The sequence below is a fragment of the Pectinophora gossypiella genome, chromosome 7, assembly GCF_024362695.1.
Source record: "Pectinophora gossypiella chromosome 7, ilPecGoss1.1, whole genome shotgun sequence".
Classification (NCBI taxonomy): Eukaryota; Metazoa; Arthropoda; class Insecta; order Lepidoptera; family Gelechiidae; genus Pectinophora; species Pectinophora gossypiella.
In genome coordinates, this window is record NC_065410.1 from 181232 (window position 1) to 393965 (window position 212734).

The 212734-nt window shown below is 42.8% G+C and overlaps 18 protein-coding genes across 39 annotated transcripts; 7 read left to right on the top strand and 11 right to left on the bottom strand.

Annotated features, from left to right (window-relative positions):
* Window positions 1-3171: 3171 nt before the first annotated feature.
* On the bottom strand, window positions 3172-5759 carry LOC126368262 (blastoderm-specific protein 25D; the record flags this gene model as incomplete). Its single annotated transcript, XM_050012159.1, is given in 4 exon segments — window positions 3172-3273; window positions 3275-3746; window positions 3824-4008; window positions 4081-5759. Coding segments are annotated over 4 exon segments (2280 nt in total), but the record flags the coding sequence as incomplete, so codon positions are not given.
* A 1147-nt stretch (window positions 5760-6906) lies between these two features.
* On the top strand, window positions 6907-9615 carry LOC126368298 (chitinase-3-like protein 2). The gene has a single exon (XM_050012193.1). The coding sequence runs from the start codon at window positions 7158-7160 to the stop codon at window positions 8466-8468; it is 1311 nt and encodes a 436-aa protein (XP_049868150.1). The 5' UTR covers window positions 6907-7157; the 3' UTR covers window positions 8469-9615.
* Window positions 9612-13001, bottom strand: LOC126368302 (uncharacterized). Its single transcript, XM_050012208.1, has one exon. The coding sequence runs from the start codon at window positions 12872-12874 to the stop codon at window positions 12368-12370; it is 507 nt and encodes a 168-aa protein (XP_049868165.1). The 5' UTR covers window positions 12875-13001; the 3' UTR covers window positions 9612-12367.
* Window positions 13002-13988: 987 nt separating this feature from the next.
* Window positions 13989-21464, bottom strand: LOC126368295 (SID1 transmembrane family member 1-like). The gene is made up of 18 exons (XM_050012191.1): window positions 21272-21464; window positions 20970-21039; window positions 20741-20837; window positions 20395-20481; window positions 20037-20191; window positions 19840-19947; window positions 19531-19614; window positions 18632-18817; window positions 18174-18330; window positions 17950-18000; window positions 16851-17095; window positions 16525-16710; window positions 16260-16442; window positions 16054-16171; window positions 15223-15345; window positions 14716-14832; window positions 14513-14639; window positions 13989-14395 (listed from the first exon to the last, which is right to left on the bottom strand). Exons 1-18 carry the CDS (start codon window positions 21337-21339, stop codon window positions 14014-14016), a joined length of 2544 nt encoding a protein of 847 aa, XP_049868148.1. The 5' UTR covers window positions 21340-21464; the 3' UTR covers window positions 13989-14013.
* Window positions 21465-21848: 384 nt separating this feature from the next.
* LOC126368296 (serine palmitoyltransferase 2) lies at window positions 21849-31984 on the bottom strand. Its single transcript, XM_050012192.1, has 9 exons — window positions 31812-31984; window positions 29670-29882; window positions 26236-26390; window positions 24988-25192; window positions 24488-24715; window positions 23845-24076; window positions 23437-23611; window positions 22722-22892; window positions 21849-22027 (listed from the first exon to the last, which is right to left on the bottom strand). Exons 1-9 carry the CDS (start codon window positions 31971-31973, stop codon window positions 21913-21915), a joined length of 1656 nt encoding a protein of 551 aa, XP_049868149.1. The 5' UTR covers window positions 31974-31984; the 3' UTR covers window positions 21849-21912.
* A 1797-nt stretch (window positions 31985-33781) lies between these two features.
* On the top strand, window positions 33782-56365 carry LOC126368299 (reticulon-3-B). Of its 7 annotated transcripts, none has more exons than XM_050012194.1 (7): window positions 33782-34844; window positions 41838-41873; window positions 50483-50690; window positions 52573-52674; window positions 53760-53866; window positions 54953-55058; window positions 56089-56365. In XM_050012194.1, the coding sequence occupies exons 1-7, from the start codon at window positions 34163-34165 to the stop codon at window positions 56141-56143; spliced, it is 1296 nt and encodes a 431-aa protein (XP_049868151.1). In that variant the 5' UTR covers window positions 33782-34162; the 3' UTR covers window positions 56144-56365. The 7 variants fall into 7 exon arrangements, with proteins under 7 accessions (XP_049868151.1, XP_049868152.1, XP_049868155.1 ...); XM_050012198.1 differs by lacking the exon at window positions 33782-34844 and adding an exon at window positions 36505-36699; XM_050012197.1 differs by lacking the exon at window positions 33782-34844 and adding an exon at window positions 41622-41754.
* A 1559-nt stretch (window positions 56366-57924) lies between these two features.
* Window positions 57925-62642, top strand: LOC126368550 (solute carrier family 52, riboflavin transporter, member 3-A). Of its 12 annotated transcripts, XM_050012568.1 has the most exons (6): window positions 57960-58125; window positions 58356-58454; window positions 58580-58610; window positions 58705-58832; window positions 60988-62089; window positions 62226-62642. In XM_050012568.1, coding segments are annotated over exons 4-6 (1338 nt in total). In that variant the 5' UTR covers window positions 57960-58125; window positions 58356-58454; window positions 58580-58610; window positions 58705-58830; the 3' UTR covers window positions 62460-62642. The 12 variants fall into 12 exon arrangements, 8 of the variants coding, with proteins under 8 accessions (XP_049868523.1, XP_049868525.1, XP_049868522.1 ...); XM_050012567.1 differs by lacking the exon at window positions 57960-58125 and having other exon boundaries at window positions 58143-58454; XM_050012566.1 differs by lacking the exons at window positions 57960-58125; window positions 58580-58610; window positions 58705-58832 and adding an exon at window positions 57925-57942.
* A 502-nt stretch (window positions 62643-63144) lies between these two features.
* Window positions 63145-75313, top strand: LOC126368263 (ionotropic receptor 75a-like). The gene is made up of 13 exons (XM_050012160.1): window positions 63145-63184; window positions 63606-63743; window positions 68015-68212; window positions 69139-69320; window positions 69961-70260; window positions 70839-70954; window positions 71563-71732; window positions 71998-72237; window positions 72478-72686; window positions 73439-73561; window positions 74378-74526; window positions 74746-74878; window positions 75139-75313. Exons 1-13 carry the CDS (start codon window positions 63145-63147, stop codon window positions 75214-75216), a joined length of 2076 nt encoding a protein of 691 aa, XP_049868117.1. The 3' UTR covers window positions 75217-75313.
* A 10-nt stretch (window positions 75314-75323) lies between these two features.
* LOC126368554 (neuronal acetylcholine receptor subunit alpha-5-like) lies at window positions 75324-79939 on the bottom strand. 2 transcript variants are annotated; one of them, XM_050012576.1, is made up of 6 exons: window positions 79858-79939; window positions 78235-78422; window positions 77499-77816; window positions 77040-77296; window positions 76158-76365; window positions 75324-75795 (listed from the first exon to the last, which is right to left on the bottom strand). In XM_050012576.1, exons 1-6 carry the CDS (start codon window positions 79907-79909, stop codon window positions 75685-75687), a joined length of 1134 nt encoding a protein of 377 aa, XP_049868533.1. In that variant the 5' UTR covers window positions 79910-79939; the 3' UTR covers window positions 75324-75684. The 2 variants fall into 2 exon arrangements, with proteins under 2 accessions (XP_049868533.1, XP_049868532.1); XM_050012575.1 differs by having other exon boundaries at window positions 76149-76365.
* A 3459-nt stretch (window positions 79940-83398) lies between these two features.
* Window positions 83399-109129, bottom strand: LOC126368264 (DNA-binding protein D-ETS-6-like). The gene is made up of 6 exons (XM_050012161.1): window positions 109014-109129; window positions 104765-104907; window positions 104141-104300; window positions 86319-86440; window positions 84185-84331; window positions 83399-83575 (listed from the first exon to the last, which is right to left on the bottom strand). Exons 1-6 carry the CDS (start codon window positions 109066-109068, stop codon window positions 83399-83401), a joined length of 804 nt encoding a protein of 267 aa, XP_049868118.1. The 5' UTR covers window positions 109069-109129.
* Window positions 109130-111265: 2136 nt separating this feature from the next.
* LOC126368541 (trafficking protein particle complex subunit 4) lies at window positions 111266-112408 on the top strand. The gene is made up of 4 exons (XM_050012552.1): window positions 111266-111525; window positions 111612-111703; window positions 111776-111962; window positions 112108-112408. The coding sequence occupies exons 1-4, from the start codon at window positions 111351-111353 to the stop codon at window positions 112305-112307; spliced, it is 654 nt and encodes a 217-aa protein (XP_049868509.1). The 5' UTR covers window positions 111266-111350; the 3' UTR covers window positions 112308-112408.
* A 398-nt stretch (window positions 112409-112806) lies between these two features.
* LOC126368265 (uncharacterized) lies at window positions 112807-117345 on the bottom strand. Its single transcript, XM_050012162.1, has 3 exons — window positions 115726-117345; window positions 115281-115398; window positions 112807-112925 (listed from the first exon to the last, which is right to left on the bottom strand). The coding sequence occupies exons 1-3, from the start codon at window positions 117343-117345 to the stop codon at window positions 112807-112809; spliced, it is 1857 nt and encodes a 618-aa protein (XP_049868119.1).
* A 1079-nt stretch (window positions 117346-118424) lies between these two features.
* On the bottom strand, window positions 118425-135375 carry LOC126368540 (WD repeat-containing protein 26). Of its 3 annotated transcripts, none has more exons than XR_007566606.1 (10): window positions 134468-135312; window positions 132108-132711; window positions 131871-132004; window positions 131531-131648; window positions 131118-131246; window positions 130778-130914; window positions 130288-130388; window positions 121529-121644; window positions 119251-121276; window positions 118425-119088 (listed from the first exon to the last, which is right to left on the bottom strand). XR_007566606.1 is itself a non-coding variant. In XM_050012551.1 (10 exons), the coding sequence occupies exons 2-10, from the start codon at window positions 134635-134637 to the stop codon at window positions 121115-121117; spliced, it is 1671 nt and encodes a 556-aa protein (XP_049868508.1). In that variant the 5' UTR covers window positions 134638-135015; window positions 135261-135375; the 3' UTR covers window positions 118425-121114. The 3 variants fall into 3 exon arrangements, 1 of the variants encoding a protein (XP_049868508.1); XR_007566605.1 differs by having other exon boundaries at window positions 119197-121276; XM_050012551.1 differs by having other exon boundaries at window positions 118425-121276; window positions 134468-135015; window positions 135261-135375.
* Window positions 135376-135708: 333 nt separating this feature from the next.
* Window positions 135709-139683, top strand: LOC126368223 (out at first protein). Its single transcript, XM_050012127.1, has 6 exons — window positions 135709-135892; window positions 135976-136089; window positions 137650-137784; window positions 138391-138571; window positions 139069-139211; window positions 139328-139683. The coding sequence occupies exons 1-6, from the start codon at window positions 135806-135808 to the stop codon at window positions 139478-139480; spliced, it is 813 nt and encodes a 270-aa protein (XP_049868084.1). The 5' UTR covers window positions 135709-135805; the 3' UTR covers window positions 139481-139683.
* LOC126368235 (28S ribosomal protein S21, mitochondrial) lies at window positions 139679-140224 on the bottom strand. The gene is made up of 2 exons (XM_050012141.1): window positions 139931-140224; window positions 139679-139861 (listed from the first exon to the last, which is right to left on the bottom strand). The coding sequence occupies exons 1-2, from the start codon at window positions 140102-140104 to the stop codon at window positions 139745-139747; spliced, it is 291 nt and encodes a 96-aa protein (XP_049868098.1). The 5' UTR covers window positions 140105-140224; the 3' UTR covers window positions 139679-139744.
* Window positions 140225-140442: 218 nt separating this feature from the next.
* On the top strand, window positions 140443-149616 carry LOC126368161 (WD repeat-containing protein on Y chromosome-like). Its single transcript, XM_050012047.1, has 18 exons — window positions 140443-140694; window positions 141156-141347; window positions 141615-141726; window positions 142231-142388; window positions 142740-142916; window positions 143355-143534; window positions 143844-144077; window positions 144504-144756; window positions 145186-145322; window positions 145628-145716; window positions 146083-146277; window positions 146444-146579; window positions 146900-147062; window positions 147474-147685; window positions 147795-147976; window positions 148315-148456; window positions 148715-148912; window positions 149159-149616. Exons 1-18 carry the CDS (start codon window positions 140443-140445, stop codon window positions 149321-149323), a joined length of 3177 nt encoding a protein of 1058 aa, XP_049868004.1. The 3' UTR covers window positions 149324-149616.
* Window positions 149617-150583: 967 nt separating this feature from the next.
* On the bottom strand, window positions 150584-162752 carry LOC126368165 (U4/U6.U5 tri-snRNP-associated protein 1). Of its 2 annotated transcripts, XM_050012052.1 has the most exons (17): window positions 162510-162752; window positions 160959-161121; window positions 160500-160762; window positions 160158-160290; window positions 159632-159737; window positions 159221-159346; window positions 158312-158425; window positions 157127-157330; window positions 156372-156500; window positions 155405-155492; window positions 154259-154392; window positions 153752-153916; window positions 153380-153485; window positions 153027-153054; window positions 152877-152948; window positions 151939-152167; window positions 150584-151348 (listed from the first exon to the last, which is right to left on the bottom strand). In XM_050012052.1, exons 1-17 carry the CDS (start codon window positions 162646-162648, stop codon window positions 151223-151225), a joined length of 2325 nt encoding a protein of 774 aa, XP_049868009.1. In that variant the 5' UTR covers window positions 162649-162752; the 3' UTR covers window positions 150584-151222. The 2 variants fall into 2 exon arrangements, with proteins under 2 accessions (XP_049868009.1, XP_049868008.1); XM_050012051.1 differs by having other exon boundaries at window positions 152877-153054.
* Window positions 162753-163457: 705 nt separating this feature from the next.
* Window positions 163458-209681, bottom strand: LOC126368266 (lysosomal-trafficking regulator). Its single transcript, XM_050012163.1, has 54 exons — window positions 209271-209681; window positions 207330-207412; window positions 206742-206827; window positions 204390-204550; window positions 203037-203188; window positions 197661-197827; window positions 195304-195390; window positions 192849-195226; window positions 191261-191451; window positions 189118-189240; window positions 188670-188757; window positions 188325-188445; window positions 187031-187221; window positions 186539-186745; window positions 186314-186427; window positions 185811-185948; window positions 185362-185505; window positions 184940-185097; window positions 184674-184728; window positions 184285-184454; window positions 183904-183978; window positions 183701-183818; window positions 183082-183278; window positions 182441-182614; window positions 181875-182015; window positions 181179-181358; window positions 180712-180855; window positions 179999-180285; window positions 179827-179873; window positions 179184-179431; window positions 178762-178866; window positions 178290-178460; window positions 177960-178049; window positions 177734-177868; window positions 177391-177567; window positions 176997-177186; window positions 176486-176668; window positions 175955-176163; window positions 175373-175608; window positions 174984-175174; window positions 174529-174672; window positions 174155-174323; window positions 173557-173835; window positions 173078-173339; window positions 172629-172776; window positions 172113-172253; window positions 171465-171679; window positions 170776-170931; window positions 170165-170348; window positions 166950-167095; window positions 166421-166677; window positions 165770-165993; window positions 164699-164876; window positions 163458-164411 (listed from the first exon to the last, which is right to left on the bottom strand). The coding sequence occupies exons 2-54, from the start codon at window positions 207396-207398 to the stop codon at window positions 164288-164290; spliced, it is 10725 nt and encodes a 3574-aa protein (XP_049868120.1). The 5' UTR covers window positions 207399-207412; window positions 209271-209681; the 3' UTR covers window positions 163458-164287.
* Between the last annotated feature and the right edge of the window lie 3053 nt (window positions 209682-212734).

Sequence of the window (212734 nt, forward strand, 5' to 3'; positions counted from 1 at the left end):
GGGTGGATATGCGAAAGTGGTATATAAAGATCAGGAGCGTAGTACCTAAATGGAATTCCGAAGTCTCTACCTACCCTAATGCACCATAATGATGGCTTTACCAACGCAATACAATAGATAAATTGATTTTGACGAAAACTCAAAAATCATTCTTTTAAAAAAGAAACTAATCTAGTAAGTATTTCAACTTTTTTTATTATCACATGGATGTTTATAAACATTGGGATAAAATTACAAACATGTCAACAGGCCAGGGCTGGCGGCCGCGGCGCTCATACTGTACTTATACATATAGTTAGAATGCCAACAGTCGTCTACCAGCACATCATCGTTTATATTACAAAAATAGTGGAACACTCGTCACAGCACAACACAAGGCAATGTGGATGACGTCACGCGCTCTCCACCGATAAACTCGCTGTATCTAACTACCACAAATTACCCTATGTTTGATAAATAATAAAACATCTGTAATATATACGTATACTTAAAACTTTTCTTAAAAAAAACGCGTTTCCATAAAAATATGCATAATTATCACTTTTGAATTTTATCTTAACAAATAAGATTCAAAATACGTGTTGTCGTCTTTTGAGCTAGAATACACACAGAGGCGGTGCGGGGTAATCGGAGCAGCGCCACGTCCCCGGCACACTCCACTGCACTGCACCAGTTGACCCGATACATGTACATACCTCATTACATGATTATCTACCCAAGATAATAGTATGTGTTTAAACAAGTACCGCGACACCTTATCGGCCCTCGCGGGTGCTCGATAAAGTGGAGCAACGCAACGAAAACACCATACAACAATATCACAACGATGTCGCCGCACTGCAGCCCCGCTGGCGCGGCTCACGTCACCACACTCACTTCTCCACTTACACTATAAAGCATTTAACATACATGTGCACATTACACAGTCTCTTGAGGCCACTCGGACTGAGAACACACAAATATAAAATATGTCCGGATATAAATTGTTCACAGAGAGTTAGTGACATCGTAACGAATACTAAGGAGGATGATTCAGATAAGATGCTATACTTTTATAATAGAAAATTCCACTTGATATTAACTCAGAATAATGTGCTGAATCATCCCTCCCAGTATTCGTTACGATGTCACTTACGAAAACGAAAACTGAGAGTAGTCATGGTGATTCAGACCATGACTACTCTCAGTTGATATCAAGTGGACTTTCCTGCCGGATAATTTTTAGTTCTATTCTTTTGCAAAGGAAAATTCCACTTGACATCAGCACAGAATCATGGTCTGAATCATCCCCCAAAGTTTTCGTTAGGATGTTACTAACACCCTGTATAAGTAAACAAACATTATAATCATCTGGTACCTACTACTAAATGTGATTTTAGAGATACGGTTTAGTTAGGAATTTACAAACTTAGTATAACAGGAACACCGTCATCTCGATTTTAACATACACGTAAAGAAGGCACATTTACAACTTATAGCATCCCGCGATATGTCACAGAGATCCTGCAACAAATTATTCTAAAGTACACACACACACACAAGCCACCCTGGGACCAGTCTTGTATTACTAGGATAATGAGGGAATTTCCAGGCCTCGTTCCACGTTCGACGTGATAATTACCTATTTTCTATGCACAAGAATACTTGAAATTTCGATCAATCGAAATCTAATTCTAATCTAGTTTAGAATTATCTTTCTTACCTATATTGCTCCTCTTAATTTTGAACTGAATAATAATAGTTGGTAGATGTGTTGTGCTTGTGTGTAATAACAAGGGTCATAATTTTATACTCAAGATCAAAGAGACAAATGTCTGGAATCCATGCAATGAACCAGTTGAACCAATGAACCAAACAAAGGCAGCGTTGGACAGCGCCATCTATATTTTAAGGGATGTGGCCCGGACAGTCCCTCATACCTTCAATTCTGTCAGCGGCAGTCATCAGTCCAACTCAGAATCATAATCTGAATCATCCCTCTCAGTTTTCGGTACGGTGTCACCTACACCTGTATTTATTTTCGCAAAATTATCTGTGTAAAGCGGCGACGAGGTCCGTCTTTCTCTGTAGCGTAAAATAGTTAGCAAAGGTGTTCAGATCGGAGCATTGCCATAGAATAAGGGATAATACTAGAAGAGAACCAATATGTAGAACAACAACTCTACACTCTCCACCAATGTCTGAGCCATGTTTACAAATGTCAAGGTGTAGCGTCTGTGTAAAACAAGGTTGTTTGTATGAAGTGTCCGGGGTGTGGCATCAGTCCACAATCGTTGTTCACTGTATTACGTAGCTTTTTCTGTCATAACAATGAATTCTCTCCATAAACTTTAGAACTTATATAAGTAATATACAGATTGGACAAACATTGAAATCTAAAATGAAAAACTAGACAGGGGTTTGTTGCCTAACAGATGTACATTACCTAATAAATCATTATATTTTCGCTCTTTGCTTTTAATTTAAAGAGGCGGCGCGACGCCGAGCCCAGCAGGCAGTTCTCCACGTACAGGTCCTTGACCAGCAGGTCGGCGCCGACGTCGCGTGTCAGAGGCGGCGCGGCGCCGGGCCCAGCAGGCAGTTCTCCACGTACAGGTCCTTGACCAGCAGGTCGGCGCCGACGTCGCGTGTCAGAGGCGGCGCGGCGCCGGGCCCAGCAGGCAGTTCTCCACGTACAGGTCCTTGACCAGCAGGTCGGCGCCGACGCCGCGTGTCAGAGGCGGCGCGGCGCCGGGCCCAGCAGGCAGTTCTCCACGTACAGGTCCTTGACCAGCAGGTCGGCGCCGACGCCGCGTGTCAGAGGCGGCGCGGCGCCGGGCCCAGCAGGCAGTTCTCCACGTACAGGTCCTTGACCAGCAGGTCGGCGCCGACGCCGCGTGTCAGAGGCGGCGCGGCGCCGGGCCCAGCAGGCAGTTCTCCACGTACAGGTCCTTGACCAGCAGGTCGGCGCCGACGCCGCGTGTCAGAGGCGGCGCGGCGCCGGGCCCAGCAGGCAGTTCTCCACGTACAGGTCCTTGACCAGCAGGTCGGCGCCGACGCCGCGTGTCAGAGGCGGCGCGGCGCCGGGCCCAGCAGGCAGTTCTCCACGTACAGGTCCTTGACCAGCAGGTCGGCGGCGGCCAGCCGCGCCGCCAGCCGCGCCACGGCGCCCTCGGCCCGCGCCAGGCGCGCGCGCACCTCGGGGCCCGCCCCGTCGCCGCCCGCGCCGCGGCCCTGCAACCACACGCCGGTCAGTGGCGGGCTCGCCGGTCGCCTCCCACCCTCGGAAGACAGAAGTACTCACCGCAACGCGTCGAAGCGTGTCGAGGCCGGCGGCGAGGCGCGCGAGGTCGCGCTCGCGGCGCTGGGCGTCGTCCCGGCGCCGCTGCAGCTCCTGGTGGCGGCACTGCAGCTCGGCTTCGCGGCGCTGCAGCTCGGCGTCGCGGCGCTGCAGTTCGGCGTCACGGCGCTGAAGATCGGCGTCGCGGCGCTGCAGGTCGGCGTGGCGGCGGCGCGCGCGCGCCAGCTCAGCCTCCAGCTCGGCGGCCTGGCGCTCCAGCGCCGGCGCCTCCGGGATGGGCGGCAGGCGCGCGCCCGCGTATTGGCGTTCGTACTCCGCTACCTTGGCCACCAGCTCGGCCAGCCGCTCGTCGCCCGCGCGCTGTTCCTCCGCCAGAAGCTCGCGCTCGTCCTCCAGCTTGCCGCTCCAATACTCTTCGCAGCGCTCGTACTCGACGCGCATCTGCTCGAGACTCGTTTCCAGCTCCCTGCCGAATATTTTAGTTAATTTACGTCACGTCACGATCGACCTCTCGAAGACCAAGGTGCAAGACTGTCAACTCACTTGACCAGATCCTCTAGTCTAATCTTTTCGTCGCGGTGCCTGGCGTCGGCCTCCTCTAGGCGGGCGCGCAGCGCGGCGAGCTCTTCACGCGCATCGGGCTCCCCCGCGCTCGCCGGCCTTTCGGTCGTCGCCGGGAGCGGCACCAGGTCGAGACTGACCGGGGGCGACTCGCCACCTTCGGCCACCTGTAACGTGAGATTGCAGCTCGTCAGTCGTCCGACGAAACGGAAACATAACACGAAAACCGAGGGCCTCACCGACGGAGCGACGACGGTGACGACGACGGGCGCGGCGCCGGCCTCCTCGTGCCACGTGTGCGGCGCGGCCGCGGGCGGGCGCGGGCGCGCGCGCGCCTCCAGCTGCGCGGCCAGCTCGTCGCAGCGGTCCCGCAGCCGCGCGTTGTCGCGCCGCAGCTCGTCGGCGGCCGCCGCCAGCGCCGCGCCCGCCTGCGCCGCCGCGCCCTGCGCGCCGCCCGCACGCGCCTCCGCGGCCTGCGCGGCGGCCGCCAGGCGCGCGCCCTCGCGCTCGGCCGCGGCCGCGCGGGCCTCGGCGGCCGCGGCGCGCGCCTCCCCGGCCCGCAGGCGCTCGCGCAGCACGTCCGCCTCGGCGCGCAGCCGCTGCTCGGCGTCGGCACGGCGCGCCAGCTCCGCCTCCAGCTCGGCGCGCTCGGCGGCGGCGCGCTCCCGCTCGGCGAGCCGCTCGCGCTCGACGAAGCGCGCCGCCTCCGCGTGACGCACCTCCGTCCGCCGCAGGGTCGCCGTCAGCTCAGCCTCGAGCCGCGCGTGGTTCTCGTCGACCTCCTGGGCGAGGATCCGCGCGCGCCGGTTCGCCTCGTCGACGTCGAGCCGCATTCGGTCGCGCTCGGCGGCGGCGACGTCGCCGGCGCGGCGAACGCGCTCGAGGCGGAGGCGCGCGAGCGCGAGGGCGGCAGTCGTCAACGAGGTCCGGGCGTCCGGCGGTTCGGCGAGAGCGCGCAACTCGTCGTCGAGGGCGCGGTTGAGCTCGGCGGCGACCAGAGCTGCGGCGTCGAAGCCGAGCTCGGCGAGTAGGCGGCGCGGGTCAGGCACTCCGACGCGCTCCCACTCCTCGACCACGAGTGCGGCGGGAAGCGCGGCCTCCACGTCACCCGTCGCGGCGGCGCCCGCGTCTTCGGCGATGCCGTCGCCGATCGACGACGTGAGAGACGCATTGAGCCTGTCGAAAAACTCGCCGACGGTCGTCTCGGCCGTCGAAGAACTCTCGAAGATCCGCTCGACGAGGCGACGGTCGATACCGTCCATGTGAAGCCGCCTGCACAGTCGCAGCGCGCCGTCGCAGTCGACGCGGCTCTCGTGATCGAGGTCGAGTGCAGCGGGCACGGGCGCGACGGGCGGCGGCTCGGCCGGCGGCGGTGCAGGGGCGGGCGCGGCTGCGACTCGGGTTGGGCGCGAGCGGCGACCGTACTTCTTGGAGCCGAACACGAACTTAGGCGCGACCTCGCGGCCGGACGAGTCGTCGTCACTGGGCGGCGGCGGTGTTTCGGGCCGCAGGGGCGGCGACGGCGGTGGCGGGTCACCCAGCACAGCCAGGAGGCCGCTGCGGAACTGCGCGAATGTGACGCGCTGGTCGCGTCGCTCGAACAGCGTGTCCACGAGCGCGGCGCCGCGCTGCTCCAACTGTAACGCGTCACACAACTGTAATACGGCGGCCTTGTTTAGCGCCTCCTCGTTGTCGACGTCGAATGTCTTGAAAACTGAATAGAGGCGCTCTTCGTATTGGTTCAGCGACGTGCTATCCATCGCTAGCGGCCAGCCCTTCTCCCAACATAATAACTGAATTGATTACGACGTATATTGTTCATTGATTTTTCTCTTTTATAATAAAATTACTTTCCAAGGACTCTTCTATTATATTTCTTTAAAAATCTCCATCATCACGGTCATATTGTATGTTGTCAAATAAATGTCAACTCAACTCCACTATTTGTTTTTCTTTTACCCGAAGGGCAAGGCAAAGGGAACTATGCCTATACAGCCAAGTCGTATGTATTTAATTCTTGATGATGATTATTGAAATGATGAAACCTAAGCCCCCACCCTCTGAGCCTACTCTGAACCCCAAACGAATGAACTCAAAAATCTGTTTAAGACACTTAACTTACATACAGTATTATTCCTCGTTATCTGGAGGCACAGCAGCGACAGTGCCCCGCGAAAACAAGCAAAGCGAAGCGCAAAGGCAGGCACTACCTACCTTTTCTCAAAATATTTCGCCGATTTTTTTAACCCTCATAACTCAGGTTTAGATTACAGTAGATAAACTAAACTCTCAGGATATGTTGCCAGCAGTCGACTTCATTATCCTACACAATGTCAAAAAGTCATCAGATCTCATGTAGCGCCAAGTTTCTAACTCTACACATCCTAATTGTACAAACTATAAGTTCACAAACTCTATACGTTAGGCAAAATATGTGGCTTGGCCGTTTGGTAGCGAAATTTTTACATGAAAATGTTTTTGTTGGGATATTATTGTCCTCGATTGTACCATTATTGTACGAAATCAAATAGCGCGTTCCGATGTACGATATTTTTTTTGTTTGATTATAAGCGCAGGTAACGCACAATATTTTTTTATAATGCTACATTACCGTACATTACCATAGGCTAAAATTTTACAGCAGAGTTGTTTTTGTTGGCAGAGTCCTTTCTAAAAGTTGTTTAACAGGTAACTTCAAACGGACCGAATGTATGTTTTGCAAGGACCACCGACCAAGAATAACTTTTGTTTTGGTTCAATTTTCAAGCTTTCAAGGTTAGCCCAACTGACGTCATCCAACGCTGCGTTGCCATTTCGTAAAAATAAATTACCCACGTCCTATGTTTTTAATTTGCTTTGCAAGGAAATTTTGTACTTTTAATAAAAGATTTACGTACAGTTTTAATGATTTTTGTATACGTGACAAATATTAGTAATTAAATACATTAGTCAGTAATTCACTTAATTTTCAATAATAAAATTCGCGTCCTTGGAATGTTAGAGATACAAATTGAATGGTAACACTTATGTCAGCTAGCAATGGCGGCTTGTCATAGATATGAGCCTTGGTCTGTGATGGTTTGGTTCAAAGACCTGTTTGGTTCAAGGTTCAAGTTTGGTTGATTTCGATTTTCGTTCCATTCGTAGTATCTCTTACTAGTCTGTGGTTCCATTCTCCATTCGTTCATGGTTCATGAGTGAGAGTGGGTGTTTGTTGTGTTTACTATTTGCCATCTAGGTATTTGCTGTCAGAAATTAGAGCAAGACCTTCACCGGAGGATAGTTTCTCTTATGCATCATCAGTAGGTTATGCGATATGACTGAGAAATATAACGAATTAAAAAACTCGAACAGTCAACAAGGAAAAACACACATTTACTCCAAGCGTAAGTCATGGTTATTTTGGTTGTCCGTGATGGCGATTATGGCGTTGGCATCGACGGCAGCAGGAATATTGATTGCCGAGTTGATACCCGGAGCTCGTACGTCGCCGAGGCCAGGACGCAGTGCCGTGCTCGTGTGCTACTATACAACGCCGGACCCTCGCGCGACGCGTGCTCTTCTGCCCGCTGACATTCACCCGCATCTCTGCACTCACATCAACGTCGCCTTCGCACAAGTTCTAAATAAGCAAGTCAAACTAAATAATGATCAGTTGCGAACCTTGGAAGAAGTTGTTAAACTGAAATCTTCCAATCCAGATTTAAAAATCTTACTATCCATTGGAGGAGCTGGAGAAAATGATGGATTCTCAGATATGATAGTGAACCATGCATCTAGGAAAACATTTATAAGATCAATCAAGGCTATATTAAGAAACTATACACTGGATGGTATAGACTTGGATTGGGAGTTTCCAGCAGTGCATGGTGAAGTGCAGATTATAAACAAACGTCAACGACAGCATTTTTCCCAGCTTTTGCATGAAATTCGAGCTGAATATATTAGAGAAAAAAGGCCGTATTTACTGACTGTGGCAGTTGCTGCCCCTAAAACTATTGTAGATTTTGCATATGATGTAGATCAGTTAAATCAATATGTCGACTTTGTAAATATTATGACATATGATTTCCACTACTTCACGAAATTCACTCCTTTCACTGGACTTAACTCTCCTCTTTATGCAAGAGTGTCAGAGCAGCTCTATATGGCTACTCTCAATATTAACTACACTGTCAACATGTATGTGAATAAAGGTCTCAATAGAGATAAAATTGTAGTGGGTATACCAACATACGGTCACACTTTCACCTTGGTTAATCCTGACAATGGTGCAATTGGAAGCCCTGCATCAGGTTATGGTGCTCTAGGATCTCTGGGTTTTGTAGACTACCCGGATGTCTGCACATTTATACAAAATTTCAAATCTGAAGTAGTGCTCAAGCAAGATAAAGATGCAAAAGTGCCATACCTATACAAGGATAATGAGTGGGTTTCCTATGACACTCCTGAAAGTGTTTTGGAAAAAGCCAAGTTTATTAAAGAAAGCCAGTTACATGGGGCTATGATATATTCATTAAACGCTGATGACTACCGAGGTGTATGTAAAGGGGAGGCAGGTAACAATGCCAAGTTTCCTCTGGCTCAGGCTGCAAAGAAAAACCTAATTGGCCCATATGTTTTATGATATAAAGGTAGAGAGAAATTAATATCATTCCAATATCAATGAAAATAATTTGTTAATATGCATTTGAATGAAATAGTTATTATTATGTATGTAGTACATGTACCTGTTTCTTTTTTGCCACGTATGTGATCTTGTACATGGTGCAAGATCTCATGGTTCAGGGCTGAGGAGCGCGAGGCGGGCGGCGGGCGCGACATGCGGCGGCAGTGAGCGACATATGTGGTGGCAGTGATCAGGCGCGGTGACGGCCCACGCGCGCTCGAGGCGGCACGCGGCGGACTGCAGCCTGCCACGCGCCGTCGCCGCGTGCTCATCCACTCAGAACCTCACGCGCGCATTCATTACCTTCTTATTAACTTTTACAGTTGGAAAAAAATGTAACAGTTTCATATACGGCTAATATTTCCGCTTGACGGCCTGCCATAGTGGCCCTCACTGGATAGTTTATTAAATTAATGCCATGTTATTTATTAAAAGAATATATTCTTAACAGTTCCTATGCATAATGATGTTCATAAAGGATATAGGTATTTTAAAATTAACTATGAATAATATGCTATGCACTATTTATTAAAAAAGTGTATGTAGTGATTGTGATGATGGCTGTGATTAATTAGCATTATATTTTGAACACTGCAACTGTGACACTGAATATTATTATTCCTTATTCTATGACTGAAGGCAGAAACTAGTCGACATTGGGCGCCATATTAGAAGTTACGGAATGCACAGTGGGCGCTGCTGTGGCCTTCATTTTAGTATAAGTAATCGAAATCACTAAGTATGTGGGCAGTGTGACATCGAAATCCATAATATATTATGTTCTAAAAACACGTATATTAATTACGCTATAAAGAAGATATTTTATTAACATTCAATTATAATGTCATGAATGATCTATAAGTTTCGTTGACGATGCGATCTCGCTAAGTATTGCAATTAGTTTTCAACACAGTTAAAGAAGTGCTGCTGGATTGTTTGTATGCAATAAATATTATACACCTAACTAAAGTCTATGTTTTTGATTTGGAATTCGATTTTATAGGGATGTTTTAATTATTCGTGACAAGGTAACAGTGAATGTGGATTCATTTAAGTGTATTGTTTGGGTCAGGTTGTTTTGTTATTAAAAGATTGTTTAAAAATAGTCCAGGAAGCTCTTTAATATGGCACTACCTTAACAGTACCTATTCTACATTAACACTACATCTTCGAAGGCAATGCATGTGTTTGTTTGCCCGCACCGTGTCAGCGTGATGAGCACATTCTGAATTTTGAGTTCTACTTTTAAATATTATGCCATAAAAAAAGCTCGCTTCTTACTTGTAAGCCCTATTCCAGACAATTCAGAATATACCCTTCCTACAATAGTATTTTGCGGGATACACGTGTGCCTGCACGGGTATGTTTATTAAACTCCTAGTAAGCTAACAGAATCTCTTTATTAGAACTATTTCCACGCATCACCTACAACGAAACAAATGAATACAAGCACCTGTATTTCATTTCAAAATCTGACAAGACTGAATTTCATCTCTTTGAATCCTTGAATGTGAAGTGCTTAGGTCCAATTAGATACATTTATTCCGTTACTTAAATATACAAAATAAACACAATAGCAATCCAAAGCCGCATCAGGAGTACAGAACACAACTGCAGTTAGTTCGGTCCCACCATTATGTCTATCTAACTAAGCACATACCTTCAAAACTGTACCTATTATTACAGTTATACTTAAACAGTATTACCTCACCTCTGCCTGCCCCTTCAGGGATACAGGCGTTATGGTATGTTATGTGTTAAACAGTATTACAAAATTTAACCTTAACAGATAATAATTATTCAATTAAAAATAATAATATATACTTATTTAGTGGTAATTTGATAGCATCCTGAGTCCTGACCGAAGTTTTCAAGGTATGTGTGTAGTCTCTTGTACACATTCAAAATCAATGAATTTTCTTATACTGTTTCTGAATAATCGACTGTACATAATAATATGCTGTACATCAATGAGGGACTTTCCAGGCTTCATTCCTCAAAAACAATATAGATGGCGCTGTACAGATTTTCCTTCATTTAACCTTCTAATTTCATGGATAGCATGCATGTGCATCTTTTAGGTATCTTTGTTTTTGGATATAAATGATGACCCTTTTTATTACACTCAGGGACAATTACATTTTCCACCCATTATTATTCTGATCAAAATAAAGAGAAGCAATATAAGTTGCAACATAATTCTATACATAATAATGTGATCCTTCTGACATTACATTGTATTTTTGAATAATTATGTACAATCATGAGCAATATCAAGTACGCACTTTAGAACCTAGTCGCACTATCATATTCGACATTTAATGACTTAATGAGACTTACGGTTTAATTTGTCAAAAAAGTTAATGTCACATGGTTGCAAAGTGTATACACATTAGTAGTCATGACTGTACCCGAGTAATGAGAAAATAGGTAATTATCACGTTAAAGCGGCACAACACCGTCTATATTGTGTTTGGTGAATGTAGCCTGGAAAGTCCCTCATTAATAAACAATTATTTTCTTATTATAAATCTTAGCAAAAGCAATTAAAGTTGTAATAATTAATATGGAAATAATAAAAGCAACAGTAGTTCCTATAACAATGTAAAAAAACAGTTAAAAATTGTTGTCCTTGATTTGAGAATCAATATTTTATAAAATGAAATATCATTTTAAATGCTTTTTACAGTCCTTTTCATTTCTAACTTATCCAATAAAATTGTAATGCTTAACAGTTCACATTAAACCGAAGATTTGAAAAGCATTTGCCCTGGAATTCAATTCCAAACTACATTGAGGAGCTGGGTGTCTAGCGCACTGGAAATCAGCATGTTTATTTATGACCTGTAAAGATTTCTATGCTATCTGTCACATACCACTAACAATGTAGAGTTCACACAAAATGTAAATTCATTCATATCACAAACTATATAATCTATAATTCTCTATAATGCATATACATTTAATAATAATAATGTATAATAGTTGAGTATCTAAATATTAGGATATGGCAACTTAATAACAACTTATTGTCTAGTGGAATACTCTATAACTAAAGCAGTGAACGGGAGCAGACCGGCCCCTTCACCACCGGTGTCTATGTAGCCAACTGACATCTACTTAAACTAATGCAGATGAATGTATATAGCTGTTTCTAAAATTCATCTATTAATTATTCTGGTAAAATTAACTTAAATTGTAATTTCATAAATCATTTACTGAGCATGCATCATTTCATTATAATTGTATGGCTTTTAAAGTTTACATCCTCTTGGAATTTAAAACTGCTTAACCAATCCCTTTCAAGCATCACTCTGCAGAACAATACTAAGTTACCCTGTCTGTCAGTTGGTTACATATTATCACTTCAGGGTGGTTTTAAAATAACTAAGTAACGGCAAATTATATAGATTTGTGTGTGTGTGTGTGTGTGTACTGTTAGTAAATTTTATATTAGCCAACTTGTTTTTTTAAATCCACCCTGAAATTGTAAAATACAGTTAAGATTAAACTTACAGCAGGACGGTTGTCTCAATGTTGACATGTTATCATTGCAAAAGCAGTGCAATTATTTGATATGTGAGAGCCTAAATTCAAATGTTAAATTAATTCAATTTAAATAAAGTACCTACTACTATGGCTTTTTGTGACTTTCAAACTGACTACTGAATAATATTGTTATTGTATCCAAAAAATAAGATGATTTCCATTCAAAGTCAAAAGTAAAGTGAATTATTTCAGACACAACATAATAAAAACTTAAACTTAGTATAAGTTCTAGACCGTTTGTTAGAAATATGAAAGTGGAACAATTGCTTGTGAACTTGCCAGAGCCCCAGTGTGGAGGGTTGGCAACGTTATGTCTGCAGCCAGTGGAACATGAGGCTGTGCACAGTGGGGTAGTCGAGCTCGGAGTTGGGTGCGCTCAGCAGCTGGTGCAGACTGAGTGTCGGCGAAGCAGCGGGCCGCGGCGACTGCTTCAATTCGCTCGAGTGAGCAGAGTTGTCGTCAGACGCGCAGTCTGAAGAGGCCGCCCATGTATCATCGTAGTTGAGATCGCACAGGGTTGGCGGCTCGTCGGGGTCGCTTAGCTCGTCATCGAGCAGCGCCCGCGACTTGCCCCGCGACTCGCCGCTGTCCGCATCCCGGCCCTCGTGCTGGCGGCGCGCGTTCTTTAACGCCCGGTAGCGCCGCGAGCGCTCCCGCTGCAAGCGCCGCTTGCGCTCGTCCGCTCTCTCGAGCTCTTCTGGAGACTTCTTGGCGCTTTTACCCAGGAAATACCTAACAAATGACTCGTCGCAGTTCCGCTTAGACAGGTAACTCGCCATCAATTTGTAGTAGTACTGATTGTCCATAGTGCTCATTTGTACGACTTCCACTGACTTTTTGCACGAGAAACAAAATGAAAGCTATAGAATATGCAATAGTAAAGAAATTGCGAAATAAAAATAATGAGAACGCGACAATCGCGACTGGCTGACGTGACGTCAAGATAGCGTTCAAAAATTATGAACGCGAAACCAAGAAGGCAATTCAAAACAAAAAGACAACAAATATAATAAAAATAATCATATTTTATATATTAAATAAAATAACCGTCGGTGACGGAAATAAATCTTTAAGACAAGTTTTTTAAATAACTTTGACCGTTTATAATTTATGAACTTTATTTTGAAGTTTTGATAGGTATATTTGTTTCATGTGTACCGCGAAATTTAATTTTGTGTGCCTTTGCCTTTCTCTGAGGGAAAAAACAAGATACAAAAAAATTAATTCATTTCGTTGGAGTTTATTATCAAATAAACGGCCAATATCCTTCCAAAATTCTCTCAATAGTCTCAATTAACCGGAGCACACCACGCTGCTTCACTTATTCTACCGTGTCACCAAACTGGTCAAACCTTGTATCCTGTATATCCTGGTTATTTGTCATTGATATGGCTAATCTAACGACCACCATGTTTTTTGTCAGAGTGTCTACATTGCCCAAGTGCCTAGCACCGATGTGAAAGCTTTTATTAGATATTTCTCCATTTCAGCTACGATCCCCATTGACTAGTAAAGTTAATAAATAATACAGGGTGTTAGTAACATCGTAACGAAAACTTTGAGGGATGATTCTAAGTTGTTATCAAGTGTAATTTTCCGTCGCATATATAATATTATTTTAGGGGAATATTAATCCCCTGAAAAATATTTTTAATAATTACAAAAATCCTCTTTCACAATAGGTACATAAACCAGTAAGTAGTAACCGGGATTATCGGCTTGCCGTGATTTCTGAAACACGGAGAATCGTGAGCCCACCGGACTCCACCACTGGACCTAGAAAAACGCTGCTTGGTGAGTCTATAATATACCATTGTTATTCGTTGCCGTTGATGGCTTATTTCGTGTTTGTTCACGTCTCTACACCGTCCTGCCGTGAGCATACCTCAGGTGAAATTATAATGAAACGATAGATATTCAGTATTAAGATATTGTTTAATTCTAAGAGAATGTTTTAGAAGACGGCAATCTCGGTTCTCTTGACGGCGGCGAGCCCGTCGTCCCATGTGAGCATGGTGTTGAAGGACAGATAGAGCGCGACGGCGGAGAGGAAGTGCCACAGGTCGTGCGAGTCGTAGAAGTGCAGCACGCGGCACTCGTGGTTGCGGTGGCGGGACAGCGCCGGCGTGGTGGCCCAGTCCGAGCTGCCCGACACGAAGAAGTACAGCGCCGGCGCCCAGGCCAGCGCCGCCGCCGCCAGGAAGGCCCACGCGTACCAGCGCGGCCGCTCGCCGTGCAGCAGCTTCATGGTCAGGTAGAACACCATGTACAGCAGCGTGTTGCACAGGAGCACCTGCAACAGGTGCCCCGCGAAGTCCGCCGGCATCGAGAACAATCTGCGCACACGCCACCGCCGTTACTGAACAACACGTCTACTACGATCGAATGTGACAATATCAGATGACATGTTTTCAACAATAAAGAAACAAGAAAAGTGGTCGTAGACTGATTACCCGTAGAGCGCGAAGGCCCAGTTGATGGCGTTGGCAATGAGCAGCATGACCAGCCGCGGCACGTACAGCGGCCGCGTGGCCGGCAGCGAGCGCAGCCCGCGGGCCGCCTCCGCCAGCCCCGACCCGTCTGCAACACGACGCTCGTCAGCTCCTCGCCCCGCGGCCGTGACGCCGCCGCGGCGCGGTGCTGCCGCCATACGTACCCAGCCGGAACTGGCCCACGTAGTAGATGTGCAGCGACAGCAGCAGGAAGGTGAACACGTGCAGCACCGTGAACACGCCCCAGAACAGCGCGCCGCCGCCCAGCACGCCCCACACCACTGCACCACCACCATCAAGTAGTGGAGTACGATGAATAACAGAACAATAAATATTAGGTACAACACTGTTTGTTGGGAAAATAACTCGGCCTACAAAAATATTAATATCTCACAACTACACTAATTATTATACCAAGTGATAACCATAGGGAACAGTGGACACAACTCCGGCAGAGCTCGCTCAAGCTGCTGCCTTATTGCATGAAGAACCTCGGCAAAGGCAAGTCGATGCAGCATTGCATATGAGTGTGAGTGTGTCCAGAGTCCAGAGTATACGTTTGCAGGAGTAAAAGAGAGTGGGGTTAATCCGGCGACAGCGGTTCTCATACAAAACACGCATGCGTCGTTGACGTGGGGGGCTGCTGCCAGCGGCCAGGGGCGGGGGCGTACCGAGCGCGATGAGGACGGCCAGCACGCCGAAGGTGGAGTGTGCGCGCGCGTTGATGTCGGGGTGCCGCGCCTGGTAGATCTTCACCATGCTCAGCACCGCCAACACGTACATGAACGCCGTGTCTGCAACACGGCACACATCTTAACGGCACCGACTTGACTGGGGCACACATCATTTCACTCCCCAAACAGCGTTACCCAAAATATTTTGGTTGCCAACCACTTAAGGGCAGGAGGATGTTGACCAATAATGTTTCACGTTACACGCGAATAATGATCAACAAGAATGGCCAGTGCGAAGAATGGCGCACGAGTCGAGCGAGTGTGCCGCGGCATCGGCCGGCGGGTGACAGACTCCAATTCTACCAGCATGTTAACCGTGGTTTCCGCCACCTTTAACAGACTAATTATGCCCACTAAAATAGTTGCGGGGTATACTTTGGCAATTGCTAAGTGGATAATTTATGAAAGTAAAATTTACGATTTTGGCAGGTGGGAAATGAAACTATGCCAATAGTTGGGTGGCTTCCTGGGTCAAAGATAAATTATGAAATTCTGATTACCAACTAAATAAAGACAGATTTATTAAGGGTGACAAAAAAAGGTTTCTTTGTAAAGTAAAAAAAGAAAAAATAAGTGCGACGTGACGTCATGTTTTTCTATGACGTTACAGGTCACTTTTTCATACAAATTCCATAGTAATTTCGTGGTTTGAGGTCTAGTAAAAAGTAACTGATTTGACTAGTTGGAAAGTACCGTATTGTCTGCTAAGTTAAAAGCCAAATAATTTTCTGCGAAAAGCTATGGTTCCGAACCGATGACAATACTGACCAAACTGGAAGTTGAGTCTGTTGGGGCACACGTGGTAACTGGCGGACAGTAGGGCCACCATCATCATGCCGGCGCCCAGCGCGCTCAGCAGCCCGTAGTGTGCCGGGATGCCGTACTCCTGCGACCACAACAAGCAGTTAGCGGCAGGCGCCGGCCACGCCAGCCGCGGCCGGGCGCTCGCGGCAGGCGCCGGCCACGCAGCGTACCTCGTGGCGGGGCTTGCGGCGCCGGCGCGCCCGGCGGCGCCGCACCTGCAGCATGAACAGCGCGCCCAGCAGCAGGTAGCCCAGGTTGGACAGCACGTGGTTGAAGTCCGACACCTGCCCCAGCGGGTGCGCGCACAGGAAGTTGTAGTAGCACAAGTCCAGCGAGCCCCACACGTTCAACACCTGCACATCACAGGCGTATTAAAAAGGGAATAGAGGGCAATTTTCATGGAAGCATATGGGTAGCGCAGGAGGCTATGCTCACGAGCTGGAAGGCGGCCACGAACTGCAGCACGGGCAGCGCGTAGAAGACGGCGACGGTGTACAGCGTGTGCAGGTAGCGGTCGGAGCGGGCCCGCCGCGTGCGCGGCCCGCGCCGGGCCAGCGCCGCCACGCGCAGCCGCGGGGGCAGCCCGAACGGGGCCACAGCCGCAGCCGCCTCCGGTCGGCACTGCAAACATTTTCAATCGAGACTGAATGACCCATCCGCACTGCAGTCGGGTAAAAAACTTTTGTAAATAATATGTCGATCACGAAAATTTAATTGAAAATAGGAAGATAATACTGAGTATAAAACTATGTTTGTTTCACCTGATCTTGATTCGCATCCGTCGTTGGCGAAGAATCTACGACAGTGACGGACGTCGGCGCCACGACGCCTGCGTCGTAGGGCGCCGCTGGGCTGATGACGGCGACGCCGGGCGTCCCGTCCTCCGAGTAGGCGCCGTTCACCGCCGCCGCGCTCTGCCGCTGTCCAGCCACCTGGCCGGCGGGCTGGCTGGGCTCGGGCTCCTCGTCCGACTCGCTGTCGTCGTCCACACTGTCAAACGTCGCGTCTGCAAACATCCACTATTGACCTTATCGCAGGACTAACCTGGCGTCCTACTCCTAGTTTGCCTCCAATCAAAGGCCTCCAATGCAGAAATCTGACGGAACATTAACTCACTATGATTGCGAAAGGAAAATTTATTTGCCTCTCTTTTTGCGTTTAAATGAAGACCCTATAGCGCGCCACCTACCTCGATGTGACTCTTTAATGCCGGAAGTCACAATACATCTGAGAGAGGTACCCTGAGCGCTCTGTCTATATGTGAATAAAGCTAGTGGACATGATACTTACTATGCGCCTCAGAGAAGGGCAGCCGTGCGGACTCGGCTAACTACCTATAGGCCATCATTACTTCCATCATTTGTAAAGTGAAATCTAACGACCTACTAGCAACCTACAGCGGAAAAAGCACCGCGGGTTACCACCCTCACTTGTTTGATATACCTAAAATTCGCACCAAGCGTTTCGGTTCATCTTTCATAATGTGTCCAGCCAAGGAGTGGAATGCGCTTCCGCCATCGCTGTTCCCTTCGTCATATAACTTAAGTTCCTCGTGCAAGTTTGAATAGGCACCTTCTGAGTATGACTGTTACACTGTCGACACTGTCGTAATCTCTTTTTAAGCTGGAGAAAAGTGTCACGAAAACCAATTTGACTGAAAAAAGTAATCACAGCTGGTGGATGATTTATTTTTAATTTAGGCTTCAGCACGAAAATATTTATTAGAGTTGAAAAGTAGAAAGTAAGTATACTCTTGATAAACTTAACAAGTAAATATTATTAATCTTAACATTACAAAGAAACAAAAGTACTTACACGTAAGTAACTAACTCATGATAGATCTATAAGTTGAGAACGTACCAGAACCTCTGCGTCTTCTTCTAACACCAGCGTCCACTTCATCCTCTCCACCTGAAAATGTTATAGAATAATGTTATATAAGAGTTAGTCTTACTTGAAAAATGTTACGAAAAGCTATTGAAATGGTCAAAAATAGTGAAATCATAGATTTACAAGCGCGAAAATCCTAAGTCAATGTGTCAAATAGTATCTGGTTTCATCAAACTAATTATATTAAAGCTTACTCTTGGCGTCGGCGAGCACGGCCTTGGGCGCGATAAGCCGCTTGATGGGCTTGTACCGCTGCGCAAATATGAGAGCCAGGAAGCCCGCGTAGAACACCAGGAATATGACCAGCGTGACCACGCTCGCCACCGCGTACTGTGTGCGCGTCAGCGCCGGCTGTTGGATACGGACGCAGAAATAAAGTTAATTTTTCACTCATAACGGCATTTTGGAATCAGGACATCGCCTGTGTTAAGGGACGAATATGAGAGTGGGTGTCCCTAGCAGCACAGTAGAAAGGAGACAAACGATGTGCAGGAATCGGCTAATCACTGCAAGGGAGAGACCGACAGAGTGTCATGTTTCTCGCTTTGTTTTGGTTGGTCACTTCCGCACGTCTCCGCTCCTCTTTGGCCTCGCCTCTTCAGCGTTGAAATATCGATAAAGACGAGCGTGTGTCGTTGTAATACCCACGTACTCGCACTGTGAGCGTGACAGTCTTGGCTCGTGTGGGCGGCGCCTCTGTCCTGGCCGAGTCCTCGGCCCCCAGCGCCGCCTCCCACAGCCAATCAGAGTCGCCGCCCGGGTCACCCTCGCCCGAGCACTCCCCGTCCGTGTCTTGCACCAGCACCATCACATAGAACCCCTCCGGGAACTGACTCCGCTGGAATGTTACAGAACTGACGTTAGGCACAAGACGAGTGACAGTAGGTACATGGTATAGGGATCGTTTTATCAAAAAATTCACAAGCTTCATCAGTACAAAGTGGAGCTGAACACATTGAACATTTCTGTTACTTTCTAGGGCATTTTACTGTCTTCCCGAGATCCTGCAACTCTGCGATTGTACGGATTGTATTGACAGAAACGGTTCTTTTCCGCCTTTGCGTTATTATGCAAGAAATTGTCGTAGGGAGACCATCCCTACAAAATTCTCTATTCCGTCCGTGATACCATCACTACCTAGCATGAGACAGGTTCTGTTCTCTCGTGTGGGTTGTGAGGTGGATTACCAACCTCATCAACCCTGGTGTCAGGGTTACTATTGAGCCGCCAAAGGTCCCTGACGTGACTCATGTAACGACTACTTATTTACATCAGTAAGTAGTAACCGGTACCAACGGCTTAACGTGCCTTCCGAAGCACGGATCATTTTTCTTTCGAACAATCGGGTGATCAGCGTGTAATGTCCTAACCAAACTAGGGATCACAAAGTAATTTTGTGATATTTCCTTACCGGGATTCGAACCCGAGACCTCCGGATCGTGAGCCTAACGCTCAACCACTGGACCACGGAGCCGTTAAAACACAGACGGGTTACGAGACAGGACGTTATGGGACAGGTTATATAAATACATATAGTAGACATATAGTTACCGCGACGTTAATCCCGCCGGAGCGCTGCACGGTCATGCGCAGTCCGCCGATCGATATTGTCTCTGCTGTCTCTGCCACCGGACACTGCAAACAAGTTGCAAATCATACAATTACATTTTTACGGTATGAACTTGGGAAAGGAACGTCCCTTGCTAACAAAAAATAATTTTAATTTTAAAGGTTTTGTATTTTTGAAAATACGTCAAACTAAATCAAACAAACGAGCTCCAAAACCCTGGGTATTTAGGTGTGCAAATTTCTCTGAGTCACTTTTGTTCGCTTGCGCCCGGCATTGGAGCCGACACTCACCGTATAATTGTGCACGGCGAGCGTGGCGCACACGTCGTCTTCCGATTCCATCACTAGCCGCACGCGCGACTCTTCGCCCCACCCGTAGTAGTAAACGCCCGTAGCTGTCTGAAAATATTACAACGCTCATATTATCATTAGAAGATAGTGCTGCTGCACACACGTCTCGCGCGGGGTCGGCACGTGCCGTCATGTACCTGCGTGACGGTGACGGTGGCGGGGCGGTCCAGGTCCAGCAGCACGTCGCGCGCGGGGTCGGCACGTGCCGCCACGTGCACGGCGCCACCCCCCGCCGACGACACGTGCAGTGAGAACGCCGCCCCCCCGTTGTCCACGGCCACCGGCGCGCCCTCTGTTGGCATACATCCTTATTTCTATGACCGCCACTAACACACATTAGCGTGACGAGTATATATTCCCTCGCTACCAACCAACCCGTAATTAATCGTATGCCCGTAAAGTTATAGCCCGTAGCGCCCATATATCGTTCTGCCACATAGTTAATACAGTTTGAAGCAAAGGTACAATTATTGTAATGGAAATGAAATAAATCACCGGTGAAGTTGAAGCAGAGCGTGCGCTGCAACTGCTGCAGCAACGCGCCGTCACGCGACCGGTATGGCAGCTGCCACGTCACTGCGCCTGCGCATGTTAATGTTTATCATCATTGGATTATCGATAGTTAGATATTTTTTGCAGTTTTCACTATAATCGTCTTATAAAATAGTATTTTGGAAGATTATTATAAATCCAATCAATTTATTTGCGAAAACACATAAGAATACAAAAAGGTGGTAGAATAATGAACAGTGCTGTGATGTGTTTATAATTAGGTTACAACAGTGGTTAGGTACATTGGTGTAGCTCTAGAGGAATCATGGTACGTGGGTGGTGTACAGACCAATGCGTTGCCTGGCAGTGACCAGCACGGGCTGCGCGGGGTCGGCGGCCGACGCCTCCAGGCGCACGCGCGACGGCCACGCTGCTTGTTCCGCCGTCTGGCCAACACACACGCACAACGCTGTTTTAAAGGCCATTAGAAAGCTGTCACAAGTGCGCTGCTTAAATCATTTCACAAATATGCAAAGGCCTGCGATGATGATATCAAAACAACATCACGTGGAACTCACCGGCGTGAACTCTAGAATGTATTCGACCGTGTTGTCTATCGTCAGCTGGATGTCTTGCTCGAAGAATGCCCTGTACACGAAACCAAGCTGTAAGTAGTACACGGATCATATAAAAAGGGTGCGGTTAGAAGATAGTGGCGTCTACGTCGACGATACATCCTAGACGCCCAGCGTTTGATTTTTTGCATAACATTCCTTTTGTTAAGTAGCCGAGGTAAGGGGAGGAGTTGATGCGTGCATCTGTTATTAAGAGTGCAGAGGTTGTATCGTCGCCGGGCCCACGTAGATCAGTAGATACTGACGGCAGCCGCTGCACGTCGATGGCGGCGGCGGCGGCCGCCACGGCCAGCAGCGCGGCCGCTCGCCGCATCGCTCGGTACTGCTGGTAGCGTGCTGTGGTACTGGAACCACGCCGTATCGACCACACCTGCCTCTAGATCACTTGCAAGACCCACAATCACTCGCGCCGGCACACGAGGGGGAACTGCCCGCTATCAGTTCCGAGTCATATCTACTGATAACGCAGCCTGGACGCGTCCCGACAACGAGTGACTCAGTGACCGATATACTATTGACAGTTTCAGGTGAGATAATAGAAGAACTAACAATTTTACATTCTGGTGATGACCAATTATTTTAAAAACGAGATACCGATAGTGAATTCCTTGAATAATATGAGTTTACTCTCCTATGCACTAAAGTATTTACTTACTAAAGAAGTATCTGATTTGTTTGTTATGTCTAGTGGTCAATTCCGTGCGAAACAAATCTAGAATAAAATCATATAAGTATCTATGATTGTGGCACACTAACTCCAGTTTGGCTTCAAGGGTATGACTCGTCATGCCAGAGCGTCACTTCGTAAATAAAAGTCATATATTGTGAAAATAATTTATTGAGTCACAACTTAACGTAAGATAAATAAGGCTATGCGTGTGGCGGGCTAGCGCGGGCCGCGGCGCCGCGCGTAGCGCAGCCCCAGCTCGTCCGCCACGCGCTCCACGGCCGCCAGGCTGGCGTCCAGCTGCTCGCGGCTGTGCGCCGCCGACAGGCAGAACCTGAGGGCGGAATAATATACTGCCACATTCACATTTCCGACAAGACAATCTTAAGAATAAAGTACGATGACCGAACAACGGACGGTGACCATTAATAGTACGATAAATCGTGTCACACTTTCCAGCGGTGACTTGACATGAAGTTCAGTTTGATGTTAAAAATATTTACTTAAAATTTTCGTTTTTGAACGATAAATCCAATAATATATACAGCTATAGGATTTTAAAATTCTATGAACGAATGTATACTAAAAGAAAGAGGTCTGGCGGGAAGCTTGTACGGCGTGTGTGATAAAACTGTGTCGGAGCTCATTAAATATTTTATTTCCATCTCACAACTTTTGGAATACTGCTCGATATTCGAAAGCTGCTCCGCATCAGGGCGAGACCCTACAGCCTCACAAAACCATCATATCTGAACCAATTTCTTTTTCACAAATCTTATATTATAGCCTTACAAGATTACATAGTCAAAATGTCACCGCCAGGAAGCATTCTCTTTCCAGCGGTGACTATTTGTCTCTATACACCAATCGAGTTTTGTCTCAATAGTTACAAAACAACATATACCGACGACTTTATCCCAATAGGGATCGACAGAGGTAAAATTATAATTTATAGTTCAAAAACGTTTTGTTGTGATCGTTATGTGAGCCATGTCAGGGGTGTTGGGCGGCTCCATAGCGGCACGTACCGTATGCGTGCCTTGTTGAGAGGCGTGGCGGGGAAGCCCACGCCCACCGTGGCCACGCCGCACGCCGTGAGCCGCTCCACCGTGGCCGCCATCTTGCTGAACGTGTACACCAGCAGCGGCACCACCGGCGACTCCTCCGACCCGAACACCACCACGCCCATCTCTTGCAGTCTACCAACGGCAATCGATCATTATAAATTCCAATCATTGACACCCTATAAACAGATAGCGAAGCAGTTTTTCTAAAAAAGCCAAACCGTGTCGGAAGTACGTATACATTAAGTTAGGTAGATAGTATAAGTCGGTTCCCTCGAATTAAGATGGCTGTTCAGATAAAGTGCAATATGGGTTGTAAAAAAATAAAAAGTAAATAATAAATAATTTTGAATTTGAATTTTTGAATTTAAAGTGACAAGACGCGTCGCAAGGCAAGAAACGATAACGTCCATACGTAAAACGATCATAGGCGATTGCGTAGACAGAAACCCTTCTAGATCGTAATTTATTTTATAACAGCAAGAGAAAAGTAGCAGGTTTTCTTCTCGGCTTTCGATTCGATAGACCAAAATATACTAGTGAACCGTGTCGCACAAGGTAAACATGCTGCGCCTCTTTTAGCCTCATTTATAAATCAGACTTCAGGTCGTTAAAATGATCGCAAGCGGCTCGACCGCCACGGGGCCAGGATGTCAAAGCCGCAGCAGAAGGCACTCACCGCGCGCGGAAGTAGCGCGTGTTGTCCCTGAGGCGGCGCAGGCGCGCGGCGCCGGCGGGCGCGGCCAGCGCGCGCATGGCGGCCAGCACCTGCGCCGCCACGGCGGGCGCCATGGCGTGCGCGTACGTGTGCGCGTGCCCGTGCTGCCGCACCCAGCGCACCAGCCGCCGGGACCCTGCGCACACACACCTCACTTTACTTTCATGCGCCACTTCTAAATCTGTTTCGATAATGATCGATGTATTCAAATACTACGTCTTCGACGTACTCGGAACGTGACTGAGTGGAGTTGGAGCTACGTTTTTCATAATTAACAAGAATAGTGACGGCGGGAGATTCGAGGTCTAAAAACTGTTAATAAATAGTTGGCTTGCGGCGATCGGCCGCGCCGACGACCCTGCGACTGACCGGCGATGTATCCGCCGGCGGCGCCGAAGCTCTTGGTGAAGGTGCCCATGAGCACGTCCACGTCGGCGGGGTCCACGCCGTGGTGGTCGCACACGCCGCGGCCGCGGGGGCCCAGGGCGCCCACCGAGTGCGCCTCGTCCAGGTACAGCTGCAACCCCAGCCGCCGCTTCAGCGCCACCACGCCCCGCAGCGGCACGATCGACCCCTCCATGCTGTACACGCCTTCCACCATCTGCACACCACACATTATGACCATTAGCGAGCCCAATGGTTCCGTGCGACGACTTTCACGATCTTATAACAAAAATAAACAACAAGAAACATTTTAACTATGAACAAATTAAAAACTCCGATTTGTATTATGCATATGCGATCAAGCAGGCATCGGCAGGCACTTCACCCCATCGTTATGGATATTCCATTAATTCACACGAAACGCACCGTATCCCTCTTTCCCTATAAACACTGCAACGGAATTCAAATGACCTGCCGCCACATTCGCTTATAATCAGGAAAATGCAAAACCATTTCTAATTAAAAAAAAAAACAATAATCCTTTGGATAACTATAATTACTGCCACGTGTAAGGTATAATTATGGAAACGGGATAAGCCGAAACGTCACAATACGAGGGCAGACTTACGATGACGATCTTGGTCCACTTGCCCTCCTGTATGGCCTCCCTGGCCAGCCGCTCGAGGTGCGCGAGGTCGTTGTGCCGGAACACCCTTACGCTGACGCGCGCCAGCCGCAGCCCCAGGATCAGCGACGCGTGGTTGTTCTCGTCCGACAGCACCAGCGCGCCCGGGCCCACCAGCGCCGGGATCACCAGCGAGTTGGTCGCGAACCCCATGCCGAACACTATCGCCGCCTGCACAATACACACATTTAATAACGCACTATTCAGACGCATCGCGTCATGTGGGTTATGGGCTTATGGGGCAAAATTTCCAGTATAAACTTAACTGGAAAATATACCTTTGATACGAAGTTCTAGGACGGACATGGTGGACCGTACGATGACAGGCGATTAGCTCTTAACCCGCATAATAGTGCACCACCGTCGGCGATGACGACTTGGCCGGCAAGATAAGCGGCTAAAGGAAACATTAAAGGAAGAAAGTAAGTGGAGAAGCGGCTCACCTCGACGCCCAGGAATTCTGCGGTGGCGTCCTCCAGGTCGCGGTGCAGCGGCGTGGAGCCCAGCTCGGCCCGCGCGCTGCCCAGCGCCAGCCCCAGCGTCCGCGCCGCGGCCGCCGCCGCCGCCGCCGCCGGCCCCTCGCCCTCCGCGAACCCCAGGTAGTTGTACGAGCCCAGGTTGATGCACGTGCGCCGCGAGCCCGACCAGCTGCACCACACCACGCACTTACACCACCACCCGTGTGCCGCCCAAGCGCAAGTGCGAGCGACACACGGCCACTCACTTTACGCACAACCATACATTCCTAACCATAATTAACAACAGATACTTGCGCAGTTACGACACTAGTTTTCGTACAGATTGGCAACTAGGTACTATTCAACTATAATTACATAATAATACCATTGATAACACAAGTTTACAACTACGAGTTCAACATAATGAGGCAGAACAAGAGCATTGTTCCGCGTGCGTACTCTTGTCCGCCTAGACTACATTACTACACACCACTAGCGGGTTGTCAGTGTGTGGTATGCACCTGATGCGAATGTGGCACATCTCGCAGGAGTCGCGCGCGTGCGCCGTGCCCGCCTGCTCCGCGCCCGGGGGGATAAATCCTTCGCTTCAATTCATCAACATAAACAAACAAAATTCAAAATAAAACTACTATTTCTACCGTTCTTTTCGCATTATCCGTAACTTCTGCGCGCCTATTTTTGAGAATCTGTTTTTACGAAAATAAAATCATAAAATAAATCCACGGCAATAAATGTGAAATTGTTATAATTCTTTGATAAAATAGTGGATAAAATTAATAAAAGGAGGATATTCCGTGAAGAATTTTCGTATAAAAACCAAACTCTACTGTCAGTCGTAGACTATCAGTCAAATACACAGTTGCAGATTTCAATAAGACTTTTTCTTGATTTGCGTTAAAAGCCATTTGCTACTCCTAGTCTGACTACGTATACATATTTGAATTGCTTTGATTATTTGGCTTTGTTCTTACGCCTACATTCAAGATATGCGAACATTGAAGGTAACAGAAATAATACACACACATACACATAGGATCTCGCCTTTTCCCGTTCGGGTAGGCGGATAGCCCGGAATTCCACTAAAACGATCCTAACACACCGCCTTCGCTTCCTCCACTCCCATTAAAGACTTCATGCATGCTCGCCATTTTAGATTACTCTTGACGTAGCCTTTCTTTAAAAGATTCTGGATAATATATAACAATATTATACCTGAATGTCCAGTTGTAGTCGTCGGTATGGCGCTCCTTGAGCACGAGGGTGGCGCCGGGCGCGGAGCAGATGGGCCGGTTGAAGATGTGCCGCACGCGCCGGTACACGTAGCGCGAGAAGAACTGCTCGAACGGGTTGTACAGCGGCGCGTACCCCTGCAACACAAGTTGGCACTCACTCACAACTGGGCTGGTAACCCGACGGGAACACCACACATTTGACAATCCGGATAAACATGATAGCGGATAGGAAATGTACAAACGTACTTACAACAGTTTACCAAGGTACCTTTTATGGAGAACGCTTGAAACCTTCAATAAAACTAATGGTTTTTTAATACCAGTTTATACTTCATTTTCCTTTTAATAAATAAAAACTAAGGTTGTTAGAAGAATATTTTATTCATTTAGAACTTGAACATTCAAAAATGCAATGGTGGTTGAGTATAAAATCATATAGCGGACCAAACCAGGCATCGTTTTACGGCACTATAACGATTGCAAACGTTTAAATGCATAATAATGTGTACGAGCGAGACGCGCGATTATCTGAGGATTTTCCGTCAGATTAGGTACAATTGGCACATACCACATTTTGTTATCTATGCATCCTATTTTAGCATTCCTATCACTATGTTGTTATGAATTTTGCGTGATAGCATAGTGCCTGGACAGCTGTCAGAATAGTACATTTTCTTGGTAGGTAACCCTCTTTCGCACTAGGCTGTACTCTATCTTTCTGTCCTGCAGTCATGCGCTCCACGATAGAGCGCAGACAGTACAGAAGTTGGAAATCGCGTACATTTGATGACGTCACGACACGCCACCCGCTGACTCACCTGCTGTTATCACATACCACAGCAATACGTAACCAGCCTCTTGATAACAGCTCTCAATAGTACATGATTTGCGGGAACAGTACTGAGGATATAATACTTGCAATAACATTACCGAGAAGACTGAGCATGTGATTCTATTAATATAGTATTGGGAGCAAGTAGAAATAACTCGATAAATTATCTTCTACTAAATAGCTGTAAAGAAAATCTTTTCAATGACAACTGTACGCGTAGGTACCTACTTATGTATGTGAATGCGACACGTGACGACATGACAACATGGGAAACCAATCAATACACTGCGGCTCCAATAGGCGTAGTAACTGCTACACTCAATTGCGCTCATTTTTCCAACAATTTAAGCTCAAATGAATTACTTATCATTGGAAAGAAACGAAGAAAAAAACGAACAGACTAGACAGATAGGTTGGGTTGGTACGTAAGTATGTCTAATTTAATGATGGTTGACTGTTCTTTACACGTCCGGTGCGGCGGTAGTAATATGAATTATATGCCAGTCATCCACTGATCTGTGATTCGGTAAATTCAGAACTGTGTTGTACATGGGTATAAAGTATCCACGCATCGCCTGTACGATCGTTTGCGCAAGCTCGCTCGCAATTCAGCAATTTGATAATTGACCTACACCATGTTTAGTTGCAATTAGATCCACTCCCGCGCAATCTTGCTCTACCTACTTATCCAACAACTACCTCATCGACTATTTTTTCCATTAATAAACGCCACTGGGCGCCTCACCGCCTGTATCGGAACCGGGAAAAATTAGTCAGTGTAATTTTGTATTTTACTACCTACGTATCGAAGACATTATCTTAAGTGACAAGTATAATATAATTTTATGTTTGTGCGCAAATTATTTCGCAATTTTACAAACACCAGCGATACTATCATGAGTTTTACGATCGGCGATATACCTACTAACTCGTGTACTGTACAGTCGACCAAACGGTCATTTCAAGTGTTCCAGACGCAGACGTACAGATGTGGCGTACGTACGCAGCGTTATACACATTAATATGTTTTGTGTTTACATCAGTTGCTATGAGAAGGAGAACCTAATTTTAAACGACGGAGGCGAGACGGGATTTCCCTGGAGCATATACCTACTCACTGTTCACCATCTTACCGTATCTAACTCTACCTCTTTCCTGTAACGCCTACATTATAGGTAAATCATGTTTAGGAATACAAACGGTGTTTTGTTTAGCGACAGTGACACACCAAGTAATCGGCTGTAACAACACGGCGGCGGCGTTATTAGAAACGCGTGTCGTTCGGTGAAACTGTATTTTACGAGGCATTGTATTGCATCTAAGTATAATGGCTGCGTTAATACTGTGCTATTAATATTAGCTCACTTCTATTATGCTAATACTCGACATATATGCATTTAACTCGTTATGTACCTATAGAGCGAGAATTGATTGACAGACTCCAGATTTTGGTTTCAGATATCAACGCCTAAATCGTGGCACTGTATAATTCAGATTAAGCTTGTTTCTCTGGCCAGTGATAAGAGCCGTCGGGCTAACATAATCCTATCCATACATTACACAGGGACGTATTGTGTGTTCCAGATATGTACAGCCATATTCATGTCATGTACCCACTTTAGAACTCTGTAGCATTAGCGTATTTATATACAGTGAAACTTGCAGTTTAATTTGTCAAAAAAGTTAATGTGACATGGTACTAAAGGTATACATATACATATATTATGAGTCATTCATTACGCGTACACGTGTGTGCGGCGGACCGTTACTCCGCCGCTCGCGTCACCAACCCAATACCGGGTAACTGGAATCTATGGGGCCTTGCACCAGGCAGCGGCTATCGCAAGTCAATTGTTCTTAAGAGAATTTTCTAGCAGTAAGTAGAAATATTAATTGTAATCTCTCACACAGGCACCTACGCTAGTAAATAATAGACGAAAATTCAGTCATAAAACTAGCAAACCGATTATTATTTTCCCTGTTATGCTTACATTAATTAAATGGCTCATTACCAAATTGTAATTTCCTCATGCAATACCTACAAACCGCTGCACCTTGCGTGTACGTAACCGCAAACGTCGCCATTATCCATGTATTTTCCTCGTGGGAACACCAATAAGAAGGTTCATCCGGAAAATGACAACTTTTCCTGCTCTATGCTTTTCCAGCTAGATATTTACGAAAACGTATGAAGCAACCAATTTTACAAGAGTAAAAAGAAACAAAATAACTACAATTAAACCGCTCTGTTCATTTTAACACACAGCCTTGAACATTATTGAAGCTGTTTTGTTTCGTTTATTTCTGCAGATAGTAGTAGGTATCTTTAATGCGGCTGAAAACTGTCATCGAGGCAAATGAACATGAGTTTATGTAAAGGATAGGACTGATAAGTGGAATAAAAGCGGAAAGCCTAAGAGCCCTACGCCCAGTACTAGATCATTGGCTGTTGACGATGATGGAAACAATCTAATTCATTGTAATTCCCTTGACCCTGGCCTAGTTTGGCGTTCCGTGGGCAATTTGTGAATAGATTTTACGGCATTCCACTACGAACTAACAAACATGTGTTGCATGTTCACCTCGCGGTTCCTCTCGACGGCGCCGCGTGGCTTGAAGAGCAGCTGGTTGAGGAAGCCGAGCATCATGAGGATGTAGAGGCCGAGGTGCGTGAGCGCCGCCGTCAGCAGCGAGCACTTCTCGAAGGAGCCCGGCCACGTGTCGTAGCGCGCCCACTGCATGCGCGGCACCGGCCCGCGCCCGTCCCACGGCATCTCCTCCTCATAGCTCTCCTTCTGGAATGTTACATACTTATTATTATCACAACCTGATTACCATCAGGCTTCAGGGCTCCTAAATACTAACATTCGGGAACCCCAACAGTAATAAAATATTCATTTTTAGATTTTATTTAAGATTGGTGTAATCATCATTAATTTAAGAGCCACACTCTTGTTGCTGCATCATTCTACACTTTTCACATCTGATGTTCGCCTTCTCTAATGAGATGTGTGTATGCCAATATGTATAATAATAAAATAAGGATAAAACTACATAATAACAAAAAATACAGATTACAACTTCAAGAGGAAATTACTTCTTTATTGGTTTACATTTATTGCTAAGGTGTCTTGCACATAGTTTCTGTAGCACGCATTTGCAGCTTTAAGAACAAATAAAATTGGTACATCATTACCATTTACAAACCTTTATTGGTACATTAAACATATATTGAAGGAACATTCATTTATCTATTTTCTTTAGAATGTGTGTGTAGAGTAGTAGTACTGGGTACCCTCATTACTTCACTCTTTAGCATAATTACCACTCCACTGGTTCTCATAATGGACCGTGTATACCATGCTTCATTGCAAGCCTAGTGCCACCAGCACAAATGTTTGAGAGAGATATTTAACAGATATAAATTATACTTTTAGATAATAATTATCAGAAATTATATTAATTAGTAGGAATCAAAATGTTTACAACATTGATATTCTCAATTACATATTTTATACTATATATTCTAATCATTAACTATTCTAGTTTAAACTTGGCAGGGGCGGTCAGAGTCTATAATAATGCGTCTTTATAACTCCATAAAGATTTAACATTTATATCCTAAATCAAATATTGGTATCTATTCTGGTAGACACTTATTGCACTTATTTTAAGTAAAGAGCTGCACTATTTCTATATCAATGAAACGAAAATTAAAATATAGTTTTCTTCATTAGAATGACCACCGTTTTAAGTAAGAATACCTCTACTTTAATTCTATTTTCGAAGTTACCAACTTTTTGTAAATTTTAAAATGTGGGCCTGGTCTGACATGAAGAATTTTATTTAATGTGATGGAGGTGGTAATGTAATGAAGTCAGGCAGCATATTACAATAAGTGATATGAAGCAGTGGGTGGGTAGCAAGCAGCCAATTGTAGAACTGCCACACAATCAGTACTATTGATTGCAATAATGCAGAACTAACTGCAAACAACTGTTACTTGTGTAGGCATTTACTGCATCTGCCTACTTCGGCAATCAATTTATTTTATTCTATTCATTTTATTTGAATATACCTACTCAGGATTGTAATGCCATGCAATTTAAATAACCATAAACAATGAATGTGAAATACAATGTTATAGAAATAAAAGAGTTAAAACACTTACTTTTCTATCATCACAATTGTGTACAATAAGATGTTGCTGAAATATGTTTTATAAGACAGGAAGATATTTTAAAAACAATAAATACAACAAGAATGTAGAGGCCTTTGCCCAGAAGTGGGACACGAAATTCAAATGAATGCAATGTAATGCATACAACACCAATAATACTGTTGTTTCAAACTAGTACCTATTTGTAAAGTTAAGCACAATCTTTGTTACTATAGCCATATTTATTTATTTGTACACAATGAAACAGACACAAGAGCCATGTACAATAATCTAAGTAAAATTTATGTTACGGCAGTAATACACTGAACAGCAATAATAATTTGCCTAAATGATAAAGCGGGACGCTGGACTGCGGAATTGGGTGGCCTTGGTAATCATCTTGTGATTTCGATTTGTAACAAACCCTAAATGCCGCGCGCGCGGGATGTGGCGCGAGGCGCGGCATAGGTTTAGTGGTGCACTGGGCGGGGCCCTCCGGGATATGCCGGCAAAATACATTCACCGACTTTCCAAGAGGTTATAAAATAAAAGAATGTCTACTTACAGCTACTCCGTTCGTCAATAGCGTTGACCTAACGTAACCATTACTTTGATGATTGTTTTTTCCATTTAACAACTTTTCCTCTTTAATATTACATTCTTGTATTTTATTACAGGAATTATTTTTACTATAATCAACATTTCCATTCGAGACCACAGCCGCCATCCTTCCCAACTAAACTAGGGATGCGCCGATCCGATCCGATCTTTTAGAAAATCGGATCGAAAGCCATTCGATCTGCCGATTTTTGGATCGGATCGAGACCATACGATTTTTAGGCGGATCGATACAAAACTTTAAAGATCGGATCGCTTGGATCGTATGAATTAAAAAGCGGATTACCTACATTAATTGCTTACGATTTTGTTAGGATAGAACTCGATCTTCTGTTTACGTTACGTTCCAAACTTGGCGGCGTCTTTTGCGTGCGGGTAGGTATAGATATACGAGCATCTTATTACATTTTATTATAATTTAACTTTGTGGGTACTTACCCTTTTGTTTACTTAAACATACGAGTAAAAAGTGTGGTTTGATTTCTTTCTAATTGCTATTGTCTCCGAGTATCTCAGATGTACGGACGTTTTGTTTTGTAAAACTGTTTGGTATAAAAATGGTGCCCCCTATAAAATCTAGTGTGTGGAGTCAGTTTACCCGAGATTACTCGAAGGCGGAAAATAAGTAATTGTGTCTTGCTTATTTGCATCCGATCCGGATCGATTTTCTTGATATCGGATCGACGGCATGCGATCCAATCCGCGGATCGGATCGACGCTTTACGATCCGATCCGATCCTCAAAATCGGATCGACGATCTAGACCGCGCATCCCTAAACTAAACTAAAACTAAACTGTCTGCCTGAAACTGACATACGCATGACACTGACGGGCGACAGTGACAAGCTGAATGAGGGAAAGAAAGAGTCGAAAGAGTGAGAGGAATGCAATGAGAGCCTGTAATGGCCTACCTCAACCCTTTTTGTGCTGAACAGAATTCAATACAGATTCCTACAGCAAAAATACAAAGCGCTAAGTACTGCTGATCCGCTGTTTTCTAAAATTACGTCAATCAATCGTATGTTAGTAAAATACTGATTCACGTAACAGTGACAATATAGTTTTACATACTAATTAGAACATACATTTCCGGTTATTGTACAAAGATGCGATTTCAGTTGCCTACGAATCAAGCAATATACTAGATAATCGTTCGACGAACAGTTAAAAAAATTGGAGTGATCTGTTTTACCGACACACGTCTTTCTGACAGTTTTGCGTGTTACCATTAAAAGTGCTAACTAATTTGATTATTTTTTTAAGATAAATTATGGCCCCGATTCCTGCAGACATCTCTTAATTTTACTTTAAGTTATACCTGTCATTTTCTTATCCGCCGAAAAGGAAAGGGACGGATGATTGACAGCTCTTAATTTTAGGAAGAATGAGTAAATAAATGAATAACCCGGGCGAATTTTTAGACGGTTGTTTTAGATTTGTGCTTAAAATTGACGTGTGTTCCATAAATTTTATGCTTGTCGATTACCCGTCCCTTTCCTTTTCGGCGGATAAGAAAGTGACAGATATAACTTAAAATAAAATTAGATGGTGTTTACAGGAATTAGCACCTATTTGTTGATAAATATTTTTACCAGTATTTTAAAAAACATTTATGTGCATTTTTATATATTCGAATTTAATATTCTCTTTTCAAAAGCAACTATGATGAAGAGCTAGAACCTAGTCTTTATTAGTTTTTAAACAACTACTTTCAGCTTTAAATACATGTTGTAATGTCGAATACACATATTTTTTATTTTTAGTAAATCCGCCTGCTGCGTTGCGAAAATTTCTAATAATTTATATAATTTCAAAATTTGTATAATGGTCATACTGTTAAAGGATTGTCAAATGCGTAAGCTCCGTCGTTGCGTCGGTAAAACAGTAAAATTCTAACTGAAAGTCAATAATTTTTTCATTTTCTTGAAATCTTATTCTGCCGGATTTCCTAACAATTTCAGCGCACAAGATAAGACATATTGTCTCAAAAAATACTTTTGAAGTTAACAAAATCTACGTTTAAAACTAATCCCCCACTTTCTTTGGTTTAATTATTTCGTTGGGCCATAAACCGGCGAACGGCGCCGCCCCCGCTGCATCGGTGGGGTCGACGATGAGTAATACCGTTTGTCGTGCTGAGTGACGTCGTGCAGCGGCAGCCGGCGCGCGAGCTCAGTCCCTCACCGCGAGGACGCACGACAGGACCCGCCCTCGCACTCGCACCCCAGCACCGACATCTCGCTTCATCGCACTCTATCGATCACTCGACATCAGTCTCGTCTCTAGGAAGATAACATAATGGACGGCGCCGACGCTCTCCTCGGCGGGCTCGCGGGCGGCGACAAGGTTCCGGCGCCCGAGCCAGTTGCGTCTCCGGTCATGAAGCGCGATCACGACTCCACGGACGACTTCGAGCACCTGGACCGCGAGCGCCAGGAGGCGGGCGAGTCGCCGCTGCATGCGCCGCGCGCCGCCACGCAGAACTTCCTCGACATGGAGCGCGACGAGTTCTCGGAGCCGCGCGCCGCCGCGGCCTCCGCCGACCGCCTGGCGGACCAGCTCGCCGACCAGCTGGCTGACAAGTTTACCGACAGCGAGTCGGACGCGGATACCGCGGGCGAATCTCCGCTGCATCGGGCGCAGCCCCCCACCGCCGCGGCCGCCGCGCCCTCGGCGCCCACGCCGGAACCGCTGGTGGCCCTGGACCCGACGCCCCTGCTGGCTCCGGCACCCGCGCCCCCGACCGCACAGCTGGCTCCGCTGCTGCCGGAGCCGGTGCTGCAACCTACACCCGCGCCTGCGCCCGCCCCTGCCCCCAAGCCTGCGGCCCCGGAGCCGGCGCCGCAGTCGCGCGCGGAGCCACCGTTGCAGCCCAAGGAGCCGGCCGCGCCCGCGGTGCTGAAGTCGAAGCCGGAACCGGCTCGCGCTCCCGTCGCCCATGTCATCGAAGCCGAGGTCATTTTCTGCCAGATGGGACTCGGTGAGTCATTGCCGTATTTTGTACATTTTACAGGTAATTAAAATAGAGGCAGTTTTATCAGATCGACTCTCACTAAAGGTGTATATAAGTAGGTAGGTATGTTCGTGTCTTTCTATATTTCTTCAGGGATTCTCGTTGTCCTAATAAGAATTCATAAGAAAAAGTCTTGGTTATGATTTAAAATTCGGCTTCGGAAATGCGGCAGGCTCTATTTCTATCGGCGTGATTTCATCGTTCAGTTTGTAAGTGCGTCGTGACCGCGCGAGTTTTTGTGCAGTGCGACGGCGAGGCTAATGGCGCCGCATTTCAAGGCAAACTCTGAGCGCTACCGGCCGAGCGTGAATAATCACGTCTGCAGGTGAATAACGTCGGCCTAACAAAAGATAGGCGTCGAGGCTAGTTAGAAATCTGGGCATTTGACTCTGCCGTTAATGCCGAGATGAAAGTTTCGAATTATTTGAGGAATGGTTGAGAATTAGACGAATGGCAAAACGGAAACGAAGCGTTGCAATTTTAATGGACAATGGCAGTGGCGCGCGGAGGTGTCTGGGTAGCGGTGATGGTGGCGGGGCGCGGGCGATGACCGTGCGGTAACGGCACCCGCTGGAGCCGCCCGGCGCGCGCCCACCGACCTCGTGCCACACTCACTCCTGATAGGTACCTTGCCGAGATAGGTACATTCATACTTCTTAGTGTGTTCCTATAGGCTAATAGGTATGGCCTGGAGAAAAACTCCAATCTGACAAATAAAGAACTGTCGACGGAACTGAATTATCTACCTACTTTACCTACATATTCCTGATTGCGTAATGCTTAATTATTTCAAGAGGAAGTATAATTAATTATTACAATGACTGCAAACGGTATGTACTGTGGTGGAATAAAATTATCACGTGGTGACACAAAAATCGATGCAACTCGTATGCACTGCCATGAACCGGCGCGCGGCGTGTGACTCATCGACAACTTTGATTATCTACTAGTATTGTTCTTATTATTATTATGCGGATTTCGATTTGACATCGATTGTAATTTTCCTTTAAATTATTTACTTACTAAAAAAAATAGAAAATTTAAAAAAATCTAATAATTGCCACAATCCATCAAAAGACGACTTGCAACCAGCTATGGTTCTTCCGACAGGATCCTAACGTCCTAGCAAGCTCGTTGTTGCCATTTTGTGTATCGTGAAGACAATAATACAACATCCATCCATACTTACTAAAAACTCAGCGAGGGAAGACGGAATTTATTTTACATTAAAACGTAAACGCAAAGAGAAAGACTAACTGTACCTACTTTTTTATCTTATCTCGGATGAAATCTCGGATGAATTCACGAACATAAAAAGAGAAAATACAAAGGCAATACTAAGTTTAAAGTTATCATCATAAATATGAGGTATTACATTCGCGTGAATGCTACACATTAAAGGAATAATAAGCAACTTCAAGACCAAGAAAATAAACATACATCACAATATGTGAAAAGTACAGCAACGTTGGGTGTTATCATGTCAATAGCAGTCCATAGATACATCAAATGAAGAAGCAAAACTGCGTGTAGCGGCCGCCACCTGGACAGGCGCGCGGCGCGCGAGTAGCAGCCGGCGGCGCTGGCGGCACCATCGCTAATTTTAGCTGCCGTGGTGGAGCGGCGGCGGCGCGCATGGGCTCACACGCGGGGATCCCACCACGCCGCGCTCACGTCCGCCGCCACCTCGCCGTGTCAGATACTCATGTAGTACCGCACTCGCTGTGACTCACACTTTCAAGGACTATTACCATTTGTGTGGATTAATTGTGAATCGAACCGTCCGTCAACATGGGCTCCGGAAACGATGACGCCATCACGTGTGAGTATGCTGGAGACTTGGATTTATTTAAGGAAGTCGACTACTGAAATCAAATTAGACTCAAGAGCCTGAAACCCTATTATAATTTCATGTTTCATAACTCGATGAAATTCAGTGTGTGTGATCCTATATTAAGTTAGCAAATTGACGGCCAGGGTGCACAATATTCGGTACTTTTATTATATTTCGCATCGCATACGCCAGCCGCGTGCCGCTCTGCCGCGTCCATCTTCGAGTTATCTTCAAATTCGTAGTCTAAATTAGTCCGTGAAGGTAATACGTCATAGTTTGCTGTAAACGTTCGCTGTCCCCAAAAACGTAGGAATGTGTCGCACCAACGCATCGTGTTTACTGTGGTTTTTTTTTTTATCTCGTTTATACACTGATAAATGTTCCGCTATGCATCAACATGCAATTTTATTTTCGTCCACGATCTGACGACCTAATCGACCTCAGCCGATGGCAACAAAACTTATAGAACTATTGCCAACAAATTGTTTAATTTTTTCCTTATTCATATAAACTAATTTCCATCGCGTGGCAAAATGTCGTAGTCCCCAGTTTCCCGTGCATAGTCCCCTGTCAAGTACATGAATATACACTGGAAGTCGCAAAACTCCTAAAGCTCCAAAGAAGTTGTGTCTAGGACCGCACCCAAGGCATGGCTCATACGTTTACGATACGATTCGCGGATCTGGGTTGTGGTGTAAGGGGTCTAGCTTGTTATCAGTCACACAGTACATTAACTGAAATATCAGAAATAAGTTGCTATACAGGCATACGCCACGTGCACGCTTTCAGGTGTGAAGTAATGTTGTTATTTTACATGTAGGTACGTTTTTCAGTACCTAAAATCCAGTAGATTAGTTAGTTTTCACTTTACACCTGCGGTTGTCGCGGAAACCGAGGAAACTTAGTTATTCAAGTACACATTGAATACACAAATACCTACTTAAAGCTAATGACGCGACTTGTAGATCTACCATCCCCGATAGGACGTGAGTTTATGATGTTTAAAATAATACAATTTTTTTTCAGTGATTTATTTTTCTTTGAATTACTATTGCATTCTGGTTATGGTAGTAACTTTTATAAATATCGTGGCCAGATCTTACAATTTATCATCACTGGTGCAATATGTTTATTTGTTGTTGCAACGAATACAATCATTGTCCATCACCTTGCTTTGGGTCATCCACGTCGCCATTTCATGAGTGCTGGTACCGGAGGCGGGTGTGTGAGCGGGCGCGGCGGGGGCTGCCCTCCCCTGACACTGCTGACCCAATTCCACATCTCGCGGCGCAGATCCCTTTGTGTGCTCCACCACGATGCCACTTCACGCCCGTTTACTTGCCCCTAATGACGCATCCACCAACAAGGGTGCTTCTTTGTCTCACTGCTTCCCCTTTGTGTTTTTCCACGCGTTTACATTATTCACATGCCTTTTCAATGTCCTTAAAGAAATACGAGTAAGTGATGTACAATGCACTTTTTTGCAAGCATTGAATGTATTTCCTGTATCTGATGCCAATAATTCTTTACAAAGAATTTTAATAGCTTTTGTTTCAAATCGGTGTAATGACTTTTTTTTTGAAATCACATCAATTTTACTGTCCGTGTTACTGTTCTCTCCATACGTTGTATTGCCTTCGTATTAGGGAGTTTCAGCACGGTAGCTCCTTCGCAGATTATCCGGAAAAACCCAGACGGGCTGTAATAAGGCGCGGGGCCGCGGGGCGGGATCGATACCCGCGCCGCACGCAGCACGCGCCGACAGACACCACGTCTGCCTGCACTGTGCTGCTATAACATATTATACCTAGGTCTCAATTATCATGCGGCACTTTTGAACCCTTACTATGCGGATCAGTTTTACAAACGCCTATTCAATAATTTTTATGTTCACAGGAAGGCTTTTCCAATTGTCTAAAGACAAGTCTTCAACTAAAGTAATCTGTCTTGAGCGCCTCATTATCATAAACGACAAGCTGAACATGAAGAATGGCGTGCAACGTGCTCGTCTGAGTGTATTCAGCCTGCGCTAAATGACTGACTCACACTTTAGGAAAGTTTCCATTTGAGGCTTCATAAGTATTTTCGTATCATCGAGGGGGGTTCATTTATTTCGGTCGTTCTTATTATAATACCTACTCGGGAAGGGTAACTTTTAAAAAGGTTGTGACCTGAAAGTATCTTAATTAGATCGATATCTGTAACTTTATCATCATTAGGTATATTTTATTAACATTACTTACACTTACTTGATGTTTCAAGGGTTGCTTGTTTATTTCCATTATAAGCCTCTTAATGACTTCGATATGTAATAATGATAAATGCCTGTGCAATTTATATTCTATATACGGTCTCAGTGGGCGCGCGCGACAATGCAGGTGCGCGTGACGTCACGGCGTCTCGCGGGTATATTTAGCGCGTGCCAGCGTCGTCGTCGCCGCAGTCGTCACTCCTCTGCATACATAATTACCGTGCGATGCGCCCAATTAATCAACGTCTACCCTCGGCATTATGTCAGTCTGCTCTCTTTGAGCACTATTACCGAGGTACGTGTCTTACGGGCAAAAGAGTTCGAAGCGGATTGATAACAATCTAGGCATGAAGTTGGGGTTGTCGCGGTGCGTGCAGAGGCACAGTCCACGGCGTGAGTCACGCCGCACCCTCGGCCAGCTAGTCGTGCGGTCTAGGTGATTTACTGTTTAATGAGGCCTTTCGTGGCAGACACCGACTAGCGAGCTGTATGCGACACCCATAATAATGGACAATTACTCTATACACTAGTATAATGGTTAAAACTACAATAGTTCTCTCCTACAGAAGCTATTTTAGAATTTGGCAATACTAACCTGACCTGACCCTAATTTAAAAAAAGATTGAGGTCGTTACAACAGGTGACTGAAGCGCCTTTCATACTTCAGCTGGAATATTTCCGTAAAAGGCTTCCGTATTAAAGGATTTGTTGCCATAATTGTTTCCTACAGCTTCTAAGTGATTCATTATCGACATCGCGTCATCGTCCGGGTGAAGTAAACATCGTGGTATTATAGTGAAAACCGCGTAAGCCTTTGAAAAATCACTTTTGGGTGTGATTTTTGCTAACAAAACTTCGCAATAGACAAGCTAGTTTCATACACTAAAATGTGATTTTTCAGAATAGCACTTATGGTTTTCGCTATAAGGCGACGCCATTGTTTTGGGTAGAAAACACGAAATTGAAAAATACGAGTACCTACACGTTTTATGAGTGGGCTGAGCTCATTGTAAACCACAAAGAAATATCATGTCGATTAGTGCAAATTAAATAACTATGTGCTTAGATAACAACAAATTAGTCTTTGTCATAAATGTTTCATCATCATTGTGAAACCGCGCACGGGAACTGAGTGAGACGGATCCACAACATTGACAGCCTCCAGCCTTAATCAAATTGGAAAGAACTGAAGCAATCGTACGGAAATACGTATTCTCAAAGTTTACAATGCTAATGCAATTTTACCTAAAATCTTCCTACTATTATAATGAGGGACTTTGCAATTTGTTTTTCCTTCGTTTGACCTTCTAATTTCATGGATAACAGACATATAAAGATAAAATTTTAATCGGCAAAATTTAAAATAAATTTTCTCTTTGTGAGTTTCCCTAAGCTTTATGGAAACCGTCCATAAAACAAAAATCATTCAACAGACATTATGCAACTTTTATCTTTGTTTTTAGCTATAAATGATGACCCTTTTTATTTATAATTCTATACATATGTACTACAATGTTATCCAAATATCAAGCAACGATTATTTTTATATATGCTTCTGCCATTACTTTGAATTATTGAATAATTATGGACCCGAGTAATGATAAAATAGATAATTAACACGTTAAATATCGACAGCGCTATCTATATTATTTTTGGGGTATATAATCTAGAAAGTCCCACATTACTTAGAACCTAGATGCTCATTATTTGTAACATCACTTTAAAAAATACGCAGTGAGTACTAGTAAGTGCTTTTCAAATTAATTTGTTCCCAAATTTCGACTACTTACCTATATAAGACTGAGTGTATCACCTTAGCTATCGGTATTACTGGCTAACGTACCGGGAGACTGAGATAGTGTAAAGTTCACGTACTTATCATTCTTTAGATAATTGGGCGGGCATTGTTAAATAAATAAATAATTGTTTGTTAAGTCGCAGTAAGTGAGGCCGCGTCACGTCGGCCATGGATGGCTGTGGCGTAATGTTTGTGCCATGATTCATGGCCATAGATCAGACATGGCAAACGAAGGCGGGCACATTATCCTAAACAGTAGCTTGTTTGTTTGACCTTGATGATGATCGAAGTGGAACTTCCGAGATGGAAGGTACGTTAAGTAGGTGGTCTTGTTGTGAGGGGAAATGTAGGTCAGACCGTTTGAAGTGTCAGGCACATGAACTGTTGCGTTAGTTGCGCAGCGCGACCTCCGACCGTGTCGCCGGCGTCGTCGCGCCCTGCCGCGCCGGTAGTAAACACAGGATGCCGTGCTACGGAAACCATCGCTCTCCACTTGTACCGATCAGCTGCGTCATTACCTGACGTTCCTGTATTACTTCTTTTAGTGACGAGAAAGTAGTTCGTTTGACACTTAAGAATATGAATAAAGGGTCTTGTTGGATGTACACAAAATTGTTTGCTTTTAATTGGCTTGTCCACGCAATGCATTCTTCGATCACTCCTAAATTACTAACTGCATGTTTCTATTTTAACGCTCTAAACAAAACCCTGGCGAATGAAAGGCTAGCGCACACGTGGTGTAGGTCGCGTGTACGATGGTGAGCATGGTGGTGTGTGGTGGTGGTGTGGCCGGTGTGGATGCAGCCAGGGTGCGCGGGCCGGCGGGGGCGCGGCGCATGCGCGGCGCGGGCCGCGGGCCGGGGCGGGCTGCGCGCCAGTATCGACGCGAGAGTCGGGCGCGGCGCGCGTCCGTAGCTGCCCGAGCAGCTTCACGTTACGTAAAGTGTGACCATGGCGGACTCCGGGCCCTCGTTGTGCAGCGTCCTCAACCCGCGTAAGTGCCGCGCCGGCCGCCTCGCTCACAGCTTGTCTCTCTCTGTCGCCACTAACCCGCTAACATGCCGCCTTCTCTTGCAGATGCTTGGTTCGACCCGCAGAGGCTACATCCCGAAGGTGAGTGATCGCCGGCTGCGGCGCAGAAATACGCTTAGGTCACAGGTGGTGCGGCCGCGGCCGGGCAGCGGCCGTCGCCGCCGCCGGTGTTGTGAGTGCTGGGCACCGGGTGCTATGCGCCGGGCAGCGGCGGCGGTCCGCACCTGCGCGACCCTTGGAGACAGAACAATAATAACTTGACATGTCGAGTCAAGGCCCGACATGATCGTTCTAATTGTGTCACTAGCACGCGTCATTGTCATTCATTGCTTGTGATTTAACGATGCTCGTTACTTGTTACGTTTAAAAGTTAATCCGCTAAATCTGACTAACCGGTAGTATAGGTAACACGACTACATATTTCTTTAAGTGACGGCGGTGATACTGTGTCATTAAACCCTCGTTAACCAAGTTGGAAGTTTTCCACAATTCGAGCGTCCACATACGAAGTAAAAAAAATCTGTCAGTGTCATTCACTTGTTGACCGACATAACGCAAAAACGTGAAAATATTCATTGACCGCTTCGATTCGACGTAAAGCCGGATTCCGGAAACTAATCTTCTCTAATTTATAATGATTCCCTCAGACAATGGATTCCAATGGTGTGAATTTTTAATTTGTTGGGGGTCATGGATGTTTGGTGCGGCTGGCGACTGCACGCATGCGCACTGCAATCCGTTGTACTAGTGTGCTACACGCAGATTGCCAAGATGAAATTAGAATAGTTCAACTGACACTAGAGGTCTCAGACGCAGCAAGCTAATTTATGGCTCTAAACCAACACATTATTCTATATTATTATGGTTTGCGATTGTATCTCTCGCCAGACTACTGGCAAATTCAAATCTTCCTGTCCTACTGCAGTTTCTGAAATACAATCGAAATGTCAATTATTAATAATTTCTTGCCAATTCTATCGATACCTCTTTGAGGGGTGCACTTCCTAGCGTGGCGTCGACATAGCCTTGTCTGCTAATAACTCCCGTGCATGCCTAGCGTCTACCGCGACTCTAATTTAATTAGAGTCAATTTCTTACACATACATACATAAACTCACGCCCGTAATCCCTAATGGGGTGGGCAGAGCCACAAGTAATCAAAGACAACTTGCAGCCACTGTTGATACGAATTCCAAAGATGGATATGATGAACCTTATGGTGATAAGGGATCAGCCTATCGCCCATAACATTAGTCATTAGTTAACGTGAGTCAATTTCTTATGTAGGAAATAACGCTAAGAGCTGTGAAATGGTGTGAGTAAGCGTATTAGTGAGGTGAGGTGTCGTGTGCGGTGTGTTGCGGTTACAGGTGCACTGTTACCTGCAACCCGAGAGGACGCGCGAGGACAGTGGAGCGCTGTACCCAGCCCGGGGCGCCGGGGCCCTTTGTTATAATTTCATTATTAACACGCGTGAAATAAAAGGCTTGTTATTCCTGGGGACAGCAGTCACACTCGCCCGCTCAGCTCGTAACGAGTGCTGACTCAAACAATAGGTGTATTGTATTACTCACGAGGATGTAAGTCGATCTCACCGATGATACCGAAACATTATTTGATATTTTTGACATAAGGCATTAAATGTGCTGATAAAAAGCATGAGTTTTTGATTATAGGCTAGTGTGTTTATCACTCCACTACGTTACGTCACCATGAATTCATAATACATATAACATAGCATCACGCCTGTGTCCCCGAAGGGGTAGCCAGAGGTGTGTAGTAAATATATATTATATCTACTGTACCTATACGCACTCTTCGCCAGTCCCATTTAATAGGGAGCGAGGCTGTTGCTGTGTCATCCAAACATGAATTCAATTTTCAACTCATAAAGTCGAATTCAGTGGCTTATTAGATCCCGAGCTGGGATTAGAATGTATAAAATTTGAAAATTGGGTTGAGTGTGTGAAGAGCTGCGACAGACATCATTGCTGTAGCAATAATGTATGATAAGCTGATAACAGTGATAAAAATGGTAACAGAGCTGTCGATCAGTTTGGTAAGGTACCTATCTCAACAATGGTAAAATTTTCGTTTGCTTGAGAATACCTATTCACTTTGTAACATGTTATCAACATTCAATAAGCATTAGTAAGTATAGTAGATTCGGTGACACCAATTCATCACAGTTACATTCTGGTATACATATGATATGAGTCCTAGCTGTGACCTGTAGGATGTCAATGGAGAGACCGGCGCGCAGTGTGCGTTACAAAGGTTGTTCATTAGTTATCGGACCTCTGTGCTCTGCTCGTCATCGCGATCCATTTAGGACCGCTCTTGTGCCACTCGTCGTAGGACCCACATATATTATCTGTCGGTTATTTTCCATTCGGTTGCCTACTGTTTGTTTGTATTTAATTAGAGTTGTTCCCGTGGTATTAGGATTTTGTAACATTATTTAATGATTTGTTGTTATGTCAGAATCAGACATTTATTTGTAGATATGGGTACATTAAGTTGGTAAGAGTAGGTACAGTTAATAAAGTGTCTCCTCCGAGCCGTGGTAGCCCAGTTGGAAGAACGATTAACTCTCAGGGTGAGATCGCAGGTTCGAATCCAGCACCAATAATTTATGAAATTGTTTTCGAATTCGAATGAGTAGATCGTAAATTATTATCATGTGCTCAGTTGTGAAGGAATATACTGTGAGGAAACCCACATTCCCGAGAAATGCGTTTCGGAGGTTTGTAAACTGTATAGTGTATTGAAAAATTCCAGAAAAAGAAAATTATCCATTTTATCCTTCAGTAGATATAAACTTGTAAACATGATGATGTAAATCTAAAGTAAGTCCAGCTGTTGGAACTGCATGTGAATGCAGTACTACAGCTGCGGTGGTGGTCCTGCCGGCGGCGGCGGCGCGACACGCGGAAGCGCGTTATTTTTACCGCGTCGTGCACCCGCGGCAGCGGCGCCCGCGCCTGTTCTCCCGCTCTCCCATTGTATTTCTAACTACTATTTCAAATTCCACCGCAAGCAAGCAAGTGTTCACGCATCACATTCCATTGACACGCTGAGCGTTACAGTTGCTTCACATCGTTACGGTGACTTTCTCGCTCGGAACCAAAGCGTGCGCAGTTTTTGCCTCTTCTGAATTCCTTCCATTTAATTACAGCTAAACGTAGTCCGTAGAAAGTTCGCGAGTGAAACTGATTTTATTCAGATCAGTTAACCTTAGTCGCACGAAATTGGTCTGGAACATTACACTCTGTTAGTTTTTGGCGAACTCTTCTGATCTGACTTCACCAAATTTTCTGTTTAGCCTTGTTGATCGAGGCTGGCTATTTGCCCTTTAAAGATTTGATCATGCCAATTCTGATGCAAGGCCTACCACATTGTCATATTCATCTGTTCTAGAAAATGAACGATATTTTCCATAATAAGCCGTAGCCTTATCGATTGTGAATTTGTAACTGAATATTTAGACTAGATAAACTCACTTGTCATTAAATTTTCTTAGCTGTTTGGCTAATTGGCAACTTAAATTTCCCACAAATGATATTGTTTGCAAATAACTTCGATATCGATGTTTACCGTTAAAGCATGTGGTAGGTACTATCAATTAGTCTGATAAAAAAATAAGTAATTAGGGCCGGTAAGTCAACGATTACAGAAAGTAGACGGAACTGGACCGTCACAGGCTTTAATTACTCATAAAATAAGGCGACTCTAAAGGAATAGCAGATTTGCTAAGCGGGTTACCTCGTTCTGACTTGTGACGTCAGCTGGCCGCCTGGCTTTTATTATTCAACGTGTCTCCGCGACAACATGCGCAGTGTCGTCCCCTCTTGGCAAATACACACACATAGTCACGCCTGTACCAATATCAGGGTGAACAGAATCACAGGACATCAATAAACTAACCCGCCAGCCATTACTGGTATTCGTCCAAAGCGCAATGACAGGTTATTATTCTATCGCCCGAAGAGATGCTTCATCGCCTTGAAAAGGGCATTTACGGTCAATCTTGGGTTGCAGTCGTACCATGATATGATAAATGATAAGAATGGTGATAAGTTAGGATCAAACATGAACTGCTACGGCGGCAGCAGGTAGTAGAACCTGCTCGTGTAGGAACTATAGGCAGCTACCTAGCATACTATACGTGTGCAGTAACCATTACGTACACTTGCGCTTGCGCCACACACGCCCGGAGATGTTCGACGTGACCCCGCATCGTGTTATCATGATTTAATTTCTACTGCATATCACGCCGACTCCACTGCACCGTCATTATCACATTCAGATTAGTGTGACTGAAACAACGAGAATCTATTCCTTTTAGAAATATATTTCAAATCATGTGAATCAGACCCCTTAGCCACATCTCAAAGGGCTATTATAACAGGCCACGATTCAGAACCCCGATACCGACCCCGCCGGCGTGGTTGACTATTTCCCTCATTCAGCGGTTATCGTATCAACCCACTAGGGTCGATTAATTCTTTCAAATATAATCCTCGCAGACGATACCCTGAGCCGAGGTTCGCGCCCAACTGGGCACCCTCTGGCCTGTTGTCTTAAATTTTGTACCGGATGAGAGCCCTCAGCGCTGCCCATTTGTCCGTTCAAGTAATTAATGCCATACAATAAATCTCGTCAGTAAACAGGATCCATAATATCACCACCTTCCCCCTCACCCGCATAATCAAATACAATTAACGAACGTTTCTGCAGCAGCTCGCACTGTAGCTAAAATAGGATTCAGTCGAGTTCTTTTTACTATAAGCAGGTAGATAAGAATAAAGATTAGCGGTGGCAATCCTGTAACATAGGTACTAGTACCTACCTACTATACTTAATATATAAATATAACTGACCAAATCCTCTTCGATCTGTAAACGAACGTGCATACATACATATTATCCCTATGCTCGTCGTCGGGAGCAATCGATAAGACGCGGTGGCAATGACCGTCGCCCCCCCGCCCGCCACCTTCATCCCGCCCCGTGCGTTGCGCGCACGCTGCTGCTGGCAGCCGTGGCCGACTAGCCTCCTCCCTCCGCCTTCCCTTCGCGGACGAGTAGCGCCTGATTATTTATTTTGGCAACAGCTTCTATCGTCGATTGATTGCTATTTCGTAAGGCGCTTTTTGCTCTGTACGGACCGGTTTTTCGGTAACGTCGCCGTTCGCTACGTACCGAGCCGAGAAAAAAAAGCTCACTTTCACTTTCGACGTTGATTGAATGTCGGACATTGTGGGAAAGTTATTCATATTTTTCTCCACATGGTCGGTATACTTAACATTTGTTCTTTCTATCAACAATCTTTGTTTGGTCTATTCTTCTCTGCGAAGTTCATTTCACAAATGTGTTTGTGGCTTTACGCGTCTTTTAGTTTTAGGTCTTATTTACATTGTAGGACTGAACGTACAGTCCTACTATAGTAAAATTTAATTTAAACGACTGTTACTTATCTTCGACTATGAGCTGCCCCGCACTGCCCGCAGGCGCAGGTCGCCGCCTCTCGCGACCGGACGTTATCAACTGTCAACAACTGCATCCAATAAATAGTCGAATAGGTACGATCAAAATCATAAAAATGTTAAATTGATAATGGAAGTCCGCTCGCGCTACAATGCAATTATCAAAACTCATTGAGCTGATGCTGCACCAACGTCGGTACTTAGTTACCTATTAATGTTACAAATGTATTATGGCACTTTTAACGACTAAATTGGTAGACCGATAAAAATTGGCACATAGATCCAAACATGCGAAAACTATAAGAACTAACGTAGAGCCACCTTCCAATGGTAATACCGCGACAACCAGTCCACGACTGAACTCGCGGGTGGAGAATAAGTAAAAATATAGGCAACCTCGACCAAGACGATAATTATTAAGTCTACAGCAATTGACGGTCATAGGAAATCTCTCAACTCAAAAACATTTCGCTCAAAATACATTCACTATAGAGGTACATAGCTAGTCGGAATGAGTTTTAACAAAGTAGTTCTACTTTAAATGGTAATGATGATGTCACCGAGACAGTATCGTGAGTAGAGTTTAGATGCGAAGCCTCGACGTGGCTCCCGCGTGTCATGAGGACGTGCGACCCTGATGTGACCACGCGGGTCGCTCTCTTTGGACGATCATAATGATAATCGTAATTTTACCTACTGTAACAGAAGGCAGTTTAGTTCCACTATCCGACAACAGATGGCGCCACAGGGAAAATTAGAACGCGGTAACGATGTTGTCACCGCCAACATATAAGTATTTGAGAAAACCAATGCTTCTGTATTCCGATTAGGGTTAGCTGCAAGATCTAGCTTCCGCCTCTGTGGAACTAGATTTGAACGCTACCTATATCGCGCCTACTCCATACGGTTGGCATACGAAGTTGCGCTTCTTCTTGGGGCCTACTTTCGTTGAAAGACCGTAACGTGTAGACACGATCCTCTCTCCGCACTCTGTAATTCGTACGTTTGTACCGGAATAAACTCGTCCACGTCACTTGTCGTTTCCCTTCTCTGCCCGCTCAACCCCCACCTTACTACATTGGCGCCCAACGTGGGGCCAGTCAGTACGAAGCTACAGCTCCTGCAGACCTCACGCCGCGGCACTACGGGTTAATGAGTGACAAGGAAGACAACGACAAATTCGAAGGCGACGACAAATTCGAAGATACGCGGGTTCTACGCGATCGGGTCGTAATGAGAACATGCCTGACACGATCGCCCTGGAAGAGCTGCCTTTGCTCCTTAAGGAAGAAGCTGGAATATGGTGGCAAGGTGTACGTACACAAGCAAGTCCATACCTGGGATGACTTTCAAACTCTCCTGCGTGACAACTTTGCACCTAAAAGAGAGGAATGGTTAGTTTATATGGACATTACGCAGAAGAAGCAAGAATCCAGGGGGAGGGCGAACAGGAACAACCAGTTGAGTACGCAAGCAGTCTGCTCACTAAACCAGAAAGAAATTACTCAACCACGGTCCTGCCTTATTTGTCGGGTCGACGGCATAGGCAGAGGGGGAGAGTTGTAACAGAAGGCAGTTTAGTTCCACTATCCGACAACAGATGGCGCCACAGGGAAAATTAGAACGCGGTAACGATGTTGTCACCGCCAACATATAAGTATTTGAGAAAACCAATGCTTCTGTATTCCGATTAGGGTTAGCTGCAAGATCTAGCTTCCGCCTCTGTGGAACTAGATTTGAACGCTACCTATATCGCGCCTACTCCATACGGTTGGCATACGAAGTTGCGCTTCTTCTTGGGGCCTACTTTCGTTGAAAGACCGTAACGTGTAGACACGATCCTCTCTCCGCACTCTGTAATTCGTACGTTTGTACCGGAATAAACTCGTCCACGTCACTTGTCGTTTCCCTTCTCTGCCTGCTCAACCCCACCTTACTACACTACTAAATAAATGAAGTTGGATTCAATTGATCGAACACTTATATAAGTCAGTCCATGCGTTCATAAATGACTCATCGTATCGAGACGAACTTTAAGTCGGTCAAATGGCCTTTCAAGAATCGATCGTCTGGCATCTGGCACGAAACTGAAAGATAACGGCCTAATTTAATTTATTCGTGACGCGCGGTCAATCAAAGGGAGTAGGATGGAACGTCTCGCGATAACTTGTAGAAGCGGGCAGGTGAGTCGAACGAGTGTCGTGGCAGCGAGTCCGCGGCGCGCGAGGTGTGATGGTCGCCGTCGCTGGCGGTGACGTGTGTGAAAGGTGGTCCGCGTGGCGCGGGGCGCGAGGCGGCGGCGCGGGCGCCATGTGCGCGGCGGCGGGGCTCGCTCACTCCGCCGCCATGGCGCGCCCCAAGCAGTCGCGACACTCCGCGCAGTACGAGGACCTGCCGCCCCGCGGACCAGGTACTAACCCTCACCGACGAGTTCAACATTCTGTACGGAATCCCGCGTCCGCAGGACCGCCGCCCCGCCGAGTCCCGCGGCCGAGGCCGGGCTCGCTTCGCCCGCTCGCGGCCCGTGGGGACGTGGAACCGTGCTGCTAACGTGGCCGCCGACCATATTGGTTGTTGATGAGAGAAACAGGACCTTTTAAACGCTTGTTTATGCGGCGAGATCGTGGAGTCGAAGGAACGGTCCTTATCTTATCGGTGCGGAGAGTGCTGGCGGGAATAATAAAAAATGTTTAGCATGTTGCCGTACTATGCTTTGTATGTGATGTGTTTATTTATTTCGAACTTCATAGTTTTATCGTTTGTTTTGCGAGTTATGGTCAGAAATCGTTCCCACACTGTTGTCCCGTTAGCCGCTTCCCGGCCGCGGTCGTGTTTCGTTGGACGTCCTCGGGCTAGCTCGACCCGTCCGACCGGACCCATACACGGACAATTCCGGTATTTGTTTACTCAAATTGGTGCCACAACATCTTGGTTTTGTGTGATTCGGTCACTGCTTTGTTCATTTCATTTCGCCGTGTAAACTAGCTAGAGTCTGCCGACGTAGATAATAATCTCGCCAGACCCTTTGTAAACCGGACGTAATATTTAAGCATGTCTATTTTATCAGTTCCAAATTTTAAATCCCCAGCCCTAGCTTGTCGATCAGCTTGTACGGCCCTTTATGTCGCGCCCCCGCAAGCTGTGCCTCCCAGGACGTTAGTCGGTGCGGCAGTGGTGTGACGTCATGCCCTGTGTGTTGCAGTGGAGTCTCTGATCTACTGGCGGAACGCGGCGCGGTCGGGCGGCGCGCTGGGCGCGGGGCTGGCGCTGCTGGTGGCGCTGGCGTGCTGCTCCGTGGTGTCGGTGCTGGCCTACGTGTCGCTGCTGGCGCTGTCCGCCGCCGTCGCCTTCCGCGTCTACAAGAACGTGCTGCAGGCCGTGCAGAAGACCAACGAGGGACATCCCTTCAAGTGAGTACACCTCCCCTCTATCACTCCACTCACAGTGTTACTTAGAGCTCTTGCGCTTTCATACGTAGAGGTACGTAGAGAACTCTTCTTGTGATCAAAGATAAGTACTTACTATTATCAAGTAAAGAACCAAAAGTTTCTTGTAGATATACATTGTAATATATAATATAATGTTATAGTACAAATAAGGGTACGTATGTTTACATAGTAATCGGTCGTTAAAGTTTGATTTATTGTTACTAGCTAACCGGTGAAATTTGTCAACTTTCACATCAATGAACTGTCTCAAATGAAATGTCTATTCAATGTCCATATAATCATTATAGTAGCATTTAATTTGCGTGTAAGCAGTAATAGCCCGGCGTGCAATTGGATTGCCTGTAAGTACGACTTGTATGGTCCGTCTTCTGGGGATCATACACAGTTGAGTAGTACCTACATTATTATGAAAGCTGAAACCAATGTACAATTACCAAGGGAATCAATTTATTGCCTTTCTGGTTAACTAGTAGGTATTGCCGCTGCTGTGCAATATTATGTCATTTCCAAAATTAACAACATGGGTATTTATTTGTTGTATGCGACGGAATTATCAATGTGAGTGTGGAGGCATCGCACAGTTGTATGGCAGCTGTGTTTGCGCAAGAGGCCGCGAATTGTTCACCGAGTAGAGTATGAGGTGGTGGGTGCTCGATTGATACACTAGCATAAAGCTAATGTGACGTCAAACGCGGTACCACGTCGACATATTAATTAGAGCACACCATCGACACCCACAGCAACATTTCATTATAAGAAATAAACAAATTTTGATGAGTTGGCTCGTTACATGACGTTTGGATATACCTATTATCAACTGTAACGGTATCATTTGATTGCATCCATAATCAAATTTAGTGGATTAGAGCGCGGAAGGCGGCGGCTTCCGTCGCTACTGACACGGATAAACGTCTGAAATGAAAGTGCGACTCGCCAGGAAAGCACAAAGGCGGTGCGCCTAGTTCGGGGGCGATCACTTTCTAACGCGCGGCGCAGCGCCGCGAGTGGTGTATCTCACTGCGCGGTCACGCTCCAGCCGCCTGCAATCATAGCTCTGTTCACTATTAGCATACAATTATGATACAAATACTTTTTGCACGAACCTTAGCATCGCAATATTGGTGTCAGCTATCTACAATGTAAACGAGCGATTCTAGCTATCGTCTTGCTCCGATTTATGCCTGTTTTTATTCACAATGTTGCGCCTCAGTTAGGACCGATGACATTTGTACATTCGTGCTAGAAACAATAATTTAGATAAATCTTGATGGGAAAGAAAAATACGATTTCTTCATTTGTAAGTAACACCTGTAATTCGATATTTGTAGAAACACAACATACATAAAAAAGAAATTTGCTAAAAGTAAGCGCTGTCAACTAATTCAGATCCCGAGACCACTACATTAGTGTTGTTATTCGTCCTCCTCATACAATGTAAAATTAGGGCTTTAACCACTTTATTACGCGGGAATTTCAGATTATCAAGCACATCACTAATTATACGAAGCTCCTTGTAGTTTTTAAGTACTAACCTATAGTTAGTAAATTCTTTTTTATTAATAAAGTTGGTGCTGTGGTTTGAAAATAAATAGTTTTATTTTTAGGGTTCCGCACCTCAAAAGCAAAAACGGAATCCTTATAGGATCGCTGTGTTGTCCGTTAGTTTGCTCGTCTGTCTGTCGAGACCTTTTACTCGGGAACGCACGGAGGTATCAAGTTGAAATTAACATCCAATACTTATGTCCCTTGAATATATTCAACTATTGACTTTATTTATTCAGCCGTCCCTGTGGTGTGTAGTTACGAGTGTGTATGTAATGTACGTGGCGGCGTGATGTTGCAGGTGGCTGCTGGAGCAGGATCTGGCGCTGCCGGCGGACCGCGCGCAGGCGCTGGCGGCGGCCGCCACGGCGCACCTCAACGCCGGCGTGGCCGAGCTGCGCAGGTACGATACCACGACACGCCACTCACACAAAATCGCATCAAAAATACTAATAACGCCCCCAGTCGCGGTTGACAACAGTCTCTGCAAACTTGTCACGAAGTACACTTCCAGCTCTCTTAAACAAATGCAAACCTTGCCTTAAAAATAACGTAAGTATACATAGGTAACATTTACGTATTTATGCGTTTCCGTTTCTAATATAAACGTAAGCTTCCTAATTCCTACACTCTCGTTCTATTATCTATCGTCCATGAAAAATGTCTCCAAGAGATACTGTTACAGATAAACCCCTTGTATGTGTACTGGTATGCGTCAAATGTCGCGCGATTACAATGCGACACGTGCTTGTCGAGGTGCTGGCGCGGTCGCGTCTCGTCGGTTCATAGGAACTACATTTTCATACTGTCTTTCCGCCCGCGTGGATTTCAGTTATCGCGGGCGGCATTTTATTCACCCCTGAATAATATAAAAAATACTATGTTCTTTCCCAAGGTCTAATTTATTTCTGTACTAAATTAGTAGTTTTGCCATGAAACCGTACACAGACAGAGTTACTTTAGCCTTTACAATATTAGTAGGGAGAGAAAGGTATTTGAGCTCTCTGTCACGCTCGCCCGTATCTGAAGGAGCTGAGCAGCGGACTGGTAAGAGTTAGGTCTATCTATGATAAAGTTTCAATAACGCTATTCAAGTGTCGTCGGTAATTTTGTACACATGTAGAGTAGTAACAGCAGAATGTGACCGCTACACTTAATGTATCGTAACCAATGACATTACGTACTCGTAGCGCATTGTTATGCATATAGTGCCGTTTTCGCACTACTCTGATTCTCATCCGATCCGAGTCCGTCAAATGACGGACCCGAAGTGGACGTACAAACTACCTTGCGGCCTACATCCATCCGATATCTCTAAGTAACTTTTTTATTTATTTCTTTTGTTTTTTTTTTCTTTTTGTATCCGTCATTCTCGGACTCGGATCGAATAAGAGTAATAGTATATGTATAGTGCTAAAACGCCCTAAGGATGAGGAGCGCAGGAGATCGCTGAAGTAATGTACTCATGAAGGGTGTCGGTGGTTGCAGGCTATTCCTGGTTGAAGACCTGGTGGACTCGCTGAAGTTCGGAGTGCTCCTGTGGTGCCTCACGTACGTCGGCGCCTGCTTCAACGGGATCACGCTTATTATTCTCGGTCAGTATTAATATATGATCACGTCATGGGCGAAGGTTTAGGTACACCAACTGTTTAGGTTATGCTACCGTTATCATACCGGTGTAAACCGGTTGATATGTGCGTGTCTATTGTACCTACTAACACTAGATTTAAGAATTGTTACTAAACCTCAATAGATTATGTTCGAAATGAAGGTTATTACTATTTATATAAAGTTACGATTCAGATTTTATGGACCAATAGGATTTCGTAATTTTATACCGGTATGATAACGGTAACGTAACCTTATACCTTACCTGTTTTCAAGCACTGGTCAAGAGACAATCATAGAATCTGCAATCACAAGAATGAGAAATAGTTTAACTTGAAGTAGAGCTAGGCCCACGCCGTCCTCGTGTGTTCATATGCCGGGAGATGGCTCCTGCATATTCCATAGCTTGACATTAAGTATGTATGACATTGGCGTTTAGCTGCGTAGATAGCATACGCTACGTTTATTAGCCGAAACCCTTGACACGGTTCGCGCTGCCGCGCACGGCGCGGTATCTGTGCCTAAGCATCCGACAAAAAGAAGTGAAATCCCAACAAAAACATTTTCATGAAAAATGTTGCCAAGACGAGATCATATCGATTGCAATGTCAAACAGTTATATCTCATGTAGGGCCAAGCGTCTAACTCTACACGCCCTAACTACACAAACACTAAGTTCACAAAGTGTACACGCTAGGCAAAATTTGTAGCTCGGCCGTTTCATAACGTATTCATAACGTATAACGTGAACGTGAGAGTAAGGCAACAAACTTATTGACTGTTCGTTGCCATTCTGTTATATAGTTCTTGTAGCAACAAAACGAGCAAGCCCCATATTTTACCTAGCGTGTACAGTTTGTGAACTTAGTGTTTGTATAGTTAGGGCGTGTAAAGTTAGACGCTTAGCTCTACATGATGAGATCTGATAACTTATTGACATTGCGATCGATATGATCTCGTCTTGGCAACATTTTACATGAAAATGTTTTTGGTGGGTTGGGATATATTTTTCACGATTACATTACGAAGTAGTAAGACAGAAGTATTAACGTGACGTGTTATTCCTGTTGCAGGGTGGATAGCGCTGTTCACTCTGCCGAAGGCGTACGAGATGAACAAGGCGCAGGTGGACGCCAACCTGGAGCTGGCGCGGGCCAAGATCAACGAAATCACCGCCAAGTGAGTGCCGCCGCACACGCAGCGCACATATATTTTTTTTGGGCTCACGATCCGGAGGTCCCGGGTCCGAATCCCGGTGAGGACTAACCACAAAAATTTCTGTGATCCTTAGCTTGGTTAGGACATTACAGGCTGATCACCCGAATGTCCGAAAGTAAAATGATCCGTGCTTCGGAAGGTACGTTAGCCGTTGGTTCCGGTTACTACTTACTGATATAGGTACGTAGTTGTTACATGAGGCATGTCAGGGGCTATTGGCGGCTCAATGATAACCCTGACACCAGGATTGATGAGATTGGTCATTCACCTCTCACCACACGATAGTAAATGCTACACTGTCAAGAGCGTGGCTCTTAAATCATGATGATTGTAATGCTGCAATTTGACCGGATCCGCCCCGCACCGGTTACTGTACCAGCATACCGCGAGGGGGGATTATTACTACTTAAGCATTTCATCGAAATAACAGCGGGGTGTTCATGTAACTCAGTTTCTATCTGGACAGATACAAATCCTATCCTGTGATCGGCTAAAATGGACGACATGTAGGAATTTTATCTATCAAGATAGAGACTGAGTTGCGCTGCTATTTAGATGAAATGTTTAGTGTGGGGACAGGTGTTAAACATATGCCAAATAGCAAAATTACTAAATGGTGAATTTTAGAGCATCGGAAGTGAATATATTAATTAGTATTACAAAAATATCCTAGAATCGTTTGTCGTTTTGAAAGCACCCAGAACATACGTAAGTTACAATACAATACAAAAACGCTTCATTGCACATATAAACACAACATTAAAAACAATTACATAAGTAAACTCTTACTAAAAGTTGGTACCATACATAAGTTCTAAGTGGATATTTGTAAAAAGACGAATGATTCAAGATAACTTTTGCGGTGACACTAATGATATCGACGCCTGATGCTCTGACACTCGCCCAGCAATATCCTTTGCGTATGTTCCTGAAGGTAAGCGGACGCCGTGACAGCTGGCCATGATGACGATGATGTTTGACGTTGTTACAGGGTGCGAGCAGCAGTGCCGCTGGGCAGGAAGTCTGAGAGTGAGAAGGACAAGTAGAGGCGCGGCGCGCGCGAGTGAGCGAGACGGCGAGCGGGGCTGCCCGCCACGCTAGGCACAGTTCTTTTAGCGCCGGAGTACTTCACTGTTTGTTATATTTATTATTATTATGTACTATTGAATAAAGATACTACTTTACGTGTAAAGCTTTATGAGACGAGTCATGCGGAGATTATTGTATTTGCTTTTTGAAATTTTAAATTAAAATAACTGTCGAACCAATTACTTGTTTCATTACATACCTACTACGAATCTACCCCTTGTCTTTCTGTCAATGTACACGGACGCCTCTCTGCTGGAGTGCGAGAATGTGGCTTGAATCCATCATTTATAACAGTATGTTACTCGTGAGTTGCAGCGCTGTTACAGGGCAGTGGAATAAAAAGGCAGCAGGGACCTGATCTCGGTTTACTGTAATATTGGCGAGAAATCGTATCGCATAGTAGATAGATCCTTGCGTTGTATTGACCATTTCTAGGCCAAATGTAGCGAATTTATGTAAATGAATATATTCTAATGTCGATAAACTTGTAGAAAGACAGTTTTACGTTAGTTTTACCCTCGACAAGTTTATCTATAATTATTACGATCAGAAAATCATATTGTTGTCAGATCTGTTGTCCGCCAAGTTTGAAGTTACAGAATATGCCTGTGCTGTACCCACTGACCAAGTAGGCTATACCTATAAACGAGTTTGTAATTTTATATTATACTAGCTTTTGCCCGCGACTTCGCGTGGCGTGTATCTGTATTACGCGGTTTAGATTTCCTCTTGCAACTAAGCTTTAAGTTTACTAAGGTACCTGCATGCCAAATTTCAAGCGTCTAACTTAAGCGGTTTAGATTTTTCATACAAAAGGATTTTCCCGCTAATTCCCGTTCCCGTGGGAATTTCGGAAATTCCTTTCTTAGTGCACCTCCACGGTACCTAAGCTACGTCTCTTCCAAATTTCAAGTGCCTACGTTTAGCCGTTTAGGCTGTGCGTTGATATGTCAGTCAGTCAATTTCTCCTTTTATATATTAAAAAAGTGATAGTACGTACGGAATCGTAAAGCAGCTCAAATTGTCATTGTAATTTACAATTGTAAGTTTTATTAAACAGGCCCCAGGCCTTTGGCTGACACTGTAAAAAACCTACATTCTCACTTCCCCTTTTTGAGTCATAAATGTATGGAACCATACGAATCTACGATACGAATAAATAGGTAATAAGATGGAACCTGTTATGATCTTCATGATATGGGCTATAAACTGTTACAAATAACACTAGTATTACAGTTGTGCTGGTATACATTAATAGTTATCTTTATGTTTGTTTCAATTATTCCTGCATTAATATAATAATTGAATGTACAAATACCTAGTTATAAAAATATTGTTATACTTATTGTAAATTATTTTAACTTCAATTACTCGTATTAGTAACTCGCTCTGTAAACGTATCCTCTCGTTTGACGTGAGATGTCAACTGTCAACTCGAGGATTCGCAGTCTGTAGTTAGCGCCAAAACGTACGGCTTTGTTATTGATAATGTTAAAATTATATTTCTATTTAATAAAAGATTTACTTGTTATACTAATATAAAGTTATTATTTATACGACAAATCCCTTCCCTGAGTTGTAGTCTTACAAACCTAATAACATTCATAAACTATAAAGCAGCATGGTCTTATGATCTTAGCCTGACCCTCAAATGGGCAAAATGAATGAATCATAAACTATATAGTAAACCGATCTTTATAAATGCAAAGACAGTTGTCAGATTACGTCAGCTGGCTGATCTGAACGTCAAAGCAAGGTATTTTTACAGTGAGTGATATGGTTATTATCAATAAGCATATTAACTTTTAGTTATTTATTATTAAATACAGCATTACAAGTGAAAAAATCTTTATATAAAGTTATATAATAAAACAATTTAGTGCGTGTTTACATTCGATTCCCAAGCATTTCTTGAATAAATTAAAATGAAAATTGTTCGGTAAGATCTAGGTAAAGATTACTATAAAATACCCTTCATATGTTAGCCTTCGAAATAGATTTCGGGCTTGTTTTTTAACATAACAGGAGGCGATTTCATGCTCCTTAGACTCCGATTTAACAAAATATTTTATATAATTGGGATACTAATATACAAGGCTATCAGTTTAAAATAAAATTTTATAATAATCATATCTTTACTGTGATGAAAAGCAAGGTGATGTAATTTAGGTGCAAGTTCAAAGGTTTTTGCTGACTACCTACTATACTGTGCTGACTGAAGAGAAATCACAGCACGTGTTCAATGACCCTATCAGACGAGGTTACTAGGTGAGACTGCAGATTTCATAATACTTTTCTTTTTTCTGTAGTTTCGCAACTTCTCAAGTACCTAGTTACATCTGCTTTGGTTCACTAGCTCACTCATATAGTACAGCACAATTTTGTGGTTTCAGGTTGTAAACACTCAGCAGCTTACACATTGAGGTAGAGACTTCAGACAAACTTGCACATTGTGTAGGTATTGTTATCTGTTCTTTGCTAATTAGAAAACTGGTGCTTGTATGTTGTGTTTGCACAGTGTGCGTGTTTGCGCCGGCTGTTGACTCGCATTGTCAGGCGCGACACGTCGCTCACTCATTGTCTGCCAATTGCCTCTAATTAACTTCTTGAAACTACCACTTGAGCTCCTAACTTGCGAATCTAAATGTAAGTGTATTACCACTTCTTTTGAGATTGTTCCCATTATTTAGAGAACACTTAATGTGCTGGGGTCATTGTATCATCAACAGCATGATAGATAAGTAATAATTATTGTAGTAAGGATTAATTAGAGATACAGAGATAGGTACTTGTTGCATTCAATAGAAAATGGGTCAAGTAGGTACATTAAACTCTCTTGACATTTGTGGTAGTGGTGGTTCACATCCTGAATTATTATTTCTCTCTTAATCATGTTTTCTCTTATAGTATTCAGACACTGTTTAAAAGAGTCAAATGTAAGTTAACAAACTCTGAAATAGGTCTGATAATATTTGGTAAATATTTTGATATCACTGATAAAATTGGGAAGGTTTTCAAAGTTTTATTTATTTAAGATTTCAAAATCTTGAGAGATGTTATCTACATAATTTGGGACAAGAGACATGTTGTTTGTATAAGTGATAATAAGCTGCCGGGCCTCTTTTGAGTTGTTGTGGACATCTGTGGATGTTGTTCTGTGGCTATACCCATTTTTAATATCCATTCATAATTGTGTGCTTAATGTGCTTTTATGCTTGTTATGTATTACTAATCATTCAAACTGACCAAAACACCGGTCTCTTATCTCGATGTGACTAAAGAATGAGAGGCTGTAGTGGTTTCATTTAGTGCAGTTCAGTTGCCCACACTCATATCACGGAAATTTACTAGCAGCAGTCCACGTTTGTTGAACGTGTGTACAACTAAAGAAGCGACTTCAGGAAGTTTTAGTTTTGTGAACACAATTTGGTGGATTGGAAAGTGATAGTTGCTAGTGGGCAAGTGGACCGCGGGTCAGGAGGTGGTCGCGCGTGCGCGGTGGCGGGTCAGTATAAGTGCGAGATGTCGGCAGCGGGCGCGGGCGGCGGGGGCGGCGCGTGCGCGGCGGCGACGCGGGCGGGGCGCGGGCGGCGGGCGGCGCGGCATGCGGCGGCGCGGCGACACGGCCCGGCTGCGCTGCGCCGCGCGATTGCCGTCGCTGTCGATAGGTACGTCGTGCACCGCTCACTGCCCGCCACGGACATAATATATACATATATATACATATGCTTCTGCCGATACACTCGGTTTCAAAAGTTCAACAAAAAAGTAAACACCATTGATATAAAATATTATGAAAATATTTTTGTGAACTTTTTGAGCCGGGTGTCCGCTAACATCTTTTTCTTTATTATTTTGTGCTAATATAATAGTAGAGGTTATCTAAGATAAAGAGTACGATTGATGGGAAGGTGTTACTAATCAATCACAATGCGCGCGGCCGCTGGTCGGCGTCAGCGTGCGGTTTCTTCCGATGTTGTACTTACACTTACTACGTCAGGCGCGCTCACATTCTGCTCATTAAACACTTATTCTTATAAAAAATATGATAAATAACTTCATGATTTTATATTTATTTCTGCGGCTTTTATACAAGACATGTTCTCTTGTTGTCCTGTTACTATTTATACTGTAATTCAGTCTCGACACCACGGCAATGATATAGATTAAGCCCAGTGGCGGCCCTAGCAAGGCATCACGGTGGTGCGAGACCTCAAAATGGTGCTTGTATGAGTTTTATGTGACCGCAATCGAACCCAATGAAGTTAGTTTGCGGTCACTAAGACTAAGAGGTCTGATTTACACGATGTGATAGATCTTTCTGAAAGCACAGACATCCGTGGTGTTTCCTGAAAAAGTATTTCTCTGTTACTGAATGTCGTCTACCCAAAGTTAACGGGTATCAACAACAGATCTTTGACAGGTGTTTGAAATATTGAGCAACGCAGCAAGAAGTTCGCCTTGGTTCGCCCCCGTTGCATATACATGAAGAGCGCCTGGTGCCGCTCGCACCGCCCTAGGGCCGCCACTGCTTAAGACTTTGTTTTTATCTCACGTAATTGCTTATCGACAACTGATGGATAATGCAATAAAGATACGGCGGTACCGGCGTCGCGGCGTAGTACAAGTTATATTTGTTAGTTAGGTCGCGTCGCGAGCAGACGTCAGCCGTCGTCAGCTATTCGTTAATTGTTTATAATTTTCCACTTCTTCGTCGATTCGATTTTCAATAAAAAAAACACACAATTAGAGTTAACCGTACACAGAAAGCTAAGTGTACCCGGGGTGTGTGCCTGCGTAGGTTGAACGAGGAGCGGGAGCGCGCTCCGTGCCTGGGCGGCGGCGACGAGGGCGAGCAGTGCGGCGACACCATGTGGGGCGCACCGCGGCGGCTGGCGCTGGACGCGCTGCTGGCGGGCTGGGGGCTGGGCACGTGGCTGGGGGTCAACGGGCTGTACGTGCAGCTGCCGCTGCTGGTGGAGCGCCTGCCCGAGGGCTGGGCGCTGCCCGCGTCCATGGCGCTGGCGGTGCAGCTGGCCAACGTAGGGCTGCTGCTGTACGCGCTGCTGCGGCGCCTGCTGCCGCGCGTGTCCGACTCGCCCTACATCTACGCGCTGCTGGCGGTGGGCACGCTGGCGCTCGTCATCAACGCCTTCGTGTACACGCACACCACGCATATGTTCGGCGCCGACCGCTCGCTCGCCTTTCTTGTGCTAACATTCTGCGCAGCGCTCGTCGGCTGCACCAGCTCGGTGCTGTTCTACCCGTACCTGCGCCACTTCCGCGACGTGTACCTCGCCACGTACCTCGTCGGGGAGGGGCTCAGCGGGTTCGTGCCCAGCCTGTTGGCGCTTGCGCAGGGTGTGGGCGGCGACCCGGAGTGCGTGGTGGGCGAGGACGGAGTGCTTTGGGCCGTGCAGCCTCCGCCGCGGTTCGGGTCTGGCGTGTTCCTGCTGCTGCTGGGCGCGCTGTCGGCCACCAGCCTCGCCAGCTTCGCGGCCGTGGACCGCAGCCACGCCTTCGCGTCGGAGCGCGTGGCGCCGGCCGCCGCGGCCAAGGACGAGGAGGCCACGGCGCCGCGCGCCCAGCTGCTGGGCGGCCGCTGGGTGGCCGTGCTGGCGCTCATGGTTGCGCTCAACGCGCTGGCCAACGGCGTGCTGCCGTCCGTGCAGTCGTACTCGTGCATGCCGTACGGGGCGCAGGCCTACCACCTGGCGGCGGCGCTGGGCGCCATGGCCAACCCGGCCGCGTGCCTGGCGGGCGTGTGGCTGCGGCCGGCGTCGCCGCGGGCGCTGGCGGCGCTGCTGCTGGCGTTGCTGCCGTCGCTCGGGTACATCCTGGCTACGGCGCTGCTCAGCCCGGCGCCGCCGCTGCGAGACCAGACCGTAGGAGTCATTGTTATTGTGAGTACCTTATATTTTTAGCAATACTATATACTGTCTATTTGAAATACGTTCCATTTTCTGTATTGATATCTGTCTTCCGTTCGCGTGATTTGGTTGTCATGTTGCTGACGTGCCGTGGTGGCGTGGTCCGCAGGTGTTGTGCTGGGTGTGGACGGTGGGCGCGGTGTCGTACGCCCGCATGTGGGTGTACGGCTGGGCGCGCAGCGGGGGCGCCCGCGGCATGAGGGCGTGCGGCGTGGCCACGCAGCTGGGGTCGGCCGCGGGCTCGCTGCTGCTATTCGCGCTCGTCAACTACACGGGACTCTTCACGCAGCCCGACCAGTGCCCCGCACTGACGACGAACTTTACAAAGCAAAATGCAATGTAATATGTGAGGTGCTGCGACTGACCGACCGCCCTCCCGACGGCAAAACAAAAAATGCAATAAGTGAGGAGATCTAATCACCACATCGGATGGACAATAAACTTTTCGAGTGTCGTCAATGGCTAGTGACTTATAGAACCAGTAATATAGACTGTTATTTACAATTAAACTATTTGTTGAAATTTTTACTGAAGTTTTATTCTGTGGACTCTAGCTAAAATTACCTTGAAGTTAACTTATCTACAAGAAACAGTATCAAAAGAGAACCATAAAGTACCAAGTGCCGGCTAATCTGTCCGTTGGACGGCCGACGATAATAGTTTACGACACGCGCGGTCGCGATCAGGCTAAGGTAACGGTGCTAGACAATTGATTCGCAAACACCGTTTTCTACAAATTATACAGAGAATAATGTGTAAGTATAGTATTAAACTAGGTTCTGCACATCGTGTAGTGAATTTACATGTATCGACGAAGAGTGATAAAGAGTCACTATGCGGTTCATCATATCTATCTCGGGAAAAGCACGAGTGACTGCCGGTTATTTATGCCCTGTGGTCTTGCCCACCCCGGTAGGAACACGGGTGTGACTTTATGCTAATTTACATTGTTCTGTAGATAACACTTCCATGCAAATATTTGTTAAACAAATCATTAGTCACCTAGGTAACAAGATTGCACCTACAACATGGGAAAAGTGGAGTGCCGCTTTAGTGCAGGGATCCCAGGTCTGATTGTGCAACTCTAATCAGACTAACAGGCCCACCCATTGTTGTTAATAACGCGTGGATTGTGTTGGCACCGGACGTAACTTCTTATTACGACCTATTAAGTTAATTAGTCGCACCGGGTCCTACAACCGTTGTATACCGAGTTGAGATGATGATGACTCAATAAGTAATGGTAATGATATAGGTAATTATAATATTAAGGGCAATTCACAGATTAACCCAAATATAGCGTTCTACATTTCATATAAACTTAGCATATGTATTTCACTAGCATTGTTCGCTACAGATACAGTTTATTAATGTCAAGAAAACATACCAATTTCTTGCTAAATAGGCTTGCCATGGTAGCGCACACGGTCACTACTCACTAGTCATTATGCTAGAATAATTTAAATGATGTCATTATCGTCCGCCGCAGATCATTACAGGCTGCAGTGGAAGTTATACAGGTTGGCGCTGTGTCCACGCCGCACTATGCTGCTGAACAAATTTATATTCCTGTTCTTTGCGTCTAAGAAGCTGAGCCTGCTCACCGCCTTCCTGTGCTGGCGTGCAGGTAATGTTATCGACACGATCTGTAACCCAGGTGAAAATCTTATAGTTACTTTAGCGTTATGGCTGGTATTCGTTAGTATAGTGCGACGTTGACGGCGGGTTGAATTAAAATTCCGTTATTTAACAATCCCACACTGAAAGAAGGAAAAAAAAGAAAACCCAAGAGAAAGAAAAGTTTATTGCACACGATACAAGACACGGCACAATAGGCAAAGGCACAGAAGGAAAGTAAGAGAACAACTAGAAGAGAACAACTAAGTCGTGAAATGTACTTAAATAAATAAATAAAGAGTAAAGCACAGAACACTTTAAATAATATTTAGCAAAATTGTTTTCAAAACAGAGTCTATGAAACTTTTATATTAATTAAGTAAAGTAACTGTATAGTTACATTAGCAAACCATCCTTTAGGTCCATAAGGTCCAAATCCCGAAATGTCCAGCGGGTGCAAAACGTCCATATCCCAGAATGTCCATATCCCAAAAAGTCCAAAAACCATGTCAACTAAACAGATCATTTAGTTATAAGTAGCTAAATTAGGCAATTGTCGTCTTGGACACATTGATTGTGTTTCCTCAAACAGGAAAAGGATGTTCAGATAGCAATAGTGCGGTTGTTGTAGTACAAAGACGCACAGTGTCGTTGGTGTCAACATACGAGAAACTTGCGATACATACATACATAATTACTTCATAATTAGCAAGATCTAAGTATGTGTTCGTTATATATATTATGAACAAGTTTTCACTCACAATTTTACCCAACTGCGGCGAAGCAAAAAGGACGGTTATGTGTTTGATTGCTATGTGTGTATGCACGTCTGTTACCACCTAACTTCTAAACCACGTGTCTGGATCGTCCGCCCGTCCGGTGGTTATAGGCTATAAAATATACGTTGCGTAAAAATCAAAATAGCGTCCTCTGGAGGTCATAAATTAAGGACGAAAAAAATTCTTTCGAGAAAGGTCGTTGGGTGATGTGAATGTAGAGGTCATTTATGACCTCTAGAGGACGCCATTTTGATTTTTACGCAAAATAATGCTAATCTTACTTTCGAGGAGTTGAGTAGGTACGCTTGTTACATGAATATAGGCGATCCTTAACTCTCGACGCCTAACTATGGAGTTAAGGATCGCCTTTTATTACAATTTTACTAAGTACTTACTAAAAACGTCACCGTGAGCCTCCGTCTACTGAAGACGATTTAAGCAGTGTCTGCGAGTGTATAGGTACACTTTGATTTTTGACAAATCAATACTTATTTGTAGTTGGGCCATTTCGAATCCTTAATCCTCGATTAAACGAAAAATTAATTCTTTGTGTTGTAAGCTAGTAAGATTTTCAATCGGAATTTAACCTAAAGTTGTAATAAAATTATTAAATTTAGTTAATTGACCCTTTTTGCACCTCGCGAACAAACTAATTAATGCACTGGTAAGAAGCCGGCTAGAGAGCTGCTCTATCGTGTGGGACCCCAATGAGGCTAAGTACATAGGCATGCTTGAAAAGATACAAAATAAATTCTTGCGCTATCTTTATTATAAAAATTACGGGGTATATCCGTTTTATCCCCTTATGTATCCTACCCTTTTTGTTATGGGAATGGTGGGGTATAATAAGTTAGAAGTTAGAAGAAAGTTGGCTCTCGCTATATATGTATTCAAGGTGTTTAGGGGATTTCTGACGAATCCGCAAATATTGGAAGGTATAGGCGTCAAAGTACCTAACGCAAGACTGCGTAGGGGGCCACGAAATGAGGTGTTTGTGGTTCCGACGGCGAGAACTAACGTGCTACGCTATGCGCCTCTCACCACTGCCCTCCATATAATTAACGCAGTGTCCATGAAATTGGATGTATTTGTTTGTACTCTGTCGAGATTTACGGTTGTCACTTTAGAGTACTTAAGTAGGTAAATGGAATTTAAGATCTAGGAACTAGGAATTCATTGACTAATTTAAAATATCAATTGATTATAAATTTGACTAATTGTTAATTTTTGAAATAATAATTTAATAATGTTCTAATATTTTGTTTTTATTTATGGGAATTATTAATGATGTATTTGATTATTATTTTTGTTATCTATTGATTTATGTTTAGTTGTAATTGGACTGTATTAAGCATTATCGAATTGGGCCTGGCCTGTTATGATAATGTGTGTGAATATGTAATAATAAATAAATAATTCTTTTATTTGCGCATTTTGATCAGAACCGGCATCTTCCGGTAGACATTTTTAAGGGCAAAATCAACAAATTAGGCAAGATGATAAATGTGCACCAAACCCCAGTGTTGATTGTTCAACGATCCAGCCTCCGCAGCTGCTACTGCACGGTGTGACAGGCGGCCGTGCGGCCCACGTCACGGTGTAAGTGCGCGTGGATCCAAAGGGCGCTTTATCAGGTGTCGACGGTGTAGTACGTGCGATCGTAGGTGTTGTGTTCCAAATCCATGTGAATATCAATACGTAATTATGATAACTTATGATAGGTAATTAATTAATTAGGTAGCGATTGATGAGTGTGGAGGAGGCAAGAGAAGTGTGTCAGGATCGAAGCAAATGGAATTCTATAGTCTCTGCTTACCCCGGTGGGAAATAGGCGTGAGTTTATGTATGTATGTATGATAGGTAAATAACGTAATTTTATCACAAAGCGGGTGAATTTTAATAATTGTGATTAAACTTATAAAGTTTAGCTATTGAGTGGAAGACTGCAACGCTTGCGATAGTTTAACATATGACTGTATACAGGGAGTTAGTGATACCGTAATGAATACTGAGGGGAATGATTCAGACCATGATTCTGAGTTGATATCAAGTGGGATTTCCTGTCGGAAAATCCATGAACATTTTAATGTTTTTTACAATTATTTTCAATTTCATACTTTTACGACGGAAAATTCCACTTGATAACTACTCAGATAAATGGTCTGAATCTTCGTTCAAATATTTCGTTACGTAGTCACTAACACCCTGTATTGTTTATGAATGGTACGTAGATTACATTTACACGAAATTAAGACGTTAATTTAATCTATAATGGTAACCTTACCATTATAGATACCTACCCTTATGCCTATAAGGGTAGGTACCTACGTTACACTTTAACAATTAGGTATGAGGCACTTAATGAGCATATACATTTTTCGACGGTCACCAATATTAGTCTAGGCAAGACATACATTAATGCCTCTTTAAAATGAAGACAATTTATTTCGATTTCGCTGGTTCATATCCGGCTCGAAGTGCACCTTGTGTATTTCGGTTTTCAGCACTATTGTGGGTCCACTAATGCACTACTGTAATAACACGCATTGATTGTTGCTGGTAATTATTTGTTAACTTATTAATTAAAATTAAGGAGCTCACATTATGTCTAAAAAACAATTCGCATTATGGCAAAAACTGCCAGTATTTAAAATATTAGGTCTTATATGTTCATAATTTTTTTTCATAATTTTTTTATTTGTATTGTAGTCGAAGTAATCACCCATGCAATCAACGCATCGTGGAGGTCCGTGTTGCTCTATGGCCCTAAGAGTTTGATTATCACTAAACATCACTACTCGGATTCGGAAGAATGTCAGGGGTCTTTTCTTGTTTCATATTATGTTGATTTTACCGTATCAGGGATATAGTTTTTAGGGTTATGTAATTTCGCCAAGTAGCCACAGCGTGTGTAATGGACGAAATTAAGCGAAACTTGCGGTGGAAAATACCTCTTACGGAACCGTGACTAGATCGCCTATCGCACAAGGATTAAGTTTAACTCGTTCGCTGCCATACGAGTATACTCGTAGTAAATATTTCCTATGGTATTTGCCACCATACAAAATGTTAGCTACGAGTATACTCGTAGTTGGCAATGGAGCCCAGTACGGACTACGAGTTTACTCGTAGTATGGCAATTAGCTATGATTTTTGTACCCCACTGCCAACCTACGAGTATAATCGTAGACAAATTTGGCGCGAAAACACCCGCAGCGCATGCTGTTCATTAGCAACTGACAGCGGGACGCTTCGTGCGAGCTTCGATGCACCGGATAGTTCGGCTGCGATCGTAAAACATCGGGATTATTCGTGTCGCGAGCGAGAACCACGCGGTTTGCATTTTTTATGCAGTTTGTTTACGATCGTGTGATTGATATTAATTGCGCTGATTAATTATCATAACAAAACAGCTTTTCTTTATTATTTACGATGTCACGTAAGCACAAGAGGTGTATTCTAAGTGAATCTGATGATAGCCGTAAAGGAGATTTCTCTCCAGACGACGACGACGACGATTACCAACTACCTCAATCAGGAAAATCTTCAAGTGAGGCTGATGAAGAGGATTTACCGCACCAGACATGTCGTGGCTCTCATTTACAAGCTAGACCTGTTGAGAGTGAAAACGAGGATATATTATCGGATGAAAATTCAAAGTCTGACGCTCGTCCTGGATCAATTAGTCCGAAAGATTGTGGTGACAGTGACTCCTCCGAAGAAATATTTCCTTCACGTCGTCGTCCTTCCATGCTACCACAATATCGTAGTAAGTGCATATCGGATGATTCATCATCAAATGAGGAATCACAAGGCGGTGAAGAGGAAGAGGAGACAGTTGAGCCGGGACCTCGTAAAGCTACCTCATCAAATGACAGGTCCACTCGCCGAGTCGATGAATCAGATGAATGCAGTAGCGGCTCGTCTAATGAGATTTTTATAAGGCGCCCCTCCAGGTCACTTCCGCCACCTGAGGCAACTGAATCGCCACCAGCCAGTCAGGAACGATCCCAAGCGGCTTCACCTGATCAGGACGTAATACCACAAGCTTCTCCCAATATTGATGTTGACGTGGTCTCTAATTTGAACTCACCGGCTATTGATGAAGAAGATCCCTCCGGTTCTAGGCCTATAACACCATTATCGCAGGAAGAAGATGATTGGATAGATGTTGACAGCAATGATGAGGAATCTCCTCCAAATTGTTTCAAAAAATATCATTCATTCATGTTTTCCACTTAATTTTTCATAAAATAAATGTATGTAACTTGTTTATCTGATTAAACTATGTCTTGATTCCAATGTCAAATATTTCATTGTTGCCCTCCATCCACTGCCAATCCTAAAGGACTTGTTAATAATCTCATACAAACATCTACGACTATACTCGTAGCTGGCAGTGGATGCCAGATCAGCTACTACGAGTATACTCGTAGTTGGCAGGGAACGAGTTAAGTATTAAGTATACAATCATGAGCAATATAATTAGGACTCTGTCGCACTAACATATTTGACATTTAGTGAGACTTACAGTTCAATTTGTCAAAAAAGTTAATGGGACATGGTACCAAAGTGTATACATATACATATTAATGCTCGTGACTGTACATATAATGTGTTGTCTAGATGAGGTGAAAGAGCTCATGGCGGCGGGTAGTCGTGCGGGGGTGCGTGTGCGCATAGAGACGGATTTGTCAGCGGCGCGCGTACCCGCGGCCGCCGGCCTGCGGCGGGAGGGCGTGCTGCTCGACGCGGCCTGCGCCGGCGCCGACCGCGTGCTGCAGCAGGTACTTACACCATCGATGACAGTGACAGATTTTAAACTTAGGTTTAGACGCGAGTAGCACTTTGTTGTCGAAAGAGACAACCAAATTGCACATGGCGCGTCTCGGCAGCAAGCGCCAACTAATGACGACTTCATTAGCAAAGTGTTGCTTGCGTGTAAGAGGGCTTTTTAATGAAAACTAGACGTAATTCTATTGGTGAAAAGACTCTCGAAAGATATGTACCTACGTATACTAGTGCATTAATCTGTGCAGTGCACCGAGTGTGCCCGAGATATGATACTTATAACAAACGGGGCATGTCTAGTCTAGACTTTCCAGGCTACGTTCCTCAAATACAACAGATATTAATGCTGCTGCCACACGTTTCCCTAGACCTTGTCAAATATGAAAACGAAACATGTGGCAGCAGCGGTACGGAATAAATAATGCGAGCGGACTGAACGAGTGTTGTAAATGACGTCACGCGCTCACTTTACAATTCTATCTTGAAAACTAATTGACGTATCAAAATAATTCTTTCACACATATTTAAATTTTCAATTGTGTTACAGAAAAATAAAATTCAAAAATAGTGAATATTCTCCATTAAGTAAGTAACCTACTATAAATACATAGGATTCATAGAGGTGCAGTCCCATACCAAACCTGTATAACAACTCAGGCGTCGGAGAGCCGCGCGTTCCACTACCGGCACACGTGGCTGGTGCTGCACAACGACAGCTCCTCGCTGGGGGACGTGCTCTCCGAGGCGCAGATCCTGCCGGACGGCGACGTCACGTGGTCCACGCCGGAGCAGCTGGTGGACGTGTACCGTGTCAAGGTGGGCCGCCCACTAGTCCTCACCCGCTGGGCGGTGGACCGGGCCGCGGCGGCGGGGCTCCCACAGTACTGGGCTCGCCAGCCCACCACCGTCGCCAGGAGGAAGGACCTCCAAGGAGTGACTCTGCCGTCAGCTACTATAGTACGTTACGTTATTTTGCTATTACCTACTTATTTTTTATTCTAATGAAATGGTGGAGAATTTTTTTTAGTCCTATCTTACTAATTTAGTCGGTTGTTATATGTCCGGTTACATATCATAGAATGATGTATTTAGTTATTGCTCGGATAACGTAGGCAGTGGCGAGTCATTTTGCTCTCTATAATGCAGACAGGTAAGTATAAAGTCGATTAGCGCAAATAATACAATGAGAGAGATTCATCATTTATCTCTCAATGTTAATGTTTAATTGACTGCTTGTACAATGTACATAAACGAATTAGTCAGAGAAAACAGAAATAACAAATATTAAACTCTTGGGAGGTTTCAGATCTTCTCTTTGTTCTTTCTGTGAATGATGTTCATTGAGCATGAGCGAGGTATACCTACCTACTGGTACAGTCATGAGCAATATAATGTACCCACTTTAGGACTCTGTCGCACTAACATATTTGATATTTAGTGAGACTTACAGTTCAATTTGTCAAAAAAGTTAATGTGACATGGTACCAAAATGTACATATTAATGTTTGTGACTGGACCACGTCACGTGTGTACAGATCAGCCAGCCGCAGCACTTCCGGGGTTGGCAGGACCTGACCGCGCGGCAGATCGACACCTACCCTAAGGTCACCTACCCGCTGATGATGCTGCTCGCTGAAGACCTACACTTTAGGTATAATTATTACTTAGATTATTTTTACTTTGAGATCGTTATGGGTTTATGTAGCTGCTCTCGTCGTCTTCCCTCAAAAACTCATCACCTTCCTAGCATTATCCCGTTTTTCACAGGGTCCGCTTACCTAACTCCTCCTAAATCAAAATAAATCTAAGGTGAATGACATCGAACGAAACCAGCGGCTCACGATAATTATTTAATCTCATGTAATTTGCGGTCCAACTGCCAACATAACGTTATTATTGAAGTAGAGTTTTTACATTATGCATTGACAGAGTGCTGAAGGTAAAGTAGAGTGTTAGATTAGAATTAAAACTTACTTAAGTACTTAACTCTACTCGTTGTACTGAACACATACCGGGTCAGAGCCCTCAGCGCTCCTCATTTGTCCGGCCAAGTAGAGAATGTCATAATTATGCGGCAAATATAAAATAAGTAACGTCAAAAAAATACTTTACACACAGAAACTCTGTTCCCAGTTCAACGTCAACTTCAACTCTGGCGAATCAAAAAAGAATAAAAGCCTTCCTGTAATCGGATACGGTGAAGAAGACAGATCTTCTGCACAGCTGTTGTGAGGCTACTTTCAATTTGCATTGTATCAGACACAACATGCGTCAAGTGGACCTGTACGGCGTGGAGCGCAACGGGTCCTTCGACGGGCTGGCGGGGTTCCTGCAGCGGCGCGACGTGGAGCTGGGCGTCGCGTCCATCTTCATGCGCGGCGACCGCTGGCGCGTGCTCGACTACGTCGCCGAGACCATCGTGCTCAGGTGCTGTACAACGGGGTAGCCGGCTCCGTAGAGTACCCGCAGCTGTAGTTACAGCTCTAGGTTGAGACAACTTTCCATAATAGGTCCTTAAATATGTTGGATCACTAATATATATCTCATCTGTATAGGCACTTACCTACTACAAATGTGTACCCATTACTTGAGCAATTTTTCAGTGATAAAGGATTTGTTATAAAAAAGACGTTCAATGTTTTTGAATAATACTAATACATATATCAAATGAAACACCGTACGGTCTCCACAGAGGCTTCTTCATCTTCCGGCAGCCGGCGCAGGCGGCAGTGACCAACGTGTTCGTGCTGCCGTTCAGCGGCGGTGTGTGGGCGGCGGCGGCGGGACTGTGCGCCGGCGCCGCGCTGTTGCTAGCGGGTCTGGGCGCGTGGGCGCGGCGGGCGCGTGACCACGGCGACCAGGCCGACCCCGCGCTGCTGCTCGTCACGCCCGGGGAAGCTTATACTTTTGCTATCGGCGTCATTTGTCAACAAGGTGTTGACTGTTTATTTTATTATACATAATGTCATATTTGTCGATTCAAAGTATTGGAATTGCTGCCCGGTTCAGTTTAAGACAATATCGTCTGAGAGGTTATGTTTGAAAGAGATCAAATTAACGTTGTTAGTGTAGTGTATCAACATAAGTAAGTAGGTATAAAGACTTATTAAAGCAGTGATAAGTAGTGGTTGCGCTGCCGTAGGTAACTGTAAATAAAATACATCCCCTGGGCAGGGTTCCACGTGACGCCGGCGCTGGTGTCGGCGCGGCTGGTGATGTACTCGGCGCTGCTGCTCGCGTTGTTCGCGTTCACGGCGTACTCGGCCAAGATCGTCGCCATCCTGCAGGCCCCGTCCTCGGCGCTGCGCACCATCGCCGACCTCGAGCGCTCTACCATCGCGCTCGCCGTCCAGGAGACCACCTACAAGAAAACATACTTCGCGGTGTGTAACGCCTGCACGTTTCTATTTAGCAATTGTTAGTAACCAACTTTCTCGACCAGGATCGTGTGTACCTACAGGCTCCGTCCTACAATATCCGTCCTGCACCAATTTGTATAGATACCGGGATAGATTTATGTCACCCTGTCGCTGGGTGTCACTTTTGTCTAAACGTAAGGGAGCGTGCTCGGACTGTTTGTCTCGCTCGCTCACATAAGAGGGCAGACGTTAACAACGAAATTTTTGTATGGAGTTTTCGTAATCTAATGATAAATAAATAATGTTTGTTTTGTTTTGTGTGTGTACTTTATGTAGTGTGTAATTATCTAGATCGTGATAAGAACCTAGTAATCATTTTGAACTAGTACTGATACATACTTACTAGGTAAGTACTTATTTCAAGAGTCTTAACTAAAACTCAGGATCAATTAGTTTCATCGTGTAGTGTGAAGTAGTTATTAGGTATATCACGTCATTATAAACTATACTGGCGCTAGAGCTAAAACCTACTCGGTGCTATCTGTTACTACAGTTATGTTATTTAATTTAAATCATCATTCGTGTCTTGTATCAAGCGAATACATACTAAAGAAATATATTGTAGGTGAGATGAGAAACTTTGGTAATACTGTAATGATGAATGAATAAAAATAAATAAATAAAAAAAAATATTTAATGATTATATCTGGAATCGTAATAAGTACAAGTTGTCTGTGTATACATTGTTTTGTTTTTAAGTTGTCTGTGTGTTGTAGGAGAGCAACGACCCGGCGACGCAGCGGCTGTACCGCAGGAAGCTGCTGCCGCTGGGCGAGCGCGCCTACATGAGCGTGGTGGACGGCATCGCGCGCGTGCGCACCGAGTTCTTCGCCTTCCAGGTTCACTATAAATCTCAAATAATAAATGTTAACTACTTAATCCCAAGATTTGTTGGTAAGTGCGTTAAGGTCGGTTGCAGGGCGTGCTCGTTGATGTCTTTTATATGGAACCATCTGCCATCTTCTTATCGTATGGGTTGATGAAGTTGGTATTCTAATGTCAGGGTTATTATTGAGCCGCCAAAGGCCCCTAGTGCAAAGTGGTGCAGAAAGTGCATTTCTTCGAGGCAATGACGTTATAAATCGTTTGAAACAGACGTATAAGGCCAATGATGATAAAAGGCACCTGACATGGCTCATGTAACGACTACATACTTACATCAGTAAGTAGTAACCGGGACCAACGGCTTAACCTGCCTTCCGAAGCACGGATCGTCTTACTTTCGGACAATCAGGTGATCAGCCTGTAATGTCCTAACCAAACTAGGGATCACAAAGTGATTTTTGTGATATGTCCCCACCGGGATCTATCTGCCATGTGAACGTAGTTTAACATGAGTTTATAATCGACGTCATTGGGAGTCCCTGTTGTACATTGGCTTGCTACAATGAGTTATTAATTTATCTTAAGTGCAGTCTTCAGTAAAACAGTTGGCTCAACCATTATAGACGGCGATACGGCTTACTACCTATCACGTTGGTCTAACAGAAAGCTCGGTGAAGTGTGGGTACTTAGTTCATGTTGTGATAGATGTAACTGTGATTACCCCATTGAGATATAGTGAGGTTATGTTATGTTCTTTGTTACTGGCCAACAAGGCAATGTTTAGTGCGTTGGCGTGCTAGTAGTTACGGGTACGTCGTCATGTTGTGCAGGTGGAGGAGAGCGCTGGCTACGACGTGGTCATCCGCACGTTCACGGAGCGGGAGAAGTGCGCGCTGCAGGAGGTGCCGGCGTTCACGCTGCCCATGGTGGCCGTGCCCATCCGCAAGCTGTCCGGGTACCGCGAGCTGCTCGCGGCCAGGTGCCTGCTGCCTTGTAACCTCTGTAGAGTCACTCTATAGGGCAGAGTCGTTAGGGAACAGAAGACAACTTGCGACCTCACCTAACCTGAAGTCCTAAGATGGATATAACAAAACTACGTGATAAACCAGCTTCCAGCTGTAAAATGTCTACTGTAGCTCTGGCCATCATAACAAGCGTGAGTTGCGTGTACCAGTCAGTTAGTGTAGTTCGTGTTCAGGTTGCGGTGGCAGCGCGAGACGGGTCTGATGTCGCGCGAGCGCCACATCTGGATGGCCAGCAGGCCGCGCTGCGACGCCGGCGCCGGCGGGTTTGCCAGCGTCTCCATACAGGACGTGCTGCCCTGCGTACAGGTCTGTATGTACCCGTATAGCCTATTCGAAAACTCACGTTCTGATGTGATTTTCATCAACAATATTTTTTCAATTAATTAATCCGGATAAAACTTAATACCACAAGTACTTACCTGGATTTAAACTAAGGCGCTTAGTAGGTACTTACGTGTTTTTTTCTATACAGGGACGATATGCTCTACCACACAAGACAGAAGTTCACACTTTATATCGCTACCTACAGACCGATACTAAGAGTTATAAGAATTATATTTTTCCAGGTGTTGGCAATAGGCGCTCTTCTGTCGACGGTGTTTCTTGCTGCGGAATGCTTCGTGCATAGATTAAAACGGAGATAGGTCAGTCATATTCCTTAAGTAGATATTTCTATTTCGATATTAGGCATATGTGAAGTGACTGGACGTCTTCATTGTTCCCAGGTCCCCAAAAAGGAAGAAAAGAAGAATTTTCTCATTTAATTTATTCAAATTAATTAAATAGTCTGTTTTAGAAACAACTAAACGTAGATACTTATTAGAGTCACAATAAAAATTACTGAAATAAAATTAATCATTTTAATTTTTTTTCTATTTTTATTCACGGATGATGAATATGTAGGTACTCTCTTGAGAGGACAAAGGTGTTACTCTGTAGATCATTTAGTTTGCAACGTTTATTGGCTAAGTATATTCTGTGAAGTAAGTATCACTTTCACTGAAACTATTTAGTTACTTATTAGTTTACACCTGGACGCACTGTCTGTGTCTTCATGTGGTTGGTACTCTTGGTACTTGTGTTACTCAAAATGGAGAGCGCGTGGCGGTCCTCTACAGGTAGAGGCACAGTATGACGAGCAGCGCCAGCGCCAGCACCGCCAGCAGCGCGGCGTCCAGCAGCCGCGCCGCCGCCACCCACGTGCCGCACTCGCCCTCCGAACCCTGTCGCCAAACATACCCGTATTCACATGTTACTAGAACTATAATATAGCTATTTATAAATGAAAAGGAAAGGACAAAGGAATCTAGGATGGGTCTAGTTTAAGGATTAGACAGTAAGTGAATGCTGTTGATCCCCCTAATAATAAATAAATAAATAAAGATACAAAAGAGCAACATTTACAGAAACATCGTTATGTAGGTCATACCTATTTAAAAAGCGACTTTTTCGAAATAAATTTAGTTTTTGTTGATTCTAGAATAAAATAGATAATTTTGGCTATCCACTTTGAATCCCCCGATAGAGCGTCGGGCGGCGCATTCGCTTTTATGCCCTCTACGTGAGGGACGCTTACCAGACTGACCTCAGGCGGCGGCGACAGCACGGCCAGCCTGCTGGCCGCCAGCAGCAGAGGGCGCAGCCGCGCGGGCGGTGGCGCAGCCAGCCTCGCCACCCGCGCCACCAGCGCCGCCGCCGCTGCGCCCGCACCGCTCACGCCGCACAGCGCGCCCAGCAGGTGCACAGCGCGCGGGCACGACCCGCCGCCCACCTGCCACACAGCGCCCTCCAGCCTGCACATCATAACCACACCTTTCAAAACTCTTCCTCGAGTATAATGGCTGCATAGTTATATAGACATCGGAAACACACGGACATCGGTGGTGTATAACATGATCAGTGGTTAACAACCTTTTTATTTTATAATTTAGAAATGCAGTGCGCTTCTTGCAGGACAATTGCAATGATTTTGTACAGTGGACGGTGTCTCGACTTCGGCTGTACTAAAATTGCAGAGCCAGGTTTTCGTAAACTTGATTCAGATAGAACTAAGGAAATGTCCTCATTGTTGACATCACGTCACCTGCGTCACCAAAGCCGTCACCTGCCCCAGCCACTACTTGACACCTCGTCCTGCGATAGGTAAGTACAATACTGAATGAAATCCGAGCAATCTCAAGCAGCAACTCGTTGAACTTCCTTCACTTATTGACGAGATCGAGCTGGGTTAAAGGATTCCTGCGAATTCAACGATGCCGATGAAGTACAAAGAACACAATAGATACGCTAACAGTCATTGAAAATCAAAACTAACAGAAGAAGAAGGGCAACAGAGAACATAACTGGATCTGAACTCTATTTCGGTTGAAGTTGTGTCTCTTAAAAAAGAGCTTCGAGACAGGGATCGATGTCGACGTGTGTCAATAAGAATATAGATCATAGTAGGAACATGCCAACATTGCCTTACCATATAGCGAGGGTGAAGGCGGCGGCAGCGGCGACAGGCACGCGGACATCCGGTGGCATGATGGCGGCTGCCAGCAGCAGCAGCAGCGCAGCGGCGGCAGCCACGTGCACGCCCGCAGCCAGCGCCGGCGCCCGCCGCCGCAGCGCCAACGACCAAGTGGCTACGCGCCGCGCGCCCGCCTCCGTGGCTTGCGACGCCAGCGCCGCGCCACCCAGCGTCACTATCTCCCACGCGCCCGACTCGAACACTGTCGCGTACTGGAATCGTTAACAGTCACCTCATCAGAAAATACTAGAAGTTGAATTGAGAGAACTCGCGACATTTTTCTTTCATTTTAAACAATTAAAAACAGCTCGCCAAAACCGATAAAAATGGTGATGTCTACGATTCACGTGAGTTGGTGCACGTAACACGACTTGGAAACGTTAAGGAGAAAAGCGTATAAACCTAGATTATTACCTGTACATCATCCAGGTCGATAGTGATGTCAATTTCATCAGCGGTGTGCTCGCGGGAGGCGAATTTGAAGACGCCGGTCTGTATATCTCTGGGCCAGTCGCCGAGGTCCATGGAAATGGGGATGGCGACGTCGAGTCTGTCCACCCAGCTGACGGCGCCGGCGCTGGTGACCCGCGCCCGCAGGGGCTCCACCGGCGCCCGCGCCGCCGCCGCGTTCACCAGCGCCACGTCCGGCCGCCACAGCCGCTCCACCGACGTCAGCGCCCACTCGCAGCCCCACTCTGAAGCGTTCCATGTTATGCGGCTGTCTTGCCAGCTCTGGGGGAAGGAAGACGACTTTGAAATATGAGTTACATTGAGTGACTAGGTAAGAGCTGTTTTTGATCCAATAACATTTAGAGCCTCTTCAAACTATATGTGTATAGACAGGTCAAAGACTGCAGATCTGTACAGATACAAAACCACATATAAGTACGTATTTTTGTTGTGTCCAGCAATTGTACTTAATTGACAACCAGGTATACATTAGGTGACAACAAACATCGCGCCTTCATGTAAGTAGGCTTTGCTTGTAACTTGTGTGGATTCAGCCAAAGTAACATAAGTAGGTGCACTAATTACATAAATTGAACCATGTAGTCTGACATACACGTAGACTTAGATGGACTTGTCACTTAGGGTAGGTTAGGGGAATCTGATAATATGGTGTAACGCTAGGGAGAAGATGAATACGAGCCATATGGAAGTCAGCAAGCAGCCGCATGGCGGCGTGTGCGTCGTCGACGGCGGCGTGGCGCACGTCGAGCGCCAGCCGCACGCGCACCAGAGGCGCGGGCGGCGCGGCGCGGTCGTACTCGCCCAGCAGCAAGTCCAGCGCCGCGGCTGAGGACGTGTTCGCGCATGCGCACGACGCTTCACCCACACCTAATACATCGAGTAGTACTTACATCAAAAATTCAAAACGTTCTAGCATGTATTCCCGAAGGTATAAGCAGAGGTGTATAGTATATAATTACACCCACTGCTCGTCAGCTATGTTTACGTTGCATGTGCAAACATGAATTCAAACTGATAAAGTCGAATTTATTTAGAACCACAGAATAGAAGAAAGACGTTGGAAGTGCCAAGTGCGCGTGGAACGCGCGGCGTGCAAGTATGAGCAAAAAGTTGAAACTTCAACTTTGTACTCCACTCGTACAAATACAAATACAAAATGATTTATTTGTGAAACACAGGTAGAGTAGGGTGTTATACATATATAGGTTAGAGCGCTGTGATCTGCCAGTTGGCGTACAAATATAAATTAATTAAATATTAATATTATAAACGAATTAAACATTAGAATTCTCCGTAAACTTTACGACACACGGAGCTCCGCGATAATATGTTTAAAAGGTCGTCTTCAACATTATAACCTGGGAGTCTCATATCCCCATTTAAACGCGGTAAGAACTCGTTATTATGTGCTTTAATTATTACCTGCAGGCCAAAAAAACATATTAAGTATATCGATTCTCATACAGGGCGATCCCTCCTTATCACAGGAAATTTAAAAACCTTAGTATGATCGGCTATTTATCCAAAAAATACTTTTGTATGCAATATCTTACGAAAAGTAGGTACTTAATGATAAAATTGCAGCCTATCGCATAAAATATGCATTGCCGGTAAATTAGCTATGGAATTTGAGAAGCAGTAGAGTTGTCGTAGTTATCTGTTTGCAGAAGTGGAAGAAAAGAGCGTGGGGTGAACCGGCGACAATGGTTCTCATACGGTCCTTTCTATCGTCTTTCGTCTATTCCGTGTTTAGAACCCAAGTCAGGATTAGCACCCGTGACACTGCGATGTAAGTATTACGCGTATTCGGAACTCGGATTTTGCCGTGATTTATTGTCGCTTTAGATATCGCATTGACTACATGTTACATGACCGAACAAATGGCAGCGCTGCGACATAAACAATGTAACGACTATCAAAAGTGGTGTCCTTGTTGATCGAAACCATTCACACAAGCAACAACACGTGACACTTCTCTAAACTGATTGCCATAATTAGGTATGATGTCTATACGGAATTATTACATAACATTTGCACAGTTTAACGTTCCATTTATATGGTATAGGGATGCAATACATTTATTGACACTAGTATCACTTTTCTTCTCACTGACACCATGACACATTCTCTTGAAATCAACCAGCCATCATCCTGCTGAGAAGACTCGCCGATCTGCGTGGGATGTTATCACAAAGCGTAAAACGGAGGTATTATTGTGATGTCACTCAGGCAGACTCCTTGCTACTTCCTTGCAACCCTATTACAACCAGTATCGCTAAGCTGCACAATGTGGTGGTGTTACCATATCCGCAGACCAGCAGCGCCAGCGCCGACACACCGAGAGCGCGCGCCATGTTGCCAGCAGCCGCCGCACCACTACACACTGCCGGCACACAGCTTCATAGATGCACACGGGCAGGGGTTACCAACCTATACGTTCACAGGGTTTGTGTTATAACGCATTCAGGTTTAATACTTAGAAAACTTAGATAATGTATTTTTAAAGTAAGTAGTTAGGTTCTGATTTGCATTCCCGAATTGTGACCGACACTACAATTGAAAATAGTAACTAGCATTATCACCTTTTTCACGTGGTCCGCTTACCTAACCTGAAGATTTGACAGGTCCGGTTTGTTACATAAGTGACTGCCTGTCTGACCTTCCAACCCGCGAAGGGAAAACCAATACAATACAGGTTAGGTCACATACCTTCGAAATGCATTTCTCGAGAACCTTCTCGTGAGGAAAGCCACTTGGCTATTGTCACCAGTGAGCACGTGACGTAATTTATGATCCGAACATGAATTCGAAAACAAATTCGATAATTATTGGTTTAGGCCTGAGCGGGATTCGAACCTGCGACTTTAAAGTGAGAGGCATAAGCGTTCTACCAACTGGGCTACCACAGCTCTCAATTGAAAATAAAAAGAAATTAAGATATTTGATGAAGAACTGTGGCGGTGGACACAGTCCTTCCAGACAGAGTAGGCCCTCAATGTGGCCGTATAATTACGTTGTGAGGAAAATGAAATTGGGATCACTATACTTTAATGGTTGCGCCCTCCTGGCCGCGGGCGCGCGCCGCGTGGGCGGGTATCGGCCGGGTGTCCGGCGCCGCAAGGACAGCTCAGCGCAACACTTTGTCCGCGCTCGCAGTCACATACTCACTCACTGCTGATAAATTATCTATTATATTTAAAATTCATATCTGTAAAATCTGTTACCGGTTTTTTTCTTCTTTGAATTGCTATTATATGGCTCTGCTACAAATGGAATTTGACTTGCGAACGCGGTGAAAGGATTTCCCAATTTAAGTTGGATGTATTTTTGAACACAAAATAATTTAACGTCCATAATATTTATTAAAATACGTAGTACTACTTACTACGTAGTACTTAGTTGTTTAAATGATCTTTAATTAGCCAATCCGTTCTGAGAAAAACGATCTCTTGGCTCATTCTTTGTATACTTATTTGATTTAACATAGTTTTTACCGTAACATGCCTACTTGTATAACATTAGTCGTATAATCTAATATGTGTGGTTAAGGTGAGTTCAGAATACTTCAGAAGAGCGATGTTGGTTGCACGGGCAAATAAATCATCATCATTAATTTAAGAGCCACGCTCTTGTCGGTGCAGCATTTCCATGCTACTTTTTTAGGGAAAAATATGGCAGTGATTTCCCTCTTGCCTTCGGCCCCGCAGTACTCTGTCTGACGCGGGTGGGATGGCGCCCAGAGTAGTATATTACAAAGCCGTACTAGGACTCCTGTCCTCCGCCTCTGAATAGTACTGACAGTTACTGCATAAATAGCAAATAAATAGGAAACAGAAAGTGTTTTGGATGTGGTGATATGCACGAATAACTGACAACACGCTCAATATACCCTGCCCATGTTAAAATTAAACAAATTGTATTAATAAACAAGGAACTTTATTATGACAGTAAGTTAGTTCAACAACAATAGCGGCAGATCATGCCATAACGAACATCTTCACTTACATAGCCCCACAACCCACACAGCTGGCGACGTCGCCAAACTATCAAGTCGTATCGAAATGCGCGGAGTAGCGATGCTTTGGCAACGTCGCATTTTAATCTTAGTTGTTATGCATCGTTATCACTTATATTAAAGAAAAAAACTACTTATATCTAATTTAACCCATCAGAATATGCTTTCTCCTGTTACGGTGTTACTTAATTCAAAGTATGAAACACTGGATTGCATGTTGTGGCAACCTTGATGACAAATAGAGTTTATATCTGGACGTTGATGACAAAATAATCTACCTACTTATCTAAATTATGAACATTTTGTACATATTATGCAACTTTACTTACGCCTAGCACATCACTAATTTAAGAGCCACGCTCTTGTCGGTGTAGCATTCTCCATTCTTGTCTATCAAAGGCCAATTCTTTCATTTCCGACGTTCGCCTTCTCTTTAATCTGTTCTGTTCCATGTGTATGTTCTTCATGGTCTTCCCCTTCCTCTCTTTCCTTGTAGCTTTCCTACTATGATGCTGTCCAATCATCTTGCCACTTCTCTCCTCAATAACTCTCAATATTTATCAATGCGCCTAGCACACCCTTACGCCTAGCACAACAAAAACAAATATAAAGTGAGTAATAGAAATAATAAAATATACCTAACAGACACAATAACGTAACCGTTTTCACATATAAACTAAAAGTAACAGTATACAATTTAATACTTTAGTTTTAATCCTAGTGTTATTGAAGAAAACCTAATAAATATGCCTAATGTCGAGTGTATTTTTTCTCTTTGCAACCTAGTATAAGTATGTCATAATTATTGCTAATATATTATTCTATTTTGTTAGTAATTAGTTTGATAACAAACGCCCCCACTTGTCCCAGTCCTGGTAACCGCCCACCACTTGGCTTCATGTGACATATCTCGTCTCTAAGCTAATCTACTTCCGGAGCTGATAACTCCGGCTGTACAATAAACTGTGGGAATTACAATATTGTATTATCATCGCATAGTGTCACTGACACGCGATGACGCGGTAACGTTACATGCAACATTATTTTACCCAATCTTTATTTTTTTACATCTCTGAGGTAGTTTTGTAGAGTATAATATTCTATCATAAGTTACAGGCATAGGTACTTAAATACAACATTTGAAATTACTTACTCACCACCTTGTCAATAAAAAATAAACAAGCAGTGAACATTTGTATAATTAAACACTAGACAGCCAAGCAAAAGTTCGATTAAATTTTAATTAAGGCAGTATAAGTATAATGACAGTAATCTTCCGATGTCAAAGTTAGTATACTAGTAGATACCGGTCATATCATAAATAATTACGAGGGTTAAAAGGTGGTACGTAATTTATACGATGTCTCGCCTGAAAATCACTTGGGCCCGCCATTATCACGGCAGGTTATCTACCCATCAGTGCACCACGTCGGGTGCTGGGTACAACGTAATCCCTGAATAAACTTTTACAATATGCACGGGATTGTAATAATCAGCTTAACAATATACAAAAAAAAAAACAATGACATAAAACAGAAATAAAATAATACACATTTAAAAGTTCCATAATATGAATCTCTACCATATTTCAGTCACGTACCTATAATGCTGTATTTACATATATTTACACATACGATGTTAGAAGTAAGTAATCTAGAGAAAGCTGTCGGATTCTAATTCACGTATTAAAGGGGTAACTTGTAGTCACTGGTTGAAATGTAAGTAATAAATAATTCAGCGGACGCGCAACTTATTAAGAATGCGAACTGTCGTCACTGACACGTTGATGGTTATCACTGTTCCGTCGGCAAGGTGTCGCGACTCGCGGCTACTGCGGCCGCGGGGGCGGCGGCGGCGGGGGCGGCAGTGACGGCGGGGGCGGCAGCGGCGGGGGCGGCAGTGACGGCGGGGGCGGCGGGTGCGGGTAGGCGGGCTCGGAGTGCGCCTGGCAGGCCGCCGCCAGCCCCGCCCAGCTGAACCTATACGCGTATCTCTTGCCATGCACCTGGGAAACATCCGCCAAATAATAATTCTTGATAGCCGACAAAGGGTAAGTAATTAAATGTTGAATATGGGAGTGAGGATGGAATATATCATGAGGTATATTCCAGTGACTAGCTGCAACACGGGAAAGTAGAGCTAAAATAAGAAGACGACGGCCTGAATGCTTAGTACTTTTACTTTTACCTAAGTACTTACTAAACAAAAAAAAAATGCTAACTAAACGTGTGAAACGACTTGCAACGAAGACACCGATAAGTTTAAAATATAATGTTGGTACTCTTCTATAGCTATGTTAGCATAGCATAGCAACAGACCTATGTGTGGCTTTATACATATATCGCATATCGCTACCTTGTACTGAAAACCACGTAAGCGCCTTTTAAAAAAACACATTCTGATGTGATTTACTTCACCAAAACCCCGATTTCTTTCAATTCATTTGAATCCGGGATAAAATATTAGGTCACAATTTTTTACCTGAAACTAACTTATTATTACTTAATAAGTAATAACATTGTGATTTTTCAAGCAGGCGCTTACGTGGCCTTCACTATAAGGTGACGATATAGACGTCTAAGTAGTCCATGATGCGCGAGCGCATCTATTGTACCTTACTCATGATGCTCTTGTCGTAGTAGTACCGCAGCGCGCGCGACAGCTTGTCGTAGTTCATGTTGGGCTTCTGCTTGCGGCGGCCCCAGCGGCGGGCCACCTCGTCCGGGTCCGACAGGCGGAACTCACCCTCCTCCGGCGGGCCCTGCATTATACACACACGTCACACCCATAACTAGACAGAAACAATAGTTCAATAGAAACTTTACAAAAAGGTTATTATTTAGAAGATATGAATGCAGCATGGGATTAACTGTCTGAGAACTGATATTGGTGCTAATTCCTGTAAATACCATCTAATTTTATTTTAAGTTATATCTGTCATTTTCTTATCCGCCGAAAAGGAAAGGGACGGGTAATCGACAAGCATAAAATTTATGAAACACACGTCAATTTTAAACACAAATCTAAACCAACCGTCTAAAAATTTTACATCAGTCAATAACCCGACACAGTTAAGTAGACAGCACGTCAAACGGATTGCATACCAGCGACGTACCTTTTTGATTCGCCCGGGTTATTCATTCATTTACTCATTCTTCCTAAAATTAAGAGCTGTGAATCAACCGTCCCTTTCCTTTTCGACGGATATGAAAATGACGGATATAACTTAAAATAAAATTAGGCGGTGTCTGCAGGAATCGGGGCCATTAGGTAGCTAAATTACTCAATTGTATAAAAATATATAAATTTTTTTTAAGAACATCTAGGGCTCTGTGCCAAGGTTTTTCTTGCAGCTTCTTTTCCCCGGCTATACCTATACAGGTTGTGAGAAGCTTGCAGTAGTTTTAGGCGGATGAGACGTCGAGACGAGAAAAATTGACGATTCAAAGTGTAACTATGTTACCTATTGAATAAAGATATTTTTGCATTTGATTTAGACTAGTGAATGGTACATCCATGGCATCATGAACTAAGTGTCCACGCTTCACCGAGCTTTTTGTTAGACCAACGTGGATGGTGGAGACCCGTATCGCCTTCTACTTTAGTATTTATTACACATGGCACACACATTATTCCTGTGTTACCCAATACGCTATGTTCATAATGGTCGACAGCGAACAATGTTAGTAAAAAAAATATTTAAAATATCTCTATCTATCTACCTCTATATATCTACTCAGCCTGTATCCACCCACTGCTGGGTATAGGCCTCTTCTCTTTCACGCCATCCTTTCCGGTCCTGTGCAAGTCCATTGCTTTCCGGCATACCTCACAATGCCATCCGACCACCGGGCTGGTGGTTTGCTTCGATATCGCATATCCCATTTAAAATATATCAATAACTTATTGGTCTGGTACCGATCGAACTGGCACGTGCCGGTTGAAAAACAAGCCAGTGAACCACAGATATATTTATTAATTTATTAACTTAAATTAACGCTATATTACATAATATAAAAACACATCAGTGAGATACTTTGCAGGAACCATTGTATGTCATTCACTACGGTCATTCATTACAACAGAAGAAAAGATGTAGTCGTAGCTACGGCGTAGCCGCCGTAGCAACTTTCTCCGCTGATACAAAAGCGTAAAAGGATTTTTTCTTCTATTTCACACAAGCAAAGGCTTTTTATGTATGAAGCGTATACTTTTTCGTGTTCACGTAGTTGAATTATGCGGTGTACTAGGGTGTTAGAGACATCGATCGTAACGAAAACTTAGAGGGATGATTCAGCTAGGCCATAATTCTGAGTTGATATCAAGTAAAATTTTCCGTCGCAAAATTATGGAACGGAAAATAATTTGAAAAAAAAACATGAATTTTGCGACGGAAAATTTCACTTGATATCAACTAACGAATCATGGTCAAAGGAGACAAAATTACTTTAAGCGTCTGTTCTATTATTTTCATAAGCTAGGCACATCCCATAATTTGTCTTATTTCGTCCTCGCTCTGACTACGTGCGTGTGGACACGCTTATAAGACTTATCATTGCGTTACAGTGAAACCCACGTGAGCACCTTTTTGAAAAATCTTTTTTTTTACCTTTGATAGGTTTAGCCCCAGACTTGCCCGAAGGCATTGACGAGGCCTAAGACGAAACTAGCTTCTCCATTACGAGGTTTTGTTAACAAAAGTCATCCTTGTAAGCCTTGTGATGTTACAAAAAGTGTGGTGTGCTTACCTCCCAGCAGATGCCGGGCGCGCCGTTCGCCAGCTCCTCCAGCAGGAACTGCCACAGCTGCACCTGCCCCCCCGCGCCGCCCGCCGCGCCCCGCGTACACCCGCTCACACCCAGGTACGGGTCTGCAACAACCGTTTTAGTGCTTCTACGCAGAAAGTGTGACTTGAATCGTAAGAGCACAAGTTCGAATCTTGGAACGGGCTCTCTACCACGTAAGGTAAACGCTCCTATTAACTCCACCCAAAAATCGACATCGTTTACCGCCACCTTTTTTAAATTGCGGATATTTTGAATTGTGTCCGAGATAGAAAATTGATTAAAATGTCAAAAGATACATGTATTAATTGACCATGAAACGAACATACCCCTGAGCGTGGGCAACAACAGTCTAATTTATGATTGATCTGTAAGTGTGCAGAGTCCGCGCAAGCAACGCGCTCCATACAAGCCACTACTGAAATGCATAAGCATACAACATTTTTTTCTTAAGGTTTTGTGTCCGATGAAACATATTTTTCTTCATTTTAGTAATTATAACTACTTGTTAATACGTTTAAAAACTGAGAAAGCATGCTATATTTGATATTTGTGTTAGTTTTAAATGATTAATTTGAGTTTTAAAATGTGGCGGTGATAGAAGCATACATTTGCAGTTTGGTTACTATTACCGCCACCTATGGCGGCGGTCGATATTTGTATGATATTTGTATTTTTTAGTTATTTAAGGTAACATGCCCAATCATTCATAATGTTATCATCTTATTTTATAGTATGGTTCATGAACTATATTAAAATCTATTAACGCCACATATTTGGTGGAGTTCAAGTATCCTGTGCTGCATATAAGTTAATGTATTTTTTTAAGAAATGTATGAACAAGTAGTTGAAGTAATTATGAATTTCTAATTTAAATATTTTATATATTTATTAAAATATGCTTTGAAACTGGTTATTATATACGTAGCTCTCATTTTGAATATTTATTTGTTCTCTTAAGGCAAATTTTTATGTGGCGGAAATTGAAACACAGAAATTACATACATGTTTCTATTACCGCCACCATAGATTCCCTCTTATGATTTATAGACAGGGTGATGCATTATTCTTCCGACTGACAGAGACGGACGGACAGACCGAAACGGACGGACAGATAGAGACAGACGGACGGACAGGGACAGACGGACGGACAGAGACAGAAGAACAGACAGAGACAGAAGGACAGTCAGAGACAGACGGACGGACAGAGACAGACGGATAGACAGAGACAGAAGGACGGACAGAGACAGACGGACGGACAGAGACAGACGGACGGACAGAGACAGACGGACCGGCAGAGACAGACGGATGGACAGAGACAGACGGATGGACAGACGGACGGACAGAGACAGAAGAACAGACAGAGACAGAAGGACAGTCAGAGACAGACGGACGGACAGAGACAGACGGATAGACAGAGACAGAAGGACAGACAGAGACAGACGGACGGACAGAGACAGACGGACGGACAGAGACAGACGGATGGACAGATGGACGGACAGAGACAGACGGATAGACAGAGACAGACGGACCGGCAGAGACAGACGGATGGACAGAGACAGACGTCAATTATGTATATAAATCTATGAAACCAAAAGATTTTTCTGTAGTTTATGTCATAATTCATTTAATAAAAAAATTACAATAATAATAAAGTTTATTGAAAACTCCTCATACAGAATCATTTCGTCGACTCCCGAAATCCTGAGGGAGATTGGGAGTTTCTGTAGACAGCTATATTCCACGAAAACATCAGGCGAAAGCATGGCTCGAGACCCTCGAGCCAAGCTTACCCGACACTACACTGAAGATATCCCGGACGTCAGCCTGTACGAGATTAGGCCCTCAAACAGCTCCAAAACAACAAAGCGGCAGGAGATGACAGAATCACAGCAGAACTTCTGAGAGCGGGCGGAACGCCAATACTCAAAGCCCTCCAGAGGCTCTTCAATTCCGTCATATTTCAGGGCAAAACGCAGAGGGCATAGAGCGGAAGCGAAGAGAAGAAGCGAAGAGAAGGAAGGAAAACCCTACTGAAGAACTACAGACCTATCTCGCTTCTGAGCCATGTCTACAAGTTGTTTTCGAGGGTCATTACGAATCGTCTCGCTTGCAGATTTGACGACTTCCAGCCTCCCGAACAAGCCGGTTTCCGAAAAGGCTTTAGCACCATAGACCACATCCATACGCTGCGGCAGGTTATACAGAAGACCGAAGAGTATAATCTGCCACTTTGCTTGGCGTTTGTGGACTATGAGAAAGCCTTTGATTCGATCGAGACCTGAGCGGTGTTGCAGTCTCTTCAGAGGTGCCAAGTGGACCATAGGTACATCGAAAAGCTAAGGGACCTCTACCAAAATGCCACTATGTCAGTTCGAGTACAGAACCAGAGCTCTAATCCGATCCAACTGCAGCGAGGAGTGAGACAGGGAGATGTCATCTCTCCGAAACTGTTCACTGCTGCATTGGAGGATATTTTTAAGCTTCTGAACTGGAAAGGATTTGGCATCAACATTAACGGTGAGTACCTGACGCACCTTCGATTTGCCGATGATATAGTCCTAATGGCGAGACCCTGGAAGAACTGAACACCATGCTCGAGCATCTCAGTAACGCATCCCAACGAGTGGGTCTACGAGCATGAACATGGCAAAGACAAAAATTATGTCCAACGACCATGTCGCACCCACTCCAGTTCAGGTTGGGAACGTTACACTCGAAGTTGTAGACCAGTACATTTACCTAGGACAAATAATCCAGTTAGGTAAGTCCAACTTCGAGAAAGAGATCTCTCGTCGGATCCAACTCGGATGGGCAGCGTTCGGGAAGCTGCGGAATATCTTCTCGTCCAAAATACCAGTGTCTCAAGATGAAAGTCTTTGACCAGCGCGTGTTGCCAGTGATGACCTACGGCAGTGAGACGTGGCCGCTTACTATGGGTCTCGTGAGGAGGCTCGGTGTCGCTCAGCGGGCAATGGAGAGAGCTATGCTCGGTATTTCCCTGCTTGATCGAATCAGAAATGAGGAGATCCGCAGGAGAACTAAAGTCACCGACATAGCTCGAAGAATTGCAAAACTGAAGTGGCAGTGGGCAGGACACATAGCGAGGAGAACCGATGGCCGCTGGGGCGGAAAGGTTCTGGAGTGGCGACCACGTGTCGGACGACGCTCAGTGGGTAGGCCCGCTACAAGGTGGACCGACGATCTGGTGAAGGTGGCGGGAAGCCGCTGGATGCGGGCAGCGCAGGACCGATCGTTGTGGATATCCTTGGGGGAGGCCTATGCCCAGCAGTGGGCGTCATACGGCTGTTGATGATGATGATTATTGAAAACAGTTCGTTTACAGTTTTTGTTGGAACGCTGTCTTTCAAACTAGGTGAACCTGTATTTTGAGAGACAGTGCCTTCCCAATTTATGTATCTATTAACTACATTAACAGTGGTAAAAACAACTTTTTTTTTAAATAAAGTATTTTATTGTACCTGAATAGTTGGTTAGATATCTCGTTGGCGGTATTCGATGCAGCAAAGGCGGTAATAGAAAGAAACCGCAATTTATGTGGCGGTAATAGAGGAAAGTGAGTTTTCGGACATAAAATTATTTTTTATCTAAAATATTCACTCAAAATTAAAAATTCTTGATGTATTTAGCAGAAGACAGTCATAACAATACAAATAAAATAAATAAGCTGCACTAGCAAATACAGAAGTACTTAATTTCTGAGAGGTAATCAGAGCATAGCTTAACCTGGCGGTAATAGGAGCGTTTACCTTACTTAGACCATTAATTTTTAGTATTAATGTTTTGCTAAACGATGAAGAAAAACATTGTGAAGACCCACAAACGTGAAAAATGCGTTTCGAGGTGTGATGTATTTCCCTGCGGGTTGGAGGCTTAGATTGACACTCGCTTCTGTAAAACACTAGACACCATATTTTAGTAGAAATTTTTTTAGAAATGTAAAAAGTTAAAAAAAAAAACAATTTCAAGCAATAATGGCGTTGTCTTATTAGAATAAACTGTTCAATCTGATATTAATTTACGCTTTTCATACGCAATTCATTGGCTTGCCCGCACTTGACTAAGGATTATTATCATGAAGACTTAGCTCTGCCTATTCCAACAGGGATACAGGCGTGATTATAGGTATGCATGTACATGTAGAAATATTACAATTTTTATAGATCTTATTCAGTCAAGTAACATCAACTGTTTATTCATAAAATTTACAGTATTATCACTTGCCGACGGCAAGGATTTCTATTCATTACCTAATTTTTAAATCATGTGTTTGTTTGCTAACTAATGGATGAAACAGACAACTTTATTGTAGAAAATGTCAAGAACGGTTAATAATTAAGAAAATAATTTACTTATAACTGAGGTATATTGACCGTGGTGGTAGAAGTGGTGTATCCGCCGGTGGTCGGCCGCCGCCAGCCACAACATCGCACACACGCGCTACACTACGTGCACAACACACATATTTACGATTTTATTACACTACACTACTTAAATATCTCGCAATAAACAATACTTAAAAGAATATATTTTTTCCACTTATTCCTCAATTTTTTTTTATTAATAACAATCAATTGTTATAATTTCTTTGCGCGAAAATCCCCATTTAAAGTTCTGTCGGAAGTAGAGAATATGTGACCGGATGTGCGACCGGAAACCCTCGCGCGGCGGAAGTGACGCGCCGACTCGTGCCCTCGGCCGCGCGCCCGCCCCCGGGAGAGCCCCTGCTTTATTTATGACCTCACATATATTCAACTTTGGCTTAGCTTTTTCACAAGGTGTTTTTATAGTACAATCTTTGTTTGACAAAAAGTTCAATCAACACATAGGTACATAGGTACTGGCTAGGAGTGGGTATGTAAAATACAGTATACCTCCGTCTACCCTGGAATACACATAGGTACTCCGCTTCGGGAATACAGGCATTAGCATCACGCCTAACGCCTGTGTGAATACATTTTTTTTATTCACACAGGCGTTAGACGTGATGCTGCGTGAAATTTGCGAAATGGAGAGTCCAAGAATGTATTAAGTAAATTATTATTTATAGATCCATACAAACCCACAATTTATAATTAGAGAATTAATTTTAGTCCCTACTTTATACTTAGTTCTACCTGCAGCTATTATCCTGTTCAAACTACAAATGAAAAATCAAAAATATAAACAGTCAAACGTATTTTCACAACTTTGAAATCGATTCGTAGAAAACCCTCCCTGTGTAAAAAGCTAATGAAATGAGCAAGAGTTCGCCGTGGAGGGGTCACCGGCAATCTGGGCATGCATAATGCAGCCGCTGCCTGACCCCCTGGTGAGAGGCGCCGCGGCGGGCGGCGGCGGCTGGCTGCGATCTGCGGGGTCGGGGTCGGTGGGGTGACACTCTTAATGCCACTGGTGTCTCACGCAGAGATTAAAGGATTTCCTCACATTACTAGTTCCGAGGCAGCTAAATTACTCAATTGTACTCGTATTTATAACAATATTTTTTGTTTATTGTTTTTTTAAAGAACGTCTAGGCCCTGTGCCGAGGTTTTTCTTGCAACTTCTTTTCCCCGGCTATACAGGTTGTGAGAAGCTGCAGTAGTTTTAGGCGGATGAGACGTTCGTTATGTAAACATTGACGATTCAAAGTGTAACTACGTAACCTACAGAATAAATATATTTATGAATTTGAATTTGATGATGTTGGTGATTTCTGGATCTGTAGAGACTTCTGAATTAATATTTATTTGAGAATTCCAGTCACTAAATACTGTTAAAATATTTTAAGCTGGAAGTATTCTTTTCCACTTGGAAAATGTATCTTGAACACTGAACAATCAGCAACGAAATTTAATGAGTGTTATAAATTAAATCTAGAAGTTTAGTTCATTATTTCTAAGATATAGAATTTCATACTTCTATAAGTAACTACTACTACTATATTGTGTACTTCTATATTGTGTTAAGTATGTACTTTCAGAAATAAATGACTTTTTTTTTTTTATGTAGTTATCAAATTGTATAAGTTAAAGTTTACCCAAATTTACTAACACCTACTACTTAATATGCTTACTTTAATGAATGATTACATTCTAAACCTTCTACAAATAAAAGGCTTATAATTAACCTCGTAACGCCGAAGCATAATTACGATTTCGAAGTAATAAACGACGGTGGTACCTTGAAAAGGACCAAATTTTTGTAGTCGTAAAGGCCGAGCACTTCAGGTACAAATTTTAAAGTGTTAGAGTTATCCGATCGGGTTCAAATTAAGTGGAGACCTATGTAAGGATGAATAGAAGACATTTTTGAAAAAATTACGTTTTTTTTTTAGTTCTTCCAGAAGGACTCCCGGTTTGAGTCACTACTTTTAGTAAAATTTGAAAAATATTATTATTATAAAGGGTTATGTATTTTTTCATTAACATACATACCTATTTGTACGTCATAAATATGTGTATATACTTACATATTTAAATATAAAATAAGTAACAGGTTTTAGTTTTTATGATGTAGTTTGTGATTAGTCCCTCTGGAAGTACATTAGGTTTATATTATTAGGAAAAAAAATAATTCATGGTGTCAGTTTAGATCATCATTAGAAGGAAAAAGGAAATAAAATGAAGACGGTAGTTTTTTTTAATCATAAGATCACGTAAGCAAGCCTGTCTATATCGGTATGATTTAATCACATATAACAATTTAAAAAACTTTTTGAAAAATATCCGGACATGACACCTAAAGTCCCTTGCAAAGGACTAAAAAAGTTTGCTTTCATATTGCTAACGATATCGATACAAAATTGATAAAATAACTATGTCATGTTGTTGATTATTATCTTACCTGCGATTTCTGAAAATAATGTGTATGAAAAACTACGAAATTCGATTATTAACTTGATTTTTTTTTACCACGTGGCCGTGTGCGCGCCATCTTTACCAATAAAATGACAAATTACGACAAGTGATACATATTTCTTTTTTATTAAAGCCACCTATTCACGAAATTGAATGAACTAGTTCATAGACAAAATACTTTTTTTCTCAATCGGCGCAAAGGTTTGAATTAAATTGACAGGCAAAGTTTTGGTCCTTTTAAAAGTACCTTCGTTGATTATTAGAACAAACTATTTCAAAACCTTCGGCCTTTATGACTACAATTATTTGGTCCTTCTCTGAGGACCCCAGGGCTTACGAGGTTAAAGGGTTTATTCGTGGAAGGTCGAATATCGTTTATTGATACTTTATCGGCTTAACAAAACGACCACCGGAACGGTCAGATAGTTTACAGGTAATATCGTTATAATTTGGTGGATTCCCGCAATTAATAAGAGAGCGGCGATAGTAAGTGCTGTCTATAATATAATAATATATTTGGGTCTCGGGTATAAATTTAGCAGACGCCGCGCACTTCTCAGAAGCAGTCGCAGGCGCGGTAATTCGCGACGGCGTGTGTGGGGCGAGACATGAGGTTTGATAGGTTACTGTAATGTAAATTACCTACTTATCGAAATATCATATTCGGTTGTTTACACGTTAATATTTAAGTAAGTAATTACCTAAAATTTGAGCTTGAGGTAAGGTAGTTGAAAAAGATAATAATATTATTCTGCAATGTTTTAAGGAAATATAAATCACAGCCAGTTCTTAAAAATGAGTATCATTAAACCGAAAATCTGGTCGAAATCTTATATACTAAACTAAGCACACGATCAGTCCTCGATCGTCAAATGACATAACGAGACCCGCTAACCGCAAAATTCCGCGGCCGTCCTTAGCTTGAACCGCAGCACACAGACACGGTCGGAGGCAAGAAGGAGGGGCATCCAGTGGGAGGGACCCCAGGCGGCCCTCCCACCGGGACGTGAGAGGACTGAGAGGTGCCGCGCGCCGCTAGGACATGGGAAAAACCCCTATGACCGTCACCAATGTGGGCAATTATCATCGTGACCGAGGCATGGAGATTTTCCAGTGATTTTGAAGCGAAGCGAAGTTTTTGTGTAAAAGTAAGCAGGTACCTTTATTTAATTTTGCCGTCCGCGTCATAGTTCCGGATCTATTGTAAATTGTATTATTTTCTAGTCTTAATGTTCGAACTTTAGACTTTGGACCATAAGACCATATCAGTTTCTGTTTTCTTTGTAATAAAATATATCTTAGTTGAAAGTTATTGTTATTATGTTTTGCAGATTTGTTTTTTTTTATAGATATTAAGTAATAACAGGTACCTTACTGAAAGAATACCGATACATCTTCCTACAGCGAGTGCAGTGGGTACTGGGTAACATGTGGGTCCGCATTCCCGCGCTATGATTCAGCGCGGGAGCGTGAGGAATGTGGGTGCAGACCGGTCCAGGGTGTCCACACAGCCGCCAGCTCTCTCCACATACCACGCGTTGCTGTCACCAACATATTTCACTAATGGATTAGGTAATTTGGATTTTAGGTAATTTACGGTTAACACACATGTTATAATAAATAAATATCAATACTTAAACTACGACATATCTATGGATGAAAAGAAGTAGATAGATTATAAAGATTGCGCTGGAGGAGGTTTTCTATTTATAATTAGCTCGTGTTGTTGTTTTTGTAATTTAATGTGAATAAATAAATAATATTTAAAAAGATTATGAAGATGAAGGGGAAATAGAAGTAAGGAAATGCGTCTTGACTTGCCCTTTAAAGGACTCTAATGACGAAGCTCTCTTAATGCTTTCAGACAGAGAATTCTACAGACGGACAGCATGCACCGTGAAAGACTTTGAATAGAAAATTGAGGAATGGCGTAGTCATATTGGCCATGTCTTCTTCTACAACATATTGATTAAATTGTCTGACAAAGCCATAAAAAACCAATACTGGTGATGATTTGAGAAATTGATTAAGTACTTATAAGTACCTAAATATTGTGATGAGCGTATAAAGTGATGCGGATTAAGTTTATTAACTTTTCACATCATTTAGTAGCTGGGGTCCCCTTGTCAAAGGTTGGCAATAAAGTCCCGCGGAGAGAGCCGGTAATCCCGCCGGTGGGGGGCTCATTGACTTGCTAATGTGCACCTACTCTGTGCACTAGCTGCTACTATTGCATTGGTATTTTCATTACTTACATACACGTCATTAATTCGACACAATTATTTTACATGTTGATTGAATCAATAAATTAACCACCTCATCATCATCATCATCAACCCATTAACGTCCCCACTGCTGGGGCACGAGCCTTCCCTATGGACGGATAGGGAGATCGGGCTTTAAACCATCACGCGGGCCCAGTGCGGATTGATGGTTATTAACGATTGCTAATGCAGCCGGAACCAACGGCTTAACGTGCCTTCCGAAGCACGGAGGAGCTCGAGATGAAAACTTTTTTATCTCTAAGTTTTATTCTGCAATAGTTTTAGTTTTCGTTTTATTTTTTTTCATACCATTTAAACGTTGTTTAAAGAAAGCTTAGACGATCTTTGTTTTTTCTTTTTTACATTTTATTTTCAATTACCTATTGTTCTTTTTGATTTGCTAACTTTAGTTTCTACTTTTTATTATAAGTGTCGTGTGCAGGCATAGCGGAACTTTTCCTATGTGTATTTTATATTGTGTGTTAGTGTATGTACTGCTGTTGATGTACCATAATAAATAAATCACTTTCGGTTCAAGCTAGGTTCAATGAAGGCCGATAAGATATATCTTCTGAGTTCGAAACCAGTTTTTGCCAGAAATCTTTCGCAAATCTACTACCTCGTAACTTGCGGTAACAAAAGAAATGCTGCTACAAACCAAACTATCTAATTGAGAAACGATCACTTTCAGGATTTGTTAATAAAATTCTATTGCTTTTAAACCACTCCGTGATCTAGTGGTTAAGCGTTGGGCTCACGATCTGGAGGCTCGGGTTCGCTTCCCGATGGGGACATTGTCGAAAAATCACTTTATATGAGACTGACCTTTTTGGGTAGAACATTGCAGGCTGAATCAACTGATTATTTATCCGAAAAAGTTAAATGATTCTGTGATTCGGAAGGCATGTTAAGCCGTTGCTCCAGGGTACTAGCCGTAAAGCACCTTCATTAACTCATGTGGCTACAGTGGAGCAGCGTGGTGGAGTATGCTTCATCGCGATCGAAGGCAGGGCTGTGCCCAGCAGTGGGACGTGTATAGGCTGTTTATATAATACTTACTTAATAACAAATTTTTAATAATATCACAGTACTTACATAAATAAATACATATAATATAATAATAAATAAATACATCAAGTACGGAGAAAGGTTCGTGGATTGAGTGAAAAATAACGGTAAGGGTATGTCGACGCGGTGGCTGCGAGGGCTCACTTTGTTTTATTGGTCACAGAGGTTGTGTGAGAGTGATAGATATATCTCCGGTATTGCAAAGGTTGGCACTTTAAAATTAATCTCTATTTATATTTATAACATAACCGTAGTCATCATCCTCCTGCCCTTATCCCACTGTAAGTGAGGTCGGCACAACACGTATTCCTCTTCCGTTCATTTCTATCAGTAGTCATCTCGGTACTCACACCTTTCACACACACATCCTTTAATATAACCGTAGTATTATTCCTTATTCTATGACATAACACAGCATCACACCTATATCGGCCAAGGAGTGGTCAGAGAGTGTATAGTTCGTCGCTAAATCGCTCGCTCGCTTTTTATGTATGTACGTTAGTGCGCTAATGATAGTTACCTACTCAATGACACATATTAAGTACATTATTTTTTTATTCTTTTTATTATTTTTATCAACTGATGAACATCACGTAATCATCATCGTTGCGAAAGCGGTATATAAAGCGAAAGATGATGGTTGGCTAGCAGAGGAAGACATAGAAGGACTTACATTGACCAAATTGGAGATATCCTTAGAAAAGGTTTATGAGGAAGCAAGAGAAGTGTGTCAGGATCGAAGCTAATGAAATTCTATAGTCTCTGCTTACCCCGGTGGGAAATAGGCGTAAGTTTATGTATGTATCAAAATATTTGACACTAAATGAATAGGTTCTAATTAACAAGATTATAACTAAGTACGTATTATCAAAATCTCATTTTAAATGTTTGAAAAACACCTGCTAAGTACGTAAAAAGTAAATAGCATTAAGTAAGTAATTTTCTAAGCGGGTGATTGTATGTAACATTATTCCGGCCTGCAGCGCAAACACCCTCCTGTGTTTTATCTATTTTTTGTGGGTCATAAATACCTAATATCCAACATTAAGAAATTTAATATCAACACTCAAGCATAATATGGTTTTTGAATTATGACATTTTAAAGGCGGGTAATGAAATGTAAATCTGCGTGTATTCATAACGTTTGAAGAGGGGTGAGTGGAGCTGTGAGTGGGAGTGTCGTGGCAGTTATGAGAGGCTGCTAATCCCTCCCACAATGAGTAGACATGGTCCCATTGTCGGAATGTTTCTTTGTCAAAATCTGTTTTCAAAACATGATAAATGTAGCTTCTTTAATTGGACAGATCAAAAAAAATACAGATTTGTTCTACTGGGCGGAGGTCCGTGTTGCTCTATGTTGTGGTTTGAAAAAAAAAAATTTTTTGCACAATTTTTTCGAGTTGATATTGAATTCGTAATCTGGCCCCTGCGATACAAGCTGAGCTTAGTGCAGGGACCGCCGTATATCTAGAGTAATTGGTCTTATTATTATAATTGTTTGTATATTTATTAATGTAAAATTTTAAGTATATGTTGTAAGTCTATATAGTGAAATCTCTCTCGTAACTGTATCAATAATTTATCAAACCTTTGACCTGTGTTACCATTGCACTATGCATCTGCAGGAGAAGACCAGACCTACATTTATTCACGTCAAAAAAAGCAGGAGAAAACCTTAAGTAAGTAAGTACCTAATTTTGGACTAGATGTATGTAAGTATTCGTTTTCACTTAAGTTGGAAATTGTCATCGATTGAGATTCTGATAAAAATAACCTCCTTTTGGCCCTAAAACACCGTAAAACAGGTATCAACTATTATGTTATCTGTTGCGGTGTGATTCCACGGTCGGCGCCTGCGCCGGCGCCGACGCTACGATCTATTAGTTTGATCAAACATGGAGGCGCCGAAATGACGCCACGCTCGAAATGGACAATGGGTTCCAAGAAGCCAATGTGGCGGATTATTTTTATCTTGTCATTGAATATACATACTGTTTTTTAAAGTACTTAACGGTTTTTGTAAGAATCTCATAAATGCTATAAGTACGACTATTTTCTCGAAGTGCCTACATTACCCATAAACTGAAAATCATGCTTCTCTGCACTTTAAGGTACTTATCTTAAATACTTACTTAATTGACATGTTTGATATCTCGTTTATTCACAAGTGTTATATGCGAAAGTGTTTTCAATTATCATGTTGGCGAGTTTTGTGAATTAGGTAGATTATATTATTATAATTTTATCGCGAAGTCACAGACGTGATAAATAAAGATAAAGGCCAGTTTTATTTTAATATTTTTTGTGCAGACGTTTATAAGAGTAATTCTACGAATAAACTTTACATAACGTGGGAGTGTCGGCCGCAGGTTTCAACCAATGAGGAGTGTTAGTGCCCGGCTGCGCAGGCGCCGCCTATACCGCGGTCGGTCAGGACGGTGCTCAATCATGCTGAATATAACGTATCTGTTGTGTCGCTATACTTTGTACATTACAGGACATTTAGGTCACAGCGCAGACGTCGTAAATCACCCGTTTTGTTATGTCTTGTAAAACTCAATGTGCGCACCCGCATCACTTGATTTTGTTTTATTTACTTAATTGTTAAATGCATTTTGTTTTTAAGCGGGATTAATTAAAATAGACATTACTATTAAGCTATTTTAGGCATGCTTGCTGCGGTTTATTTCATTTGTTAGTTGGTACATAATTATATATTAAGTACGTTAATCAGCATAGGATTGGACAGAGACCCAAAGTAAAAGATATCTCACAGCTATTCTCGGTGCATATTGGTGTCAGGTGAAGCTTGTAGGGGCGGACTACTGTCCGGTGTAGACCATCACGTGAGACAGAACCTGACTTGTCTAATATGATAAGCCGCATGAAAGATTTTGACAAGTGAAATCCAAGAGACTTGATGAATTGTCGATAGTTTTGTTAAATAAGAGGTAGAGGTGTTGCCCGGTTGGAAACTCAATTTTAAATACTTATTTTGCATCGATTGCACTTATTTATACTTATTTATGTTAAGTATATTAGTTTAGTAAACCCATACAACTCTAAGAACGTACCTACCTACTTTATTTTAATTTATTTACTTAGTAAAACATCAATATCGCGGATTTATAAGCTAAGACGTACTACATTAGAGGTTTGAGCCATGGACCACCAAATAGAAACCCGTTAAAAATCTCGCATTTTATCTTGAGATGTAAATTGTGGTACGAAGTCGGTATTTCTTTGAAATAGTGCCCGCCATCCGACGGCGGAACGTTATAGTCAGTGCGATGAGATGACACACCGCACGGCGGCGGAGCGGCGCCGGCGCACGAGCTCTCCCACGATGTTGTTGATGAACAACATTGAACTCCGCCTGTACCTGTTGTGTGACGCCGCAGCTCAACGCTAGCTAACTATGACCAAACCACTACAGCGCTATCTATCATCAGTACTGCAAAAACAACCTCAATCATCTATTACATAACACCTGAAGCTTTTATAGTGAAGCATCATTGAGTCAATTCGGAACTCTGAATCACAGTTCCGAGTAAATTTTGAGTCACTTCCGCAGTCTAACTTTTGGGTTAGTTGCGCGGGTAACTAGCGAATCTGGCGCGCAGCCGTATGCGCAGGCAATATGGCGCGTGTGACTCAGTGGCGGGAAAAAATGACAGATCCGCTATGTACTGGCGAAATACACTGCGCCACCTACTTTCGCTAGAGGTTGCCATAAGATCCGCTTCGGGTTACACAACTCATTTGTACATTCATTACTAAGCGCCTAACAAGTGATGGATTAATCGAAACATTCCAATAAACCGCAGAAATCGGCCAGCGAAGGTCACATTCCAATCTCAGTAAAGAGCTGTGGCAAAGTGTGCGACTCTACATTTTGGATCATGTTAAAATATCAGCCAAATTGAATCTGATACGTTTCTGATACTTTAGAAATGTTGTCTTTGATGATGATAATAATACATTTGTTTGGGATTTAAATAAGTACCTAATAAACAAAATATGATAAAAAGGCGAGAATAATGTTCTTTTAGAAGTAAGCTTATAAGATTCCCACGGTGAGGCAGGGGGGCGAGGCGGCGTGTGCGCAGGATTCCGCGCATACTTGGCGCGCGCTTCCGAACCAGTTCCGGCCGCCGTTACTCATTAAATCGCCATCGGCCCCTGATTCAGAGCATAATTGTTCCCATACTCACTGTCATATAGCTACAAATATTTGGCACGAGTTTCAAATGTTTAGAATTTTTCAGCATGAAAGAAATCTTATGTTACATAAAAGTGAAAAAATTCAAAAGATTAAACAATGTCACAACTTTTTTATCTCAACACAATAAGGTAAGTACCAAGTACTTACTCCCGTTTTGCGGAGCATTCATTATAATATAAGTGATATTCTACAATCAGGTCTAGTAGGAGTAGCAGGCAATAATGATAAGATAACATCACCTCATTGTATCTCATCCATACATTTACCATAATTGAGCTTTCTGATAGTTTTCGTCAGTTCATTTGACCCCCGAGGTCCGGCGGGAGGACCTATAGCTAAAGGGAGTCAGGGTTGTATTCAGGGGGTAGTTTTCGATAACATAATCAAGGGGATTTTTGTTTGAAAACAACCCCCTGTAGTTTTAGACGGATGAGACGTTCGTTATGTAGAAATTGACGATTCAAAAACTATGTTACCTACTGAATAAAGATATTTTTGAATTTGAATTTGAATACTGCCTTCAGCGCTTCTTATTGTACCATTGTATCATGTAAAAAAAAACTAAGTACAATAAGAAGCGCTGAAGGCAGTCATAGCATTTTGTTTTCTTTCGTAGTTTTAGTAAAAACTCTCTAGTCGCACTTCCACTGGGTTTCCAGTCCAGTAGTCGGTGCCATTTGCGGCAAATCTACTATAAGTCACGTCAAAAATACTTCCACTGAGTCCGGGCCTGCGAGGAGTGCGACCGACGCAATCATTGCCGGCCGTTTAAACGTCTGTTTGGAGATTAGATAAGAACTCCTATATTTTGGGGTCATTCCAGTATTTCTGATGTCCCGGGACGTGCGGCGGGATTATGTGAATGAGAAAGAATAAAAAACTGTTAGATACTTACTATCTCTATCTGTATATCAGGTGATTGTCGAATTCCCAAATTCTATTATTCCTTATCTTTACTAGATACCTACCTACTTAATTATATTCCGGTGAAGTGGTTAATGCTATTTGCGGAAAATATACAGGAATAACTTTTTTTAAATACAAACATTTTTTTGACGAGACTTACACTAAAAAACCCGTACTTATACTATATTTATTAAAAAGAGTAGAATTTACCCACTGTAGATGGAGCCAAATTGGACACCGCAATTAAACAAATTTAATATACCTTAGTCCTTCACACTCTCTCTTTAGACAAGCTATAAGGAAAACGCATCGTTCAAGGAATTGCTTTGATAGCAAAGCGAGTAAAATAAAAGCAAAAATGCATGCTCCGGCGCATAGCTCGCCGGTTGTCGACCTATAGCTCTGCTCCGAGACATAGGTACTCACATCATTCATTGTTAATTATCGGGTCTATGTTATTATTTTTAGTTAGGTAAGTAAGTAAAAAAATCATAATAATTACTTAAAAATGATAATAAAGTTTTACTATTTAGTGATTAAGCAGTGAGTGTTAGACGCTCTAAACTGCACTAGCTAAGTAAGTACGTATCATATGATTTAGCAAGACTTTAAAGTTATAATATATCCTGTCGATTTCTAATGAGGCACTTTCCAGACTACGTTCCCTAACAAATATACAGATGGCGCTGTTCAGATTTAACGTGATAAGTACTTATTTTCTCATTGCTCGGGGTACAGTCATGAGCAATATAATGTACCCACTGTAGGACTCTGTCGCACTAACATATTTGAATTTTTGTGAGACTTACAGTTCAATTTGTCAAAAAAGTTAATGTGACATGGTACCAAAGTGTATACATATTAATGCTGATGACCGTACATAATAATACAAATATATAATTTAATGGCAGAGGCATAAATAAAAAGAATCGCATAGCATTATGTTGTTACCTACCTATATTGCTTCATTTTATTTTGATCAGAATAATAATGGGTGGAAGATGTGTTGAGTCTGATTGTCATAACAAGGGTCATCATTTATACCCAAAAACAAAGATAACAGTTGCTTATATCTGTTATCCGTGAAATTAAGAAGGTAAATCAAAACTAAATCAGTACATCGTCATTCATACAAATATTTTTAGAGAACGTAGCCTAGAAAGTCCCTCATTGAGACTTCAGATTCATGAATCATCTCTCAACCTCAAGGCTGTGCAACAAGCCATGAGCAGAGCCGACAATAAACGACCTACAATTTGTAACTTATTTGGGTACTGGTGGTCCACCTAGTCATTACATTCATGTTTTCTATAATGTTGGTCTATTACACAAGTTTGTTTCCGCGAAGTCGTGATTCACGCATGCGCGGAGAAAGATGAATGGACGCGCGCGGCGCTCGCGGCGTGTGACTCATACCAACGTGCGTGCGCTCATTCATAAAACGTTTTCGCGCGCTTTCGTTTCAAATTTTATCACTGCACGTCACTAGATGGAGCTAAAATCATATACAAATTTACGTTTCTTAAAATTTTGGGTTCCTTAAAAAACCTTCCATGAGAATAATTTAAAACGGCACCAAGGCTTACACGTTTATATTATTTCCGTAGGTAAGTACTTCAAATATGTCGAAATTAACTGTTCGTCATTGGAAATTCCCGAGAGTCATTGCAGCCATGCAACAAACAGTATTCGTCGTGTAAAAATTACAAATAAGTATCTACGTACATATTGCACTTTGCTCCTGCCACGGCAACAGACTATACGACATAGGCACACACTAAGGTACCTAACACACATCGTGTGTGTCAAACTTATTTGTGGAAATCCCTAACATCAGGAAAAATACAAGAGTGAGGGTTGTGAGAAAGTCACTTCATTTTTTAAAAGATTTGTTTTTGATGAGTGATTGAAGATCTTTGAGAAAAGTACCAAATTTTGCCTTTCATAGAATAAAGGATAACATGCGATATTTCAGAAAACTGTTGGTCGTAATTCGCAATGAGGTGGGCAGAACTACAACCAATTGGTAGTGAACTTGCAGACACTTGATTAGTAGATATTATGGTGATCAGCCTGCCCATATGGTCTTCTACCATTTTAGAAAGGACAGTCCTGTTTTTTTTATGACATAACGACATTTTCACGACTTCTATCATCTTTGTATTCTGTTCTGTGTAAAATAAACTGTTGAATAAGTAAGCAGCTGAACGCGTTCTATGTTTTTTATTTATACTTGCATTGTTTTAAGTTTACGCGGTTATTATCATAATTAAAACACATAATAACGGGTTCTTACCGCGTTTAAAATAGGGATATGAGACTCCTGAAATATCGACACTGTTGCAAGTGCTATTTTAAACGCGGTAAGAACCCTTTATTATGTGTTTTTTTTTTTATTTTCTCTACGTTCTATAACTTGCGGTGATTTCTATTGTAGGTACTAGGTAATGAAGTAGGGCTCACATTGCTGTTGCGGCGTGGTGGCGGCGGACTCGGGCGTCGCGGGCGGCGGCTGCTGGTGCTCGGGCAGCGGCGGCGGCGGCGGCGCACCCGACACTTGCGCGTGCGCGTGCCGCACGTACGCGTGGAAGATGCGCGCCGCCTGCGCGTCGCCCTCGCATACCTGCAGGACACGGAGCTTTCATCACTTGTACTTAAACTGCTATTCGATCTGCTGGTTATTTGCTGTGGTCATCAACTAGACGACAATAAAAACTTCAATAGTTTCAGGCATACCTACTTCTCAATGAATGAAATTATCTCAGCAAGCAGTAGGCTTAGGTACGTTATCGAATGTTGGCGTCTACGCGTTTGTACTCACAAATTATGGATTATTTACATGTAAGTAAGTACTGAATTGTGTCCATCACCATTGTCCATGTCCATTGCATATGGGACGATGAACTGTGACTGTGAAAAATCGTCTACGTCAGGTCAAATGAGAACAGGCGATCTTTAAGGATGAACTGCGCTTAGTATAATAGCGCGCATGTAGGTAATATGTCCTTTGGGAAGCCTCTTTATCCCGAAATACAGATCGATGTTGAGACTAAAGTCTACAGACCGGTACAAGAAGCGTGTGTTCACCTCGAGCCAGTGGTCCTCCGTCAGCTGCAGCAGCGCGGCGCCGGCGCCGGGTAGCAGGTGTCTCCGCGGCGCGCGCACGCGGAACGTGCGCGACACCCAGCGCACCACACGCCGCACGTCGCCGCACGACCACTGGCGAGGGTCTGCAACAGACATAGCAATTAACAGAATTAATCTATCTTCTTCTTTTGTCGATAAGCTCTGTGTGTCTGTGAGGTCAACAAATAATTTCGGACGAAAAAGTTTGGACACTTAGTAGATATACGCCATGATAATTTGATCCTAGTTATATTAGAGTTACTTAGACCAATATGAAAACGCCGACGTTTCGTCTTACAAGGAGCTCAACAAACTTACAAAGGATCGACAAATCTGGAAAGGGCTCCAGCGACAAGAACCTAGCTCTTCATTTTTTTCGATGGATATCAAAATTATTACCCTTGCCCAAGGATACGGATGAAGACCTCAACTGTTGCAGAGGCGGAGATGGGAGCCATCGGTACGTCAATACAGGACGGAAGGGGCAAGTCACAGGGACTGTAACCCGAAACCTGACAGAGGGCAGCAATAACTGTTAGCACTATTCAGGGGTGGAAGACAGGAGTACTAGTACGGCTTTGAAATAGACTACTCTGGCCGCCATCCAACCTGCATCAGACAGAGTACTGCGGGGCGGAAGGCAAGAGGAAAACCACTGCCCAATTTTTCCGTAAAAAAGTAGCATGGAGAATGCTACATCGACAAGAGCTTGAATATTAAATTAGTGATGATGATCAAAATTATTGTATAAACTATAAACTTTCTTTCTTCAAAAAATAAAAATACCAACCCTTTGTAATTTCAATAAGTATATTTGATGTTTCTTTCAATTTTTACACAGTGCATATCAGACTTAGTAGATGAAAAGACATCAACGGGTGCTAGATAAATACGGTAGCGATACGGGCAACTAACGAATTAATTAATTTTAACTTTATTTGACAGGACCAAAACTAGCTGCATCTCTTTCTTGCACGTATTGTAAGTAAAGGACAGTATAAGAAGGAGGTAAAATTAGGTTAAAGCTTGTTTGCGCCCGGACAACTAATTTTGAACTAGAACTGTAGGTCTTCCTTGTTGTTGTAGGACTTAGGTAGTAACCTATTTTTTACACAGAACTAGGTCAAAACAACTACTTTCTTAGTTACAATTTTGTCACAACACAACTCGCAAGAAATTAAACACTGATTTCAAAATGACTTGGCCGGACAAATGGGAAGGGCTAAGGGCTCTATCACCCGTATCCAGTACAATATTTAAGACAACAAGCCTGAGGGTGCCCAGTTGGGCGCGAACCTTAGGGCGTCATATTTGAAAGAATTAATCGGCCGTATATAGTGAGTCGATAGCGATAGGGGCCAGATGAGGGAAATCGTCGACTACGCCGCCGGGGTCGGTATCGGAGACATCTCATCCCGGATTTCCCAAGGGTATGTTACGTGATGACCCTGAATGTCGATGATCTTAAATCATCATGTCCTTATCATTAGCCTGTTTTCACAAGGTCCGTTACCTAACCTGAAGATTTGACAGCTCCGGTTGTCACAGCTTATCTAGCTTATTTGATCCCACTGTTGGGCTAATGGGCAAGTGCCTTCCCTTGATATTTTCACTTCTCTTGATCTTGCGCGATCTCCGGCCAATGCTGATAGGTACCTACTTATATTAAAAAAGTTATTTTCATTATTATTTAAAATATATTATATTATTTTTTTTTTTATTCTATAGTCTCAGCTTACCCCGATGGGAAATAGGCGTGCGTTTATGTATGTGTATGTATGTATTTAAAATAACAATAAATTTATTTATATGTCTTACGTGTAATTTTCGTTAACACGGTTGGCTGAATAATGGCCGATCATTAATCATTAGACGGCTCACCCCCTATCATGTAGGTGAAGTTCGGTGAGGTGTGGGTATTTAGTTCATCTTGCGATGGATGCACCTCTAACTACCCCAATTGAGTATACTTATAGTCTTAACTTATGTTATGTGTGACTTGTGTGAGTGTTGTAATTAAATTAGCTTCCAAACGTTTTTTCGATTCTGCTCCGCACCACCCAAATCCCCTGGTAGTTGCGGCTTCCGAGTACATTCCGCTTAGGGACGGTACTGAAAAGTATCGGCGTCCGAAGGACGTAATATACGATCCCGACGACCCGATTACCCTAGCCATAGAGGCAGCCAATCAGCTCGCGACACCAAACACTTCAGGACCCCGATACCGACCCCGCCGGCGTGGTCGACGATTTCCCTCATTCAGCGCTTATCGCTATCGACCCACTAGGGTCGATTAATTCTTTCAAATATTTTTCCTGTCAGACGACGCCCTGAGCCGAGGTTCGCGCCCAACTGGGCACCCTCAGGCCTGTTGTCTTAAACGTTGTACCGGGTGAGAGCCTTCAGCGCTCCCCATTTGTCCGGCCAAGTAGTTAATGCCATCTGCGGCAAATCTACAATAAGTCACGTCAAAAGAGGAAGTTAGAGGATCTTTATTTAACGATTAGAGCGTCGTACGGTGCCGACTGCCGACGCAGGTGATAGGCCTAAATATGGGTAACTTAATTGCTCACAATACTCAATAAATAAATAATTCTAACAGTAATCTACGATTTCTACGAGTTTTTATTATAAGTAGGTAATATGTAAAAGTGTGTGTGTATGTATTTAAGTTTAATATACTTATGTGTGTGTGTGTGTGTATGTGATGTGGTTGTACTTTAATATATAAATAAAATGCACGTAATTTCGATGGCGCTATTATTTTATAACGATAAAGCGACCGTATTTAAGCCTTAAGTAGTATAAGTTTTTGTAAACTTGTCGAATATTCTAGAAGGCCTTTATTGTCAGCCAATGCTTAGCGTCCCCGAAATAACCAGGCACTTTCGAAAATTCACCCACATACATAATACAATTACTCTTGGCGTTTGGTTCTACCCTTATAAGTATCTGACGTCCCAGTGACAGTTCCATATAATAGGTAGATGACCTAAACTGACAAGGGTTTCAATGAATGATGGCATCGATCAACCGGTGGTCGCAACTACATACCTAAATAATTTCTAATCTAGGATGTAACTTCAGGTAAAGTACTAATTACTAGTACAGTGCAGTAAAGATAATAAGCGGTTGTCAGCAACGTGGTAACCATACCACAATTTTCAGAAAATAACGGAAAATAGTGCATCAGGTATGTTATTTTCTATTTCTAAAGTCTACAAAATAAATATGGTGTCGATTTTCCTTTTGTTTGCAAACTTTAAAAGAAGTTTGTCATAAATTTTCTTTAAGAATAAGAATAATTTACTTGCCAGAAAACAGTATTTACAGATGTTATTGTATACAGTAGTACGTGTTTAGACTCCTGTTAAGTCCTGTTCAACTATACCTGCATAATAAAACGAAGTTTGGTACACGCTGTAGACCAATATGCACCGTACACACATAAGAATGTTGACATCAGCATTTATTTCACGACTATATCCCATTGGGGTAGTCAGTGACCAGAGGTACATCCATCGTAAGATGAACTAAGTACTCACACCTCATCGAGATTTTGTTTGGCCAAAGTGATAAGCGGTGAGCCATACATATTTAAATGTTTGTTGTGTAAATACCTACGAGGGTTGTGTTGATTGGTCTAAATTAAGTACTAAGTACATGTAACACCTCTGATAGAGTATAACAGGTGTAGAAAAGGGTTAACAAGCATAATCTCACGCCTATTTTCCGCAGGGGATGACGAATTTCTATTTATTTTGGTTTTGATATAAGTACGAGTTCCAGTTCCTACTTCTAGAGCCTCTTTCCTATTCGTTTCTTATTAGAACTTCGACAGTTAATTGTAGACCGCTCTAGATATTTCAAAGTATTATTCTTCTACCACTACCAAACCTTAAAATAAACTTTCCCAGAGTGCATCGTTTTTGTACATCTATCATTTTTATTCCTTTCGTCTGCTCTACATGAAATTCAGCGAGAAATGATTAAATCGTTAACATATGGTAGAGTTCACATGGTATCATAGATATTGCAAAAGGCTTCGTAACCAACAATCGTCACGTCATATTGGTCCGCGTCGATCATCCGATCTATCAACAGCATCCATGTACGACAATCACTGTTCACTTTAACCAATTCACCAGCACTGATTCACCGACATCTTCAAACTCCGAACCATTTGGTCGTGACGTGGGTGTCGCATTACCGGAGGGCACGGATTCATCCCCCGAGTCGGTGTCGTGGTCGGGCCGCGCGTCCATGCAGGCATCGTGAGGCGCCAGGGTGCTGGACTCGTGGGGTCGTCAGCTCGGACCTGCCTCGGAGCGCGCGCGATGAGTACTAGGGCTCGCGGCGCACACACCTCGCGGTTTTTATGCGCGCGCTCGTCATAGGCGTGACGTCGCGATTCGTCAGCGCCCGCGCCGCCGCCGCCGCTGTAGTACAGGAAAACGTTTTCTGAGAAGAGCGAAGTTTGGTGCACGCTGTAGACCAATATGCACCATATGCTCTCTTATGTTGACATCTAATTGATTGATAAAATATAACAAAAGCACCCGTCACATATCGAGACATCGATGTTTGATAAACATTCATACATAAACTCACGCCCGTAATCCCTAATTGGGTGGGCAGAGCCACAAGTAATCAAAGACAACTTAAACTTATGTTTGACTTATGTTTGATAAAGTTTGCTGCTTATGAAGAAGGATAGTGTGAAAGGTAAAGTGAGATATATTGCTCTTATTTTTACGTGAAGTACCTACCCAGTTTTGGCTGTAAGCTGTAGTTCACGCCTATTTGGGTCTGGATGGGCACCCAGGCATCACCTCGCTGATCTGCTATGCTGCGGTACCTGATGGGTGATTATGGAACCCTTCGACATATCACGACAAAAAATGCTTCGTAATACATATTATACTTCATATTAGTATTGATAAGAATCTGTCTGCCAACAATTAAGTAATTTGTAAACAATGAGTCAGAACAGAACTTTGATATAGATAGTTGAACAACCTATCTCAACTGTAGGTATAGCTGATATAATTGTGAATATCTCTTGATTACTCACCGCTCTCCTCCTATTCTACGATAACAAGTGAAACGTACATGAGCTATAAGTACATATGACTCATAATAATATTTTCATTAAAACATTTAAAAAAAAAGATAAAGCTGTTAAATTCTAGTTTGGTTAAAACATTTCAGATTATCCGAAAAAGATGATATGATTCTGCTTCGGCCTTTCAGCCTCGATAGTCACGTTAAGCCGTTGGTCCTACTACTATTTACTTAAGTAAGTAGGTACGTTACGTAGTTGTTACTTTTCCTTTAGAGTTGAAAGTTCACATTGACAGAAGGCTTTGTAAAAATCCGGACCAAGACATAACTTCAGGTCAGGTGAACGGGCTCCAGAGTCGAAACGGGATAATAAATCGCCATAACCGAGATAAAAAATAAAGAATGAGAGATTTTCCAGGCTAAGTTCCCCAAAATAATATAGATAGAGCTGTCGATATTTAACGTAACAATTACCTATTTTCTCATTACTCGGGTACATAATTAGGTAACTGCAGAAGCATAATATAAAAATAATTGTTGCTTGATATTTAGATCACATTTTGAATATAATTATATTGCTACCTATGCATATCGCTTCTGTTAATTTTGATCAGAACATGGTAGAAAATGTAAATGTAAGGGTGTAAATAGGGCCATCATTTATACCCAAAAACTAAGACAAAAGATGCATACTTATGTATGTTATTCATAAAATTAGAAGGTTAAACGAAGGAAAATCTTAACACGCTGTTTTTGAGGAATGTAGCCTGGAAAGTCTCTCATTAAGCGAGGGTTTTAGTCCCACGAGGATATGGTAAGGAGTCACAGTGCATCTCGTTTCGATGGATGCAATATTGACGGTTAGTGATTACCAGTTTAGGAGATTACTGTGTCAGTATGAAGCGCCTGCTTAAATAATGAACGCAATAACCATTTAAATCGTAAAAATCTTTAATGAATATGTAGCAATAATAATAATTTTGATTACATTGCTAATAAATTCACACTCATTTTGCAGCAATTTTGCAGTCCCTAAGCTAATAATACATTTGCGATAGCGAAATGTAATCTTTCTGTAAAATCTCAATACTTTTTTAATCTACACTTTTTTAAAAATGGCAACATGAAAAATCTAATGTCAAAATGAAAAATCTAATGTCAAAATGAAACGTTCGAAATGCAAATACAATCTCACTATTGAGTAAACAGTAAAAAAAAATATTGTCATTAGTTGTCGTGAGTCATGAAATATGGATAATAAAATTAATAAATGTTTAACCTTACTTTGTAAAAGAAGCTCAATATATTTTGTCAATTTATGTTACAAAAATGAGCTAAGTAATGAAGAATTTGTCAGGGAAAATGTGAAAGTTACAAAGGTTGGCCTATTTTTGAACGCACTTGTCAATTGTCATGAGGGTTTATGTTGTGTATTGATTCAAATCAATTATTTTCAGATTATTTATAATAATTTAACATAAAAATGGTTATTTACGGTGTTTATATTGTTAGCAAATCCGGTGGTTTAATATACAACTATGACCATAACATTCCTCGGGTAGAGACTGAGAAAACGTTCGGGTTTCCTCTCGACATTAAATTACAGTATGAAAATAAGAAAGTAGTTGTAGTTTTTGGACAAAGAGACGGAATAAATGGTGCGTAATATAACGCAGTAGACGCCTTTAAGTATGGTATAACACTAATTTAATAATAACTTATTGTTTTGATGTGTTATTTGCAGTGGGCCATGTTTTGCTCTCAGTGAATGGTTGTCCGGTTAGTGGGCGTACTACAGAAGATGGCAGAGATGTATTTGACGTTATAGAAGCCAAGGTATTACGCTGTCTTAAAAAAATCCCATTTCATTATAAAATGTGAACTAACAATTTGATTGTGTTTTCTAAGGAAAATTACCCATTAAGTCTGAAGTTCGGGCGCCCTCGTGCGACGACAAACGAGAAGATAGTCCTGGCCAGCATGTTCTACCCACTGTTTGCTCTGGCCAGCCAGCTGAGTCCTGTGCCAAAATGTTCAGGAATTGAATCACTAGTAGCAGACACCTTCAAACTTTCTTGCTTTCAAACATTAACAGGTAAGTTCATGGTTTTTTATATCTACTGTTCAAGGCTGCGAGCTAAATACAAGATACTGCAGTTCAAAATTTAAATTTAGTAGCAAGCCTTTATGAAATGTCTTGTTTGTACTTCAAATCAAAAGTGTACTGTATTGCTTCCCAGGTGTAAAATTTATTGTAGTCACTGACACCAACATGCAAGGCTCTGAAGTGGTCCTGAAAAGGATATACGAGCTGTACTCAGACTATGCTCTCAAGAACCCCTTCTACTCACTGGAGATGCCCATCCGCTGTGAATTGTTCGACACATCTCTGCACACCTTACTGGAGTTAGTTGAAAAGTCAGGGACTGCCAATTTATAGTCACTGTTATAATAAGATAGGTGTAAATTATTATTATTAATTATGTAATAAAGAAATACTTGTTTTATATAATACATTATTGCAGCTTTGCTCATTCTTGATCCTTTTAGTTTTAATTATAAAAAAGGTCTTCACAGACAGACAGGTTCTGTTTTACCTTTTGAGGTTTGGTACTGTGAAGATGGGCTAAATGAAAGCTTAGTCAAAATCACACGGATTATTTAATTCACTTTTTTAATTATATAATTAGGTACATAAGTCGCAATTTTGGGCAGAGGTTCGCCTCATCAAATCTACCGTAAGAATAATCTTTCAAAATCAGCTTATAAAGGTTTTTCCCCTCTTCGTCGGCGAGGTGGAGTGACAGGGCTTGGCTAGGCTTTGGCTTACGCGCTCTGATTGGCTGGCACAGGTGGCGCTGTAGGCTTAGCGATGGCATGGCGTAACATTCGGCCGTCCTGAAACAAGGATTGCTCCCGCAATGGGAGGGGGGGTCTGGTTAGCTCTCGAGTAAGTCAATCAAGTCTTCAGTCTCAAGTTGTTCATCAGAACTGCTGGCACTGTCAGATATAGGCATCATGCTCTTATAGGGCCTCAATGAATCCGCTGCTACAAGACCTGTGAAAGCCTTGTAGCCTCTCAAACCCTTAATGCTCCTTATCCTATATCTGTCATTACCAACCACTTTTGTTATAATGTAGGGACCAGAGTAAATATCATCGAGCTTGGTATTAACTTTGGCTGCGCTACTAGTGGGAGCTTGTCTCCATAAGACTAAGTCCCCCTTTTTATAGACCCGACTAGGCTTACGCTTTTTGTCAAAGTTACGCTTCATCCTAGCGCTAGCATTTCTTAACCGAGCACTGGCTTTTTGCCGCCGGACACCAACAGGCTCACTATCTTGGCGTTGTGTTGGAGTAGTAATGTCACAACGGGACCTAGCACTCTTAGCAAACATCAAATCATAAGGTTTATAGGATGTACTTTCATTTGCAGTATTATTTAACCCCCACAGTACATCTGGCAAGCAGTTAGCCCAATTGTTTGCAGCCTCACTAGGATCAGTAGCACGCAATGCATTAAGTATTGTTCGGTTAGTACGTTCAACTTGGCCATTAGCGCGTGGACAAGCAATGGAAGTCAAAATATGTTTGAACTGTTTGTCCTTAGAAAACTGTCTGAAATTCCTACTAGTGAAAGCTTTACCGTGATCGCTTACAACTCGTTCTGGATACCCGAATAAACTAAATATCCTTTTCAGAACCCTAACAGTTTCAACAGAGTTCACAGTTCGAGTTGGCTCCGCAATTACAAATTTAGAAAAAGCATCCGTCATAACTAACATGTATTGGTACCCCTTTTTAGTTCTACAAAATGGTCCCAGGTGATCAATATGGACTGTGTGCATGGGCTCACTTGGTTTGGGGATGGGAAATAAAGTACCCTCTTTCTTGCCATGGTTTCCTTTACCATAAGCACAGTGTAAACATGCACCCACATATTTAGAAATGAAACGAGTCATTTTAGGAAACCAATAGTCTTTTTTTATCAACTCTGTACATTTTTGCAACCCTACATGCCCTATCTCATCGTGATGCATTTGAACTATCTTCCACCTAGCAGATGATGGAACTACCAGTCGATTTCCCATCAAGGTTTTCCGATATAGCCTGTCATTTAGAATTTCGTAGTTGTTGGATATGTCACTAGCCGCTGAGCCATCCCTAAGCTGATTAATGATTCGCTTAAGTTTTTCATCCTGGCACTGAACGGTATAAAACCAGTCTGTCACTTCAAGACGATTGATATTCACAGAGTCGACCGGGTTCCTACTCAAAGCATCTACATGCTTCATGCGGTCTCCCGGCCGATAGTCAATGCTCATATCATAGTCCTGGATAGATAACCACCACCTGGCAATGCGTGGGATGATGTCACGCTTTGTAAGGGTAGCTCTGACGGCAGTGCAATCAGTCACGATTTTAACACGCTTACCTACTACATACACCCTAAACCGACGCAAAGATTCCACCACTGCAAGAGTTTCTAACTCATAGCTATGATACATACTTTCTTCCCTACTAGTAACTCTGCTAAAGTACATAACGGGGCGCAACGTACCGTCGTGTTGTTTTTGCAATAATATGCCTGCAACACCTGATTTACACGCATCCGTATGAATCTCTGTGGGCAAAGCAGCGTCGTACAGTGCCAATATGGGTTTTGTACACAAACACTTCTTTAATTGTTCGAAACTCTTCACTTGATCACTACCCCAATTCCAAACTGAGTTTTTTTTTGTTAAATTTGATAGCGGGCGAGCTATTACAGCAAAATTTTGAATAAACTTTCGAAAATAACTACATAACCCCAAAAATTGACGTATCTCGTGAACGTTAGTAGGGATGGGAAACTGCGACACTGCTGCCAACTTTGATTCACCCGGTTGAATTCCGTTCGCGGAAATTTCGTGTCCTAAATAGGTAATTTTATCTTGCAAAAACGCACATTTACTCATGTTTAACTTTAAATTCTCGATTCTAAATTTATGAAGAACTTCTTCTAAAATGTTTAAACCTGAAGTTACGTCGTAAGAAGGTAGTAACAAATCATCCAAAAATGCCAACACTTCATATTTGCTCTGACAGTTAGCAACACAATTATCGGTTTCCGAACGGACACCGCTATCTGTCACTCGCAAAGAATCAACAATTTTATTCATCACCCTCATAAAAACTGACGGCGCGTTAGCAAGTCCGAAAGGGACACGAGTATATTCATAGTGCCCTTGTTGTGTTATAAAAGCCGTTTTAAACATATCTTCAGGACAAATTTTTACTTGGTGATACCCTTGCGCTAAATCAAGGCTTGTGAAAAATTTCATACCCGCTAATTTCGAAACCTGATCATCAATGTGCGGCAGTGGATACCTATCTTTAATGGTTATCGCATTAAGTGCCCGATAATCAATACAAAGCCTATAATCGCCGTTCTTCTTCTTGACAAGGATGACGGGGGAAGCAAAACAAGACTCTGACTCCCGTATGATGCCGGCATCCAACAATTCAGATATTTTAGTTCTAACTATATCCTGCTCAGCGTGTGACAAACGGTATGGTTGTCGATATATGGGTTGATCACTGGTTAAATTAATTTTCATTTGTAATAACTCTGTACACCCTAACTCCTTAGTATTGCTAGCAAAACAATCACTGTAATTAAATAAAATATTTATCAACCTATCATGATCGTGTTTATTTATTGGCCCTGTCTTAATCTCATTCACTGTAACGCCGCCTATGATGGTGCTAATGTTGGCTAGGCAAGTATGCAAAACAGATGAAACACTTGGCTTATTGGCATTGGATACAGAAGCAGATGAATAAATAGGAATAGAGCAACTGGCTTGTTGACTAACCTGAGCATTGGCTTGAGGCGGCGCGTCGCATTTGTCCGCTCTGGTCAGCACCTCACTCGACTGCCAGTTGATGTTCTGGGTGCCGTTGTTGATGACCTTCAGGTACCCGGTTGAGCCTCGCAGGAGGGTGGCAGGGATGGAATACGAGGCGCCTCCTAATTCGTAGTGTCGTGGTGAAGTGACGACGTCGTCGCCGTCATCGTTGTTGATTATGCCGACCTTGATTATTGAAGATCCGGGTGGTATGGTTTCGTTGCATGTTGTAACCACCTTAAAACGTGTTGGCTTCTCAATAACCTCTATCACCTTGATAAAATCGTCGTCCTGTTTGAGCGTGGCAATGCCATTACTGACAACTAAGGATATACCATTTTGGTTTATAATTGGTTGTCCAATTAATAGGTGGATGTTTCCCATATCCACGTCGGTAAGATGAGCTTCACATTCCACCGCGATTCCATCGATTTCCATCTGGAAGTTGACTTTTCCACGACTGTTCAAGTGTTGACCGGTAAATCCCTTGAGGATAATACTAGTTGGAGTGATTTCAAGGTTAAGCAGTTGACAAACGTGGATTGAAAGTACGTTAACTTGGCTCCCAGTGTCAAGATAGGATTTTACATGCACGCCATTGATTTTAACGACCTTTTCATAGATTTGGTTATAGTTCTGCAGTACCTTGATCTCCTTAACAATCTTGACGTTATCTTCAGCTGGTGATGGTTTGCTGCTCGCATTGCAGTGCGTTGCGATGTGACCTTGCTTTCCACATCTAAAACATGTCCTTAAATCCGGATGTGGACAATTGCGCAAAATGTGACCAGTCTTTTTACATCGTGGGCAGGGATCGACGTCTGGATTGACTGTCATGTTTTTCTTATCAAGTGCCGATCTCGGGGTAATATCTTTATGCAGCGGCCGCGTGGTAAAAGATGGAGCTTGATAATCGTCCAGGGCGCAGAGAAATCCTTCGTATAATTCTTCAGGTCGTTCGCACTGAAATGCTCGTGCATTAGCTTGCAGTGATGGAGGCAAGCCACGTATGATGCACGACACGGTAGCGCTGTCGGACAACTTGCACCTGAAGCACATGGCGACTTTATCCTGGTAATATTTAGTCATGGACTCCGTAGGTAGCTTCTTCCGACTTATCATTTCGTCAAGCATGTTACCGAAGTCGCGATGTCTAGGAAAAGCGCGCGTCAGCATCTGCTTCCAGTCTTCCCAGGTATAATTATAGTCATCAAGACGGTTGTACCACTTCCTTGCCTGACCTCTCAGTTTTTCTTGAAGGTGGAACGCTTTGGTGTTATCGTTCCAACCGTGAATTTCTCCGAGTTGCTCGATCTTCCTTAGCCATGCAGTTACCGTAGTGCAGTCGTCGCTATCGGGATCAAACTCAGGAATAAGTGAAGCTGCATGGTGTACCTTAGTTTTCGCGCCAACTGGTATTTCTTCATTTAGCTCGCGTAAGGCTTTTTGCACTTCGTCTTCCAATAGCCTCCTCAGAATCTTCCTAGCCGGCGGCGGTGTTTCTTCTTCCTGACTCGACGTAGTTTCTTCGCTCCATCCGGGTGGACGTATTAAGTGTCCATGTGAATGGGTGCAATTGCGCTTCATAGCTTTTCTATTTATCCCACTTCTGAGATGTGAAGATGGGCTAAATGAAAGCTTAGTCAAAATCACACGGATTATTTAATTCACTTTTTTAATTATATAATTAGGTACATAAGTCGCAATTTTGGGCAGAGGTTCGCCTCATCAAATCTACCGTAAGAATAATCTTTCAAAATCAGCTTATAAAGGTTTTTCCCCTCTTCGTCGGCGAGGTGGAGTGACAGGGCTTGGCTAGGCTTTGGCTTACGCGCTCTGATTGGCTGGCACAGGTGGCGCTGTAGGCTTAGCGATGGCATGGCGTAACAGTACCCTAAAAATGAGAATTACAAAAGAAATAGATAGTTCTAGAACATTGATAAATAAATAAATAAAATAAAATAAAATGTATCTAGACTGATTAGGGAAAACTTGGCGCAAGTGGATGCTTATTACAGCACTGACTGTGTTTTCAGTTGTTAAAATTAGATTGTAGCCAAGATAAGAAGTTACAATAATGCTCCTGCACACAATTTGGTTATTCAGACTTCAGAAAATGCAGTACAAAACTGCCTATTTCTCCCACCAGGTGTCACTACTGGTGAGTGTTATTAAATTTTGACGGTTCCCCATACTATTTGAGTAAACATTTTATTTTTCATACTATAACCCTTTGGGCAGTGTTTAATGGCAACAGCAAAATATGTGTTATATTTATTCCCTGCAGATTGGAAAGAAGAAAACTTTTCTATCAAAACTGCCTTTTTCCAGGCTGTTTCTTTTTTCAACTCATCCTTCAGACGGGATACACGTAGCTCCACATTTTATAGCAATTTATAATAATAATAAAAAAGTTTATCAAGAATTTCAGCTGGACAGTATGGAGAACTGTCAAAATTTAGGAGCACTCAACAGTGCTGCCACCTACATTTGAGCTGCTAGATTTTATCCTCATTTTAGATTTTAGAGACGACAACAGCACCCTATACTCTCAAATGGCAATTCCTGTTCATCAGTCAGCAGAACAACAAAGTGACACAAGTAAGGGACACAAGTGATATAATAACTTTTTGTACTAAACAAAAATGAAGATGAAGAAAAACAAGTTTTAGTTTAGGATAAAAAATTTATTTATATAATAATTATTTATTTATAACAATTCGAACCGGGCGGCTGCCCGCACACTCGCGCCCTCCACTATCGTTACATATGTCTATCGTTACTCATATCATATTGTTATCGTTAGCTTTATACCGATCTCTCGTTTGTACTTCTACACGCACACAACACTCACACTACATTTTATTGCCTGATATTTGGTACAGAGATGGACTCCGGGAAGCCGCAGCCAGCCCCGCGGCGCCCGACCACGCGACACGGCGGGTTCAGAGTATGCACAGTGAACAAACAAGAATTTAGCAAACACGTTTTTGAAGGGTAAGCAAGCGTTAGATAGGGCCAGATTCACATCGGTCGCGTGATCCAAGTCGCGCGCGTGGCGTTGTGCGAACTACAAAATCTACAATTATTACATCTAAAAATATAATATAACATCAAAAAGAAAAATGCTTACAAAACCGCGTCCGCACATAATTTCATAATTTTACCGGAAGCAAACGTAGTACAAGATGTTTCCCGGAGCCCGCCAGCGCGGCTGCTGCCTGCGCCTGGTGCTGTCAGTGCACGCGGGGTCGCCGCACGTGCTGCGTAGATCATATGTGCCGCGTGGGCCGTACATGCTTCACGTGCCGCGTGGGTCATATACGTCACCTGTGCCGCGTGGGTCATATATGCTGCACGTGCCGCGTGGGTCATATACGTCACCCATGCGACGTGGGTCATATATGCCGCACGTGCCGCGTGGTTCATATACGTCACCCGTGCCGCGTGGGTCATATATGCCGCACGTGCCGCGTGGGTCATATACGTCACCCGTGCCGCGTGGGTCATATATGCCGCACGTGCCGCGTGGGTCATATATGCCGCACGTTTCGCGTGGGTCGTATACGTCGCACGTGGTTTATGAACCACGGCATATATGTATGCCGCACGTAACGTGCGACGTGGCCACCCACCGTCGGTACAAAAATAGAGCCGAGAGCATCTCCGCTACAAAATATATCTGCTCGGTATCATTAAGTCTTAATTTAAGTTAATCGAAGAGCCTTATAGTAATAACCTAGGTAGATCCAGACAACGCACCCCCAGAGCGGGCGCCGTCACCGCGGCGACACTTAAGATATATCATACGTTAATTTCTATAATTAAAAATCGAAACTCGTCATACATACTAATGATTATCGCTTTCCGAATTACTTTTTATTCTCGTCTAAAGTATCTCCGTCGAAGCCTTCGCAAACAATAGACAAAAAGTACTGGAAAACGTGAACACGCGAGTGCTCGTCGCCGCGGACAGCCGGCGTCACAACGTCGTTGAGTATCTTCACTTCCGGCGGAAGTTAAACGTAAACCCTGTACGCTTATTGGTTGAAGTCGGCTGAATGATGCAGCTCGCTACATAAATAACTCCGTTCTACGTCGTGGAGTATCGTTAGTATTCCATTTTGGCGAAGCCACCTTTACTTTGCACACAGAAATTTAGAAATGTGACATTGCACATGTGTATATTGCACTCGGTGATGAATGGAAGGCGTGTCTCTGCCGCCCCGCGCCGCACGCTGCTGAGAGGCCACGTCAAGTAGGACCGACGTAAGCCAAACAATACCAGAACGGGGATTTATAAGGTACATGATAATTTAAACGTTATGTACCGACACAACCATTTCCATATGTGTGTCAATTTCAATAAGGTCATCGGAGATGATGAAAATGAAATGAAATATTTAATTTCTTAGTAATATATGCACACGATTAATTTATAACAAACATTATAGAAGGAAAAATTGAAGGGAAGAGAGGAAGGGGTAGACCTAGGATAACATTTATGGAACAAATAAAAGAGAAGGTGCAGGTCGTGTCGTATCGGGAAGTGAAGGTTTTAGCGGGAAGAACAGAGGAATGGCGGTTACTCCACCGACAAGAGCGCAGCTCTTAAATAGAGAGTAATATATGCATCGTTATGAAAATATTCGTTTCTTCAATAAAAACAGTGATTATTTAATTTATTCGCTCGGGATTTTAAAGGGGGTCATATAATTTAATCAGTCTCCGATGACGTTATGAGACGCTTTGCCCACACTCGCTGTAGCTGTTATAATGAATATAAGTCCTGCACTACACTGAATCAATCTGACGAATTTACGATCTAGTATGAAATGGACGGAGGATGCGACTAGTGAACTTTTAGGAATTCCTGCATAACTCGAGTGACGAGCGAGCTGTGGGCTGCGCCTGGGGGCACGCGCGGGATGCCACGTGCCGCGTTACGGGGTACAGTATGGTTCCGCTTCACGATTGTGGGCGGCGCCTCCGTAGCAACATGTTGCAATGTCTGCCAGTGGGGCCTCTACAATTTAGTGCTGCACTAGGACAATGATACGATCTTCCATGGTTTAGTGCGACACTAGGACTATGGGAAGGTGCCTACAGTTAAGTGCAGCACTAGGACTATGGAAAGATGTCCAATGATATAGTGCAGCACTAGGACTATGGAAAGATGTCCAATGATTTAGTGCCGCACTAGGATTACGGGTGGATATCCCATGGTTTAGTGCCGCACTAGGACTATAAGAAGGTACCCCATTATCTAGTGCCGCACTAGACTCGTTAGAGGTCCCCACAGTTGGGTGCCTTATAAGGCCCAGCAGCGGCGGCGGGGCGGCGGGGAGGCACGGTACTAGCAGGCGGGGCGCGGGCCCCACAGCCGCAGCGAGTAGTCGTCGGAGGCCGACACCAGCACGTCGTGGTGCACGGGGTTCCACGACACGGCGTTGACGCAGCGCGTGTGCCCGGAGATCACCGCGATAGGCTCCTCGCCGTTGATGTGCCAAATGTACACCTGCAAATAATATAAAGGTTTTTATTGAACAAGACATATGGTTTTCCCTACCGATAGATTGTCTAAACAACAAACGTATACACCGTATCACCAGTGAACAGAAATATAAAAAACTCAGGTGAGCCAATCAATACTTTCACTACAATGCAAGTAAAACATCCAACACATGACAATGACATGTTTTTTTTTAATATTTATGTAGGTACCCCTATATACAAATCAAATAATACACTGGGACAGTAGAAGTGATACCTTATTGTCCTCGCTGCCGGAAGCAATAAAGTCCTGGTGGGCGCCACCGAAGCACGCGTGGATGGTGAAGTGGCCCTGACTGAGCCCGCGGAACCGACGCACCAGCGCTCGGGCTCCTGCACACAACAATTATTTTCTCTAAATGTTTATACCTTACTATTTATATTGTAATTGTCATTGAATTCAACTGTACTGTATAGTTAGTATAAAAACGGTCCAACGATCGATCCCTGGGGAGTAGAGTGCCGTAAGTAAGACAGGTACCAAGTCCTATAAGTACTTTTACAGATTACGACTATTATTAACGAAAATACTTAAGGTGATTCGTTTTCCATACAAAAGTTGATGCAGTGCTACAGGAAAACGGATAGAGGAATATTGTTATAAAACCGATAAATAGTAATATTTTGGTGTATTATTTTCGCAAACTAACAAAAATTTAGGGTCCGAATACGAGAAGTACCATATTTCAGACCCTCAATTTTGATCAATTCTACATTTGTAGTGGTGCAGATTACAGTGTATTTGCTGAGCGTGTAGAGGTGTCAATGTTAGTTTGTGTGCGTGATAGTTTTTTTTTTCTAAAGGCTTTGACTACTTGACAAGTGTAATAGAATGTCAGTGACAATTTATAAAGAGATTTTGTATGAAGAGAATAAATATAAATAAAAAACTAAAAATACTACAATCTGAGAAAAGGAATATTGGAAAAATATTTTTGTAATAACGTATCTTATTTAAACATTTTTAAATAATGGGTAAATACCGTGTTTTAAAAGAGGACATATATTATAATAAAAAATCAATACATAAAATGAAATGGCTGTATGGGTATAGTTCCCTTTGCCTTACCCTTCGGGGAAAACCAAATCAAAAAAGAAGTTTTTTTTTTTTTTTTTTTTTTTTTTTTTATGGCACTAGTGTTGCTTTGTGCCAATGTCAAGTATTAAAAGATTGGGAAACGAAAAGGAAGGAAATAACATTCGGGAACGGAAATTTACACAAAAATAGGATCAGGTAAATGGGATAAAAAATAAATATGAGAGTCTAATAAAGTATAAATGAATTAAATAAATAGGATGTAGAAGTAGGTATTATATCTGCTATAGTTTAATATCATTTAACAGAAGAAAGGAAAATATAATATCACAAAACGAAATAGGATTTAAAATTAAACAGGAAACTCGAGTGGGAAGAGGAACATTGGCGGAAATGAGGGCATTAAGGAATGATGAACGGTCATATTTAGTGCACACAAAGAAAATGTGGTCCAAGTCCCCAACATCAACACCACATTCACACATGTTACTATCCAGGATGCGCAAGCGACCAAGGTGTGCAGGCGTGCACACATGGCCGAAACGCATCCTGCAAAGCATAGATACCGCCTTCTTAGAACATTTAACCTTAAAAAACCAAGGCTTAGAAGGTATATGAGGTTGTAAATTATGATAGAGTTTGCCCTTCAGACGGCTACTCTCAACCCAAGACTCATGCCAACTCTCTTTGAGATAGGTTTTAGGTAAACTAAGCAAATCATGGAAGTAGTTCTTATAAGGAAACATGTCACCATCCTGCACAGCTTCTTTAGCCAATTGGTCAACTTTCTCGTTGCCCCAGATACCACAATGGCTGGGTATCCAAACAAAGGTTACAGAAAGGTCACTCAACCTACACTGAAGCAACTTTTCTTTAGTTTGAAATATAATTGGGTAATAAGGCTTCATCTTGAACGGGAATTTTTCTAATGCCTGCAGGGCGCTTTTAGAGTCACAAAAAACAACGACTTTTTTCAATTTTGCAATAAGGATATATTCAAGAGCCTTCAATAAACCAAAACATTCTCCAGTAAAGATTGAGGTTTCAGGAGGGAGTTTAATTTTTTGAATAATGTTGTATTGAGGATGAAAAATGCCTACACCAACACAGCTAGAACTACACTTCGAGGCATCTGTGAAGATATGGTGCCATTCTGGCCAATTCTCACCCACAAATGAATTAAATTTTGTGCACACGACAACGTCATTTTTATCAAAGTCCAAATAATATCGAATATCAGGTGATATCAGTAAAGATTCGTATTTGATGCTGTATAGAGCAAGGGTAGGGGACCGACACAAGGGAGACTGAAGCGAAAGAAACTTTTTATAACTCATTACTAGACATGGAATAGTTTTATGTCGCCAATAAGGAGAATTGTCAACGAGGTGAACTAAATCAAAGAGTTTAGAATGTAATAAGTGATTTGAAAACTGCATAGATTTAAAGAAAAACCGGTCCGATAAGTATTGCCGTCTTAATCGAAGAGGCGCTTCGACACACTCAACCTGCATTGCATTTACAGGACTAGATCTCATTGCTCCCAATACGATCCTTAAAGCTTTGGACTGAATCTTGTCCAATTTATCCAAACAGTCTTTGTTACCTCCTTCTAAAAGAAAAGTCCCATAATCAAGAACACTGCGAATAATTGCATTGTATAATAATTTCAGATTAAAGGGATGTGCACCCCACCAAACACCCGAGAGACATCTCATAACGTTAAGCATTTTTTCACACTTGAGCACGATGGATTTAAAATAGGCAGCTCCGTTAAGATGACGATCCAGCACTACTCCTAAAAATTTTGCATCCTGCTTAATAGGCAGTGAATTGTGGTTAAATTTTACTATAGGTATTAAGTTCGGCCGATCGCGTGATCGGGAAAAAACTACTACAGAACTCTTATCAACAGAAAGACTTAGTCCATTGTTATTTAGCCAGCACTTTAAAAGACTAAGTGAATAAGTCAGCGATTCACAAGCACTATCAATATTTTTATGAACACAGTAAATAAGCAAATCATCAGCATACTGTAACACGTTAGCACTATTAAGCAAGGATGATTCCAGGTCGTACGCATAAATATTATACAGCAGTGGACTGAGCACGGAACCTTGGGGTAGACCCCTGTAGATAGTGCGACTAACATCAAGTCCATTACTAGATATCAAAGTAACGTGTCTAACAGAAAGCATATTAATGATGAAATTGACTAAGATAATAGGCACATTCAAATTAATCAATTTGTCTTTCAAAACAGGAATAAGTACGTTATCATAAGCTGCCGATATATCTAAAAATGCCGCAACTACAGAATTTTTCGCAGAGAAAGCTAACTGAATATCAGTAATAAAAACACTAACACTATCAATAGTACATAGACTCTTACGGAAACCAAACTGACTACGCGACAATAACTGATTCTTCTCAATATACCATTCCAAACGATTTTTGATAAGATGTTCTGCAACTTTTGCCATTACTGATGAGAGCGCTATCGGCCTATAAGAGGTTGCCTCATCAGAAGGCTTGCCTGGCTTTAATATTGGTATAATATCCTGAGAACGCCATGAAGTTGGTACATTTCCAGAAGTCATTACAGAGTTAATAATATTTAAATAATAATTTAAACCAGAATCACTAAGATGAGAAAGAAATGAATAAGGAATTCCATCCGGCCCAGGTGACGAATCCCTTACAGTAGAAATCACTCCCTTTAATTCATATAAAGAGAATGGAGAATCCAATGAAAAACAATCCTGCAAAGGTCTAGCAGGTGAAGGAGAGGTAGAAAGCAGTTCTTCTTGGGGAACCGTCGGAGGAGCAAGCCTGTCAAGGAAACTATCTGTCAATTGCGGAGACAACATAGAAACTGAAGGAGAATCATTAAACGCTCTCCTGAAACATCTAATGGAACGCCAAACCTCAGAAGGGCATGTTCTTGGGGAAAGAGACGCGCAGAATGCTCTCCAACCTTCTAGTTTTTTATCCCTTAAAATAATCCTTGTTTCCTCAATAGTATTCTTCAAACTGTGTAGATTTTCATCTGACATGTCATCTGCATAAATTCTCTCAACCTCTTTTCTTCTCCGTACAGCATAAGAGCACTCCGAATCCCACCAAGGTGGCATAGGAATTGAATCACGCACAGTTCTCTTAATTGGAAAAGATTGATCTGCAGCTTCAAGAATGCACAGAGCCAAAGCTCTAGAACATTCATTTTCATTGTCAATTGGGTTCTCTGGTAATTGAGATAATTTGTCATCAATAAGCTGTCTAAATCTATTCCAATCTGCATTACTTAAACGGTACTTCAATCGGGGAGTACGCCTCACATTTTTAGCATATCTTACTAAAGTGGAAATTATTAATGGGAAATGGTCACTTCCACAAGTAGACCGAAAAGTAGACCAAGTAAAATTAGATGCTAAGTTAGGCGTACATATGGTTAGATCAACAGCACTGTCTGTCTCGCACAGACGTGTACGTTCGCCAGTGTTTAGAATGCATAAGTTATAGTTATCTAAAATGTCTAGTAATCGCCTACCATTCCACCTGGTCACCGCACAACCCCAAGCTATATGGTGGCAGTTGAAATCACCCATAACTAGAAAAGGTCTACGAAGAGAAGAAAAAAGGTTTTCTATCTCCTGAAACGCATGCGCATTTGGATGAGGAACATAAACAGACACATAAGTAATATTATCAATATTTATTCCAACTGCATCAATCATAGTCAAATTATTATTAAATGAAACTCGAGAAAACTGTATCCCATCCCTAATTAACATGGCAGCACCGCCATAGCTGTCATCTATGTTATACCTGTCACTGTCATAACGTATACAACAATAACCTGAAATTCTGAAAACATGGTCTGGCTTTAACCATGTTTCAGTTAAAGATATTACAGCTGGCTTATATTTATTGATAAGATAAATTAGGTCAGACTTTTTGGGAAGAATGGACCTGCAATTCCATTGAATTATCGTATCCATTGTTGTTTTTTTGAGATAGAGCATTACAAATAACGTCAGCGTTGTACGGTTTTAAGATTTTGTTTTTAAGTAAAATATTGACAAGATTCATAACCATTTCAATGATTTGTTCTTGGTCTTCCGGATGATGAGTATCAGGATTTTTGGCTTGCAGAGCACACCCATTGCTAGGTGATGGGGGTTGAAATTCGCGAATTATAGCATTATGGGCCGCACGATCATATCCCTGAACAGACCGGGGCGGAGCACGAGGCTGTCTGAATACTGTCTTTTTGTATGAAGACGAAGTGGGAGCATTGTTTGAGTGTGGTTGGCTTGACTGGGCATAAGTAAAATGTTGGGGTGAGGTTGCGAGTGCATCTGCATACGATTTCGAGATAGGAGGATGCAGTTTGATGGCCTCATTATATGATATACATGAGTGTGCCATAGTATTCTTAATATCTTTTTGCCTTTTGAATTCAGGGCAGGCCTTGCTTGTGGCAAAGTGAAATCCAGAGCAAGCTACACATGAAGCAGCATCCTCCTCAACAGAACAGAATTGACCTAAATGATTTTGAGCACATTTATAGCACCTAGGTTTGGATTTAGAGCGGCACTGATCTTGGGAGTGTCCATAGCGGCAACACACGAAACACTGAATTGTTGGGTATACGTAGATGTCTACGGAAAGAGCATTGTAACACATAAATATTCTTTTAGGAAGTACCTGCCCATCAAATGTAATTACAACTGTTTGGGAGGGTTGCCAAGATGGAGCTCCATTAACAATCACTTTGTGGTTAAGGCGCCTTACCTTTAAGATATTACCACAGCCAATAGGAGTAGAGATATTCTCTTTAACTTCTTCCAAAGACCAGTCTGATGGGACTCCTCTTACAAGACCCATGCGTGTGACATTAAACGTTGGGATGAAAGCCTTGAATCTATTTAAAGCGAGCTTTTCACTGGACAAGAATGAGTTAGCATCAGTATAAGTTGAGAACCCTACAACACATTTGTTCCGCCCTATGCGTTTAACGCTCCCAGGTACAATGTTTTGAAAATTGTTTTTCTTAAGAAAGTTACCAAATGCAATAGGGTGCAGGATGGTACCACTATCTTCAGCATCAGTTATACGCTGGACATGGAGGATGTATGGAGCAGCATCTGAACGGAGGTACTCTTTCCGTCCAATTTGAGGAGAGGGCTGAGAAGGTGGAGGATTTTGTCCTATTGTCGAAGAATGTTGTTCTGAAACATTGTCTATGTTGGGAATACATGAAGAACTGTTATCAAAGCCTTGATCATGTTTAAGTGGTTCAGGAGGCGGCATCAAGTGTGATTCGTCGAGATCGTTGCAAGAACAAGAAGAATTATCGCACTCTCCGTGTTGTTTCTTTCGTCGTACGCGCTTATTACACCCTTTACAAGTTTTTTTAGAGGCACGGACCCTCTTGCGGCCTGGATCTATCGACCCATCCGTTTCCATTCCTGAGCCGTCAAAACCATCGTCCACCGAAATAGTTACATTGCAAGCAACAGCCGGGGGACTCAAGCCTTCGCTTGAATCCCCCGCCAAAATGTCGTCAGGGGGTTTGTTCATAAGAACATGAAAATGAGTTAAAAACTTACCAAATGGCTGATATAGATATATATACACTAATAATACAACTTATAATACACTAATTATACTACAATACACTTATCTGATCCAAAAAATAATTAAATTTTCAAAAAGCAAGAAGAAACACATCCGACGTACTCGAAGTTTCCCGCCCTTTTTCAAAAAAAAAAAAAAAAAAAAAAAAAAAAAAAAAAAAAAAAAAAAAAAAAGAAGTTGTTGCATTTGCCGGCCTAAATAGTAGTCATTTATAATTAATTGTTTTTCCATCCAACATACAGATTTATTTATATTCTCTTTGCCGCGGACTTTTTGGTGGGACCGGGAACGGGAAGGTTGCTTTCTTCATTGAATAATCTAAATAATCAATACGAAGTGGTGTTTTGTGGTTAATGATCACATTAGTCGGAAAACATTCCCGATAGTATTATTAAATCGGAATCTTCAATAAACAAAGTGTACCTATCTATTTTCGCTTTGCGCCAACAAGCCGCTTACTTCGTTTGGGGTTCGGAGTAGGAGTCTGCTCCGAGGGTGGGGGCTTAGGTTTCATCATTTCATTAATCATCATCAAGAAAAAAAAAACACAAGACATGGCTGTATGTTCATAGTTCCCTTTGCCTTGCCCTTTGGGAAAAAAAATAAGATAAATTTTGAAATTCTTATGTATAATAAACAAACATCACAGACATCATGACAGATCTAAAACTAAATAAAATCTTTTTTCTATTTTCTATTTGACTTATTTATGAATTTTAATCAAGAAAACGTGATAATAAGTTCGACAGCAACCAGTTCAGGTCCCCGAAACAGCCCATTTCAGGCCGCGTATATATGGAAAATACTACTTCAATACGTCCCAGCCTCGTCTTTTTTTAACGTCCTCGTTATAAAAAGACGTCCTAACCTGAACTAACTAACCTAACAATAAACACCACGCGTAAATATATGTCCAGAAATGCGCTGTGAGTCGTCTGGACTGGGCGCGAAAACAACATAGAATTCGATTAGCTGCTAAGTGTCCCGCATGCTATCACCAGCTGTCACTGACATACGAATGAAGTCCCGCGGATTTTATTGGAACTAAATGACAAGTCATAATAATTATATGCGGATACTGCGACATCAGCGCCGTGCTTGCGGGACGTCCTGAAGCGCTATTACATCTTTCAAACGCGATGCGACAAAGTTTGAACCTACGCAATTTAGGAAAAATCTACCTTATTATTACTGTACTGTGATCGTTATTTGTAAAATCATACAATACATATACACAATTCTTTATACACAATATAATTATTATGACATATTGTGGACTTTTCGGTATACCTACAAAAAAGGAACAATTCAACCATACGTGGTTTTGTTATATCTCAATGGGCTCAGGCAGCGTTTTCGCCGAAAGCTCCAAGTCGGCTATATTTGTAACGATAATTATGTTTGACATTCATCATCATTTTTGAACCATTTTATACAAAAAAAAAATACTTGTATAAATTATAAACCCTAAAGCACGCCCATGAATCACTCTACTCATTGGTGAAAACCGTATGAAAATCCGTTCAGTAGTTTTTTAGTTAGCCGCTTGTTCACTGATGCGATTAATGCCTGTTAGAATTTTACAAAATAAAAAATACGGAAATTACGGAAGGTACTTTAGTGCAAAGTAAATTATTGTATACTTAATTATAATATTATTGGTAAAAGTGATACTTTTTGAAAATTCCGTAACAAATAGACGGGTTCGCCAAATTCAATTGTAAAAAAAATACAAAAAGTAAAAACAATTAAAACATGCAGTTGGGTTTGAACCGTGAACCTTAAGAATGGCGGCTACTGCTTTACCAAATGCGCCATTTAGAAGTTAGAAGTAGACTTCAAATTATGCATCTCTTTTTTTAATAGCTAACCTAGTTCGCATGTGTGTGTGACAGCTTCGTGTTTGTACACAAATTGAAATGACACCAACTTTTGATGCAATGTTTCAATATGATATCTTCAGTAAATACTTCAAAATTGTAGCTTAACTTAAAGATAATGTATGTAAGATTTCGCCACCTAACATTTCACTGGGTCAGTACTCAACACTAAACGAATAAATGGAAAAAAATACGAAAACTGCAGAAGTAACGCCATCTACTGACGCAGCGTTACCTAGCTGACTGAAACACATCACCTTAAATGAAAAACCAAATACTTAAATGAAAGACTATCCAAGTAATAGTAGCAACATTTAGAAAAAGGTGAATGTTATGCAAAGCATCAGAAAAGTCCAAAAGGATTGTACTACATCGTCCCCATGGTGTACAATAAGTACTTAAATTTTAAATACTAACGTATGTCCCAGAGATGCACGCCCTGGTTGGCCACGTTGAGCAGCAGCAGAGTGTCAGCCGCGTTCAGGGTCATCGCCATCACCGCATGCTCCTCCTGGATGCTGCAGTACAACACAATTATCTCGTCAATTCATTTTTGCAGTATGACTTTTCTCATCTTTAACAATTCTACCAGTTTCAACGTGGAAAATACACAATTATCTGCGATAGTACGTCTGATAAAAATATGGACATCTGTTAAACCCATCATAATGAACTCTAGGCTTAGATCTAACCTTGTAACCAGGCGCTTCAATTTATTTGGGTATGCATTGAAGTCGAAACATTGTGGGCTAGCAAAATAACGGTATTTTACTGTGTGTATCGTATCGCCAAAAACTTTTTGAAAGATTTTCGAAAACCAAGGAGTTACTGATGCAACATGTTCGTAACTGTTCGTGATATGTTATGAATAAATAAATAAGTGGCTACTGGTTGTGGGTGTACGCACACGTTCCTGTCGGTGATGTCGGTGAAGTCGTAGAGCCGCACGCGGTGGTGCGTGTCGGCGGCGAGGGCGGAGCGCCCGTCGCTGCGGCAGGCCAGCGCGTTCACGCGCACGCCGTCCCAGCTGTTGGTCAGGGAGCCCTGTCGAGACGGGGTTTTATCTTTTTTATTTTAAATTACAAAGGGTTAGCTCTTGACTTCGTTCTTCCACGAGAAGAGGTGAAACAAGAATCAAGACAAACAAATCAGTATTAAGCGATGAATAAAGATGGGAGATGGGTGATTGCTCTCCCTCTAGTGGTGCGAGTGTGTGTGTGTGTTTGTTTTTGCTTGTGTGTACGCACATCGAGGCTACAGTGGTAGAACTGTCCGCGTGCGCCGCCGCACACGAAGCGGTCGGAGGTGGCGTGCCAGGCTGCCGCAGTTAGCGAATCTTCCTGCGAGTGGGTCATCTTCAGGTGCAGCTGCTCCGTCTGACGGTTACATGGGAAATGACAAATCGTTACAACACAATCACATAAATAAGTGGCGATATCAAAATAATACACATAAAATAAAGTAACTAGGTATTCTGAAATTATTTAATTATTGAAGATTGCCAGAGCACTTTCGCAAAGGTTCGTGAAAAGAACGAATGACACTTTTTGGGCTAGGTTCATTGAATAAGTGAATAGAGTAGGCACATCTAGGGGGTCCACCCCTAGGTATCATGTTGACATATAGGTACGCCCCTAGGCGGCGTATGAGCGTGTGTTACCTCCATGTTCCATATCCAGAGGTCGGGGCAGTCCTCGGGCCCGGCAGCGATGAGGTAGCGACCGTCTGGGCTCCATGCCAGGTACGACACGCCGTACGAGTGGCCCTCCAGGGATTTCCTACGGAAGCAGTATACGATTTGTAATAATGTACAAATTGCTAATAAGACTATCGAAACTTTGTGGAACATAGCGCTAATACAGCGGAGGTCGGAGACTTTTCTTATAATTTGAGAATCTGATGACTTCCACGAGGAATCGATTGGGATGAATGACAAAATCTTTTGAAAGACAGCAGTTTTAAATTTAACGTTAAATCCAGTTCACAGTGACGGTCATCACCTGAAGGAGAGCCTCTTGGCCTGGGGGTCGAAGTCCCAGATCATGACGGTGTTGTCCTTGGAGCCCGACGCCAGCTTGGACCCGTCCGGGGACCACTTGCAGTACCACACCTCGTCGCAATGCTCGTTCAAGACCTGCCGGACCACTCGTGCACATGTATGAGCCAGAAAACGAGATGTCCAACATAGTTCTCGAGTCAGTATAGCCGACCCGGACGCAGAAAAAGGTGGCCCGTACCTGAAGACTGTGTATGGGGAACTGGTCGGCAGAGCAGTGGTGGTCCTGCAGCAGCGTGAAGGGGATGGAGGGCTCGGCGACGTCGGCGGCGGGGCGCGGCTGCGCGTGGAAGCGGCAGCGCGCGGCCTGGTGCTGCGCGGCGTGCGCCAGCAGGCGGCGCAGGCGCGCGGGCGGCATCATGAGGCGCGGCGGCAGCACGGCCTGCACGCGCGCCAGCACGTTGGCGCGCTCGGCCGCGCCCGCGCCCGCCCACTGCGCGCGCGCCTGCAGCTCGCCCGCCGACGCGCACATCATGAGCGCCGACAGCCGGTGCACGCGGGCCGTGTCGTGCCCCAGCGGCGTCAGCTCGTTGCGCAGCACGTGCAGCGCGTCCAGCGCCCGCCCCGCCTCCAGGTGCTCCAGGTACTTCTGTTCGAGCACCACGAACTTCATCTCGGCGAGCGAGTGCGCCGGCACGCTGGAGTCGCGCAGCAGGTCGGCCAGCGCGCGCAGGTCGTGGTCCGCCTTGCCCCAGTCCCCGGCCAGCACGTGCGCGCGGAACCGCGCCGCCGCCGCGTGCTCCAGCTCCAGCCCCGACTCCTCCATCAGCAGCGCGGCGCTGCGTCTGCGGGGGGGACACGGCTCGTCAGAACTCGCGGCTGTCGTACATGATACTACTCCCAAACTACTACTGACAAATCCCTTCCGATGTATGAAATTTATATAAAAAAAGTAAAATTGTGGAAAAATATTCACTTAAACTCACATAATTATACTGTAAGTCATCATCATCTTAGGACTGCGTATCACGAGCGGCTGACAGTTGCTCTCTGTTTACCTGTGCCTCTGCCTACCCCATTAGGACGTGAGTTTATGTAACTATCGTAAATATTTAAATTATATTGAACAAACTGAACTCGAATCAGTTGCATGCAAATGATTCTGTAAATTAATTAAATAGGATTTCCATAAAGGTGACGTCAAACAAAGACGAAAGTATTCTAATTAATACTGAATGTGTTCAGGAAATGATGTTTATTTGCAGTGTAGTATTGCCTATCGCAGTTATTCAGACCCGGTTGCGCCGCGTGTGGCGTGACGAGTGACGACGTACACTACTGCGACACACGCCACTAGCGCATTGTTACACTTTATAATTTGTTACAATAAACTAAATACTAACCTTCACATTTATAATTACATAGTGTCATTCAAAGTTCACACAATGGTAATAATCTTAACTGGTCAAATAAGCAAATCACTTTTAGTAGTTGTGACTGCCGAAAGATAAACATTATATTTTACACAATAAATAACTGATAAGCATTAAATGTGTGCTCCTATCAGGCAGCAATATTAACTCGATCACCTGCTATTATGTTACACACTTGTCGACTTTATCACACATTTATTTAAGTGTTTAGATTTCATCTTGAGTGTAGAGGTAGGTTTCAGCTCCTACTGATTGTATCAAATTACACAGGATAATAATAACACCTGTTAGCAAGTGAAGCTAAAGTGTTGTTTTTATAAATCCATAGTTGTTTATGATCATGACAATAACACTATCAGGATTTTTACTTTTACCTAATGCTGTGTGAAGTCACATAAAGCAGAATTTAGTGACATTATAGAACAACAAAACTAAAAGAAGCCAATTTATGTCTCTGTAATATGTGATTCCCATATCCAGTAATTAGAATACTCCACCATTACCCACCACTGCTGGTGATGTTGATAGTAATTCTAAGTTACATAAAATTAATAATGGATAAGAGTAAAAAGAGCATTGTAAACCAACAACCTTGAGTAATTTTATTTTTTGAACTCTCCAATGAGTGATACACAAGCATGTGCAGGTGTTGTAATGCCAAGGTTATGCAACTATAACAAGGTTACTAGCATTATTGTAGTAAACAAATCAATGAGGAAAACTACTTGTTCCTATTGACACAAAGTTGCATGTTCATCAGCTCACACTGGCTCTTTCCTTGCCTTTGTGGGAACCAATGACATTTTATCAAATATCACTAAAGAATAGTGAATTTATCTTATCTTCTTGGATCTAGAGCACCCTGTCTCACAATGATAGTATTTGACATACATTTTAGATGACAGGAAGGCAGGACAATCTACTATAAAGTACCTGTTCCACATTATGACACAAAATAATAACAGATGGCTACTTACTTTTTGTGCATGTATGAAAATGCAAGTCATCATTACATTGATACAGTGGCATCAAACAGAACGGAGAACATTAACAAAGAACCATTTTTCCCAAGTTAACTATTTAAATGTAGCTCAGTAAATATAAGTAGTTTAAAATAAACAGTCCTTTGTGAGTTTTAAAATAATAATACACAAATGAGGGTACTCACTCGAGGCCGACCGAGATGAGATGCTGGCCGATGAGGCGCACAATCTCCTGGTCTGTGGCGCCCATGCGGAGCCCGGGCGGCAGCTCGCCGTTGCGCGGAGCGTCCCCATTGAGGTGCAGCTGCGAGTCGCCGTTGGCGGACGGCGCATGCGGCGCGGGCGGCTGCTGCATGGCCGCGGGCTGCGGCGGCGACAGCCTGCGGGAGCGCTTGCGCGGCGGCCGGTGGCCTGCGCCCTCGTCCCCGGAGTCAGTGGAGGCCAGGCTGGCCCGCGAGGCTCGCCGTCCGCGCCGCGAGCTCACGCGCGCGCCCGCATCGGCCTCGCCCGAGCACCCGAGTGACGTCACGGCTCTCTACCACCGCGCGACCTCAGTGAACCATCTCCCTTTGTTCTTCGTGACGCTCCCGTCCTGTCCTCTCGAGTTTGTCCTTCAATGTTTCGAGCCCTATCGCTTCCCACGGAAGATATCGACGGATCGAGTCACTCGAATGCGAAATTCTCCTGTTGGCACTTGGGTTCCCAACGTCCGCCACTCGTACACAAAAATCAGCTGAAAATGAAACGACAGCTGTCTTTCTTCGCTATGTGCAACATCGCCCTTCTTTCCGTTTCGGGTGACGTTCGTGCTACGTTCGGTCGAAATCGTGTCAAAACGGATGACCTCAAAATAAAATGATTATAGTGTCATGGAAATAGTGCAACAAAATGACAAACAATACACTTCTAGGAATCCAATATTGATTTGAAAATGAGTTCTAGTAGGTCCAAATAAGACAAAAAGATGATTGAAAATACCTCTTTGTTGCGTCGATTTGATTGCGTTTGTGTTTATGTGTGAGTTAGCAATAACAAACTGTCAAACAAAAGAAAATAATTTGTTCTTGATAAATAAAATTGAAAAGTAAATTTTATAAAACATTCGTTCTATAATAAATTCAAAATTTGTTTTAATTATTTCCAAAAACTGAAATTGCCGAAATAAAAACGAATACTAAAACAAAAGACCTCATTAAAAAACTGCGTGTAAAGAAATATTTGTCAAGAGCTGGATGTTTACAAATATTGTTAAGGTTTAATTAGGAAATATTATGAAGTTGTTAAATATTATTCATTAAATATTTAAATCATAATCGCACTCAAAAAATAAAATGAAATATAGGAATCACATAGTAAATAGATACTATAAGAATAGGTAGGTTATATAACAATATAAAATACGAAACAATATTTAAAAATCAAAATGTCTTTTTAAACGTAACTTTAAAGTCAAAGTTATTACTAGAGAGGAATTAATTAGCGATGTTTTGAATTACGATTTTTATACACATTTTGAAGGAAAAATGGATAAACTGGCTTTTATTACTTTTATAATTTATTTGCTTGCCCAGCCTACAAATTTGCAACTTCTTATAAATGTCAAGAACCAGGTAAAAATAAAGTATTAGCGAGTGCATTTTCCAGTATACATTTTCTTACGAAGAGCGAGAATTGAAAGAGTTTTACGTTCCAGGGTGGCGACGTTATTCAGGAGAATATAACAGCGAATGTGTCGGAGGATACTATCACCCTGGAGTTCTTGCGGCTTGACGGGGTCCACGTTTCGCAACTCGTAGACTTTACTAACGTAAGTACCATGAGTACGAACATATTAGTAGTGATTTCTGAAAAGTTTTTGAGTTTAATTATATACAGAAACTCTTTATTAACAATCTATCTATAGGTATAATTTGTTTAATACAGAAATTGTAAAACATGGTGTGCGTCAAGCTAGCGGCCTCAAAAAAAAAATGGGCACGAAAAAATAATTTGACCATACCAAAAAATAGTACTCTTATTGAAAAAAATAGTACCTGTTGTAAAAAAATTAGTACCATCACGGTTCTGGATTTACAGCCATGTTTTATTGCACTTGCTAGCTTGACGGTGAGCGAAATTTGGCGAGAGTTAACGACAAGGTCTTTCGCTTTGATTTAAACGCCAAAAAATAGTACCGAAATAGTACTCACCCCCTGCAAAATACCGAAATGAGTACTTCAACGGTTCCAAAGTTATAAAGGCAGTTCTTTGATCCCGCTGGCTTGACGTTTTGAAAATACCTATTATCTGGGGAACGCTTGCATACTTCAGTATGTAACTAATGTCAATAAACTCGTATGAAATAGTACTTCCTACCATCATAATTTTGATCCGATTCTCTTTGTAGAAATATGTTACAAAATCATCATAACCTATGCCATACATTTGTTGTAGATACAGTCACGTAGACAATTACATAACCTCACAATCTATTCGTAAGTATTGCCATCGCCAGTATTGCCATTTTGGAGGTCTACCCTACCATTTCTTTGCACTTCAGAGTGTTGCTATTACAAAAAATTGCTATTGCATACACCCATATGCAATAATTTTAATAGAAAATGGCTGCATGGGTCTAGTTCTTATTGAAAACAATCTGTGATTTTAATACATCATAATACATTTTTAATCTGCTGGTTTATTTTATAATTTATACCTTCATGTTCAATTTGTTACGGATCGAAGTGTTTGTTAATAAACAATTTGCAGTATTTGTAGAATAACTCAAAGAGTTTCAACAATGATATTACTTTCATCTGACAACATTCTTCTTGAGCATGTGTAATAATTTTGTTCGCGACTGTACCTGTCTTGATAAATGTATGACATAGGTTATATACCTTTTTGACATATTTCTACAAAGAGAATCAGGTCCAAATTATGATGGTAGGGAGTACTATTTCATACGAGTTTATTGACATTAGTTACAAACTGAAGTATGCAAGCGTTCCCCAGATAATAGGTATTTTCAAAACGTCAAGCCAGCGGGATCAAAGAACTGCCTTTATAACTTTGGAACCGTTGAAGTACTCATTTCGGTATTTTGCAGGGGGTGAGTACTATTTCGGTACTATTTTTTGGCGTTTAAATCAAAGCGAAAGACCTTGTCGTTAACTCTCGCCAAATTTCGCTCACCGTCAAGCTAGCAAGTGCAATAAAACATGGCTATAAATCCAGAACCGTGATGGTACTAATTTTTTTACAACAGGTACTATTTTTTTCAATAAGAGTACTATTTTTTGGTATGGTCAAATTATTTTTTCGTGCCCATTTTTTTTTTGAGGCCGCTAGCTTGACGCACACAAAACATGTTGTATAATACTTGTAGGAAGTAGAGGCTATGCGGATAGTGATTCCGGGCGAAGAGGAGCTGGGCCAGACTGGCCACCAGACCGTCTGCTTCCTCACACATGCTGCTCAGGCTGACTTCATTGCCCCTGATGCCATGGCTAAACTAAGACAGGTACTTAACAGAAATCTATTGTTATAGACTACATACTGTTTTATGTTCCCAACTTAGTCACTTGCTTATCTACATGACCTACATTTACACAACATGCACCTCCTGACTACTCAGTTCTGGTACTATTGTTAATTTTACTATACTTAATTTATATGATGGTAATAGGACAGAAATCCTGGAAGCCATGTGACATCAATTATCTCATAGATAATAAAGTTGAATTCAATGCAGACCCTGTGCTGGGATTCTGGTGCTTTAGAGACTGAACTGGAATTTAAACCTGTGAGACTCTAGTCTCACACATGTGACTTATATTCTAATGTAAGCCACATGTTCTCCAAACAGAGAACTTAGACACAGAATCTTAAAGCATTTTTGATTTTATAGGTAAATACTGCGTCCGATTGTTTTAGAATTCAAATATATAATTAAACAAAATTCATCTGTAAACTTATAACTTATAGTTAAATGCTATTTGCATAGGTGAAAATTATAATCTGCTTTGAATTTGTTAGAAATGAAAAATAATATTATGATTTTTGCTGCTTAGAGTTTTTTAGTAGATTATGAACTTATGATGATTATGGTATGTATAAATATTTATAGAAAAACCCAGGCACGGTACGTGTAGCGGAGGAAGATAAGGGGTGGCGGCAGACGACGGCGACGGCGTGGGCGGGCCGCGCGGCGCGCCTGCTGTCCGCCGCCGCTGCGCGACACTGCGCCGCCGCGCGCGATCGCGTCTACCTGCGCGCCGCGGACCTCGCGCGCTGGGCGCCGCGACCTGGTACTCGCTTTGTTATATCTCCAGTCTAGATCTACCATGCTCCTGTTAAGTTTAAATTTACGTCTTTAGAACTAAATGGCGCAGGTGATCAGAACAAAAGATGCCTATCATGTATGCCATTATTCTTTGTCTTGAGACATATTTAGGTTATTACTTTAAAATATTGGTAATTTAATCATATCATTTATTGCGTTCCACATGGTGGGAGGTTGGTAATATAAGGGAGGTACCACAAATGGACCCGGGCACAGCAATTTAAAGGAGAGTTACAGCAAATTTTTTAGGCTTAAACATAATAAATAAGAACAAGTATACATAATTTAGACATAAAACTAAAGTAAACAACTAATCATTAAAAAACTCCTGCAGTGTATAGTCTATTAGATACTGTTTTAAACTTTTTTTTAATTTATTTATTTATCCATTATCCATCCAGTTTGAAAAGATTGACATTTTGCACAAAAACCTATTCTGATTGTAATTTCATTTAATTGAAGGTATGGAGCAGTCATCATACTCCTCAGCTGTGACTCCATTTCCTCCTCATGCACTAGCTTCCGACAATGTCGACGGCTCGCCTGCAATCGGCGCGTGCGTCGCAGAAGCCGACACTACCAAGGAATGCCTGTGTCATATTGAGGTATTTGCTAGTAATTTTCTATTCTACCTGTATATTGAATTATTACATTTAAATTTACTTTTATGTTCATCATATTATATAAAACTTTTTTTAATAATAGAACAATGTTTGTGCAGGTATGTGTAAATTGGTATCCTTGTGGTCTGAAGTACTGTAAGGGCAAGCCGCAGGGTGGGCTGAGCTACCGCTGCGGCATCAAGACATGTCACCGCTGCTACCGCTACCACTACTACGTGCGGCGCCGCGACGCCTGCCTCAGCTACACATGACGCCGCGCCCCGCCGTCACTCGCGCACCTCACGCTGCGCTCTCCGTGCCAAACTGACCATCTAGTCGCTTTAATTCTAGCTTACCTGTACTTTCACAAAGACTAATTATTTTACCTTGTGACAATACTGTGTATCTCTCGTGTACATATTTTGCTAAGTGTATTTTATTGTAAGTGAAGTAAAATAAATTTTGTAAGCTGTCATTTATGTTTCTTTTATTTTATTTACATTTTTAATCTAACACTATGGCTATTTTTATACAATTCAGTGACATCCAGGGAAAGGCTCGTGTCGGTTCTTACGGAGAACGAACTGAATTTTCCTCTCCATATCCTCGTTATAAATTGCCTTGCATTTTTCATGGTTGATCCTCCTTCTAGTCTGCAAAGAGACAACCAACGTAACGTAAGCTGACTTAAAACTTAACAACTAGAAAATAGTGCTAATTACCTGGAAAGGCTTTTCATAATATCTTGTGAGGCGATATTGCTCCAGTATGCCTTCTTTGCCGAGGATTCTGTTTACCAGGCGACAGGCGTCGTCGACGTTGTTATTTTTAACGAACACTGTCCGTGCTATGAAGGACGGGTGCCTGTTGGCAAGTAGGCGCACCGTCAAATGCATCGCAACGTGAAAATAAACGGCAAAACTACGAAATTATGGAAATCTAAGTTTATTTTTTGAAGGCGAAGAGGTTATGTTTAGTGTCGTCAATATGACATTTACTTTGACGTTTGTGCTAATAGTGTTGCCTTAACTAATTACCGTTTTCTACCATTATAATCCCAATCTTATTTCATAAAAAATAAACAGCAATATCCGGTAGCTATACGCGCGAGATTTCAAATGAAATCCTTCAAATTGGACACGTCTGTTGACACATTCACTCTGAACCAGAGATTTGTTTACTTATATTTTTAACAGCTTATTTGTATTTCAGTATGAATCAGCTACAAGGAAAAATGGGAAATGAGAGTGATGTGAAATCTCTGATGACGCTGTCGTCGAAGTCGGACGGGTCGGTGGGGCGGGCGCAGCGCTGGATGAACCCGCCGCTGCACGAGCGTTGCACCATGCAAGATATGGACAAGCTGAGGCTGGCCTTCAAGGAGAGCTTCCGCGGAAAGCTGTTCCCGGATGAGTTCCGCTGCCTGCTGCGTGACCTGCTGAACGTCGAGTATGATGACGATGAGTTCAATATTCTGTTCTTGAAGGTAAAATAATAACTTGAAGCATAATGATTGAGTTCCTAGTATGTTGTTAAAGAAAGTATAAGTACCTGCACTCTAGATTTTTCTCGAGACGCGAATGATCTTGACTTCACATGCTCACGCGTATCGAGGTCTATAAATATATAAAAGAAGTGAAATTGGTTTTTAAAAAAAGAACGCAAAGTAATCTAAAATAATAATAATATGAAAAAATAATTAACAGACTCTGGCAAACAACTATGAAATCCTATGACACGTCCGTCTTGTTGAAGTGCCAGCCGCCAAGTGAGTGGCCGCCCGGTGTCGTGCTCGCCACCTGACATCCCCACCCCTTCGTCTTGGGGTAGGGGAACTTCGAAGAATATATTGTTTATTTTTAACGTCTCGCGACCCCTCGCCCGTCCACAGTGCCCAGTCACCAGAAGAAATAGCCCCACATACACCAAAAATGTATGTTTCCTCAGATCAACACAAACCGCGACGGCGAGATCGAGTGGGACGAGCTGGTGTCGCACCTGCTGCTGGGCTACTTCGCCAACGACCCGGAGAACCAGCGAGAGACGCTGGAGCCGCCTATCATCGGCCTGCCGCGCGTCATCCGCTCCATGCACCGGCATCCCATCTCCAGGATTTGCTTCTGTCCCGATGTTGACAAGGTCACTTTGCTGGTCAATAGGTTAAACTTGTTTAGGGTTGGATTATTATAAATCATAAACAGTTACTCCCCGCTGGTATTCGTTTTCTACTTTTCACCTAGTGGAGGGGCGATGTATAAACCACCACAACGCTGTACTGCTTACTGCAGAGTTTTCAAATGTTCCAGCATACTTCTTTCCATCACTAAACTTGTTAGGTATTAAAAACCTACCTACCATTGTACTATAGTAAGGGGAGTTTAACACAAGTGTTTGTAATGTGTCCAGAATCGTACTACGGACCCGATGCAGGGCTCGTACATTACGGCGAGCCGCGACGGTATGATCAACTGGTGGTCGCTCAACATGACGCTGCTGCGCACCGCATACTCCGCCAGCCGTTAGTCGCCTTCCCATCAATCAAACCGTCTAAACAAGAACTCGGCAATCTGTCGTCTATTATCTTAAAATAACAACAACAACATAATCAGGGTTGATCAACATCCATCGCAAGATGAATTAGGTACCCACACCTTACCGAGATTTCTGTTAGGCCAAAATATAACCGTCTATAATGGTTGAGCTGTGTTAGTGGATAAATTAATAACTCATTGGTGCAAGTCCGATAACGGGGTTTGAACCGGCCCTCCCTGACGGACTATTCTCTTATCGGTTGGATTTCACATTATGCTTACCCCGGACATGTCGTAAAAACCGACTGAGAGATTCCCTTATAACATGATGTATTAATATTATATATTTGTCATATCCATCTTAGGACTTCGTATCAAAAGTGACTGCATAGTAGTTTTTTGAATACTTGTGGATCTGCCCACCACGTAAAGGATTACATGCGTTTGTTTATGTATGTATGATAGTATCTTCCTTCATATGCGTGATGCAGCTCACCTGAAGGTGCGCACGACGTGGGTGACGGACATGGTGTGCATGCCGGACGTGAACATCATTGTCACGTCCTCCACGGAGCGTGACCTGCGCTTCTACGATTGTACCGCCAAGACTTTCACACTCAAGATCATCATTTCCAGCTGGGAATATATGGCTAGTCTTCTTTTCATCTCTTTTGTGTGTTGAGAGGTCAGTCACGGACTTCATCAACCCTGGTGTCAGAGCCGCTAAAGGTCCCTGACATGGCTCATGTACTCATTATAAATAGCAATAGCAGCTATTTAACAATGTTGACAATGTGCATTTACTTTTATACGGACAAATGATAGATTAATTGCTTCAATGCGGCGTCTTTAGCCCCCCTGGATGGCAAAATACTGGGTTGATAAGACATGCCCTAAAAAAGGAGAAGTCTTTGACATGGTTCACATTACGATACTTAATTTACGTAAATATTAGTAGCCAGGGGTAATGGAAGTCTTGTTATATTCCCTCGTCGTCTAGATCTGCACGATGTACTACAAGTTCCACAAGGACGAGGAGGAGAAGTGTATCCTTATCTGCGGCGACGTGGGCGGCAACGTGCGTGTGCTGTTGTTCTCGCCCGTGATGCGCGGCCCCTTCCAGAACCAGGCGGCGCGCGCGCTCATACAGCTGCGACACGTCGACCTGCAGAAACGAGTGAGTATGGTATTAAGGTGGATAGAAGTCGTACTACTGATTTCTGACTTCGTTTCACTAACGATTGCTATCGTACCGTTGCGTGCGTGATATCGAAGTTGTTTTGTATGTTAGTTATCCTTCCTTTATCAATATTATTCTTCTGCTAGTTTCTTCAGACTCAAAGCGATGTTCTTCATTGCCCCAGAATAATGGTGTTATTCCTTTCATAATTCCCGAGAAACATGGCAATTCTTCAGTGAACAAAATAACACGTAAACACGTCATTCTTTCTTTTATAAACATTAAAGAAAGTTAACGAATATTTGGCACCGCTTTCAATATTGGGGTTGGGAGTGGTTATTTGGATTCTTTCGGGAAGTTAGGTAAGTACTTGCGCGTCTGTCGTTATCACGGGAGTTGGGAAGTTGCAAGTAGGTAAAATGTGGTGTGTTGCAGCCGCGTATGCTGCCACAAATGACTCTGGTGGAGTTCCCGCGCGTGCATAACGAGTGGGTGCGGCAGGTGTCATTCTACTCGTCGCTGCACTGCGTCGTGTCCTGCGCCACCTGCTATGACTCGCTGCTCATGTGCGACATCGCCGGCTCCAAAACGCACAACATGTTCCGCATCGAGAAGGTTGCATTTTCTTTCTTTTAAAGTTAAATAAACATTGTAGTAACACAAGTAACAAGTAGGCAATACAAAAGACGTCCTCAATACATGATTGTGAACGGTAACAAATGAAGTAAATAGGCATTAAGCACTTCTTACTGAAGTACCCATAGACTTATGTTCTCTAAGTCAGAGATATAAGTAGAACCGAAATTATTGGAGTATTGCGAAAGAGCCACCTAAAAATTGGACGGTTACTTTCAGAATAGTTTGGTAAGTACATTAGCACCTAGTAATTTTAATTCATAAGTTTGATTTGCTTCCACCGTGCAGGGCGTTCAATGCTTCGCGTTCGAGGAAGAAGCTCACGTCCTGGTGACAGGCGGGCCGGACTGCAACGTGCGCGTGTGGAACCCCTTCGTGCCGGCCAAGGCCAACGTGGTGCTGGTGGGCCACCACGCCGGTATCATCGCGCTCGTGCTGCAGAACAACGGACAGACCATCTACTCGCTGTCCAGGGATCGGGTCATTAAAGTGTGGGATGTTCAAGGACAGGTTTGTCAGCAGGTTCGTACCAATCACGATCTTTTGATTTTGGTAGAGCTGCTTCCTAAGCTGCGTTTATCTATTTCTTGAGCTTTTCCTAAGGGACATAAAGGACACAGGGACGTTTTTAGAGCTGTCAAATTAAAATAGAATAAAGATTTGTCCGCAAGAAACTACGAACGCATATAGCTAAATATAGGGATAAAATGAGTAAAATGAGAACCGCAAGTTACCAGAAGCCGACTGCAGCTATTTTTGATTTTGAAGCCGTTAGATTGATTTGATGAGCCTATAGCCTCCACTTCTGCCTTAGTCGACTCCAGATAACGAAACTCTACTGAGCGCGCAGCGTGTTCCATGTGTTTTTTTTTTATACCCAGTCTAGAAGACTTTCAGCAGACTCTCAGACAGCAACTTTTACAAAATCCCATTCCACCATCCAAACAGACGTACATCGACATCCCTCCGCAAGTGGGCGAGCGCACGCCGATCTCCGCCGTGTACAACCCGGCGACGCGAGAGTTCATCATGGGCGCTATCAAGATCGCCATCATTACACTCAGCGAGCAACTCAACCCGGCGCACACTGACGGCTTCACGCACACGCGCGCCGTGTCCAAGATTCTCTACAACCCGCTCTTCAAGGTCGTTGTTACCTGTGGTATGGACAGCATCATCTGCAACTGGGATCCGAGGACAGGTGAGAGGATGTTGTTTATGTAAATTAGATTGTTATGTTTTATGTTTATTTTTTTAAAGAACGTCTAGGGCCCTGTGCCGAGGTTTTTCTTGCAGCTTCTTTTCCCCGGCTATACAGGTTGTGAGAAGCTGCAGTAGTTTTAGGCGGATGAGACGTTCGTTATGTAAAATTGACGATTCAAAGTGTAACTATGTTACCTACTGAATAAAGATATTTTTGAATTTGAATTTGAATTGAATTGATTGGTAATTAGATGCTTATTATTAAACGGTTATGCCAAAACCGATAGGTAGGTTCATTTCGCTAAAGAAAATGAAGGAGTTACAGCGAAAGCAGGAGTGCGGAGTTAGTGCTCATAACGGGGCTGTATTCATATGTCAATTCCTCAAGTGCTCCGTAGTGGATACTTATTATCTGTCTGTTGAGCAGGTCGCCGCAACGTGATGATCCGAGACGCGCACACGCGCGTTCTGCACGGCGAGCTGATCCCGGTGGAGATCACGGCCGCCTGCTTCGATCCCGGCTACCAGCTGTTGCTCACCGGCGCGCGCAACGGCACGCTCAAGGTAAAAGGAACATACGTAACCTTCATAGATAATAAAGTTACAAAAATATACAACTGTAGGGTGTCTATTTTAGCGGAATCAGTGTGAACGGAACCGATTTAAGGCGTTTCAATTACGTATGTAGGTGCATTCTGTTGAGAGCTGTCACAGCAACAGATTTGCCGATTTGAACGGCAGCTCTTTTATCATCAATAGGTACAAACTGCAAATCCTGACATTTCGTCTGCTCCGGTACCAAAATAATTATTAAATATAAATAACATAAGCTGTTGGCGTACCTCTCTCCCAAGCTATGTTCTTGGCAGGTGTGGAACTTCAACAACGGCGTGTGCCTGCGCAACATGAACGTGGAGCACATGGCTGAGGTGACCAACGTGTTTTGGGTCGAGGGCAGGTGCGTCCACTTTACATACTTTCCGTTGAGGAAGTTAACAAAATTATGATCTTTATCATTATGGAAACAATTAGCTGATCTACCTACTTTAGCATCTTTTATCGTTTCTAGTAGATCAATGTTTTTTTTTTATTTCAAAGAAGGTTGCTGAACGTCACCTTTTTGTTACTTGTGTTATACTTTCTGGTATCCGTGCTATTGTCATCCATTATCTTGATTTGCAGCTTTGTAGATATGTCTAGAGCGGCATTAATAAGGCCGGTCGCACTTTGGACTCGTTTTCGTACGGGGAACGCAGGAAAACGAGTCTAATATGCGACTGGCGTGGTACGTGGCTGGCGTTTATATTTGTCTGGTGTACTGTAGAATCTTCTCAATCGGCTGGAACCGTCATGTAACGGAGTTCGAGGACAGCGGCACGGCGGCCACGGGCAAGGCGTGGGAGACGCGGCACACGGACGACGTGCTCGCCGCCGCCGCGCGCCCGCCGCTCTCGCTCGCCACCTCCTCCTACAACTCTGAACTAATCTTCTGGAAGCTCGAGACTGGGCAGCCTTACAGGTCATATACAATTTAATACTTGAAATTTTGGAATACGTTTTGTGTGTTTTGTTTCTGTACATTTAGTAAATGCAGGAGAATTATTAGATGCATATTTATATGGACCTCTTTCCTGTCTACTTTCATCCTGAATAGCTGTTTACTGTAATGTATGGCCCCCTTGCAGGCGGTTCTCATGCACAGACCCGATGTTGCGCATAAAGATGGTGTACACGAAGCGCGAGCAGCGACAGGGCACGGCGGCGCGCGGCGGCAAGCACGGCGCCAAGCAGGCCGCCGCCAGCGAACTGCGGCGCCCCTCCGCCATACGGCGGCCCAGGTCTTACAACTTCTTCATACTAAATCATACCCCGTTTCTTGTCTTGATGGATTCCTTGGCTCTTCGTTCAAACGTAGATCAATTCCAGCATACTAATATATTGCTAGTTACTATAGTTAATATATCCATAACATATTATACGTATGGTTGAAATTATCACGTTTTGGCATAACTCGGCTAGCATAAATATGCCTGGCAGTACCACATTCTTCATTCAAGTGCTAAGCGTAATGGTTAAGTTCTCCATGATCACCTATTATGCTATGACATCGGTCGCGTGTGTACGTGGGCAGCTGCATGCAGCAGTCGCAGCGCGAGGGCGTGATCGACACGACGTCTGCGGTGGAGAAGGCGCGCGCGCGGCGCGTGTCCACCGTGTCCATGCCCACGCGCATCATGAACATGCGCCAGCTCGCCGTGCACGCCATGATCTTCCTCGAGACGCGTGTCTTCTCCATGCACGTCGGTAACCAGCTGCTTCATTGTTTTAATATTGCTTAATTTAGATTCAATATTACGATTTTCGAGATATTTTTCTTATACTCTAATGAATATGGTTGATGGGGTTTGTAATCCAGGTGGATTGTGAGGTCACAACTCACACGATAGAAGAATGAATATAATCAATGTAACCCTGTAGCTGTAACGCGTGAAATAAACCAATTCACACATTCCAGCGTAAAACTTGCTATGGCTATTATAGCCGTAAATCGGTCATAATTTTATTTGAAGCCTGCATATCTCGTGTGACGCGATATTTAAGCTCATAGAAATGGTTTATCGTACCTAATACGCGGGCAGCATGTTACGGAACGGGGAAGTAAATGATAATTTGAAACATTTCACATATCAAACATCTACCGGTCGTTTGCCCCAGCATCGTTGATGTTGGCGTTGGAGAACGGTCAGATCCAGGCGTGGTCGGACCACCCAGCGGGCGGGCTGAAGGGCTCCTTCCAGGGCATCCACACTGCCGGCGACTACGTCTCGGCCTTCGCCACCGACGTCGAAAACGATTACCTCTTCACCGGTACCACCATGGGCTACATTAAAGTCTGGCTCATGACCAACTACTTGAAGAACGAGCAGGTAGGTCATCCTGTAATGTTACTTTTAGTAAAAAAGTTAAGAGTGAATTCAACGCTTGGTGGCCTTGCTTCTTGGTAGAGTGTATGAATATTGACCGGCGGTGTTGTAGGTGCACGTGTGCATGCCGAAGCTCCGCCTGGAGTTCCCGTTCCTGTGGCACGACCGCGTGGAGGGTCGCGCCAAGCGCTCGGTGCGCGACCAGCCGCTGCCGCTGCTGCTCAACTCGTACCGCGCGCATATGCGCTGCATCACCACCATGGCTTACATCGACGAACAGAAACTTGTGCTCAGGTAACTATTTATTATCTCGTTAGAGATAATGTCTCGCATCTATGGAACTTGCCTTGACATCTTGATAAATGGTGCAACCAAACTGCGTTAGATGAAGTGAAATGAATTGCTGATAGCCTACGGTACCAGTCTTGAGTTGAGGGACTCTTGAGCTCCAAAGATAAGTTTCCATAAATAGTGATTCAGTCGTAGTTCATAATAATAATTATTTTTTGTGAGGGAGATTTTCTGAGCCCTATTCGCTTAACCATCAATTTCAATCAGGTATAACGTCATAACTTACCTCACCTGGCTATAAAATCTCCATTCTGACACTTGAAGTGTGGTTGGTGTTCCAGCGGCAGCTCGGACTACTCGGTGCGGCTGTGGCGGCTGACGGGCGAGTACCTGCAGACGCTGGGCGGCATCGTGCCGTGGTCGCTCGACGTGGCACGCTTCCCGCCCGACGTGCGCAAGGTCGCCTCCTTCACCACGTTCAAGGTACAACATCAACATTACCTTTGTTTTTGTCTGCTGGCTAGTTCACGCGCTGTAGGAAACCCGAGGCAGCATATTCGTATAATCGTGAAAGGGCCCAATAAGGGCGTCCAACATAGAGATGTTAGTGCAGTGGTGCTACATAAAATATTAGTAAGTCAGGAGGACGCTTCTTACACCTGAAATGCTATAGAACAAGTCATTCAATCAGTTTTGGTCAAACCTGCCTGTCAGCTTGATTGATGACTGTGCGTGTCGCAGGTGTGGCGTCGCGGGCAGGTGTCCCGCTACGTGCCGGGCCAGATGGAGGTGGACAAGCTGCGAGACATCACGGAGCACGAGCTGCGCACCAAGACGTACGGCAAGCCGGCGCCCGAGCCGCTGCTGGGCCACTACTTCCACCTGCCCAGTCGCCCCGAGCACCAGGACACCATAAAACTCGACGACTCGCTGCCTACTGTTAGTATATGGCCGCACTTTTATCCCGTTTTCGCACGAATTCGCAGCAACAAACCCAACCTTCAAAGCAAATGCGAATCATCATACAAATTCATATCCAAAGTAAGACCTACCTACTCCTATCAAGTCGTACTAAAAGCCGACGCCAGACTACTGTAACTTTCACCCTTCTTACTCGGTTAAAGAAGAACAGGCCCTTAAGTCGTAAGGCCACCTCTCGCTGATACTTGTCCCGACGTCCCCCAGATCCCCCTGTACGCGCACCTGCGCATGGCGTCGACGCAGCCGGTGCGGCGGCCGCCCACGCCCGAGCTGGTGCGCGAGACGCGGCTCAAGAAGGAGCACGCCAAGAAGGCGCACTTCGAGCGCCCGCAGTCCTCCACCACGCACCAGACGCATCGACCCAACTAATTCTCGTGCCACGGTTCGGAAGGACTACGGCAGGGGGCCTGGCCAACTTGCAAGCGTTTCGATTTCGCAACCTGCTAGCGTATAACATACTCGCGTAAATTGAGACGTCGATTAGGACGTACTGCAAACTACCCAATCTACATATAGAAACGTTTGCAACTTTTCTAAGCCGAGTTGCTATGTTTCTAAGCGTTTCTTCTTCCGTCTCAACTGGCTCACTGCATTCATAGTAGGTACTCATTTTTATTCAGCTCAAACTGTCCGACAGCTTGTCCAAAGCTTGTAAGGGCCTAGTAGCGTCACCTATCTATACAGTATTATTTTATTTATTATCCGTCTTGCTCGAGATCTTTGCCTTACAAAACCAGTCTCACAGCTATGGAAATGGGCACAGATTGTTCTTGGCTTTATGTTATCATCTTCCAACCTTTACGATGGCTTAATAGTATTTTATGCAACAGTTGTATAAGAAGGGTCAAAAAATGCGAGTGGCGTGAGTTGCGATGTGAGCCTTGGCGAACATCGCAATAAGAGACGCCACGAGCATTTTTTGACCTAGTTATACAACGTTGCATACAATACTTTTTCTACGACGACGTCATTTTTCCTTTTTATTTTATACTTTTTAGTGTTTTGAAACGAAACACAAAAGTTTTCCAATTTATTTTCCAACGCGGGGGGGGGGGGGTTTCAATGGCGGCAAATGTATACTTTTTTTTTATAGTATATCTATGGCACCAAACAAAGTAAAGGTGCCAGTTTCCAGGTCAAAAAAAAAAAAAACAACAACAATGCTTTTTTGGCGACATTATAGTACAGTTACACTTTGTAAACAATGTTTTTATAGGCCATAGAGCGTACACTTTTTCAAAGAGTTTAATTATGTATGTACTTATATTAGACTTTTTGGTTATTTAAATGCCAGATTAAAGTAGAGGAGTAGAAAAAATTACTAACAGCATTATTCCATGTTTGTACAAGTGTTGCCAGTTATTTGTACTCTTGTTTATTCATATTATGCATGCTGTGGTCCAATGAAATGTAAAAAAGCATGCACTAATAAAATATGCTTGAATTATGTTTTCATTCTTTGCATGTTTTTTAGAAATTTTCTTTTAGTTGTTTAGATAGTTTTTATGTTGTATTCATATTATGAAAGTGCTATGTTGTAAGTATATTTTAATGATATTTTAACTCAAATAAAAATAAACTTTAATTACAGCTAATACAGTTTACTTTAGCAACCAATTAAACAAGGTATATTCTACGATAATTTTATTTATTAATAAAAGATATCCTAGGAATGGGTATTATTGCAATGTTGTACAATTAATATTTCCGTATCACTCTCGTTTGGAAAAGAAACGGTTTCAAAGTGCACTTGAAAGAGAAATTACACTTATTGTAGCATCTGAACACGCGTCTAAACTTTCTACTGACTATATTATGTTTCTCTTACAGTATATCGCTCGTAATAGCATTACAGGCGTTTGTTTAGAAGTCTCTAGACACAGGATGGCTAAAATACGGTTATATTGTGCTTGTAACAGAAAACGCTTCATGTCGAAGGTATTTCTAAAAGCCCGAACTAAGTTATCACGACTGTTATTAATACACATCAGTTTCAGCTTACTTTGATACGAAACTTTGCGGTGTAGTGTTGAGAGAACAAGTTGTTTCATGGTAGAAACCATAGCAAGGAACACCGTTAGTTTCGTATTAAGAATAGCACGGCTATGCGTGCTATAAGAAGTAACCGCGTCTTCCTAGGAGACGTCATTTTCTGATAGTTGTTTGTTAGGAGATGGTTCACCCTGTTAATGTCACAAGATGATAGCCGAGCAGTGCTGGCGTCAGAGGCGGCGTCAGCAGCGGGCACCAGCTCGTGCCTACGTGTGTCTATGTGTTGGGCTCGCGCTTGGTGCCGCTGAGCACGATGTATGGCGAGTGTGTCTCCCGCTGCTTCTCCTGCAACATCTGCAGTGTCCCCAGCGGCGTGTCCGTTGAACTCATCTTCTTCATTAGCTGAAATACAACAATTCCATGAACACCCTGTTGAATTATTTTTGTATTAGCACTGGCTGATTAGTCGTGTTTGAGGATGAAATAGCACGGATATTCGAGCGCTGACACCACCAATGGCGTCACTTGATTTGCCAGTAACGGACAACTCTTCAATACTTATGCAGGTACTACTGGAATAACATTCGTTCGTTGTATTTTCATAAAAAAAAAACTTATTAGAATAAAGATGATTATGATATGGTGTTTTGTTCTAATTATTTAAAATTTGCTCTACAATACAATACACAATTCTTTATTGCACAAAAGGAACATGTACACAGGAATATCATTTCAACAAACGTACAAAGGGCGGCTCTGCCACAATATTGTTAAAAAATTAATCCTATAAAATCAGCAGTGGATAGATGCTGGTTTAGGGTTGAACCACATCTGGTAACGCGGAACCCCACTCTGCCGCGTCGTCCATTCTACCACTACGCACTATCTCGCTCTAGCAAATGACGGTTGTGAGTGACAGAAAAGGACAGAAGCACAGTGATATGGTGTGGCCAGATGTAGTTCAACCTACTGTAAGCGTAGCGTGTGCTCACCCCTTCCTGCACGGCCTTCTTGATGCGCTTCTCCTGCTTGTTCTTGCCGGGGCCCTTGCCGTGGAACTTGTGCGAGAGGTAGCGGAAGGCCTCCTTGGGGCAGAGCGGGCGGCCGTCGTCGTCCACGTACTCCAGCTTGATGTTGGGCCGGAACGACGCCTTCTCGCGGAACTCCACCAGCGGGCCCGAGTGCCCGCCGCGCTCGCGCCGCCCGTACTTGTCGTCCTCGCTGGGGACACGCGCGGCATTAGTACGTTGCACGCATAGTTTATACACCGACGGTTGATTGGGAACGAGATACTTGCAATATCAACGCTATTTACATAGTTATAAGCGTAAGATTTTAGGTAGAATTTACTTACTAATAAGGCAAAGGAAATAAAAGTATTCTTACTGAGCAGCGAAGAGCGATTTTGCCATGGATGTACGTCTGACTAGCAATATAAAGGAATATAATATGCTGAGCTTGAGCGTATGTTAAGAATTATCCTTGAATTAAATTACACTTGCTCTGTGGTGACCTTTCTCACAGTGTATTGGGGTAAAGTTGCCAGTAGGAGGCCATAATATAAAAAGGAGTTCGACGTTTGAATATTTATGACGTCATAACTCTTTATTTCATAAAAAATCTAAAAACACATTCTTCTGTTTTGGAGAGTAAATCAAGCTTGTCACTGTCTCTCACAAAAGCGTTACTTGTTTCGACATCCCACGAATAGCACTGTGGGGAAGATCGCTCAGGTTGTAGTCGGGTCGGGTGGGTGTTAGCATTACGTTTTGCTTGTACTTAAACTTGAGCCACGCTATGACGGCCGTTTTGACATAATAACAAAGGACAGCAATTTGTTCCATCAACATAAATGAATACAAGACTTGATGAGCGGAACAAACGTGAAAACGGCGTTCATGTCGCGACGCTAGGTGAGACAGCGAGTTACCCGGCGGCGGTCTTGTCCTCGATGGAGTAGTGCCGCGCGGTGAGCAGGTGGTTGAGCACGTGGCGCGGCGCGGGCGCGGCGCCGGCCTTCTCCAGGTAGCCCTTGCTGAGCGCCAGCTGCAGCGCGCCCGCCACGCCCGCGCCCAGCGCCGGCTCCGCCTCCAGCCCCACGCTGCTGCCTGCGGCACGCGCACGATACCATTTACGTACAAATGACTGCCACTAAGTCATGGCCTATTATTCCTTCGGATCGAAAATAAGAGCAGTCTCTCGTTTAAAAATGTAACGTGTGCTCGAACAAGGTGCATATATTATACATAGTATATATATCAGTGATTTCGTAGCTCTTGGGACCCACGTCTAAAAAATGAAACCGTTACCAATATGAACAGAAGACTTTTTCAAAAGTTTGTTACCGCCCGTTGGACGGTCGGTAGATGTGTCGTGGTACAGGCGTGGCCCACTCCTCGCTAGCTAGCGACCCCTACACGCTACAATACATACCGGCGGTGAGATCCGGCGGCTTCTCACTGCCCACATCGACGCGGCTCCACGCGCCAGCGTTACTCTCACTCTCAGGCTCCTCTGTCTCCATTTCTTGCTCGAAATCCTGAATAAACACACATTAAAAATAAATTGAAATCTGCAAGCAAGATATTTTGCCTATTTTGATACTTTAACTAAGAACACAAAACAATAGATAAATAAATTAAGAGGAGAGTCTTCTATGTTGAACCGGAAATTAACAAAAACATTAGAACACGTTCTGTTTTTTGTCTTTCCCGGCATATCGTGAAAATCTTACAAGGGATTGTTGTTGTGAGGCCGTATAACTTGTGCCTGTGTCCGCCGCAAGGCGTGTCGATGTGTACGTACAAGTATCTCTGCGTGGTGGTGCCTGTTCCCGGCCAGCCCGTAGGTGGGGATGTCCCCCAGCGTGCGGCAGAACTCGGCCGTGGCGTCCAGCACCATGCCGTCGCCCGTGTCGGGCTCCTCCGCGGCGCCCGGCTCCTCTTTCACGCGCTCCAGGATGTCTTCCACCTGAAGCGACAGTTTATGATAGATGATATGTAACCAGAGACGATTTGTAAACGTCATTCATTGCTTCTTTGATATTATACACTATGGCAAGCGCTAAGACAAAATTTAAAACAACCGGGGCAGAGGATGCCCAATCGGGCGCGAACCTCGGCTCCGGGCGCTGAATGCGAGGCTTATATTTGAAAGAATTAATCGACTCTTGCAGGCCGATAGCGATAAGCGCTGAATAAAAGAAATCGGTATCGGGGTCCTGAAGTGTGCGTTGTTGCAAACTGGTTGGCCGCCTTCTACTGCTAGAGTAATCGGGTCGGTATATAACGAGTTCGGTTACCCAGACGTTACCTTGGGCACGTGCGCGGCGCGCTCGGCCTGCCGCAGGCGCCTGGCGCGGGCCAGCGCCGCCTGCAGCTCGCTGTCGGGCTCCACCTCCTCCTCGTCCACAGCCAGCGGCGCCGCCAGCGAGCTCGGCTTCACGTCTGCCGAACGCAATTAACATTACTCGTGTTTCTTATAAGTACACACCACACAATTATTCTTACTATCCTGACAATTCCCTTCTTCCACTGTCATCGAAAACACAGTCAATCATTCGTCCCTTTTTTTTTCAATGGATAAGAATATGCTAGGTATAACTACTGACATCCTATAAACAAATAGACTCACATTCGCTAAAGACTTTTCTATAAAAGCGTCTGAACCGTTTTGTACAAACGCATACATTAAGTCGAGTAGATAGTATAAGTTCGTTCCTTTACATTAAGATGTTCTGGCTGTTCAAATAAAGTGCAACATCGCTTGTACAGTGTCGTTACACGCCGGCGCTTGTGACAAGTTGCGCCGCGGACCCTTTTTTTATAGAGATTGGTTGTCTATTTCTTATGAGAGGTGTATGGGTACAACTTAAAATAAAATTAGATGGTGTGTACAGGAATCAGCACCATTGTTCATAAAACATTAAAACAGGGTTGTTAACTTCAGCTTCTAAAATACAGACTTTATACTTTTTAGCCGCTCAGTTACAGACGTAAAGCTTCTTAATAAACGAAAGTAAACATGTTTCAACGAGAACATTGTAACAATCCTCAATATAGCTTAATCCTAATCATTATTCAAGTGAAGTTCTGAGCAATAGTTATCCGAAGTTGTCTCACTCCCCTAACTTGCAAGATCGTATTTCCTTCGACAAGAATAGTTTTCTGACAGATTGTTAAAAGTTATCTCTGTTTCATAATAGATTCCTACGTCTGTCGTCGTATGTTGTCTGGTCCCATTGTAATAGGCTAGTTTCCAACTAGTCAAATCAGTTACTTTTTACTAAACGTCAAAACACGAAATTACTATGGAATTCGAATCAAAAAGCAACCTGTGACGTCACATAAAAACGTGACAAAATGTCGGACTTATTATTACGTTTTCCTTATTTAAAATTCATAAATAAGTAAAATAGAAAAAGGAAAACTCAGGTGTAATATAGTATGTTTATAATACCTGTGTCGTCAGTGAGCAGCGGGCCAGTGCCCGCGTCGTAGTCGTCCACGTCGATAGGCTCCTCTTTGGCTTTCTTACGCATTTTACCCTGTTGACGGAGAACACACAATTCTATTTTTATGCCACATTATATACCATGAGGAATTACAAAACCCCTTTAAATTGACATTAATTTTAAATCGGCTAGTGCGACGGACGGCTGACCGCGGTGACCGTTAGGATGGCCTGTCACTACCATTATTTTACATCGAAGTAATTACTAAAAGTTAGTACTCAGCTACTTCAGCTCCAAAACTACGTATATGAAGGTACCAGTTAGTTACAACTCTATAAATGTGCGCAGTTTGTTCTCACTGCATAGGTGACCAGCGATCCTGATGCTAGAATGGCGCGTCACCTAAAAAAGTAATTATTTTCTTTAAATCTAGGGTACCAACTGGTAGCAGCTGAGCACTAACTTTTAATAATTACTTCGATGTAAAATAAGGGTAGTGACAGGCCATCCTGACGGTCACCGACCGCGGTCCGACAACAGTTATGTGACCAATGTGACGTCATCGCGCTGCGGTTTTCAGTAGTTATAATAGACGGCCCTAGTATCGAAAGGCTCTTTGCTCTAATTATCACTGGAATTGTGTGTTTGGTTATGCTAAAATAATGTGAACAGGGGCGACATTGAAACGGTTAAAACTCTTTGTTGTAATGTATAATAAGAACACCAATGTTTTTATATTGACTTATGTATGTACTTTTGTCTTAGCAAAAACTGTCACTACGAAATATACGTATTTACCACTATGACCTATATTTTTACTGCTATAACAAGTGAAACAATTCATCTAAAAAAACACTATTGCTTTTTGACACTTGTCGGCATTGCGCAGTTACTTTTATATGTGCAAATGTCGAATTGCGCATATAAAAGTGCGCAATGTCAAAATGCCATATTGGTTTAGAGCCACTGTACCTTCTTCTTGGGCTTCTTGAACTTGGTCTCGATCTCGCGCTCGTCGAGGTACTCGGAGGCGACGCGCAGCTCCGGCATGCGCAGCGACTCTAGCCGCTTGTCGGGCCCGCCCTGGAGGCGCTCTTGTCTCTGGGAACACAATTACCATTCAATTGGCTCGTGTACTAGATTCAAGATAAATTATGAAAATCTGACTAAATAAAGACAGATGTAAAACTAACGAAAAGCATTTTCATTTTTCTATTTAACTTGTTTATGAATTTGAATCAAGAAAAACGTAATAATAAGTCCGACATTTTATCACGTTTTTCTATGACGTCACTACTTAGTTTATATAGCAAATGTACATTGTTACTGGCAATAAATTTATTTTATTCTTATTCTTCTGTGTGCTTTTTCATACAAATTCCATAGTAATTTCGTGTTTTGACGTTTAGTAAAAAGTAACTGATTTGCCTAGTTGGAAACAAGCTTAGTCTTTTTCTTTTCATATTAACAATTTAAATGTTAACATTTCAAATATTTTACATAGAAAATACCTAAAGATACCTTAAGATAAAAGCCAAGTAAGCGCCTTTTTGAAAAATAAAGTTTTTAAACGTAAGCTTTTTCACAAAAACCTAGCAATAGACAAGCTAATTTTAATCTAGGTTAAAATATGTGATCCCAATTTTTACCTGAACTAATTGTCAAATCACTTCAGAACATGATTTACGCGGTGTTCACAATAAGGTGTTAATGCAGCAGTGGCTCACCATGATATCGCGGAACCTCTGGGCATCGAGGGCGTCGTCGTCTCCGATGAGGAAGCCGCGGCTCTTGTCGTCCGTGCCGCGGCGCAGCTCGTCGTCGTACTTGGCCAGCACGGGCCTGCGCATGCCCAGCGCCGCCGCCTCCAGCTCCGCCTCGTCGTCGTACGCCTGGTAGCCGGCGCGCGCCTTCTTGCGCTCCTCTAAGTTCTGACGCAACGAAAGAGGCAAAAATTAAATTAAAATTAAAAAAAAATCCCGACCAGCAAAAAGTACGCTAACAGCAGACCAGCTCAGTGGTTCTAGAAGACATTAGTGTTTCAAATGTCAGATCCCACATATGCTTGCAAGCAAACTGAGCGTGTAACATTCCTATCACACCTAACAAACGACCTGATGACCTTGAAGACCTGAACCGATTTCCACCAAACATAGCTAAGAACACTCTCGACTGATATACCTTTCAATAAAAAAAACAGCATTAAAATCAGATCATCCGTTTGGGAGCTACGATGCCACAGACAGACACATACACATTTACACACACACACACACTATCGTGTGGGTTGTGAAGTAGATTACCAACCTCATCAACAGAATATAATAATAATAAAGATGCACACAATAAATAGGAAAATTGCATACGAGACAAAAGAAACAAGTTTTCTTGCAATCAACAGGAAATTTACTAAAACCTTTTTTGTTGTTCACCGTAGTAAATTAACTAAGATCTAAGAAACTATAAGATTTTTAATAGTGTTATTTACGCATCTACGTCATTCGCCATGTTCTCAGTGAGGTTTGGCATTATGGTTAAATGCAGCTTTGATCTTAATACAATAGCGTACTCAACATTTTAGACAGATAGTTAAATCATTTATTTGGTCTACGGTCACACATGCATACACTACTAATCAACAACAATAGAAAACGGTTACGAGTACTAATATGTATACACTCGGAAATCATGTCACATTAAATTTAAAGCTCATGTGAAACTTACTTTATGTAAAAAAGCGTTTCTTTAGTTATTATGCCTACATTGATTTAAAAGATGTGTTGCTGTTGCAGTTTCTTGTCATATCTTCTCCTCGGCTATAACACCTTCGAAATGACGTAGATTCAAAAATGTTACATTGACGTTCAACAAGTTTATCTATGATAATTACGTTGAATAAATGATTCTGATACCTTCTTATACTTCTCGTCGTCGACGATGTTCACGTTGACGAGTACATCCTCGTCGTCCTCGGCCAGCACCGGCTTGTCAGCCAGCGTCAGGATCGTCTCGCGTTCGTCCGCGATCTGTACAACAGAATATTGCACTCAATATCTGTTACAACGACAAATATTGCGACAAATGCTGGTGTCACCCCACACCACCCCACCGCTATAGCGCAAAGGGCCTCTCTCCCTTTCCTCCGCTCTGGATTAGTGCAAAACGAAAACAAGTTTAATTGTAACTGTATAGGACTCGACAGCTCACTGAACATTGATCTCGACTTAAAGAGCATATGAAGGCGCTTTGACTTCTCTCAAACAGAGAAGCTGCATAAAATGGGATTGGGTAGTTTCCTAGGTCAAAGATAAAGTATGACATTGTGATTATTAAATAAAGGCAGATCTACAAAAAAACAAAAAAGGTTTTTCTATTAACTTATTAATGATTTTGAATAAAGAAAAATGTAATAATAAGTGCGAGATTTGCCACTTTTTTATAACGTCACAGGTTGATTTTTCATAAAAATAGTAATTTCGTGTTTTGTAAAAATTAACTAAACTACCCTATTAGATACATTTTACTTCTGTGTGAGGAAACTTACTAACTTTTTGAGCAATACCTGAATCACTCGTAATAATTAAGAAATTTCGTATACTTGAGAAAATTGGGGGGAATGCTATCGCGCCCCGCTAATGAGCGTATTCTGCGCCCAGCAGAGTCTATACAGAAACTGCGCAGCGGCACAAATTATATCGAGGGTTTCGACCACTAGACGCAGCGAACGCTATCTACATGGACAGACGTCCGACTATTAGTCAAAGGCTTCGATATCCTTCCGGAATATCGTGAGGTAAGAGCATGTAAGGACGTGTACGCACGGCGTGGATGTCGTGCGCGACGCGCAGCCCGCGCAGCGCGGCGGCGTCGTAGCGGCGCGGGCGGCCCCCTTCGTCCAGCAGCGCCGACACGCCGAACACCGCGTCCATCTCGTCCAGCAAGGCCGCCTGCAACATACACGGAACCTCACTTACTATGATTCCATCTATATTGTTATTTAACCGCCAGGGGCCCTTTATTCGCGTAACGACTATGAATAAAACAATTTACACATAAATACAACTATAAAGACCATTGTCGGGCGGAAGAATGGCAGTCTATCTTTTAACGATTTTTTATACGATTATTACTGTTAATACAATAACAAAAAAAAATGTGTATGAGGTTGTGTGTAAGTATTTTGTATTGTGTTGTAAACATCTACTTTCATGATGTATGATCGTAATAGTTACCCTCTTGGCAGCTTCTTGTTTTTGCTTCTGAATTTCCCGAGACTTCTGCACCCAGGCCGACGCGTCCTCATCGTCTGATCCTTCGCCGAGAGTTGTAATTTGTAACCTGCGAAAGTGTATTTCCTATGAAAAGTCAAGTAACAAATGACATAAAATGTGATTAACACGGAAAAGACTCCACCAAAAATCGTATGTAATGAATGTGTCTCGGATATGTGATTTTTTGTGAACAAAAAGCGGCTGCTTTCCTTCCCGGCCTCGCCATAAAAACTGACAGAGGGATTGTGTCCTTGCTAACATGACGATGTTAACACGATCAGCTAACCATTTGTCCCTCTAAAGTTGATCATATCCGTCTAATAACTTGATATCAAAACTGCTACACTATACTACCAAGTCTAATGGAATAAATGTGGTTTTTATTTGTATTTTTATATTTTTTCCTAGCTGATATGGATGTAAAATTGACTGCAATAAAGGAGGGTTATTTTGTGTATGAGTGTGTAGTGAATAAAATGCAAAATACTTCTGTTCAATCTTCCTCTTCTCTTTGCGCTGCTCGAGCCGCTCGCGGATCTTTTCGGACTTCTTCTGCTGCGCGATGTTCGCCGCCGGCTTGTGGTAGAACTCGCCGAGGTCGTCCTTTATCTTGCCGTCCTCTACATCACAATGTATTTACGTATTAATTACTTGTTTTGAAAATTGTTTAATTAAACTAATATTACTTGGCTTGCAGAGAAAAAATGATAAAAAGATTAGAATGATAACAAACCATCTCCATTGCAGATTTTAGTTTTAAAATTATTTAATCTTTTTGTATCAAAATATTCTAGTGACTTCATTTAAAACATTCACTTGTGTTGCTTACCAGCAGGTGGCTCGTTGACTTCAAGCGGCTTCAGGCCCAATTTAGCGCGCAGGCGGTTGGTCTCCTCGATGGAGAGGCTCTCCTGCGCCCCGCCGCCGGCCGCGTTCTCCGGGGACTTATCCCGCGCTCGCTCCTGTGGCTTTTCGCGCTCATGAACCCGCTCCCGCTCATGTGCCCGCTCCCGCTCTCGCTCCCGCGGGCGCTCGCGCTCCACCTCGCGCTCACGGTCGCGTGTACGCTCGCGCTCGACATCGCGCTCATAGCTGACAAATTACAAGTTTTTAGATATAACAATTCCTGTACAAAAAGTTCTTAAGGGTTCTTAAAGGTTCATAATCTCAACATCAATTTATGTGTTCAGACATCGATTAGACAATTTGAAAAATAATGGACACAGATTAGTAGCTGAGAATGTGGTTTCATGCATCCAACATAAATGAAGCATAGGTCTTCCCTTACCTGTGTCCCTCCCCATCCTCCCTGTGTGCGCGCAGGCGGCGATCCCGCTCCCGTTCACGTTCTTTCTCCCGCTCTGGCTCAGAGCTGGAGCTGCTGCGCTCCACTACTCTCTCTACACCATTGTCTGTCTTCTGTAGATGAGAATCCACGGGTACCTCCTCAACTGCAACAACCAATATTTACACACTTTTACTGCTGGAAAAAACTTGCAATAAATTTCTATAGACTACTTTTTATTGACACTATGAATTTTGTTACGTATTTTGAAAATAAACAATTAATTATTTCATTTTAGTCTTAGTATTTTTAAACTTGAAATAATAATTAAATGTGATGATGATCTCCGACCGATTTTGGCCACAGAGATCACTTCGAATCAACAGAAGCGGTCAGGTAAGCAGGATATATTAGGACGTTCGCGCAAAACGCAGGCGCACACACTCGTCTTACCCCTCCTTGCTTCAGTGGAACGGAAAACCGATACAACTGAAGGAGAGGTCAGATGATGTGTCTGGCCGATGATAACTATTTGCCCTCTACCATTGCCCTAGGCCATCCACCTTGCCTTGCCGAGTCGCCGAGTCAGCCAAGCCCTTTTGCATATCTGCATTGGGTTGCCTTTCTCACCAAAACAGACCTGAATTAAATGTATTTACTACATGGTGGCAGAGGCAGATGGCACTTGCAGGTAGTATGTTAACACATATTGTTGTAGCTCGATAAAAATGTGGGCCGAATTACTTCAGACGTAAATCTTGTTTGGTTTTGTTTTATTTGGGTAAACAATGTTTACAATTGTTACAAATTACAATGGATATCTTTTACTGTTCTATGCCAAGGGGAATGTTTCTTTTTTATTACTAGTTAGTAAATTTGACATTCTCTAATTAAATTTTGTGTTTTATGCAAGAGTGCACAACAAAGCTTTAATGTATTGCTTTGTGTGTGTTTTATATACACTTACAATTTAAGTTCTAATTAACATTGTACAGATGCAGTTAATTTCACAGCTGAATAGCTACTAAATAGTGATGAAATAAGAGAATAGTTATCCTCTCTTTGTTTCCACAATAATTATAATTATTATGCAACAATATTATTAGCCAAATTATAACATTCACATGTTAGCTATTCAGAAATTTTAAGATTGTATATAATTTGTTTTTTTATTTTATCTAAAATTTCTCTCAAGTGCATTCATAAACGTTTCAGATTATTTTAATAACACCTGCACTTGGGTATGTTGTGTTTCACACTGGTTCTGTAGTCTCACTATACAATACCCACCTCGCCGCTGCGGCCGGGACGCGGTGGCCCGGCTGGCATGCCACCGAGTCTGAAATAACGAGCAGAAAATGCCATTATTACGTCAACGGATAAATACGCTGTCTCCAATTATGATCTCTAGAACAACAATATTAGTCATAGCAGTTTCGCTATTACACTGTACCACGTTCTAGCTCAAATCGCAGTAATATAAACTAGAACGAAGGAGAGATCATCATCAGAGGCTGGCGTCTTACATCTAGATAATAATAAAGGGCTACTAACCGTCTGGAGAGCGGTCCTTCTTACGATCCTTGTGTTTCTTGTGCCTTTTCCTCTCACGTTCCTCGTTGTCTAAAGGCGAGCGGGACCTACTCCTGTGCTTCTTCTTTTTAGATTCTTTCTTATGCTTTTTTGAACCCATTGTCAAATCAAAATAAGGTGTCTCTCAAAATGTATTTTTGCAAACAAATCGTATCAATCAATATTACGTTTTATTTTCATAACACGTTGTACCACCATTTTGTTTTCTTGTCACTTTATTTATTTTACTAATCTCATGTTGATAGCAATGGCTTCACTCCATTCAGCCATGTTTGAAGTAAGTACAAATGATTCGAAAGTCATGCTCGTGATCACGCACTACGAAATGCTGTATTTCTTTACAAAATTTCTTAAAAATGCATTCTCAAACAGATAAATATTGATTTAAGCTAGCACGCGAGGTCCGATAACCCATTAATTCAAAAGTTCTTATCTAGCAAAAAAATAGCTTACCTTAGCACTGACCGATCCATATTGGATCAATGAGATTATTAGTGAACTCGAGTTTCTTGTGTATGCGATAATAGATATTTATTGTGATAATAGTATATTAGAAGGCTGAAATTTTAGGTACTGTTTTGGACATGACTTATTGTAGATTTACCGCTGATGGCATTAACTACTTGGCCGGACAAATGGAGAGCGCTGAGGGCTTTCACCCGGTACAAAATTTAAGACAACAGGCCTGAGGGTGCCCTGTTGGGAAAGTTTTAAATCCATCACTACGAGTACACAAAGCAAGTCATTGTAATTGTTGTGACTGTAGAGACAGGTAGAGACTCACTGGTCTCTAAACCTTAACATTAGTCCAATTACTGCTTAGGTCTGTCGGGGACACGTGTTGCTCTAGCACAAACTGTACAGGGCTGAATATTTTTCAAGATTCCGTAGAAAATTAAAACAATGAAGCTTTGGTAAAATGATTTATTTTATTATTAACACGATTCATTTACTAAATCAAGCAACGATAGGAATGTTTAAAACACACACTATTAGCAAGTTACTCTTATGTATAAAAATAATTACAATGTAAATAATATATAATTTAAATTGTAAAAATATGATAACATTTAAAATAGATCCTGTTCGGGTGATATAAATACTCTGGATTATATTTATTTACAATATAAATATGTACAAACTAGGAAATAAAAAAACTGCATAGGCCAATATTATTGCACTCAATCACACAAAATATCATCATGAGAGTTATCGGAAGACAACATCAATAGTAATCTACGAATTTTGGGACATTTTATATAAATTACAATATATTTTTTTGGCGTCGTCGGCTCTTAAGTTCTAGTATATATTTCATTGCTTTTTAGTGCTATTTATATAAGGCTGTAATAGATATGTTTTCGAAAATATCATGATACCATCTACAGTAGTCTTCAACACGCAGCCTTAGCAACCGTATGATCATATTACAACTACAAAGCTGCCCATTGGGAAAATATTTGAGATCACACCTCGCAATATTATCGATCGATCTATATGGATTATTGTTCTTAGAGTACATAATACGTGAGTTGTCATGGTAAGTTTGTTTTCACAATGAATTAGAAACTTTCACATTGTCGTCATGTAGTCGTCTGGTTCGTTCAGTTATAATAACAGTGCCTATAAGATAAAACTAATAAAACGAAGTTTATGTTAACCAGAATGGGCACATTTGAGCCAGGTACCATAAGCATGCGCAGTCAGCCGGGCGCGAGGCAGCAGCGCGGGCGGCGGCGTCAGAAGAGCGCATGCGCGGGCAGCAGGCGCACGGCCGGGCCGCCCGCGCCGCTCTCCCACGCCACCACCGTGCCGCCCGCGTAGCAGCCGAACAGCAACGACGAGTCGCTGCTGTATGTCAGACTGTCGACACAAATTTGCTGTTACTGTTTTGTGCATTATTTTATTACAACAAGCGTCGCCAATCATTTATCGATATCGATAAACGATTTTATGACGGGATTCTCTTAAAATGCATAAATGGTTTGGTCATAATTTTAATTATCATAATCCTTTTTGCATAACGTTTTTTAACATAATAGTACTTATATGAGTAGCGTGATGGAGTATGGAGCAGTACCCAGCAGTGAGCCACAGTGAGTATAGTAGACCAGTATTTAGTATTGGAGTTATTCTTGTGAAATGTATACCTGATTAGTGGCGTGGCGTGCTCAGCGGGCGGGATGTAGGCCACCTGCCGCAGGTCCCACGAGGAGTACAGCCTCACTGCTCCGCTATCTACCCCGCAAGCGATACAGTTCACGCTCACACCCTCCGCAGCTGCCGAGTAGCAGATGCTCGTGACACGGTCCGATACCTTCACACTGCCTGTGGACACCAATGACAACTTTTGACAAGTCAAGAATAATAAGCGTCATGGTGATTTTAAGTCATTGTTAAGGCCCGCTTCGACCGCTCTGCCGACGGTCTCCTCTCGCTCCTCAATCTCGCAGGGAAGAGTCGCTGCCGTAGTTTCTTACGCCGATGAGACAGGTGGTTTTGGGTGCTTCATTTAGTACAAGCGCTAGTAGCAACTTCACATGGATATAATAAATTAATAAGAGATTACAAATAATTATAAATGTCGTCGTTTCGACGATGGTCGTTTAGAAGGACGCACCCTTCACGCGCGTGTGTTGTTGCAGTCTCGTTCCGAACCGAATAGTAGCGCTGGAGTCGTCCTCGCCTCCCGCTACCTCTTTGTAGTGACGCGCACGTCCCACAAATGATACATGTCACGATCATTAACAGTCATTAACACCTGGGTTCAGGCCTTACCCAAAATTATCAGAAATGTGTACAAACCGATGAAGAGAGAAAGGAAATACATTTTCAACATGTTCCAGCTGATGCCAGTTTTGGCAGACAAACTTAATATTACTGTGAACTACAGCCATAGAATAGGGAATAATACTACGTACAGTCTACGAAGTTCTAAAATTAAAGCCGTCCTCCTTTTACAATATGTGCAAGACAAGGATAGACGTAGCTTTAAATTAGCAAACTAAATTAAAATGAAGTTTGTGTCTGCCTGAAGATTTGCTGCTGTATCGGTTTATGATATATTCAAAAAAGTCTAAACAGAGCGAATAGAGTCTAAAGATAGTTAAAGATCGATCGAGATACCTCGGTTCCATTTACCGCGAATAATCTTTTTTACATCAGTTTCAAATCATGTCAGTGTTACCAACAGAATAAACAGTTTGTCCCCAACAACTTACCAACGAAGCTCGCATTGACAGTATGCACGCGCACCAGCGACTGGTACTTGTATGTGGCGTCCTTCTCATAACTGTCGCTGTCTTCCATACTGTCGTTCACGCCCTGCTCGCTACGGGGGCCGGCAGGGGAGTGCACGCTCGCTACGTCGCAGAGGGTCTCGCTGATTGTGACCAGAGATACTGCTAGCATGTCGCGGTTGGGCAGCGTGCGGATGTATGACAAGCTGGTGGGAGTAAAAAGTAATATATCGCCCTCGGACCACGTGGCTGACTGCTTCGTCCTACCGATCGGACGACGTGAACTACATTCATTAGTGTCTTCTACAGTCTATCTGCATCCAATTCTTATAACAGTTTGTACCAATATGGATAAAGTCCTATTACAAATGAAATGAATAAATAAATTACTAGTTTTTTTAATACTTCTTTTCCATTTAGCTGCTAAAACAAGAAGTAGTTTTATTATAAAAGTAAAGCCTGTGACAGTTTAGAAATGTGATCACAGCGCTTTTCAAAATATGATCGTTGCCGTGGTAAATTTTGTATCGTGTTAATTCTGTGTCGGACGGTCAGTGAAAATTCGTTCCGTCAAGAATTTCTGACTACCCAAATCGCCTTAAAAAGAGAGAAAATAAATGGAATATTTCTTACTCATTGAGGTCCCACAGCACGATCTTGCCGTCGACGCTGGCGGTGGCCAGCAGCCCCGCCCGGCCGCACACGTGTATGTCGGCCACGGGCGCGGCGTGCGCGTGCAGCGTGCGCGGCGCCCCCGCCCCCGGCCCGGCCCCCGCCCCCGGCCCCACCCCCGGCCGCAGCCACAGCGCCACCACGCGGCCAGACGTGTGCCCCATCAGCACGGGGCTGCCGCAGCCCGACCTCACGCACGACGTGCGCACCACTGTTATCTGGGGGCGACCGGCATTTGTTAATGGACGTACGAAGAGAAAACAGGAAGATTGAGGTTGATTCCGATGGAATTCGAATTCGTAGCTTTTGTCCAGCCGGGACGAGCGTGTTAACCATTACATCACCGAGTCCACATTCTGTGCTTCTAGTTTTTTTACGTGACTTATTGTTGATTTGCCGCAAATGGCTTCGACTACTTGGCCGGAATTCTAGCTCATTTGACTGAAAATCATGATGACTGAAATCTGAAATGGCATTAATTGAAATAAACCTGATCTAAGGCGGGCACATGCAGCAGCAGGTCTGGCCGGGCGTCCCGGCGGCGCTTGACCCGCACCATGTTGTCGGAATGTCCCCACGATATCAGCGCCAGCGCACCGGCAAACGCGCCGCCCGGGGTCACCGCGTGCGCCTCACCTGGGGTACGCCATTACTATGATAAGCATTAGTGTCTCTTGGATTACAGTTTGTAAGTAGTTTTGTGTGTGCTCATTAAGTACTACATTCAAATCTTTATTTCTGTGTTATAATCTTGTAAATCTTTTTTCAGAACCAACCCGAATCACGTCACAGTCCGCGAAATGTATCGATAATATTTTTAGTAACTTAGAACCTTGTGATAAATTAATAATTAATAAATTAAAGTCAGATCACTGTGGTCAACAAATATCTTTCAACTTATTTATTGACCGCTCTCTGAAAAAGGATGTTACATGCAATCCCATATCAAGTAGTCGTTTAGAACAATTCAAAGATAATATGTCAAACAAATTACCAGAACTTCCTTACTGTGATGACCCAAATTTGTTATATAACTCCCTATTTAATCTAACAAAATCGGAAGTTAGTAAAGTATTTAAGGCAAAAACAATTAAGAAAGCAGACACACGAATTTTTAGTGACTGGGCGACGGTAGGAATTTATAAGAGTAGAAACAGGTTGTATGAACTTTATGAAGAAAGAACATACAATCATAGCGTAGCTTTTCACGACTATGTAAAACGGTATTCAAAAGTTTTCAAACGTGTTTGCGTTACCGCGAAGGCAATGTTTGTTAGCAGTAAAATTAAAGGTAGCTCAGATATTATTAAAATGACTTGGAAAGTTATAAATAGCGAAAATGGGAAAGTCAAAGCACGCGATCTCGAGTATCAATTACAAATTGACGGTAAACTACTCACAAATGATAAGCAAGTTGCTGAAGCTTTTGAAAAATTCTTTACTGACATTCCATTTTCGACTACCAAGGACCTGAAGTCATCTCCTGCACTCGCTCAATCACTTGTAAAGGAGCACATAGATACGCCCAAAGTAGATAAACTAACATTTACACACGTGAGTCCTAGGGACGTCTTAAGAGCTTTTAAATCTTTAGAAATGAAAAAGACTGCAGATCTTCATGGTCTCTCTGTTAAAGTCATTAACTCCGTGATTGATTGCATAGCTCCCTATCTATCATGTATATTTAATAAATGTGTAGACAATGGTGTGTTTCCAGATTTAATGAAGCACAGTAAAGTCATTCCATTGTTTAAAGCTGGTAGTACTTCTGACCCTACTAATTTTAGACCAATATCTATACTACCCACGCTTAGTAAAATATTTGAAAAAATTTTATTACTGCAATTACTTCAACATTTCAATTTAAACAATTTAATGTCTAATAAACAATTTGGTTTCACAAAGGGTCGCTCAACAACCGATGCTGGTGTTGAGTTAATAAATCATGTTTTTCAGGCTTGGGAGGAGTCCAAAGATGCTATTGGTGTCTTTTGTGACCTTTCCAAAGCCTTCGATTGCGTTTGTCATGATATATTGATCGCGAAACTTCGTCACTATGGAATAACAGATAATGCCATCGCTCTTTTGGAGTCGTACCTTAGTGGCCGCGTTCAGAGGGTTGATGTGCATGGCTCCAGATCGTGTGGATCTAACGTCACTATAGGCGTCCCGCAGGGCTCAATTCTAGGTCCATTTCTATTCCTAGTTTACATAAACGACCTACCTAGTCTTGTAAAACATGAAGTGGTGCTGTTTGCAGATGATACCTCCTTACTTTTTAAAGTAAAGAGACGACAAGATTCCTTTGACGATGTAAACAACGCCATTTCAGAGGTAGTGGATTGGTTTACTGTAAACAACCTGCTACTTAATGAAAATAAAACAAAATATGTTTATTTTACGTTATCGAATGTTAGTAGGCCGCTCGATTCTATTATTGTAAAAAATAAGGAATTGGACCTCACGGATACTGCTGTATTTTTGGGAATTACTTTGGACGCTAAGTTGCAATGGAGTCCTCATATTGATAAGTTGTCCAAAAGGCTCAGCTCAGCAGCATTCGCGGTCAAAAAAATTCGTTTAATAACCGATGTAGAAACCGCGCGATTAGTTTATTTTGCCTACTTCCACAGTCTAATGTCGTACGGCATCTTGCTGTGGGGTCATGCTGCAGATGTGAACAGCATTTTTGTTCTGCAAAAGCGGGCCATTCGGGCGATTTACAAATTGGGACCCAAGATGTCACTTAGAAATAAATTTAAAGAAATTAATATTTTAACTTTGGCATCACAATATATCTTTGAAAACTTAATATATGTAAAAAAACATATAGGATTATTTGCAAAAAATTGCGATCGGCACATTGTTAATACCCGGAATAAAAATAAACTTGCTTTACAAGTCAGTCGATTACATAAGATTACTAAATCTTTTAAGGGGCAATGTATACGTTTTTACAATAAGATTCCCATTGACATTCAGAATTTGCCTTTCAACTGCTTTAAGACAGTAGTTAAACAAAAACTTTACAAAAAAGGTTATTATAAAGTTAGTGATTATTTAGAAGATATGAATGCATGGGATTAACTGTCTGAGAACTGATATTAGGCAGCTAAATTACTCAATTGTATATCAATATTTTATGTTTATTTTTATTTTTTTTAAAAGAACGTCTAGGGCCCTGTGCCGAGGTTTTTCTTGCAGCTTCTTTTCCCCGGCTATACAGGTTGTGAGAAGCTGCAGTAGTTTTAGGCGGATGAGACGTTCGTTATGTAAAAATTGACGATTCAAAGTGTAACTATGTTACCTACTGAATAAAGATATTTTTGAATTTGAATTTGAATTTGTGTATCATAGGTCATTTACAATTTCTTTTTGATTATATATAGCAGATATATATTTATTTATTTTTATTATAGATTTGTTTTAGTATTATATTAACTACTTGGCTGGACAAACGGGGAACGTCGAGGGTTTTCACTCGGAATAAAAAATTGAGATACGGACTTAAGGGTGCCCAGGAGGACGTTAACGTTTGCACAGGGCGTCGTCCGAGGATATTATATTTGAAAGAATTAATCCATTAGCGTTAAGCTTCGAATGAGGGGAATCGTCGCCGGTGGCGTCGACATGTCGTGAAGTTTCATGAAAAGCGTCCCGCAGTTGCGCTCAAGAGCAGCCCCTGCACGCTCTTGTGGCGCGTACCGGCGAGCGCGTGCAGCGCGGTGGCGTGCGCGGCGGCGGCCACGGCGCGCGCGTGCGGCAGCGCGTGCAGCGCGGCGGCGGCCGGCAGCGCGCGCCGCGCCACCAGCGCCGGCGGCGGCAGGCCCGGCGCGCCGCAGTAGCGGCCCCAGCGCCCGCCCGCCACGCCCGCCCACACCGCCGCGGGCTGCGGGGGGGACTTCTCTTAGCTTAAAAGGCTCCAACAAAACGCAGTGTTTCAGTGACGAACATATGACACTTTTTCTTCTCATCGAGTAGTTCCAGCACACAGGTATAGCAGTGCACTCTAGAAAATCTATGTACCTATCTATCTGGCTATTTGTCTGTCTATCTGTATAACTTATATAGGGTACCCATCAAGTAGCTTAAGTTATTTGTTAAGCATTTTGTTGTCTTCTAACGTGCAGGTCGTATGTGAATTACCAAACTCATTGACTCTGGTGTCAGAGTTACTATTGAGCCGCCAAAGGCCCCTGACACGGCTCGTTACTGATTTTGTTATAAGCTGCTGGATATCTTAAAAAATAAAAAAGCTACATGGAGTGCAACAGAGTATGAGGTGGTCCACAAGAGTAGTGCAGGTGGGCGCCGACCTGGTGTGCGGGCTGCGGCAGCAGGTCGGGCGCGCGCTGCGGGTGCGGGTGCCGCAGCAGCTGGCGCGGCGCCTGCCCGTACGTGCGCACCATGGCGGCCGCCGCCGTGCGGTCCACTTCGTCCTCCAGCGCCGACGGGTCGAACCCGTAATATGTCTGAAGCACAAACGAAACGCGTGTTCAGTTCACGAGTTAATTCCATCCCACTCCATTCCATCTACAAACAACTAGGCGTTGGCGAGAATTTCACCCTTATGTTGAGTTTACCACCAATCCGCCCCAAACGTTTTGCCTCTTCCTTTTTTGATGCGAACAGCGAAAGATTGGAACTGTCTACCATCGTCTGTTTTTCCAGAACGTTATAATCTGGAGAGCCTTTAAGGCTAGAGTGAATAGACATTTGTTAGATAAGTGAGATCCACCCTAGACCACATCGTCACTTACCATTAGGTGAAATTGGGGTCAAACGCGATCCTATATTATTTTATATCCTATTTTATTAAGTCATGTAAAAAAAGATAGCACGTCGAAAGGTAAAATCAAAACCGTGGCGTGCTGTCAAAATATTTCCCTTGGCAAAAGATTTCGCACAGTCATTTGGTGAGCGTAATTTCTACCGGTTTAGTTTCCTTGTTAATTTGTCGACAGAGAATTGGCTGTATGCTTACTGTACGTAACCAGAGACTTACACAAGCAGGGAACACGTTGATGGCGTCAATGGCGGGCTGGCCGACCTGCTTGTACCCGAACACGAGGTCGATCCACAGCGGCAGCCGCTCGGTGACGTGCGCCGCCTCCAGCGCCTGCCTGTGCACCAGGGTGAACAGGCGAGCGTCCGCCGCCCACGGGGGCAGCTCCACCGCGTCCACGCCCGCGCCGCACTGCCGGACGCCCAGGTCCAAACCTGACACAGATACACTTAAGGTCATTGCACGAACTACGTAGTTATATGGTCAATAACACCGAACATTCCCCTACAATTTTCGTTATAACATCAATCTATTTTATGTGCCTCATTGTTTTCTGGTAATAAAAACATTTTTCATTTCATTTCATCTTTGGTGTTGCAGTCCTCAACATTTAGAAAATGATCGAATGGGTATATCATTAGAGCGAACGTCATTGTCAAAAGTTAACACTTCCAGAAACACTTCTGGAACATAAAACCATGAAACCTCTGCGAATCGTTTGAGATTGATTTGTTTTTTTTATTATGTAAGAAAGCGAACCTGGTGTCAGGATCAGGACCCTCGGAAATGGAGTTCTGCGGTCTCTGCTTGCTTTGAATGTTATGTATTCCAATACGATAAGACAACCTAGCTGATTACTCGACTAACCTTCGTTGTTGTGGAAGAGCTCCGGCAGATAGAAGAGCTCGGGGATGAGCTCCTTGACATCGGTGGGCGAGTCGTTGGTGATGAGCCGCCACGTGGTCGCCAGCGAGTGGAACGTGCGGTCCGGCATGTCAAAGTTGTTGTCTGCAACACGGGAATGGTTTACATGACGCTCTTCTATAACGTCTATTACTGTAGTCTTTTCATATTTTACTAAAACGAGGTGGAAAGGTTGTGGCCGCACAAGCTTTTTAGAAAGCTATATCAACTACAAATCGTTCTACTTTCGATAAAAGTATTCGGGCCCGACGACGCTTAAAGAATCAGTCTTAAAAATATACTCCAGGCAAATATAAATACACACTTTCTTCGCCTGGCAATTTATTTATACTGCGATGACCAAGTGTTGATGATAAAACTCTATTAAACGACCTTAAACCCGCTGTCAGTAGAGGTCTTTATTAAATACTGGACTTGTTTATAGTTTTGTGTTTCGTTAGTTAGCGAAACAACACCGACCTTGGTAGTTGAGGAAGAGCTGCGTGAAGGGCGGCAGGCGCACGAGGTAGTGGAGCACCCCGCCCGAGTTGGAGTACAGCGACGCGTAGTGGTGCGGCTGCCGCGACAGCAGCGGGCTGCAGCCTTCGCGCCGCGCCGCCTTCAGGTCCTGCGGCCAGTATACACTCCTTGTTTACATGACCATATTCTCATGCGCCCAAATGTGACCCTTGTGGGTTCAACACAACCTAGGTCGCGAGTCAGTATTTCGCGCCCACGTTAAAAGATCTCGCCAGTTAGACATACAATCAACAAACAGTATGCGAGTGTTTTTCCAGATTAACATTGCAAATAAGTATTAATCCAAAATGTCAAGTGTCTAGATAGGCAGCTGTGGAAGAAGAGATTGGTGGTCTTTGCTCAGTAGTGGGACCCATAGGTTAGAGACGAAAAACACTAGCTGTACTCACATTATAAGTATTGATATAATGCTGCTCTCTATTCTTGTTCTGTATGGCCATCGGCTTGCTTAAATCCCTAAAGGATTTGGGTTCATTCAAGTCAAGTATCCGTGAGGTGTAGTCAGCGAGTACGAAGGGCAACACTGGATACTGCATGAGGTCGTTGTAGGTGCGGCCGGCGAGGCTGTTCAGACGCATCAGGTACTCCCAGTTGGTGATCTGACCGTTGCGCCATTGCGTCATCGCTTCCGTTAGAGTGTCTGGCTCCATTCTGTGGAATTTGTTTATTTAGGTTAGTTGTCGGTTTAACGTTTTATATTAAAAAAAATATATAAAAGTTAGATTGTGTGTTGGTCCGTTTAATTTCGGAATATCATAATCCAGAGTCAAAAATAATAAACCTTATGGTGCAGGTGGCAGGTTATACAATACAACTATACCTTCCGGACCAATAATACCCAGAAAAACATCAACCACTAGTATCTCACCTTCCGGGCAGATGGCAGGCGTTAAGCGCCTTCAGGAAGGCGGTCCTCTCGGCCACGTCGTCGAAGGCCAGCAGGTGCGCGTGGCCGGAGCTGAGGAACAGCTCGGCCGCCGTCTCCTGCAGGCACCAGCGGCGCGCGCACACCTGCACCACGGCCTCTAAAGGCCAGCTCTGTGCTGATGAATATTCTGTACGCTTATCGCCCTTTTTATGGGTGGATTCTGAGGACCGTTGGTTCTGAGTCTCGTCTTCTGCATCTTCTGGTACGAAGTGTATGCATCTGTGAAGAGTGGGTTGGGGTTAGATATTTTTTGGCAGGTTCCCAAAGATGTATACCAGTTGACAGACTTGCTAGCTTGCCAGAATTTTATAGTTCGACCTCCTGCGTTATACCGCACCTGTCAGTAACACCCTAGAAGCTAGGGGCGCGGAAAGTTCGCTTCACTATATCAGAAGCATTATTTGAATTTGCCTTCCCTCCCACGTCAGCCACTACTTCGCAATACAGTACTCGCGGTCAAACTAATTATACTCGTATACACTCTTCTTTATTTGGAAATCCCGACTTTATGAGGTTATGGAAGGGAGGCCGTACATACCTGTCACTGAGCAGCAGCTCGCCCGGTGTCTCACTAGCAACTGTGACGTAGGTGACGCGCGCCATGTACGAGACTGTCTCGTTGAGCTGCAGTCGTGCCACGAGGCCTCCGCGCAGCCCTGCGCCGGCGCCTACCACGCTGCGCAGCGGTGGACCGCGGTGAATCGTCTCTGTAAATACATATCCGTAGGATGTTAGGGTTCATCAGGGCAACTAAATATATATAATTATGAAGAAATAAGCCTAGTTGCGTGTGTGTATACCGCATATTTCTCCTTTAAATTATGTGATCTTTGAGTTGATTGAACCCTTGAGAACTACATTACTTGATGCTGGGGATCGAAGGAACAAAATGCACACTGTAAAGTGTCTTACCCAGCTTGTGTCGATGCGAGGGCTTGAGGAAGCGCGGGTGTATGTCGAGGTGCGCGCGGCGCAGCCTCACCCGCACGCGGCCCGGGCCCTCCGTGGCGTCCAGCTGCCACGACGCCGGGTAGCTGCGGGGGTCGTGCCACACCGCTGCAACCAACCAACATTTCAAGGGTTCGGATACTAACTTGTTATGCCGAGTCAAGAATTTGTTTTAGTTCTCTACGTCAGTTATTTACCACCGCTTTGGAACGCGTTATAGCTAAGAAAAGACGGTGGGCGCAAATTCCCTAGAATTAGAATTTGTATTCGAGTCAAAAGTGTCAGCTTCGGGTTTTTTTCCTGTTAAAGTATGGTGATGACCTGTGATATACTAACGATTATTTAAGACTTATGTAAGACCCAGTGCGGGCGAGGTTTGTATTATTATCTATTTTATGCTTCAAGTTAAAATATCGTACCTTGTTCGTGTGTGTACTCATCGACGGCGCGCTGCCAGCGCTGCGTGGCCGCGACGGCGTGGCTGTGGTCGCGCCGCAGCTGCTGCATGAAGCTCTTCCGTTCTCCGTTCTGCACGTCCACTACGCTACGAGTCATGCACATTGCACCCTCCGTCAGTTTGTTAGCCAGGGCCTCTTTGCTGAATACTACCCTGGACACGAAAGAAGGATTAAAGCTAAAAAAGGGAAATGGATGCCCATAGTTTCCTTAAATGTCTGTTAAATGATCCGAATTCGCAGTACTCTCGTCGAGACTCAATGAGTCAGACACTGTATCATTTCGCTGAAGTCGAATAAACTCTTTAAAATACCGATATTCGTAAATAATCAACGTAAAACTGCGCACTTACTTGGCGACCGCAGGGCGTTGTTTAGCAGCCTGCTTGGCCCAGCGCTCCTCATCAGCTTCCAGTAGTCTAGCAGCTTCCACTTGCAGAGTGTCGCTGGGCACGCGCTCAGCCAGGCCGGCTTGTGTGCCCACGGCCCAGCCGCGCGCCCAGTCTGTGATCGCCAGCTCTACAGACGCTGTGCCCGCCTCCGCTGATGCGTGGATGTGTTTGAGCATCGTGAGAAGGTATACTGCTAGCTGTGGGGGAATTTTTTGCTTGTAGAGTTTAGTGATTAAAAGCAGAAAGTATTAGGCGGAGTCTTCATTTGAGGTGCTTAGTGAGGGTTTTCATTACACACAACATTAATTTCAGAATTAGAATAGAAAATCTTTAAAGAACTCTTATTGAAAGTTTATATTTTAATGTCGAAATACAATACTAAGAAACGGCTGAATAAAAAAATATATATCTTATTTGTTTCATTTAACTCACACAAAGCTCGAGTCAGATTTACTCAAACCACAAGGAACCATTCTGAAAAGCATCACGATTTGAGAGTTCAAAGCACTGCACTCTGGCTCTTCGACATATACTGTACAATACCTTGCGCATAGCAGGCGGGTCCGGCGGCGACAGCATCTGCAGCGCGGCGGGCGGAGCCCTGTACAAGGCTCGCAGCAGCGCGCCCTGCAGCGGCTGCACCCCCGGCGCCGGCGCCGCGGCCCAGCAGAACACCTCCTGCAGCGGAGACACCCAGTCCGCGCCGCCGCCCACCCACCATTTCGGTCTGGTTGGAGCTGCGCCGGTCACAGCTGAGGAACACAAGTCATCATCATCGTCATCATTATCAGCCGTACGTGGCCCACTGCTGAGGAACACAAGTACTTGAGACCAATTTTTTGGTTCCATCTGTGTTAGGACTTAATACGTGTTTCGCGACTTGTGTCGGACTACTATTTGGAGTTTTGTTGTTAGTACGGGGATGAACAGTCCTAGCATGCCTGATGCAAACTAGTTATCTTTGTATATTTTATACGAAAAAAATCTACAAATTGTTTTACTTTAAGAAAGACGAACCTGAATTAATCATGTACGACTGTTATTTTAGCAACAAATAAATAAATAGTCCCTCACCAGGTAGCAGCGTAGCAAACAGCCTGTCCACCAGCGCGGCCTCACTAGTGGCCGGCTCTTTCGGTGACAGCGTCAGCAGGAAGTTGACTGCGCGCACCACAGTGGCCAGGTGCCGTGAAGCTAGCTCCGTTCGTTCTGCACGAGACACCGCTTCCACGCCCAGGGAGACTGCCGTTGATAGTACTGTGGAAGGGTGAGCACGATAGAGGTCCAGGTAAAAAAAAATACATAACTGCGTATGACGCAAAACGATTGCTTATACTCAAATAGAATTAAAGCAGAGGGATCGTACGGAGTGTTGGCAATAAGCAAGAAATGTTAACGCTCCGTTTACTTCAGTACAAGAGCAAGAGCATCTTTTACTCAAGCTTTTACTGATTAACACTCAAGCGATCTGATAGAAAGTATTATTTTATCGATATTAAAATACAAAACACTCACGTAACTCAGCTGCGTCTATATTCAGGCAATACGATATTTCCAAAGCGCAATTTAAACACAAATACAATACCTGTAGTAAAGTAGTTGGCGTACTTGGTGTGCGCGGTGTAGGAAGTATGCAGCCTGTCTTCCAAGTAGTCGAGCTCCGCTGAGAACAGCGCGAGCTGGGCGTCGCGCGCCACGCGGGCCGCAGCGGGCTGCCCGGCCGCGGCGCTGCTGTACTCCACGTACGTTAACATATGGTGGAGTTCGTACACTGTCTGGGGGCACAATTTACAATACTACGTGGTGAGGAGATTTAATGTTGCTTTTATGTAAACATTGATGATTCAAAGTGTAACTATATTACCTACTAAATAAACATATTTTTGAATTGAAGTCAAAATATTCCTTGGACACGACGAAGACGAAGAAGTTGTGAAGGTTTCAGTACTTTCTCCGTAAAAATATTGGGAATATCGCACCTGCATGCTATGCTGCGAACTGTTGGCCTTGACAGCTATGCGTGCGAGCAGCTCGAACAAGTCTTGCAGCAGCAGCTCGCGGCCTTCGAAGTCAACATCGCCCATTTGGCCCACGCCGCGTATGGCTCGCACCACCACCTCCGCTACTGATACTTCGTTCAGGATCTTCAATGAAGCCTGTGGGTGGAAAATTATACTTGAGTAGGTTAAGATATTTCAGAAAATAGCATAGCCACGAAAAAAGATAAAAATACTAATGCCGAAAACCGGTGGTTCAAAATTGATTGCACAGCATCTCCTTTCTTCGCCATGTCGTCATGGTACACAGGCACACTACACTAACCTTGTCGATAATCCTGCACACAAGGAGCGTGATGTTGTGCGCGAGCGGCACGTCGTGGACAGAGCCTGGCAGCAGCGCCAGCAGCGGTGGGCTGCGCAGCATCGCCTCCTCCGTCATGTCCAGCCAGATGTCGTCCTGGGGACATAAAAGGATCATGGAGAGGGATAAACAGGAGGGTGCCCATAGACGTGGAGATGTAATTATACGCTGCGTGTAATAAACTCACATCAAGCTGGTCTTCAAGAGGGACATCACACTTGGTGAGCAGCGCCGCACACGCAGTAGCCAACTCCCATGACCCTGGGTACAGCGATATCTGACGACAGAACAAATATACAATCATGCCAGGGATTCCAGTCAACAAAATGTTAATTTATTATTTGCATTAGCTAACTCAAAAAAATAACAGCGTTTGATTGACATAAATAGTCTATACAGATTGCTGGGTACAGCACTCCTTTCAGGCAACCGAAGCGGGTGTGAACCATACTCCCCTACGCTGCTCCAGTGCGGGGGTCTATACGACTATATTAACGTTACCGTGTATGCGGCGTACCTGGTTAGCGAGATGTATGTAGTAGTGCGAGGCGCGCAGCTTCTTACTAAGCTCGGCGTTGGCGCGGCGGCACAGCGCGGCGAAGGCACGCACCAGGGCGGCCCGCACTCTTGCGCACTGGTGGTTGCCAAGTACTATCAGCACCTCTGTTTGTATTGCACCTGACACCGCCTGGCATAGAGAACAAATGATCAATCATCTGTTGTTTAGTATTTAGAGGAAATTGATAGGCACTAACTTCTCCAGCAAGCGACCGAAGGGGACACTATGCCAAAACATGGGTTTCCTCAGGCCAGTTTTATTAAAGGTTAGTCTAAAATTTATTTTTATGACTAACCCACCGATCTGAAAAGAATTCCGCGGTATGTGATTCACTGTTATCCATCCATAGGGAAGGCCCGTGCCCCAGCAGTGGGGACGTTAATGGGCTGATGATGATGATGAAGTTTGTGTGTTATGTTGCCAAGTATACCTGCGCGAGCGTAAGGTCCGGCAGCAGCCCGATCATATCTCGCAGCAGCAGCAGCAGCCCCTCGCACGCTGACCAGCCCGGCTCCGCGCCGGCGCGCATCTTACGCTACACATACCAACATAATTCATCATTACCCAATTACAAAATCAATTATATTCATTGCCTATAATGCTGTTGTGTATTTTATTTATGGTTACTGGTAGACTGTCATTACAGTAGCCACTTTGGTACCTTATAAGATAGTGGAATCAAGCTTGAAGAAAACAGATTTATTTTTATATTTCTAACTGCAGTACACAAAAATGCTTCTAATAAAAACGAACGCACTTGTATTATGTGCGAGATAGATTATATATTAGACTTTACGCAATAATTAAGTATAACAATAATCAATGCGGATAATAAATAAGAGCAACACGCACCTGATGGTAGATACCGCTGGAATACATGTCGACGGTGGTGGTGGTGATGTCGTCCACATCTACAACAACATACTCTGTGAGCTCGGGCCCTGATGGCCTTGTTCCAACTTTCCCGGGGTCATTGACTGGAGTCTCAGCCCGTGCATCAGTCCCCGCAGCGCCCGCATCCACAAGCTCACTCCCCTCAGTCCCCTCTACGCCCCGTGCTTCATCCTTGTCACCGCAAGCAGAATCTTTCCCCTGGTTTTCTGCAAAGCACCATCACCAAAAGCTCATGATGTTTATGCATTCGTCATGCTTTACTATGGTGCGAGTGATGTAACAACTTTAGTTTATGGAGTGAAGTACGTCGAGCTCAAAAATTGATCAGATAAAGCATCTTCTATAGTGCAAGTTTGAATGAATGAGAAACTAATTGTATCAAAAAAGATGATGACTATCTAAACGACTATTAAAATGCCGAAGATTTAATGAACGTATTTGGCGCACGCATAATGTAGTCCCTCTGTTTTCTTTCAAGTGCAATTCAGAAAATAACAAAAGGCCTATAGAATATAAAGCTAATAGTAATTGTCAAATTGCAACGACAAAATATTTTTTTATATTAGTGATCGCAATAATGACGTTAAAACTATTAACTTACCGACATTAACGTCAGAATTTTCTGATGTTGATGATATATTATGTTTTCTGAAACAATAAGTGGGTTTTTGTTATTCCTGATGTATTGCCAAGGGGAGTTCGTGGGGTATTCCTTTGTAACCTTACACTAAAGCTTTAAAAAAGTGAAATAACCAAATTAAAAAAATGCCTACCTCCCTTCCTTAATCTGCATATTGATGATCCCTTTCATCTGTTTAGTGGACTCGACGCTACTTTGGTCGATTCTGTCTTCCATCTCCTTCAAGACTCCACTGCTATCATTAGCTATGTCATCTGAAGTGACACTAGAGGAGCTTGGTTCCGCGTCGCTACCCTTCTTGCGCGGGCGCCGAGATGGGCGACGTTTGAACGAGTGTTGGAACTCGCTGGTTTCTGGTGTCTCAGACGTCAGGAGGAAGTAGAAGTTGGCACGTGAGTGTGTCACGAATGTGTCGCTTGCCTGGAACATGTTATTGGATTTTTGTAAATTGTGCCGAATCTTTTGGAAGAAAACAGGTACCATTCCAATTTTAAACAACCCTAAATTAAGTTTAGGAAAATCTAATTCCTGTTCTCAATTTAAATAGCCTTTAACATAACATAACAAATACTTTATTGCACAAACAGGAAAAAACAAAATACAAAACAAAAGAGAAATAGAATTAGTACAATAGGCGGCCTTATTGCTAAGTAGCAATCAGATATTCTGACTAAAATCATAACATATTTTTGCCTTGATTACTTCCAGCTGCCATCACCTGTCTGTTTACTGTTACGGTTACTGGCGTTGGGGATATTAAAGCGTGATGAGTTTAAGCTGACACAATAGCGATGTGTTAGACATGCGACGTCCACAACCTTATACATATAAAGGCACTGAACTGACCTGATGCATGAGCAGCAAGAAGTCACAGAGCAGCACAAGACGGTCCAGCTGAGGCGGCGAGCCCATTAAACCTCCCACCAATTCCACTAGGCTGCTACTAGCCGCTGGCTCCAGTGGACCGAACTCCGAATTCAGGAAGCGTTCCTGTGAATGGAAAACACGGTCAATATATAGGGCTAATCACTGCCGCCTTGGAAACATTCTTTGCAACCCATAGACATCTCAATTTGCTGTTACTCGCGCTTTTCAGTAAGAGCGCAATTTTTTTTTTAAATAAATATAATTGTGCGAATTATAGCTATGCGCGACATCAGAACAAACGTGGTCGACTTCTTCTTCTGCTCCTACATAATATTTGAATTTACAAAACTGACACCGTTGTTTGTTCCTTTATATGTGGATTTAACATAACATGGCATTATGTCTGTATGTATGTTGATTATAGTAGTAAAAGAATATCGGTGTACCTTGCAGGCGGACAGCAGCGTGGGTAACAGTCGCACCCGGCTCATCTGGTACTGGTTGAAGCTGCGGCGCGGGCTGTCGTCTCGCACCAACATACGGAGGCAGCATAGAGTCAGCGCCCACAAGGAACCTCCTTGTTGGACGCGACTGCCACTTGAGCCTTCCACTTCCCATGATAGCTCCTGAAAGATGTAACGGGTGTGACGGAAAGGGGGTATCAAGCCGAAAGCAAAACTATACCTTATGTAGATCTTCTCTGCAACTTTAAATAAATAAAAAAACTTCTGATATTTTCTTCAATTTCAAATCAAAGTTCTTTTTAATATTTCCAGTATGTAAACAGATGTGGCACAGCAGTACACTGGACACTATATGGTACTATGTGGTCACTGTATAACGTTTAGTTTTTTAACGAAAAAGCCAGTGTTCGTCAATTACATCAGCACGGGTTGACCACGTTCACGCGCCGCGTTAGACAGATATCGCGCGTTTCGACCAATAGAAGCAGAGAAGGCAATCTCCGTAGATATGTCAATATAAAAAAAAACAAATAAAGATATAAAAATAACGTAACCGTGCAGATCCCAGAGGTTAGGTAAGCGGATCCAAAAATATGCATGATGGATTCTAGGGTAATAAATAATATGGCGGACTCCTTTCTGTAAAAAAACAATTGTGAACTAGTATCATGGTCGAACCTGCTTGGTGTGAAGCTGCCTCCAGCCCCGCAGCAGTAGCAGCAGCAGCCGTGGCTCCAGCACAGCCGCCTCTGCGCGCGTCACCAGCGTGCCCGAGCTCGTGCTCAGTATGGACTGGTTGCACGCCTCATCTAATATCACCTGGATACAATACCAATACTTTATTTGACATCTTCAAAGGAAAAAAATGATCTACTAAATAAAACTTCAAAATCCCAATAAAAAGGATTACTATGCGCATGGAGGTGGCTAATCAGCTCTAAACACTTCAGACATCGGATCGGCCCCAACGGCAGAACCAGTGCTTTCCTCCTTCGCTTACCACTGTCGTTGTACTTTGTGCCGCTTCTAAACATCGTTGCCTTTTGAAGCAATGTCTTGACCCGAGATTTCAGGGTCATGTTGTTTTAAAAGTTCCTTCATCCTTTTATTTACACGGCCAAATTGACCGCTGGGCTCAATTGGTTCGACTTTAACACACTAGCGATCAGCCAAGATGACAAATAACGGTTTCAAGCGTCACTGGCGAATAAAGGGGTAAAAATCCCAGGAAAGCAAGTCAATACCTTAAGCATATGCGGCGACATGATACACTTGTTGGACGCGAACACGGTGTGCATCATGTTGAGCGCGGGCCCCTCGTACAGCGCCGCGTACAGCCGGTTGTCCGCGCTACACACGCGCAGCAGGATGGACAGGGCTTGCGCCTGCTCCTCTGCTGTGCCGTCTAATTCTACCACCTGGGGGATGATGGTTGGGATGATGGGTAGAATTAAGATTTAGTTCATTGATTGGCTGGAGTATCGTGTACAAATAGGAAAGTCAGTATATGCGGAAATAAGTGTCAAATTTTGTTATTCGTAAAATTCTTTCTCACTCTCTCCCTTTCTTATCAGTCTAACAAGTCAAGAAAGTTATTACTATTGCAGCTGGTACCAGTCCGTGTAGACGCGTTCCGTACACTTATAAACTACTAATCGTAATATTTGTGCGAGCTATTATAACTAGTCTTTGTTGAGAGTGGAGGAAGCGAAAGTGGGGTGACAGGATCATAGTAAATGGAATTTCGTGGTTTGCGCATACCCCAACGGGAAATAGGCGTCAAATGAAAAAAATCAAATGTGTGTGTTGTGTAAAGAGGTGTCCAGTGAATTTTCGGGAGCAATGTGAACAAAATATTAGTGACAAGTTTTTCATGGCAATTTACCCTAGCAAACAGATAGAGCAGCACGGTGGGCCCGCCCAGCATGTAGAGGGCGGGCGCCACGCCGCGGTGCGAGCTGGGCAGCGGGCGGCCCGCCCACGTCACGTACAGCGCCTCGGGCACGGACGCGCCTCCGCCCGGGGCGCCGCCGCCAGGGGAGCCTATCAGACTCGCAGTTGACGCCACGCGCCCCGCGAACACTGGGGAGAATCCGTCAAAACCACAAAATTTTACCATGTGGCTTTCGCCACACTGCCAGCGAGGCGCTAGTACTTGTAATGGACTGAAATGTAAGAGAGAATCCACACTGCCGACGTCACGCTTGGTGCGACGACAATCACCCACACTGTGACGAGAGCTTAAAAGTGTTTGCAAGTAGACCAAAGACACACTCAGGACACTCCATACAAAAATCTAATTTTTACCGTGTGCCAACTAATGCGTTAGTGCGAGCGAGACTCAGTCCGTGAGCTTATTCCTTAGTGGCTTATGGCTATTTAAAACTAAAGTAAGACCCCAGAGAGGGGTAGGTCGGTACCCGATACGAATTAGTGCGGGAAGTTGCCGTTCTATACGTAGTATTATTCTTTATTCCATGCCAAAGACCTCAAAAAGATCTTACCAGTGGGCAAAGATACAGTTTGGTGGTAGAGATTCATGATGTTAGGCGCGTGCGCTGAGAATGTTAACAATAGATTCTCGTGCAGTTCTCGTAGTGTTGTGCTGGATATTTCGTACACCTGCAACAACATAATATGACGTTTAAAACATTTGAACGTTTATATAATTAAACGAAAAATGGTATTCCGCCTGTATTGATATTACCTGGTCCCAGTCAATATTGGAGTCTAACACTTCGGGCGTAAGCACCAGCGGATAATTTGGAGCATCACAGCGCACCTAGAACAAATAAACTATATTGAGTAATCATATTTACCGCTCTTGAGTCAAAGTCTCGTTTCCAAGCGACTTTATTTATGTTTTGAATAAGTAGTTTCTTAGCTGCGCCTACTGATCACTACTTTCTTCACTAGTTCACGCCACGAAAAGTCATCGTCCACTTCGATTCCGCTTCACTGGATGTCCAATTTGAAAGACGTGTTCCGAAGTGGAATGAAAGCTCGGTGAGGCGTGGGTTAGTTCATCTTGTACCCCTTTGGGATATAGTAGTGCTTGTGTATGCATGTGGTGTGTGTGCGCGTGCACCTGGCAGGAGTGGTCGGGGCTGTGCGCGGCGAGGTGCAGCGCGCAGTAGGCGGAGAGCAGCGGCGCGCGGTACACGTGCGCGTGCGACATGTGGTAGGCGCCGCCGCCGCGCCGCCGCGACGTGTCGCCCGCCAGCACAAGCGTGGGCGTCACTTTGCGAACTAGAATACCTGAGGGGACAAGAAACAATCTCTAAGGCTCTTGATGTGTCTTGACAACGATACAAAGAATAAATGAAGCCGGTTCGAAATGTTACTTTCCAAACATCGATGGATCGGTTTATAGCTGAAAATTCTCTATTCACTGATAAATTAACATTGAGGCAGTTGTGAAATATGAAAATGACACAATGTTTTTTTTTTTTTATTGGCATACTAAACAAAACTTACCTTGTAGTGGTAACGAGACAGTTTCAATTTCCAGTCCATTCACGAAAACTGTGACCTGAAAAATTTTACATACCAATTACACACACTTCTTCAAATAGATTTATTACTTTCTTGTATGATACAGATGCAGTAGTAAATCCGCAGTGAGAAATTATTGAATTTCAATCGAAGGTATGAGGGGTATGGCAAGGAGACGAGGAGTAGCGTGTAGCCATGACAACGAGAGACGCAACCTATTGTTTAAATTGTACGCCGGAGATTATAACCTGTATATGAATCCGGCGCTTGTGCACACGCTCAGAGATGTTGAGGGCCAGGCAGGAGCAGCGGTGCGGCGGCAGCGCGTCGGCCACGCGCGCCTCCGACACCAGCTTGTTGGCGCCCGGCTCCGGCCGCGACAACCGGAGGGTCAGCGAACCGCAGCCTGGAAACCATCGCAATACATCCCCTGTATTAAAAAGCCTACATAGAAACAATTCATTTAAAAAGCAATATTACATGCGCATATAAAAGATCGCAATGTCAACAAATGTCAAATAGCGATATTGGTTTCAGATTTGTTGCTTTAATGTAGCCTTTTTTAATCCCCCAGTACTTCTATTTTTTCCGAATGCAATCGAATGCTTTCTACAGGTTCGTACATCAAAAAAAAATCATGCAATTTTGGTAAAATATGCGAGTCTCTCACCAGTATCCAGCCACAATTCCAGCATGAGTGAGTCGTGCCCGATTGACAGGACGTGTGACAGCTGCGTCTCTGGCGGCGGCTTCTTGGGAGGGGGTTTGTTGGCATCCGTCTCTTGGGACTCACTCTGCCATTCGTCTGCTGTGTCTGTTGAATTGGTACAGTTCGGTCAGTTCGAAATACGATGCAATGTAATTGTTTTATAAAGCAGCAATTTCTACAACAAACATATAAAACTGTATTCCAGCCTGACAAAATTTATAAAAAGCATCGCTAACGATGCATAAAGTAAAAATGCAGCCACAGTGTCTTATATTGCAGTGTCTTCATTTCATAAGGATCTGCACTAAACATCGCGGGTTTCATTTATTGAAGCATAGAACGCTGTAGATAAATACAGTATGAGTGTCCGCCAGCGACAAAGGTCTTGCGACGCCGCCCCGCGCACTCACCCCAGTCCCCGCCGCGGCGCGCGGGCCCGGCGGCGGGCCGCAGCCACAGCAGCAGCGCGAACCCCTGCAGCCACGGCGCCCAGCCCGCGCCGCACAAGCCGCAGCGCACCGCGCTCACTGACCACGGCGACACCACTCCTGCCACACGCATACAAACAAACCCTCGCATCAAATCTCTATTCGAACGGACAGACTGGACCAAATTACGACTCATCGGTAGACAACTCTCAGTGAGATGACGAAATATGTAATGTCAGATCATCAGCATGTCACTTACAAATTTAATAATATGTGTCAGATGACACATAATCACTAACAACTTATAAAAATACCAGTACGACATTTTTTTTCTGAGAAAATAAAGCAGTCTATAAATGTCCCCACGAGCTCCTTTGGGGACAATTTACTTATACCACAAATTACTTCCAGGATGTCTATAATACTCCTGTATATCTGATCAATAAATCTTTCTAACAATAACAGTATTAGTATGTGTATCTTACCAGCTCTCTTATGTGATTCTTGCAATATTTTAGCGTAGTTCTCTGCTTGTTGACTCTGTGACGTCGCGCTGTTTATCATTACGTAGTTCAACTCTTCTGCTAGCTGCTTATTATCTGGAAAAATAGATATAATTGTGAATGAATAGCTTCAGCTACTTTATGGATATAGACATAGATCACGCGGATCTGTCAGTGAGTGTTCAAAGAAGATCTAGATTCACCCACCTGTATCTTTACAATCAATAGGAAAGCTAAGTATACAATCAGGCGTGCAGGGTTGCGCAGTGTTGACGAGCCGCTGTAGAGCCGTCAGCAGAAGGGTTAGCGGCGGCCGGTCTGCCGTGAACAGCCGCAGCAGCGATCCCAGCTCTGTGGACGTGATGCTCTGAGACGCCACCACGTGGATCAGCTCTAAGATGCTGCGCTGGAGGTCTGTGTGGGGGAAATAATTACTTAGTGTATAAGTTAGTACATATGTTGCGAGGATCAGACGAGCTAAGAACTGGTACAAGGTTTAAGCCTTTCGAGAAATACGAAAAAAGACAAACCATTCTTTATTTGACTAATCTTTAAATCAACATTTCAGAATACTCTAAGCGCACTTTGCAGTACAGACGCTCATATTGGTTCATATTAAATTTTATTGTATTATTTTCGTTTCTTTGGATATTTTTTGATTCCTTCTTATAAGTTGGCGATTACGTTGAGGTGAGTCACCTTGCAGCCGGTGGTCGGCGTTGGTGAGTAGCTCGGCAGCGGCCGGCGCCAGCAGGCGCGGCAGCAGCAGCGGCGGCGCGGCCCCGCAGCCGCTCAGCGCCCCGCACAGCCGGGAGCAGCACGCGCGAGCCAGCGCCGCCGTCGCACGCTGCGGACTGCCTTGCGACGCCTCTTGGGGGGACTTCAGTAATCTACAACATAACACCTACTATTACAACCCCGCTAAATTAACGATGCAGGTTATTCAAGCTGCAAACGTTTCAATTGAACGAATCGGTAACGTAATACTCGCGCGAATTTGGATCAACCTCTAGTTTAATCGGTTGATGATGTAAAACAAATCGATAGAAAACTTGACAAGGTCGCAAAGGTGCGCACAAGAGTGATATAAGGATTTGCCTTAACACTAAAACTGTTTTTAGTATTTACACCAGCTAGCACTAGAACGTGGATTATAAGACAACTCTTTCCCTTATGCGGATTATCAAGACTAACGCGATTACTGTGGAGAGTATGAAGCCATCTGGTCGAAAACAATCGCATTAGACATAACGCTTGGATAAACAAATTCTTTAACAATGCTTACTGCAAGTCTGTACTGCTCTCCTTGTGGTAAATTTAAGGTGCAGTTTGATTTCGCAGGTCACACCAGAGCACAATACGAAAACTAAGCTCTTACACAAGACGTTCAATAAAGTTCAAGTCGAACATTACATAAAAATGTTCTCATATTAACAAGAATAGTATGAGACGAAAGTTTTTGAGGAAGAGTAAGTTTTTAAGTCTTGTAGTTTTGCTCTACAAGAGACCTTTCATCTTATTATCATTACCATGTATATGCGAGTGCAAAGTTTAAATTACGAACTAACGAAGTAGTCTAGATTTGAACCACGATCTCTCCTTTACTCAAAGGTGGCTTGCAGGGCAAACATGCGCAACGTGAAAAAATTATCGATCGATTCAATAAATTTTGTCGAAATCGATAAGTTTGTTTTTTCTCCTAACATGCATGCCACGTGATTTTGAACGTATTTAGAACAACACTTATTTGGGTACACATATTAGCACCTATCGACAAAATTATATTGATAAAAAGAGCGCAACAAAATATTATCACGTTGGGCGTGTTAGCCCTACAGGAAGAAATTGTTACCTAGCAATAAAGTTCGTAGAGAGTGATTATAAAATAGACCACTGAGCACAGTGAGGACTATATCTTTGCCGTTGCCTGTTGAACAAATAACTATTAAAACTTAGGTATCCAGATTACATGCGGAATACAATCTGAACTTACTTCTGTATAAGCTGCGTGAGTATGTCCACAACTATGACACACAGCTCAGGATGCGCGAACTCTCCCTGTTTGCTGTACTCGGCGCACTCTAGCTCCACCGACTCTCCCAGCGTAGTGTACCCTGCAAGTTAGACTGTAACTTAATTCTGTTGGGTTATTGGCCAATATAAAATTTAGAAAGGGCTTTTTAAATTTCTGCCTAAAATTTACGTGTGTTCCATTTATGCCTATTGATTACCCGTCCCTTTCTTTTTCAGCTGATAAGAAAATGACAGGTATAACTTAAAATTAATGGTGGGTACTGATTCAGCACAGTTTTATTGAATTGTAACAAGGATTTTGTACCTGGAATGTTACTGGTAACGGACAATCCAGAAAGCTTGCGAGACTTCTCCAGTGAGAGCAACTCTAGCTTGCCGATTTCGACGTCCGCCTGTAAACATAAAACATTCATAATGTGTAAAATTCTAATGCTGGTTTTTACCGACATCCTTCAGTCTTTTCTACCTAGCTGTCACTCTACGTTAGGAGTTTGCTAAATCAGACATGTATTTGGGAAGACATAAATATTTCTTCAATGTAGCAGCTTTCATCCTTATAAAAAAGGGAATCCTTAAAAACGGCTTGTTGACAAAAACGGGCATAAATGTGACTGATACCTAGCAATAAGGCCGCCTATTGTACTATTGTATTTCCATGTCTTTTTTGTTTTGTATTTCCTGTGTGTCCATTATTATGTTATGTGTATACATCTGGATTGTCATAGCTTCAGAGTAAACAAGTGTATATTGACCTCATATCCGGGGTCTGGTCTGGCGGGCTCGCTGTGTTCGCTGGCGTAGGGCCCGCTGGCGCTGTCCTCGCTCGACGAGCCGCCCGGCGAGCTGGCGCCCGACTCACATCCTAGCGGCGGCACCTGAGGGGAGGTCGTGTAACATTCTATCAAGGCACATGGAACTACTTTACTGGGGTTGTCATTTACAACCTGTCAATTTTATGATTGTGATAAAAACTAAAATTACAGGATTAAGCCTCCGGAGGAATAGATCTCCAGTCGATTAAACACATCATTACTCCTTCAGCTATCCGCTGTACGAGTATATTCATCACATTACTAATTAAAGAGCCACGCTCTTGTCGGTGTAACATTTTCCATGCTACTTTCTTAGGGAAAAATAGGGCAGTGGTTTCCCTCTTGCCTTCCGCCCTAACGACGACCTTACGAGTATATTGCACTTTGCAAATTAGCATAGTCAGAGGGACAGACATCGGTGGATCGAGGGTGAGTACGAAATACATATATTGATATAAATAAAACAAACTGTACCAGACTATCGCATAAACACGATAATCATCAAGTTACGAGAATTTCAACACGTTGCATCATAATTACATAAGGTTGTTTAAATTAATTTCGTTTATAAACGACATAATTATTAAATAAATACTTACAGGTGGCATAACAGAACTAGGAATCGAACCAGCGGATTTCATTCCAAAACACCAACGACCAAACTACACAAGTATACACAACATTCCGCCAAACTCGAATTCAACTGTGACCCACTTTTTGACGTCTTTAATTTGTTTTTCTCACTTTTATTACGACTTTATGGCAACAACAGGAGTTTATTCCAAAAATCCTATAGTAGGATAGTAGTACTGATCATATAAGGACTGGATACAAAAAAAACTTCTATAAATAATATCAAAATATATTCAAATAATTCGAATTCAATATTCGTCCGGTCCAATTGAAGGTGTAGACGAAAGTATCGGCGCCCTTCTCGGAATCTAAGCGCAGACCGGTCCCAATCAATTGGAATTCCGTACTAAGTAGGTAAATTAATGCATAATTAAAAGACAACTTATTCGGAAGTCTCTAAAGTCCTCATTATAAGCAAACAATATGCTAATTATGTTTAGTTTTTACACGTGACTGCACATAAAGATCGTGTTATCAAAGGTTCGCTAATTACGATAACTAAAAGGACTAAAACCGGTTCCTAACGAGAACTGTTATTTATACCCATTTAATAAATAATAGGTCTTTTAAAATATATAAAGGACTATCCTAATTAATTGTTAGTATCTTTACGGTTTTAGTTGGACGGTTCAGTATATTTAAAAAAAAAAGAAAGATGCCTTATTGCTTATGAGAATACAGAAGCTATTTAAAGGAAATATTAACCAAACAGACAGAGGGATTATGTCCTTTCTTGACAATTGACAATTGTTATGGGCGATACGCTGATCACTTATCCCATCACCGTAAGGTTCATTATATCCATCGTATAAACAGTGGATGCAACTTGTCTTCTGATTACTTGTGACTCTGCCCACTCCATTAGGGGTTACGGGCATGAGTTTATGTATGTATGTATGTACTAATCAAACGCATTCACGCGACGACTAAACCTTAATGCATATGGTTTATCTCAGACGCTACGGATCTACAAAACTTGTTTTATCTATAAAATGTACCAAAATACGTAAAACTACAGAACCGGTTCGCGCCTCCGATTAGAGGCTGCATATACACCTCCTGCATCTATTAAACTTTATTTGTCTTTGGTTCTAAAACCATTTTCTAACAGGCAACTTATGGATTAATTTTGTACTGAGAATATTTAGCATCCTTTTAAGCTCTCTATAGATTACACGCAAACTTACCATATTCTCAATGTCATATTCCAAGGAAAACTGTAAGACAATTATAGTATAAGATACGTGTAGCTGAAAGATAACATTTTATCAGTTTAGGTAATAGAGAAAACAATAGTTCCGATTTTAGCTGCAAAATGGCGAATAATTTAATATAATTTTCTGTCGGGCTGTTATATTAGTGTAAGAGTACAAAAATGTGTCTGCGGCGGTTAAATAGTTATCAATTACCATTACTAGGATTAGTGACGTCGATTATCGATAGAAGATACCTTAGCATGTCGCTGTCGTGGCATGGCGTGGTCACGCGAGGGCGCAGCCACACATACGCGGATGAGCGCCTCGCACAGCGCGCGCAGGCCTCCGCCCCCACCGCCGTCGGCCTGTTGCAGCGCCGCGCCGCCGCTTAAGGCGCTCCGGACTATGCCGCAGCTCGTCTCCTTAGATCGCCCTGATGTCACATCTGCCACATACGTCGTCAAATACTATAGTCGTATAGAGCTTGGAGTATAGTTACCAGTTTAATTTTAAAGAGGGTTATCAAGACACAAAACAAACTTAGGTTTGGATTTCTCTTTCTGGAAAAATAATTACTAAATTCCAAAATTGAATATTGAGTATTGAAAGAACAGCAGTTCATTATATTATTCAAACTTAAAATCGTTAATTAAAGCTAATTCAAGATGCAAATATTGAATATCCTTTTGCGAGCTTAGACCGGTTCTGTATATTTCAACATGGGAAACTTAATGTTCAATGACATTCTCAAGATTTACAACAAAACCTTGATCTGGTTAATTGTAATACAATATCTGATATCTGCATTAATAATTAGTTTGAGATCATAGTAACCGCAGTATGAAACCCAATCTGGCGTGAGATGTCGCGACCGCGAGTGCGCCAATGCAAAACATTCGCCACTCACAGAGCACTGAACCGACCGCTGCTAGAGGCGCATTTGCACTACAGCACTTAAAAGATATCAAAGGACTACAAGACTTCAAAAAACATACACAGCACTGCTGGGCACAGGCCTCTCCTCAATAAACCGGAGGGGGTATGGAGCATATTCCACCACGCTGCTCCAATGCGGGTTGGTGGAGTTGGTGGATGGCTCAAAAAACATAATTGTCATTATTTGTCGTCGTCATGATTATTATTAATAATATTAAATATTAATTATTTGGCATGAGTGATCAGCAATCATTAATAATAAATAAGTTGGCACAATAATCATTAAAACTTCCGCCTCTAGGAGCGTGGCCGAGTGTAATTTGCTTCCGTGGTCTGTGGCCAAACTTAACAAAGAGAGTTTAGAACATACAAGGGAAAACTCACTACTATTATAAGGCATAAGGTTCACAATATCACCGCTAGAGCTCGTATGTTTTCCTGTACTTGAACTTGAGGGTGTCCGGTTACAAGCTGTGTGTAATCCGTGACAATAATATTGTTAACGTAATGCGGACAAGAACATACAGGAAATCCAGTTAGGACGCCCATTGTAGGAAGAGTTTATAGTTACATTGCGGTGTATTATGTTTGAATACAGTTATTTTACTGAATATTGGCATTGATTGTAAATATAGCCTGGATAAAAAAAGAAGTGAAATTATGAGCTGTACCAGAAACTGATGACAAATATACTGTGATAAACCTGTTCCGCTGCCTGATTGGGCTAGGGCGTTGTGTGTATGTGTATAAATATTATCTGGAACGTCTACTTAAGAGAAAAGCCACAAGTAATCAGCAAATTACATCCAGCCACTTTTGATACTAAATTCTGAACTGAATAATATAATGAACCTTTATGTATAAATATATACATAATTTTAAAGAAATATGGCCAATATCACTCACCAGTAACAGCAAATTGCACAGTTAGTAAGGCTTCAACGATCTTGATGAGGATCCTCATCTCTTGTTGACTGCACTCGCAGTTACACAGATAATACAGCAGCAGCTTCAACAGTGCGTAGCTGTCCAGCAGCGCGGGCTCGCTGGCCACGTAGCGCCGGAACAACGGACTGTACAAACACAGCCCCGCGCACGACTTCCAAAACGTCCACACGTTCTTCAACACCTCCAGAAAATCCTCCACAGATTCCTCCACAACATTCTCACTCGAAGCAAAGGAAGTTTTTATTGCTCTCGGCGAGGACAACTTTCTTGAAGAAATACTAGTACGTGCCACCTGTTGAAACGCCAAAGCTTCTCTCTCTTTAGTAACATCGCACAATTCTTCGTACTTCTCTTCTGGTAATTTGATCTTGTAGATTTTATAACATTTATCCGTCATTTCGTTCAACGACTTAAACAACATCTGAACAGATGCTAGAGAGCTCACTTCCCTGAAATACGTCATGTCCGAATTTTCTTTCATCAATTTGAAGATCTCTACAATAATTGCGATCTCAAGTATCGAGCAGCACTGATTTGAAAATTCAGATAAAGATACTAATTCTAATACGTAACTAAGTCCTCCTTTTTGGATGAACTGTTCAGCAAAAGATACTGTGTTTAGCAAGCTTGCAAATATGTTGAGACAGGAAACCGTGAGGAAATATGCGGCTTCTTCCATCCTTATGATGTACCTGTGTTTTGCTACAATGAAGGTCGGATACACCACACTGAACAGTAACTCATACTTCATCTCCATGCGGCATTTTGGTGTGACACGTAACAAGTGGCTCACTGTAGCGTGCAGCACGTTATTGTGATTGTCTAGTTGGAGCAACGAGTTATAATGTATTAGAAATGACCAGACGCTCTTCCTCTCAACTGGACTGACGCCATGAGGACAGTACTTCCTCACCAAATCTCTCTTATCATCAGTGGGCTCACATATGGAACACGGCAGCTGATCTGTAACCTTAGGAGTGAGGACGCTCGCTCCTAGCTCCCCGTACACTGTGTGTTCTAGGACTTGGAGACATAACGTCGCTACGCTGTTGTGTGTTAGCATTAATCGGACGATACTTTCCATGAGGAATCCTGGTGAGAAACAACAGCACACTCCAGAGTTGAGCATCGTTCGAAGAATTTTGCTCCTCAGTACCGATTGCGCTGACACCTCGTCATCAGTTACTAATGAGGTTAAAGTGCCGTACAAAACCGATATACAACATGAAGAAGCTATTGGCAGTCCAGTGCCTGCTTCTCCGAGTATATCGTGGTGGTGATGCATCCCCGCCGCCACTCTCTGGCGACACACTTTATGCCGAGTTCTCGGGCAAGCCGCGGAGTGTACGACCTCGCTCCGAATACGCTTCATACCAACAATTAGTTTCCCTATAGATTCTATTAACTTCTTAATCAATATCACAATTTCTTCCTCATCGCCTGGTATCCTTATCATTACCTCTATGCACTCTTTGAGCAAGCCGCCTTTGAGGCACTCTCCGTATAACTTGAACTGATCAGTGAACGCCCTGAGCTTGTCCACCGAGCGGCACTGCATCAGCAGACAGTGGAAGAACGCGGTTATGGAGTACCCCACACCAAACACGAATTTGAGCAAGTTGTCCGATTCAGTCTTATTTGCTTTCTCGCTATCTTTGGCACATTTTTGATCTTCTTTCGCATTATATTTATTATTAGATTTACATACAACATCTTCTAATATTCTTAATAACATCGGCAAGATACCGTTATTGATCAACTTAGAACATAAATCGGAATGTACGAGGACTTTGTCTAGGGAAACTATGAGTAATTCTGTTAGGGCTACTTTGATTGTTGATACCTCCTCGCTGTCGTACTGCACGGCTTGGGGCAGCGAGCCGAACTGCAGCGAACACAGGTTTCTGAGAGAAAAGTTGATACACTGCATGGATATCTGTGATCCCTCCGACCCTGATAAACTACTCTCAGTCTTACATAACTCCTGCAACAAGTCTATAATGAGCAACGTAAATTCGAATGTAGTGATTTCGGAATTGATAATTTCTCTATGTTTATCGTTCATATAATCGTCTGCTTTAGGTTTGGCTTTCCGCGGCGTATAAAAAGGGCCGCCGTATACAGGTTCATTGGAGTATTCGTTTGAAGACTTAATAGGAGAATTGAAGTATTCGAACTCGTCGTTGGGCGTGCACACTTTGATGGCTAAAGATCTGTTAAGGACCTGCAAGTCCTCGTTTGAGTCTCCGGTCTCGCTGGACTGTTCGCTGTGTTTACTATGTTTCCTTTTGCTTTTGCTTTCTAAGTCTTGTTTCGTTTGGTTGGGGTGTCGAGATCTACGGAAATACCATACATCATTATCATTAGATAGTAAGTTAATGACAAACATTGTAATAAAGCATACTTGGCTTACCGTCCCGTAGCGGAGCTTTTTTCCGAGGACGGTATGGAGCTGCTCTTCGATCCTTGACTGCCGCTTTGCTTCTGTTTGGACCAGATTCTGTGAAACACAATCGGTATCAGTCTACTGTACCAATGAAATAGTTTTAAAAGAAACGAAAAAGAAAAAGAAACTATCCTATACCCCTCTTCTTCTTCTATCTTGTGGGTTATGGGGTCTACCCCACAGACGCGAGACGCGAGATTACGGGTAGTAATCTATTGCCAATCTCATCAAAACTGTGGTATTACAAGTAAGTAGTAACCGGGACCAACGGCTTAACGTGCTATCCGAAGCAGGAATCATCTTACTTTCGGACAATTGGGTGATCAGCCTGCAATGTCCTAACCAAATTAGGGCTCGCAAAGTAAAAGTTCTTTTATCACGTTACATTATGATCCACTCTTGGCAACAGTCTTTCAACCACTAGTAACAATTGCAGATAAGTCTACCGCGTAACAGAGAATGTGATCCCCGAGTCAATTCCTAAAACATGTTCGGGAAAATTACTTTCTCATCCTGCTCTTGTATGAAACAAAAAGTAATTAAATACATACATAAGCGGGACATTACTGACAATGTTCGTGTGGAAATATCCAGCATTACGATTACATGCATCCGACGTAAACAAATAAAGATAACTGCCAGTTTAACTTTGCCTACATTTTTCAACGTGTCAAGGGCAAACATACACAGACATGATTACATTACTAAATGCATGTACATTGATATAAATAGCGTATAAATAAAAAAAATATTTATATGTCTATGCTTGCATGATCTGGATTTGGGACAAGTTGACTGAACGTTATCCTCCTTATTCGTATTAAAACACAACAACCTTATTTAAGTTATTTTTCTTCTCCCGTATGGGTTGTGAGATCAATGACCGACTTTATGAACCCTGGTGTCAGAGTTATTATTGAACCGTCAAAAGCTCCGGACATAACGACTACATAATTACTTAAGTAAATATAATCTGGGACAAACCATCATTTCGGACAGTCAGGCGTATTTATTATACAATTAGGACATTGGACAGTCTCACAAAGTGATTTTTTGTTAGACGTGTCCCAACCGGTAATCGAATAAAGGACCGTGAGCCTAACGCTCGACCACTGGACCACGGAGGCCAGTATTTAACGGTTGTCTACTGTGGTTATCTAAATCATAAAGTCACTGCGAAGCTAGCATTGCATATTATACAGGCCGTTAGTGACGTCGTAACGATCACTGAGGGGGATGATTTAGACCATGATTCTGAGTTAATATGAAGTGGAATTTTCCGTCGCAAAATTCATTTATGATTTTTTTGATTATTTTCCATTCTATACTGTTGCTGAGCCGAATCACCTCTCTCAGTATTCGTAACGATGTCACTTATAACCCGTACAAGTACGTAAAGGTATCCATACGGATACATGGTTGTTAGTGACACCGTACCGAACACTGAGGGGGTTGATTCAGACCATAATTTTGAGTTGATAACAAGTGGAATTTCCTCGCAGGAAATTCATGAAAATTTCAAGTGTTTTTTTAATATTTTCAGTTACATACTTTTGCGATGGTAAATTTCACTTGACATCAACTCACGGTCTAAATCATCCCTGAAAAATTTCGTTACGATGTCATTAACACCCTATATGTATATTATAATCTTTGCCATCAATACAAAGACTGCAAGGTTGATGATGAGTTGCGATGTACCGGCGCCAGTTGAGATGTATGCATGCGTGTAGTTTATTGATAACACCACATTCAAAAAGCAGATGTATTTTTTTGCGCATAAAAGTTTCTTTATCAGAACTGCCAGACTGTGTTATTATGATAAAAGCCATATTGAAACATATTTTTCGTTAAAACCTTTAACAATGTACGCATAACTGTATCATTTAGAAGCAAACAATGGCCTCTTACAATGTATACGTTTGAGACTGATAATAAATTATCTCTGTGATTTACTGTAAGTTGTTTCCTTATACTAAAAACAATTAAAGGACTAGTTAAAGGTTACATTTAATACAGTTTTTTTGAGAATTTTATGGCCTATTATACTACGACATAAACTACTTATTTGTACATTGTTGAAGTTTTCAATTGTAATCTTTAAGTACATTAGCCAATATCACTGCGATTCGCGGATCCTTTAGCAAAGGTGACAAGTTAAGATGTAGACATTTATGTGATGAGCTGGTCGAATTGGTTTCCAGGATTTGTGCTCGGTTAGCAATAGGTTGGCCCCCGATTACATGGGACTTAAACACAGCTGGCGAGGAGTAGGTGTGCTATACATCTCCGCCTACCCCTTAGTGTATATGGAAGCGACGTACTTGTATGAGAACAGCAGGTGCATGGGGGCGCGAGCGGGGCGCTGCGGGGCGCGGGCGGCGGGCGGGCCGCGGGCGGCGGGCGGGCCGCGGGCGGCCGCGCCGGCGCCGCGCAGCTCGCCGAACACCCACGTCAGCACCGAGCTCAGCTGGCGGCAGCACGACAGGCCCTGCGCACCACACATCATAGCCTCAAACAACACGCAGCCTTCTCTCAGTGTGGGTTGTGACATCCATGACGGACTCCATGTAGACAATAATAATTCTCTCCCTCTTTGGACATCATCAACCCTGCTGTCCCCTAGTATGGCTCATGTAACCACTACATACTTAAGTTAATAGTAGCTGGTACGTGCCCTCCGAAGCACTGATCATCTTCCAGACAATCGGTTCATCGGCCTGAACTATCCCTAGTTTGACACAATGTGATTTTTGTGATATGTTATACCTATAGAAAACCCATTTTTTTCTGTTATGTACGCACTAGGTACATAACAGAAAAAAATTGAGAGAATTAGTCACCTCACGACTGTCAGGATCGAAGCAAATGAAATTCTATAGTCTCTGCTTACCCCGGTGGGAAATAGGCGTGAGTTTATGTATGTATGTAATTAATCACCTAGTAGATACTTACATATTTATTTTTGTTTTAAACTATCGCGATTTACATTTATTTTTCTTATCATCATCATCAATTTAAGAGCCACGCTCTTGTCGGTGCAGCATTTTCCATGCTACTTTTTTAGGGAAAAATAGGGCAGTGATTTCCTTATTGCCTTCCGCTCCGCAGTACTCTGTCTGACGCAAGTAGGATGGCGCCCAGAGTTGTCTATAACAAAGCCGTACTAGGACTATTCTTATAATTAATTTAAAAATGGTGGCCATGAGAAGGGAAAGTAGTGGATAGCCCAGGACCGGTAAGGGTGGTGTAAAATGGAGGAAGCCTATAGGACTATAGGCTATCGATCAGCCCGCATCATCCCACTGTTGCGTATACCCAACAGATGATGATGATAATTAATTTAGTTTTCATCCATTTTTTGTCGCATTAAGTTATGGCATCTGTATTAAAATACTATTAGATGCGATAAGATAACAGCAAGTAATTCAAACCTGCATCAAATGCGTATTGTTTATCAATGGTAGTGGGAGCTGCTCTATACACAAATACAGCTAGAGCTGTACTAGAGTACAAAACACTGATAAGATTAGAGGAGCAATATTGGTCCCTTCTTATAATGAAGCAAAAAAGGACAATAGGCTAGTTTCCAACTAGTCAAATCACTTACTTTATACTAAGCGTCAAATCACGAAATTACTATGGAATTTGTATGAAAACGCACACTGTGACGTCATAGAAAAACGTGACAAAATGTCGGACTTATTATTACGTTTGTCTTGATTAAAATTCATAAATAACTTAAATAGAAAAAAAAGTTTTTCATTAGTTTTAGATCAGTCTATATTTAGTAATCAGAATTTCATAATTTATCTTGAACCCGACCCAATTGTCCCGATGATGTTAATTTGTCTTATCTGAAGAAATTGGCGGGAAATGTTACAACAACACTAATTATAAAAACAATAGCTTCTTTCCTAGAACATTAAGATTAGTTAATAAGCTCAATACTGATTCTCGCTTTGACCTGTTCTGCAGTAGTACTCAAAGTTTAAAAACCTTGCTGAACAAGGAACCTTATTTAATTTTAGGTTAGGTAACTGAGCCCGTTTGACATGTAAAATGTTTTAGGTTCACCTGTGGTAGCTTTGTAATTGGCGTTTGTTTACACATATAAATATATACTTTGTAAAAGAGGCTGTAAGCTACCAGAATAAAATAAAATAAAACAATTTTTCCGTATCTTAATTTTTTTTTATAACGTGACTTATTGTAGATTTGGCGCAGATGGCATTAACTACTTGGCTGGAGGGCCAAAAAATCTGCAACCTTTAAAATCATAGGAAAAAAGTTTGATTTGTAATTTTATTTTATAATAAGTGCTTGTCATTCAAAACCAGTGAAATTACGTACTTAAATTATCAATGTTTTTTGTAATGTGAGTAATTCAAGACAACAAATTAAGATACAAGAAGATATAAATCGTCCCGATAATAATAACATGAGTAAATCATCCCGCATTTCTTATCTTCTAAACGTTAGTCATTATCAAAACAAGATAACCTAAGTAATCTTGTTAATATTTCTCTCAATAATTAGCATTTTGTCTGCAATCGCAAGGCTTCTAAACTTCTAAGTGACCGATCGCCCCAGCGCCGGAGTAGTCGAGTTATACGGTCATCGACCCCGCACTGAGGTCGCCTACCAGTATACATCTAACTGAAGTAAGAATCAAACGAGTTCATTATAAAAGCTAGGCAGAATTACAGTAAACGGAAGGTTTAAGAAAATTAAACTTTATAATTGCCGTTAAGAAAACGTCAGAATAGACTTGTCTCGCGATTCTTACCTGAATCGGCATCGCTCCTAGAACAACTTAGATTTATTGTTCCATAATGTTCGTTTTAACACTGTAGAGCTAAAATAATCTCCTTCATTTTTGAATTCTGCGTTCCAGATTATATTCCAGCTGGAGCCTAATAGCATAGAATAAGGAATAATACTACCTATAGAAGGGCAAATGTCCGCTCGCCAGTAACGGCTGAGCTAGGTTTACCTCACCCCCCACCCCCTCGGTCTTACTTTAGTCTTCAATCGTATGGGCGTCAGATGTCACATACATACATGGATGTGCGTGTACGATAATGTATATGCATAGTGTCTGTGTAAAACGAGGTATTTTATATTTTGGTGTCCATATGATGGCCGGCCGACGGTGTGTTAGAATCCAGGTCGAGTAGACGCACTGACTGCTGTGAGTCATCGACTGTTTGTAAACATGTTAACTGGCGGAAAGTTTAATCGATTAACAATTCTCGAATTAGCCCACTAACTAATAGTATTTTAGTAATATGTGGAAATGAATATGAGATATTTCTTACACTACACACAAACATACACCGGGGTAAGCAGAGCCTATGGAATTCCATTTGCTTTATGGTCCAGCAGCGCAAGAATCATCTAAAAACTGTTTACACACTATTGTTTGTTTATGTGTGTATGTTTGATGTGTGGGTTTGTTTGTTTGTTTGTAGACTTTTACTTCCGAACGGTTGTTTATACCTTTTAGTACCGGATGAGAGCCCTCAGCGCTCTCCATTTATCCGGCAACTAGTTAATGAGGCAAACCTTCAACAATTCACGTAAAAAAAGTTTCGAATCAGTTGGTAGAAAGTGATACAATTGTGTGCTAGACATAGAATAGAGTCTTAACTTTCAATATAATGATCCTATATTCAAAATAAATGTATATGATTTAAATTGACATCGTTTGTTAGGTTAGGTCTCGGTCGGGCGGGCGCAGATACAATTTATAGTCCTTTCGATAAAACACCAGACTGTACTAAAATGTTAACATGAGTTTATGAATGTTGTTTATAAACGTAGATAACAAAGATCATTCACAGAATGCGTTGGAACAATTACTAAGTAATGAGACTTGATTTCATTGCATCGATGCGACGACAATTCGAGAATAAATAAGACGCTTTGTGTGTTAAATTGATAAAGATAATAATAAAACTAAACTTCAGAGTAAATAAGCCCGGCTAGATTTAAGCGCCGTTCAGAAAATAGAAAAAACCAAAACGAGTACACAACGGTCACCCATCCAAAGGCTGACCGCCCTTGGGATTACTGAACTTGGCACTGGGCTATCCGCTAACATAACATAAACACCCTATGTACGTCCCAGGGCTGGGCGCAGGCCTCTACTTAATCAACCGGAGGAGGTATGGAGGATACTCCATCACGCTGCTCCACTGCGGTGTTTTACAGCTAAGAGTCGGAATCAATGGCTTACAGTGTCCTCCGAAGCACGGAATCATCTTACTTTTTCGAACAATCAGGCGATTCAAGCCTGTCCTTACCAAACGAAGGACAGTCTCACTGTGATTTTGACAATGTCCCCATCGGAAATCGAACCCGGGCCTCCAGATCGTTAGCTCAACACTCTAACCACTAGACTACGGAGGCTGTTACCAGCTACGTATTATCCATTTATAGGAATGCAGCGGAGAGCACTCTCCAATGGATGGAAAGCTCGACCCCTGATAACCGAGACGCGACCGCGACCGGGGCTAATTGCTTCCCCGCGATTTAGATAAAACTATAATCAGTCGCAGATGTGAAATGGTACCTACGTGCTCTCTAACAATAGATTATGACGCAATTTGACCAACTTTTTGTACTTAGATTCTAGGTGACACATTTCGCCAGACCGCAAAACTGCCACTTCAATGGCACTCTCGACAAGTTATAAACAAAACTTCGTACAGATGCTTGTTGACACGACGCATTCGATTAGATCTAAAGTGCTGAGAGCCAGCCTGGCTCTCACAGGCCGATGAAAAGACGATCTACGTGCCTTTGAAATGGACTGACAAAACATCTGCTTCGTCAGAAAACAGTGGAAGGAGATGGGATGAGACTTTTACTCAGTCACAAATTACTAAGCGTTCACAATTATCTTCCAGTATACCTCGAACTAGGTGAGTACCTACATCGGTACTACATCGCAAGATCATGGGACATCGCCGCGGCCGCTCGGTCACAGCAAGGCTCCGTCTAGTAAACTTTACAATGATTATATACCATGCTAATTCAATGTACATTGCGGAGTGGGGGAGCAGATTTATCAGAAATATTAAAAAGCTTCCAAATGGTGGACGTAATGAAGAATGAAATGTAATTCAAATCACTAATTTAAGAGCCGCATTGTCGGTTTATCATTCTCAACGCTACTTTTTTAGGGAAAAATAGAAATGTAAAATGTGTATGGGAAATGCAATTATTATTACGAAAAAGCCATGATAGTCCAGTTTGAAGAACGCTTGACTCTCACTGTGAGGTCACAGATTGGAATCCCAGCACGGGCCTAAACTAACGAACTTGTTTTCGAATTCATGATTGGATCTTATATGATTACCACGTGCTCAGCGGCGAAGGAAAACTTCGTGAGGAAACCCATATTACCGAGAAATGCATTTCGGAGTTGTGTTCCCTTCGGGTTGGAAGGTCAGACAGGCAGTCGGTTCTATAAGAAAAACCGGACCTGTCAAATCTTTAGGTTGGGTTAGAGGATCCTGTAAAAATGGGATAACGCTACTTAACGTTTAATAAAAGAAGTTTGTCAGGATCGAAGCAAATGGAATTTTATAGTCTCTGTTTATCCTGGTGGGAAATAGACGTGAGTTTATATACGTATGTATATATGTAACGTTTATGAAGCAGGGCAGGCAGGGTATGAAGGATCACGTTACCTCGACTCCGAGCGCTGTGAGCAGCACGAGGCAGCGCCAGGCGGCGCCCCGCAGCAGGTACTGCCGCAGGATGTCCGCGGCTGACTGCGCCGTGGCCCGCGTCAGCGCGCTACACGATAGCAGCCGCGGGTCCTCCGGCTTTGGCTCCGACCCTTCGTCGTGTACAAACAAACCCATATTTAGTATACGACTTATACATTCCTAAAACGATAAAAAATATGAACAGTCTTGTTCTGAAACGGGGAACGCGCGGTTCGAACCCCGGATCTGAGCTTGCACCAATAAGTTACTAATTTACTTTTAATGCAGATTTCAGGAACACAGTTGGTCGACCATTATATTCAAATTCAAATTCAAAAATATCTTTATTCAGTAGGTAACATAGTTACACTTTGAATCGACAATTTTACATAACAAACGTCTCATCCGCCTAAAACTACTGCAGCTTCTCACAACCTGTATAGCCGGGGAAAAGAAGCTGCAAGAAAAACCTCGGCACAGGGCCCTAGACGTTCTTTAAAAAAATAAAAATAAACATAAAATATTGGTATACAATTGAGTAATTTAGCTGCCTAATATCAGTTCTCAGACAGTTAATCCCATGCATTCATATCTTCTAAATAATCACAAACTTTATAATAACCTTTTTTGTATAGACGGCGATACGACTCACCTATCACGTTGGTCTAACTGAAAGCTCGGTGAAGTGAGTACTTAGTTCATTTAGCGATGGATATACCTCTGACTACCCCTATCGGGATATAATCGTGAGCTTATGTTAAGGAAACCTAATGGAATTCCGATCTGTTATTCGAAAGTCATCTCACTTTCCAGTAGGTTAGGTGAGGATCAAATTAAAAGCATATCAGTCCTATTAGATTACATCTATACGGTGGGATCTATCCCACTGGCATGTAAAGAAAAGGGATAAAGAGGTATCTGTTCATTTTTGTAAATCCTTTAAGTTTTTAGCGCGTATTGAAGTCGTCAAGTTTTGGAAACTTTTCATATGATTTGACTTACTGAGCCAAGACCTGCCCTTTAAAAACCTTTAAAAGTCATTTCTCGAGTCTGTAACATAACATAGCATCACGCCTGTACTCCTGAAGGGGTAGGCAGAGAAGAATAGTATATGCGCCCACTTCTCGCCAGCCTTTTTTTTATCTCCATATTTCTTTTACCTTTGATGGGTTTGCTCTTGGCCCCAGATTTGCCCGAAGGCATTGACGAGGCCTAAGATGGAGCGAGCTCCACGCGTTCGCATGATTTTGATGGGCTATTGCCATTAACCGGCCACAAATCCTAGATACCAAGTGATATTAATTATCAAATTAGTCTGTCTAATGCGAATACCTGCGGTGGTAGTATCAGCTGGCTCCTTCCCGGAGCATGCGCCGGCGCCGGCGGCGTCGAGCGTGGGCAGCGGCGAGCAGTGCGCGCTGACGGATGACGTCACGCGATGGATGCCGCACAGCAGCTCGCACCCCACCAGCGATACCACGCCGCTCACCGGACTGCGGGGAGACTCATTGTAATATAACACTATCGCCATCATCGCTTCAGCTAAACCCTAGGGTTCCGCAGGAGCTAAGACGAGCAGAAAGAGCGATGGAGTCCCGAGAGGTCTTCTAATTTTTTTTCTTTTTTTTTTATTATTTACTACTTATTCTAGATAGATTCTATTGACTCTTAGTCAATATGAACAATGTATCGTAATGAATCCAGGCATAATGTACATCAAAAAACCGTACCTAAACTGTACTATTCTTGACAGTCAAAGTAGCAGGTGTACCTTGAATGTGTTATATAACTTTCCTCGAAATTAGGTACAAATGTTTAAAACATAGGTACTGAATAGTACAGTTTAGGTTCGGCGCCATTTTCACTCTCATTATTCTAGATGTTAGTAGCGTTATCTAATATTAGATGCTATGACATGGAAGTCACAACATCTTCGCAAATACGGGCAATTAAAGCGCGCACCTATCATCGCCAGGGTGGGGTTGCCGCTGCCCCGCACCCTGCGCACCAGAGACGTGCATCGCTCCCTCATAGTCGTGACGTGAGCTTCAAAGAACACGCCCGATGAGCTACAGAATCGAGGCAGCCGCAACAACACCCAAAAGCGTTGTTGAACTGGACGCGAATGGCGCTTATCCTTTCTGAGTGAAGTTTTCCCACAGGCTGCACGCTACACTATGCTTTTGCTTTTATGTGCACACTGTGATTGGTCCACTCCGCATACATCCTTTATCGCATGTACCTATCTTATAATTTTACAATCGGACACAACAACTCCACATACTAAACCCGTATATATAGCTATCATATCGGAACATAATAGAAAATACCCTCCCATCCCTCCCAGTCCGGATTCTTTTCCTAACTACCATTTTTGTTTGCATGTTTTTGACGAAAACTAGGATATTGCGTTACATTTAGATGTTTTGTAATTGTGCCTAAAATAATACGGGATATAACAACAATGTACTCCAAGGCTTCACCATCCTCTTCATTAAAACGCGTGTAAATAAATCATAAGGGATAATGGAGGAAATCCTTCTTTTTAGGGCATTGTTGGATAAAAACTAACGATAAAATTTTTATTTACATACATAAACTCGAGTCTATTTCTCACCGGGGTAAGCAGAGACTATGGAAATCCTGACACACTTCTCCTGCTTTCTCCTCATTCATCAATCGTTTCATACACACACGCTGGTTCAAAATAGATCGTACTAAACCTTTTTTAAGGACGTCTTCAAATTGGTCAATGTAGATCCTTTTAGATCTTCCTCTGCCAGCCCAACGGCTAATGATTTTTATATTTATTCTTATGTTTTTTTATATAATTTCCAGTCTAAATTGCGTTTAAGAATATTTTTACACGGTAAATAAGTTTTGCTTACCTAACAATAGTTGCTAAGAACTAACGAACCATGCATGCTTGTACGTAACTTGTTAGTTGTTTGTTACGTAATTCGGGTTGATATAAACATCAGATACATGCGACCTTATTCATAGGCTGTTAGATGTTTGGGTTACTGGACATGCTTACTTGTAGCTAGTTATAAACTATGATTGGATAATGATCGCGGAAGACGCACGTCCGATCCTTGTGTTCGGGAGATGGACGATAAACATCGTATGACACGAGGTCGTATGACTATACGTATATATGGATAATCTATGGAGGAGCTCGGTGGCGCAGCAGTAAACGCGCTCGGTCTGCGATTGTTGAAGTTAAGCAACTTTCGCAAAGGCCGGTCATAGGATGGGTGACCACAAAAACAAAAAGTTTTCATCTCGAGCTCCTCCGTGCTTCGGAAGGCACGTTAAGCCGTTGGTCCCGGCTGCATTAGCAGTCGTTAATAACCACCAATCTGCACTGGGCCCGCGTGGTGGTTTAAGGCCCGATCTCCCTATCCATCCATAGGCAAAGGCCCGTGCCCCAGCAGTGGGAACGTTGATGGGCTGGTGATGGTGGATAATCTACCCGGTATTTTGGGAAAATTCTCATTTATATCCATTTACTTACCATACTCATCAGATCTTCCCGATTTTTGTTAATTAGGAATTTTCCCAAAATACCGGATTTACTGCACATTTATACACAAGACGAATATTTCAAGAAAGATAGAAAATCATTTAAGTATTTTAGAAATACTTAAGTTGGTAGAGGAATGAACTTCTCCTATTTCTTACCAAAACTTGATCAACTCCTTCGGTTTGGCACCTTCGTTCACGCGGATCAGGAACTCCGCCAGGAACAGATCCAACCATGTTGATTTCTGGCAAACAAACCGCTGATAAGCAAAGAACGTATGAAATAAACGATTTTACGTAAGTTACAAGATCTGAATAAAAGATAAGTACAGTCATGAGCAATATAATGTACCCACTTTAGGACTCTGTCGCACTAACATAATTATTTGACATTTAGTGAGACTTACAGTTCAATTTGTCAAAAAAGTAAATGTGACATGGTATCAAAGTGTATACATATTAATGCTCGTGACCGTACCTACCTACTGTAATTATGACAGCAAGGTACGTAAAGTAGGGTCATCAGCTTCAATATGTAGTATATATACACTTTGGTACCATGTCACATCAGATTTTTTGGCCAATTGAACTATAAGTCTCACTAAATGACAAATATTATAATGCGACAGGGTCCTAAAATGGGTACCATAACTGTACCTTGTAATTCAGTGCAGACCCTGAATCTCAATGGTCACTATCGAATTTACAAGAGTCTACGACAAAAGAAAAGAAAGATAGTAGAGCAACCTCATAAGTGCCTGTCTCTGCTTTGAAGAAGTGGTCCCAGTACAGCTTCAGCGAGTCTTCTTCCGCCATGCCCGCGCGATGACCTGCACAAACGTTCATAACTGCATATTGGTGCTAATTCCTGCAGACGCCATCTAATTTTATTTTAAGTTACACCTGTCATTTTGTAATCCGCTGAAAAAGAAAGGGACGGGAAATCGACAGGCATAAAATCAACATAAAATTTATGGAACACACGTCAGTTTTAAGCAGAAATCTATAACTACCGTCTAAAAGTTTTACATCGGCCAATAACCCGACAGAGTTAAGTAGACAGCACGTGAAACGGATTGCAAACCTATTTTATTTGCACGGGTTATTCATTCGTTTTAAAATTAACTTGTTGACAATCATCCGTCCCTTTCCTTTTCGGTGGATAAGAAAGTGACGGGTATGACTTAAAATAAAATTAGGAAGTGTCTGCAGGAACCGGGGCCATTATGTATGTACAGTAGAATAGAATTTGAAAACCAATTATGAAATGAATTTCACAAGCGGTCAGAGCAGGCACGGGGACTGAATTACCTACCGAATGAAAAACACAATCAACTGTTTGTCGTGTTATCAGGCAGAGCAGTTAGTGATAGCACTGGCACCTGCGTTGAGAGACCTCAAAGGGGCCCCTGTTTCCTTATCAAAAGCTATCCTATCCCTGTCTAGAAGGCACAGATATCCTTGTAAAATGTCAAGTCAAATGGTACTAGTAACTTATTTACGTAAACATGAGTCTTCTGCGATTATTTTGATATCACACTCTAAAAGTTTTATAACATTACATCACGTCTGTATCCCCGAATGGGTAGGCACAGTTTTTTTTTTATTATGGCCAAGTATGTTGGCTCGACTATGCCTGATGGTAAGCATACAGAAGCCCTAATTGTAGTAGCAACTAATAAGCAACGCAATGAGTCAATTTTGAATCAGTTGCGACTACCATACTGGCCTAAGTGCTTCTTCACGCTTCGCTTGAAGGACCCCATGTTGTAAGGAGGGAACACCTGAGCCGGCCCCTTCCACTTTTTAATGGTGCGGCAGAGATAAGACTTGCCGATTTTTTTTTGTGCGGGATAGAATTACACACACATACAGTTATACATATAACATGCACTCTCGCCAGCTGCATTTAAGTTGTGTCCCATGTAATAGGGGGCGAGCCTTTTGCCATTAACCGGGCACAAATCCTGGATATCATGTGATATTGATTTATCTATGAATAGACTCGAGCCGGGCCGGGATTTGAACCCGTGAAACTACGATGTAGGCCACGCGTTCTTCGTCTAAGGCTCCTACCACAGATTTAATAAATACATTTTACAATACAATACAATAGTTTCATTGCATTCAATAATGTTTTAGTTATTAATTTCGTTCGGTCTATGAATGCGTCAGAGTAATCTACAGAGTAATCCGCGACGAGAATGCATTCCTCAAGAAAACGATTCGTGACAAAGTGGCGTTGATTAGGCGAAATGTTATGAAATGTAGATAATTATCGCGTACGGTTCGTGAAAGTCAAACAAGACAAATTATTATCTTTTTTAAAGAGATGATTTTTTTCAAGAGTTGATTGGACCTAGAGTAAAAGAAATCATCCACTAAGGGAACTTTTATTGAATGGAATAAGTCGATATTCAATAAAAGTTCGCTTAGTTAGCGGCTTCGACTTAGAGAGATATATTTCAATAAATAAACATGTACGGTCACAAGTACTAATATGTATACACTTTGAAACCATGTCACATTAACTTTTTTGAAAAATCAAAACGTAAGTCTCATTAAATGTCAAATATGGTAGTGCAACAGGGTTCTAATGAGGGTACATGATATTGCTCATGACTGTATTACGTTGCAATAGATAATCATGGATAATGTCACACTGACTTACGCACTTAATGCACTCACTTATAAGCTCATCCAGTAGATTCTACGTAATCACGCCTATTTCCCGAACTCCACTTACAACGATCCTAACACATCACATTTGCTGCCTCCACTCATCTGTCTTCATGCATGCTCACCGGTTTAGGGTATGCTTGACCTGGCCTTTGTTTAAAATATCTTGGGTCTGATAATAGACCTTCCTCAATACAGTCAAGTTGAGTAAAATTACAGTAAAGTGTAATTCCAATTAGATAACGAAAATTATTTCCTCCGAAAAATACCTATTTTTGTTGTGAATTCTGCAGTGGTAGCCTCTAATTAATTATCGTATAGTGTTTTTATGGAAATAATATTTTGTTAATGGTTATTTAATACCATATTATTATGTCGCGTGCGTGCATGCGATGCGAGCGGCGCGCGGTCACTGGAGCGGCGGGAAGCCTTATCACGCCGGCCGGTTATTGGATAGGGCCAAGACAACAAGATACTGCCCTAACAATGCACAGACTATAAATAGAAGATTTTACGCAAAACAACCAAGAAGGCTGCATGCCATTTGCTAAACAACATGTCAATTAAAATACTCAATTTTACTTACAGTGAAAACATAATGTAATTTAGCCAGGATAACTTTGAGTAACTCGTTTTTAATTTTTTTTTTGTTTAAGACTCTACCAGAAACTACAGAATTTAACACCTTTAAAGTAGCCTAGAACTAAAATGGATCTTAACTTTCAAAAACATTTCTGTAATGATCTTAATAATAATAGTCAATATCAGCAAAAAATCTTACAAACATTTCTACACCTATTTGTTTTCTCTTAATAATATCTTAATTCTTGTTCAATTAAAATCAATTTACATATCTGGCCAAACGAAAGTCTTTGTAATTTATTGTAGGTATCCTAATATTGTGAAAATATTAATATTTTGCATCGATTTTTCATTCATATTATGATGTAAATAATTTGGTCATAAGAACCGACTTTAAACAAGTTATAATTATAATGAATAATACTAAAATTATCTAATTAGAATCATGTTTGTAAAAATATTAGCAAGTTAGAATGATGATACTCTTTTAAAAGTAATATTTATCAGTAACCATGCATGTAAGAGAAAGCTGCTTGGCTAACTATTACATTAAGACAATCTATCTATGTGAGCGTAGCTATAAACAAAGTCTAGAAAATAGCACATTAGTCAAACTTTGATAAACTTACTTACATCTACTTGTTTGTTTTCAAGCTGGACTTTCACAGAAGGAGTACACTTATTATTAAATTATATTTCAAAATGCTATTCAATAATAATAAACCATTTAATACTTCACGCACAGCACAGAAAGAATTTGAATTTGGCTAAAATCAAGGGTAAACATAAATTAACCTTCAATAAAAAGATCCCTCTGCTTTTTGACCAATCTGACATTTGTTGCATAAAGTGATGTCCATGTTATTATCAATAGAGTAAAAGCAGTTACTCACTCTGTGACTTAATTATTATGAGTCAGTTGGTATCCTTCCTTAAACCAAAAACCAAGTATTAGAATAGTCGGAGTGTATTTAAGAGAGATTTAAGACGAAAGAAATGCATAGGTTTTGTCTTTCGCACTAATATGAGCCGTCATAAGTTAAAAAGAGATAAATATATTATGGTCTTAACGTCTTTTGTACTCATGCAATGAGTACGTTATAGAAACTTACATATTATTATTGTATATATTTTTGTGTCAAGACCACTAGAGATGTTTCATGTCTGCCTAGATCTAAAAATTTGTACTTTACAAAATGGCCCCGATTCCTGCAAACACCGCCTAATTTTATTTTAAGTTATATCCGTCATTTTCATATCCGTCGAAAAGGAAAGGGACGGATGATTCACAGCTCTTAATTTTAGGAAGAATGAGTAAATGAATGTGTCGGGTTATTGACTGATGTAAAATTTTTAGACGGTTGGTTTAGATTTGTGCTTAAAATTGACGTGTGTTCCATAAATTTTATGCTTGTCAATTACCCGTCCCTTTCCTTTTCGGCGGATAAGAAAATGACAGATATAACTTAAAATAAAATTAGATGGTATTTACAGGAATTAGCACCATTGAGTGATTAAATGCAGAAAAAACGGCCTAGTATCTATATCGGGGTGGGTTAGTCAAAACTATAGTATTAGTCAAAACGATAGGCAAAAAAGAGAGCTGTGATAGTTTTATCGTCATTCTAAACTACTTGGTTCTTGTCCTAAACCTTGAAAACTGAGCTAAGGACATTCCATCCAAAAATTGTATAATACAAAAAGCCAGAAGTGAGGGTGCTGACAATGAATATTGCTATATTCAAACAATACATACATACTTAAACTCACGGCTATTTCCCACCGGGGTAAGCAGAGATTATAGAATTCCATTTGTATCGATCCTGACACACTTCTCTTGCTTCCTCCACATTCATCAATCGCTTCATACAAGCACGCCGGTTCAAAGTAGATTGTACTAAACCTTTTCTAAGGACATCTCCAATTTGGTCAACGTAAGTCCTTCTGCCAGCCCTACCATCAACTCAAACAGTAATGTTTATATAAATATAATATCAAAGTTAACACACAAAATAAACACAATTGTTCTTCTTGACTAATCTGAATTCAACAAAAACAAAGATAAAAGATACCTATTCCTGTTTATCTATGAAATTAGAAAGTTACCAAGGCAAATTTTTACAGCGGCGTCTATATTATTTTTAGAGAACGTAGCCTGGAAAGTCCCTCATTCTAAAATATGCAACTTTATATTACCCTAAAGGATGACAACCTTTTAAAAACAAATCACAAACTTTTTACTTTATCGAAACTGTTACTGTAGGTACTAACTTTCAGTGTCAAATGTGTTTTATTTACACATAGTTCACATAGACATTGGGGATTGCGGGCGTGAGTTTATGTATGTATGTATGTATGTGTAGTTCACATAGATAACAATAGTATGAGCATGATATGTTAAGATGTTATACATTAATTCATACCATTTATTTTTCTTTTTTTAAAGCTTGTGTGCGTTGTTAAAAAAAAAAAAAAAATTAGTGTTGCTTATAAAATGCTTTACATTTTCATGATAAATAAAATATCACTAGTGTTGTACTAAAATGGAGTAACGTATTATTAACTTTCATGCTAAGGTGATTTTTTATATCGTCGATATAGCAGGTACTAAGGTACTAGCTTTTTTTACTTGTCAGCTGCTTGAACTGTCATTTTGACGTGACGTTTTTTTCATTGAAGTGTGAGTGAAGAACGTGCGGCTTTTTGGCGGGAGGCGGGAACGGGACAGTTGCTTTCTTCATTGAATAATCTAAATAATAAATACGAAGTGGTGTTTTGTGGTTAATGATCGCATTAAGTTAGTCGGAAGACATTCGCGAGTGTTATTATATTGGAGTATTCAATAAACAAAGTGTATCTGCCTATTTTCGCTTCGTGTCAGGAAGCCGCTC

What these genes read in the sequence shown, in the direction of transcription:
- LOC126368298 (XM_050012193.1), top strand. Translation starts at nt 7,158, where the DNA reads ATGACTGAGAAATATAACGAATTAAAAAACTCGAACAGTCAACAAGGA.
- LOC126368302 (XM_050012208.1), bottom strand. Translation starts at nt 12,874, where the DNA reads ATGAGCACTATGGACAATCAGTACTACTACAAATTGATGGCGAGTTAC.
- LOC126368295 (XM_050012191.1), bottom strand. Translation starts at nt 21,339, where the DNA reads ATGCGGCGAGCGGCCGCGCTGCTGGCCGTGGCGGCCGCCGCCGCCGCC. An exon ending in CGGATGCGAATCAAGATCAG is followed by an intron (nt 16,711 to 16,850) that starts GTGAAACAAACA and finishes AAATGTTTGCAG; the next exon opens with TGCCGACCGGAGGCGGCTGC. An exon ending in GGCCGTCCTCATCGCGCTCG is followed by an intron (nt 14,833 to 15,222) that starts GTACGCCCCCGC and finishes GTGGTGGTGCAG; the next exon opens with TGGTGTGGGGCGTGCTGGGC.
- LOC126368296 (XM_050012192.1), bottom strand. Translation starts at nt 31,973, where the DNA reads ATGGCGGCTGTGGTCTCGAATGGAAATGTTGATTATAGTAAAAATAAT. An exon ending in CCGTCGAGAGGAACCGCGAG is followed by an intron (nt 26,391 to 29,669) that starts GTGAACATGCAA and finishes CTTGTGTTGCAG; the next exon opens with GGGTACGCGCCGCTGTACAA. An exon ending in CTCAACAAGGCACGCATACG is followed by an intron (nt 22,028 to 22,721) that starts GTACGTGCCGCT and finishes TTCCGCCCTCAG; the next exon opens with GTTCTGCCTGTCGGCGGCGC.
- LOC126368299 (XM_050012194.1), top strand. Translation starts at nt 34,163, where the DNA reads ATGGACGGCGCCGACGCTCTCCTCGGCGGGCTCGCGGGCGGCGACAAG. An exon ending in GCAGAGGCTACATCCCGAAG is followed by an intron (nt 41,874 to 50,482) that starts GTGAGTGATCGC and finishes TGTGTGTTGCAG; the next exon opens with TGGAGTCTCTGATCTACTGG. An exon ending in AACGAGGGACATCCCTTCAA is followed by an intron (nt 50,691 to 52,572) that starts GTGAGTACACCT and finishes GTGATGTTGCAG; the next exon opens with GTGGCTGCTGGAGCAGGATC.
- LOC126368550 (XM_050012566.1), top strand. Translation starts at nt 58,429, where the DNA reads ATGACCCTATCAGACGAGGTTACTAG. An exon ending in CTATCAGACGAGGTTACTAG is followed by an intron (nt 58,455 to 60,987) that starts GTGAGACTGCAG and finishes GTGCCTGCGTAG; the next exon opens with GTTGAACGAGGAGCGGGAGC. An exon ending in CCGTAGGAGTCATTGTTATT is followed by an intron (nt 62,090 to 62,225) that starts GTGAGTACCTTA and finishes CGTGGTCCGCAG; the next exon opens with GTGTTGTGCTGGGTGTGGAC.
- LOC126368263 (XM_050012160.1), top strand. Translation starts at nt 63,145, where the DNA reads ATGGGAAAAGTGGAGTGCCGCTTTAGTGCAGGGATCCCAG. An exon ending in GCTGAAGACCTACACTTTAG is followed by an intron (nt 70,955 to 71,562) that starts GTATAATTATTA and finishes GCATTGTATCAG; the next exon opens with ACACAACATGCGTCAAGTGG. An exon ending in CGCGAGCTGCTCGCGGCCAG is followed by an intron (nt 74,527 to 74,745) that starts GTGCCTGCTGCC and finishes GTTCGTGTTCAG; the next exon opens with GTTGCGGTGGCAGCGCGAGA.
- LOC126368554 (XM_050012575.1), bottom strand. Translation starts at nt 79,909, where the DNA reads ATGGCGCGCGCTCTCGGTGTGTCGGCGCTGGCGCTGCTGGTCTGCGGA. An exon ending in TGCTTGCTGACTTCCATATG is followed by an intron (nt 77,817 to 78,234) that starts GCTCGTATTCAT and finishes TCCTTCCCCCAG; the next exon opens with AGCTGGCAAGACAGCCGCAT. An exon ending in CGCCGCCTGAGGTCAGTCTG is followed by an intron (nt 75,796 to 76,148) that starts GTAAGCGTCCCT and finishes GTTTGGCGACAG; the next exon opens with GGTTCGGAGGGCGAGTGCGG.
- LOC126368264 (XM_050012161.1), bottom strand. Translation starts at nt 109,068, where the DNA reads ATGGACGCGCGGCCCGACCACGACACCGACTCGGGGGATGAATCCGTG. An exon ending in CGGAGGACCACTGGCTCGAG is followed by an intron (nt 104,301 to 104,764) that starts GTGAACACACGC and finishes CGTGTCCTGCAG; the next exon opens with GTATGCGAGGGCGACGCGCA. An exon ending in CACCACGCCGCAACAGCAAT is followed by an intron (nt 86,441 to 104,140) that starts GTGAGCCCTACT and finishes CGGTTGTTGCAG; the next exon opens with ACCCGTACCTGGGTGTGAGC.
- LOC126368541 (XM_050012552.1), top strand. Translation starts at nt 111,351, where the DNA reads ATGGTTATTTACGGTGTTTATATTGTTAGCAAATCCGGTGGTTTAATA. An exon ending in TTGACGTTATAGAAGCCAAG is followed by an intron (nt 111,704 to 111,775) that starts GTATTACGCTGT and finishes GTGTTTTCTAAG; the next exon opens with GAAAATTACCCATTAAGTCT. An exon ending in TTGCTTTCAAACATTAACAG is followed by an intron (nt 111,963 to 112,107) that starts GTAAGTTCATGG and finishes ATTGCTTCCCAG; the next exon opens with GTGTAAAATTTATTGTAGTC.
- LOC126368265 (XM_050012162.1), bottom strand. Translation starts at nt 117,345, where the DNA reads ATGAAGCGCAATTGCACCCATTCACATGGACACTTAATACGTCCACCC. An exon ending in CGCCTCAAGCCAATGCTCAG is followed by an intron (nt 115,399 to 115,725) that starts GTTAGTCAACAA and finishes CACGCTGAGCAG; the next exon opens with GATATAGTTAGAACTAAAAT. An exon ending in GAACGGCGATTATAGGCTTT is followed by an intron (nt 112,926 to 115,280) that starts GTATTGATTATC and finishes AGGCTTTCACAG; the next exon opens with GTCTTGTAGCAGCGGATTCA.
- LOC126368540 (XM_050012551.1), bottom strand. Translation starts at nt 134,637, where the DNA reads ATGCAGCAGCCGCCCGCGCCGCATGCGCCGTCCGCCAACGGCGACTCG. An exon ending in CTCATCTCGGTCGGCCTCGA is followed by an intron (nt 132,712 to 134,467) that starts GTGAGTACCCTC and finishes TCCCCCCCGCAG; the next exon opens with ACGCAGCGCCGCGCTGCTGA. An exon ending in TCTACCACTGTAGCCTCGAT is followed by an intron (nt 130,915 to 131,117) that starts GTGCGTACACAC and finishes CCGTCTCGACAG; the next exon opens with GGCTCCCTGACCAACAGCTG.
- LOC126368223 (XM_050012127.1), top strand. Translation starts at nt 135,806, where the DNA reads ATGGATAAACTGGCTTTTATTACTTTTATAATTTATTTGCTTGCCCAG. An exon ending in TTATAAATGTCAAGAACCAG is followed by an intron (nt 135,893 to 135,975) that starts GTAAAAATAAAG and finishes TTTACGTTCCAG; the next exon opens with GGTGGCGACGTTATTCAGGA. An exon ending in GCGCTGGGCGCCGCGACCTG is followed by an intron (nt 138,572 to 139,068) that starts GTACTCGCTTTG and finishes ATTTAATTGAAG; the next exon opens with GTATGGAGCAGTCATCATAC.
- LOC126368235 (XM_050012141.1), bottom strand. Translation starts at nt 140,104, where the DNA reads ATGCATTTGACGGTGCGCCTACTTGCCAACAGGCACCCGTCCTTCATA. An exon ending in ATTATGAAAAGCCTTTCCAG is followed by an intron (nt 139,862 to 139,930) that starts GTAATTAGCACT and finishes GTCTCTTTGCAG; the next exon opens with ACTAGAAGGAGGATCAACCA.
- LOC126368161 (XM_050012047.1), top strand. Translation starts at nt 140,443, where the DNA reads ATGGGAAATGAGAGTGATGTGAAATCTCTGATGACGCTGTCGTCGAAG. An exon ending in CCTCCTTCACCACGTTCAAG is followed by an intron (nt 148,457 to 148,714) that starts GTACAACATCAA and finishes TGCGTGTCGCAG; the next exon opens with GTGTGGCGTCGCGGGCAGGT. An exon ending in TCGACGACTCGCTGCCTACT is followed by an intron (nt 148,913 to 149,158) that starts GTTAGTATATGG and finishes GACGTCCCCCAG; the next exon opens with ATCCCCCTGTACGCGCACCT.
- LOC126368165 (XM_050012051.1), bottom strand. Translation starts at nt 162,648, where the DNA reads ATGGGTTCAAAAAAGCATAAGAAAGAATCTAAAAAGAAGAAGCACAGG. An exon ending in AACAAGAAGCTGCCAAGAGG is followed by an intron (nt 159,347 to 159,631) that starts GTAACTATTACG and finishes TGTATGTTGCAG; the next exon opens with GCGGCCTTGCTGGACGAGAT. An exon ending in GCCGCCGGATCTCACCGCCG is followed by an intron (nt 153,055 to 153,379) that starts GTATGTATTGTA and finishes CGCGTGCCGCAG; the next exon opens with GCAGCAGCGTGGGGCTGGAG.
- LOC126368266 (XM_050012163.1), bottom strand. Translation starts at nt 207,398, where the DNA reads ATGGCGGAAGAAGACTCGCTGAAGCTGTACTGGGACCACTTCTTCAAA. An exon ending in CTCTTGAAGACCAGCTTGAT is followed by an intron (nt 177,869 to 177,959) that starts GTGAGTTTATTA and finishes TTATGTCCCCAG; the next exon opens with GACGACATCTGGCTGGACAT. An exon ending in GTGCTGTGGGACCTCAATGA is followed by an intron (nt 165,994 to 166,420) that starts GTAAGAAATATT and finishes TACTCCCACCAG; the next exon opens with CTTGTCATACATCCGCACGC.